The following is a 288,358-nucleotide window of genomic DNA, read 5'->3' on the forward strand; positions in this document are numbered from 1 at the left end:
TACGTGGTTTTGTCCCCACCCCATTGGTATTTGAGGCTATTCCATCTCCCTACAGTAGCCACAGCTGCTCCCTTGCACTACTATCCTTTCAGAAGCAATGGTCACTTTAGGACTGACTAGAAATTTTGCGGACATCTACTGCACATTTCCTTCAGAAGTTAAAATTGAATGACTAAGCCTGGTCCTAATTAGAGATGGGCACGAATCGGGGGAAAAAAACCATGAGGTCCGTGGTTCATCAGATTTCATGAACCATGAACTTTCACGAACCTGCCCCCAGTTTACGAACTGGTTCATGAAAATGTCACATCCAGGTCAGAAAACCGTCACTTCCGGGCCAGCAGCCGATCACTTCCAGGCCAGCAGAAGGTCTGCAGGAAGTCCATCCACTGTTACCTAGGAAACTTCTTGCAAGAGCACCACCCAAGGTTGTGTAACATAAAACAAATGCAAGGGCTGAAGTTACAAAAGGGCACCATGATTTCTCTTCAAAGAGAAAAGAAAAAGAAATCCTGCTCTTAAAAGAGAGAATAAGAGGAATTAATGGCTACATTTTATATTTTGGAAAAAGAAATTCCTCACTGCATAACAACCACACTTGGATATAACACTGGCTGAAGCAAAATGTCCCCAGGTGCACTACAGTTACATGCTTCCCCAGACCAATAACTTTAAAACACCAATTAGAGAAAGGATCTGCAGCACCCCAGCAATAAGGATCTTTTGGCTTGGTGTGCCAGCTACCTGCAAGTTGGAAGTGATAAAGGAACCTGCAGAGAGCCCAATTAAAGGAAAAATCAGAAACAGAGTTTATTAAAGAGGAATCATACATAGGGGACCTGACAAATCTAGATGAGAGAATGAGTCCAAGCACCAGCAGTATGAGCAAAGTACCCCATTTGAGCAATAGAACAGCATGAAGGCAGAGGAAGGAAGGCAGGAGAGGCTTCAAGAGAAAGATGTATAGCTACAAATCCTGAGTGGAGAGAAGCCAGGGCAGCAAGTAAATCCTGTTTCAAGCAGGGTCTCAAGCAACCCGCAAAGCAATCTTAGAGCAGGCATAATCACTCTTTGAGGGAGGATTCTTTGCCCAGTTAAAGAGTAAGCAGGCAGAGCACCAAAAGCAGGTATTCTTTCCCTGTCCCCTAGACTTGGAAACTAAGGGGCACTGAAGTGAGGGCTCTGTATGTGCTCAGACTGCACCAGTGGAATAGAACTGGTTTGATCCTAGAATGGGACAACTCCAGGGGCAACTTCAAAGCATAGGAAAGGTGGGGGTTTGGCTTGCCTGAGCATGACTTGTGGGTAAGGTAAGGGATGTGCTAATGACTGTTAGGCAAAGTCAATCAAAGTAGTAAATATGCAGATCTATTTAAAAAGGTCAGGATCTTTTGTCCAAAAAGCCCAGTGTGAGGGTTACTGGAGATTCCTACTTATGGCCTGATCCCTTCTGAGTACTGGTCTTTGGGTAAGGCATTGTTCCAGCTTTTTTTTCCTTCTAGGCTCATACCAGAGCACGCCCAGAAGGTGGTGGAAAATGCCATCCAGTCATAGCTAGTGGGGTTTTCATGGCAAGAGATGAACTGAGGGGGTTTGCCATTGCCTGCCTCTGCAACCTTGGTCTTCCTTGGAGGCCTCCCATCCAATTATTAACCAAGGCCAACTCCGCTTAGCTTCAAAGATCTAATGAGATTGGTCTTGTTTAAGCTATCCAAATTAGGGCAATCTCAGCGAGTGATTGAAATAGATATACCTCCTTTCTTTGCCTTCATATGAGGAATTCCTTGCAGCATGGTCACAAAATATTTAAGTTAGGGCAGCTCAACTGTTGCCTTTAAAAGCCTTGGTGTAACCCATTTAGCGAATCTGGCATTTTCATTCTGTGTAAAATAATTCTGTTCATTCCAGAATTCTTCAGATTGTTTGCACAAGCAGAAAACCACATTACTTCCTTGAAATTTTGCTTTAGGCAAAATTCAAGGGCAACAGAAGGAAGAGACAACAGGCTATTACCGTTGTCGTTGATGTGTCAACTTTAGTTTTCAACACAGTGAATCACAAGGAAAGACAGAATAGAAACAAAAAAACTGGTAACAATATTTTTTCAGTTTCTACAAGTCATGCTTCCTGATCTTAGTTAAGTAGGCACCCGGGATGGGAAAACAGGCTAGAATTTTCTCCCTCATACGCAAGCTTTCTATTTGAAACTGTCCTGGCCTGTACAATTCCCACTATAATATTTCCTCTTGCCACATATGGTCGGAGGTGCTCTTAGGTTGCTTTCACACACAATAGATAATGCACTTTCAATGTGCTTTAGCAATCATTTGCAAGTGGATTTTCTTATTTCACATAGGAAAATCCAGTTACAAATTATCACTAAAGTGCTTCGAAAGTGCATTATCCAGCATGTGTGAAAGCAGAATTAGTGCTTCTGGGGTCTGGGCAAAAGGATGAGACCTCAGAATCAGTGCCAGCCTGCTGCTGGATTCTCACTGGGGCCAAGAAGGGTGTGGGCTTTGCCCCATGTGAGGTGGTGAGAGCCACCATTACCACTGGAAGCCAGGTCCCTAAGACCCAAATGGGGCAAATGTAAGCAGCAGCGAGAGCTATTCTTCTTTTTTCTTCCTTCAGGAGCCATGGGTTCTTGGGTCCCTTCCAAAGCTTGGGCAGCTGTCTCCTTTGCCCATTGGCTAAGACCACCTCTGTATACATTGAGAACCATTGCAGACATTCCCTTGTCCCCATGGCTGTAGCAAGAGAGCTACCACTGACACCCAACTCTAGTTCTCCTTATCATCTTATCCACATTGCTTTTGAATATACAAGTTGTGTCTATTACTCAGAGTACCTTCTTCTAACCATATGGAAAAGGATGATCTTGCTTCAGTAATCCATATTCTAATTATCCATGTTCTAACAAATGCAGCTGAGGGTATTGTAAGGTATTGTAAATGCAGCCTAGGGTATACATAGAGTTGTCTCTGAAAAGTCTTTGGAAACAGGTCCAGAATATGGCCAACTAGTTTTTGACTCTATAGTGAACAAATGGGCTTTCAGTTTCTCCATAGGCACAATTCAAAATGCCATTGACCTTTAAAGCCCAAACCAATCTCAAACCAGAGTATCTGAAGGACCACATTCTCCTGTATGACCTTGCCTTTCAATAGAGATCATCATGTGAATCCCCTCTTCGATTGTTCCTGCCTTAACAAGTCAGGTGACTGTCTACAAGACTGAGATTTGTTTCTGTGCCTATGACCTTATTATGGGAGACTGTCCTGAAGTATTTACTCATGGGAACATCTTTGTCATTTTAGGTGGTAGACAAAGTCTGTTGGTGTTTGTGTGTGTGCATGTTCCCTTTCTCACACTGTAGGGTTTAATTTGATTTGATTGCAGCTGCTTTACTCATTATTCGATTGCAGCTGCTTTACGCATTATTGTCCATGTTTAATATGTTTACTATAAGTTGACTTCTGGCAGAAAAGCAGCATATTGCTGTGCCTGTGTAGCCACCTGCTCAAGCTGGGCCCCAACCCCAACCCCACATGTATTTGGTGGGGGTTCAGTTGAGAGAAGATGACCAACTGCTTGGAAGGACACCTTGGAGCCGGAGCTGGCTGAGCCAGCACACCAAAACATTAACTGGATGGTGGGAACAGAGGAGCCCCTGCCAATGCTGAACATGCTAGTTAGGAGATACATAGTTAGGCACAGCTGGGAAGACAGAGACATAGCTACTCATTGGAGGGCAAAGACACATCCTAGGGAGCCCAGTCAACTAGCCGTTTAAGAGCAAGGAGAAGGAAAAGAGGGAGGGCTAAAGGAGAACAAGGCTGGGAAAGCAGAGAAAGGGAGAGATGTGCCAATAGTCACAGAACAAGATAAGAAATCAGAGTAACATTAAGATAAATTCTCTTAATTCCTCTTTGCCCAATTTTCCCCTGAAATTCAACAATCCGTTTCTTTCCCTCTGTTTAGGAATTTGGAGTCTGTTTCAAATCAATTCCAGTTGATCTAGAGAGAAAGTAAAAGAGAGGAAGAACAGGAAAGGAGGAGCACTTCTGCAGATGCTCAGAGGTAAGCAATGTTTTCCCAAACCTTCCTACCTTCCGTTTAGAGTACCACCCTGTGATGTGTAATAAGGGATGAACTTACGAAAGGGTGCATAGATGTAACAAAAAACTACAATAAGAAATTAAATTCTTTTGAAAGAGAAAAGAAGAGGAATCAATGGTAACATCTTTTTAAAAAGTGACATTTGGGGGGGGGGATTTCATTCTCCATGAAAACAACAGATAGGATTGGGAACAGTGAAAGAAATAGAAGGGTTGAGTGAACAAGGGAGTGGTTGTGAAACAGAAGTGGAGGAGATGGATAATTGGGAGAAAGAGGGAGGATGGGCCATAGAGGAGGAGGCTGACACCCAACTAGAGCCCCCTCCCCAGTACTTCATCTATAAACAGTCTAGAATGCTGTTAACCATGGGTATGTTGAGTGGCAGAGTGTTAGCTCTCTCTAATACAGAAATGTCCCTATGTTATTGATGGAAGATAGATCCATATTCCTTCTCCCTACCACCAAGATGCTCACAGACTAAGAGAGGAGAACAGAATTTTAACTAAAGCTATGTGGAACTCTTCCTCAGGAAATTTCTATACACTAATTGAAACTTTTCCCCCCACTAGCTTGAAAATTTCTGGAAGTTTTACTTAACCAGAGACCTCCATGTTTCCTCAAAATGTTTCTTTAGGCAAAACACTGACCACATGAACGGCATTTAAACTGGAAAGGCTTCATAAAGAGTAAATAATCCTAAAAACAAAACACTATGCACAGACCAGCTGTTGCCAAGTAGGCCCCCTCTCCTGCTTTAAGGCCTGCCATGAACTGTGTTAAAGTTTCCTGCGTTACTGTTTTACTGCTACACCAAGATTGCCCTGCACGTGTGTGTTCTGGTACACGTGTCAGTTTCCTGCCTGCGTGTTAATTACCTTGCTGCTGCAATAGACTGTGTAGTTCCCTGACTCCATGTTTGATTAACTGCACAAAGGACTCTTTTCCTGGGCAGCCCTGCCCAGACCTATATCTGGACTTCCCAGTGTGTGTTTGGACTTTGTTACAAGTGTGCCTCATGCCTGCATTGCCATCTGCCACGGACCGTGCCTGTTCCCTGCTTTGGACTGTGTTTTAAGTGCTGTTCCCCCTGCCTCCATGGAAGCCTGCCTCATAGGGGCCCAAGCCGCTCCTAGCAGTCGGGCGCCTGCCGGGGAAACCTCCAGCGAGCCTGGCTAGGCGCTCCCTGGTCAGTTCCCGCCTGGAGACTCCCGCGGGCCGGCCCCCAAGCTTGCCCTCGCTACCGGGCAGCCTGCTATCCAGCCCCAGCTATGCCCCGCCGGCATCCATGTTCTCAGGCAGCCAGAAGACCCAGGGGAGAAGACTGCTTTGAGAAGCCATTTCGGTGAAGCGGGCACACCACGTCCGCAGCGAGAGTACCTCGCTCCGCTCTGCATATCTTAGGAGCCGCCCCGGAGAAGGAACTAAGTGCCGACCATCCCAAGCACTTAGAGAATGCATCTCAAAGAAACCTCCGCATTCCAGAGCTGATGACATCAGGACAAGCCCTGTCCACTGGAACATCCTTTCAGCCCACTCGGATTTCCCCCTCCCTCTTTTGTCCCCTCTTCCTGAGGTGTCACTTATCACAATCAGATTACCAAAGTGGCCCATCCAAGCCATTCAGTAACCCATTAGAACCTTTGTTTTAATCTGTGAGAACCACCAAGTACAGCACCAGCCCCAGGGTACGTTTTGGGGTATTTAAGCCGGTCTCCCAGACCGCATGGTGCACGTGCCATCCTATACAGAACCCCTTGCTGTCCGTCCGTGGTCCCAGTGCTGGCATTGGGCCACCTCGCTGTTGTGTCTCTGCTTCGCCTCAGGATTGTGAGTATTCCCCACCAACGTTGGGAACCTGCTAATGCGAAAGTCTCTGTATTTCATACTCTGTATTTCCTAGATCTTGTGTGCTTTCTTGTGTGTATGTGCAAGTTCAGGCTTACGCCACATTTTTAGTAAAATACACGTGTTTGGAACCTATTTGTAGTCTGCCTCTTTATCACTAGAGTGTCTGGAATCGGGACCTCCGTAAACATAGGTTAGATCCGCGCTAATTTTAGTTACAGACTGCTAAAGCTAATTTCCCCCTTATAATAAAAAGCAGTTCTGGTAACACAGCAACACAAATAATGTCATCCACTTGTATCAGTTATTTTTTAAAAGTTCAGAATAAGTGGATGGATTGGAATCTTAAAAGGCAGTAAAGTCCATGCCAAGAAAGAGTCCACAGAGAAGACATTCCATCCTAGTGCTTCACTACAACAATGGCCCAGTCCCAGCTGCCCACCCTCTTTGCCTCCTTTGGCAGGGGACCCAAAGGGGGCCTTCTGAAAGAGTGCACTCCCAGCTCTGGCCCTTTTGGAAATTGAGCTTTTATATGTCAATTGCAGACTGGTATGGCATTTTCCTGAGTGACCATTGTTGTAAAATGGTTCACTTCTATTAATTACAAATGGATGGACTGAAGGCATGGTAGAAAGGAAATTTAAAAGGTAGTTGGTGGTCTAAATATTGATAGGTTAAGAAATATAATACAATAAATATCTATTTTGACAACTTCTAATCAAACAATTACTGAATTGAGAATTAAGATGGCCCAGTTATATCTCAGTTATGACTAGTCCAAGAACAAGTTGTGTGGAAGTGTATATGTCTCTGAAGAACACAAGAGAAGGAAGGCTAAATAAGAGAGGAAAAGAGGCTGAAAGATAATGCAAGCAGGAGAGTTATGCGGAAGACCTGGACAAAAGAAGGTTGACAGATGCCAGAGTACCAAGACACCTGGAGGGGGGCTTTGGGAGAGACAAGTGGAGGCTCAATTGCAAAGGCCAGGAGCTGTGTCAGAGCAATGTGAAGGAAGAACACAAAGAACATGGACCCTAGGGAGAGAAAAAAGAGATCAAAAATGGGGAGAAGTAGATCATAGTTACCAGTCTTGAAGATATGTCATCTGCTTTGTGACAGAGGCAGGCAAAGATGGAAAAACTTGACTTCAAGTATATAGCTAAATCCCAGACCTGATATACATAATTTCATAGATGTGATGGTAAAGCCAAATTAAATTATCTTATTTTGTAGTTTCAGGATTCAAGTAACTTATTTCGTTTGTTAATATTTGTTGGGGACAAAATCTAACTGTGGCAGGCGATGGGCCTGATATGATTAACTCAATCAAAATAATTTTCGCTTGCAATTGTGTTGGAATTCAGGTAAAGGAGATTAATTTTGCCATTAACTCAGGTAGGAGAGTAGTTTGCTCTCTTTGAGGTGTTAGACACTGTCCTAAGAATCTCTTTAAGTCTTCTGTAATATTTGTCATTTGTCCTCTGTTGTCAAAAACACGGACCATTGATAATGTGGATAGAATCTGAAATGATCTTATCTTAGCAAGTCAGGATCGTTTCCTTTTAGGATGGACTTTTTTGCAAAAAGGTTGCCTTCCTTTACATTTTAACTAATTTTAGCTGACCACTGATTTCTCTTTCAGGCCCAGAGTCTGGTCCTTGCTACTTCTCTCCCCCCACCTTTTTTTTTTTTGGTATCTGTACTCGGAAAGCAGGGTAGGGGTGCTCTGTTGCTGCCCATCTATGCTCTGGGGCAGCCTGAGGACCTAGATAAATATATGGGTGCTGGCTGCAACAGTGTAACCCCCCCCCACCAGCACTGCATCTTAAACCAGTACTGAGGATCCAGCAGTAGATGAGCCCATGGAAATTTCCTTTCAGCAAGCACTATTGCACTCATATTACTTAGGATTTGAACCATGGCATATTTTTTCTTCTTTGAACTTTGTAGAGACAGGTAATGCCAATTCTTGGCATTAAGCCTTTGATTAGGCATATTCCTTTATGCCAACCTCATTTCTAACACTAACACCGAGCATCCATGAATGACTTATTCCCCATCTTTACTGAGATAGGATGAGCAGCAAAACTTTAAATTAATTCAACACATATAACAACTGCATTTGAGCTTCATTTTCCTCCCTGTTGCTATTTTTTCTGCAAAATCAAATCACAGTGGCCTATGGGACACCACTCCCTAGAGGAGCTGGCAAAGTATCTCCAATCTAATATTTTTGCAGGCTACCACTAACCCAATGAAGTGTCCATTGTTTCCATTCCCTGAAATGAATTTAATAAGGGTCCCAGCAAGACTCTGAAAACATGGTTGACTTGTCACACCTCTATCACCCCAGGCTACTTTTCCTTATTGATCTGTTTATTGCTTCCACTGAAAGAACATTGTCAATCCACCTATGTCAGAGACCAGCCCTAGCAGTAGGGACTGGATACCATTATTACAATTTAAGTGAGAAATGAAACCGGCATGTCATTTGGCATTCAGGCAAAGTAACATTTATTTCTTCAAAAGCACAGATATTTTAGGGCAAGCAAGTAACTTGGCCCATTTTTGTTACCCGCTGCCAGAAAAAAAATTATAAATTATTATTTAATGGAACTGGCTTTGGAAAATGCAATGCTTTATTGGCCTGAAATTAATACTTTATGCACCCCAGACATACTCTTTGGAATCAAATGTCAGTAAAATGGGTCGTTTTGACACGTCTTTAAAATAGTACAAGACTCACCAAACGCTGGTGGCTTCGTAGTGTGATTTCTGATGTTACCCAGAGGCAGACAGTTACGAGGGCGCCACGAAAATGGCATCATGATGGAGTGACGTCAAAATCATGCTATGAAGCCACCAGTGTTCAGTGAGTCTTTTGTGCTCTTTTAAAGACATGTGAAAATGTCCATGGTTGCAATGGATTTTAAAAAAAGATATAACACCCATGAGGAAAGTCCAGAGACCCAGACTCCAGGAATATTTTAAAATGCACAGTAGTTCCCTGTAGGGACACTTAGGTGCCTTGTCTTTCCTTGTTGGATACTTAGCCCTGGTTCATACATGGATGTGGTTAAAAACATATATTTCAACCTAGCAGTTATGGGTTACAAACAATAGTAAATGTTAGTGTCCTTTATCTCTGTTGCTCCAAGCCAACAAGACTTCAAAGCAAGTAGCTCTGCTTAGGATCTCTAAGTTAGAGGTTATCCTCAGGTTCCTAGAAAAGCTTAGTGGCATCATTGATAGGAGTACTAAGGTATCAATTGTTCTCTTAGAAATTATTATGACTTTAATTATGGATGAGGTAGAGAACTTTCCTGCTAGATTCTGAGAGAGAGCTTGACCTTCAATTGCTATAGTAGACTAGGTACTAGAATTAATCTGGAGGAAGTAGGTTCTATGTATTGTCGAAGGCTTTCATGGCCAGAGAACGATGGTTGTTGTGGGTTTTCCGGGCTGTATTGCCGCGATCTTGGCATTGTAGTTCCTGACATTTCGCCAGCAGCTGTGGCTGGCATCTTCAGAGGTGTAGCACCAAAAGACAGAGATCTCACAGTGTCACGGTGTGGAAAAGATGTTGGCAGGTCATTTGTATCTACTCAGGAGGGGTGGGGTTGAGCTGAGTCATCCTGTAAGAGTTTCCCAGGGTGTGGAATGCTAATGGTGGGAGGCTTCACTGTATCCTGAGGAGGTTCTTTTGCATATGGATTGGTGCTTGATGTGCTAATCTTCTCTGCAGGGCTATTGTCGAGTATAGAGTGTTTTGTTAGCCTGGTGTTTTTCAGAACTGGAAACCATGCTCTGTTCATTCTTAAGGTTTCTTCTTTCCTGTTGAAGTTTTGCTTATGCTTGTGAATTTCAATGGCTTCCCTGTGCAGTCTGACAAAGTAGTTGGAAGTGTTGTCCAGTATTTTGGTGTCCTGGAATAAGATACTGTGCCCTGTATTGTCGAAGGCTTTCACGGCCGGAGAACGATGGTTGTTGGGGGTTTTCCGGGCTGTATTGCCGTGGTCTTGGCATTGTAGTTCCTGACGTTTCGCCAGCAGCTGTGGCTGGCATCTTCAGAGGTGTAGCACCAAAAGACAGAGATCTCTCAGTGTCACAGTGTGGAAAAGATGTAGGTCATTTGTATCTACTCAGGAGGGGTGGGGTTGAGCTGAGTCATTCTGTAAGAGTTTCCCAGGGTGTGGAATGCTAATGGCGGGAGGCTTCACTGAATCCTGAGGAGGTTCTTTTGCATATGGATTGGTGCTTGATGTGCTAATCTTCTCTGCAGGGCTATTGTCGGGTGTGGAGTGTTTTGTTGGCCTGGTGTTTTTCAGAACTGGAGCCCATGCTCTGTTCATTCTTAAGGTTTCTTCTTTCCTGTTGAAGTTTTGCTTATGCTTGTGAATTTCAATGGCTTCCCTGTGCAGTCTGACAAAGTAGTTGGAAGTGTTGTCCAGTATTTTGGTGTCCTGGAATAAGATACTGTGCCCTGTTTGAGTTAGGCTATGTTCAGCCACTGCTGATTTTTCAGGCTGTCCAAGTCTGCAGTGTCTTTCATGTTCTTTTATTCTTGTCTGGATGATTGGAGTTTTTGTGTAAGTAACGATCAGTGAGAGTTGGTTTCCTGTAGACCTTGTGACCTAACTGAAAGTTTGCTTTGCGGATGACCAAGGTATCCAGGAATGAGAGTTTTCCCTCACTTTCTTTCTCCATTGTGAATTGTATGTTCAGGTGGATGTTGTTGAGATGATTCAAAAACTCCCTCAATTCTTCCTCCCCATGGCTCCAAATGATGAATGTATCATCCACAAACCGGAACCATACACTGGGTTTGTGGGGTGCTGATTCTAGAGCTGTTTTTTTAGAGCTGTAAGTAACTGATCGTTACTTACACAAAAACTCCAATCACCACTCCCGACAGAAAAGAGGCATAATGAAAACATTAGTGGATCGTGCACGACGGATATGTGAGCCGCGCTTTCTCAATGAGGAAATTAATCATCTAAACCACGCACTTCAGGCAAATGGCTACTCCAGAAATGAAATCTGAAGAGCAATCAAACCCAGGATGAATCAAACAACCAAGGAAAAACAGTCACCTACAGGAAAAGTGTTTTTGCCATATATCAAAGGAATTACTGATCAGATGGGAAAGCTTATGGAAAAGCATAACCTTCAAGCAGTATTCAGACCCACCCGAAAAATACAACAGATGCTACGATCAGCAAAAGACAGCAGAGACCCCCTCACCTCTGCAGGAGTATACCGTATACCCTGCAGCTGTGGACAAGTTTACATCGGGACCACAAAGCGTAGCATCCAGACAAGAATAAAAGAACATGAAAGACACTGCAGACTTGGACAGCCTGAAAAATCAGCAGTGGCTGAACATAGCCTAACTCAAACAGGGCACAGTATCTTATTCCAGGACACCAAAATACTGGACAACACTTCCAACTACTTTGTCAGACTGCACAGGGAAGCCATTGAAATTCACAAGCATAAGCAAAACTTCAACAGGAAAGAAGAAACCTTAAGAATGAACAGAGCATGGGCTCCAGTTCTGAAAAACACCAGGCCAACAAAACACCCCACACCCGACAATAGCCCTGCAGAGAAGATTAGCACATCAAGCACCAATCCATATGCAAAAGAACCTCCTCAGGATTCAGTGAAGCCTCCCGCCATTAGCATTCCACACCCTGGGAAACTCTTACAGAATGACTCAGCTCAACCCCACCCCTCCTGAGTAGATACAAATGACCTACATCTTTTCCACACTGTGACACTGAGAGATCTCTGTCTTTTGGTGCTACACCTCTGAAGATGCCAGCCACAGCTGCTGGCGAAACGTCAGGAACTACAATGCCAAGACCACGGCAATACAGCCCGGAAAACCCCCAACAACCATACTGTGCCCTGTTTGAGTTAGGCTATGTTCAGCCACTGCTGATTTTTCAGGTTGTCCAAGTCTGCAGTGTCTTTCATTCATAGGGTTGCCATAGGTCGAAGGCACACCACACACCCACAAATAAATAATAAAGGCTTCCTAGTTGGCTGGTCCTAGGATCTTAAGAGTTACATTATTTGTAGATTTAAAAATTGCAGGGATTGGGGAGTTTCAGATGAGATAGCGGTGTCTTATTTATTCTATGGCCTTCGTTTCTAATGATGACAGACTAGAGTTCCCACTCAACTTCTATGCATGGTCTGTATAACACACTCACCCTTTTCCTCTCCTGGGTGCACTTTTTTATTCAAGATAAAACATGATAAATGGTCTCTCTCTCTTCCTAACCTTGAATCCTGGAGTCCTTTAAAAGTTACCCTCCCAAAAAAATGCCCGTCTTGGTAGACATGAATTTAGTACAAAGTAGTTTGGTTAAAAAAAAAATTGAGCTGATCAGAAACATACACTCTTTTTATAAAGAATTTTGATGTATTGAAACCCATTCTCTCTGCCTGGGATAAAAAATAAAATCTTTTAAAAAGCATAAAGAATTCTTGAATTCCTGTGTTGTAGGCTGTTTTATCTGCATGATTGTCCTTGGAGAACAACATAATTCATTAGAATATGAAGGCATGACTGAGGCATCACATTTTTTTGCAATTTGTTAAAACACCCCCAACCTCTCTATTGGTTAGCTGGATATTTCATCCAGAGCAAAGCTTGTTGTTGTTGTTGTTGTGGAAATGCCATTTTTAATAAAGCTGTCACTTTCCACCAGACAGTGTAATTTAAAAACCTTTTCTGTCTCCATTGAGGTCAGCATTAATTACAAGACCTTCTTTTACTACAAATAGGAGCCTTGTGACACCTTAAAGGCTAACTTAAAACAAAAAAAACCCTTCAGCTAAAGTTTTCATGGCATAGAGTCCACTTCTTCAAATACAATGAGTGGCTCAAATACAGGAGGGCCAAAGGGCCATAAAATGCAGGAAGTACAGGGTGAAATGCAGTTGTATAACCAAAAAAAAAGCTGAAGAACATTCACTAGTTATGCTAAGTTAGTTTATGCCTGCACTGGTGGGAGTCAGTTTTGCTAAGATAGTTAACACCTATAATGAGTTAGAAATTGTTAAAGACAGCAGGGAAGTAGTGTGAAATCTCTCAACAATTCCTAGTTTAGCTGTTTCTTTCTAGAGTCTCCCCTTGAAGTTCATTTGCTCAGGACAGGACTGCCAGCTCAGAAAGATAGTGGTCCGGGACACTGAAATGTTCTTCCACTGGTTTCTGAATATCATATTTAAAATCATATCAGATGTATGCCCATTTATTCTTTTGCAGAGGGGCTGACCTGTTTGTCCGATGTAGAGAGCAGAAAGTCTTTCTTAATACAATAGTGCATATTACATTGGAGGAAGAGCAAGTGAATGAGCCAGAGAAGTGATAGTATGTGGTGGAGAGTACCATAAAGTTATATCTGACTTATGGCAACCCTTGCTGAGGTTTTCAAGGCAAGAGACTAACAGAGGGGATTTGCCATTGCCTGCCTCTGTATATACTCTGCATAGCATAGCCAGTGATACAGTGTTCTGTAATAATATTGCCTGGACAATTCTGGCATCTTGATTTGTTATGCATTTGATAAGGACCTGTTCTGTAGGCAAGGAAAGCCCTGTCATCCAAAGCCTGTGTGAGAGAAATTTCGTTTTCCATGATGTGCAATTGATGAAGTGGTGAACTGTTCTGAACTGAGAATGATAGGTGATAACCAGTGGTGCCATCTCTTTGGGGACCTGTCTTGTGAGAGCCAAGCTACAAGTGACGCCTTACACAGGTTGGACACTTGTCAGCTTCCCTCAAGTTTTGATGGGAAATGTAGGCATCCTGGTCTTGCAGCTGTAATGGAGAGCCAAGCTGTAAAACCAGGCCGCCTACATTTCCCATCAAAACTTGAGGGAGGCTGACAAGTGTCCAACCTGTGTAAGGCGTCACTTGTAGCTTGGCTCTGAGAGACTCTCTTTGGTTAATTGTCAAGTTATGCCAATCTGTGCATATTGATATATTTAACAACCTGATTGTAAGATAATATATAAAGATAATAGATTGTATAATATTGAAATATTGGCAAAAAGTCAACATTGTTACTGTTAAGTAAAGTATAAGTAAAAGTTAATGAAGGTAAGGAGTAGAAATAGGTTAGAAATTAGCATTCTTAATAGTACTTTATTTTAAGGCTCTTAAAGGTTATGATAATCAGTTATATTAGACAGTGTTAGTGTTAAAAAATCTTTATTATTACTAAAATAATGAGTAGAAATAGGTTTGAATTTTGCATGTGTTGTTTATTTTGGAAAAATATTTAATTGCTATTTTAATATATATAAAGATCATGACTTTGGTGCTTTGTATTTTAATAATCCTTGTAGTAAAATGTTTTATATCTGCTTTTCTTGTTCCCTTTTTCTTTCCTTCTTTTCAGTACCCCATTTTCCCTTGAATAAAATAAAAAATATTTTTTAAAAAGTTATGCAATCTGTTTCTTCACATCACTGGATGAGCATTATAAACCAAGAACTGAGGATGCTCACTGGTTTGACCCATGTTCTGCTTACTGGTCAAAAAGACGGAACTGGTTTTGTTGAGCAGTTCAGCTGTTCATAAACAATTTGAGCTTGTTCTTTAGGTTATTTCCCCAAACCATACAGTGAAACGGGCAGCATTTCAAGTATGTACATTTTTGCACAGCCAAATTAGAGTTCTAGTATTCCAACACACACACTTTACATACTGTGCAGAAACAAATGTGGCTAACAAGACAGAAGGAACTGAAATTCCACCACCATGGTGACTGTGCAGCCACAAAGCTTTTTGGCAATGGTTCAAGTGAGGAGATCATATAATCATAGAATCATAGAGTTGGAAGAGGCCATACAGACAATCTAGTCCAACCCCCTGCCCAGTGCAGATCTGTGGCTTAGCTCATGAGTGATGGCAGCTATCAAAACAGTATGTTTGCTACTAAATTTCCAGCATCTCTACTCAAGAGTTCCTGCTGTAAAAACCTTCATACTCCAAGGAATTACAGCAAAAGTGGTTACACAGTACTTGACAATACGCAGTGGATTGTTGTCAGGTTCAGACTGCTTTCTTGTATGCCTATGCTTAACCGACTCCATTTTAATCTTTTCAGTGTGTAAGTGCTCTCTTCCAGGTGCCAAGGTTCCCAGGCAGCTATCTCACAGAAAAGGATTGTTTTGGCTACCGACGTTCCACCAAGAACCGGCCTTGGGAGCTTCTCGCTCTTCTGACTTCAAAGGGGTTGTTTTGAGAACTGTGGGGGGAGGTTGATTTGGGCGAAATTTGCAATGAATTCTCTATAGAAGTTGGCAAAGCCCAAGAAGGATTGTAATTCTTTGCGGGTTGTGGGGGTTTGCCAATTTAGTACTGCTTGTATTTTCCTTGGATCCATTTTCAAACCCTCCTTAGAAATACAATAGCCCAAGTAAGTGAGTTCCGTTTTGTGAAATTCACATTTGGAGAGTTTAATAGGTAACTGGTTATTCATGAGGGTGGTTAAGACTTTCTTTACCAGTTCTACGTGTTCCTCTTCAGTTTCTGAATAAATTAACACATCATCCAGATACACCACTACACCTTTATAGAGGAATTCATGCAGAACCTCATTAATCATGGACATGAAAACTGAGGGGGCTCCGGCCAGGCCAAAAGGCATAACTAAGTATTCATATTGGCCGAGTGATGTGTTGAAGGCTGTTTTCCATTCATCCCAATCTCGAATACGAACGTGAAAGTAAGCATCTTTCAAATCTAATTTCGTAAAGATCTTACCTTGAGCCACGACGTTGAGTAGATCTCTTATGAGCGGAATAGGGTAGGCATTGCTGGAAGAGACCGCATTAAGACCTCGAAAGTCCGCGCATAATCTCAAGCCCCCATCTTTCTTTTTTACAAAAAGTACTGGCGCTGCATGGGGACTGTTAGCTGGCCGAATAAATCCTCTTTGAAGGTTGAGGTCGATGAATTTGCGGAGCTCCTCTCTTTCGTTGGGACTCATAGGGTATAGGCGGCCTTTGGGCAGCGAGGCGCCAGGTAAAATTTTCACAGCACAGTCTGTCCTCCTGTGAGGAGGTAACGAGTTGGCTTCTTCTTCTGTGAAGGCTTGGGTGTACGCCCTGTATTGTTAGGGTATTAGGTTGATTTCCTCCTGGGAGAGGAGAGCCGGTTCGGTTGTGGTCGGATCTTTTCCCCAATTTTGATCCCACCGATGACTTTTGCATGACTCATGGGTAAATGTGATGCTTCCCTCTGCCCAGTTGATGTAGGGGTTATGATCGCATAACCACCGGCTCCCCAGAATCAAGGGGTACTTTGCTGTGGCACTAATAACGAAAGATCTTTTTTCCCAATGTTGTCCCATGCCTGTGATGATCGGCATGGTTTCGGTAGTCACTGGATTCATGTTAGTGCCATCCATTTGCTCGAAAATGACCGGTATGTCTAAGTCTTTGACAGGAAGTACTAGTCCGTGTACCAAGGCTGGTGCAATAATGTCTCTAGAGCAGCCCGAATCAATGAGGGCTTGTACCTGGATGTGCATCTTTCTGTCAGCATTCACTAAAGTCACTGGTATGAAGAGTATGGACCCATACGGTCGGTTCGGAACCGGAACTGACTGAGGTTTGATCTGCCGTTTGGGTCCTTTCACGACAGATCCATTTCGTTTCCCGAGGAGGGGCTTTCTGGATTCTCCCCTCCCGCCATCGCCGTTGGATCATATTCCATGACTTCTTCCAGTTCTAGCCCCCTCTCAGGGGGATTTCTTCTCGGCACTCCCCTACCTCTTGCCGTTCTGGGGGCTGGGGTAGGGCGCGGTGGCGCCGGGTAGGCAGCGGGGGCTGGGCGTCTGAGTTGGAGCAGAGGTCTTTGCACAGGCCGATAAGGACATTGCGCTGCAAAATGACCACTTTGTCCACACTGCAAACACAATCCTTGTTGCCATCTAGCATCTCTCGCTCCACGGATAGCGTAGCCAGCCCCCGTGCTGCTGAGGGCGAGGATTGGGGGGAGGTTGCTGAGGGCGAGAACTGTGGGGGGAGGTTGGGCCTGCTGTGATCTGTTACTTTGTACCTCATGCTTTGCCTGTCATTGGTAACAATGCATATGTACCATCCTGGACCTTGTGTTCAGGCTAGTGGACTATAAGCCTCCTGGAAATATGAGGGGTGTGTTCACTCCCGGCTGACATAACAACATCATTTTCAGAAGTGACACCATTGTGCCAGCCACAGGAGAGCTCCTGTGCTTCATTTGAGTCGGATTTTGGCCCCAAAGGGAACAATTCTCAAAGAATTGGCCTCTACAGAGCATGGGAGCATTCCTGGGGCTGGCATGACAACTTCTGAGCAAAGAGTTTTCCGGTAAGTACCAGGTCGTGGTATGTTAACTGTTACATTGAAAGGATGATGTCAGTCCATTACTGCACTGTTCAGTGGTGGAAGTATTCTTTTAGATGTAGATGGTGCAAATAGGCCTCCAGGTTATCACAGAACTGTATAATCTGTTCATTTTAAGGACTCTGACCCTGCTGTTTGTTTTCATACCTCAACAGAAAATGATTGCATAATGCAGATCCACTGAGCTCAAGTGAAGAAATGTGCTTTAGTCCAGAAAATCATAGGCTAGATTTTTTTAAACATTAGTTTTAAAGATGCCATTCTAATGCACAAAAGGATTGTCCTGGGATTTTAAAAAAAACCCTGTTTGTCTTTAAGGTGCCCTGAGGTTCATGGGGGTTTTTTTTTGCTGCAAGAGACTCCACCTCAAAAACTCGTGACTACATGAATAATAGTTCACCTCAACTTTCTCAAAGGGCTATTACCTGCAGAGGTAAGACAACAATCAAATGAACAGCTTTCTCAATAAATGATAATTCTCAAATTCCCATCACACCCTACAAAGCAAGGCAGGGCACCCGACTTCAGCCACCATCATGCATGCCTTATATCCATGCATGTCCATGATTCCCAGCATAGCTTTTTAGGTGGTCAAAAGGGACCTTTTCCTCTTCTTTTCACTAGTGAAAAAGTTGGTTTGATATAAAGTAGGATGTGGCTCACTTCCCAATGTTACACAATGAGTTCTATGGGACAAGCAGAATACAGTTGGTGGCACACAGTTAACACTGGAGAAATCTGACATTCTCAGTTCTGAGATCAACCGAATGAGGAAGTAGATTTAATTCCCACTTCAATGCTGCCTCTGAGAGTACATTTTTACTTTCTCCCATGGAAGTAAATAATTGCCATTCATTTCTCTGGGGGAAAATAAAGCGCTGGGAATATTGCTTCTAACACAATTGCAGTGCCTCACCAAGATATTCACTGTCCTTTATAACTAACAATTCCTGAGGCTTTTGATGCATACATGAGAACTGTAGCCCTTTTCCTTGGGATACATTAACAACAACTCTAATATTATTGTTATTTGGCTGAATATTTTGTCCATTGTGAAATTTTCCCCTTGACATTTCACCTCCAACAGTGCTGACAGTTTTCATCAGGCATCACAGTTTTGAAGCCCATCTTCTGTTAAGCTCAGCAGCAATATCTGCCTTTGTTATATCTCCTTTGGTTAAGTTAGAGTCAAAACTAGTTAGATGCTGAGAGATTCATGATCAGATCATCCCAAAGTCTTAACATTCAAATGGAAGTAATGGGAAGGGACTGATTTGGATTGAGCAGCCTGTCTTTTGCCTACCTTTCCCCCCCCCCCTCTTTTAGGATGAAGGAGGAGCAGTTTCAATCAATGAAACAACAGGAGGGGAATAATTAAACACCCTCTTCCTCCCCAATGAAAAGCCAGTCTGAACTGGAATAGGGTCTGTGCAGCTTCTATTACTGTTTTTAAAATGCCGCGAATATCTTATCATGCATCTCTTAGTGTCTCTGCTTTGACCTCCATAGTATCCTTGACTATGGAATACCAAAGAGGGGAGCTATTATTGGACACACAGTCCATCTTACTCAGTACTGTTGACTCTGACTGCAGACAAAGATCTTTCCAAGCATTCGATTCCCATGACATTTGATTATAGGTGCCAGGGATTGAACCTGGAACCTTCAGTATGCAAACCATGGGCTCTGTCAATGAACCACAGTATAATGATTTGCTGTTTGGTTTCAAAACCTTTTAAAACCTTTGTTTTTGGACCTTTAATCCAGCTCCTCTTCCCTTTAACTTATACCTCAGGAGGACTCTGGTCATAACCAACACTCTTTATTTCTACTCATATAGAGTTTCAGGTGTTCTTTACTTTACCTCGAGAGCATATTTTACCTCCAGAACACCTTTTCTTTTGTGTTTGTGTGCCCTTTATATTGCCATCTACCTGACTCTCTCAAAAGGTTCCATTGCCACCAAAGGCTTTCATCTTAGACCTCCTCAGTTTAACAGGTAATATAGGAAGGCTTGTCATAGACAGTAGTTCAACAGAACAGTCAGCATGTTAGGGAAGTTGTGAGGGGGAAAAGGGGGACTTTCTTGCTTAACCAAAAGTAGAATTTATTTATAAGAACATAAATGTTATGGTAGCAGAAATTTGAGAAGCATATTGATTTCAGAATAATTCTTGACCTTAGAGGTTTCAAAAATAATTATATCTTCTTAAAGGTATATTCACAGATTGAGTCACACATCTTCCACATTAATAGTCCCCCCCCCCCTTTTTTTTTGGTCCTTAGTCACATACATTTTTTTTATTTGCAGTGATAAGACAATAAGAAGATGAAAAGTTTAAGGGCTTATCTCGTTTAACTCTTCATTTACATTTGTTAAGGGTTAATTGAAGCTCTTATGTGATAAATGATTAGATAGGTTTTTTCAGTTCTTTAAAAAATCCATCAAGAACTGAAGTTTGATTTGTTAAATTTTAAAAGGAAGAGTGAGAATGGGTGCTATCCCACTAAAGAATGTATCAATAGGTCACATTACCAAGCCTAGCTTTTACTGAGGTGCCTGGAATATGCCACTTCAGGGAGAAGGCTATAAGACCCAAAATGCATTAGAGTGCAGAAGATTTCAAGTTTGGTCCTTTACATCTCCCAAGTAGCAGAGTGGATGGAGGATGTCCTACTGGGAGTGGTCTGGAGCTGGTAAGGAAACTCTTCATGTTGTGGCGAATAAGACCTAGTACTAAGAGTTGCCACTTATTTAAACATTAAGTGAACTTTCATGTAAATGTGGAGGTTGTTGCTCTGGTCAAAGTATTTAAGCAATTTCAAAAGAAGTGAAATTTTCCAGAGGGGCTCATTTCAGCTCTTCAGCAAAGCAGTTGCTATTTTTTCCTGTAAAAAAAAAAGTGAAGTTAAAGATCTGGGACATCCCTGACAATATTCAGAATAGTTTTCACCCATGGAAATCCCACAATATGTTCATATTTCAGATGCTGTTGCAACTGACTGCCTTTTGTCTCTGTGTGTGTACGCGCATGAGTGTTTGTGCACTTGAGAGAGGAGTTGCTACAGTTTCTACAAGAAGTTGGGTGCCTGAAGATCTCAGTTTAACTTGCACATGCACAGCCAAGGAATCCATATGACCAATTTATTAAATATATTTGTCACTTATGATCCATTAAGTCTTCTGTTTTATGGAAGTAAACAAAGATTTTAGAAAAAATATTTGTGATCTTTGCCCTCTGAACCTGCTGTAAAGTGGTATAAAGTAAGGGTTTAATGGCTTGTTTGATACCGAGTCAGTACAGAACCATTACTTTTGGGTTTTTAAGATTTAGGACTTACCTGTCTCCTGAGGGCTTTATACATCTATACAACAGATGTGCATGTTTCCTGCTTTATCTCCAAGTTATACAGAATTTAATCCTTGTGATGTGGAATGTGGTTCACTTGCTTGAAATCTCAAATAGGCTAAGCATTAGAGTATGAGTATTTTTAAGTACATACAATAATAAATTTAACTGAATTCTTTCTTAATCAAAGGATTTCTGCTTGGATATGGTAGCCATTAATTGTAGGTAGCTATTGCCACAAGGGATACTGTTCATTGCCATTGGTCTAAACTTTTGTTCCCATAGGAAAGTGGTTTACAAATTTTCATGTTCACACTGAGGGTAGTGAATGGAAAAGGTATGATATTGTTCCTCCCACCGCATCTATTACTTTGACCTGTCACCTATAAGAATTGACTTTCTTCATACTTTTTTGTTCCATATGCATAAGAAGTTCCCTTCTGAAAAAAAAAACTAGCCATGTATTAAGTTTTTGCAGCACTAAGACAGCAGTTCTAAGTAGGTCTATTCAGAATCCTAATTGTCTATTCATTGGTGCTTACTCCCAAAAAAGTGTCCTTAGGATTGCACTCTTAAACATAAAATAGGTGCAAACCCCCAACCCCAACAACCCTAACCTCTTGAATCCTCTGTACAAATCAACAGTTAAACATACCTGCTCAACCTTTAACTAGGCCTCGGAAGTGAACCATGCTCTGGCACAGTAGACTCTTGAGAGAAGGGAGACAACTGAGAAATAGCTTTTACTCCTGAGTCCTGATATATATTTGATACAGAAACAAGAATTACAAGCTTGAAACTAACATAATTAAGTAGTTGTCTGCTTATTGTTTCCTGAAAAGTTTCTCTTCTTAAGATAGAAAATTTCTTTCCCTGTCCCACCATCATTTTTTTCCTGTGCTGATGGACATGTCCCTCAGGCCACATACATTGCCAAATTCTTAGAGTCTAAGTAATTATAATATTTGGATTTTAGAAGGAGAACCCTTTTTCCTTGTCATCTAGTTTTGCACTTGGAAGGCCATTTTGGTGCTGAGAAGCATTTATTCATGCAGATCCATACCTGCAGTCTGAAGTGGTACAAGCCAGACCTAAGTTTCCTATCTCTTTGAGAACTAGGCCAAATAGTAAATAAGTACATTACAGAATGGCATGCTTATTTGCCACATTTCACTCCTGAGGCATGACCTCATTACTCACAAATTGCCTTGGAATCTTTGGTCCAGATGGCACTCATTTCTGTGACATGGGGGTGGATACATTTAACGCAGATGTCCAAGAGGTTTACTGGAATGAGTGGGTGGTGGAGCAATTGTCATTTTTTGGCAGGGAAGGATAGCTTAATTGAATGGCCCTCATTTGATTTAAGGCTATGGTCCTCAGAAAAGCTGCAGTGGAGAGTATAGCAGCTTTATTAAAGCTCTGAAGTAGGGAAATCGAAACAGCAAAAGACAGGTGTATTAGGCCTCCTAATTTAAGCAAATATACCCAATTAAACAGGCTCAAGTAGTGGGGGGAGATGTGTATTTCAACATGCTTAAATCACACCTCTGTAGAAACTTGTACTGGATCCAGAATTCAGCATCCTGAAAATCTCATATTTCATTTATGTAACCCCCCTCCCAAAAGTACTTAAGATGGTGAATCCTGTGGTAAAATTTGGGTGCAATGTAGAGATGAGCAGTGAGGGGCAAACTCCCCTGTGTAACCAGCAATTTACCTAAGGAGGCTTCCAGAATTTCCCCAGATTTTTCAATTCTGAATTAACCCAGTCAGCGACACCTCAGGAAGAGAAAACAGCCTGAGGGGAAACACCAGTGATTTCTGATTCAGTTGAAGGACATACCTGGGATGGTGGCAACAATGACTACAACAGGCATAGGCTCACTCACCATCATATCCTCCTCTGCTGCTGGTGGCTTGGAGGAAACTAAACTATTTGCACACTCCAGTGTGCAGGGGCTGTTCAGCAATACTGCAAAATATGGACATGTTCTCACACTGTTACACAGAAATTGTAATTCAACCCTACAAACGCTGAGCATGTACCAACCTGCACCCATTGCACAAGCTCAAAAGCAACACATAAAATGGTATGATTGATTTTAAATGAGCCACCATGTTGAATGCCAAATACAAATGCCAAATACAAAACTACTCAAAATATTGCTTCATTGTAATTGCAAATCAATCCTTGAGACAATCAATAGAGGGATTTGACTAGCTGCTAAATGATCAACTCAAACAAGGAAAGTTCAATTTTTGATCATTTGTATTTTCATCCCTGATTAGGAGAACTTTTAAGTGGTGCTAGATGTATTTACACAAAATAACCAGTAAGTGCATCTCTTTAGGTATGGAATATACATATTAACTGGACAAGTGTGAAATATCTTGTTACTAGCTTGATGTTCTGTGTATTTCCCAATATTATTCAAAGTCTATACATGTTGGCAGGATACTAAGCAAAATCCTCTGTTGTTGCTGTTTGCTCGTGTACACACACCATTTTTATGTACATTCAATCACATTAACAACTGTGTACATAATTTATATCATATTGAATTATAAGCTGTGGCCTATTGAAGACTGGTTTTAATTTAGAGGTGAAACTGTCAATCACTTCAGCAGGAATACAGCTCGTAAATTGGGTCTTAGCACAAAGGGTTGTGGAAATGTGAAAAAAATAGTTTCAGTTGATCAGAAAGAGCTTGATTTTTTTTTTTAATCTGAACTGCTTTTTCTGAAAAAGAGATATATTTTCTATTAGGATTTTCCCCACTGATAGGAGGAAAAAATTGGCAGTTCATGGAAGGAACACATTCATTTTGCCCTACATTATACATCATATAAATGCAAAAAAAAAAAAAAAAAAGACTACGAGTAGCACTTTAACTGGAAACGGATATTGTTAATGTCAGCAGTATATGAACACTTTAATAAGACACTTTTCTTCAGCAAAAGTATAGTTTCTGAAGGATTTACTATTTCAGAAAGAAATAGACCAGTGATTTTCACTTCTATCCTGAATCCTTGATAACATGGCATTGGGTAGCAAATTCCACCCTCAAAGCTCTGTGTCATGGAAACCCTTTCATAATCATTTTTTTATCTATTAGTGCTGCTCCTCAAAGAATTCAGACAGAAAGCTTCCCTCTCGCATAATGCTTGTTGCACTCAAGATCGTAATAGATTTTGTATTTTATTGATTAAAAAAAAACATTTCAAGTCATTTCTACAGAGAAATGTATTCATATCCTTCACACCCCAATTATTTTTAGTCTTCGTATTCTGAATCTAAAGTTCCTACATATAAATACAGCTAGAGTGGTGTCAGAGCTACCTCATACAACATATTTTTCCAGTGGGGTAGACATATTTAAATTATGCCACAATTCACATTTTTCAGTTGTTTCCTGTGGTTCAGCACTATGTTTAATTCCTTCAGTGGCTGCATCTTGCTTCTTCCTTTATTGTTCTGAACTGTGAGTTGTTTTGGCTCAGTCCCAGCCAGATTATCCTACATTTATGCAACAATTAACCTACCAATTCACTCTGGCCACATTTGGAGGTCCTGCTTTGGGTGCTCTCACTATCTAAACCTAGATGGGTGGCAACCCAAGAAAGGGTTGCTCTATTGCTGTCTTTTGCCAGTCGGTGAAATGCCCAATAACTGTTATTGGCTTTATGTTCTTGCTGTTGTGTGTCTGTTTATTGAATTATTTTATACTATTTTAAATGTTGTTCTAAATTGAAACTGTTAAAATGATATTTTAAATGTTTTAATGTTCATTGCTTTGGGGGACCTATTTGGGTAGAAATGTGGCACACAAATGTTTTAAATAAAACAAACATATAAATAAACTAAATGATGGCAAATACAGTGTGAACCAAACAAATTCTTCCTGGATTTGTTTCGGTCTCTTGCATTGTGGCCTGATAATATAAGAGGGGGGAGGGGTGTTGCACTTGAAATCTGTTACCTAATGCATTGTTCCGAGGGAGGCAAGACAGAAGTGAATATCATAGGTATGTTGCCTTCTGAAATAATAAATCCTTCAAAAAGTGCACTTGTATTTAAAAACATTGCCACAGGGTGGGGGCAATATGTATAAGACAACCCCATTTATGTACAAATCAGGTTTTCTGTTGTAAAGCAAAGGCTAAGTACATGGGAGAGGAGAACTAATGCTCCATTGTTTTTAAAAAACCAAATAATAATAACAACATTCAATTTACATTAGAACAGCAGTTTACAAAGTGTGTTGTTATTTTACGCTCATGACAATCACCCTGTGAGGTGGGTGGGGCTGAGAGATCTCTGAGAGAGCTGTGACTGACTCAAGGGCACCCAGCTGGCTTCAAGCAGAGGACTGGGGACTCAAACCCAGTTTTCCAGATTTGAGTCCTGCTGCTCTACACCAAACAGGCTCTCCCCCTCCACTATGTAGCATGGAAAACAGCACTAAAGGAGTACATTGACCCACTGAGAAAGGCAGAATTTTCTTTGCCTATAGAATGGGAACACTTTCTCCTATTGCCTGAATGTTAGGAAGGGAGGATCCCTTGGGTGTAGGATACAGTCCCTGATAATGACCTCTGAATTGGGGGAAGGCATACTTAGAAATGAGAAGTGGAAATGTCAAATGAATTTACTTCCTAATACAACTACGCTGTATTATGTACACACAAGTAAGGCCATATAGCTTAGTATTGTCTACTGTAAACGCAGGAGCTCTCCATGGTGCTGGGATAAGAAAAGTTCCTCCAGTACGTTCTCCCTGAGATTTCATTAATGGGAATGCCAGGGTTTGTACTGGAGGCTTCCTGCACGAAAAGCACTGAGTGGATATTGAAGAATCTGACTTTTTTAAAATGACAAAACAACCTGGTTCTGCATCTTTTATTTGTACATCCCTGTTAACTGTGACTTTTTTATTTCCTTCCTCCTCACTCCATTAATTGCAGAGCAGACAATTCAAATATTGTAGTGCTTTGAATAGCTGTGTGTTTTCCTCTCACAGTGACAGAGCATGTATAGTCTTTGTCATACATACATGTCTTTGTGCGTGTCACTCACAGTAGTGCACACAAAAGGGGTCTTCCACCCAGCATTCCAGTGTTTGTTTTGTGTCATGCATTCACATACTCCCTGAACCATGCTGAAAAAGAAAGATAATAATAGTACATTTGCATTTTTACCTAGGTTCTATTGACCATACCATTCTGCCTGTCTTTCAGTTTAGTGGTTGCAATCAGCAACGCATCTACTTATATATAAATTGTTCCCTTACCTGATTTAAGCTTCCCAAATGCTAACCCTGTTCTTCCTTCTGTAGGGCTCCCTGTTTCTTCCAGGAGGCACAAGCAAAAAGCCTGTAATTCTGCTGCTGACCCTGGGCCTGCTCTGCCGTGTTCACTGCCTTCTGAGATTCCCAAATGCCTCTGTGTGCCCATTTTGCAAGCAGGAATATTGATGGCCTGACATTGGCCTGACAACTGACATTGTATCGGACATAGCTTTGACATAATCAAATTTTAAAAGTTCCTGGCAACCTACTCAGTTCAAAGTCACTTTCAAAAATAGATTGTTTTATTTAATATTTTATTTTATTTGCATTATTTATAGTCTGCCTTTCTGCCTTTCTCTGTGGGACTCAAGGAGGATTACATAGCGGAAGTCAATATGAACTATGGCTGAAACTGCCTATAAACAATGCAATACGTTACAGCAACAGTCAGTACATAGGATTAGTGGGGATTTTCCTGAAGAAACTGGTGTTTTATTTGATGCAAGGTCTTCAGTAAGAATTATTATTATTATTAGCAGCAGCAGAAGCTGCTGCTGCAGCCGCCACTAATGTGCAATGGAGTACAAGATAACAATATCCAGCTTCAAAGAGATTTCAGTCTAAAATCTGACATAGGGGGGCAATAAAGGGAAGGAGTGGGAGGGGACAGAGGGAATGAAGAAGGGAAATTCGCATTCACTGGAGTTCTACATGCTTCAGTTTTATTGGAAAGGACAGTTCTTACAAAGCCTTCATGAAAAATGTGCATTTTAAGGAGAACATCTAAGGAAATGAGGCGGCATTCTCCAAATATTCTGCAAGATGTAAGAGGGAGCCCACCCCACCCCATTCTCACAAATGAACCTTTATCAGTATGTTCTGATGATGATCTAGTCTCATAGTAGTAACCTACAGATGCTGGGTTTTGTCACATTGGGCTACATCCTTCTACCTCTGCCATTTATTTCATCCCACTGAGCGCCACTCCCAAACAGCACACTGTATTTTGCAGTAAAGTTTCTAAGCCCTCCCAGATCCACTCAATGGGACCCAATTAATAATTCATAATCACATGATGAATAATTAAAACTTCAGTTCAACAGTTTGTCGTGTCATCTTGCCTGCTTCCGACACACTGTCTTGTTTGTTGTACACAAGTGCTACTGGCAGTACTCCATGGGAAAACATGTTGCTGTCAATCAAACTGTGGGTGGTTTGCTTCTTGTTACATTTTCTCAGGGCAGATTAACATCAGCAAAGCACAAACCTCCTTTCATAAATAGGCCATAAATACAGACAGAGATCGAAGATGGGATAACATATACACACATGCCTGTGTGTATGGGGAAGGTAGATGTACAACAAACAACTGAAACAATGACACAGATGGTATTGAGGGATCTGATGCGGTCACAAACCACAGGATTCCCAGTTATCCATCACATTACGTTGTGACACAGAAGATAAGTTTCTGATTTCCATCAGAGAATCTACATACTTATTTATGAGCTCAGAAACAGGTTCTGAAAATCTTTTAGGGTATTTAAGGTTGTAGAGAAACAAATAAGTTATCAGTATAATACATATAGCCCATAACATGGAGATCTGCAAGAAAATGATGAGTTTACTTATTCATTCTTAAAGGGGGAAGGGGCTGAGGTAAGTACAGCCTACAGTTTTTGAAGTATCTGTTGCTACTGAAGGTGAAAGCTCCATTTGCAGGAAATGAACCCACCCTTACCTGCTAAATCGTTTTTAAACATTCAAACTGTTCAGAAGAGTTTAGACACTGCCAGTAGAGAAGTCCTAGGGCAGATGGGATTGCATAATGTTGGTGAGAAGGGGAGCAGCAACAAGGCAGCAAACAGAACTATTACAGTGATCATTGTTGCACCTATTCTTTATTACATAAGTAGGTAATAGATTTCTGGACTGCATGTGGGGAAAGTAAACTAGTAGTAAACTAGCATATTGGGACTAGTCTAAGAGTTGTTCTGATGTGAGAGCTTACTACATACAGGGAATTTTTAACATGAGGAGCAAAGATACGAGCCCTGGCCACGTGCACACACCTCCAGTCTGAAGTATGGAGAAAACAGATGTTAAAAGTATGTTCAGAATTTGTTACAGTGAAGTTACTCTATTTGCTTCCTTTTGAGAGCTAGGAGTTCCTGCAGTTCCAGGACTGCACCAAAATATCCTCCTGTTTCAATTGTGGGATCAAAAATAATAATTTTTATGGGATAGCAATAGTCCTCCCACACATCCCGAATCTTTGTAAAAATATTCATACAAGCATCATCAGTTGCTGTCGCTTCAGCCCCATTTTTTTTTTACTGTGGCTACTGCTTTGTTATCTTTCTTGAATAATCCCAGCCAATCTGAGATCATACAATAAATATGATCTCAAAATGATACACAGGCAATCGTATTAAGTGATTCGGCTGTGAATCAGCACTCTGCTGTTTCGAACCCCACTACTGTCATGAGCTCAGTAGGTGGCCTTGGGTAAGCCACTCGCCTCAGCCCCAGCTCCCTAGCTGTAATGTGGGGATAATAATAACACTAACTTGTTCATCGCTCTGGGTGAGGCACTAATCTGTCTACAAGAGCGGTATAGAAGCACAGTTGTTATTGTTATTGTTGCTGTTATATTTTGTTATGTGGTCATGTCTCTCATGATAGGCAGTCAAGGGACAGTGAAAGTAAGTGATTTTTTCAAGAAGAGAAAAATGCACATAAGCACTAAAAAGGGATGTGTCGTTTCTATTATATTGGCCAAAAAAGCAGTTTTGGCTCAGTCATTATAATTTGATAAAATGCTTCTCACTACACAGACTTGACTAGGTCAAGAAAGCTCATTCCACAAACTAGCCAATCAACTTCCACTGTCTTTCTTTTGTTTTTCTTATTACAAACAATCCATATCTATAAAAAAAGAGAGCTAGACTATAAAGCCCACCTCTTCTCTTCCAATGAGATATAACTCACTGCACTGTACACCAAATTAAAACAACATTCTTGTCCGTTGTATTTTTTTAAGATTAAAAAAATCCTTACTAAATGGAAATTTAAAAGCAAAGGGAACTTTTTTCACCTGGGAAATTAAGAATAACATCATTTCCAGTTCCAAAAAGCAGCTAGATGTGTTCTAGTTGCTTCAGTTTTTTAACCTATGTCTTCAGTATTATTAAAAGAGGTGCTTTCTCACAAAAGCTGCAAAGTATCTCATGCATAATAGGTATAGAAATATGAGCACTGATACACATCTAACATTTTCTGATAGGCATAAGAAAAACAATGTTATGCATATTCCTTTGCTTTCCATCACTTTGATTGTGGCACAAATTCAGAGTTTTGTGTTTCAGGAATAAAAGAATATAAGATGTCGCAAAGCTATGAGTCATGATCAACATGCTGGTAAGGAGAAGCCCCATATGCACTTCATCAAGAGGGCTCAAGTCCATAAAAGCTTATGTTAGAATAAAATTTGCTATTCTTTAAGGTTTCCCACTTCATTGGATTACTAACATCTTGTTCTACTCAGGACTCAGGCTAGCTATAACTTTTCTGGAAGGAATTATTTTCTTCATGGTAGCAATCATCCTGGCATGGCAATAACAGTAACGGTAACGGTAACGGTAACAGTAACAGTAACAAGACTTAGGAGAACCATACTTATACCTCTGTTTTCCAGGTGCAACCACCATGAGTCAAAGAGCCACTGATAGCATCAGAATCCAGAATCCAGAATCCAGGACCTTGGTCCATCTAGTTTAACATTGTCTCCTCTGATAGAAAGCCGGCTCTCCCAGCCGCGGCATAATGCCGCTCAGGCTGGGAGCCGCCTTTTGCAGCCCCGCCCAGTGAGGGAGACAGGCTTCCTTCCCGGGCATCCGGGGCTTATCTGGGGGGGCAGAGCCATGAGCCGTTTACGGGCGGCTCCGCTCCCCTCCGGCGTCAGTTTCTTCGTTCGCTTGGAGAGGTAGGAATGTTTCTTCCAGTCTCCCCCGAGCATTGAAGTGAGCGCCTGGCGGCCTTTGCCTCGGCTGCAGCGACAGCACTTTAGGAGTGAATGGCCTGAGGGCATCTGCTGGGCCGTTTTGTCGGTGGTGGCGGAGGTGGTCGGCCGAGGGAGCCGCTTTTGGTGTGCGTGCATCCCTGGCCCGCGCTGCAGCTGCAGCAGCTTTTTCGGCCATGAGGGCCTTTTTGCCGGTGGCACCCATCTGTGGCGTGTCCAGCCGCCATAGCAGCAGTGGCTGCATTGTTTAATTATTAACACTGTGTTTGAGGGGTTGGTGGCTTAGGGGTGGCCATGGGTGACCCAGGGAGTGGGGGGGGGGTAATTCGCCTGCTCCCACCATTTCAGTCATCTCTCACCCCCCCTCCAAGTAATTTGCGGTTTGCCCCCAACAATTCTGTCATCTCTCTCACCCCTTCCCAAGTTGCTAATAAGCAAAGGGTGCCTGGCGGTTATTGATCTTAACCCCTTCTGAGTGGGGGGATAGGACAGTAGCCTGCCTTTATTGTGGCTAATAGTGGGGGTGGGAGGCTAAGAGCCTGCCTGTGTGGGGGCCATTTTGTGTAGCCTGGTGGCCATTTTCTGCAGCCTGGTGAATTACTAGGTGCCTACTGCCATCTAGTGGTGGCATCACGTTGGTACTCCTGCTGGGATTGGGTGCCACCTGGGGGTGGAATTGGATTACTGTTCATGCTCAGGCTATTTCACAATTAATTGGGCTGTCCTACCTTGCAGGGTGGGCATCGTGAATGGTTAAGTGGTTGGGCTGTGAACAGGCTGCTATATTGTTACAGTCTCAGCTGAAGGGCTGAACTTGTTATTAATTATGCCGCCCAAGAAGGGAGGGGGTCCGTCTAAAGGAAAGCAGGCTGCTAAAAGGCCAGCGCCAAGGAACCCACCTCTAGCTTTGTCTTCCTTGGACGAGGATGAAGTCCCGAGTAAGCATGAACTTATGGAGCGCCTTATGGCTCTCGAAATGGCAAAAGGGGGCATGGTGTCTGCTGCGGCGCCCACTCAGCCGTGCAGGGGTGCCAAAAGGGTTGCGAAGGTGGGTTTTAACAAAGATTTTGCTTCTCGCCTTTCTGCCCTTGAGCAAATGTCAGGTGTGATGGCAAGCAATGGTGGTGGAGTCCTGGAACATCTGACCTCACTGGAGGGTGCGGCTGACAGGGGCCAGGAATGGCAAGCTGACAGTGAGCAAGTCGCCATTGCGGTGGAGCCACCTATGCCTGAGGGTAAGGATCCCCTGCCCCAGCAGAGCACCGCTTGGTCCTGGGGGTCCTGGGGGCAAGCGGCTGCCTCTGGAGTATCTGCCCCTTCCATGGCTAGTGCCTATCCCTCGCAGGGTTGGCCTGCGGCGGGCCCGTTGGTGTGGCCTAATTATGCAGATGGCACTTTGCACCAGCAACATGCTTCAGTCTTACCTTCCTCGGGCACTGCTGCCGGCTGGGATGGACAATCCTCTCCACTTTCTGTAACCGGGTTGCCTTACGGTCGGATATGTCAATCAGATGGGCTTAGTCCCTTATGCAGCCCAGGAATATGGCATGGTCCCTTATAGGGCATTGCCCCCTGGGGATACTGCTTTGCCATTAGGAGATCATTTGACGCAGGCCACCCGATAAAAAATCATATGGGGCGAATACATGGACGTCTTTACCCTTCTCTTCAGGGAACTGGAGAGGAAGGATAGAGACAATCTTGATGACAGGGACAAGGAAAAGATCCACCAATGGCGGATTGACAGGACCTGGGCTCACTGGCTACCGGGGTTCCTGGTTTATGCCGGAGTGTTAGCCAGGGCGCAGCCACACAGGGCCCTCCCCCTCTTTCAATACATGAACATAATATACAGGGGGTATACTGATTTTGAGGGGGCAGCTTGGCTTCATTATGACAAAGAGTTCCACACGTGTGCGGCTTTGACCCCAGGCCTCCCCTGGGACCAAATACTCATCCAGCTTTGGGTTCACCAAAGTCCACCATGGGGGATAGGACTGACAGCGGTCATATGATTATTCGGCCCGCTCAGGGTGCAGGTTCCCGCACCCCCGCGGGGCAGCAGGTTCAATCACGGCTGCTCTGCTGGAACTTTACGTCCAAGGGGGTGTGTCAGAGAAGGGCATGCAAATATAGGCACGAGTGCCCTACCTGGGCTGGACCGCACGCACATTCCGCCTGTCCCAGGGGAAGACAGGGGGGACAGGGTGGAAAAAGCTTTGGCGGCGGTGGTCAGCAAGGGCCTGGTAAAAATGGGCCCAGTCCAGTAAGGCTGAGGGTACTTGAGCGGTTGCTTCAAGTATACCCAAGGCGCGTGGAGGCTGATTATTTGCGTTTAGGTTTTAAGTTCAGGTTTATGATCCCTTTCCAGGGTCCCAGGACACCTTTCATGGCAGCCAACCTTAGGTCAGTGGCTGGCATGGAAGATGTGGTCCGTCACAAGATTTTAAAGGAGTATGCTGAGGGCAGGGTCTTAGGGCCTTTTGATGCCCCTCCTGTCCCGTCCCTGAGGGTCTCTCCTTTGGGGGTGGTGCCAAAGAAGTCACCAGGAGAGTTTTGCCTCATTCACCACCTGTCTTTCTCCAGTGGGGGCTCGGTGAAGGATGGCATCCCTGATGAAGTCTGCACGGTGCACTACACTTTCTTTGACCAAGCGGTCAAGGTTGTGCGCCGGTGTGGGGTGGGAGCTGAAATGGCAAAGTGTGATATTAAATCTGCCTTTCGCCTGCTCCCGGTTCACCCTGAAGACTTTGATCTTTTGCGTTTTGCATTTGAGGGCAAGTTTTATATGGACAGGGCCCTTCCTATAGGGTGTTCCATATCTTGCACTGCATTTGAGCGCTTCAGCTCCTTTTTGGAATGGGAGTTGCATCGCCGCTGTGCCTGCCCAGACACCATCCATTATTTAGATGACTTTATGGTCTCTGGGCTTGCTGGCACGGGGCACTGTGTCAGGCTACTGGCAGAGATCATGGAGCTCGCTGAGGAACTAGGGGTTCCTCTGGCTCATGAAAAAACGGAGGGACCTGCTGTTGTCCTGACATTTTTAGGCATTGAACTGGACATGGTTCACCAGAACTTGAGGTTGCCATTGGAAAAGGTAGTAGACCTTAGAGCCAGGTTGGAGGATGGCTTGAGTAGAGACAAGGTATCTCTCCTTGAGTTACAGCAATTAGTTGGTCATTTAAACTTTGCCTGTAAGGCAGTTGCACCTGGAAGGGCTTTCCTCAGACGGCTGTGTGATTCTATGGGGAACTTGCGGTTGCCCCATCATCGCTTGCAAATTACAAAAGGTATGCGGGATGACTTACTGGTATGGAAGAAATTCCTTGCCACCTTTAATGGGGTGACCTTTTGGAGGGAGGATCTGTTCTTAGAAGCAGAACTCCAGGTCACCTCGGATGCCTCCGGGTCTACAGGCTTTGGAGTCTTTTTCAGGGGGCATTGGTGTGCTGACCAATGGCCCGCAGATTGGGTAGCCCGGGGATTGTCCAAAGACCTTACATTTTTGGAGTTCTTTCCCTTGTTAGTGGCTGTGTGGCTTTGGGGACCACAATTGACAAACCAGGCTGTCCACTTTTGGTGTGACAACTTGGCTGTAGTGTGTGTGGTCAACTCCCTGGCATCCAGATCCCCCAGGGTGATGAGGCTGGTGAAGGCCTTTACTTTTAAATGTTTGCAGATGAACATTTTATTTAGGGCCAGACACGTTCCAGGTGTTAACAATGGTGTGGCAGACACTTTGTCTCACCAACAGATGGAACGATTCTGGCAGCTTGCCCCCAGGGCCGACAGGCAACCAGCGAGGATGGCCCAGGAGCTATGGGAGCTTGGTCGGCAGAAGTAAATAGAGCGATCCAGCTGTCCATTGCCCCCAGTACGCGCCGGGCCTACGACCATGCAGTAGGGCAGCTTTATCAGTTTAGGGCGTCGGCAGGGCTCCGGCAGTCATGGCCCATCCCGCCGGAGCACCTGATGCACTTTTGTGTAGTGCAGCGGGGGCAGGGCCTTGCTGTGCAGTCTATCAGGGGACAGCTGGCTGCTTTAGCCTTTGCCAGCAAAGCACGTGGCTTACCTGAATTCACGGGTGTTTTCAGGATTCAAAAGATGCTGGAAGGCTGGGCCAGGGAAGTCAAAACGGTGAGTGACCCGAGGCAGCCTATCTCCCCATCAGTATTGAGGGGGTTGGGGACTGCGTGGGTGGAAGTGTGCTCTTCGATGTTTGAAAGGAAGTTTTTTCACGCTGCTTCCTTAACAGCATTCTTTGGGGCCCTGCGAGTAAGTGAGCTGGTGGCTTCATCGCATACAGATGCTTCTGGCCGGGCCTTGACCACCCAGGACATTAAATTTGTCGGGGACAAAGTCTCCATTGTGATTAGATAGTCCAAAACAGACCAGCGGCAGCGGGGGAGCACCTTGCTCTTGGGCCCCTGTGCTGAGCAGGAGCTGTGCCCTGTTAAGGCCCTCAGGGAGTATGTCACGCTTCATGGGGATGACCAAGGGGTCTTATTCCACCACGAGGATCAGGCCCCATTGACTAAATATCAATTTTGGGCTGTGACCGAGAGGACTCTTAAGGAAATGGGCTTGTCGGGGGTCAAATTCGGAACCCACTCCTTCCGGATTGGTGCGGCTTCCACAGCAGCTGCTATGGGGTAGCCTCAGCAGGCGATCCAGAGAGTGGGCATGTGGCGGTCAAGGGTGTTTCGGTCCTATATCCGGTCCCTGCCTCAGTTTTAAATGGCAAACTAATTGCTCTTTCCTCAGGTGCCGCATCGGGCCAAACGAGGAAGAGGATCCTGATTTGTGGCCACAGCATGGTGTTCTGGGCAGCCAATCAAGCCAAGAGAATGCTGATTGGATCCCAGCTGGGTTTGAGCGCTGTGGTCACTGTGGAGTAGCAGGGCCGGCGTGGCCTCAGATGGCCTGGCCTGCTGCCCCTCCTGTTTAGGGGACAGACGGGTCCTCCCCCACACGTTTTGGTCATTCACCTGGGCGGTAATGATCCTGGGCTGGTACGGGGCAAGGCCCTGGCGATGCAAGTAGCTGAGGACCTGAGTTATGTAAGCAGCTGATGGCCGGGCGTGCTTATAGTATGGTCAGAGACGCTACAACGACCGGTTTGGCGGGAGGCCTTAGATCCCAGGGTGATAGAGACGGCCTGACGCAAGGCTAACCATGCCATTAAGAGGTCTTTGGGGCAAGGCTTGGGCCTTTATTTGCCACACCCCAAGATTAGGGCTGAATTTACCCACCTCTACAGAGGTGACGGTGTCCACCTGGCACCTGAGGGCAATGATATATTCCTAGAAGACCTGTGGCAAGGGCTTCGGGTGGCTCTAGGCCACCTGTGGGGTGCGAGGGTCTAAGCAGAGGGTTTTAAGTGGAGGCTTGGCCCTTGCGGTGGCAGGAGATTTTGGGAATAGGGTGCGGGCCGGTGAGCCCCTTGGGCAATTTCCCAAGGGTGGGGAATAGGGTCTGCATTAGGGCGGTATGCTTGTGGCGGCTACCATTGCATGGGCAGACGCCTGAGGGGATCACCTGGCACAAGGCCTAACCTCATGCTAGTCAGCTGGGGCGTAACAGGTGCTTGAGTGGGGATCCCAGGCCTGGCTGGCAGGGTTGCAGCCATTCGTGAGATGGCCTACACCCGGGGCATTGGGGCTCGCCCAGACAGGCAAGGCAGTGGTCAGTGGGCTGATCCCGTGGCTTGACCTGTACCGCTTAGTTAGCTCTTGCTGTGCTTTATCTTTATGGTCAATTTAATAAATGGCCCTTTAATCCAAGCCTGTGTCTGTCTCTTTCTTCCGGCTGGGGGTGCAAGCAGTCTTCAAGGTCTCAGTCAGAGACCTTTTTAGTTCAAGATTCTATGTGTGGATTAGACCAGGAAACATCTACAGACAACACATACACTCTGTTATTGAACCACAAACTGCTGTCTGTTCATGGAAGAGAACAGAGAGCAAAATGTATTGAAAAATTGATTGGTGAGATTATATTTATGATCTTTTAATTGTTGTCCAGCTTTGCCACTTAAACCACTTCGATAACATTGTGGTGAAAGGTGATATGTAAATTTAAAAAATTAATTTCAAATGTGTTTTTTGATTCCTCTTACAAATTCAGGGATGAACTAGAGAATCCTGAATCCTCGTAGACTTAAGGCCACTTTACATGTTACAAAATTCCTATGAAAAAAGAAATTTTGGGGTTTCCTCTAGAGGACCAAATTGAGGCTACTTTCATAAAGGATTTTTGAAACATGCAAAGGATAAATTTAGTATAGTGCTAACTATAGTTCAGTGGATTTGAGACATAGCTTACTGAGTGATACAATCCTCAAGTATTCATAGTGCGATCCTTATGATCCTTGGAGCTTTTCGTGCTCCGCAAGTATGAGCCGGGCCACCTCTCCTGGACCCTTTCAGTTCAGATATACAGTCGTCTTCTGACGTTATGGTGACTGCAGTCCCGAACTCCTGAGCTCAAGCGATCTGCCAGCCTCAGCCTCCCGTGGTTAGACTGGGATTACAGGCGCACGCCACCACGCCCAGCTCAAGTATGTCAACATGGATCACTTGTATTGCTTTTATATAGTGATGCAAGAAGATCTTTTGTAAGTTAATAGATGAAGGCATTGCAAGTCCTAACAATTACCCTAGAGTTAGGCATGTCAGCCAGTGGCTGGGAAATGGTGAAGGGGGGCATGGGGGGTGATGTCAGGCAACAGCATTATGTCACTTCCAGGAAAAACCCAGAAGAGTTTTCAACAATTCCTAGAGAGGCATGATGTCATTTCCAGGATCCTGGAAGTGATGTTACATCATTACATACTGGTGATTTTAAAAAAAAAACATTTCTCCTACTGGCTGCTGAAGAGCTGGTAAGCAATAGGAGCTGGGAGCAGGCATGAGTAATTGGAGCTGGGGGCAGCCCTACTCAGAGCAGTGCTGCCTGTCAAAGGAAACAATACACAGCTAGACAGATCAATCATATAACTCTATATGTGTGTATGTATGTATGTATGTAAACATTTTTGTCCCACCTTTCCTCATGGTTCAAGATAGTATATGGCAGCTTCATATTTTAATATGTACTGTGGGTCTTCTAGTCTTACCTCTTCTCTTTTAACCACACTCACTTAGTACTATCACCATATCTATGACCACGCTATTCTTTAAAGAAACAAAGATGAAGCACTATTGCCAATGAGCAACTATACCCAAGAAGAAGGACTTCCTTCCTAAGGATCTCCTGTAGGCCTAATCTGGAAAAAACTCAGAACTGTTCCATCTCCCTTGATAATGTTATCAGATTGTAGAGAGAAGAAAGTGTAAGTAAAGTTTTAGAAATCTTACTCATTTACTTGTTCTCTATCAATGGTATATATAATTTAGGTACTCCATATTTGAGCCTGTGTTCACTTTCATTTTTTATATCCATTTGTCTTTGATTTCCCTCAAGGAGTCCTAGGAATTGCTGTTCTGTGAACAAGCTGAGAATTGTCTGCTGGAGCTGTAAGAGGAACAGGCCCCAGGGTTCCTTAGAAGAAAGAATGTCTCCTAAACCAGTAAAAAGTCTGGGAGTTCACAAAGTGCATGAAGCAAAAAGGTCAGGAAAAGAAAGAAAGGAGTGCTGCCTGCAGTTTGAACTTATGCATTTTTGCAGCCTCATGTGAAAAGACCCCCTGAGCTGTGCTGCAATTGCAAAACAAATGACAAAAGGTTGAATATTAAACTGAGCATCGTTTACGATAGAAAGTGCAATCCTGAAATTCTCCTATGGAGAACAGGGGTTAGAGCAGGATGAATTTCTTTCAGTCTGTCCTGTAACTGGTCTTAGATTCCTTGCTGAGTCCACACCCTTTCAGCGGTCCACCATGAATTTCTGTGAATTTTCTGAGGATGTGCACACATAGTGTGCATTTTGGCCCAGCCACGTCTTACCTCACCATCCATAAACCTGGATGCACAGATGCAAGTACAGTTTGCAAGGTGAAAGAAACTGAAAGCAAAGTGCCACCACTACTGCACAACTGTAAAGCACTTTGTCAGTGGTTCAAGGCAGATGGTGGTGAGCTGCTCACATCATCAATAGGGGGACCTACTGCCCCCACCTCTGCTTCCTGCTGTTTCCTCATGCAGCAGTGGGAGAAACTATGGAGACAAAGTTCTGCCATGGCGTCTCTTCCAAACACATTACTGGAAGTGACATATGCATTGCTGCAACGCTCTAACACTCCTCCCAAATCTCTCTGGTTTTACCATCAAGTCTGGGGGGATTGCTAGAGCATTGAACATAAGAACATAAGAACATAAGCAAAGCCATGTTGGATCAGGCCAGTGGCCCATCCAGTCCAACATTCTGTCACACACAGTGGCTAGAAATCCAGTGCCATCTAAAGGACTGTCAGTGAGGCCAGGACACCAGAAGCCCTCCCACTGCCTTCCTTCCAGCACCAAGACAACAGAGCACCACCTCCCCACAAAGAGAATACCATCTATCTCCTGTGGCTAATAGCCACTGATGGACCTCTGCTCCATATATTTGTCCAGTCCCCTCTTGAAGCTGGCAATGCTTGTAGCTGCCACTACCTCCTGTGGCAACGAATTCCATGTGTTTATCACCCTTTGTGTAAAGTAGTATTTTCTTCTATCTGTTCTAACCCGACTGCTCAATAATTTCATAGAGTGCCCACGAGTTCTTGTATTGCGAGAAAGGGAGAAAAACACATCTTTCTCGACCTTCTCTAACCCGTGCATTATCTTGTAAACCTCTATCATGTCTCCCCTCAGTCGTCTTTTCTCCAGGCTAAAGAGCCCCAAGCGCCTCAATCTTTCCTCATAGGGAAAGTGTTCCAACCCTTTAATCATTTTAGTTGCCCTTCTCTGTACTTTTTCCAGTGCTATGATATCTTTTTTAAGGTGTGGCGACCAGAACTGTACACAGTACTCCAAATGAGGCCTCACCATCGATTTATACAGAGGCATTATGATACCGGCTGATTTGTTTTCAATCCCTTTCCTAATAACCCCTAGCATAGCATTAGCTTTTTTTATGGCAGTCGCACACTGTGCTGACGTTTTTAGTGAGTTATCTATCATGACTCCAAGATCTCTCTCTTGGTCAGTCTCCGCCAGTTCAGACCCCATCAACTTGTATTTATATTTTGGATTTTTGGTTCCAATGTGCATTACTTTGCACTTGGCTACATTGAACCTCATTTGCCACATGGATGCCCACTCTTCTAGCCTCGACAGATCCCTTTGGAGTGCCTCACAATCCTCTCTGGCTTTCACCACCCTGAACAATTTCGTGTCATCTGCAAATTTAGCCACTTCACTGCTTAATCCCAATTCCAAATCATTAATAAACAAGTTAAAAAGCATTGGACCCAATACCGACCCCTGTGGCACCCCACTGCTCACCACCCTCCACTGTGAGAAGTGCCCGTTTATGCTCACTCTCTGTTTCCTATTAATTAGCCAGTTTTCGATCCACAAGAGGACTTGGCCCTTTATCCCATAGCTACTGAGCTTACTTAGGAGCCTTTGATGAGGAACTTTGTCAAAAGCTTTCTGGAAGTCAAGATAAACAATATCTATCGGGTCTCCCTTGTCCACTTGTTTGTTCACTCCCTCAAAGAACTCTAACAGATTGGTGAGACAAGATCTTCCCTTACAGAACCCATGCTGAGTTTTCCTCATCAGCTTTTGGTCATCAATGTGCCCACTAATTTTATTTTTGATAATAGTTTCCACCAACTTACCCGGTATTGACGTCAGGCTGACTGGCCTGTAATTTCCCGGATCTCCCCTGGAACCTTTTTTAAAGATGGGGACAACATTAGCTACCTTCCAGTCCTCAGGAACAGATGCAGAGTTTAATGACAGATTACATATTTTTGTGAGGAGATCTACAAGTTCACACTTGAGTTCTTTCAGAACTCTTGGATGTATGCCATCTGGGCCCGGTGATTTATCAGTTTTTAAATTATCTAGCAGTCGCATAACCTCCTCTCTCGTCACCTCAATGTGACTCAGGTCTTTCAAAACCCCTCCCAAAGTCAGTGCTTCCAGAGTGGGCATGCACTTCTTATCTTCCACAGTGAAGACAGAAGCAAAATGGGCATCCTCACTTCCACTTACACAACAAGAAATGACATCACAGCATCATGCAATAACATGTATCACTTTTTGAAGGTTTATTGGTGTTTTTTATATTTCATTGCTTGCAATTGTTTGGCTGTTCTGTTTTTGCCATTTCCGTCTCAAATCTGTATTCTGGTTAGGGAAATAAAAATCTTTTCCTTAAGTGAGTTGTTTTTCTTTTTGAAAGTTGTTCTAAGTTGGGACCCTGGTATACACCAGACAATTCAGCCCCAAGTTAGTTAATTGCCCTGTAAACATGCATTTAACTCAACATGCAAAAGGAATGCTCTGAGAGTAGCAAGCCCCACAGATGCCCTCCAATTTGGGCAACATCCCCAGGCCTACCGAGTTGTGTTCCTTTTTTCCTAGTGTTTGGGCTCCACCCCTTCCAAACCTTGCCAGACTCAAGTGTAGCAAACTGGGTGTCGGGCTGAAGCAAATGTAAAATAAGTATGCAAGTATCAGGAATGGTAGTTGGTTCAAACTCCAACCAATCAGGGAGCAACCCAACTCCTGCCAGATTTTTGTTCTTAATTGGTTATCTTGCTGACCTTCCTGTAGTTCTTCCCTTTGGTCAGAAATACATGGTATTGCACAGTTTGAAATCCTTCATACATCTCGATGCCCCAGATAGGGGGGGAAACCCCACAGGATTGTATCTATCATCTCTGTTCCTCTCCACCTCTCCAGCTCACTTGCCCTATTCTCCATTCTCATCTCACTCTTGCCCAGTTATAGCTTTAGCTGTTCCGCACATATCCAGTCTTTGCAGTAATCAAGTGGGAATGGAGAGAAGAGAGAAATCATCCTAATTTTCATATTCATTTCCTGCAATCCATTTCTCTGTCATCCTTTCCAATAACATTGCAGCTACACAAATAACAAAAGGCACTTTCGGTAAGGTAGTTTATTTGTTATTTTCATAATAAAAACATGAAAAAAGTAATCCATAATGATGATAATTTGACTTATGGTATCTGCATTTTGGTCCAGTGAGTTTCCTGTATTGATTTTTAAGCCTGGGCATTAATGAATTTATTCTTTTTCAAGCAACAGTCCCCTCCTCCTCCCCAGGAATTAATGCTTTCAGAGCATTATTGAATTAAAGTTGTGGGATGCAAACATAACAAATGTCTTCCTTGGCTGCTGATAGGAATTCCAGCTGAGTTTTAGTTCTGCTACAATATTCCCACTTCATGCTTGTTGTTTCTTTTGACTTCCTTTTTTAGAAAAAAAAAATAGGCGCATAATTTAGCAGCTTGATAATTTTAATTAAAATGTTTAATAAATATTCATCCTCATTTATATTCAATTTCCAGCATTTTCATCAGAGATCAGCCACGTTGCTTGGATGGTGAAAATTTAACTTTTAGAACTCGCTTTCAAAAGTGGACTGCGATTTAGCAGTGTGGAGGGATTTCTTGTTTTGTGTTAGTACTTTTTGTTTTTTAAAAAATTACCCACAACATATTTTTAATGATTTTCTGTTTCTTTGAATAATTCACACTCAAGTTTTTTTATATTAATTCACAGGTGTTCTAGGAAGCATGCTGAGCACTGTTTGTCTTGCTATATTTCCCTATTCCCGAAGCTTGCATTTAAAATTGCTTGCTCAGAAGGCTCACAATATAAAAACAGGCTTCTGGGTGGTCCATAGAACCCTCCATGCTTTGAAAGGTCCCAGCAGGAAAACATTAACAACATTTATTAGCATATATAAACAGTTGACCCAAAATTTAAAATGACTAAATCTACAGCCAAAAGATTAGCTGATCTGTTCAAATGATGTGTAATGTCTCGTGTTATCCCACTGTTGTTGTTTTCTTTTTTGACCATCATTACCTCCTTAAGATTGTCTAAACACAGTGCTATAGTGATGACAGAAGACACATCCGGCAAAATTATTCTTTTCCCCCAGCCACAATTCCCAACCAATTTCCTCAGGACTTTTCTATTCCACCTTCCCTTCCATCAGATTTTGTATTAACAGCTTACTCAGTTCTTTTCTTTCATCCACCCCAAACTACCTTAAATTGTCTCATCTTTGATTTCTTTACCTTCTAACTTCCTTCCCAGTCTACTCTCCAGTGCCGACCCCTCCACACATAGTTTCTCCTTCTCCAGGACATCTATGAAGTTTTCATTCCATCCTAACTGATAGATTATTCCTACCCACAGAAGTTGGACTATGATGAATATTCTGTTGTTGATAGGTTTGGAACTCTCATAGGCACTGGTTCAACCAATGCAAAAGGCTACTCATCAGTGCCGGATTTATGTATAGGCTAAGTAGGCTGAAGCCTAGGGCCTCTAAATCTAGGGGGCCTCCACAGTCCTGCCCCCCCCCAGCGGGCAGTCTCCCCTCTCCCAAAATTGCAAGCCCAAGACTTCATGCGAGGGCAGGAACCGGCAACTCGGGCCCAGCAACTGTGAGACTCAGGGCCAGCCAGTGGGGCCCAATTTGAAACTCTGGGGCCCAACTTGAAATTTTTTTGTGGGGCCCAGTTCACAGCCAAAGTCTGAAGAATCTTAGAGATATAAATAAAATCCATTTAGATTGCCCTGATGCAGGGGCCCCCTTAGGAGCGGCCCGCGGGGCCCAATTTGGCCAAATTGCTCCAATTGCCTTAAGGCCAGCCCTGGCGAGACTGTGCAGGGGTTGGACTGACAAGCGCTACCCCTTCTAGGTCCCTGGTGCCACTATTCAGAGTACAGACTCCAGGACTCCAGAGCCAGCAGCCCAAAGTCAACAACCAGCTGCACAGCCTTCCCCAGCTCAAGGGTCAGGTCAGTAGTGGTACGTGCTGCACTTTAATCAGTGGGAGAGTGTGAGTGGGGGGCCGGCTAGGGCAGATAGACCAGGCAAGCAAGCTCTCCCAAGTCCCTTCCATTCCTTCCCTCCTCCTTGGCTTGAACAGAGCAAGGCAAGCACATGTGACTGGCACTGGCCTCACCCCTCCCAGGCAGGGAAGTCTGTCTTTCACACTTCACAGAGCCCTGCCTGCAGCACACACTTGCAACCCCTTTCTCAGAACTTCTTGGCTATGAAAAGAAATATTGATGGTGTCAATTGTCATGCCAATAAATCCAAACAATACTGCTTCATACATTAATATTAGATAAATTGTTCTAAAGCCATTGCAGAATCTTATCAAAGTTTTACATATTTATTTTATATAACATTTTTTGGCAGTTGGCTCTTTTAAATGGCTAGTATTGATAGTTGGATGGGAGAGCCTGGTGTTTGCTGCTGCTGGAATCATTAGATGAGAAATTCTAGTTAATTATTAACCTATGTTTTTGCATCATTTTCAAGCCTTCTAAATGCATATGTCTTAGAGAAAATTATTTTGAATCCTTTTGGCAATTTTGGGGGTTTATAAACTTTTGAAAACGTTTAGAATGGAAAATGATGTTGTGCTATAGGGTTGGCTTGTTGGATGTGACGCAAGACTCCATCTTGTGTTTGCTTTAATTTAGGTTGTTTAGTTAAGTTAAAATGGCCGGCCATCCTGGGAAGTTTGGCAAAACTCCAGGGTAGGCCCACAAATCCCAGATGCCTCTATGCCCAAAAAGTGTGGGAAAGCCAGGGGGCAGAGTCAGAAGATATAAATGCTCCAGCCAGCCTGGGAGGGGGGAGTCATCCTGCAACCCTCAGAGAGGCCAGGAGGCTCTTGCTGCAGATTGCCCACAGGCAGAGAGAGGCCTTGGGGATCAGGGAAGGCAGCAGTGGGAAGGGATCCTCAGAGGGATCCAGAACTACCTGTAACACGCAGGAGGCCAGGCTGCAGGTTGGTAACTGAACCTCATCCTGAGGGAAAATAAGTATCTGCTGGGACATTACACGCACAGGTAGGGAGAGTATTCTCCCTCAAAAGGCCAGATTTATTGCTTTGTTTGTAAACTCTTTCCAAACCTTGCATCTTCTTCCACAGCTTTAGCTACTGAAGGGTTTGATGACTGGCAAACCCCCCTTCTTATCAAAACTCATGAAAACTCAGAGAAGCATAGGAATGCCATGTTGGCCTACCTAACAAGGAAGTGAGGGCAAACGTTAACTTCCAAGGTAGAGGAACAAATAAAAGCAGAGCAGCAGTACTGGCGGCATGTCATGGAGAGAATTATTGCTGTAATATGCACTCTTGTAGAACAAGGCTTACCATTCAGAGGAGACAATTAACACTTTGGATCTCCAAATAATGTTAATTATCTTGGTCTTTTAGAACTAGTGGCAACATTTGATCCATTTTTACTTGCTCATATCAATTGGTATGGACATTCTGGATCAAGCAATCTCTCTTATTTGTCAAAAACTATATGTGGGGAAATTATTCAACTCATGGCAAAAAAAGTTAAGGATGCAATTCTGGCTGATGTGAGACAGGCTGGATATTTCAGCTTTTCAGTAGATTCCACTCCTGACATTTCACATACTGGTCAGTTGACTTTAATTATCAGATACGTATCACCTGAAGATGGTTTGCCAACTGAGAGATTTTTAACTTTCCTTGAGCTAAAAGACCACTCAGGAGAAAGCATGGCTGATTTATTGTTCAACTATTTCACTACTGAGCTTGAAATTGACTTCAGAAAATGCCGTGGGCAGTCTTATGACAACACTGCCAACATGGCTGGTAAGTACAACGGTATGCAGCAAAAAATCATTTAAAAAAAACCAATTTGCAAGATTTATTCCATGTGCAGGTCACTCTTTAAATATGGTGGGCCGTTCAGCTGTGGATTGCTGCCTTGATGCAGTGAACTGTTTTGGCATTATCAATGAAATTTATACCTTCTTTTCATCCTCCACAAAGATGGGCAGATCTAAAATCATTGTTGCCACCTCAGTCTAAAGTGCCTAAATATTTGTCAGACACTATGTGGGACACACACACAAAAGCCACAGAAGCTGTTTTGGAAAGTTACAGTGCTATCACTGATGCCCTCAGTCATTTGTACTCTGACATTAATGGGAAGGGGGAGAGGTTGTCTGCACTGAGCACTCTGTACATTGAAAGTGACAAACTTAGACAAACAAATTTTGATGAAGTTTTGGATGATTTTGCTATGAGGAAGGCTAGAAAAACATTTTTAGTCTTACTGTATTTGATGGTTGTAGTTTACTTCTTAATATGTATTTTAAAACTGTTTAATGACAACATAAAGTTGATTCTAAAAGTGCCACACTGTCAGGTAATCATGATCATATTATTTACACTTCCAAGGCAATATAATTTGTAAAGTCAAGTTTTTTTTTAAGAATAACATTACAACTTCATTTTCCTAAAAATTAATGCTTATTCCACAAAAGGTTTACAAATTTCAGTTATTGCAAAAGTTTTTCAGTGTTAATTTTAACATTTATGCATTTTTGTACAATCACTATGGTATTTAACAATGTCCTAAGAGGAGAAATTGTGAATTGCAGATTTTTAAATACCTGTCATCATCCTTGGCTTCACTCAATTTTGTTTATAACACTCTTCCATTTTCTTCTAGTCGTGAGGGTGGGGGGTTGGGAGGGGCCTCACAAGTGGAGTAGCCTAGGGCCTCTCTTCATCTAAATCCGGCTCTGCTACTCATACTCTGAGCAGGAGATTTCACTCACCCAAACATAATGCAATATAGATGTCATAGGGAGCAATCCTAAGCAGATTCACTCAGAAATGTCCCATTTTATTAAATGGGGCTTATTCTCAGGAAAGTATGCTTAGGATTGCAGCCATAGTCTTTATAAACTAGAAGTAAGACTGGGAAACCTAGATTCAAATTTTCACATATAGTCACTGACTGATCCTCTCTCTCTCTCTTTCTCAGCCTAACCCACTTCACAGAATTATGGGAGGGGGAAGAACCATGTGCACCAATAAGGAGCTCCTTATCTAGAGAGAAATTCAGATGAGCAGAACTGATGGTCAAACTAAATGTACAGGTTTTTAAAGGGTTGAGTCCAGGTTCCCCAGACCCAACTCGGGTCCCCTGCAGCTGACAGCTGCCCACAGCAGCTGTGGGGAACAGCTATTAAAAAATAAAGGAGAGCTCAAATGGCCTTTCAATGCCACCACAGGGTTAGGAAGAACTCCTCCCTTTGCCTTCAAGCTGTTTTCCCATATCAAAATAGCACAGGGGGAGGTCTCCCCCGTTTTTACTGCTCCGTGTGCACAGAATTATCCAAATGGAGCAACAAAAACAAAGACCCCTCCCCATTTGCTATTTTGGAAAACAACTACATTTTTGGCTGAATGGAAACAGTTTATAGAATTTTACAGGAAATAGATAATGATTTGATGATATCTGGATTTATGGATTAAGAATAGAGATGGGCATGAACCACAAAAACCCCAAACCATGAGGTTCATGATTTGTGGGTTTTCACGAACCAGGAACCATGAACTGGCATGAACTGGGGCAAGTTGATGAACCAGTTTGTGGTTTGTGGGGTTTAGATGCCCCTTTCCAGCCATTTAGCAGTTGCAGGGAAAGGAGCATTTGACAGTTTAAAGGACCCTTTCCTGCCTTGCAAGTGGCAAGTTCCTTTAAACTATCAGCTGGCAGGGCAGGATGGGTAGGAAGGCCTTTTTTGGCCTCTTCTGCCACTGCATGGGCTTGAAGGGCAGTGGAGAAGGGCGAAAACGACCTTCCTGCCCCTCAAATGGCTGCTGCAGTGGCCATTTGAGGGGCGGGAAGGCCATTTTCAGCTTCCTCCGCCACCGCGTGGGCCCACAGGGTGGCGGAGGAGAGGAGAAGGATGCCGCAGGCCTACAGGGCAAGGTAAGTGTGGGGGTGGGGTGGGGGTGGGGGCTGGGGTTTGTGCAGTTTAAAGGTCCCTGCTGCTTGCAAGTGCCAGGTCCCTTTAAACTATCAGCTGGCAGGCAGCGAGGGGAGGATCTCCCCCTGCCGCCTTCCAGCTGATATTTTAAAGGTTTATATGGCCATTTCCCTGGGGAAATGGCCATTTAAACTGCCCCTTTAATATGACCCAAACGAATCAGTAGACCAGTTCGTGGACGTTCGTGAAAATGAGCTTCCACAAACCACTGGTTCGCAAACCACGAACTGGCCTGGTTCATGCGTTTTTTTGGGGTAGTAATTTGATTTGTGCCTATCTCTAATTAAGAATCATGAACAATAGAAAAAAGAGGGATCTTATGTTTAACACAGAATAAATGAGATTTTGAAAACAATATATATTTGCCGCGAAGAAAATGGAACTCAGCTTGTAGTTTAGTTCTTTTTTTCTTTTTTTCTCTTTTTCCTATCTTTCTAAGTTGTATTTTTTTTAATTATTAGTAGTAGAAGCTTGTCCTGTTTGTTTTTCTTGTTTATATGTACTGTTAGTGTGGGGTTTTTCTAGATTGTTGTGTGTTTTCTTATCTTTTATTCTTACTGTTTATTGTTTAAATAAAAATTTACAACCAGGAAAACAGCTTAAGGGGAGAGACAGGACACACCCACACACCCACACACATACACACACAATGGTGGTGTTCTGAGGCTGTTTGGGCTCACCTTTATTTTCTAAAAGCCATTCCTCACACAACTGCTGTGTGGCTGCAGGAAACCCATGCTAGGTTCTTTAAAAATCTGTATGCTTAGTTTAACCCTGAGAACTATCTCTATTCCATATACTCCCTTAGCCCTAGCAATGTCACAAAGCCAGATGCTGCCAGATTGTTCACTGGGTCTCAGTGAATGTTCATGAAAAATTAATGTATATATTATTGTCACTATGTTGACTTTTAATCCTAAATTTTAACAAAAGCAACATTTTCATTTTGCAAGGGAGAAAATTCATTAGGAATTTCTACATGTATACATTGAACCATTATCTAATTTGAACATGGCTGAAACAACGTGTCTCTGGATAATTCAATGCCTCTTGTCTAGTCAATCATAATTAGATGTCATTTGAACCTCTTTTCATAGATGTCACTTTTTAAAAGCTGGAATGTAGGTCATTATTTTGTCTTTGGGAGAAAGTCTTGATTTGACACTTGTTTTGACTAACCTCCACACTTTAACGCTTTGGGGCAGTAATAACTTGCATTAATAGGTTCTTTCCACTGAAGCAGAATTAAGTCCATTCATAACTAGCATGATTAAATTGCTTGTCATAACTTGAAATGGTAGAGTATATCAATAGGTGGTTGTTGTGCTGGAAACATGTAGTGAATATAATTTTCAGTTACTTATCTGGAAAGGCAATTTGCTTGGCCCATTAGAAAATATGAGTGATGTTCACATATTGCAGGAACGATCCAATGACTTTTTATGTAGGCTGGATTGTAACTCGGAAATATCTTGGGCACAGCCACTGAAAACTAAGAGCTGTTGCAAACATTTTAGCAGCGTTTTCATTCATTCATTTATTCGAAATATTTATTAGCTGCCTTTCCACTAAAAAGGTCAAGGCGGCTTACAGTATAAAATATAAAAAAAAAAAATTCAATATAAAACAACATCAACCCCCCCCCTTCCATTTTACTGTATTTATGGGGAATGGTGGCTGCTTCTGGATTTCTTGCTGTGGCTATACACACCATTTTGGTAAAGATTTGGTAAAGCCTCACCTGGCTTATAGAAGTAAATATTCCATTGTCTTGTTATTGATCTTTTTATTTTTAAAATTCATTATCTAATAAATTTGGAGTTTCTGAAGAGTACTTTTTTCATGTATTTTAGGCACGTGGACTTCTGAAAAACCATCATTTATATCACTTAGCCTTTGATAGCTCTGTTCTTTTTGAATGATAAAGTAGGATCTACGTAATCATTTATATCCAACTTTTTACAATGTTCAGAATTGCTTCATCAGGCATTCAGTCATTCAAGAATAAATTACTTTACATTATATTATATGATGTGTATTGAATAAATTAAGACCACTGATGGAGGAAGACCTCAAGGCCAAAATGCATTTGGTAACATGTATACTATGATACGTATTATAATGCCTGGTCATTTTTAAGCTCTCTGTAACATATAACATCCCTATGAGAATAGGTATATTTGTTCAATAATTTTTACACAAGGGGAAAGTGGATAAGATTGACATTGTTTTAACCATACAGTTTTATTGTTTGGAATTTTATTAAAGATTTTTGCATTAAGTTTTTACTTTTCTCTATTGACCATGATACTTACCTATACTAAGGGGTTTCCCCCCCCCCCTCTTTTCAATGTTTTTCGTTATCCAGGGTTGGGATTCAAACCTGAGTTTCCCATATCCTATTCCAATGTATCACTTCACCATGTTAGCACAGATTTCATCTGAGCTAATACAGAGAGAGATGATTTTACACTTGGGAGTCAGGCATACTGAGTGAACACTGAGTCTTATGGATGGTCTTTCACATGACCTTAGTGTACATGCATGTACAAACACACACAGATTTCTAAGGGGGTAAACTCAGCTATACTGGGGCTTTTAAAGAATTGACAAAAATTTATACGTAAACAGCAACTGCAGGAAAAGTAGTTTCTCCCGATGAATCATTTAGAACAGTGTTGTGTAAAATTCAATGCTGATGGCCAAAATCATTTTTGCCTAGATGAATATTGATAATCTGAAATGTGGGGGCTGGCTTTCAACTGATGAATAAGTGTAGGAAGCAGCTGGTCCCATTATATCACCAGCTTTCCTAGCTAACAAATTTACTGATGCTCAGCTGTGACTTTGTATGTATCCCAGGACACAATACTATGACTATAGATGATGACATGATTATGTGACCTCCTACCCAAAAAGGCATTAAATGAGTTAGGTGAGTGCCTTGAGCAGAGATGTAAAGGTCTGGAAAGTGTTTCACTCATTACAAATATATAACGTGAAAAAGACTGAGAAATTTCTCAATTTCCAATGGGAAAAAAATTAAGAAATTTGGAGAACTTAGACAACATTTTTGGCATTTGTTATGTGTGTAGTGATCGTACATTAATGAGTTCAGTGTTTTCAATGTTATAAAATTTAGCTTAATTCCAAACATGCTGGTATTCCTACCTATTGTGACTTAGAGCAGAACCACAAGTGACAAAAGGCACAGATTGGACACTTGTCAGCTTCCCTCAAGTTTTGATGGGAAATGTAGGCGTCCAGGTCTTGCAGCTTCGGTCTCTGACTGCAGTCCAATGGACTTTTCAACTGTCACTTGTCCAACATTCCACCAAGCTGCCTATATTTCCCATAAAAACTTGAGGGAAGCTGACAAGTGTCCAATCTGTGCCTTTTGTCACTTGTGGTTCTGCTCTATATGAGAGTGTTTCTGTCCAAACAATACACTTTCTTTTGTTTACTGCAGAGTTTGTTTCCTACTTGCAATTTTTATTTTTTCTTACCTTTCAGGTGGCAAAAATTAAGATCCACATGCTATGGTAGCATAAGGTGCATTATTTTGCAACTCTTTCTAAAGTAGTGGGTGTATTTGCAATTTTTCTTTGAGAAAATGAAGACATTAAAATTCCATTAATATGCTGAATAGTGCCATTTTATATGCTAACTAAGTTATAAATGATGCATTTGATGTTAAATCAGTAAAAGAAGTTTAGGTTTGATAGGAAAGCAAGTAGTCAGTATTTACCAAATGTTCTGTTTCTTCCAGGGGGCAGGGGGGAACAGCTTCAAAATTTCTGGGCTAAGGGGAATTGAACAGGAACCCACCAGTAACCTAAAGAATCCACAGCAATATGCCTTCCACAGACACTGGAAATGCTTCATCGGGAGGAACCTCAAGAATATTCGTCACGTTCATCATGACTGGGTGGAACTCCTCAGATAATAGGGATGCATACCCAGAAAAGGACTGACTCTTCTTGCATCCCAGGAGTTATCTGCACTGGAGGTAAGTATCATTTGAGGAACTGTTATAACCACTGCTGACTTTTGCTTTTGTAAGTTGTGGTGCTTCTTTCAATTAATTATCTTGGCAGTCTTCCACATCTCCCTGCAAATTGTAATATTGGCTTCCCTAGTTGCACAGTAATATACATGAATAGACTGAAGGAGCAAAAGGAGGACAGAAATTGGGTAGTCACATAAAGGGACCAACTGGGATAAATATAGAGGGGAAAGACAGCTATTGAAACCCGATTATTAAAAATCCTATATTTTAAATCACCATAATATTTTCCCCTCCTTAGCTGTAGCTGCAAATCAATAGCCTCTTAGAATAACCCCACGAAATCCTTTGTATAGTAGTCATAACATTCTTGAAATATAACAAGGCTTAGAAATAAGGTTTTTGAAATTGCCTTTAAACAACTGAAATTAAATGTTAGAATCATGGTCAGCTCAATCGCTCTCGTTCTGCATACACCTTGGCCTGTCTGGGCCTTTTGCCTTTCCTTTGTGCCCATGGCTTCAGAACACCCCCTTCCCCCTCCCTCCCCTGGGTTGCTGCTCCGAGGTTGGAAGGAAGCCTGCTAATCAAGGAAAGCTGGGCTTCCATTTGTGTTTCGAGGGTGACAGAAGGAGGGCAAACACAGCTCATTCCTCTGGCTCCATTGCCCCGGGAATAAATTACTGGTGCCAGAGTGTCTGCAATTCTGAACAGAAACCGATATATCCAATCAAGTCCCGAACAAGCAAACCCCCGACTGCTGGATCGGTTGCCGTGGATGGAACCGATTAGCTGAGTCACGATGGTGCAAACGCCAAAATCACGGGGGGGGGGGGGGGGTTGAAATCGTAATTCAGATTGTGCCCATGTCTACTTATATGCCTTTGGCTCTGCCACCCAGCAAAGCCTCCAGATGTCCAGGAAAAACCCAGCTGCCTTTCCTTCTTCTGGGGCTGCAAACACGGCCCCCATCCAAGCGGAGGTGCTGCCAGCTGGGAGGGCCAAGTTTCAATGGGATTTGCATATTGCCCTAGTTTTAATGAAAGGGACATCCTGTAAAATAGCTCCATGTATCCACATTTTCCATCTCGGAGCCTGGAACTAATCCAGGTTCTTCTGTCAGCTCACCTCTAAGACCATGTCTAAATCAGTTAAATGGGCTTATAAATCTCCTGTATTTGAAGATGCCTGAAATCCTCTTTCAACAATCAAACCATTGGAAAGAATTTAACAGATTATCAGCATATGTCCTGTCAGGGCTTGTTGCTGCCGCCGCTGTGCAAGGCGCCAGCTGGGCCAGCCCTGAGGTCAGAGGGGTGCCAGGGATGCCGCAGGACCCTGCTCTGTGGAAGGAGGGGTGGTATACATCACCCAGACTCCCTCTCAGTCCACTCACTGGCCTGCTCAACCTGGCCTGCTCACCCCCTGCGTCCTCCATCCTCTCCTCCTCCCAGAACTCTCCTCCAAGCCTCCACTCTCACACTGCTCTGCTCTCACTCCACATCATCACTCCTTACTCACACCCACCACCTCAGAGTTCTTCCTAGCCACCCTTTATAGGGTTTCCTTTCTCCACCCCACCCTCCTTCCAGGCTTGTTCCCTCTCCTGACTTGGCCCAGCTGTGCCTTCCCTCAGGTGTTTCCCTCCTATCACTAATCCCTTCTAGGCTTCCTTACCTTGCTGGCAGGGTGGGGTTGAATGCGAGCCATCACCAGCTGAGGTCTCCTTGGCCTTGCTCACGAGGAGCTGCCCCAGTAGGCCTTTGAGCTGCTGAGCTTGCCTGGCCTTGCTCGCGAGGAGCTGCCCCAGTAGGCTTCTGTGCTGCTGAGCCCCAGTAGGCTTCTGTGCTGCTGAGCTTCCCTGGCCTTGCTCATGAGGAATTGCCCTGGCCAGCTTCTGGGCTGCCTGCTCATTGATGCTGGGCGGGGCTACCCATCTCCTCCCCCAGAATGCCTGTGGCAGCTCCACCTGGAGGGGCTTGGCTCCTAGCAACTACTGAGCCAGGCTCCTGTCCTCTAGCTGGGGTGTGGCTCTGGGCTGTAGTGGCTGCTTCTCCTCCTTGGCTGGTAAGGGCTCTGTTTGGGCTGCTGCTGGGTCCCTATTCCCCCTGCCTTGGCCCCTCTCCTCCCCCTGGAGGGTGGGACTAGCTGGTCTCTCCCTGCTCCCTCCAGCCCTCTGAGGCTTTGGCCTTTCACCCCTTCCCCCTGGAGTAGGCAGGTTCTGGACCTGGTTGCTGGCTGGGGTGGCAGGGCCACTGCCTCCCGGTTGCCTCCCACTGTTCCCTCTGGGCAAGTCTGGGGGCTGGGACTCAGACCCCGGACATGTCCCCTCAATTTTATTTCCTAGGATAAAGATAGCCTATGTCTCCTCCATCCTTTCCTCAATATTTGCTATCTTTTTGGTCTTCTCTACCCTTTCCAACTCATATGCAACCTTCTTTTTGAAATGCAAATGAATTAAATCAGTATGATTTTTTTTAAAAAAAGGATCAGATGATGGAACCTAATGGATTAATCTGATGAATACAATATATTTTTAAAAGTGTGATTTGTCAGAGTCCTGTCACAAGGGAGTATTGTGCCTGTAAGGGTTGTATAATAGGCATTCAACAGTTGCTGACAAAAAATTGCAGGCAGCTGTTAGGACCATTTGAAACAAATCCAAAAACAACAATTTTTAAAATATCTTTTACACTTAAGCTATCTCAAATTAGTGAGCAAGCCTTCAACTTTCCTCAGAACTCTTTGTCAAACTGGATATTAAGCAAAACAAGGAGTGGGGGGGGAAATTATTGGACATAATGGAAAAGACCCTGAATGTGCCTATGGCCACAGTCTTCATACAGAAGACAGGAAATGTTGCACAAATGTAATCACGTTAAGCCATTCTCGGTGCAAAAAAAAAAAAAAAAGATCTCCGGTTGCTCCAAGACTTCTGCGATGCTGACTCCATGACCACTCTCCCTTTGAAAATATAGAAGCCAATAGTTTTTGGGCTCTATGCCAGCACTTCCTGGAACCCACACATCCTTTCTCAATCAGAGAGCGGAAGTAAAGAAAAATATGGTAGTCTTTGGCAAATCACAGAGATTAATTTTAAATTAATTTTAGATGGTATCAAATATCAAAAACAGCAGATGCTGTTTCTCTAGTCACTGTACAGAAGCCATATTAAGGTTGGAGAGACTTAGGGAAGTAAAAATGTGGTTCCACTCCTTCTCAAGGCATTGTCTCAGAATTCAGTCACTCTTCAATACGGGACATCACTATACATAAAGCTGCCTTATACTGAATTAGACCACTGAGCCATCAAAGTCAGTATTGTCTACACAGACTGGCAGCAGCTTTCCAGGGCCTCAGGTGGAGGTTTCTAACATCACCTACTGCCATATCCTTTAACTGGGGATGCCAGGAGCTGAGAGGAGTGGTTTTCTCCAGGCCACCTACTAAGCTCATGTCAGTAGAGGGAGTCAAACCAGCAGAGTGCTGATTTTCATCCCAACCACTTAACCACTATGCTACAGCAGCTCTCTGCAATCCTAGAGTAAAATATAATGTGGTTTGTGGATAACTGTTAGGTGCCTGATGATGCTTACAGTGAGAACAGAGCTAATTTATCCATCATATTGCTAGCCATGTTTGGCATAGGAAATCAAAGCAGGAGAACTACTTGAGAGTTTATGTGATGCTCAATGAACAGTTGGCTTGTGCAGCAGCTCTCTCCAATTGCAATTAAAGTAAAACAAAAGATGGAAAGTGTGGGCACCTGGTAAGCCTGGTTCCTGCCTTGAATAGGAGTGGGGACATTTTTTAGCTCCACTCCCATAAAAGAACGAGATATATTGTTGAGAACTGATATGGTTACAGGGTATCTCATGCACCCTGACCAACGGGATCGGGACAGCAAAGCCACTATATAAGTTGGTTCCACCTAGCAATCCTTAACATCTTCCCACCCTCCCACCACTGAGAAGGGCAGTATGGGTTTAGATGATCACTTAGAGGCTGAGCATGAATTTTGGGGGGTTCTACCAGATTGGCTCCTCCTTTGTCTACTCCATATTGCCTTATTGGGGGTGGCTTAGTATTTAATTAGATCTGATTTTAGCATTGGAGAAGCCCTGACTAGGTTGGCAGGAATAATATAGGTTGCTGTAATACAGGCAGGGGAAATTAGCAAGTACTGAAATGTCTGATGGTGAAGGGAGTTTACCAATCCAACCACTGATGGGGATATAATGACCCAATAATGACTCAATAATCACAGGAAAAACATCATATCTTGTATGTATAGGATATTACCCCAATTAATTTCTGAATACAGCAAGTCATGAGACTCTCCTGATAAGTCATATGTAAAGCTGATTTCATGATCAAGAAGAACTGCCTTCTCCCAAATAGACCAGCTCTTCAATGTAGACCTTTCTTCATTCCCTCTTCCCCATGATATGAGATGGTGAGTGACAAAGGGAGCCAGAGTTTTTTCTATAGTACCACCCTATCTGAGAAATAACCTTCACAGAAATATTTTTTCACACCCTCGCTTTTCTCTTTGGATGTGATCTTTTCATTCCTTCAAATATCAGTCACCCAAAGTTATTGTCTTTTAATCTCTGCTATTGACTGCTTTTGATTTAAATAATACTGTCCCACATAATGGGAAAAGTAAGAGGTAGAAATAGGATATGGCCAGGAGAAACAGAAGCTGTCAGATCAGAAGCAGAAAGAGTGCAGAAAGGGGTTGTCATTGTTGGGGCCTGAATGAACTGAGTCATGGTCAGAAGGGCAGAACACAGTGGTAGGGTTGCCAACTCTGTGTTGGTAAATACCTGGAGATTTGGGGGGGGGCTTGAGAAAGGCAAGATTTGGGGAAGAGAGGGACTTCAGTGGAGTATAATGCCATATATTCCACCCTCCAGAGCAGCCATTTTCTCCTGGGGAACTGATTTCTGTAGACTGGAGATCGGCTGTAATTCCAGAGGAATCTCCAGGACCCTGGAAGTTGGCAAGTGGAACTCTAATGGTATGTTATGGGTGGATCTAGATGGAACTGGGTATATTTTGTGTGGAGACAAGTATAAACTGGAAAACGATGGGAGGAATGGAATGCAGAAAGACCTGAAGTTCCCAATCTTTTCAGACCTCTGCATTGGCCATGCAATGGAACGTAGTTCATTAACCTAACTGGGAAAATTCTTGCCAGTTGGCATCCCTATTCAGCTCAGACAGCCTTTTATTCAGGCCTTTCACAACTGATCAGCCTACAAACTCTGTACAGAAATCCTTACTTTCTCAAGCTGTGGGTCAAAACCAGACATTTAAAGGAAGTTATTCACTTGGGCCCCAAAAGTTTAACATTCATCCCCATACATTGCCCCTGCAGCTATTAATTTCTTGTCTGAAAGGTTTTCAGTGGGATTGAAAGCTTCTGTCATTAAGTCTGAGGCCATTACTCTGACCTCTATTTTGTCTTGGTTAACCTTATATTCTGAACAATAGCCCTTGCTCAAGGCAACCTCTTACTTTCCAAGTTTCTAAAGATCAGAATTTTTTGCAAAGACCAAGTCTATTTTTCCAACAGTCAGAATCTATTCCATTTTTTTAAAAAAAAGGTCTCAGAATTTTTTATTCAGTGCAGATATACTTTATATTGTTTCTATAGCCAGTTGTTTATCTGATACATGAAAATGTATTGTTGTGGGTTTGCTGACTGATTGCTATGAATGGATGTATCATTATGATTAGCTTTAAAAATAATGCCTTTGGGGAGTCATGGCCTTTGTGACAAAAGAGTGCTGTGAACGTTAATAACTCTAATTGTTTCCTCAATTGGAGCTAATTGTTAAGAGAGAGTCACCAGATAGCTTTTTTGTTCAAGGACACATCAGATGGTCACATGTGTACACAAACCATAGAACTGAAGGGAGGTGTGTGTGTAAATGAAGAAACCGCCTTTGGAGTCAGAAACCGACAGAAGCAAATAAAGAGTTGGTTAAAAGAGAAACACCCAGAGATTCAGAGTCCTTCTTTTTCTCTGGGGATCTGATGTCAGAAAGTAGGGAGATTTATTTAAATAATAATAACAACAACGTTCGATTTATATACTTCTTTTCAGGATGACTTAACACCCACTCAGAGCAGTTTACAAAGTATGTCATTATTATCCCCACAACAAAACACCCTGTGAGGTAGGAGGGGCTGAGAGAGCTAGAAGCTGTGACTGACCTAAGGTCCCCCAGCTGGCTTCAAGTGGAGGAGTAAGGAATCAAACCCAGTTCTCCAGATTAGAGTCCTGCACTCTTAACCACTACACCAAACTGGCTGAATTAATATTTATTCATTTTTATGGAAAGAAAGCAGAGACCTCCTTGAGGCACTTAGGGTTGCCTGGCAACCAGTGGGTTTTTTTATCCTTCTGCCACTCTAGGGTTGCCAGGCCAAGCCAGGCATCTAGCAGGAGGGGAGGGGAGACTTTGGGGGTATGTGACATCAGTGTCAGCACGAATGTCACTATGTCTCTTCTGAGTACAGGAATTGCTGGAAAGTCTATAGTAAACATTATGGTTTTACCATAGAGTTTCTGGCAATAGCTGGAGCTACCTGCTGCCACTTCTGGATTGTATCCAGAAGTAATGATAATAACCAACAGGATACAGTGAGGAGAGTGGACTATAAATTAAATTAACAACAACAGCAGCAACAAAATAAACAACCCACTGCAAAAACAGGCTAATTAGAACCAAAGTATATAAGACAAAGTGTTTTATACAATATCTCCTGCACAAGAATACAATTATAACAATTTAAAGATACATTGCCAAAATATTTACAATTAAATATAAAGCGTTCTATATCCAATATTTACAATAGCCACACAGTAGCAGCAGTCAACAGAGCTAATTGACCAGAGGTCTCACCCCATAGCAGGAGGCCTGGGAACACTATGCTACTCCAAGCAGCAGCTGGAAGGGATGGTTGCTGGGCAGGAGACTCCTGCCATAGCAGAAGGCCTAGCAAAAATCAGATGGAGACCCCCCGACACACACACACACACACACAAAGTGCTGTACTTTGGCAAGTAAAAAGTAAAAAGTACAAAGTGCTGTACTTTGGGAGGGAGGATGGGTTAGTTTTGATCCACAGAGTGAATGCCATGAACCTTTCACCTCTGGCTAACTCCTTGATTCTACAAGCTGAGTATCACAATCAAGAAATGGGACTCTATGTACTACTTGCCAAAAGAACAAACCCCTTTTCTTCTGTTGTTTAGGTGCTGACAACTTTACACTAACCATTTTCCTATAGTACTTTTTGAAAAAACAACAAATGTTCTTAAAATACACTACTTTAAAAAAAAGAGAAGACTTTTAAAACTTGCTGGGAATCTTGCCTGTCATTAGTCAAAAACCCTTTGTGGTCTCCAACTGAAATCTTAAATAATGTCGCCTGCATTTTTTAACAGTGTACTTTGTGACAGTTTTTCTGCAATTTTGCCACACGGTAAGTCAGTAAGGTGCACACTGCTGTCTAGAGTACTTGGTTTGTCGTTATTTCTCATCTGTAGGACACAGAAGGAGCTGGGCACAAGAGACAAACTGGAATACGTGTTTTGTCATTTGGCTGCAAAAGAGAATTCAGAGAAATAAATAGCTCATTGTTAAGCACACAGATGTCTCAGATTGTGTATGCTGTTAACTTCAAAATGAGAATACCTTACATCAAATATCAGATTCAACAATGCTAAGAAACCAAAACCCCTTCACCGGTTTCTAAGAAAAGCCACTGGGGTGAAATGGTTAGTGTTGGACTTGGACTGGATAGGCTGAGGTTCAAATTTCCATTTAACCATGAATCTCACTTGGTGCCCTCAAATTAGTTACTCTCTGATGAAGTGAGTTCTGACTCAGGGAAGTGTATTAGGGTTGCCAACCTCCAAAAGGGGACTGGAGATCTCCTGGAATTACAACTGATCTCCAGACAGAGATCAGTTCCCCTGGAGAAAATGGCTGCTTTGGAGGGTTGACTCTATGACTTCATACCCTGCTGAGCTCCCTCCACTCCCCAAACCCAGCCAAAAAAATCTCCAGGAATTTCACAAACTGGAGTTGGCAACCCTATGGGAATAGATTTTGTAATTCTTTAAGGTGCTGCCAGACTTCTGATTTATTTTGCTGCTACAGACTAACATGGCTACCCATCTGGATCTGGAGTACTATTTCAGCCTGTCCTGTCTCTTGAAATTGTTGTGATGATAACATGGATGAAAAGAAAACCACATAAGATAACTCTGAGTGTCTAGAAGGTAAAATAAAATAAAATTACAATATTGTGCTAGTCATATTTCACATTCTAATCTCCATTAGGGAAAACTGGAGGGACCAACAGGATTGCCAGATCTACCCTGGCAACAACTGGGAGGTTGTGGGGGGGCACAGAGGGTTGCAGGCAATTACCCTTTGTTCACTTAGGGCATGCAAAGAGATGCTGTCACTTCCAGTGTAACAGGAATCAACGTCAACATGCAGGGTGCAGAAACACACATGATGAACATTTGTCTGGGCTGCCTGCTGGTGATGTGCAATGGCCAGGCAGCTTGTCTCTTCCTGCTGATCAGCAGCAATCGGCAGGCAGAGGACAAAATTGCCAGGAGTTTGTCTCCCACCAGCAGGCACTTGGCAAGCCTAGGAACTGAGAAGAGAAAGAAAAGACCTATATTAACCTTAGCCCCACTGCACACCCTTCTAAAACAGAACAAGTCCCAGGTATATTTGGGAGAAAAATTTGTATCAAAGCTGCTGAGTCGCAGATGTACATCGTTTAGGAAGTAGGCATGAGTCTACTTCCTGCCTTGAAGAAGATGCTGGGGAGATAGCCTAATCTCTATAAAAAGAATGCTGGCATGAGAAAAGGGGAAAGAGCAAATATAAGCAGGAGTTCTTTGTGCAGTTATGGGGATGTTGTTATAGGGACTGATAGAAATGTATTGTTTAGTTCAGTCTGCTCTAGCTTAGAAAATTCCTGGAGATTTGGGGGTGATGAATGGGGAGGGCATAGTCTGGGTAGGGAAGGAGGTTCAGTGAGAACATTTCTTCCACAGGAAAAAAACAACCCAAAGTCTACAACATCTACCCTCTGAAGTTGCTGTTTTCTCCAGGATAGTAAATCTCTATAGTCTAGAGCTCAGTTGTTATCCAGTGAGAACTCCAGGCCCCACCTCAGGTACACCTCAGTGTACCAGAGCCCTCTCCCTTTGTAACACATGTCCGTGATAAAGGGTAATTTATCCCAGCAAAGTGAATACTTTATGGTGAGCTGTTTAAGCTGGAGACTATCAGGACAGTGATCTGTAAGTTTTTTACTAAGCAATGTTCATTTATTACTGATTTAAAGAAAATGTAGTTAATAACTAATAACTGACTCTATATCGATTTCAGTCCAATAATTGTGCCCAGGAGGAAGTTGTCAATACGAAACGAGAATGGTATAATATGCAAGCATAATCCTGTCGGCACGTCAGTTTTTCATCTTGAAGATGAAGACTCTCCACTTATTTCCAGCGGGAGCATTATTGCAGCTCCCATCTATTTGCTCGCTTATGAATAATACGGACTAATGAATGTTCATATTTATTACTTGTATGTATAAATTATATTTATTTGATTGGCACACTGCACTTTTGCACACTTTGCTCTAAAAATTTGGTTATAAATTTTGAAGACCTTGTTGATTGTATATTCCCGGCATTCCTTTTCCAGTTTCTGACTACCCGGGGTTTCCCTGCTCTTGTTGTTGCCACCTCAGTGTTGGCAACCCTAATTCAGACTGTTTCTTTGCTAGGAAAGCCTAATCAGTTGGTCTTTTCTTTAGCAGTTTAATGCCGAGCTGTTTTTGCATCTAGAAAAACAGCAAAGCAGCAGCACTACCTGCCATAAACCCCTTCTAAACCCTGAAAAATCTTGAGAATTGACAGTTATGTATGAGTGTTTTCTTCAAGTTACCAGAGGAGGTCCACAGTGGCAGAGAATAGCATACTGGCCCTAGTCCTCCTGAGTAGACATGGGCACGAACAGCATTACGAACAGAAAAAACCCACGAACAGCCTCATCTGCTGTTCTTGAACAAGCTGTTCGTGAGGCCCCATCCTAAACGAACAGGTGGTCGTTGCAAGCCTCATTCGTTGTCTTCGGCAGCTGTTTGTCAAGCCAGACAGTCTGGCACCTGCAATCAATCCCCTTGGCAACCGGAGGCAGGGAGGGACTGAAGTCTGTCTGAACTCCTTCTGGCTTTCCTTCTGGCTTTAACCCTTCAAAGTACTTCCAGCAGAGAGTCCCGTTTTTGCCACTGTGAAGAGAAAACGGCCCTTGGATACTCACCGTGAAGGGTCCTTCTCCTCTGAGGAAAGGAGGACATCTTGGGTGATTCCCACCATCCAATCAGGGAGGCAGGAAGTTGATTTTTCTTCCTCTTCCTTGATGAGTGGGACCACCCCTTGACTCTTCAGTTCTGGGTACTCCCTTCAGCCGTGCTCATTCTACTGTAACTTTTATCTATAACTATGAAACAGAACTTCAAAAAGATAACCATTATCTATGCTCTGCAACCATGAACGAACCACAGAGAACCATATATGTAAGAAAACGTATATATAACAAACACAGACTTACTGAACACTGTCTTGAGAAATTAGAACAGATACAAAAGGGAAGAAGAGTGCAGCTTTGACTTGGCTTCAGTGACCAACGAAGATCTTGGGAGGGCAAGATGTCCTCCTTTCCTCAGAGGAGAAGGACCCTTCACGGTGAGTATCCAAGGGCCGTTCTCCCTCTGAGGCGGAGGACATCTTGGGAACTCCCAAAGCAGTTCTTAAGTTTCGGGTGGGAGATCTTCGTCCCTTATCACATGTTGAAGCACTCTTCTTCCGAATGCCGCATCCGCCGATGCGTAAGTATGGATATGGTAGTGTTTGGTGAACGTGGACACGGATGACCAGGTGGCCGCCTTGCAAATATCTTCTATTGACGCATTGTTCCTTAGAGCTGCATTGGTTGACGCACTCCTCGCCGAGTGAGCTGTACTTCCTATTGGCACTTCCAACTTAAGAGCTCGGTAAGCTTCTGTAATGCACGTTTTAATGCTGTAGGCAATGGCTGAAGAAGACATTCTTTGGCCTAACTTAGGACGTGCTATATTTACAAACAGAGAGTCCGACTGACGCAGTGATTCTGTTCTGATTATATATATTTTAACTGCACGTCTTACGTCGAGATTGTGCCATTCGCGTTCCCTAGCATGTACTGGTGATGGGCAGAATGATGGCAAATTGATCTCTTGAGCTCGATGGAAGCTAGATGTGGCCTTGGGCATGAAGGCCGGATCTGTCCTTAGGACCACCTTGTCTCTATAAAAAATGCACAGATCTGGTCTGGTCGATAAGGCGCTGAGCTCCGAGATACGTCTTGCCGAGGTTATAGCCACGAGGAAAATGGTCTTGAGCTTGAGCCATCTTAGTGAGATATCCCTCATTGGTTCAAACGGAGCTTTAGTAAGTGCCGATAACACTACATTCAGGCGCCATGTAGGAAACCTGTGTATCGTGGGTGGTCTTAGCAACGTTGCACCCCTAAGGAAGCGTTTGATATGTGGATGCTCCGACAATGGAGTCCCATCCTCTGTAGCGACGACTGTGCTCAGGGCAGCGATCTGCCGTCGTAGGGTTGCTGGTCTGAGTCCTCTATCAAGACCCTCTTGAAGGAATGATAGTATTGCTTGCGTGGAAGGATGTAAAGCTGATACCTTTTTTCTCCTGCACCATCTGTTGAACGCTTTCCAGGAGACATTATAGATCCGGACGGTGGATTTCTTTCTGGACACTAGTAACGTGTCTATGACTTCTGAAGTATACTCTTCCATCCTGTCAGAGACCACCATTCCGGACGAGGATGCCATATTGGACCTTGTTGTAGCATGTCCGGATGTACTGGTAGTTTGAGTGGAGGTGCTACTGACAGAAGTAGAAGGGATGAGAACCACGGTCTCCGTGGCCACCATGGAGCTACTAGTAGTATTCTGGCTCTTTGTTCCCTGATCTTCCGAAGAAGCTTGGGTATGGTTGGTAGCGGAGGAAAGGCGTATAACAAACCTTTCGGCCATTGTGAGTTGAGAGCATCCGTGCCTTCCGCCCTCGGATGAAAGAACCTGGTAAAAAATCTGGGAACCTGGTTGTTGAGGTGTGAGGCAAAGAGATCTACTACCGTCATCCCGAAGTGTGCTGTTAGAAAGAAGAATGTTTCCTTCTTCAGGGACCATTCCCCTGGGTGGAGTACCTCTCTGCTCAGCCAGTCCGCATGTACATTGAGAACTCCTCTTATGTGTTCTGCTTGAATCGAACTGAGGTTGCTCTCCGCCCAGCTGATGATTTTGTGGGCTTCTCTTTGCAGGCGAGATGATCTGGATCCCCCTTGTTTGTTTATATATGTCTTTGCGGCTATATTGTCCATGCGTATCAGGACATGGCTGTGAAGTATTTTCTCTCTGAAGAAAGTCAGAGCTAGTAGAATGGCCCTCATTTCCAGGACATTGATGGGAAGTTTCGCTTCTGACTCGGACCTTCTGCCCTGGGCTGGAATGCCCTCCATCGTTGCTCCCCAGCCCTTGAGGCTGGCGTCAGTATATATCTGTATGAGGGGGTGGGTAAGAAAGCTCTTGCCCTGACGTAGATTGGCGTCTACTGTCCACCATTCTAGACTGACCTTCTCCGCTCTGGGGACCTGGATCCTGATTTTCTCCTGGTGTGCTATCTGCAGCTGGAAGGGACGAAGTAGTGACTGGAGGGGTCTGGAGTGGAATCGACCCCAGTAGATTGCTTCTGCGTTGGCCACCAGCACCCCCATGAACTTTGACAGATCCATAAGCATGGAGGAAGATTGTTTGATTATTGATCGTGCCAGCAGTCTGGTCTTGTCCCTCTTCTTGCTTGGGAGGAAGAATCGTCCTTCTTTGGTGTTGATAGATAGACCCAGGTGTTCCAGGCACTGAGACGGTTGGAGTGAGCATTTGGCTAGGTTTATTAAGAAGTCATGTCTTTTGAGGAAGTGAATGGTGAATGTAGTCACTCTGATAGATTCCTCTCTGGAGCCAGCTCTTATCAGCAAGTCGTCTAAGTATGGATGCAAATGAATGCCCATTTCTCTCAGCTTGAGAACTGGTACTATGAGCAGCTTGGTAAATACCCTGGGCGCAGTTGCCAGGCCGAAGGGCATCGCTCTGAATTGAAAGTGAAGATTCTTCACACAGAATCTGAGGAATCTCCGATGTGTTGTGATCATTGGTACGTGTAGATAGGCCTCTGTTAAATCTATAGAGGTTAGGAACTCTCCCAGCTGTAAGGCTTCTGTGATGGATCACAGAGTCTCCATCCTGAAGTGTCGAACATTTATGAACTTGTTCACGTATTTTAAGTCCAGCACAGATCTCCAGTCCCCTGTCCTTTTGGGGACTGTGAAGAAAATGGAGTACACTCCGTGTCCCTGTTCGTGTGGTAGGACTGGTTCGATTGCCTTGATGTCCAGAAGGTGTTGAATGGCCTGCATAGTGATGGATCTTTTTATGGGGTCTTTCTTCAGTGGGGAGACCAAGAAGCGCTCCGGTGGCAAGGAAGCGAATTCTATTGAATAGCCCTGGGAGACTACTTCCATGGCCCAAGCGTCCGCGTTGGACTCTAACCAAGTCTGTTGAAACAGAAGTAGTCTGCCCCCCACCGGAGCTGTCTGCAAGTCAGGGTTTCTGTCCCTTGTCCTCAGCGTCTTGCCTGCTGCCGCGATGGCCCTGTTGTCTGTTGAACCTGTTGTGAAAATTCCCTCTGCGTGATTGCATTTTGGTGGGTTCCATCCACGTCTTTGGTCTTGACGCTATCTTGGTAAGGTGTGGTGAGATCTGAATGATTGAAAGCCGAAGGATCGTCGTTCAGGTCTCTTTGGTGACTTTGGTAGGGCCTTCTTTTTGTCTCTAGTCTCCACGAGTATTTTGTCCAGTTGGTCGCCAAAGAGCTTCTTTCCCTGGAAGGGATAGGCCATAAGAATAACTTTAGCTTGTAGATCAGCTGGCCATGCTCTAAGCCAGAGTAGCCGTCTGGCAGCCGTGGTGGAGGCCATTGCCCTGGAGGAGAATGACAGTGCGTCTAGAGTGGCGTCTGATGTAAACGTGCAGGCTTTTAGAATCCTATTTGCTCCTTCTAGAAGTCTTCTGTTGTTGTCTGGCAGAAGCTGCAGGAGCCTTCTGATCCACACAACGGATGCTCTGGAGACGATGGAAGCTACAGAAGATGCTCTGATGGAGAAGGCTAGAGCTTCGTGCGCTCGCTTTAAGAATACATCTCCCTTTCTATCTAGTGGATCTTTTATGTTGCCTTGGCCATCCTCAGCGAGTAGGCCTTGGGTCTGTATGGCAACAACAGGGGCGTCTGCGATGGGCACCTGTAATAACTCAGTAGCAAAATTAGGCAATGCATACAACTTTTTAATCGCATTAGGCACCTGCTTGCAAGCCCCTGGCATGGCCCATTCAGCTTTTAATTGGCGCTCAAAGAATTCTGGGAATGGGAATACTTTGGGCTTGTCCTCCGACCTGGGGAAGAATTCTTTATTCCCTTTGGGTCGTTGTACTTTTGGGTCTTTCTCCTCCTCCCCCTCTGTGCTGGGTTCCTTCAGATCCAAGGCTGCTTGTGTCTTGGCTAACAGATAGTGATAATCTTCAGCCTGAAAGAGCCTATTGGATTGTTCAGGGGAATTGGACTCCGTATCGTTCTCATCCTCTGATAAGAATTCCCCCTCTTCGGAACCCTCGCTGGTGGAAGGAATTTCATCTGCCCAATCATTATTTTTGTTCTGGACCCGGCTCTGTTTTCTGGCCGCTTTGGTTGGCCAGGGGTTGCTCTGATTACTACCCTTATGAGACTTCTCTGGCCTATTAACTGTTGGGACGTGCGAAGGCCCGGGTATCTCTGCTTGGCAGATTGCCCTTAGTTCGTCTCTCAGGGTTTGTCTGACTACTGACCTTATTATTGGAGATAAGGTGGTAGCAGGGTCACTCACATAATGTTCTGGAGCGTCTCTGCATGAGCCCTCTTTGGAAACTGTTCGATTTGGCGCCATTTCTCCCACCGGGAGGTTGGCAAGCACGTCTTTCGAAAATGGCGGGAAATCGCCAGACACGGCTTTTCCCGCCGAAACCGGGCTCTGCCCTGCCGCGTCTTCTTCCTGCTCTTTTCGGCCGCGGGCAGATCTTGACGGCTCCCTCTGCATAAGTCGGGGCCGCTTTTTCGAGGGCTGGTATTCCTCCGACGTTGCTCCAGAACCGGGTAGCCGCGCGAGCCGAGTAGGCATGCCGGTGCCGGTAGGGCATGTTCCCGCCGCCGGAAGGACGGCTCCAGGGGAACATCCCTCAGCCCTCTCAAGAAAGCTGTCCTCTGAGTCCGATGACTCTCTCGAGGCCATCTGTCCCTCGCGGGGTCACACTCCTCCCAGCCGCTCCACAGAAAAGGGAAGGGCAAGGAAGGATGTAGATAAAGAGAAAGGTGAAGTGGAAGAAGAATTGAGTAAAAGATAGAGAACAAAGGAAGGTAGCAGAGCTAACCTACGAAGTACTGCTCTCCCCTGAGGCAGGAAAAGAACTGAAGAGTCAAGGGGTGGTCCCACTCATCAAGGAAGAGGAAGAAAAATCAACTTCCTGCCTCCCTGATTGGATGGTGGGAATCACCCAAGATGTCCTCCGCCTCAGAGGGAGAATGACAGCCAACAGGGAGACCCATGGATCATGACTTTCCTGGGGTGCAATCTCTCTGAAACTTGGGGGGTCTTCAGAGGACAGTGAAGACTATGTCCCCTGCAAAGTTAGTGGGTATTGGACATTGGGAAGGTCACTTTTGTAAACCCTCAAACTAGCTGCCAGCAGACACTGCTGTTTTTGCCAGGACAGGGCCCTTTATACTATCAGCTGGCAGGCGGGAGGGGGAAATTCCCCCCCTTCCACCTGCCAGCTGATAGTTTAAAGGGATCTTTAAAGGTCCAGGTAAGTGGGTTTGAGGGGAGGGGAGCTAAGTGTGGGGGGGTTGGGGTTGGGGGGGTTCTGGCCTCCATGAACAATGAACAACGAACATGTCTGGGAACAGTTCATGTTCATCCATGTTCGTTGTTCATGGATGGCAATGAACGACGAACAGGGTGTTCGGGTTTTTTTTTTCTGTTCGTGCCCATGTCTAGTCCTGAGTGGTCAGTAAAAGAAATTCTAGTGGCTAAGTAAAATGAGAGGCCTGTCATTGACCTCTGCTCATTAAACCTTGACTGTAACAGTTCGGAGGCTCAGGTCAATATTGCACCCTTAGCATTGTTACCAAGTAACTCCTGTGGCATTTAGACTCTAGTAAATGTGATTAGAACTGTACCCTTAAACGTGATCCTTCACCATTTGACTGTATGAGCACTGAAACAAAATTGCTTTGTATTCATGCACAGTGAAAGGCACTGTATTAGTCCCAGATTATCTGAAAGTACAGCATTAACACTAAGAAATATAAATATTATGGAGTTTTATTTGGCTTAATCTGGGCTTTTCATCTGATGAAGCTTAAATGATTCACCTGCAGTAAGAATGCTGAAAAGATTGCATTCCCAATACTAAGGAAGCAAGAGTCACCGAGTTTTTTTCTTCATAATGCTGACAGATTTTTTGACTTAGATGTACTTGGCTCTTGGGATCAATATATGATTGCTCTGCATGCATCCACTGTAACAGCTAAATTGACAAGCGTGCCTCTTGAAAATATGCAGCAGCACTGAGTAATAGGACAACACAGGATTTCACTCACTCCTTTGTGACATTTTCAAGTATATATGGATAGGAAAGGCTATGAAACAGAAAATAATCTCTTGTGTACCCTCTCTCATAATCTGTATATTCAAGAATACCCAGTACATTAACACATGAAGCTACCTTATATTGAATGATTGGTCCCTCAAGGTTAATATTGTCAACTCAGACTGGAAGAAGTTCCCTGGAGTCTGAAACGGAGGTCTTCTACATTACCTACTACTTGATCCTGTTAATAGGAAATGCCAAAGACTGAACCTGGAACCTTCACATGCAAAGAGGATGCTCTGCCTCTGAGCTATGTCCCCTCCCCAGTACTTCATGCACAGAAAAATGATTAGGTGTGTTATTTTTTAAAAAAATCAAATTCTCACAGAACTATTTGCTATGAGATATTGCTGTTCTTGGATTTTTGAAAACATGAAGCTATTTTTAATTATTTCTTTTCAGATTTTTAGACTGTCTCTCCCTCAAAACAAGGCACCAATCAGTTTACAACATTAAAAACACAATAAATATTATATACTAAAAATGGGAAAATATACCACCACAATTGAAGGGGTCCCACAACAATACAGCGAGTGATTCCGCACACGTTGGATAATGCACTTCCAATCCTCTTTATAGATCATTTGGAACTGATTTTTTTGTGTGTGGAACAAAAAATCCACCTCAAACAATTGATAAAGTGCATTGAAAGTGCATTATCCAATGTGTGTGGAATCAGTCAGCCAATAGTAAAACAACCAGGTGGCAAAAAATCCATAATACAAGTGTCAGGTTTTCTCCTGGGTGCTGCTGTGTTGGGTGCTGGTGTACCTGGCTTTGGCACCAGGATGCTGCTAGGGATCATGCAGGGTCCCGCTTTTTGGGAGGAGGGGAGGTCCACATCACCCATGCACTCTCTCAAGCCACCAACAAGACCGCTCAACCTAGCTCTGCTCCTGTATCCATCTTCCTCCTTTGTCACCTTCTTTCCTTGCTAGCTCATTTTCTCCCTCCAACCTACAAACTACCCTGCTCTGTGGGTGGACTTCCCTTTTATCCCCCTACTGATTCCCTGCTCCACCTGTCAGCCACACACACACCCCTGCACTCTAGCCACAGCCACGCTGTCTCAAGTAGCGGCACCTGGGGTAGCTCGTCTGGCTGCTTCAGACGGCGACAGCTGTGTGCTCCAGGCTGGCTGCGAAGCCCTCTCTACTAAGGGCCTCAGACAGCCCCATCTGTGGCTGCTTTGCTTTCAGCCCCACCTGGTCCTGGCTGATTCCTTCTAGCCTGTCTGCAGGGTGGGGTATGGCTTGGGGCTGCCCTTCCTCCACTGCAGGAAAGGTTGCTGGCTGCCTTGCTGCTAGCTGGCTGTCCCTGCTTCCTCGGCTTTCTCCCCCTGGTCTGATCCCCTCCTGTCTGTCCCCATTCTCCCTGCCTGGGCTCTTAGCCTCCCCCCAAAGGGTGGGGCTAGCTAGCTTTCACCTGCCCCATCTAACCCTCTGTGGCTTGGGTACTTCTTTCCTTCTCCTTGTTGCTGGCAGGTCCTGGACCTGGGTGTCCCTTGGGGCAGCTGGGTTGCTGTCTCCTGGCTGCCTCCCACTCTCTACTCCTGGTGAGTCCAGGGGTGGAGCCTCAGACCCTGGACAACAAGGTCCCTATTGTCTACTTTGACAGACAGCAGCTGTCTACAGTCTCATTGCAATCTTTCACATCATTACCTCATAACTGGAAAGCTCGAGAATTAAACCTAGGTCCTTCTGTAAATCAGAGGCTCTATTTTGAGCCACACCTCTTGAGTTATAAAGGCCCACATTCAAAAAGAGTAGCCTTGTTGGTTTGCTGTAGTTTGCTGTTTGTTTGTTTAAACATTTTTACCCTGTCTTTCCTTATTGTTGAAGGCAGCTTGAACCGGGTCCCCTGTAAAGTCACCTGACTAAAAAGAAGGCAGCCTCTAATAATGAACAGTCAGGAAGCCAAGATCAATGTTGGCATAGTCCAGGACAATCTAGAATACAGCAGAGCCAATGGAAGCCAACAGGAAGCAGATTGGAGTCTTAGTCTGGCAATGACACAGTCAGCAGAAAGCATCGGTATGGTTATTGTGGTGGCAGAGGAACAGCCTGGCTGCCTCATGAGAGATAAGCAAAAATGAGCAATTGTGAGACATGCACAGCCCCATCTAAGGGGAAGCAGAGTCAGAATTCGGAAGGTATGTGTGGCAGCATATGCTCACCCCTGCAAGAAGGTACTAAGTGTTCTCCCCTCCCGATCTGAAGGCCAGAAAAACAGTGACTGGAGCAACCTCACCTTGGATAAGGAAAAGCCATCCACAAGGAACACACAAATATTTATCTAATTAAGTGCACTTGAAACTTATGAAATGAACTGTAACTCGAGAAAAATTACACTGGGAGAAATTTTGTTAGTCTTTATGGTGCCATTAGACTTCAGTTTGATTGGCAGCAAAAGACAACAGTAGCTACCCCTATACAAAGTATTAATAGCGTAAAAATTGTATGTTTGTAAATCTGTAGTACGTCTTGAAGAAAAGGAACAGGATCCTAAACCATTGTCATCGATCTAGAAGAAAAGAAGGAAGGAAAGAAGGGAGGGTCCTTATTGTACGAGATGGTATGCACTTAAGGCAATTTAACAAATTGAGGAAGGTGGGAAAATTGGCCACTCTTTTGAGTTACAGTCTGGTTAGCATTTTGAAGGGAAACTAACAATGAGAAATAGCCAGCTTTTGAGTGCAAGGAGAAAATGCAAGAACATGCCCATTAGGTTTAGCTCTTTGGTAGGAAAACAAAAAACAATAGCAAGTCTGTATATGGAACCCACATTTTATGCTAGAATGGAAACCAAACATTTAGAGAAGCATATTGTGAAAATGACATATATGCTTTCTCGGACTAATGTCCTGAAGATACGATGCCACTTTTCAGTGAGACAGACATATCCACAGAAACATTAGGAAAGATTTTCTGCATCTGTACATGGGACAAAATCAACAGTCTAATGACACCATGAACACTAGCAAATATATTATGTTATGACTGCATGAGCTTAGTTTGGATAGAAGAAAATCTATGCTGAGTGGAACAGACTTGAAGAAGTATCATCTGATATGATACAACCAAGCTCACAGCTGCTTTCTGGGAGTAATTTGTAAGAGCATAGAGAGTAAAAACAAGTTAGCCCCTTTTCACACCTCAAGTGTCACCATGAAGCAGCTATTCTATGTAGTCACAGGAGGCCAGAAGTGGTTCCCCATTCTGTCCTTGCAGTTAACCCAGAGTAGTTTGGTGGAGGCATCTATCTCACGAAGAAACTCACCCTGTTCTGATCTAGTCTGCTAACTGTCCAGAAAGTAACAACTTGGTCATGTTTTTGAGTGATTTCAAGAAAGTTACCAGGAAAGAAAGAGGAAGGAAGCTTAATTTCCTCTCAGTCTTTTTCTTAAAAAGAAAAAAAAACCCTATGTATGCTTAAGTGCATAGAAAACTTATGTGCTGAGCTCCATCCTCAAATCTACCTAAAACTCCTTGGGCCACACTATGTTATGATTTTTTGAAGAGTTGTGCCTGGATTCCCCGGCATGACCTTGAATCAGTTGTTCACATTCCAGAAGCCACATGGGAACCCATTTCCCAATGGTGTAGGGATCAAATCTGGACTAGGATCACAGTGTGTGGGGCAAAGGGGCTTCATTCCACCCTTACCTATCCCAACTGAAAGCAACCTGCTCCCACCAGAAATTCATCTCATACCCCAACAAATACTTGAATTTTGATTTCTAGAAATGGCAAGCCTAATTCAGACACAGCTCATCAAAACACTTCCCATTTACCCAGCAGGATACTAGGGCATACTTCTGAGTAAACATGTGCAAGATTGTGCTGTTAGTGTGAATGGTAGTGCCACTCATTTTGTTTGGTCTATAGTGAGCCTCTGATATTGACTAATCTCTGTGTTCAGTTTCCTCTTCTCAAAAACAGCTAGGACAAGGAATGCTCTTACCTGTTTGGTAAGCACCACATGCTCTGGTCTAGGCTTCAGCATGAATATATCACTTACCCTGTTCTTAGAATCTCAGGGTGATCAGATAAATGTGTTCATTCAGGGAAGCTGCTGATTCCCACAATGTGCTGATGCCCTGGTGCTACTTCCTCCAGGATGGTGGTCTTGGGACTCCCTGCTGGGTTCCTAACTCCTCCAGTCTTTGGATATGGTGGCATCCACAGAAGGATCCTCCCCAGAACTCGGGACAAGTTCTGACTCAGACAAATTTGTCAATAATAATATTTACACTGTGCCTTACATATCACAAACAAAATACTCTACAAAACATTTTTAAAGGACTAGAAAAATAATTTTTTCTGTTTTAAGTTGCAAACAGCAGGAAATCATCCCCAGATGACTGATTCAAGTATGATATCTCTGCTTTCAGAATGTGTTCTTTTTATCTTTAATCTCACCTTGCAAAACACGTTTCACACACAGCCCTGTTTGTTGAACTCATATGTATGTAATATCCAACACCTTTTTGTTTTCACTTCTTGCATCTGATGAAACAAGTTCTTGCCTACAAAAGCTCATGCCACAATAAACCTGTTTGCTTTTAAAGCATTAAGGGCTCTTTGGTGATTTTGTAAAGATCCAAGAATATGGAAGATACCAGTATACTTCCACGAGTGAGTGCAGGGCATTTTCATCACTCACTCTGTTAGTAAAATACATGAGCCATGGGTCAACATGCCAGAGCCACAGGTCAACATGCCAGAGAAGGGTTGGATAATGAGCCTTTGGGGATAGTAGGGATCCCCCACCATTGCAGAAAATATTGGAGGGCTTAAATGACCCACTGCTTCCACCCTAACACTTCATAAACAGTGATGGACAAGACATATGCATACACACAGTTTACATATGTTGCCAGGAAATACTGGCTACAGAGTGTTTCATGGCATGGTTTTATCAGTATGGCCAAGGAGTGCTGTTGCCACAAACAGGCAATGGAAGTCTTTCTAGGGACACATAACTGGCTGCTCTTGGGGAAAGCATGAGTCTTTGTTTTGACACAGAAGTGTTCTTAGTGTTTTTAGGCATGAGACCTGTTGGTTGAGGCTAGGAGTTATGGTGAAGGGGAAAAGCAGGTGTCTACAATCAGCTTCTCTTGTGCCTGTGGTCTAAGTGAGGGGAAGCAGGATCTAGCGATTCCCAATCTTTCCAGCCTTCCCCTCCTCCTGCCAGTGATTTCTGATCTTGCAGAGTTCATGCCCAGAGGGACTCACATAGAGCAGTAGCCATCTCTTCCTTCCAATCAGACCCTTGCAAAAGAGGGGCACAGAGCACTCCTAGCCAATCCCAAATTTTAGAGAGCTGCCATTCTCCCCCCGCCCCTCCTTTGTGGATTGGCGAGAATTTTGTTTCCCTCTGAAAGTAGAAAGCCTGGGCTCATTCAGGGGACCATAGAATTCAAATCGTACTTACGGGTTCTTAGAACGACAGGTAGAATACAATGTTAGTGCAATGTTGGTGATATTTGGTTGAAAAACAATAACTCTAGCCTACCCTGAAAAAGTCCCCCATAGGGAATAATGGAAAAACTGCTGATCTTATTCCCTACCTTGCTATTAGACCGCAGAAAGTAAGCATGACAAATAGTTTTCAACAGAAAAGTAAAAAGTATTTTTTTTATTGACAGTCACTGTAAGAGTAGGAAAATTAAATTAATGCAGACGAGGTGGTGTGGGTTGTGCTTATTCCCACTATGGAGCTCTCCTGCTAGGTTGCCACCATTTTAAAAATCACTAGTGATAGTGCAGCTACATAGAAAGGGACCTAATTTGAGGGTCTGTAAAAAAGACCTTCTTTGTTCAATTTGCTTAAAACTTAGGGCTCTATGCTAGAGGAATGACTGTGGTCTCTGCAGATTTGGTGCCATTATCTTTATAAATGGCTGCCCCAGACCCTTGAATAGATTTCCCATTGAAAATGTGTGTTATGTGCCGTTAAGTTGCCTCCGGCCTATGGTGACCCTATAAATGAAAGACCTCCAAAATGTCCTATCATTAACAGCCCTGCTCAGATCCTGTAAACTGGAGGATATAACTTCTTTTATTGAGTCAAGTAATTTCATTTTAGGTCTTCCTCTTTCCCTACTGTCTTCCGCTTTCCCCACCATTATTGACTTTTCCAGAGAATCTTGTCTTCTCATGATGTGATCACTGTCTTGTCATTTTAGCTTTTAGGGAGGTATCCACAGAACTCTCCTCTAGTACCACATTTCAAATGAATCAATTTTCTTCCAGTCAACTTTCTTCACTGTCCAGCTTTCACATCCATACATAGCAATGGGGAATGCCATAGTTTGGATTATCTTGATCATAGTTCCCAGAGAGACAGCTTTATCTTTAAGGATCTTCTCTAGCTCCCTCACAGTTAGAGGGAGCTCCTTTCCAAGTCTCAATCTTCTGATTTCTTCATTGAAGTCTCCTTTTTGGTTGATGATCGAGTCAAGGAATAGAAAATCTTGAACAATTTCAATTTCCTCATTGTCAACTTTCCCATTGAATATAATGGTCACAAAATGAAAACATGCACACAGATTTGACTCCCGAACTGGTAATTTCTGATATGGAAATAAGCAATCACAGTAAAAAAAAATCCCTCAGAATTCTGGATCAGAAATTGTAACGAAAATTTTCTCAGTGCACATTCCTACTAACTACTACACTACAATGGCTCTTTCTTTATTCACTTTAGAACATTTGTATACCATTTCTTGAGATAGCCACTCAAATAAAAGAAATAAAACAAAAAAGAAATAAGATCAGAGTCAGCATGGTGCAGCAGTTAGGATGGTAGACTGGGATCTGCCATGGATGCTAAGCTATGTGAGCCAGTCATACACTCTCAGCCTAACCTACCTCACAGGATAGTTATGAGGATAAAATGGAATCGAAGAGAATAAAGTATGCAACTCCTGTTGGAGAGAAAGGTGGGATATAAATTAAGTAGCTTCAAGAGAGATAAACATATGGAGCAGAGGTCCATCAGTGGCTATTAGCCACAAGGTATAGATGGAACTCTCTGTCTAGGGCAGTGATGCTCTGTATTCTTGGTGTTTGGGGGAGCAATCAGTGGGAGGGCTTCTAGTGTCCCTTCCCCACTGGCAGATCTCCTGATGACACCTGATTTTTGGCCACTGTGTGACACAGAGTGTTGGACTGGATGGGCCATTGGCCTTATCCAACATGGCTTCTGTTACGTTCTTATGTTCTTAAGTAGATAAACAGTAAATCAGTAAAACAGTTTAAAAAGTACAAGAAAAACGAATACTACAGCAGTAAAACCATCTACATATATAAAACCCTGTGTTCCGGGCCCTGACTTGCAATGACAATATTAAATAATTTTGCACAACACTCCGTTCAAATAACCTTTGTTCCGAGGGAGGGCAATGCGCACGCGCTAGCGTTTGGACGCCTTGTCTCCACTCTCCCGAGGACATCCAAGTTAACAGCTTTAAAAGAATGTAAACTGCTGATTGAAACTGCTGAAACTGATTTATGAGACGTCTGGCACAACAAGAAGAAGCTTGGTGAAAGAATAGGTGAGAGGATAACAGAACTTGTTTAGTTTTAAAAGGGAAGGGAGGACGAGCCGAGACAGATAACATGGCAGCTACTGTGAAAGGCTTATCAGAACAACTGGCACAATTTCAAGCACTAATGCTTGACTCCCAGACCAAAATACAAACTTCTTTAACTGAGCTAACAGCAGAAATGAGAAATTTGGGCTCAGAGGTTAAATTGGTGGCAGGCATTGCATCGGAAGCCAAGGCTCTTGCGCAACAGAACAAAGTGGAGATTGATTCATTGAAAAAACAATACGTAGACTTATCCGACCGTAATAGGAGGGGGAACATTATTTTCTTTGGTATTTCTGAAGAAGTTAAAGCATGTGATTTAGAGCGGACCCTGGTGGGATGGTTATCACAACAGGAGCTGGAAATAGAAGAAGAAGATATTGAACGTGCCCACAGACTCCAAACAAGAAGAATGGGGGGGGAACCGCGCCCGGTGATAATGAAGCTTGTGAGGGAGAAGTTACAGCAGAGGATATTCAAAACACTCAAGAAAAATAAAGAGCTGACATTTAAAGGCAGAAGGGTTTATGTGAAGGAAGATTTTTGCAAAGAAACGCTTTATCAAAGGACTCAAATGAAACCTTTTGCACAGAAACTTAACCAAAGCAACATTAAATTCAGCTGGGCGTACCCAGCATCCCTGGTTATTTACCAAGAGGGGAGGAGGCTTTGTGCGAGGAACCCTGAAGAGGCACGGGACCTATTAGAAACTTTGGGAGTAAATGTGAGGAATACTGAGTCAATCCCGATGGATGAAACGCATCAACCTCGGCCACAGCAACCGGACTCTGAGGAAGGTCCATCTAACCGTCAGGACAAGAGGCCAAGACTGTCTCGAGACTGAGACATATTAAGGGAAGTATACAAATAAAATTAAAATAGTATTAAAATGGTTATTAATATAACTCGGGGAGTGGAGGGTGCGCTTACCCCAGATGTGTAGAGAAGGGATGAGTACTCATTCCCAGCTCATGGCTCTACACAAGGGAAGGGGAGGGGGAGGGAGGGGGAAGGGAAGGGAAGTTGGGTATACAAAGGGGAATATCAAACTAAATATCGGGCCAGGGGAACAAAGGGAAGGTAAATCTGAGTTTGAAAATGGATAAAACGCTACAGGTGCTGACACTGAACGTCAATGGTCTGGGTTCGGATTTAAAAAGGTATAAACTTCTTAGATTTCTTAAACAACAGAATATAGATATAGCATGGCTCCAGGAAACACATAAATCAAAGAAAGATAAAAGACCTTTATTCAGAGACCCTAATTGGGGGATCTTGGCAGAGGCACGTGGATCATCAAAATCAAGAGGTGTGGCAATTCTGGCTCACAAGAGAAATGATATAAGAGTAATAGAAGTGATAAGAGATGCTGAAGGGAGGTTCATAATGGTTAAATGCCTGGTTGAAAATAGATTAACAACATTGATAAACATATATGCTCCAAATACGGGACAGAAAACCTTTTTATTAAAGGTATTAAAAAAAGCGCGTAGCTTCTCTGAAGGAGAGGTAATTTTGGCAGGAGATTTAAATAAGGATTTTAATAAAGATAACATAATTATTTGGAAACAATGGGATCTGACTGAAGTACACAAAGTTCTTAACCTAGTGCCCAAACCCACATATTTTTCAAGTAGACATAAAACCACCTCATGTTTAGACTATGTACTTATAAATAGAATGAGTACCTGGGAGGTAAAAAGAGTAACCACCCATCCAACATGGATTTCAGACCACGCCCCGGTAAGTGTAGAAATAATACTAATGCATAAACAAGTTAGAAGACCATGGAGATACAACAACATGATTATGGCTAGGGAGGAGGACAAGCGATATATTACGGATCAAATAAAGCTATACTTCAAAGAGAACAGAGGAACAGTGGAGACAAATACACTATGGGATGCGGCTAAGGCGGTAATTAGAGGGCAATGTATTATGAAAGAAAAGGAGATAAGGAAAAAATGGCATGCCGATAGGGAAGGGAAACTACAGGAATTAATTAAGTTGCAAGAGGACCAAATAAAGAAATTTTGCCCCAATAGACATAAATTAATTAGGGAACTGCGGAAAAAACTGGATGTTCTTGACTCCATGGCATTATGGAAAAAGCAGGTTATGGTAAAAAACGAATACCAGAGAAATACACTTAATTCAGCCAAGAGATTAGCAAATTACCTGAGAAGGGAAAAGGAGAGGCAAAGGGTGAGGAGTATTAAGATAAATAAAAAGGTGATACAGAATCCAGAGGAGATAAAAGGAGCATTTGAGAAATTTTATAAAAGTTTATATGAGGAAAAAGAGGTGAAGGAATTTGAGGAAGAGATAGGGACAGTGTTAACGGAAACTGAACGAAGGAGGCTTGAGGAGGATGTAAAGTGTCAAGAGATTGAGCAGGCGATAGGTAGCTTAAAGACAGGTAGATCTCCAGGGTTAGATGGTTTTTCAGCTGAATTTTATAAGGAAATGAAAGAGGTATTGATCCCTGAATTACAAGAAGTATTTAATAATATACTAAAAGGAGGAAAGGCCCCGGATACCTGGAGGAAAGCAGAAATAACGGTGATTTTGAAACCTAAGAGAGACCCCCAAGAAGTGGGTTCATATAGACCGATTAGCCTGCTGAATCAGGATTATAAACTCTTTGCCAAAATATTGGCAAATAGACTTAAGAATATTATTCGGAAAGTGATAAAAGAGGATCAATACGGTTTTATGGAGGGTAGAAACATTGCACACCCAATAAGAAATTTAATCAATGTCTTGTGTCATAGTAAATTTAGGAAACTGGCTTTATTAAAATTAGATGTTTATAAAGCTTTTGATACACTGTCATATCAATTTTTATGGACAGTTATGGCCAAATATGGAATTAGTCAATCAATTATACAAGTATTCCAGGAAATATATAGAGAAGGCACAGCGGTAGTTAGACTCAATGGGGAACATACCTCACAATTCTCAATTCAGAGAGGAGTTAGGCAAGGATGTCCGCTTTCCCCGTTCCTCTTCATAATGGCTATAGAACAACTAGCTCAACGCATTAGGAACTCTGGGAGGATAGAGGGATGTCAAATAGGCAAGGAAGAAATTAAATTAAACTTATTTGCAGATGACCTGATCATAGTTATATCTAATCCGAAAGAAGGAGTCAAAGAGACAAAAATTATATTAGAAGACTTTGAGTTAAACTCAGGATTAAAAGTTAATATGGCAAAATCAGAGATAATGTATATTAATGTGAGGATGGAAGAAAGGAAAGCGATACATAAATGGACAGGAATAGGTTTAGGGGTCAAGAAATTCAGATATTTAGGGATAGATATAGTTAAAAATGTTAATAAGATGGTAGAGAGGAATTATAATCGGACGTGGAACACAATATTGAAAGAAATGAGGAGGTGGGGCAAGAAGACATTAAGCATAACAGCTAGGATTAATATAGTGAAAATGTTCTGGACCCCAAAGTTATTATATTTGTTTCAAACGATACCTTTAGAAATCAATAGACAAAAAATTAACAGTTGGAATGCGAGAATAAAAGAATGGGTCTTTGGCAGTAAAAAAAGTAGGGTTTCTAGATATTTCATATATGCTCATAGATCTGACATGGGATGGGGTGTCCCAGAACTGGGAAATTATTATGAAGCATTTCAAATAAAAACATTAATGGAAATAGGGGAGAGAAGTGAACAAAAATGGGTTAGAATCGAGAATGAGGCAAATAAAGGGGTTGGAAGATTTGGAGTATTTACAGGAGGAAAGTTTAAATACAGTATGTTAGAACCGGGACCGAGAAAAACAGCATTAATGATTTGGAGGAAATGGCAACCGAAATGGTTAAAGGGAGTATCTAAACAAGTATTATTAGAGGCATTGGATGAGGAGGAGGAAGATGAGAAGTGGTGGAGATTACTTAAACAGAAAGGGTACACTAGATTGCAAGATATACTATGTGGGCAGTCACTTAAACCATTACAAACATTACATGATGAAATAGGAAGGCAATATTGGTTGAAGCTAATAGGTTTACATAATAGACTTAAAAAGATAATCGAAAATAGGACTCTGACGGCGGGGGAACCAATGGAGGAGTTATTAAAGGTGATGATAAACACAAAAAGAGGATTAGCAGGCAAGATATATAGAAGGATGATGTCTGATAAAGATCGGACAAGAACCCTCCTTCAGGGGAAGTGGAGCGTAGAAATTAGTCTAGCGGATATAAGGGCTTACAGAATTATAAAAGGTATACAGGAGATAAAAGTGCATAAATTCAGAGAGCTGGAATTGAAATTCTACACGAAGTGGTATAGAACCCCGGCTATATTAGCTAATATGTTCTCAAGACTAAGTTCAAACTGTTGGCACTGCAGAAACGGGAAAGGATGGTACTCCCATATGTGGTGGGAGTGTGCAGAAGTTAAAGCTTTTTGGGAGAAGGTAACAGAGCAACTTTATAAGTTCTTCGCAATAAGACCAAAGATAGACCCAGAATTGATGTTAGGTAGTACTTTAGGTCATAAAGATATCAGAAAAGAAGGACAGGACTTATTTAAAGCAATGGTGCTAGCCGGTAAAGCAGTAATAGCATTTGGTTGGAAAGACAAAACTAAGTGGACGGAACTAAACTGGCAGGATTATTTATTTGAATACATTCAATCAGACATTATAGCCATAATTAATCAGGATGAGTCATGGGAATTAAGAATAGGAAAGATTAAGGAAAAATGGCATTTATATTTAAAATGGGTCATGGAGGGTCAACAACGGGACGTTCGGTGGAAGCTCCTAAGCTTGTGCCCCTGGCTAGAAAGGATGAGTAGCTAAAGGGAGGGCGGGAGGGATAAGGGTATGGAAATACAGATGAATAACTTGAATGGGAAATAGTCATCCAAAATACACTAAAACTCTCAACCCTCCCCGGCTATAGGATACAATATCTTCGGCGATGAATTAAGTGAGGAGGAAGAGGAAGGAGAATCAAGGAGGAATAGAAGAAGGAGAGGACTCAGAGACTTACTCCTCTTGTGAAGAAACAAGATAAATAGAAGAACGATTCCTACAAGGGACTTCTGCCGAAGATATAGAAACTGTATATGAACTTATGGGGAGGGGTTGGGCAATGGGTATATATGTACGGGAATAAGGATGTTTCGAAGGAAATGCACAAAAAATATTCAATAAAAAAAAAAAAGGTTGTGGTGGGGTGTGGGCTTTCGCGGGTCGCGGCTCACTTCTTCAGATACCTGAAAAAGTGGTGTCTGGGGAGGTGGGCTGTGGCTCGCGGGGGCAAAAAAAAAACAAAAACAAATAACCTTTGTTCCTTCAGTGACTCTTGTCTTTTTCCATAAGCCTTTTCATTTATCTGTCTGAGTGAAGGTCCTCCTGTTGGATCTTGTCTTTCTGCAGTCATAGATCCCGAGGAGTTAGCCGTATTAGTCTGCAGTAGCAAAATAGCAGAATCCAGTAACACCTTTAAGACTAACCAACTTTATTGTAGCATAAGCTTTCGAGAGGCACAGCTCTCTTTGTTGCATCTGTGAGAGCTGTCAAAAAGAGTCCAGTAGCACCTTTAAGACTAACCAATTTTATTGTAGCATAAGCTTTCGAGAATCACAGTTCTCTTCGTCAGATGCATGGAGGGCAAAAAGAGAAACTGGTCAGATATAGAGGAGGAGAGGGGGGCGGGGTAGATGCAAACAGCTCCTTCTGATATGCAGATGCAAACAGCTCCTTCTGATGTGGAGATCAGTTTGCTTCTGTAAAGGTTCAGAGGACTTAGCCGTGTTAGTCTGTAGGAGCTGTTTGCATCTACCCCGCCGCCCCCTCTATATCTGACCAGTTTCTCTTTTTGCCCTCCATGCATCTGACGAAGAGAACTGTGATTCTTGAAAGCTTATGCTACAATAAAATTGGTTAGTCTTAAAGGTGCTACTGGACTCTTTTTGATTTTGCTACTACAGACTAACATGGCTAACTCCTCTGGATCTGTGAGAACTGTGGCTCTCGAAAGCTTATGCTACAATAAAGTTGGTTGCTACTGGACTCTTTGCTATTTTTCTTTCAGCAGTTTCCTTCAAGAGCACTTCTGTTAACTGTTTCCTCTAGGACTTGCATTGTAGTTGCTGAGACCCAGAGACGACATTGTCACAAATACGGAAAAGGAACAGAGGATCAAGTTTTGTGTACAAATGTAGCAGTCCCCAGAGCTCCTTTTCCATGAATAAAATGGTATTCAGGGATCAGAGGTGAGCTCAGCCACAAGCTCTGTTTCTTTGCTATCATCTGAAGGTCACAGTGCCCAGCAACCAGAAATGGTGCTATGGAAGGAAGAAAATCTATGTCCTGAAATATCAGCACTTACCCTCTGAGAGGGAAGATACTGGTCTGTAAGTATTGCTTGCTCTCCCTGGTTAAAAATTAACCTACACAGAGTGAGTAGAATAACCCAGGCGGAATGCAGCATGACATAAAAGAGTACTGCTTCTCAATATTCTCAATATGCAAGACTGATGACCTTGGGGTATATAATCTAAGGATTGTTCTGTTGATAACAATGATAGTAAATGTTGTAGTTGAGTGCTTCTCCTGAAAACAACCAAAAAGGCACATTGACGAAGTTCCTTCATGCTTGGAGGCACGCAACTCATTAGTTTTAAAGTTTTAGTTTTTTAGCTCATTAATTTTAAAGGAACCCCCACCTCCCAACACACACACACACACATCTCCAAAACTATAGCCAGTGATGACTCTTGCCCTCAGAATGCCAAGAATTATAAGGGGAGCAGAGTAGTCCAATTTCCTCAAGGACCATAATCTGAAAGAGATTTCCTAACTGTTGTATCTATCCCACCCCAGTTTCTCATGGATTCCTACCTAGTTAATAATTATGGACCATGAGAGCTACTACATTAGTTCTTGGGTACAAGCTACAACACAGGACTTCTAGGAGATAACTTTTGTTGGAAAGAGGATATGGTCTGATGTAGCAAGTTCTGGTGTGTTACTGCCGTGGTTTTCAAACTGTGATTTAAGGTACCCTACAATTCCTTGGGAGTTATTCAGAACTCCTCAGTGATAAAATTTATAATGGCAGAGAGGCATCACTTGCATATAGGTAGTGAAAAAACCATGAAGCTGCCCTATAGGAACCTGGTAAGATGACAGCACCACATGTTCACTGAACATGTGGGGATGGGGAGTGGGCACTGTGAGGTTATCACCACCATTTCATTTGCTTTCTTGTATTCTTTAACTTGAAGCACATTTCTAATATTTGCTTCTTGCTGAGGGAATATTTGTTTCCTGCTGGCACCCACAGGGGATGGTGTAGAGCAACTCAAGTACAAGAGAAAAGGGGAACACTGGGCACATTTGCAGGAAAACTGCCCCCCACAGACCATCTGCAGAGGGAGATCAGTATGAGAGGCAACTGAGAAGCTCCAAGTCCATTGCTTTTCACAGACTACATACCACAAACTTTTCACTGACTTGCCCCTGTTTGCGGACCAGTTCATTGGTTCATGGTCTGTCACTTCCAGGGGCCCTAGGACTGTCCCCTTCACACTCAGAGATGCCAAATTCTCAGTAACCCTTCAGCAGGCTCTCCTCCAGCAACCCTCCAACTTTGGCCAAGATTACATTTCGGAGGTCCAAGTTACAGACCCCCAAAGCAGCCACCCTCAGGAAACTCCCAGTAGATAGAATAGGAGCCACAAATGCCAATTGACATGCATTGGCTTGCAGCAATTGGCAGAGCCCTAGGCTAGCCCAACACCCCACAATCAAATAAGAATTGAAAGGGGAAAAAATGAGACAGAAGAGTGAGTCCTGAAGGAGTTCAATAAACTTGGTTCCTGACTAGGGGTGTGCAAAGCCAGACCGTTTTGGTATTTCTGTTTCGGTTATTACCGAAACAAGAAACCGTTTCAGTAATCAGTAATCGTTTCGCGATTCAGTAATCATTTCGGTACTTCGGCTTGTTTCGGTAATACATTTCAATGGGAAAAAGCCTCCCCAGGCTTCCCAGAAGCCTGGGGGAGGCATTTTCCCACCGAATCAAGCCAACCTTGGTGGGGACCTTAGTCTAACTCCTCTCTAACTAGCCCCCGAGGTTCAGAAAGATTGGACTTTGGGGGGCCATGTTATGGCCCCCCAAACCAGGTGCCCCTATCCTCGCCTAAAAAGGGAAAGGTTTTTGCTTGCTGCTGCTAATCCCCTATTATGTGCTTGCTGCTGCTGATCTCCATTATTTCCTATGGGGGAAAATGAAGAGGCTTAGTGGTGGCATTTTGCATGCAAAATGCCCCCAACCCTCAGGGGCCCTTCTCCCACCTTTCCTCCCACCCCCCACCAAGTCTCAGCCTGCTCCCACTTGGGGGGGCATTTTATGGCCTCCCAAAGTAGGTGCTCCCCCCCTTTCTCCACTATTCCCAAGGTGGGAAATAACAGAGGCTTGTCTTGGCAGGGATGGCATTTTGCATGCAAAATGCCCCCCAACCCTCAGGGGCCCGTCTCCCACCTTTCCACCCCCCACCAAGTCTCAACCTGCTCCCACTTGGGGGGGCCATTTCATGGCCTCCCAAAGTAGTCCTCTCAGCCCCCAAAGTCCACCCCTTACAGCCCCACACATACCCAATTCCCCCCCCCAGCAGCCACACAGAGACCCAAATCCCCACATTAGCCTCTCACAGACCCAAATCCACCCCCAGCAGCCCCACACCCATAACCCCAGGAACAGGCTGGCCAGCCTTCCCCCTTTGTTCCCTATGCTGGGAACTTGTAAACTCTCTTTCCCAGGGCAATTCTGCACATCCCAGGGGTGCCACAATGGTGGGCACACTTCTGAGTGCCAGCTTGTCCCTGTGAAAGAGCACCTGAACCACAGACACCCTCCCCCTGACACCCCCGCCACCTACAGAAATGGCTGGCCAGCCTGCCCCATTGTTCCCTATGCTGGGAAACAACCTCACATCAAAGAATGAAAAACGAATACACAAACAATGAATGAAGTTTAAAAAAAAAATTTCTCACTTTCAAAGTACAATTGGGCAAAGCATCATGGTACATCACATTAGCAGTGCCCCACACAAAAGGATAACACAATTCACTTCACATCAAATAATCTTTAAAAAAAATACACTGTTATAAACACTTAATTTCTGGAACTGCTTTAGGTTACACAGTAGGAGGGCACAACAGGGCATGAAAAAAGCATTCTAGACAGAATTCTAGACAGATTTAAAACAACTTACTTCAAATCAGAGCATCACCAAAACCACAAGACCTTTCAAAAAAACTTTATTTCTTGAACAGCTTTGATTTACACAGCTGTAGGGCACAAAAGGGCATGATAGCAGCTCATTACACAAAAATAACTCAATATCAGAACATCACCCAAAACACAATAACCGCTATAAACACTTTATTTATGGAAAAGATGTGGGTTACATAGCGGGAGGGCACAAAGGGGCATGAAAGCATTTCATCAGACAAAAGTAACACAACTCACTTCGGATCTGAGAATCACCAAAAACACAATTCCTGTCAAAAACACTTTATTTCTTGAACAGATTTAGGTTACACAGTAGCAGGGCACACCAACAGGCATGACAGCATTATCTTAGCCAGAAAATAACACAACTCACTTCACATCAAGTGGCACAACACAAATCCTGAAAAAGACAACTTATTTGCTTAACCCCTCTACACCTCCTCCAGAACAACAAAAACCACACACAGACATTTTTTCTTTCAAAATCTCTTTATTTCTTGGCGCGTGAGGCCATCTCCCATCCTGAGTCCCAAACCCAACACAATAGGGGGAAACCATTGCAACAAGGTCCAGCAGAACCAATGTCATTTCCTGCGGCTATGCTTTCAGTTCAGCCACACAAAGCTGGACCGGGCACTGCCATGGGCACTACACAGTGGTATTTCCGGAGCAGTGTTGCAGAGGTTTCCCCCCCACACACACCAGCCTCAGCATCTACCTGGAAACATCTGTGAGACATCATCATCAGCTGGTGCCCATCCACAACTCTCCCCCAACTGTCCCCCAAACCCCCCCAAGCAAACCCAACAGTAACATTTCAACTTTTTTTTCTTTTTTTTTAACATTTCAACTTTGAAAAAACATTTAAAACATTCAAACAGCCTTTAACATTTATACACTGCACATCAGCATCGCATTCCCTAATCCTCACCTAAGCAATCTCAATCTTAACTTATTTCTCCCTCCAGCAACAATCAAAGTTTCTGGGGCATTATTTTTCAGAATAAATTTGGTCCCACAGGGTCTGTCTCAGTACTGGGAGATGTTTTAAATTCCCTTTTGGGGGGGGGGTATTCAAATTGCAGGGTGGATTCCCTTTGCCACTGATACCTAACCACCCTCCTTCTACTGGCCGGTTTTAACTGCGTCTACAGGGTTTTATGCAGGGGAGAGTGCGATTCCAAAGGACTGGACTCACAGAGGATGCAGGCCACAAGTTGGGCTCACCTCAGTCACTCTGGAAGTCCAGTCCTGAGAAATCGAAGAGGCGAGAGTTGACCTTCAGGAAGGTCAACTGCTTGACTCTCCATGGGAGAAGGCGAGTGCGATGTGGGATGACAATGTCGCACGCATGAGAAAACACGCGCTCGCTCTCCACGCTCGTCGGAGGGCATGAGAGCAGCCGCTGCGCCTCGAGGGAGAGGTCCGGCCAGACCGACTCCTTCTGGGCCCAGTAGCTGAGCGGATCGGTGGAGAGCAACTCGCAGGGCTCCGCAAGGTAGTCCCTGACCACTGCCTCCGCCGAATCCTCTCTCACGTTCCTCACGATCCCAGAAGGGCCGAGGGCCCACCAGAGCATCTCCATCTCCATCGGCACTCCGGTGGTGGCTGCGGGGGGAGGGCCCGCTCAGAGGGGGCGTGAGAGGGACCCACATGGCAGGGCCCCTCTCGCGTCCCCTCCGTCGACAGGTGTCCCCTCGTGGCTTGCCTGCGCCTCACCCAAGAGCAGAGGGTGTCTCTGGCTTGGGTGAGGTTCCCGTCCCACTCGGTGAAAGTGCCCTTAATGCGCGGGTCACACATGGTCGCCAACATGTATGACTCGTTCTGAGTGAGAGGAGTTAGCCTGGCAACTATGCCACGCTGCAGCCTTCTCACCAGTGCGCGCACCGCTGGAACGAGGTCAGCACGAGGTGCGCCCTGGTCTACAAGGGTGGCCAGATTCCTCTGGAGCGTGTGCACCAGGGGAATGACCAGACCAAGGGTCGCCGTGTCTGATGAGACCACCACAGTGAAGTCCTTGAAGGGCTTCAGGACCTCCACTGTCTGGGTGATGGTGAGCCAATCCTCCCGGCTGAATTCACCCACCTGACTCGCACTGCGGCTGTCGGAGAGCCATGCGTGGAGTGCGGCCTGCTGCTCCACCAAGCGCTCAAGCATGGCACAGGTGGAGTTCCAGCGAGTGCTGACGTCAGCGATCAGTGCATGCTCTGGCACGCCTGTCCTGACCTGCTTCTGGCGCAGTTCGTGAGTGGCTGTCACGCTGCACGAGAAGTGACTCGTGAGCCTCCAACATTTCTGGAGCAGTAAATGGAATTCACGAGTCTGGGGATCACGGGGTTCCTTCGAGGAGCCCGCCCCAAGTGCATTTCTCACCACTAGGTGAAGTTTGTGGGCCACACAGTAAATGTGCTCTTGGCTCACTAGATCCGCTGCCGCCCTCATGTTGCTGCCACCGTCCATCACCATGCATCCCACGGTGGCGGGTCCCTGGCCTATCCACTCTTCCAACTGTCTCCTCAGGGTGGCAGCGATGTTCTCCGCCATGTGCGACATGTAGAGAACCTCGGCGTGAAGCAGGGCTTTGCAGTAGCTGGCCCGGCGGTCTCCCATCCTTCCTTGGCTAGCTGTAGGCACCTCCCCCCCACCCAGAACTGCCTCGGGTTCCCACCAGTGAGCAGTAAGCAACAGGTACACTTGCTGCACACTTGGGCAGGTCCAGATGTCGGATGTGAAGTGCACAGTTCTCCCGGCAACCCGGGACAGCTGTGTCTTCACATGGTCCCTGGCAGCCCTGTAAAACGAGGGCAACACCGATCTGCTCAACGTCGTGCAAGCAGGGATGGTGTACCAGGGAAAGAAATCGTGGAGCAGCCTTGAGAAGCCAAAGTCTTCAACTATGGAGAACGGTCTCCCATCCACAGCTACCATATTGACGATATGGTACACATATTGACGATATGGTCACCCTCTGGATCCCCTCTCTAGGTACACTAGGGCCCTGCTTACCAAGCATCTCCAGCAAAGAGGCTTGGCGATCCTGCGCTACAGGAACCCTTGGGGGGAGAGCACCAGAGGATCTTGCCTCCTTCTGGCTAGCTGGCGGCCGTGTGGTGCCACTTGAACTCTCCCCCTGAAGAAGCACCGCTTGGTGGTACCTCTTCATGTGGGACATCATCCCAGATGTGGAGAGATGGTTCAAATCTCTGCCACGGCTGACGCGCTGCCTACAATGCAGGCACTGGACAACTCGGGGGTCCTCCGTTGTCTGGAAGTGCTTCCAGAGTTTGGAGGTGAAGGGCTGCCCACGCTTCACAGGAGAAGCGCTCACGGGCCCACCCTGAGACACCTCCTGTGAGGTGCTCTGGCTGGACACACCGTGTCCCACTCTTGGGCGGGCAAGTGAGGATGGACGAGGCTGAAGGGGCCGAGATGTGGGCTCTTCCACCACAGTCTCTGCCTCTTCCTCCTGCATCCTCTCCTCCTGCACAGCCGCGAGAGGCCTGCTGCTGGCCTCAGAGGAAACTGGGGTGGACCGCCCCAGAGGGGGTCTCACGGGCAGTTCCTCCAACATCCTCTGGGTTCCTGGGGTGAGCGGGAGCGCAGGGAAAGTCATGTGCTCTGCACTCATTCCAGGAGACACCACATGCTGCCCCTCCTCCAGCAGCTGGGTCTCAACCACTGGAGGAGGAGGAGCCTCAGCAGCAGGCCCCTGCCCAGTGCCAGCCCCTGCGTCAGACACCTGGGGTGGTGGTGGCCCCCCAGCAGCTGACTCAGTGAAGAGAGCTTTGTGAACCCTCTTACTGTCACCAGAAGCCAGGCTGGTGAACAGCAGCAGTGCAGGGGGGGCCCTCCTCCGCTCAGATGGGGGGGCTGCCGCAGCAGTCCCCCTCTCCCTCCCCTCCTCCCGTCTAGATTTATCCCTGGCCTTTCCCCTGGGGCCCCTCTCTGCTTTCCTCTCTGCCATCCTTTCCCCTCGAGTCACGAAAGCTACACTGACTAATCAGAAACCCTGGGAAAACAAAGGTTAACTTTGTTTTCAAGACCTATCTTCCTGCTTCTAAATCTGTTCTTCTTGTGGCTCTATTCCTTGGAGACGGACAATCATATGTCTTTTTAAGCAACCCTATTTATGTTGGGGAACCTGAGCCTGCCAAACAGCTGAATTCCTCCGGAATTGAGCTGGCCCTAAACCCCCCAATAACAAGTGATAGCCTTATACACTAACAACACTAGTATGCCCGGGCCAGCCTGGCTCCAACACGGGTGCCAGAGATGGGCAGTGGAACCCTAGTTATGGGGGCACTAACGGGAAGCCTATTAACAGCTATACCAATATATATATAAATAGAAATCAAATATGACCTAGCTCTCACTAATGCTTGCCCTGCTGATCCCTATTTACTGTTTTAAACAAGCTACGCTTGGTTCCCTATTGATTAAGTTGAGGGCAATTAGCCACTGAACGCCTACAAACTGGCCTACCTTCCTAAGGCACTATTTAACAGGGAAAATGTTTCTGTGGTGTGTCTGTGTGGGGTGTGGATGTGGTGTTCTGAAAATGTGCCTCCCCCCCTCCCAAGCTAGCAAAAACCCACCCCTATGCCCACCCAAAGGTAAACCCACAGACTCACTTACCTGTCCTGCAGTCCAGCGATGTTCAGGCAGACAGGTGTGCAGGCAGCTAGTCCTCTCCTCCTCGAGGCTGTTAAGAAAGGTGGAATATTAACACAGAGTCACAAACTGCACACCCCCTACAAGTCAAGGCCCAGATCTGTTTTGGGCCTGGACAGGCATAAAGCCACTGTGGAAAGCCAGGCCAGAGAGTTAAAAGTCATGAGACATGCAAGCAGTTGCTCCCCCCCCCCCTCAGTAAACAAGCTCCCAGACAGTTTAGTTCCACTGCTTGCCCAGAAAGATGAAACAGGGAGCAGCAATCCAAGCCATAAGAAAAGCGAGGCCTACCCTGCAGTGTAGAGCCTGGCCTGGTTTCAGCCTAGCCAGGCCCACAGGGCCAAAGCCACTGTGCGGAGCCAGGGCAGAGAGCTGAAAGGCAGGAAACATTAAATCAAGCAAATAGTCCTGTTTCTCAAGCAGAAATAGTAAGCCAAGCCATGGGGAAAACAAAGGTCCACCCTGCAGAGCAGGCCTGTGGGCCCAAGGCAGCACTGGGAAGAGCCAGGCCAGACATTTAAAAGGCAGGAAACATTAAATCAAGCAAATGATCCTGTTTCTCAAGCAGAAATAGTAAGCCAAGCCATGGGAATAACGAAGGCCCACACTGCAGAGCAGGTCTGAGGGCCAAAGGCAGCACAGGGAAGAGCCAGGACAGAGATTTAAAAGGCAGGAATCATTCAAGCAAGCAGTTTTGAAACCCCCCATCCCCAAAAATTATCCTCTTTCTCAACCTGAAAAAGTAACCCAAGCCAAGCCATAAGAAAACAAGACTAAACTGAAACATTTTTTAGCAGAGGCCAGCAAATTGGCCCAGCATCAATAAATTTAAACAAAATCTATACCTTCCCTTCCTCCCGTCATTACCCTAAAGAAAAAAAATATCCTACCAGTCCTCCTCTCCTGATGAATGTCCAGCACAGTTGATCCTCCACAGGCAGAAGTCCAGGCAGATGTCCACCAGGTGCAGTCCAGAAGTCCACGAAGGCAGTCTCTCTCCTCTCTCAGTCAGCAGCAACAGAGGCTGACCCAGTCCTGCCACAAATTTAAATCCCCTGCTGCAGCTTCTGCCAAGATTTGAATCTATTGGCTGGAAGGAGGATGCAGCAGTGGGATTGGTCACTCCTAAGTCCCCCCTCCCTTGCCTTACCCCCCCCCCACTCCTACTCTATCACTCCTTCCTGCTCCCCCTCCCCTACCTGGGAATTTTGGCGGGAATCTGCTTGCTTCCATTGCTTTGCAAATGCAAAGTGCAATGCTAGCAAGCAATCAGCAGCACCTTGCATTTGCAACCAAAAGGATTCCCTCCTTTGCAAGAGGGGTGAGGGGTGAAAGAAGGTAGTGAGTCACTCACTCCTTCTCCCCCCCCCTCCCCTCTTCTTCCCTCTGGAAGTCAGCAGTGTAACATTTACTATTCTCCAGTAACATTTACTATTCTCCAGTCTTCTGGTACTATTTGAGTGACAAGTTTCATATATGGTGCTACCCCCTGCCCTGTGTCACTGCATTGTTGCCTGCAGAGTGAGACCACATGGAGAAAGTGGCCATGCAAACTCCTCCTTCCTATGATCAGCAACATTCAAAAAGCAGTGTTGCTGATCACAGGGAGGGGGGCATACATGCAGCCATTTTCTCCGCCTGGTCAGAACATGCGGGCAACTAGATAGATTATGGAGGCAGGGAATGGGATCCATGCACCTGTGCTGTCTCTCCCTCCCCATGAGTTCAGTGAATCCATGGGGTGGTTGTCTTTCTTGGGTCCCTGAGTTAGTAATTTCTATTCTGGTGGTGTTTCTCTGGGCTCTCTGGCAGAGGTCTTTCACATCACCTATTACTATATCCCTTTAACTGGATAACAGGACCTTCTGAATGCAAAGCAGATGCTCTACTTCTGAGCCATGACCTCTCTCCTGACCTTCTCTCATAATATGAAGGCAGGCCTATCCTCTGGTTTTTTTTTTTTTGCACAGAAGACCCCTTTCCCATCTCACAACTACTTTTGAAAGTCTCTGAGTTTGAAAAATGGTTCACTAAGTAATTTGGAGGAAGCACCATCACAAAGTCTTCTGGAGCAAGAAGATTTAGCAGTGGAGAGTTTGGGATTGCAGTTCAGAAAAATATTCAATGTGCAGGGGAACTTCACTAGACTAGCTGATGTGGGAAGTATTCCATGACAGAAACTTTTTCAAAACCATCTTGTTAGTGTACTGGTGGGTCAGAGGTGAGGCCAGGAAATACTCAGAATAGCACCTTTCAATCCTTTAATCCAGAAGTGACAGTAATCTTTGCGAAAGGCTGCAAAATTTATATATTTTTTTCCTTTATGGGATATTGAAGGCAATAAAACTTTCTATTACCTCTCAGCGCACATTCATCAAGCATAAAGAATTTTAGTTTGGGGGGGATTTTTTGCACCCCAAATGAACATTTGCTTTTTTCCCCCAGTGAAGGAAATGCTTGAAGGCACTAAATCAGACCATAAAAATTCTGCCAGTGTGTGGCACCAAAATTTAATCTCTATCTTTATTCACTTGCTCAGTATTTACATTGGGATCCTGTCATCAAGTAAAATAAGCAATGAGAGATGCAACCGGTGTCGGTTTCCTGGTGCCCTGAACATCTAACCTATTATTTTTGACAGCAAAATGTTTCTAAGAAGGATACATACAGAAGCCACTTATGATAAACAGCTGCATTTTGATGCATACGTTAGAACAATAATTCATTGTTTGTGGCAGGAGTGGGTCTTTGTTTGAAATATAAAACAAATCCAAAAGCAAACAATGATTTCCAAAGGTTGTAAACACCTTTTGCTTCTTATTATAATTTGCCTTTGAAATGCTGATAAATCCGGTTATATATTAGCCCCACCCCAACCCCAACCCCTACTTATTCATGTCATAACTTCTCTTTCCACAGTGGTTGGACTCCACTATGCCACCTTTCCTCAGAGTAATGCAGCCCTCCCGGCTGACAGACCAGGCTGCTGGGGCTGGGAGCTGGGTTTGGCGCCGTGGAAGGGGGAAAGGCAATCTACCTCTTCCCAGGCATCCGCGTATCGGCTGGAGGGCGGAGCTGAGGGCTTATAGGCTGGCTTCATTCCTCCGGCCCACAGTCGTTGCCTCATGCTCAGCCCACCCACCTCTCCCTAGGGCACTGCAGGACTAGCCAGTCACTATTTAATAGGGCCAGGTAGGAATTTTTTCTTCTCTCCTTATTGGCACTCAAGGGAATTGTTTTTCGCCTACCTGGCACAACAAGAGGTATTAAGTAATGGGCACGATGGTAATGTAAATCGTTTGGTCACTGGCAGGATAGGATAAAAATGAGTGGGCCAGTGACCCCTTTGGCACATTCCTATTTGTTAGGAATTGAGGTCTGTCAGGAGCGGCTAGTTGGATTTACAGCTGCCAGTTGCGAGGGCATACTGCCTGGTGGGACTCCTGGACTGATTGGGTCTAAGAGGTAGATAATGCCTCCTTAAGAGACAGAGTGCTTGCCTAGAGTTGCCAGCCCCTGCGCCCCTCCACCTCCCACCCCCACTTACCTGGCCAGCGGGGGAGGCATTGGCCTCCCAGAGGCACACTCCTAGGTGGCACAGCACACTCCTGCAGGCCTCATTCCAGGCCAATCTGGGCCAATTCAGGCCCAATTCGGGCCAATTCGGGCCCAGATTGGCTCAGATCAGGCTGCTGCAGAGTGTGGGAGCATTCCCATACACCTCAGCAGCCAGAGCGTGGGAGCACTCCTAGGGTGGCTGCAGCCCATGTGATGACATCACTTCCTAGAAGCGCACACAAGGAACAGAAGATAAGTAAGGTGCCAGGTCCACCGCCTCCCACTGGGAGGTCAGGGGAACCTGGCAATCCTATGTTTGCCCCAGCTTTGAAACAGGCTGTGGTGCATCCACTACTAAAGAAGTCAATCCTGGACTCAGGAGATTTCAGTAACTATTGCCCAGTTTCTAATGTTCCATTCTTAAGCAAATTGATTGAATGGGTGGTGGATGTACAACTTCAAGCATTCCTGGATAAAGAGGCTTGTTTGGATCCTTTCCAATTCAGTCTTAGCCTGGCCATAGGACTGAAACAGCTTGGGTTGCCATGGTGCATGACCTGCACTAAAAGGTCACTAAAAGATGGACAGAAAGAGTGTGGCTCCCTAAACTGCTCAGTAGATTTAAGTGCCATTAATTATGGTACCTTTCTATACTGCTTTCCAGGCTGGGACCAACGTGCACTCAAAAGGCCAAAACTCATGAGAATGAAAAAACCAAATGGATGAGTTCTGAGTCAACACTGGCCAACGTGAAACAAGCTAGTAATGAAATGGAATTATTCCAGAACCAAAACTGAAATGGAGGCTTGTTTCAGAAGGTGGTGCTCAAGGTCTGCTGCTCAGCCCCTTGGCTAATGTCCTGTGGGGTCCCTTAAGGGTCCATCTTGCCCCCTATGCTTTTTAGCATTTTCATGAAACTGCTGTGTAAGGTCATCCAGAGATTTGGGCAGGATTGTTACCAATATACAGATGACACTTGGTTCTGTCTTGCATGTCTGGCCACGATTACCAGTTTCCTACTGGAGTGGGGGATCCCTTGCCCAGGACTCCCATTTTCTGCCACAACTCCTACAGCTGGTGAAAAAAATAATGGAGGGGATTGTTGTCAAGGGACAGTGCCACATCATTTCTGAAGAAAACCTGGAAGTGGTATCAGTCTGTTCTAGGAATCACCATGATAGTTAAGCTGACATAAAACCTAGAGGCAGGGAGGACACAAACCAACACTGTTCTTTTTTTAAGTTTAAGGTCAGATTTTAAAATGATAATTAACGTTTATTTTTAAAACAATTTTTTTTTAAAAAAACCCTTTAACAAGAAATCTAAATATTTAAGAGCAACAAACATTTTGAACACTCACACTGCAAGTTAAAACCTGCTGTTCTGTATCAGAAAAAAAAGAAGGCAGACAAAATCTCAGCTGTAAGGTTACAGTTAAGCATTGTAAATTACACAATAATAATGCAATCCTATGCTGTTAGACTGGCCTAAAATCAATGGATCTAGTAACTGTATTGTAAGTCAAAAACTATATTCATTACTATGGCCCTCCCAGGGACTAGCGAATCATCCTATGTGCCAGGAGGATGCAGAAGATGCCATCCCAGATCATCCAGCATCACTTTTTATGCTCACCCCACTTTGTGCCTTGTACCAAACTGGCCTCTGCAATGTCAGGGCTCAAATGATTAATATTTATGATTATACTAACCAAACAGAACGGATATATACTTTCCATCTCATGGAGAAACACTGTTTTGCCTAGTATCCATCAGTCCTTCCTTCTGAAAGGGTCTTACTTTGTGCATGTACATGTTCTTGCTGAAACCATGCATGGTTCACTGAGTCTTAAGTATAAGATTGTGACTTGTAATCTTCAAGTAAATGATCTTGCTATCCTTGTCTGAGCAAAGGCAGCCAGCAACACGAGACTAGGATGAGGAGTCATGGATTTAAATCCCTAAATTTCCATGATTTTGAGTGTGTCATTCCATGATTTGGGGTAGCTTACTCTACCTCACAGATTCATTATGAGGATAAAAATGAGGGGAGAGGGTTATGTATGGTTTCTTGGGGAAAGGGTGAGTTAAAAGCCTAACTTAAAAAATAAGTTGTCTCTTTGTCAATATGATTATTTAATACAAAAGTCAAGTTAGCATGTATTCCTCTTCTGTTCAAAAAGTGCATCTCAGTAGGAGATGCTTGATTTGAATCAATTATTTAAACTAATTGTAATGATAAGCACATTTACTAGAGAGTAAATCCTATTAACTTCAGTGGGATTTCTGAGTATACATGCTTACAATTGCACTTTGAATCACTTTGATTTGTATCAATTCAACTTGTAAAAGTGGATATTGTAATTTTTTGTCCAGGCTTTGAAAAATAGCCATGATCAATATCTCCTTCATCCAGCCATACTGGCAGGTGACTTTAACATGGTTTCCTTCCTGTCCAATATAGATTAAGTGTACAAGTCATCTGGGTGTATTTGCTTTGGTCTCTGCCCTAAACTTGTAATATGCAGCAGCCTGAATTGCAGAGATGGATCCATGTGGAGCTGTAGATGGAAGAGCTGATTTGGAGGAGAGGGTGAACTTACAGCTTCATAATTCCTTCCAAATCTATGGTTATAAAATTATTTCCTCATTGTGCACTTAAATCCAGGGTCCAGCTTGTTGCACTTTTCCTGATACTCCAGCGTTTAACCTTTCCTTCCCCTCTCATTTATTCAACTTGCATTTTCATCCGCAGCTGTTATATTGTTACTAACACATGAGTAACTCCGAGTGCTGAGGATGTTGCCAAACTACTACTGTTATTAAAAGGTAAACATGGAGATTCTTCATCCAGAAAATACTGCAGCTGCTCTCAGTGCCGATATATAATGTTGAACCGCCAGCCGTGAGAACGGTGTATAATGTCGGTTCGAGATGAGAAGCTGCAATATCAGAAAGGATTTTCTCTGAATACGAATCCTATTGTAATGCAAGCAACAGTTCTGCTGAAATTAGTGTGTTGAATGAGACAAGCCATTTCATTTTTGCCAAAGAAATGGGGTGGGAGTGGGGATGAGGCAGAGGGAAAGAATGTGCCCAAAGTCTATTTCATAAGAAATATCCAAGAAATATCCAATATCCCAATTGGATATGAATTGGTATGAATTGGTATGAATGGGGGGGGGGTTAAACCATCGCCCCTATGTGAACACAGTTGCTGTTGCCACACTCATTACCACTGCATGTATTTGTTCTGGTAGAACCGCTGTGCGGTAGAAGCGCTGCACCATTTAATGCTTGTAAATGTTTTTAAATGTACCATTTAGTGCTTTTAAATGTTTTTAATGGTATGTGATATTTGTATTTTGTTATCCACCCTGAGCTTGCGAAAGCGGGGAGGGCGGAATATAAATATAATAAATTAAATTAAATTCCAAATATAAAATGGTAATACAAGAAGTTGGGGACCCATGGGACTCAAAGGTGAGGGAAATCCTATCCCTCTACACTGACCCCACCTTCTCTCTCTTTTCAGTCTCCTCTTCCATGTTTTCCATTCTTTTTCCGGCCCCCAGCCCCCATTTCCATTCTGTATCTCTTTGCAGGCTTTTCTTTATCCCTTATTTCTCCCATTTCTTTTTCTCCAGGCTCCCCCTTGCCCAATGTTTTCCTCTGTCTCTCTTTGCAGGCTATTATCCACCCCATGCCCCCTTTCTCTCTCTCTCTCTCTCTCTCTCTTTCCCTCCTGGTTTTTGCCAGCCTGCTTACCCTTAGCTCCACTGCCTCTGTGGGCCTGGCTGATGTTGCAGTAGCTCGGCTCCTGCTTCTCAATCATCAGACAAACTGACACCGAAGGGGGACTCTCACTCACCTGAGCCTCCACTGCTCTGCCTGCCAGCTGCCCACTGTTCTATCATGCCACTCAGCATTCCCCCATCAGTTCTTCACTGTATAACTGAAGGTTAGCTGTGTATATGCAAAAAAACAGTTTTAAACAATATGTTCATTTTAAAAGTCATCCTGTTAAACGGTGCTCCTGTCTGAAATGTTATACTATTAGATTTATGCATGAACTCACTCCCTGATATTTTGTGGTTGGCCCCACCTCCTGTGGCAGCCATTTTGTGGTTGAACTATCACCCTGTGAGAGAATTCAAAAGGTGCATGCAAGCCGAAAATTGTTAGAGACTCCTAGCAATGCAATAGGACCTGAATAGGGATTAGTATCAGCACCAAAATTTGGATTTGGAATTTAGAAAATCTGGAATATCAAAATATCCGGAACTCCATAAAAGTCAGTAGGAATAGCCATTTTCATCTTAAGGAAAACAAAAAAAGGCTTTTAAAACTCAGAAACACTTTTTAAAAGGTTTCCATCAGCCCTCTGGCACTTTCCCAGAGTCTATGCTAGACTCAAAGAGTTGAGAAAATGTGGCAAGCTCACACAACAACAGCTACTAGTGCAAGGAAACTGTCAGGCATTTCACGATGACCGCAATTTGGGTATGCTGCCAGGTCATCACAGGGGATGGCACAGAGGCACAGAAGACAGCTATTGCTGAGCAGCACTGGCAGGTAGCGTGGATCAACAGACAGGGAGGGGTGAGTGGGCCAAGCAGGTGCGAATGAGACACTGGGGGGTGGAGCAGCCATATAAGGGCTCTTGCTCCACCCCTCCAGCATTCCCATATGGCCAGGGAAGTGCTGCTGCCTCCTCCTCCTTCAGGGAACCAAATTGTGGCCCCCAGTAGAAGCAGCTGTTGCTGCTGGCTGGGAGTGCCGTATTGTGCAGGGATCTCTGTGGAATGGAATTTCCCACAACATCTCACTATCTTTAAAAGCTGCTAGACACCTTCTACATGATTCCTTTCCATTCCCATTCTCATAATTCTTTATTCTTTTAACAGTCCATGTTAAAATTTTTACGGCGCCATCTGGTTATGTCATTTTGGCTGCACACCAGTGTTGTATATATACAAGATAACAATAATGACTTTAGTAGGGGCTGAGTTTACAATTTGGCAGCCTACTCTGCCATGGTTATGGAAGATCAACCTTCTCAATTAAAGTTCAGTTAAGCAGATTTGTGTAATACCTGTTATTTATGGTTACCACCATAATGTCCCCTCTCTTGTTCAGTGATGATCATCTTATAATACATAATTCCTAAGACTGAATTCCACCCCAGGAGATAGTTTTGCATATTAAAGCAGCAGCAAATTGTGGATTGTTAATTTGGACATTTTTCTTCCAGATCAAAGACCTCCTGTAAATATCTGGTTTTTTTTAAGCAAAGTATAATTTCCCCCAGCACAATGAAAAAAGAACTACCAAGAATGATCAAAGATGGGAAGACCTAGAATAGTGTTTTTTTCCTCCCACATATACGCATTTATAACATCTTATTTTTCTTTCATATTACATTGCATTTGTACCATATCTGTGTCTGTGTGAATCCTGCATGATATTTTGTTTTAAGATTCTTGTAATCAATTATCCTTTTAATCAATGCAAAATTACAGGAGGGATGGATGTATGCAATATGCTGTGTTGCCAGAGATGCACTGAACACTGCTCCAGTTCATTTATGTCAGTACAAGAAACATTTTCTGCTCAGCATGCCACAATCATGATCCAAACTGGACCCCTTCAGCACTTGGGAACTTAGCTTTCAGCAGCTGCTGTTTGACTGAAAGTTGTTTAGAGGGAACCCAGACCCAATTTGTGACATAACTTCATATCTGGCTTGGCCCATCAGAAGGAAACCATTGGAGGGAAGGCAGGAAGCAGCCAAGCTGCCTTCTCTTAAGGACTGTTGTTCCCCTAGAACCACTTTGTGAGTTTAATTCGCCTTTCCCTTTGAAGCACACCTGGCACCTTCTGTTTTAGTACTGAATTGCCAGCTGCCTGGAGAAAAATGTCCTTTCTCTTTACATAATGATGTTATTTAATTTCACACCATGAAAATATTTTAGAGAGAGTTTTTGATTTGGAACCAGCTAATTTATGTATTTTAATATTTATCATTGTTTTACCCCATAATATATTTTAAGTTTCTTGCTACTGTGGATCTGGAATGTGGAGGACACCTTGGTGGCATGTAAACATTTTTGTAAATGATTTTAACAGTCATTTACTATTTGGATTCCTATAAGTCACTTTGGAAGTGAATCTTTGACTGAAAAGTGGATATTTTTTTTAAAAAGCCACATGAAGGAAAATATAATCTCTTTGGTGTGTTGGGTTTGCGTGCTTTAGACTAGAATTTTTGCTCACTGTTTTCAAAGATTTTTTTTTTAATGAAAAGAGGTGGGGTCCCACCTCAACCCCCAGGCAGAGCGAAGATAAATATTGGCAGTAAGGACTACAAAATGAAAACAAAGATTCTTGCTAGTTAGGCTCAGAAACAGTCACCCACTAACACAATTCAGTTTCCCATTGATATGCTGGTGAAATACAATGTACCTGAAGGCATCGAGAAAATGAAATCTCCACTCTTTTAAACTAAGAATGACTCCAAGACACCAGCAGTTCTACTTAGGGATGAAAATTCAGAATCCTTTTTCATTCGTGCTTCTTAAAATGTGCAGAAGGTGAAGGTGAAAAAAAGTCTTTAAACACCCCCCTTCCACACAAAATATTAAAGCCACAGATGTCAGAGATACCTTTTATTCAAAACTGTAATACTTCCATCCCTAGAAGATACTGAGGAAAGCTTTTTTCTTATTATTTTGGATTAAACCATCCATAATAAATACAATGCTTTGGACCAATTTTTTAAACAACTGACAGCGCAATCCTGGGGTTCCACACACTCGCCATCGCATAATTGTGAGAGCAAGTACCCAGTCACTCCAACCCATAGGTGCACTCTCTCCTCTACATCAGTAGGGAGCCTGGCCAAGGAGTCTGAACAGAGCCCCACTATGGGCTGCTGGAAGCCTTGCCAGGATTAGCTGTGCTGAGCGTGGCTCCTTGGGCCTCTACGGCAGGCATGGGCTGCCCTGGCTTATGGGCAGGGGACATGACCCCCTGGCAAGCCTCAACCGCAGAGGCCAGCATTTGGGGGAAGCGGGTGAGGGGAGAGGGGAGGCTGATGTGAAAAATCAAGCTGGGTAGCCACCTCCCTAGCTCCTTCTTACCTGTCAGTGCACCCTCGCCCCTCCCTGAGCCAGGACTGCAAGAGAACTCTGGTGGTAGTTGTTGATAAGACATTCCAGACATGGCTCTCCTCCCATATGTGAGTGTGAAGCAAGCCCTAAATTCTGCAAAATTTCTTTCTTTTTTAAAAAAATTTTATTGGATGGGTCAGTATACACAAATCATAATATTCAATATCAATATCCAAAATTTCCCTGTGCACTCTTGCCCTGTCACCACGTGCTCTAAGTCTCCAGGGTCTCTCAGGCAGAGCCTCTGGCCACCTCCCTACTTACTTGGGGTCACTCATTGCCCAAGGAGCTGATTGGGGCAAGCAGATTGGTCCCCACAGTAGTCAGCATCCTATGCTCCACTGGGCTGCTTGGATGGGGCTGGGAATGGGGGAGTGCGGTCGACTTTTCCCGTACAGTGGATGCCTATGCATTTGCAAGGGGAGGATTTAAAATGAAGAGGGCTGAAACCTTATTGTGTTATTCAGGCCAAGCAATCCAGGGGAATTTCAGACAGGGGTAGAAAAGGTAATGCAAAGTAGATGAATCAGAAGGCATTTTGAGTATCTTCACCCATCCTTGGCCTTTTCCTCTGATTTTTCCTGGAGCTGCCTAAAACCTTTAAGCTGAGTCTTAAACTGTCTACACTTTACTTGGGGATAAGCCCTATTTCACACAATGAGTAATTTTGCTTGGACTGCACACCATGGTCGAATCCACATTCACCCATTACCCGCATGTTTATCGGATATCTTCCGTTTGCCTCCAATCCGTGATTTTTTTCTCTTCGTTCACATCCCTGCTTCCAATTCGCCTTTCTCGCGCGTCCCTCCAGTCACACGACCGCTCGAAAACTGCTTTTTTGGGCGGGACCTTTTTCCCCGCCCATTTTTTAAAAAAATTTTTGAGCTCACTTTTCCGTTATTTCGATCTTATGTTATAAAGAAACATCATTGAAGATAATGATGCCTCTCTTTCCCCCACTGACAGCACTGATGGCTCTTCCGTTTCTTTTTTGGACATTTTGAAGCATGCGGGAAGCTTTCGTGGGCATTTCCTATGCAGGACAGTTCAGTGCTCGAATTTTACTGAAGTTTCACAAAGCCAAGCTTTGGGCGGGTTCAGGCCGGTCAGTCACTTTGGATGAAGAGGCTGGTTTGAAAGGTGGTTTGAAAGGTGCAGTTTGAAAGGCTGGTTTGAAAGGTGCGGGTTGCATGTCTGTGCGAGTGGAGCGTGCCGAGATGCCACCCAGCCGTCCGCTCCCCCTTCCCCCCTCTCCAAGACTGGAGCGGCAGCGCCTGCGGGGTCAAGCCGGCTTGGTGGCCAGAGGGCCGTTTACCCCAAGGGGGGAAGGCTGCGCCCCCTCCCCTCCCGCGGACCGCCGCGCTGATGGGCGACCTCGCAGGGGCAGGCGCCCCGCGAGCTGGGCCTCTGCGTGGCGAGCGCCTGAGCCGGAGTGCCCACAGTGGAGAGGGCGCCTCGCAGCGCAGCGCATCCTCGCCCCCCGGCAGCGCAGCACTGGCTCACTGCAGAGAGAGGCTTGGAGGGACGCGGCTGTCTCCTCGGCCGGCATCCCCGGCCCGCCGCCGCCGCTTCTCTCGGCAGCAGTTTTTAAAATCCCTGTTCGTCTTCAGCCCCCCTCCGCGGATGTGCCAGCCCACGGGCCAAGCCACCTTTGCTGTCCCGGCAGCCCCCGCAAGCCCTGCCGTTCGACTCAGCCGGGGATGCCTTGGCCAGTCCCTTCTCCGCTCTGAGCTGGGAGCCTCCAGCTGCGCCCGGGCTTCGACTCGGTCTGCCGGGCACCTTCTTGACCCCGGCGGGAGCGGAGGCGAGCGATGAGCCTGCCGGCTTCCCAGCGCCTCCAGCCCCGCCGCTGGGGCGGCCCTCGCAGCGACTGTTTTCTTTATTTTGAATGATTGAGTCACTGTAATTTCGATATTACAGTAATATAAAATAAAAAAATAAAAAACAGTTTAAAAGGAAGTTTTGCGAGTCCGTTCTGATGATGGATTCACCCCAAAATGATTTTTCAAACTACCAGATTTGATTCAGAAACAGCATAATCAATAAATCCAATGCTATGAAGTCAAAAACAGTCTTTTGCAGACTACGGAGCACTTGCAAGTTGAATCAGCCAATAGGAACTCTTGGAACGGCCGGAGAGGCAGGAAGGGGGGGTGGTTTTTAAAAAAACCGCGTAAATTGCGCATTGGACTGTTCACGGCCACCGTGAAACTCCCGTTGAAAAACTGTGACCACATATTCGGGAGAAATGCGAATGAAATGCGTCTGTTTAATGAGGTAATGTGACCGGCACTCAAGATTGCGGGGAGAATGCGGGGAAAACGCGGAAAAAAAGAAGTAATGTGGATTTGGCCCATTTCTCTCCAGCTGCAAAAGAACTGTAGTAGGTTGTTATGCTGTTTTCACTTCTGGGATAAGAAATATGACTTGGGATCCATATTTTCTCCTGCTGGAACTTCTTTCCATCTCATCCCCCTGAATCTGATGTCTCTTTCCCCCCACCCCAATGATATTCCTCCACCATCCTTTGTTTCCCAAGATGGAGGAAAGGAAGAGAACAGCTCCCACTGCCCTTCTAAGCCTTGGAACCCTCACGTGCTCAGGGCCAAGCTACACATGACGAATGACACTTGAACAGCAGGTGTATTTCTCCCTGTTCACTTGCCCTCCACTCAATCCACTTGCCGTTCAAGTGTCATTCGTCATGTGTAGCTTGGCCCTCAGAAAGGGAATTTTTGCAGCCTCACGCAGGTAGTGATGCTGAGATCTGCAGGTATCTAAACAAGCATGAGGCTAGACAGGAAATGAAGCTGGCACATGTAACAAAGGTGGTTTGTGTTATATGCAGAACATCATCTGTGTTTGGATGCTGGCATCTCAACTTGTGTGAGGCTGAAACCGTCACCCAAGAGGAGCTCTGAGGCTTGTAAAAGTACGTTTTCCATTCCTAGATACCATTACAATCATATGCCTACTTATTCCCTGTCCAGTCTCATTTTTTTCTAGGTAGAAAAGCAGGATTTACAGTGCGAGCATTATCGTACAGGATGTAAATAAAGTTCCCAACACTCCCTTCACTTCAAATGCCAGGAGATTTGGTGAGGGGGCTAGGGAGGGTGGAGTTTATGAAGGGTGTGATGTCACTTCCAGGAGATGCTGTTGGAATTTCCTCTAATTTCTATAGTAAAAATTATAGAAACTAGGGGAAATTCTTACAGCATCACCACAGAGGCCATTTTTCCTCCCACTCCCAAGGAAGAGAGATTGGGGCTTCGCACTCATGGTAAGTCAACCCCACATTGCCCCCCATGAATCCCCCCTCCCCTGGTTCAGACCCCAGGGGACCAGGCAATCCTAGGCTTGCTTGACACATGCATGCACACACAGATCCCCCCCCCCACGCAGCTGTAACAACATCATCATGATGTCAGAGTGATGCTCTAGGATTCGCCCCAAATGCTTATGGTTTAATTATAGCAACTGGAAATTCTAGGCACTGCCCAGTCAAAATACTTGTAGAAATAAGAGAAAAATTCCTAGATGGGATTCCGCTGCTGCAAACATGCTACCGGCAAGCCAAAAACATTTTTATTACTTCCCTCCCTTCAATGAATAGAACAGGTTTACATTCCTAGAGGTGCCCCTACATTCAGAGTAAATTGGAATAGGTGGCCAGGTAAATACTTTTCACTTCTTAAAGAATGTGAGTACTTGAGGAGTAAAGTTTTTGATTATCAGAAAGGGCAAATGTATAGACTTCTACTTATTTCTGCTGGTGATAGTGGTAAAAGAGGCTTATATCTCCTGAAAGTTATAGAATAAGGCTGGATAGGTAAACTCCTCATTAAGGTTTAGGAACTTGAGACATTGGCCACCTGTATACATTCCACACCTCCATGGTAGAAAAAAGCTGCCTGTAAATGTCCTCAAGCAAGCTGTTAGGGATGCTTGTTCCCAACTGGGCCTAAAGAGAGTGCTGAATCCAGTTCATTATAGGTTCCTTTCAGCATCCATGTTTTCCTAAGAAGGTTGTTGATTCTCATCTCATTTTTTCATCTCATATTTGCATCAGGTTCTTAGCACTACTTAGAATTAAAAGAGAAAATGCACTTTGCACCAAATCTAGTTTTGGAAACACGTTGATTAAGGCTGAATTCCAACTATTCCCTTCCCTCGTGCCCATCCTTATCAAAGCTAGTGGCAGCTCTGTCATGCTGGGCTAAAGGTTTGCTGTAGATAAATTCATTAGTGGGGGCATGTGTTGGTTGCAACCACACACCTGTTTTCATTCAGGCTCCTTACAAAACACAGCCTAGTTCTTGTTCTTCCATTGTTCAACCAAATGTCTCTCCCTGCTGTGAACAATACAAGTTGCTTAATAAAGGATGGTAATTCCAGTTTTTGTTCTCTTGAAAAATGGTTGCATGTGTGCTACACTTTGGGATTGTCCTTTTTGACCCAAGAACATTGGCCAATGCCAACAGAACCAGTTTGGAACCAAGTGTAAATTATACAGCTTGTAGTAATGCATAAGCAGAATTGTCATTTCACTTTCCCTCTCTGCTATGTCTTATATCTTACAGCTTCTTTCAGGCTTCAGACTCATTAGACTTGAAAGTTGAAGAGGTGGAAATCAGCAGGAATTCTGACATACTATCAGTCTACCAAAATGCTGCTATTTTCCTTATAATGCACATGCTTCCCTTGAACATATGCCTTATATGTTTGGTGTAGTGGTTAAGAGCGTGGGACTCTAATTTGGAGAGCCGGGTTTGATTCCTCACTCCTCCACTTGAAGCTGGCTGGGTGACCTTGGGCTAGTCACAGCTCTCTGGAGCTCTCTCAGCCGCACCCACCTCACAGGGTGTTTTGTTGTGGGGATAATAATGACATACTTTGTAAACCGCTCTGAGTGGGCATTAAGTTGTCCTGAAGGGGGGTATATAAATCAAATATTGTTGTTGTTGTTATATGGAGCCAGACTGTTGCTCCATCAAGGTCACTATTGTCTACTCACACTGGCAACCAGAGGTGGAATGACCATTAAATAAAAGTCCAGGTAGGCTGATAGGCACCCCCTTTCAAGACCAAACTGAGGCTACCCCCCCCCCACACACACACACACACTGGCCTCCCCAGCCTGAAGTAAGGTAAGTCTATGATCTGCTGCCATCTCCATGAGCAGGCTCCTCCTTGCCTTGCAAGGCATGAGGTGCCTGGACCAAACTCAGCCCACTCAGTGGGGCAAAGGATGGGCCTGGCATCACCCCACCACTACTGCCACACCTGGGCTTGCTCATCCAGGACAGCAAAGGACATGCTTGGCTCAGCCTCTCCATGTTCAGTGAGGGATACACGGAGCTTTATCCTCAATAGTAAGGGATGCACCTGGCCTAGGCTCAATTGCCTCCCCTGGTAAGGCCCAGTGCAGTGAAGAATGGGCCTACCAGGGAGGACTTCCGGTTTGGGATTCATGGAGGTCTAACGCAGCTCCATTTGCGGAGCTGACCGGACTGCCGTTTTAACCGGCCGGAGGGGTGAAAATAACCCGCGGCCGACTGCTCTCAGGCGGGGAGCAGGCAAAGAACGCTCAAGACCCTAGGGTGAGCTAGATCTCGGACGAGGGGGGGCTCTACTCAATGAGTCTCCCCCCCGATCCTTGAGGTCCCACCTTGCGACGGGTCGGCTATAATCTCTGCGGCAGTTTTGGGGCCAATTCGGCTGGCATAAGACCTACATACCCAAGCTTCGATCGGGGAGGGAAGTCGAGAGGAGAATTCAAGATCGAAACAGCGATTACAACCCGAGAAAGTTGAAGAGAAGGTAAAGATCGCTATCTCTTGAAACGGGACAGATTGACAAAAACAGAGAGGAAAGAAAGTAGATTTTTAAACTGCAACAGACTAGTGAAAAGGAGGTGAAGACTCGGCAGGAGTTGTATTTTAAAAGAGACTAAGTTTAAAGAAGTTATTACAAAAATCAGACTATTGTTTTGAATACCTGTGGTTTTGGAGCTGTGGGAAAAAGACACCATCGCGAGACCTGCTGTGGGAAGACGGGAGACAGGAAGTGCGTAACAACAATAGAGTGGCTGGAGAGAAGCGGCCCTTGCCGACGGACAGGAAGTAGGGAATCGCCATTTTTGAAAGGGGAAGGGTCGCGGCTTCAGCGGAAGAGGAAGTAGGCCATTTTGGATTACAACAACATAGAGAAACCATAGAGAAAAGACGCCCGACATTTTGGATACTTAAAAATTTAATTTTGGCAAAGATTGGGACATTTGAAAAAAAGGAAAACGTTTAATTATACGCCACGGAGCTAAGGAAGAGAGCAGATTCGTGGGAGCGAGCTAAAGCAAGCCCCACGATGTCGAAAAAAGAGTGGCAATCGGCAATAGAAAATCTGGACAAAAAACTTGTAGACATGATGAAAGAACTTAAGGACACGAAATTGGAGCTTATTAAAGAGGTCAAAGAAGTTACACAGACAGTAAAGTCGGAGCTGTCAGAAGTGAAAAAAGGCGTGGAAACGATTAGTAGTGAATTACAAGGAACGCAGCAGAGAGTTAAAACAGTAGAAGACGCGATGGAGAATTTAATAGACACGCAACAAACAGAGATGAGACTGGTGAAGGGGAGGATGTCAGTTGCAGAAACTAAACACATGGAGAAGCAGCTTCGTTTTCGTGGTCTGCCAGAAGTGGAAGGGAAGTCAGCGCAAGAACAGATGACTGAGGTGTTGGCTGAATACCTGGGGAAGGAGGAGGAGGAAATTGTGGCTATCCTAGATGTGGCGTACCGTGTGAACTCGAGAATTGCAACCCAGAGGAAATTACCAAGGGATGTGATTGTGCAGTTTACAACTAGAAACATGAAAGAGAGGATTGTGACAAAACAATTTCAAGATCCATTGGAGATTGATGGCAAGACGATTATCATAATGAAGGAACTGCCCAGATCAGTGTTATTGGACAGGAAAAAATATAAAGTGCTAATTCAGACTTTGAAGGACATGAATATCAGGTACAGATGGGAGTTACCGGAAGGAGTGTCCTTTGAGTTTGGAGGGGCAAAAAAACGCATCAGATCTGAGCGGGAGATGGAGAGATTTATTAAGGACAATGAAAAAGACTTACCAACAAAACCATGAATATGGAGTGTAAAGTATTATCTTGGAATGTAAATGGACTAAACTCACCGAATAAGAGGAAAAATATTTTTCATTGGCTACTAAAACAAAAATGTGATATTTTTTGTTTGCAGGAGACCCATATCAGAAAACAGGATGTAAAATATTTAAAATCTGGAAAATTGGGCAAAGAATTTGTAGCGGCCTCCAACAAGAAAAAAAGAGGAGTGGTGTTGTACATAAAAGAGGAGCTGCAGCCAAAATTTGTTATGAGAGATGTGGAAGCTAGATTTGTAGCAGTGGAATGTAATTGGAATTTAAAGAGAGTGTTGGTAGTCGGACTTTATGCACCTAACGGTGCAAAGGAAAGCTTCTTTGAGGATTTAAGGAAGCATTTAGACGATCTTGTATATGACCAGATAATTCTTGCTGGAGACTTCAATGGAGTGACAGATTTGGAACTAGACAAAAAGACTACAACAGCACAAAAGAAAAGAGGACTATTGCCAAAGCTTTTTTTTGAGTTGATTCAACAAGAGACTCTCGAAGACGTATGGAGGAGAGAATATCCTAAAACCAGACAGTTTACTTTTTATTCTGCAAGGCATCTTACATTATCAAGAATTGATATGATCTGGGCCTCAAAAGACTTAGCGTTATGGACTAAGGAGGTAGAAATAATGCCGATGGTAGGCTCAGATCACAACCCAATTATGTGGAAATTTGGAAAAAGGAGAAAAAGGAAAGCCTGGAGAATAAATGAGGACTTGTTACAGGAAAGTGAGAATATGGAAATATTGAGAAGAGAGACAAAGTTTTTCATACAATACAACGTGAATAAAGAAGTACCAACCAGCAAAGTTTGGGACGCGTACAAGGCGGTTGTAAGGGGCATACTAATGGACTTAAATGGCAGAGCAAGGAAAAAGAAAGAGGAGAAAAGACAAGAGATTGAGGAGAAAATAAAAGCCAAAGAAGCACAGTTAAAAAAGAGACCAGGAAAAAAGAAAATACATCAGGAAATCAAAATTCTTCAAGAACAGCTAACAGCAATGAGTAATAAAGAATTGGAGTGGAACCTTAAAAGACTGAATCAAAAAGCGTTTGAGGGCGCTAATAAACCTGGGAAATATTTGGCATGGCAATTGAAGAAGAAAAGGGAAAAGAAAATAATAAATAAAATCTGTGAAGAAAATAAAACGTACCTGGAGCAGACTACCATTAGTAGAGCCTTTTATAAATTCTATGCTAAGCTGTATAATAAAAAAGAAGTAAACAAAGAATCAATAGCATCATATTTGGAGAAAACCAAACTTCCAGAAATCTCGGAAGCTTGGAGAAATAAGTTGAACAGTGAAGTAACTGATGAGGAAATAAGTAAGGCAATACAATCCGCAAATCTAGGAAAGGCGCCAGGGCCAGATGGACTTACGGCTAAATTTTATAAGACAATGGCCAATGAACTGGCACCATTCCTAAAAGAGGTGATGAATGGAGTTTTTAGGGATCAAAGGATTCCAGACACTTGGAGTGAAGCGAATATATCATTGATCCCAAAAGAGGGCCAAGATCTGACTAACGTGAAAAATTACAGACCTATATCATTACTTAACAATGATTATAAAATTTTTGCGAAGATATTGGCGGAGAGACTGAAGGGGTGGCTCTCGGAAGTCATAGAGGAGGAACAAGCAGGCTTTTTGCCAGACAGACAAATAAGAGACAATTTAAGGACAGTGATCAATGCTATTGAATACTATGACAAGCGGTGTGATAAAGAGGTTGGTTTCTTCTTTGTAGACGCTGAAAAAGCGTTTGACAATTTAAACTGGGACTTTTTGTTTGCCACTATGGAAAAGCTACAATTGGGAGAAAGATTCATCAGAGCAATTAAAGAAATTTATAGAGACCAGACTGCAGCAATTGTAGTGAATGATGAACTGACCAAGAAATTGATGATTAGTAAAGGAACAAGACAAGGTTGCCCGCTATCTCCATTGTTGTTCATTTTAGTATTGGAGATTCTGATGATACAAATACGACAAGATGAGGAAATACGAGGAATAAAAATAAAGGACTATTCATATAAGGTCAGAGCATTTGCAGATGACATAATGTTAATTGTAGAAGATCCATTGGAGAACATGCCAAAAGTGATAGATAAGATCAAGGAGTTTGGTGACTTGGCAGGTTTTTTCATTAACAAAAAGAAGTCAAAGATATTATGCAAAAACATGACTAAGCAGAAACAACAATTGTTAATGGAAACAACGGATTGTGAAGTAACTAGTAAGGTGAGATACTTGGGAGTTGAGCTGACTGCAAAAAATATAGATTTGTTCAAGAATAATTATGAAAAATTATGGACTCAGATAGAGAGAGACTTGATCAAATGGAATAGATTGAACTTGTCATGGTTGGGCAGGATTGCAGCAGTTAAGATGAATGTGCTACCAAGAGTAATGTTTTTGCTACAGACAATACCAATCATCAGAGACTCTAAACAATTTGAAAAATGGCAGAGGAAAATATCAGATTTTGTTTGGGCAGGCAAGAAGCCTCGAGTGAAAGTGAAAGTTTTACAAGATGCAAAGGAAAGAGGCGGAATGCAACTGCCCAACCTGAGACTTTATCATGATGCAATCTGCCTAGTTTGGTTAAAAGAGTGGATGACACTAAAGAATAAGAAACTATTAGCCCTAGAGGGATATAAAAAATTTTTTGGATGGCACGCATACCTATGGCATGACAAAGTAAAGGTCAACTCGATGTTCCTGCATCATTTTGTAAGGAGAAGTTTATATACAATCTGGAAGAAGTATAGAATTTACCTACAAGAAGGAACTCCCTTGTGGGTGGTTCCGTATGAGGTGATAGACCCGAGAGCTGTTGATAATGAACAACAATGTTTAACATACAAAGATATAACTAAAATTGAAGTATCTAAACTTAGAATAAAGACGCAAGAGGAACTATCACCTAACTATGATTGGTTCCAGTATAGACAGATTAGAGACTTATACAACTCGGACTCTGCAAAAGGGGGCATACGAACAGAGAACTCGGAACTAGAGCAGACCCTTCTGAAAGAAGACAAGAAAAGAATATCCAAGGTATACCAAGTACTGTTGAAATGGTATACTGAGGATGAGATAGTTAAAACACAGATGGTGAAATGGGCTATAAATTTCAATAAAGAAATAACAATGGAGGCATGGGAATACTTGTGGAAAACTACAATGAAGACAACGACATGTACTAATATTAAAGAGAACATTTACAAAATGATCTATCGTTGGTACATGACACCAAAGAAGATTGCGCTAGGGAACTTGAACACTTCTAATAAATGCTGGAAATGTAGGAAGCATGAGGGCTCCCTCTATCACATGTGGTGGTCGTGCGAGGTAGCTAGGCAGTTCTGGGGGGAAATAATAAAAGAAATGAGTGAAATTTTACAGTTTCAAATAAATAAGAACCCAGAACTCCTGCTGCTAAACTTGGGAATGGAGGGAATTCCAGCCCATCATAGGACGTTGATATTTTATATGACTGCAGCAGCTAGACTTTTGTATGCGCAGAAATGGAAAGTACAAGAAGTGCCAACTATTGAAGATTGGATCTACAAATTGCTGTATATGGCTGAAATGGACAAGATGACAAGAAAACTGAGAGATCTGGACTCAGGGCAGTTTAACACAGACTGGGAGAAGCTGAAACAATATCTGGAGAAGAAGTGGGAGGTGGGAGGAAAACTGTGGCAGTTTGAGAACTACTGAAGTATAATAAAAGTATAAAAGAGAGGGGTGACTTTACCGGGGGAGGAAGAGAAATGTGAATTTATAAGCAGTTAGATTAATTGATTGAGATATATATAGATATGTAAAGGTTAATTGATAGAATATTGATAGAGAATAATTAATGGTAAGGTTTAAATATGAGGATTGAGTAATTAACAATATTTTCTTTTTTTGATAAGATTTATATGCACCAAACTGAATGCATAGAAGAGTTAAATTGATTGATTATGTGATGAGTTATATAGAATTACCATAAAAAGATGAAATGAGTAATATATAGAGAACAAATCAAATTGTTTGATTTAAATGTGGGAAATTTTTATGGTTTATGATATATAGGTTTATGATATATAGAAATATTCAAAACTGGAAAATGGGATAAATTGTTTATCTAAAGACGTACAGTTTGGGTGTATAATAAGTAAAGGAGTTAAAGATGTACTGCTTAATATAATGGAGAATGTATATTTGTTTTAGACAGAGGAATTTAATAGAAGTAAGGGAAAAGGGACAGAGGGTGGGAAAGCTGTTGGAAGTCAACAAAAGGGGGGGAAAGGGAGGGGATTAGAAACGAAAAATTAGGGGAAAATTGAATGTAATGTAAAAATAATAATGCTCTGACCCAATAAAAAACTTAAAAAAAAAAAAAAAGAATGGGCCTACCAGGTGCAGTGAGCAATGCGTCTTGCCTCACCCTACACCAAGATGCCCAGCCAAGCCACATGGCTAGCAAACTAGTTCTCCCTCCCTTCTTTGGTGGGATGAGGTAGTTGTAAATACCTGTTTAAGAATAATATCTAGCAACTAAAAATGAACTACTAAAAGAAGGTTTTATCCTTCTTCTCAAGTGACAATAAAGTTATTGCTTTTTTAAAAATAAATAAAGACACCTGCGTGAGTCACTGGAGAGGGGAAGGAAGACTAATTTTCTCCAGGAACTAGGTCTCCCCTGACCTACAATTTACCTCAGCACAGTATATAACCATCAGTTATTGTACTCCACTACTCTTTAGTAATTAATGAGGGGAGAAGAGATCTGTCACGCTGGAGGGCGCCCCCTGGCGGCAGCGGTGGTGGAGGGTCAGAGCGGGACGCCCCTGGTGGGTCCGTGCTGGGTTCCCAGCAATCGAGCGGCTGGCCTGGTGGGCGGGGCGGGGCCGGGCCGGCCAGCAAAGAGCGTACCCCCTTGAGGCCTCAGAAAGGCGGCCACCGTCTGGTCTGGTGAGGCCAGCCAGCAATTGGCTCCACCTGGCCAGCTGTCCCTTCAACGTCAGGGGCGGCGGGCACCATCTCAAATGACATTCCTCCTCAGCCAGGGGGTTGAGCTCTTCTAAATACTCTCCCTCATCAGGGCCACCCCCACCCCTCCTTTCTGGTCCCCGCCCCCAATGTCATTCCCACCACCTGGGCCAGGCGTGGCCACATCCATTGGCCCCACCTGCCCTTGCCCCATTGGCCCTTCTGCCCCTGTTCCCGCCCCTCTCCCTCCTTGCCCCTCTCCTCTCCAATGGCCTGTCCCGGGAGGTGGCCGTGTGGGCTGCCTGCAGGCCCGCTGCACCCGCCTCCTCCCTTGGCCTCCTGGGAGCTGTAGGCCCAGCCAGCCCTCTGCGCCGGCGCGGGTGTCCTGTTGCAGCTCAGCCCTCCGGGCGGCCGCTCCCCGCCCCTCCCATGGCTCCGGCGCTCTTCCCGCTGGCGCCCTTGCTGCCGGGGCCAAGGACCCGCCCCTGCCGACGGCCTCCTCCTCCTTCGGCCACGAGCCGCCCAGCGGCGGGCCTCCGGCAGCAGCGGGCCGGCAGCCACGGCCGTCAGCTCCAGCTGGCAAGCGTGCCTTCCTGCCGGGCTGGGTGGCGAGCCCTCGGCGCTGCCGGTGTCCCTGCCAGCATCCCTCCCGGCGAGGCTCCCGGCTGGCTCCCAGAGATGCAGGTGGGTGTCGGCTGGGCTGGGGGTGCCGGTGGGGGTGGCCCAGTCCAAGGGCGCAGCGCCACCGCCCCTCGGACAAGATCCCCATTAAGAGTAGGGTTGCCAACTCTGGGTTGGGAAATTCCTGGATTTTCAGGAGTGGCCCCTGGGGAGGGCAGGGTTTGGGGAAAGGAGGGACCTCAGTGGGATGTAATGCCATAGAGTCCACCCTCCAAAGCAACCATTTTCTCCAGAGGACCTGGTCTCTGTAGTCTGGAGATCATTTATAATTCTAGGAGATCTCCACACCCTGCATGGAATTTGGCAAGCCTAATTAAGAGGCCTGTGAGTTACAATCAGCCAGCAATGTATAAGCTGTTGAAGCTAGACTGCAGAAATTTAGATCCAAAGCCCTGCTCCACAATGAAGTTCATTGGTTTGCTTTGAGCCAATCATTCTCTGTCACAGGATGTTTGTTTTGATAAACACATGATGCCATCTATGCCGTTTTGAGTGCCTTACTATAACAGAAACTATGACAGAAATAAATAAATAGTCGATATTTTTAAACTGTGGAGACTACCATAAGTCTGAAGGAGAAAAAGTCAATGAGGTGATTTTCTTTTCACTGAACTGACCACTGATGGTAAGTATGTGAGTCACTGATGTTTAGTTTGATGAAGTATCCTTGTCAGCTTGTTGTGAGCTCAGCAAAACCCTATTGCCAATAAAAGATGCAAAGCGTATACTAGTGCTTTCAAAAGGATTTTTGGAAAGCTTAATTTTAACTGCTACCATTCAACTAAAGTTCTCTCCTTGTCCTCACATAGGCTGCTGTCTTCAGGTTTAAATTAATAAAAGTAAATTATTGAGCCTTAGCTATACTGAAATGGGCCAGCAGATGATGAAAAAATAAACAATTTAATTGATTCTTTACTTAATTCCACTCCTTGCTCCTGGCGTTTTCTTATCATTCTTCTGAGAGCAGTTGCAATATGTTCTTCAAAGTTTATGGGTTGTACAATGTACTCCAGAGAAGTGAATAATGTCTGGTATATCTTGTTTCAGATGCCGAATAGCTTTTATAATTTTCTGTAAAGCCCAGAGATGAAATGTGTGTTGACATTCATATGCTTTTACAGGGAATCCATTTTGCATGAATCATTTAGGCCACAAGTCTCCCTAACATGATACATTTATGAAGAATTTGTCACTTTGCCTTTTGTTCCCCAGCTGTCTGAAAGCAAATCTGTTTGAATGACATATGGTGATATATTGCAGATTTGGGAAACTATTAATGGCCATAATGCCATCATATATGAAAAAGAGACTTTGCTAAAAGACATGAATTGTGGCTCTAAACCAGAACCATGCATATATACAACTGCTGTATATGGAGACAGAGCTCAAGAATTGTATAGATTAGAGATGGGCACGAATCGAAATACGAACCAAAATTCATCAAAAACCGGGCCAGTTCGTGGTTCACAAACCAGCGGTTCATCAGAGCCCATTTCTGACGAACCGCGACGAACTTTAGGCAGGTTCATTTGGTTTGTTTTTTGGTTTGTCACTGCAGACAGCCTGGTGCTGATCAAACAGTTTCCTAGGCAACTGGGGATGGGCTTTCTGCAGTAGAGGTGTGCATCCAGCCGCTTTTCAGCTGATGGAAGGGAGATCCCCCATTCGCTGAAAAAAGCTGCCAGCATTTGAAAGCAGCAACACTTTCCTTGCGTGTAGTTTCAGGCTTTCAGGGCTTTGCAGTTCACGTCACACTTTTTTTTAGTAACTTTGCAATGTTGGAACTCTTCTCCCCCCACCCCATATTTGCTGATTGGGCTGTCCCCTGTCCACTGGAGAGGGAGTTGGTGGCAGAGTTCAAGGGGAAAACATGTACTTTTTGTGCTTGTTCCACTCTCATTTATTTTTTTAAAGCCAAGCCAGGAAAGGGTTAAAATACTGCTGCTTCATCCCCTCACAGCAGCTTCCCTGCCACTTTATTCTTAAAGGGCTAGGGGAAACCCTTGGGTTTTTCTCTTTGGCAAAGCCAGAAACATGCCTAGGAGGGAGAGAAAAGCAGCCCTTTAATCTTTTCCTGACTTTTAAAGCCATGAGGAATGTGCAGTAACATTACAGTGTTACAATGTTACAACCCATTCTTGCCTTTGGGGAAAAAAGAGAGAGTATGCGCATACCCCAAAGGAGGAAAGGAAAAGCAGCCATTTAACCCTTTCCTGGCTTTTAAAGCCAGCAGAGAATAAGCAGCAATATTAGCAATCATTCCTGGCTTTGAAAAAAAATAAGAGAGTGCTTGCATACCCAGGAGGAAGGAAGCCAATGGAGAAGCAACCTGAAAGTTACAGCTGGTCCAGAAAGCAGCTGCATGCGTTCTCATGGGAATGCCAATCCAAGCACACATTCATCCTGTGCTGTGTCAGCTGTACTGGCTCCCAGTGGAGTCCCGGATTTGGTTCAAGGTGTTAACCTTGGTGTTTAAAGCCCTTCACAGACAGAGACCAGCATATCTGAGGGACCATCTCCCCCATTAAGTCCCCTGCAGGGCATTGCAGACAAGCAACCTGGTGGTCCCAGGCCTGAATGACATCCATCTGTCCTTAACCAGGGCCAGGGCTTTTTCTGTTTTAATGAATGTTTTAAATTATTACTGATGTTATAGTTTTTACGATTAACCTTTGTATTGTATGGATGTTGTGAGCTGCCCTGGGCCCACTTGTGGGGAGGGCGAGGTATAAATCAAATAAATAAATAATATAGCTCCCTGGAATCTGAGATCTGACCAATGAAACCCCACTTCATTCTAAGTTAGATGGGTTTGCAAAAGAAATAGAATTTTTGCACTTGCCACTAGGAATGTGTGCTTCTAGTTTCCAATTCAGGTTTTTAACTTGAGTTGGGCCCACTTTGGAAAAATGTGGAATTCTTGAATCAGCCCCAACATTGCTGAGCCAATTTGAGAATCCTGAAGCATAGCTTTCCAAATCTTTTTCGGGTGCACACCCCTACTTACCATTCTGGATCTTTAGAATAGTGTGCTTGGCTGTGTCTCTAGCATTCAGTTTTGTTCTGCCATCTCTTTGAAAACTAGTCTTCCTTGCTTGTATTTTCTGATATTTTAATGGATTAAAATATTTGTATATTTGATTAGGGCCATTTCCATACTCTGTTAAAGAGATGGCCCACTCACTTAACTCTGGCTTTTTTTTTCATTCACTCCATACGTCTCCAATTTCAAATTGGAAGCAGGCAGTTTGGTTCCGTTTTTTCAGCGTCTTTTCTGTGCTGGCTAAAAGATGCCAAAAAAAAATGGAAGCCAAACTGCCTGCTTCCACTTTGAAATTGGAGAAGTATGGAGTAAGTGGGGGGGGGGGGAAATTCCAGAGTTCAGTGAGTGGACCGTCTCTTTAACAGCATGTGGAAACAGCCTAGATTTATTTTGTAAGTTTTGCTACCAAGATTTTCACCTGTTTCCTGAACTATTGTCGAAGGCTTTCACGGCCGGAGAACGATGGTTGTTGTGGATTTTCCGGGCTGTATAGCTGTGGTCTTGGCATTGTAGTTCCTGATGTTTTGCCAGCAGCTTTGACTGGCATCTTCAGAGGTGTAGCACCAAAAGAGAGAGATCTGTCAGTGACAGCCCAATAGCCCTTTGATTCTATGTTTCTATGAAATGGCCATTTGGATCTCAAATTAAGACAGCATCTGCCCTCCAACCCAAAGTCCCTGCTGGCTCTTCCCTATTTTCTTTATCCCAAACTGAAATACCTATTTTTTAAAAAAATGCTTTTTTCTTCATTACCCTTATCACACAAATCCAATCATTTCCAGTATTTATTTCAGATACATCATGCAACTAAACTTTCCATAAGCCTTCTAATGCCATCAACCCCTACTGGCAGTAAAATACAACCACTGATTACCATCAAACAAAGAGACAAAAATAATCTTAACTCTTGCGATGGAAATATAATAAACCACAGAGTTGATTACAATTTTTTATGCTCTTCATCACATTACTGTAATATAGGTCAGCTGCTTTTGAGAGTCGTGCCTACATTTCTGTTTTCAATAAGACTGTATCATGGCTGCTGTTACCATTTTATTTTCTTAACGCTACCCAGTTTACATTACTGCTCCTCAATTTACTAGACATATGGTAGGATGTCTTTTTATTAGCTCAACTCAGAGCATGATTAGACACTTCAGAAAATCATTTTAGGCTCGATTCAATAATGAGGTGACTTGAAGAAGTTACCTCTGGAGGCAGAGAGGCAAAAGGGCTGCCATTGGCCTAGATAAACATGTCCTGTCCCTTTAATAAAGGCCTCATGGAATATTAATTACCAGGTGATGTTTATTACCTTCATGCCCTAGAAAGTTTCAGCTGCCCTTTTCTACACATTAAGCTTCCATTAAAGGGACAGGATATTTTTATTCAGGCCAGCTGACAAATCAAAGAGGCAACCCTCAGTCCTGCCCAATACTAGTCAGCTGCTAGAATCGCAAGCCAGGCACACAAGTTTTGAGGTCCTCTATTGAGAGATTCCTTCCATTCATGAGAGTTAGGCCATCATTTCTAAATGTCTATTGCCAGGATAGCCAAAATGGTAGTAGAATTTTCAAAACAGAAAATAGTCTTGTGAGAGTTAAGGAAAGCCCTATGGGGCATGCAAAGACCGCTGTACTAGTTTTAAAGAGAACTGGGGAATGAAGACAATTATCTCCTCTGGGGGCTAGTGGTGGCAGTAGCCATATTGAAGCAGTTGGGCAATCTGGTAAGTCTGACCTTCTGCTTACATTGCCCTTCTGATTCCTATCCTTATTTGGATCCCTGACTTTGAACAATTCAACGAGATTGAAACACAAAATTAAATGTTTAGGTCTCCATTGATTTTGATGAGATTAAAGAGCATGTAACTGCACCTATTTACTTCAATGAGGCTAAGTAAGTTTAAATCCAACTATTTGGTCTTAATATCACTGAAGATTAGGCAGGTAACATATCTGTATAGCACTTTCTATCATAAATGCAAAGGTAAGCATAATGAGTAATATTTTGCCCAGGAATTAAATGATGCCCAAATGGAAAAAGCAGTTGCAAAGTTCCGTACAATATTTTTTAAATCCAAAACAATATTTCTTCTCCATTGATATATACTTAAAACTGCATCCCATTGAACAAAATATGATACATTCAAACACTCTTTGCAAAGTTACAGCAGGATTTGAGTCCAGTAACATCTTCGAGACCAACAAGATTTTTCAGGTTATAAGCTTTCACAAGGGTCAATGGTTGTTGGGGGTTTTCCGGGCTGTATTGCCGTGGTCTTGGCATTGTAGTTCCTGACGTTTCGCCAGCAGCTGTGGCTGGCATCTTCAGAGGTGTAGCACCAAAAGACAGAGATCTCTCAGTGAGAGATCTCTGTCTTTTGGTGCTACACCTCTGAAGATGCCAGCCACAGCTGCTGGCGAAACGTCAGGAACTACAATGCCAAGACCACGGCAATACAGCCCGGAAAACCCCCAACAACCATCGTTCTCCGGCCGTGAAAGCCTTCGACAATTTCACAAGGGTCATTTCATAGAAAAAGAACTGCAGGAACACATTAGCATAACTCATTAGCATTTGCCACACCCCCTGACATCACCAGAAGCATGTCAGAAGGCAACATCCACCCCTCAGGCCCCTTTCCCTCCAAATCTCCAGGTATTTTCTGAAAATAAAGCAGAATGAACTCAAAGCAGCTTACCCTCCTCTGGAGAGCCAGCCCCAGCAGCCTAGCTTGCACTCAGTCACTCTCACTCTCTCTCTCTCTCTCTCTCATGAATGAAAATAAAGCAGCAGAATGAATTGAAGCAGCTTACTCTCCTTTGGAGATCCAGGCCTAGTAGCCCAGTTTGCACTCACTCATTACTCTCTCTCTCTCTCACTCACGAGTCACGAATGAAAATAAAGCCACAGAATGAATTGAAGCAGCTTACCCTCTTTTGGAGATCCAGGCCCAGTAGCCCAGCTTGCACTCACTCTCACTCTCGCTCTCACTCTCGCTCTCTCATGAGTCATGAATGAAAATAAAGCAGCAGAATGAATTGAAGCAGCTTACCCTCCTTTTGAGGGGAGGCAGAGGGGAGGAAAAGGAATCACATGGGCGGGGCCAAAACCCACGTGACCACTTTTCAGCTCTATTGGAACACCGTTCCGGCATGTTCCTCCTCCAAATGAGCCCTGAGCTTTCAAGAGTCAAAGCTCCCATCATCAGATACAGTAAGAAGTGGAGATCGCAAACCTGAGTCTTTATATCAGGAGGTGCAAAGGTTGAAGCAAAGAAGGGAGCTTTGACTCTCAAAAGCTCATACCCTGGAAATCTAGTTGATCTTTAAGGTGCTACTGGACCAGAATCTTGCTCTTCTGAAAAATCTTGTTGGTCTCGAAGGTGCCACTGGACTCAAATCCTGCAGTCCCACTGCAGACCAAAACGACTACATATCTGAAATGTTGCAAAGTTAATAAACTAAAAGTGAAATTATATACTACATAAAGTTCCATGATCCATTGTTAAAACGTAATTGTTTTCCAAATAAACCATCACCCTCAAGCTGTTTTTACGGTACTGGCAAAAACTTAAGTCTAGCAAGAAGGTGCTGATTTTTCATGAGAAAAGGGCCAGGTGGTTGCTTCCCTACACCAGTTTTTCCCTTAAAATCATGGCTCCCATTACTACATTCTGTTTTTTTTTAAAACTGTCAGACAAAAGATCTTTGAGCTACATGTAAACTGAAAAAAATCCAAGAGAAGGTCAGTCATTGAAAGCCTTGTTTCAGTTCATGATTAACTGAAGATTTTGAGAGTTGATTGTTACACTAGTCTTCCAGCATTTTCAGTCATGCCTTTTTAAAATGTTAATTTTGCAACATGATAGTCATCCCAATCTACCTTCCACATGGGCAGCCTGTTTATTTGGTGATGCACCAACCAAATGATCTTCTGCAACCTTCCTAGGGAAGTCATTCGGAAAAGGCTTGTTGAATCACTAACATAATTTCACAGCACATATAATATTTCATTAATCATTTACAAATGTACCTTTCTGGTACAAAACCTGGAAAAAATATTCCCTGAATTGCAGTAGTTCAATCAATCATTGTGTTCTGTAGACTTCTGCACATTAATATCCCTTATATTCTCCATCTGTAGCCACTAAAACCCAGTTGTTCCCTTCTAGCTAATCCATCAAGTTTTGCCAAGGGATGAGTTAAGTGAAACATCACACCACCTGTCATGCCCTGGCATGGCTGTTCTACTGTGGGGTCAGGTCCACTCAAGGAAAATAGAGGAAAAAATGTGAGCGAGCAAGTGTAGAGTATTGCTTAGAGTGTTGGACTAGGATTTTGATAATCTGGGTTCAAAGGCCCACTCGACCAAGAAGCTTGCTGGCTGACCTTGGGCCAGTTGTTCTCTCGCAATCTTACTTACCTCACAGGGTGGTTGTTTGGGTAAAATGGAGAACCATGTATGCCACTATGAGCTCCTTGGAGGAAGGGTGGAATAAAATGCACTAAATAGAGAGGAAGGACCTTGATCTTCAAAGGGCAGGAACTGTTTTTAGGACCAAGCTGGACACGATGGTTTCCACAGGTCTGACTCATGGATGCTGCCATCATTTAAAAGGGGTTTTAAAATGCTTCAAGGCTCACAGTATGGCAGGCTGAGGCACTCTTGTCCCTCCCAAGAACTGTAGGAGGTGCAGCTATTTGGCACTTAAAAAGGCACTGGAGGGACAAAAGCACCTCAACTCACTGCACTGCAGCCTCTCACAGTATTTTAAAATCCCTTTAAAATGGTGGCAGCATCCACAAGTTGGGCCATGTACAAAGTGACATCTCTTTTGGCCCTCAACCAGTTATGTATGAGGTGTCCTGCTAGATCAGATGAGTGGTACATTTTGTCCAGCATTCTGTTGCACACACAATGGCCACTCAATTCTCTTGCAGAGCCAACAGACAAAGAATAGAAGTCAAGGCTTTTCTCGGATATTACCTCCTGGCACTGGTATTCCAAGGGTTATTGCCTCTGAACATGAAGATTCCCTTTGGCATCATGGCTAGTAAGTACTGTGGCTGATAAAGCTAATTAAGAGGCAAGATGAAATTATTAAGCTAAAGAGGGCAAATTTAAGCTAATTCCAGAAAAGCAATCCTGGTAGAGGAGGTAGAAATGGGGAGAGGTGTGATAAACTAGACTGGCAGGAACAAAGAAATATTTCAGGACTAGCAGCAAAAGTGAAACATGCAGTGGAGACTCTGATATCTTTTCTTGCACAAAGACTATTAAGGTTAACTGTGATTGGTGTACCTATTCTACTTTATGCGGATGATGCTATAATCCTGTCTCAAACTAGGGTTGGGCTGCAAAGGGCCCTGCAATCTTTCTCCAGCTATTGTCTTTGAGAAAACTTGGTGATCAACTACTCGAAATCTAAGATCTTAGTTTTCACCAAGACTAAGAAATGGAACCCTTCTTAATGGTCAATCAACGGATCTAATATTGAGTGAGTCAAGACCTTCTCCTGTTAGGGGCAGATCTCTCCTGGACACCCCAATTTAGAATAGCGCTTAATAAAGCAAAATCATGTACAAATGCTCTAAGTAGGTTTTTCCACAATAGGGGAGGGAAGTATATTCCTGGAGCAGTGCAAGCTTTTAATCTGAAAATGGCTACCATTATTATTTATGGCTTAGCTATTTTATTTATTTATTTATTTAGAGTCCACTCTCCCCATGAGCAGGCTCAGAGTGGATTTGGATTAAAGCTATCTCTGATAATATTGACCAACACTTAACACAATTTCTTAGGAAATTTTTGAATATCCCGTTGTATGTTTAACTTTGTATTGCAGGCAGAATTTGGACCGCTATCCTTGGAAGCAAGAGCATGACAATATGCCTTTAAACTGAGATTAAAATTGCTCTATGCTGAAGATGGTTTGTTAGATGCTCTAAATCGGGATACACATAAATTGATTTGGATGAAAGCCCTGGATGAGTAACTGATAATAGTTGGAATGTCGATAGATTATATTTTTGAGATGGGCAAATCCAAAGCATTTTCTTTGATTAAAAACCATGTCCTAGAAATCGATTATAGTAGCTTGATTTCACATAGAGTTTGTTCATCCCGATCTTTTGGTCTTTCTTTTCCAAAATCAATACCCCCTTATATCTACTATCTTACCATCCCACAATACTGCAGAGCTTTCTTGTTGCAAGATTGTATTATACCCACAATGCTTTTACAGGGTACATTTTTGAATAGGCCCTATATCTCCTTGTGGCTGTAATAGGGTCGATGCATTCTTTTATGCCCTGCTCAAATGTAGGTTCTTTGAAAATATAAAGGATTACTATATTAAGCCTTTAATTATTCAACCATCGCCTTATACTCCAGAAACCCTGGATCTTTTTGCTTAGTGATAAGGATCCTAAATTTGCTTTAGCAATTGCAAAATATGTCTCAGTCTTTTTAGTCCTTGCATCCAAAAAGTAAGGAATAAGTATTTTCCACAGCTCAAAATTTATGAATCAATGAGATTTTAAGGAAAAGAAAGGAAGCAGAAGCATATCTAGGGTATAGGAAAAGACTGTGACCAGTTGCAGTGGGAAGGAATGAAGCAAAATGAAGACAGTCCATGGATGCAGGTAATTGATGTTTCATACAGAAATGCCATGATGACCCAAGCAGTAAAACTCCCACCCTGCACTTGGAAATTCTGAGATTCCGGTTGCCTATGGATGATCACTCTAATACTACACCCACCAAGTCCTCCACAAAGATAGGAGAATAGAATTCAAGAGCAGTCATTGCCACTGCTATCCATCCACTCACTTCACACCTGTTATGGTAGCAGTTGTATCCATCACTTTCAGGAGGCCCAGCACCCCCATTCATGCTTCCCATGAGCATGGGAGGAGCAGTTAAAGAAGTGGCTGCCACTTCTCCAGGATGCCATTACTACTCGCTCACCTGTATGGGTGACCAACTGGGTAGCAATGCCTGCTAGAAGAAGAATGTTGCTGCCGCTTTGTTCTTCTCATTCAGCTAACAGTCTGGTAGCCCCTGCTCTTTTGTGGTCATAGCTGGCCTTCTGCTCCTGAAGGTAAAGAGGAGCCATAGGCCACTGCAAGCACCAGTGTGTGCCAGTTTGATGTAGTGGTTGAGGGCAGCAGGAACCTAATCTGACGAACCAGGTTTGATTCCCCACTCCTCTGCTTGAAGCCAGCTGGGTGACCTTGGGCCAGTCACAGTTTCTCAGAGCTGTCTCAGCCCCACCCACCTCACAGGGTGATTGTCATGAAGATAATAATGACACACTTTGTAAACCGCTATGAGTGAGCGTTAAGTTGTCCTGAAGGGCGGTATATAAATAGAATATAATTATTTCTAAAAGACGGATGAGAGTGCAATCCCTTTATAGGACAGTATCTTCTGTATGGTAGTGGGTCTGCAGTGGACCCTCCAGGGACCTTAGGGCCTGGCAGTTATCCAAGACTGTTGAGAACTAGGCTTCAGAGGTGATCCAAAAGGAAGAAAAGAGTTAGCACAGAAAAGAAAGAGGGAGTAGAATTATTGACGGCAGGAGAACAGCCATTTCTGCTTCCTTAGTAGTAAGCCTTGAAGGAAGAAGAGCAGACTAGAAGCTGACACAGGAACCCCCTCCCCAGTCAAGGCTGCTACAATTGGGGGTGCCTAGTTCACAATGGAAGCCAATACAAACCGATGGATAAAAGGAGTTTCGAAGAAGTATTTGAAAGAGTAGCAATTCCAAACCTTGAACCACAGCGGTGGCACCCCTCTATGAAGTGTCCATATTTCTTTTAGATGGTGAACATGACAAACCAGGCATTAACCAGGGAGAGGTTCCTGTGCCTTTGTAGCTCTTTATGTTTGTTTGCGGCTGTAGACAAGCCTGGGGCCATTTCTGAACTGTGAATATTCGGGACAACCTCTTGCACTCGTCTAAATCATCACAATGCTACTTTCTCCTCAGAGCATTTGGAACATGAACCATGTCTAACTACAAACCTCTTGTAGTGCATCACAACTGTCATTCTTAAAGTGTGCCTAATATTAACTCTTCTAATGTCTATTGCCATAGGGCTCCCTTTGCAATGTGCAAAGAACCACTTAAGAGATACAGACCAAGTACAGTTAATATATTTTAACTGATCAATTTCTGCTATGGTTTTATACAGCATTTGGGGAGGAAACACTTCCTATTTCTAATCTATCCCATTTTCTCTTAATTAACCTCTTTACTTCTCTAAATGATGCACTGTGACTTTGGGCCTGCTAATTAAGCCACCCCAAACTGTTAATCTGTTTGTTTGTACTTATTTATTTTGCTAACTAAAGCATGTCTTGTTTGCCTTCAAGTATACTGATGCTAATCAACCTTGTTTTTATCACAAACATGTAGCTTCTTTATACTCTTCATTTTTAGCACAAAAAGAGTAGAAAGTAGAATTGAATCAAAGCTTCAAGAAAGCTAAGCTTCAAGAAAAATTCCTCAAGAAAATCATATTTTTGGTCAACAAAGTTATCACCATTCCTCGTTTTCAAATAGGAGATGCCATGTACAGAATAGGGAGAAAGGAAAGAGTTGGAGTGGGCACCTGTACATTTTGGGTATGCAGAAAATATTGTGGATTTTTAAAATGTCTTTGTTTCTAAATCCCTAGAACAGGCCAGAGTCAAAGGGCAGAGCCCTTGGGATGTTAACAACAACAACAACATTTGATTTATATACCACCCTTCAGGACAACTTAATGCCCACTCTAAGTGGTTTACAAAGTATGCCATTATTATCCTCTCAGCAAAACACCCTGTGAGGTGGGTGGGGCTGAGAAAGCTCCTAGAAGCTGTGACTGACCCAAGGTCACCCAGCTGGCTCCAAGGGAAGGAGTGGGGAATCAAACCCAGTTCTCCAGATTAGAGTCCCATGCTCTTAACCACTACACCAAACTGGCTCTGTTGACAGCAAAGTGAAAGGACACTGCTTTGTCTGCCAAAGTTGGAAGTTAGGCTGCAAAGTTGCTAATGGTCTATCCTTAGCCTCTTTTTATTCCCAGGCTTACAGGAAGGAGGCTTAAGGTAACATCTGTCTTCCAGCTGAGGTTGCCAAAAAATGTCCTGCAAAATTATTCAACAATTGAACACTGCATGAGCCGATCACTGGGTTTGTTCAGTTTAGCACCAAACAACTCTTAATGCCGGCCGAATGGGTTTGCATTGGGTTTTTGCAACAATGCTCATGTGCAAAAACACTGCAGGTTTTAGAAATTCAGCAGCCATTAATGTTGCTATGGACTATGTAGATGAACACCAAATGGTAGGATTTTAAAAAAAATGCATTCATTTTTAACTGATTGGTAACAGTTGTGATTAGAGATGGGCATGAACTGGAGAAAAAGAACCATGAGGTTTGTGGTTCATTGCATTTCATGAACCACAAACTTTCACAAACCTGCCCCAGTTCACAAACCGGTTTATTTGGTTCATGAAAATGCCATTTCCAGGTCAGCAAATCATCACTTCCAGGACTGCCGAAAGTCACTTCAGGATCAGCAGAAGGTCTGCAGAAAGCCCAACCCGCGTTGCCTAGAAAACTGATTGATCGACGCCAGGGTGTCTGCAGTGACGAACTGAAAAATGGAACAAAGGAACTGGCCTAAAGTTCATGGCAGTTCATCAGAAAAGGGGTCTGATGAACCGCTGGTTTGCAAACCACAAACAGGCCCGGTTCATGCCAAATTTTGGTTTGTATTTCGGTTTGTGCCCATCTCTAGTTGTGATTGATTTAACTATCTGTTTAAACAATTTGCTGCTGACAAGAGCAGCAGGCACAGAAAGGACAGGGCTGTGTGAGAACTTAGTTGCATGAAAAGCCAATTGCACTGGTCTGTTGAGAAGGAATAGGTGATGAATAGACAAGCAATTAATAGATAAACAATCCCTCAAAAAAAAAAAGAACAGTCCCCTGTTTGCAATTGGTGGAAATGACATGAAAGGAACAGGTGGGTGCTTGAGCATTCCTACCTCCAGCCCCAGTTCCCACCACTGGATTATTTAGAATGCAAGGATGAATATTCCTCACAATTTAAAGGATGGTGGAGGGATACATATGGCCATGTTGCCTCAGAAATGGGAACACACACACGCACTGGTTTTTGCTCTTATCATTTAGAGGGAAGAAATAAGAATGTGTAGGAGAAAGTAGCATTTTGACAAACTATTTATACAAGTGTAAAAAGCAAAATGTTTTTTGGTAGACAAAATAACAATGGACCCTCACAGTTTTTAAGTGGGGGAGTAGGAATGAGGATCTGAGAGAGTGCCTCCCTTGTCCAAGCCCAATTTCTCCTGTGCCATTGCGGGGGCGGGGGGGAATCCTTTGGTGGTAAGCAGTCCCATATGGATGCACTCCAATATGTGCATTAGGTAGCCATTACACTGAAAGAAAAACAGTGTAGATAGCAGCTGCTCTCATTTTCACAGGGCTTTCCTCCGTTAGTAAAGTAGGGCTAGATGTGCTGGGTAAAAAAATGGTGAAATAGTAGGGAAAGAGTATGTCTCTGCAACAGGAGAGAAGCCATGGTTATATGCAGGCAAACACTGTTTTTAAGAATATAAGAAGAGCCCTGCTGGATCAGACCAGTGATCCATCGGGTCCAGCATCCTGCCTCATACAGTGGCCAATCACCATTGCTATGGAGGGCCAACAACAGGGCTTAGAGGCTGAAGCCTTCCCCTGATGTTGCCTCCTAGCACTTGCATTCAGAGGTTTATTGCTTCTGAATACAGAGATCCTCCTTAGTCACTTTGGCTAGTAGTTATTAACAAGAGCTCTCTCTTTCAAGAATTGCCTAATTCCCTCTTAAAGCCATCCATGTTCATGGCCATCACCATATCAAATGGCAGTGAATCTCAAAATTTAATTATTCATTGAGTGAAGAAGAATTCCCTATCCTTTCCCAGTAACTGGAAGCTGAGGACTGTGTACTATTTGCACATGCAGATAACTTTGGTTTTTTAAATGAAGACTATTTCATGCAAAAAAAATGAGGGAATGGGCATGATCCAGCCATAATTATCAGTGGATCTTGACATCATAAGAAGAGTGGGAATCCTCAGGGTTGTAGTGCAAAGGTGTACTCTCCAAGCCCCTTCTGTCCCATGGGATAGCCACCAGCACCATTCTACTTAAACTGGATGCTTTCAGGTTCAAGCATGGAAATAGCCGTCACTGTTGTCAGAATGGGCAACATGCAGGTTGCACTTGGGTCTTAACCACAGGTGCAGTAGGCACATAGCCACATTTATTATGATGGAGCGTATTTCCCTAGGATCCTAAACAATGTCCATTTTCACTGTTGCACTGAATTGGGAAGCGAGTTATAAAAACTCTTAAATGAACAAGCTGCATGCCTGGGGGCCCTCATGTGCAAACTTTATTCTCCCACCTGCCCTCTTGATTCCCATTTTAATAATAAATTCCAAACAGCAAAGACAGCAATATTTTGCATTCTGCTCTCTCCCATTTATATGTTTTAGCTGCCTTGCATGTAAATTAAACAATTAGAAAATGATGCAGCTATTATTAAAGACAGATGGATAATGTTACAACGCAGATGTTTCTGCTGCTCCCAAGTTGATAAAAATCTAAATGCCAAATATTTTAAAACTTGCTGAGCCTTTCAGTAAACTCCTGTTTGAAAAGATACTTATTAACTGAACAGAAAAACATTTCTGGCATTTTGAATGATTAGAACGTTTCTTCCAAAAAAAGGCAGATTATAAATGTCACTTTAATTTTGATAGGACTCCATTGGTAAGCAGAGTTTGTGGCCCCGAACATATCATATCCAAGTGACAAAGGACAAGGGGCAGAGTGAGCAAAATTCATAGAAAGTTCTGGCCACTGATGACATTCCAGCTATTTCAGTTTTTCACTCTGTAATGTTTAAAGCTTATACGTTCAGTTTGACTGTTGAATGAAACAGAATGAAGACAGAGAGAGGATGGTGGTGTAGAGGTTAGACTATTGAACTAGGATCCCAGACACCCAGGTTTAAATCCCTACTTTGCCAGTCACTCATCTTGGGCCAGTCGTACACTCTCAGCCTACCCTACATCACAGGGTTGTTGTGTGGATAAAAATGGAGGACAGGAGACCCCTATACATTGTTGCTTGGGATCCCGCGTATGGAGAAAGGTGGAGTATATATGAAGTAAATAAATAAAACTGTTTTGATGCAAAGATCAATGTGTGTTTAATGTGCTATCAAGTTGCAGCCAAGTTATAGCAGCCCCATACAGTTTTCAAGACATGAGATGTACAGAGATAGTTTGCCCTTGCCTGCTTCTGTGAAGCAACCCTGGACTTCCTTCGTGGTCTTCCATCCAAGTAATAAGAGGGGCTGACTCTGCTTGGCTTCAGGCTAGCCCAGGCCATCTAGGTCAGGGCAAGGATGAGTGCAGGGATGAAGGTCACGACAAGTTCATTTGAAAATTTGAGAGAAAGTCCATTTGAGAACTTTTGCCAGACTAGTCATAGATTAAAATTTCTGGGCTACCTCTTGCTGTTTTGAGCAAAAGATAGTGGTGATTTGGCTATATAAGCTAGGACACTGGTAGCAGAAACTGAGATCAGCAAAAGCTTCTTTGCTCAAATCACACATTGATCACATTGCGAGCAGCAACCTTGAACACTTGATAAAATGTTCATTTTTTTATCAAGCTGTTAGAATTGCTCTAAAGTATACTTCAAATACTTTGCACATACTGTTTCCCCATGGTTGTCCCTGTTTTCCTTTTCTGTCTGCCATCCACTCGACTTGCCAGACAGAAAATATTAACTTACAAAAGAGCTGCTTTCCTTGATTGTCTTGATCCAGCTACAGTGGCAGTGGGGAGCTTTCATGACTTGTCTGTCTAGCATTTCAGTCATCCCCAGTTCGGTTGCCTGATTCCCAAAGCATGTTCATGATGTTCATGATAATGAGGTATTCTAAACTGCATTGCAAATACCTTGTGCCATCTTCCGCTTCCACCTAGGAATTGTAATTCTACCCAGTTCTAAGTATGCATCAATATGATTATGCTGTTAACTCATGGATGATATCAACTGAGCAGGTACAAAACTCAAAGTGTAGCTGATTTTAAATTTTAAAATGATCATATGGAGCATTCAACTAAGGAGAAGACAATCATAGCAAGCTAGATAAGTTCTGTTTTTTAGCGTCTTTTTGCAAAAAATCGTATTCTTGCTAGCTGAATTATCTGCATTTGTCACTTCGCTTGAGGTGCTCATTTTTCTGTAGCTGGAAAGAATCATATTTTTGCTTGCATTAAGAACTTCCAATTTCACTTCCACCACGAGATGCAGTAAATCCTATTACTCCAGAAGCACTAAGGCATTTGGTCTCTAAGAACTGCAAATGGTTGTCAGGTTTTGGGTGCTGTCCAGCTCCACTGAGATGTATGGGAGTTGTGTAATTGACAGCAATGGGCTGTGGTTTGCACTCTTTGTCGACTATAATCACTGTCTGTAGTTAGCAGATGCAGTGCAAATGGGATGCACATGGTGATTTTTTTGTGTAAAGATAATGGTATAATTGTCACAAAGCTAATTAAAATGATAATGAATAATTTATACTTCAGCAAAGATAATAGGGTGCATATTTTTATCATCTTCAATGCACAGTACAATCCAAATTCTTTTTTCAGCTCTCATTGTTCAAGTCTGTCTTGAGCAGTAATCTAGATACTGCATTATCTTGCAAACTCTTCTGGTCTTCTAAGGGAAGACTTTGCTTCAGTTCAAAGCTCTATGTGTATCTCAGTGTACACACAGATCTCAGGCTAGACAGGCTTCCCTACCCTATACTGATAAAAGAGGAAGGTCTACACTTGAAAATGAAGGGAATAAACCTCTGTAGAGCTTTGAGTACATATAAGAGCTCCTGTCACTCATCAAGACCCAATTGTATGCTCTTCTTTATGTTTGTGTCAGAGAGTGATTCTACACGCACAGTTTCCTCATATGTGTTTGTTTGTTTCATTTATACCCCACCTTTCTCCCTCATGGTGGCCCAAGGCAGCTTACATAATTCTCCTCTCCTCCATGTTATCTCCACAACAACCCTGTTTGTTTGTTTCATTTATACCTCACTTTTTTCCCTCATGGGGACCCAAGGTGGCTTACATAATTCTCATAGAGTCATTGGGTTAGAAGGTACCTCTAGAGTAATCTAGTCCAACCCCCTGCACAATGCAGGGAATTCACAAATACCTCCCCCCACACACACGGTGTCCCCTGCTCCATGCACAAAAGATGGCAAAACACCTCCAGGATCCCTAGGCAAAATGGCCTGGAGAAAATTGCTTCCTGACCCCAAAGTGGCAATCGGCATTACTCTGGGCATATAAGAAGAGGCCACAAGAACTAAACACTGATGTAAGGCTTCCTGACTTTCCTCTCATAATCTGCCTAGATTCACAGAATTAGCATTGCTGTCAGATGGCCATCTAGCCTCTGACAGATGGCCATCTAGCCAACCACCTCTCAAGGAAGCCTGTTCCACTGATGGGACTGCTCTGCCAGGAAGTTCTTCCTAATGTTTAGCCCAAAACTCTTTGATTTAATTTTAGCCCATTTGTTCTGGTCCAAACTTCTGATGCAGCAGAAAACAACTAGGCACCATCCTCTATATGACAGCCCTTCAAGAACTTGAAGATGGCTAACATATCAGCTCTCATCCAACTCCTCTCCAAGCTAAACATACTGAGCTCCTTCAACCTTTCCTCATAGGACTTTGTCTCCAGAGGTTAGACAAGTGGGAGTTTCCTCTCTTCTTGTCGTTGTGAAACACTGGTTGTTCTCACTTTTTCCCCCATAGACCTCCTCTCGGAGGCTAGTAATTACTACCACCCTTCGTCCAAAAGTGCTTTCCCATTTCCTCACTGTTTTCTTAGTTAGCTGTGTGTGTATGCTGTGTGTGGTTTTCTGTAAGCTTGGTTTTTATTTCTTTGCTGATAAAAAACCCTTTCCTGTTGAACATCTACCTGTTTATTTGAGAGTTCTCTAAGAGAACAATTCCTGTAGACACAGGTGGAGAATCCCAGTTATGCCTTCACTGCCTCCTTAATGTTAATTCCTCCCCAACTAATTAAGGAAACCTCCTATTTTGGTCATAACTGGGTGAGATTCAGTGAAAAGCTGGCTGGATCCAACTCACTGACTAGTCTAAGTTAGTGGGGCTAATAGATTGCAGGCAACTTTTTTGTCTTAACTAGATTGTACAGATGTCACCAAATTTCCAAACTTTTGGTTTCATTTGTATCATGGACTTAGGGCCAAGCTACACATGACGAATGACACTTGAACGGCAAGTGGATTGAGTGGAGGGCAAGTGAACAGGGAGAAATACACTTGCCGTTCAAGTGTCATTCGTCATGTGTAGCTTGGCCCTTAGTGTACCCTTGCTTTCTCACTTCTTGAGGGAAAATATTGCAGTCTCCCCCTGTTCCCCGGTCAAAATAACTAAATTTGATTTAAAAAACTGATGTTAAATTTTATAGTTGTTTTTGCATGTAAAGGGCATAGGATAGTGCATGAAAAGCTGATGGTGTAAAATGACATAAAATATCATAAAATGGTGTGAACATGCATTGAAACGTATAATGTATAAATGGTATAAAAAGGCATGAAAATGCTGTGAAAGAAAGAAAGAAAATAGGACATCTTTAAAAAGGACAAAAATGCTCACAGCAAATGCATACAAAAACAAAAACAAAAAAATAATATATTCATACACAGCCCTATTGAATTATGGCAGGATTCGAGTTCAGTGGCACCTTAGAGACCAACAAGATTTTCAGGGTATAAGCTTTTGAGAGTCAAAGCTCTCTAACTCAAAAGTTTATACCCTGAAAATCTTGTTGGTCTCTAAAGTTCCACTGAGCTTAAATCCTGCTGTTCTACTGCAGACCAACATGGCTGTCTACCTGAAACTATTGAATAAGCTGCAAGAGAGATATTTGACAAAAACAATCATTTTAGCCACTTCAAAAATTTTATCACACTTGAACTTTTAATCATTTCCAATAGGGGCTATTATACCTAACATTTTCCACAAAGTTATCAACAATTTTTTACCATGGTGAAATCACCTTTTACATTGTGTCCTATAAAAAGAAACATTTTTCATAATTATGCTATTCACATATCACACTATTGTCTAATGTGGTTGTAATCATTCAGTATGAAATCAATTTCTCCCACTGGGTATAATTCTTTTTCTTCCCTACTGGAACATACAGCAAATGTAGTTACTGGGATACACAAAGGGAGCAAAACACCCTCCCCCCAAACTCTACCATATTGTTTGAAATTTCTTCCTGCAGTATTGGAGGATTGTTATGTTTCTAAAGGTAGCCAGAGACTGTGAGAAAATGGCTGATAACCCCGTCATATAAACAAAAAAGATGGCGCAATATGTTCAGCTAAGGTTGACACATTACATCAGCACAGGTGCATCTAGCCGATGTGTCCTGCAGGTGGACACATCTTGCAGCCATCAAATACACCTGGCACAGATGGAATGTACTACCCATAGATAAACAAAGTGGACTTGGTAGAATAGAGCTCATGTCCATTTCCTTCTATCCTTCACATCTTCCTTTACTCATTTCACCCCTCACATCCCTTCCGATCATCCCCTCCATTTCCTATTAAAACACTCCTTTCTTCCCCTATCTCTTTGCTTCTCCTCCTTTTAACTCCTTCCACTTCCCCTTTCATGAACACTTAACTGCCTCCACAACACCCCACTTCACCCTCACCCAATAACTCAACACTCCCTTCCAAAAACTCATTCCTTCTCAGATTTTATTTTTTTCATCCTTTTCAGCTTCTCTCTCCTACAAGGTCATGTTAACCCCACCCTTCCCTCCTTCACCACACTGCCCCTTGTCCCCTTGTTACCCAAATAAGAGGTCTCCTTAATTGGTTGGGGGAATTGGTATTAAGGAGGCAAGCGAGAGGGGGTAACTAGGAATCTCCATCAATGTTTATGGGAATTATTCCTTAGAAAACTCTCAAATAACTCAGGCTCAAATAAGTCAGTTCAACTGGAAGGTTAACTACAAAGTTAACTAGGAAAGTGAGAGAGGAAAGTGGGAGAAAGCAGTTTCAGGGACAATAACTACAAGTCTAGAGTAAAGGAGAGTATAGGAGGGACGGGAGGGGCCTGAGGAGGCAGCAGCAAAAATGACCAGTGTTTCACTGCAAGAAGAAGAAGGCTCAAGCAAACTTGAGTGTGGGGCAGACTGCACAAATAATCATAAATGGAGAATTGACTAAACCATATGAAATACAAGGAGGTACAAGACAAGGCTGCCCATTGTCACCACTGCTGTTCATACTTGTTCTTAAAATATTAGAGATATAAGCCAAGATGAAAGAGTCGGAGAGGAAAAGGTCAAAAAGAGAATTTGTTGATAATCTGGTGTTGGTTCTGGAAGATCCTCTAAAGGAGATTGAAACATTAATGAGTAAGCTGAAAGAATTTGATACAGTAGTGGGTTTTAAGATTAATAAACTGAAGACTAACATGTTAACAAAAATATGAAAATACAGGATCAGTTGAAACTGGAAAATAAAACGGTTTAATGTATTGTCGAAGGCTTTCATGGCCGGAGAACGATGGTTGTTGTGGGTTTTCCGGGCTGTATTGCCGTGGTCTTGGCATTGTAGTTCCTGACGTTTCGCCAGCAGCTGTGGCTGGCATCTTCAGAGGTGTAGCACCAAAAGACAGAGATCTCTCAGTGTCACAGTGTGGAAAAGATGTTGGCAGGTCATTTGTATCTACTCAGGAGGGGTGGGGTTGAGCTGAGTCATCCTGTAAGGGTTTCCCAGGGTGTGGAATGCTGATGGCGGGAGGCTTCACTGTATCCTGAGGAGGTTCTTTTGCATATGGATTGGTGCTTGATGTGCTAATCTTCTCTGCAGGGCTATTGCTGAGTATAGAGTGATTTGTTAGCCTGGTGTTTTTCAGAACTGGAAACCATGCTCTGTTCATTCTTAAGGTTTCTTCTTTCCTGTTGAAGTTTTGCTTATGCTTGTGAATTTCAATGGCTTCCCTGTGCAGTCTGACAAAGTAGTTGGAAGTGTTGTCCAGTATTTTGGTGTCCTGGAATAAGATACTGTGCCCTGTTTGAGTTAGGCTATGTTCAGCCACTGCTGATTTTTCAGGTTGTCCAAGTCTGCAGTGTCTTTCATGTTCTTTTATTCTTGTCTGGATGCTACGCTTTGTGGTCCCGATGTAAACTTGTCCACAGCTGCAGGGTATACGGTATACTCCTGCAGAGGTGAGGGGGTCTCTACTGTCTTTTGCTGATCGTAGCATCTGTTGTATTTTTCGGGTAGGTCTGAATTCAGTTAGGTCACAAGGTCTACAGGAAACCAACTCACACTGATCGGTACTTACACAAAAACTCCAATCACCACCCCGACAGAAAAGAGGCATAATGAAAACATTAGTGGATCGTGCAAGATGGATATGTGAGCCGCACTTTCTCAATGAGGAAATGAATCATCTAAACCACGCACTTCAGGCAAATGGCTACTCCAGAAATGAAATCTGAAGAGCAATCAAACCCAGGATGAATCAAACAACCAAGGAAAAACAGTCTCCTACAGGAAAAGTGTTTTTGCCATATATCAAAGGAATTACTGATCAGATGGGAAAGCTTATGAAAAAGCATAACCTTCAAGCAGTATTCAGACCCACCCAAAAAATCACTTCAAATGGAGGCATAAGGCAATTGCCATTGATGGCTATTGAATGGGACTTTTCTGGGGGCACTAGCTTTGGGGCTCTATAACTTGGAGATCTGTACTCCAATGTTCATGAAACTTGGAGGGTGGCTGGAGGAGAGCCTGCTGAAAACTCCCTGTGAGTTTGGACTCTCTGAGCATGAAGGGGGCTATCCTGGGCTCCAACGAATTCCGAACCTTGAACCAGTTTGGAAACTGGTTGAGTTCGTTAAGTTCGTGGTTCGTGTTCCGTGAAAATGAATGAACCACAAACCAAGCAGTTCAGGTTTTTTCCGTTCCGTGCCCATTTCTATTTGGCATACATGAAATAACTTACTTTATTTTACAAAATTTATATCCTGCATGCAGCTTACAAATTTAAACATACGTGATAAATGTATTGTCGAAGGCTTTCACGGCCGGAGAACGATGGTTGTTGGGGGTTTTCCGGGCTGTATTGCCGTGGTCTTGGCATTGTAGTTCCTGACGTTTCGCCAGCAGCTGTGGCTGGCATCTTCAGAGGTGTAGCACCAAAAGACAGAGATCTCTCAGTGTCACAGTGTGGAAAAGATGTAGGTCATTTGTATCTACTCAGGAGGGGTGGGGTTGAGCTGAGTCATTCTGTAAGAGTTTCCCAGGGTGTGGAATGCTAATGGCGGGAGGCTTCACTGTATCCTGAGGCGGTTCTTTTGCATATGGATTGGTGCTTGATGTGCTAATCTTCTCTGCAGGGCTATTGTCGGGTGTGGAGTGTTTTGTTGGCCTGGTGTTTTTCAGAACTGGAGCCCATGCTCTGTTCATTCTTAAGGTTTCTTCTTTCCTGTTGAAGTTTTGCTTATGCTTGTGAATTTCAATGGCTTCCCTGTGCAGTCTGACAAAGTAGTTGGAAGTGTTGTCCAGTATTTTGGTGTCCTGGAATAAGATACTGTGCCCTGTTTGAGTTAGGCTATGTTCAGCCACTGCTGATTTTTCAGGCTGTCCAAGTCTGCAGTGTCTTTCATGTTCTTTTATTCTTGTCTGGATGCTACGCTTTGTGGTCCCGATGTAAACTTGTCCACAGCTGCAGGGTATACGGTATACTCCTGCAGAGGTGAGGGGGTCTCTGCTGTCTTTTGCTGATCGTAGCATCTGTTGTATTTTTCGGGTGGGTCTGAATACTGCTTGAAGGTTGTGCTTTTTCATAAGCTTTCCCATCTGATCAGTAATTCCTTTGATATATGGCAAAAACACTTTTCCTGTAGGTGACTGTTTGAATCATCTCAACAACAACATCCACCTGAACATACAATTCACAATGGAGAAAGAAAGTGAGGGAAAACTCTCATTCCTGGATACCTTGGTCATCCGCAAAGCAAACTTTCAGTTAGGTCACAAGGTCTACAGGAAACCAACTCATACTGATCGGTACTTACACAAAAACTCCAATCACCACCCCCGACAGAAAAGAGGCATAATGAAAACATTAGTGGATCGTGCAAGACGGATATGTGAGCCGCGCTTTCTCAATGAGGAAATTAATCATCTAAACCACGCACTTCAGGCAAATGGCTACTCCAGAAATGAAATCCGAAGAGCAATCAAACCCAGGATGAATCAAACAACCAAGGAAAAACAGTCACCTACAGGAAAAGTGTTTTTGCCATATATCAAAGGAATTACTGATCAGATGGGAAAGCTTATGAAAAAGCACAACCTTCAAGCAGTATTCAGACCCACCCGAAAAATACAACAGATGCTACGATCAGCAAAAGACAGCAGAGACCCCCTCACCTCTGCAGGAGTATACCGTATACCCTGCAGCTGTGGACAAGTTTACATCGGGACCACAAAGCGTAGCATCCAGACAAGAATAAAAGAACATGAAAGACACTGCAGACTTGGACAGCCTGAAAAATCAGCAGTGGCTGAACATAGCCTAACTCAAACAGGGCACAGTATCTTATTCCAGGACACCAAAATACTGGACAACACTTCCAACTACTTTGTCAGACTGCACAGGGAAGCCATTGAAATTCACAAGCATAAGCAAAACTTCAACAGGAAAGAAGAAACCTTAAGAATGAACAGAGCATGGGCTCCAGTTCTGAAAAACACCAGGCCAACAAAACACTCCACACCCGACAATAGCCCTGCAGAGAAGATTAGCACATCAAGCACCAATCCATATGCAAAAGAACCGCCTCAGGATACAGTGAAGCCTCCCGCCATTAGCATTCCACACCCTGGGAAACTCTTACAGAATGACTCAGCTCAACCCCACCCCTCCTGAGTAGATACAAATGACCTACATCTTTTCCACACTGTGACACTGAGAGATCTCTGTCTTTTGGTGCTACACCTCTGAAGATGCCAGCCACAGCTGCTGGCGAAACGTCAGGAACTACAATGCCAAGACCACGGCAATACAGCCCGGAAAACCCCCAACAACCATACGTGATAAAAATCAAAATAAATCATACAATCATAATAAAATAACATGAAATGGCCCACTACTCCTTTTAATGCTAAGACAAGATAATCGATATTATTCTTATGTGAGCAGAGATTTCCTTTGTCAAACAAACATACTAGGAAGTTATATCATTGTGAAGCTCAGAATACAAATGACCTAGCACCTACACTACACTTTTGGCAAATGTGATTTAAAAAAAATACAGTATCAAAGGAAATGTTAAATATTTCACTCCAGTAGATGGCTAACCATTTGAAACAGCAATGGACTATTGGCGGCTGGATAGGTGTGTCAGATTCTACACTATTGACTTACACTGGCTACTTAAATACATCTTAACCTTTCCCTGCCAGACAAGTCAATAACTCTGTGCTCTATTGAGCACAATCCCATCCAGCTGAAAGTAAGATGGGTTTTTTTGCTCTCCATAAGCTCCTGCTATTTATGTTGTTTTAACCATTGATATGGGTGCTATGGAAACACATAGCCTTGCTTACACTTTACATTTCCATACCAAATTTTCTGCAGTGAACCTGGAGGCAGAAAAGAAGGTTCTGACAACAGGAAAGTCATTGCCGAAGAAGCTCATTGGAAGTTGAACAGCTTCTGCCACTCAATAGATTTTCTACTTTGACCAACTTATTTTCTTCCATAAACTAACAATGAAATCAGTTTGCTCTGCTTAGGTCTGTGATAGAAGATGAGAGCTTGAAATTCAAAACAGTGTGAGGTGAGAGAAGCTTAGCTTCCATTACTTTACTTCCCTCATCCTTGTCCTTCCAGGTTGGGTTGTTAGAAGTGAAGGATTGCACAATGTCTCTTCGTATCAAGTGCACCAGTACGTCAGAGTGGGCAGTAGAGAAAGTAAGGTAGATAGATCAGTTTCCTCTGTATCTCTTCCTCTTGTCTGTTCCACTGCTGTCAATTTATACACACAGTTACTAATCTCAAGGACTTCATTTGTTTCAACTAACACCTTCCTCTTCCTGCTTCCTTGTCTAACTTCCATGAGGACAACATGCTTTCTCAGTTCCTGTCTCCATCCTCTCTTAAATTGATAGCTAGAAGGATTTTTCTTCCTTTCCTGTCCTCGTATAGAGTTCCACAACATCCGTTTCTTTTCTAAAGCAACAAGCCTCCTAAAGGTAGTCTTCCCCCTTCTTTTGTACAAACCAGCTCTAAGCTAACATGGAGTAGATGGTGAAATGATTCCTCTACATCTATTTCTTGATGGCAGATCATTTCCCTTTCCCACAGAATGAATTGGATTGAATAAGAGTAGCAATAGTACCTTCATTCTTAAGGAGTAGGCAACAGAGTATGCATATGCATAGCTGGAGAAGGTTTTATTTTATGACAGTGCATCAGCTCCAGCTCTTTCTGAAAAACGTTTCTGGGACACCTCCAAGCTACCAACATTTCAGCAATGTTTCAGCGGCCAGAATATTTTGCTCACAAGTACTTTATTTATATGTATTTTGCTTCCTCTTTTCTGCACTTTCAAACCCATCTGTAAGATCTGATCAGCACTGAAGATGCATAGGCCTAACTCTGGTTGGTTAGATTACTAAAGGCATTGGGGAATATGTGTGTGCTGTTTGTAGTAGTTCACTAGATAGACTTCATGCAATAGCAACCCTGCTTGCCAAATTATTTATAACCTTACTCACAGCTTGTTCAACTCTTCAGTAAAACCGCATGGTACATTTTTTCTTGGTACTGTAGAATGCAGTTGAGGTCATGTGATGGAATACTTTTTCACATCATGAATTCACAGCATGTGCAAAGCTAGCCTGCCAGAGAGAAAGGATTCTAGTCAGCCTTCTCCATGACACATCAACTTTCGATAAAAAGGGACGTGAGCTGTCCTCTTCCAGCCATTGCCATCATGCAATGCTCTGTGTATGTTTTCTGTCACAGCACTTGGCCCCATGACTGGCTGCTCGTATGTGATAATAATATTTATATTTGACCAGGCAGTTGCATGGATCCTTTATTGACTGTGGCAGCGTTGCTTGCCAGATTGTCCACAGAAGTAAAGAGGCTCTTGTCTCTGTGGCCTGGTTGCTTTTGGCTTCTTTCACTTTTCCACCCCTGGATGCCCTGCAATGAAGATGCCAATGGGGCATGGCTGGACTGCTGGAGACAGCTTTGCTTATTGATTTCTGCCTTGTGTGCTGAAGTAGGAATAGGTAATTTTACTACAAAGGGGTTTTTAGAGATTCTTCTCTGTGTGCATCTCCGCTGTTGTTGGAGGTATGGTAGATGAAAGAGAGGTCTTTCTCAATAGCCGTCCCACAGTTTTGGAATTCAGGGACACTCACCTGAATTGATCCAGGAACACTCACCTCACATCCTTGTTTTGATTGCTGCTGAAGATGGTCGTTTTAAAGAGAGCTTTGGAGGTACAGCTTGTGGGGTATTTGGCTTATAGTTTTGGCTGCTGAAATGTGTATTCTGAATTCCCAAAACCACCATCGGTAGGTGGTTTTGGGTGGCTTATTGTTAAATGTTGTTTTTACTGTCTTAGATTTTAAAGTTTCTTGTAAGCTGCTCTGAGTATGCTGTTTAGAATGGAAAAGGCTGGGTATATATGTGTTAATCAATACAAACACATACATTAACATTTCATAGATATTTCATTAATTACTTCCGGGCCCCAAAGCCTTGCTTGACTGTGTGGTGTTCTGTATATACGCTTCATCTGCTGATCATCCAGTCTAAGACCCTACAATTTACAATACTGTTTACTCCAGGATCTTCTCATTGGCTTCAACAGAATTCTGACGATCATGGAATGAGCTGGTTCTGGCCCAGTTCTTTGGTGTTGATTGATCCTAATTTTACATTTTTGAAAGAAAGTGTGCTTAACTGAAACTCCTGAGGTGCTTCAGCATATCTGTCATAAAAATTAATAAGGTGCCAAATACACAGTAAGTAATGACTAGGTAACAGACACAAACACCTTGCTTTAGAGATTTAAAGAAGTTGGAGATTTTTAATTAGCAAAACTGCGATGACAACACAGTAATCATCTGGTGTCAATTCATCATAGTCCTGTTGTAGGTTTCAAAGATCAGCTGGGGGCCACAAGAACAGAGATTCATTGCTGTCCTGACATGCCCGTCTTTATTTCCTCCACCAACAATTTCAGTGAAAGGTGATGATGACTAATTCTTTTCTCTTCAGAAAGAGGGTAAAGTTGACAGTTCAGGTCCCATGCACCAAGAAAATTTCCATTTCAATTTCAGTTCCAGGATTCTGGAACAATCTTGTTCCATTACTAGTTTATTCCAGGTCAGCTGATGCTGGCATGTATCTGATCCATTTGGTTTTTTTTATTATTTGCATGAGTTTTGAGCCATTGCTCACACCCAAGAGGTGGACTTTGGTCTCACATATGCAGACACATGCTGTTCTTTTCAAGGGGGTGGGAAAATGAGGGGCTGGGACAGCTGTTTTTACACACAATGGCACCAAAATCACAGAGAACACAGTTTTCCCTCCAAACCATTGACCTGCTCACTTTTCCCTCAGTTACACACACACAACTTAAGATGCTGAGAAAAGCAAGTGTTGTGAGAAACTGACTGGCTAAGAGAAAGGGGTGAGGGTGGGGATATGCACTTGCTCATTTCCCCTTGCAATAAGGTCTCTTTCCCATTGGGATCTGATTGATAAAATGCTGCTAAGGGAAACGAGAACGCTGCTCTGAAAGGAAAGCCCAGTGCCTGGGGGTGCTGCAAGGTATGATGCAAAATGAAACACAAACTTTTTAGTGGGAGGGACTTGTTTCAATTCAGTTTCCCAGTTTCCTGGTTTTGGGTCAGCATTCTGGAAGCTGCTTTAATGAGTGAATCAGTGAGTTCTGTGTGTGATTTTGGCTAATTTGTTCTGTTATGCACACACACTGTTCCTATATCATGAACAGATCACCATCAGTTGAAGCTTTTCCCATTAGAGTGCTAAAAACATTTTAAAATAAGTTCTCCTGTATAGAGTTTCAGCATTAGTAACCCTTTGACCATATGCAACTACCTTCTCTATTGTAGTGAATGGGGGAGATTTCAGGAGGGAAATATCATATAAATCGTATTAAAAAGACAAGAGGAACTCACCCCAAAGCATGGCCTTTAATGAAAATGTCCAATCTTATTTGAAGCACATAAAAGAAGGGGGGGAAGCCCCTTTCAACCATCTTTCCTCATACAACTCAATACATTATCCCTTTTCTTTATCTTGTAAAACTACAAATATGCAGCAGGAATAATGGGCACTAGGGTTGCCAGGGGGCCCAAAGACCCAAGCAGAGGCGGAAGGGGCTGGGCGGTGGGTGACAGTGTGGCACTTACCTCCTGTGTGCATACATAGTGCATGTGCACACTCCCGCACTCCCCCTCCGCAGAGGAATCCCAGTGCATGCTAAGTGGAAACCACCCCTTTGGAGGCAGTTTTCACTTTGAGCACTCATACATGCATCACCAGTCCTTCCTTCATCACATTGGGAAATGAGCAGGATAGAGAAGGGAGGAGTTTCCAATGGGATGGAGGAAGGAGCCGTGGCAGGTGTGTACATGCTCAAAGTGAAAACTGCCTCCAAAGGAGCAGTTTTTAGCTTGTACTCACCAGGATTCTTCTGTGAAGAGGGAGCCCTTGTGTGTGCTTCTCCCCACCCCCGTGTTCCCCTCCCTCGGCCAGCCAAATGAGCAAGGCCAGAGGTCAGCAGGTGGGGGCAGGGGATACCAAGACTACTGGGCACTCATCCAAAAAGGTTGGTGGAATTTGCACATTATAATGCCAGAAGTCTATATATATTCCACACCATCAAAGGTTAGCACCACATTCTGAGATCTGCCTTTCAGATAAGAGTCAAGTCATTACAAAACAGTGCCTTGAAGTCCCAGTCTAGCAAGAAGTCCAGAAAGATACCATGGTCAATAGTATCAAAAGCTGTTGAGAGATCTCAGGGAAACAAGAAGGATGTACCTGGAATAGATCTTGCAGGAAAACTATAGAAGTCTTTCCCTAAATCAGGCCTAAAATGAAACCAAACCAGCAGTTATTTGAGATTCCCTACTTTCCCTCACTTGTGTGACTCAAGCCATGATTCTTTATTTTCCTACCATTTTCTGATTCTTCATACTGAATAATTCCCATAAAATGTACACATTTTTCAATGTACATTTTACAATGTACTATGCAAATCAGATTTCATCCAAGTGGAGGACCAACACACAGACTTACAGGGGACATCTCATTTTCTCCTCCCACATGTCATCTATTCCTTTCCTACCTTCCATTGACTCTCCCTCTTTACCTGCTCCCTTCTCTCCTTCTCTGCCCCCTGTCTTTACTTCCCTCTCCAGCAGCCTCTCCCCATGGCCCAATTGCATGGTGCCAACCAAGTCAGGCCCAGCTGCATAATGGAGGACCTGCAAGGACTTGCAGGGGTACTCCACTTTTTTCTGTATCCCCTTTCCCACACTATTTCCTCTTTCCTACCACCTAGTAGCCCACATATAGTAGCCACCTTTCCCTACATGCTTCTCTCCTTCAAACCCACTAAACAACTCACTTTTTGCTTGACCCCCCCCCCCATATTCATCTGTAATTATTAATTTACTTCATTTATATACTGCCTTGCTCCACAATGGGCACCCAAAGCAGCTTACATCATTCTCCTTTCCATCATATTATCCTCACAACAACCCTGAGAAGGAGATTAGGCGGAGAGTCTGTGACTGGAACAAAATCTCCCTGTGAACTTCCACAGTAGAGTGGTTATTCGAACCTGGGTCTCCCAAAATTCAAACCAACACATTACACTGACTTTTGGGGGGATGCTGTTGTTGAACAGTAGTAGATCCTCAGAAAACCAAATCAGGAGTACGCAATGAATTTTTTTATATATTTACTCTTAAAGTGACTAAGTGCTTATACAGAGTGCTATATATTTTTTGAAACCAGAATAAATATAATTTCATCAAAATTACATAGAAAAATGGACACACACATATATATATACACCAATAAATAGCATCCATTCACAAATCCAAACAGCTGATAACTCATGTGACATACAAAAATATAATCTATACAACCATCTGTGCAAATTTATACCTTCAGAGAAACAGTCTTTAAAATCTCTTCTAACTCAGTCAGCAAGAAGCTCCGTGGAACATGCAACAAAGCAGGTAAGTAGTAACAAGGTAAGTGAATTCAATGACTATGTAGTGACTACGTTCCTGCATCACGTGACGCTGCTCCTAAGAAATGAATGAGAATGATCAGGAATAACATAAATTGAAGTGTGGATAGGTTCCTTGCCCCTGAGGAAGTCATTGACGAAAGCTGAGACACGCAAGCCGGCCCCAGTTTGGGCAGGGCACAGACAGGCTTGGACTCCTTCCCCCATCCATGCTGCTTTCTACCGAGAGAATAAACAGACTCATTCAATTCACTTTACCTTGTTACTACTTACCTGCTTTGTTGCATCTTCCATGGAGCTTCTTGCCGATTGAGTTAGAAGAGATTTTAAAGACTGTTTTGATGAAATTATATTTATTCTGGTTTCAAAAAATATATAGCACTCTGTACAAGCACTTAGTCACTTCAAGAGTAAATGTAAAAAAGAGTACACTTAGAGGTGGGTTCATTGTGTACTCCTGATTTGGTTTTCTGAGGATCTGCTTGCGTTTTTCAGGAGAGCCTTTTTTGTGTCATTGAACAGTAGCAAGCAGGCAGGCCTGGGTGAGTCATGCAAGTCATGAGGTACCAAGTAATCCACTTCTTGCTCTTGGGCCTGGACCCAATGAGTCCTCCCTCAAAAGCCAATATAGCCTTGGAAAAGGCCCTACCCCCTACCTTGTCTTTTCCTAAGAACAACCAAGCCTGGAATGCTGGCAAAACTATTATGGTGTTAGTGGTCAGACCCCTCCTCTCACTGAGGGGTAGTTTATAGATATGATTCCATAAACACCCTTCCTCATATATTACACTTCCTGGCCTGAAATTAAATGAAATGGATGCCAGCCAGGTAAGAGACTGGGGAAAATATTTTAGAAGGAGAATCAGAGTGGCTGATTGACTAATGGACCCCTCCCTGCCCTGGAGAAACGCATAATTTAGGACAATGGGTCTCCCAAGAAACTCTTCACTAATCTCGTTTTGGGCCTTCTCTCCATGAAACGCTGGTCATTTCACTGCTGCCTCCACGGACCTCCATCTTGAAGACTGGTAATTACAGCCTTTGCTGAAATTACTTTCTCCCCTTTACTTCTTGCCTTTATCTTAGTCAGCCTCGTGTGTGTTCTGTGTATGATTGGATGTTTGCCCTTTCATTTCTCTTCTAATAAAAAAAACTCTTTCTGGCTGAACATCTGGCTGGTTTATTTCGCAAGTTCTCTAAGGGACCCCCCCCCAAAAAAAAACATTGGTGGAGAATCCCTGTTCCCCCTCTCACTTTGTCTCCTTTGAGCTAGTTTCCCCCAATGAATTAGGAGACTGCCTATTTTGGTAACAATGGTTGCCTAGCAACAGCCACTGAAGACATCTAGTTAAAGCTACAGGTGTTCCTTTTATCATTTTGGGTTTGTTAAAAAAAATCTTTTTTAGATTTCAGATTTTTCAGCAACCTCGGGCATTTTTCAGATGTGTAGAATATCTGTCCTGTCCATTCATGGCTCTGATCTCTGGATTAAGTATCCACAGATCAGGGCCACTTGACTATTTGTATATATAATATTATAGTATGCATACATATTCTATAGCTATACATGACATACACTGTACATATAAATACCATATACTTTGTCAATAATATCATACAATGTTATACTTATACTATACACTATATACTTACACTATATACACTAAATGTACTTACAGAACCAGCAGTGAAAAGTGAAAAACTGAAACTACTGGCTATATATAAAATGGATATAAAAAGAAATGAAACAGAGAACACTCTCTCAACTTTAGCAACGTCCAAGCATGTGTGAACCAACTCTAAAGAACTGATATTCATCAAAACAACTGTATTTTTTTCATCTTCTAATCATGCCTCAGAGGAGCAAATGAACAAAGAAGAGAAGAAACAGTAAAATTCTTTTGTCCTTAAGTAGACAACACAACAAGAAAAGTCCCCCTGCCAAAAAAATCAATAAAAAGCTTTTGCCGATGGCCAATTTTGACTGTGGCACTTTGCAGCTGTGATCAGTATTTTTTTTTCTTTCCCAGATTTCTTATATACCAGCAGCATATTGTTAACTATGCAAGATAAAAAGCAGATAGAATTGGGTGCAAAAGCTTTTTCTCCAGTGAAATCCTACCACTTTGTGAGAGTGCAACAAAACACCAGGGACTTTGCAGTGGTGTTCTGCGTGCTGAGAACTGGGCCACATGCTATGTTTGCAATGGGGATGCCACTAACACCAGCATCTGCATGTCTCTCTCTCCCATTCCCCACGTAACACTTTCAAGCTCTTACCAAGTGGTTTATCCCCATCACATAATCAGAGAACCAATATCCCTTTCTTTATCAACAGCCACAGAAAACATAATCGTTTTAGGTGGTTAACCATGTTGGTCTTCAGTAGAAGAGTCAGATTTGAGTCTAGAGGAAATCAAGTCATTGCGGTGGAGAATATACTTTTGAGTGCTGTCAGCCATCACAGATGATTCTCCTACTCCTAAAACAGTACTTGTCCTTTAAATGAAAGCTAGTATACCAAAAATTCATAATATTGCAGTTGCCTTTTTGTATCAACCTGGCCTGTGATTCACCTTTTCAAATCCAGCCCAAAGAAAAGCAGGGACAGGCAATTAAAATATCATTTGCTCAACCTGACACCTCTCCTTGAGATGAGTGAGTAACTAACATCTTTGGATAAGGATGTTATTGTGGGAAGCCCGTTTGCAGGGAGGGCCGGGTATAAATTTGATAAAATAAAATATATATGTTGCTTTAGCCTTTTGGTGCCATCATAAAACTGACTACATGGTCTAAGTGGGCCAATGTGACCAGGGTCCAGTTTAGCCATGGATGAAGGGAGTATAAAGGGGCTCGACAGCCCTTTGTGTGGTGCTTTGGTGGCTCAGAAGGGAATAGAGAATGGAGGGTCCAAAAGGGAAGGAATTGTTGCCAAGTAGGCCCCCTCCCCTGCTTTAAAGCCTGCTATGAACTGTGCTAAAGTTTCCTGCGTTGCTGTTTTACTGCTACACCAAAGACTGCTTTGCACGTGTGTGTTCTGGTACACGTGTCAGTTTCCTGCCTGCGTGTCAATTACCCTGCTGCTGCAATTGACTGTGTAGTTTACAGACTCCATGTTTGGTTAACTGCACAAAGGACTCTCTTTCTGGGCAGCCCTGCCCTGACCTATATCTGGAATTCCCTGTGTGCGTTTGGACTCTGTTACAAGTGTGCCCCGTGCCTGCATTGCCATCTGCCACGGACCGTGCCTGTTTCCTGCTTTGAACTGTGTTTTGTGTACTGTTCCCGCTGCCTCCATGGAAGCCTGCCTCATATGGGCCCAAGCCGCTGCTAGCAGCCGGGCGCCTGCCGGGGAAACCTCCAGCGAGCCTGGCTAGGCGCTCCCTGGTCAGTTCCCGTCTGGAGCCTCCCGCGAGCCGGTCGCCGAGCTTGCCCTCGCTACCGGGCAGCCTGCTATCCAGCCCCAGCTATGCCCAGCCGGCATCCATGTTCTCAGGCAGCCAGAAGACCCTGGGAAGAAGACTGCTTTGAGAAGCCATTTCGGCGAAGCGGGCACACCACGTCCGCAGCGAGAGCCCCTCGCCCCGCTCTGCATATCTCAGGAGCCGCCCCGGAGAAGGAACTAAGTGCCGACCATCCCAAGCACTTAGAGAATGCATCTCAAAGAAACCTCCGCATTCCAGAAGCTGATGACATCAGGACAAGCCCTGTCCGCTGGAACATCCATTCAGCCCACTTGGACTTCCCCCTCCCTCTTTTGTCCCCTCTTCCTGAGGTGTCACTTATCACAATCTGATTACCAAAGTGGCCCATCCAAGCCATTCAGTAGCCCATTAGACCCTTTGTTTTAATCTGTGAGAACCACCAAGTACAGCACCAGCCCCAGGGTACGTTTTGGGGTATTTAAGCTGGTCTCTCAGACCACTCGGTGCCTCGGCCATTCCCTATCCAGACCTCCTTGCTGTCCGTCTGTGGTCCCAGTGCTGGCATTGGGCCACCCTCGCTGCCGTGTCTCTGCTTCGCTCCAGGATCGTGAGTATTTCCCTTACCATCGTTGGGAACCCGCTAATGCGAACGTCTCTGTATTTCCTACCCTGTATTTCTTAGACCTTGTGTGTTCTTTGTATGATTGTGCAAGCTAGGCTTACGCTACACTCAATACATGTGTTTGGACCTTACTCCTTGTCTGCCTCTTTTTCACTAGAGTGTCTGGGATCGGGACCTCCGTAAACATAGGTTATGATCCTCGCTTAATATTAATAGTTACAGACTGCTACAGCTAATTCCCCATTATAATAAAAGAGCAGTTCTGGTAACAGTTTACTGGTGGAGAATGCGGGCATAACCCAGTTCGTGTGAACGCACGTGAGTCGACACGCGTGTCTTCAGCGAACTGACTTAGAGGAAAATTTTCCAGACCTCAGTGTAAAGAGCGCAATTTAGCTCAGGGAATTAAAAGTGTGAGTGTGTGTGGCTCTAGCGAGCACTTCTATCTTGTGGGTTGGCTTTTCCCCATTTCCTCCTTCAGCCAGCTTTGGACTACTTGCCTTTTGTGGTGCACCGCGAGGCCCTCCAGCCGTTATAACCGGTGTACTGTGGGTGAGGACCTCTGAACTGGTGAAGTTCCTGGCCACCTTCCGGGCCGCCTAAACGCGTCTATGTGGGTGGGATCCCAGAAGTAGGCTCTAGATATATACGCATATATATACATCCTGAAGCAGCACATATAAAATTCTTTTCCGCCCTCCCCCGTCTCTCCTAAGCCCGTCCAAACCCCGTTCCTGCCAGCACTTAGGCTTCAATCCCCGCTCCGGAGGAAACGTGAAGGGATCGATAGTCCGTTTGGTTAGTTAGCTTTGGGAATCTAAAGCCAGGTTCCTGAAGCCCCGCAGCAGCCGGCCGCACCGTGCTTAAGAGTTTTAAGGTAGACTCTTGGGCGCTTTTCCGCTTGCGAGTTTTAAGTCAGACTCGTGGGCGTACCTTGCTTGGGAGTCAGTGGGACTCCTGGGCACATTTTTTGCTTGGGAGTTGTTTGAACTCTTGAGCGCTTTTTCCGCTTAGGAGTACAGTAGGCTTTACTCCTGGGCACTTTTGCTTGGGGACTTGCAGAGGCAGTCCTTGAGCACATTTAGTCTTTTGGTCTTGGCTTGGAGACAGTTTAACCGTTTGTCTCTGAGCACGAGGCCTGGGGACACTTTGAGTATAGTTCTTGGGCAGAGAGCTTGAGAGCATTTGTGGCTTCTGAGCAGAGGCTTGGGAGCATTTCTGGTTGCCTGAGCAGAGGCTTGGGAGACCCCTTAGTTGCAGTTCCTGAGCAGAGGCTTGGGGACACTTTTTGGTTTTCCGAGTAGAGGCTTGGGAGACCCCTGAGCTTTGGCTTCTGAGCAGAGGCTTGGAAGCACTGAGCGTTTTTGTTCTTGGGCTTAGAGAGCTTGAGAGCACCTTCTGAGCCAGTAAACTTTTCCTGGTCCCGTGGCTTGTAGGCAAGCTTGAAACGGGAATAGGAATTTTCCTTCTCCCCCGGTGGAGAAGAACTGAGTGTAGAACCCTTAAAAATACCCTGTAAACCCTAAAAGTAGAACCTTAAAACCCCCTGGTAAAAACCCTTGAGGACCTGAGGGAAGGATAAACCTCCCAAAAGGGACATAGAGAGGAAGAAGTTGTTAAAACCCTTGAGCAGCTTTAATCGCCCCACCCCTGGTGTCGCTGATCCACTCTTTAACCTCCCCCGAGATCAGCCTTAAACGAAAGCAAAATGTACCGGGCAAACCCCACCGTGCCCCGCCTGGAGAAGTGGCTAGTTAAGAAGGGAGATTGCCCTTGGGAAGCCGGTTCCTTCAAGGGACCCGACCCGCTCCAGATAGTCAGAAGTGCCTTCCAAGATTTTTGCGAAAAAGAGAAACCTAGGTCCAGTAAGAAGGATAGGTATGGAGCCTGGGCACTTTTCACCGCCCTACAGGACAGCGTGTCCCTGATAAATAAATTACATATAGCGCAGGAAGATAGTGAGCAGGAAATAGAGAGGCTCAGAATAGCCCAGGACAAAGAGAGGAAGGAGCTAGAGGAAAAAGTAAAGCGAGAACAGGACGCCCTGCACCTAGAAATCCAGAGTCTCAGGGCCAAACTAGTCGAACAGGAAAGAGACCATGAGGAGAAAGCAGTTGAGTGGCGCGCCGAACGCGTCAATTTCATATTAGAGAAGCAAGGACTAACTACCGCCCTCCAGGACGCTCAGCACAAGGCTGAAGCGGCCACCGCTCGTGCCGATATGGCTGAGCACGCATTAACGGAGGGACAAGAAGAGATTACTAAGCTCACCCATGCCGCCCGGTTCATGGCGGACCACAACCAGTCTAAAACCGCAGCCGCGGACCATTCAGCTTGTAAGAGGGAGCTAGAGGCCCTAAAGCGACACTTGGGGATGCAACAGGCCGTAATTTCCGCCGTGCACCCCGCAGCCCTCTTGGCCCTCCCCGAAGGTAGTACCGACAACTGGTCACCCCCCTTCGCCCCAGCCTGCGGAAGCCCCACAGCCCCTCCACCCAATAGCCACCAAGGAAATTGTATCCATGGACGAGGATGGCAGGAAGACAGACCGGGTCATTAAGGAAACCCGCAATTGGAGGCCCAATGAGCTCCAAGCCATAGCAGATCGCATGGGACCCCTAAACCGAGACACGGCCATCCAGTGGTTCACCCATGTGACCACCTCCCAGCCCTCCGCCAGTGGTTCTGATGTAGCCCAATTGGCCCGCCACTGCGCCAGCCCTGAAATAGTCACAGCCCTTAACGCCTATGTTTCTAATCGAAAGTTAGCCACCCGCAGTCAGTACGGAGCAATTAAAGAAATTTGTGCATTCCTGTGGCCCACCAAGAGTTTGAAAGCCCTGTACATCGCAGAGTCTCAAAAACCTGGAGAGGACCCAGAGGCATACTTAGCTAGAAAGCAGCTTCTTGCCGAGCTGTCAGACGAAGTGGACCTAGATGCAAGCGATGTACCCGACTTTGACGAATTAGAGTTCAGGAGAGCAGTCTTAGATGGACTCAATAGTACCACCCGCCTAGCACTGGCAGGAGTGGAGCCCGGGAGCATTACATGGGGAGAGCTGGAATCCCGCATCAGGAGCATTGCTGGCCTGTTGCGAGAAACCGGCGCCATCCGCCATGTGAAGTCCCCGGCCCCCCATAGGAAAGAGAGTGAGCCCATCAACACAGTCACGTATGCCAACCATGGTCCCCACTCCCAATATCGGCCCCAAGGGCATAGCTCGTACTCGGAGCCTGGAGGTGGCATCTTGCGTGGGAGAAGTGGTAGCTTCACTCGGGGCCGCAGCCAGAGGGACTCCCGTCCAGGAGTAACCTTTGCGCCCACCCCCAGTCGCTACCCTTCCTCCCCACAGGGACCCTCTGAGACCTGGAGACCTGCGCTGCCCTCGGCGCCCCCGCCCCCTCGGGCACCGCACACATACAATCACCAGGTCTACCCTCCCCCAAGTCAGGCTGACTCCTGGAGACTGCGGCCAAAGGACCACGAGGAGCCCTCTGACCTAGGAGAGCCGCCACCAGCTGGGAACCCCTTTTTCCAATAGGGATGCCCGGGGGTCACACATTATTCTCCCCACTTAACTGCCTGTGGGAGAAAACCAAAGGTTGAGGCTAGCCTTCGACCTCCGGGAACTAAAAATAGCTGGAAACTTAAAAGAGAGAAGGAAAGAATCCAAAGGGTGATTCGCACCCAGAACCCAGCACCAACTCTGCCAGACACCTCTGAAAGAAACCTGGCAGAGCTGCAAAATAAAATTCAGGAGCTCATAAGTGTAAATAGGGAACAGAATTTAAAAATAAATGATCTTAATAAAGAGAATGAGGAATTAAAAGAAAAATTAAATGCTTGCACAATAGAGAAAGAGCAGCTCCACAATAAATTCCTTAGCATGCAGACTTTGCCAGAGACCCAGAATAATGAAACTGCCACTTTAAAAACCCTGATGCAAAATCTCCTGGAATCCCAGAGACTCACTGAGGCCAGATTAAAAACTTTAGAGGAACAATCAGTGATTGAATCAGCACCCCGCCCCGCCAAAGGCAGTGAAACATGTAGCCAGTCACCTTTGCCTCCAATTTCTGCCTCAGCCCCCACGCCCAAGAAGCCAGAATTCACTTTAGCCTCTGAGCATGTGCAGAGTTTAAAAGTCATTCCCCAAGAAATTGTCTTGGCTCCCATAGACTGCCCCCAGCCAAGCTATGTACAGCCCTTTGTGACTGTGCCCTCTTGCAATGACCCTGAAAACCAAACAGACGAGAGTAAAAATGCAGTTCCTTTAAAAGAATTAAATTGCTTTGAGAATCCAGTGCTTGCAACTACACACCAAATAGCTTTCTGTCAGCCTTCCCTGACTAACACCCCTGAAGAAAACCTCATGTTGGGCCTGTGTGGTTTAGTAGTGCTTGAGCTAATTCAGAGATATTTGTGTATCTGTTTCCTCATTTTAAAATGCTCAAGCCTAAAACTTAATGAAAAGGTAGAGCCTCCAGCAGTAATTGCAGTCAGGAATGTAATAATGCAAGTGAGCAAATTCCAGAAAGAATCCCAGTTGCTAGCAGCATCTAAAACAGACTGTTCCCACTCAGCGCTATACCCCCACCCCTCATTGAAATGGAAAAACTGGCCAGACCAGGATTCTGACCTCCTCCCAGTTCTTCCTTTTGTCCTCTCCCAGGCTGAAGTAAGCCCAAATAAATGTAATCACTGGTTCCCTGTCAGAATTTGGAAGGGATTGGAACCAGGAGTGGAAAAGCCACCTTAAGGAGACTTGAGTTCAAGTCCCTGCAGCCCCCGTCCCTTTTCGTTGTGCAGTCTTAACTTTATGTGTGTGTAAACCTGAAGCCCAATTCCCTTTTGAAATTAGATATAAAAAGCCAACTTGGCTTCATATAATCATTTAGTGTTTTTGTTATTTCTTGTCAGTTCTATTCTTTAACTTCATTAGGTGGGCCCCACAGTTGGGACCCTTGGGGGGAACATGGCAACCAAAGCCAAATAGGACCACCACCGAAAGTGATTCTTAATTGGATTGTAAGCCGCATGTTCGGGAAAAAATTGCACAGGCAAAAGAGATTTGCTGTGTGAAAGTGGTTGGAGAGGCTTTAGCCCAAAAGTGAGTGCATTTCCAATATTGGAGACACACCAATAAAGGTGATCTCTGTATTTGAAAACATTTCACCCGCCGTGCTGGTGAAGATCCCGCATCTACGTAGATTCGGGGTCTCACCTGCCAGACCCACGCTTTCGCATGATGGTCGGCTTTGGCTTTGAGGGCCGTGCCTCCCCTGGAAAAGGACCCCCCGATAGCCCAACATCCCTCTTTTACTAATGTTCATATTCGTCATGGTGAGTTGCTATACGGCGCCACCATCCAATACGCTTTAGTGCAAAGGTAAAAGACCCGCCAGTATTTTGTAAATATGTTACCTCTGGAATGTGTTATTGGGGTGCGTTCGCCACGCACAAGGGGCAGCGTACCTCATTTACATAGCCAGGATCCCCCGCGCCAAGATGACCCCCGATTCACCCAGACTCAGTGGCGCCGACAGATCTCGGCCGCCTCCGCCGCTTTTCGATAAACGCCGCCGGGCACCTTCGGCTCCACTTCGGCCCTTTCCGCCAGCAGCCGCCCGCCCCACGTAATCTTTTCCCTTGCCCGTACCGCACAAGGGAAAAGAAGGGGGGGAGACATATTGAAGTTATAATGAAGCCATGCCAGGCCTTCCAGGTGAGGGCAACCCGAAAGTACCCCACACCCGTATGCTTCTTGCTCCTTATATTTTTCTTGCTCAGTGTATTTTTCTTTTTGCCCGGTGTACCTTTTTTGAAACCAGAAAATGGGGCCTCCCGAGGGAGTCCCTCCAAAAATTGCTAGTCCTGCAAACATATGACGAAAGCCCATTTTTAGGAAATTAAAGCGAGGGCCCCCGTCTGCAGCAACCCTTATAGTTAATGGAAGCCGCTCTTTAGTTTTTTTTCCCTTTTAAAGCGGCAAGGCCAGGCCGAGCCGGACCGACAGCTCTCAGCCCGCAAAATAAAAGCAGCCCGCCACCGAGCAAGGGGCACCCGAAGGCCACATAGCCTAGGCACCCAGAGACCCCTGGGGCGAGTTTGCATAATCCCGCCTAACGCACAGCCGACCCTTGCTCGACGCAAAGACGTCCCCCTTGAAATATACACGCTTTAGAAAGAAACCTTCGCACAGGAGCTCCCCAGAGCAACAAGCTGGAAGGCTCGCTTAGTGCTCTGGGACTTCTCGTTCGAGCCCCAATCAGTAAGAGTGCTGGCAGAAAAACACCCTTCTTTTTCCCCGCTTTACTTCATTCATTTTGCCGCAAGAAACTCAGGGAGCCTGTACTTATATCCGCAGGTCTCCCCAGGATATTTTCACCACAAAAAGGAAAAAGAAGGCCAGGAGATGAGGCACCTGGCTACCCTGTGTTTGCTCGTGCTGGCAGGCACCCTAATAGAGGGACGCCCGTCCAAATTAATGCCCTACCCACACTGGAGATGTATCAATACCCTGGCAGGGAATGAAATGATGGTCTGCAAGGTTGTGCAGCAGAACAATATGACCACCCCCACGGACCGCACTAACTTCCGCAGTTGCGAAGAGCAGTGGATACGACCCCCAGAGCTTGTTATTTTATGTGTAGGAGTCAAAACTCTGTCCCAAGAGCTAGTGTGCTATTCACCTACTGACACAGTGTCACCACTTGCTCCGATTCCATGTATGTTTCTTCCCCGTATCAGGCCAGCCCCCACCGCAGTCCCGGTGGTAGACAGATATACCACCCCTGCCAACTTCGAAACCTCGCCATTTGTCACTGAGGCTCTCGGACCATACTGTGAAGTTATTTTAGTGTCGGCCGCAGTATGGAAGGCAGGAGACCCCTTTCGAATGACCATCCTACTAGGCACCACTGCCACTGAATCGGCAGCAGTCACTATCACGCCCCCTTCAGGCTCAGCTCTCTCCTTTGCTATAGAACGCTGGGAGAACCTGACCTGGATTGTAAAGGAGGAAGACCTAGCCAAACATGGCCCACCCGATTGGATTCTGGTTCAACAGACGCCCGAATGCCAAACCAAGCCCCTAGTAGAGAAATTTCACCGGCTTGGGCTGCTCTTTGTAAATTTGACTCACGAACCAGGCAATTATTCCCTGCTGATCCGGACCCAGGAGACCCACACCATCCAAATTGACCCTTTGATTGCTAGCAATAAGCAATTAAGCCAAGGCGGCACGCATATAGTGGGCTCCCATGTTTTGAAAACTGACATTCGAGAGAGAGTTCTAGTCCGCCCGCAAATGTCTTTAAAAGAGATCCGCATAGACTTAGCTGAGCTAAATATAACCCAGAGGCTGCCGCAGTGCGCTCCCTATCTGGAGGCCGGTAGCAAGGGTTGGAATGCATGGCTACAACTGTGGATCGATCCCTCCCCCTCTCTCTCGCGTGCCAGACGAAGCATTGCCGACTGGACTGCTCCTGCAGCCGGAGGCTTAGCAATCATGGATTCGGTCAACATTGAGACTCTCGCTAATAAGTTTGCCCATGTCACGACTAGCATCTCCGACTTAGGTAAACCGGTGGTGCAGTCCCTAAATTCCATTTCGAATGGGCAACACGAGATCAGCTCCATTTTAGTTAACTGGGAGAGTCAAATTGAAAGAGATTTTTCTCTGCTGCTCAAAGGAACACAGTCTTTGGAACGCAACATGTCAATAGCCATGGCATGTATGCAAGCCCAACAACTAAATCAGGCTGTGGCCATGGGGCTAATTCGGCAAGCCACGGATGGGCATTTGCCCCTGGAAATTAAAAGATTGATTATGCCCAAATTGTCACCCATTGAACTGGAGCTTGAATCCTGGTGGTCTCTCGTAAATTCCTCATTCTCACCGACCACCCAGGAGCTTAAATTATTTTTATTAACGGCCAGTGCGCACGAGTCATTCCATGTGTACCCAGTCGTGCCTCTGGGACTCCAAGTCAGCGATACCGAGGTCCTCTACGCCCGCCACCCCGACCATTGGGCCCGCTTCACCCCGACCGGATGGCAGCTCGTCAGCCTCCAAGGGTGCCAGCATCGAGACCAGACCGGCTTCATTTGCCAGGACCAAGCCTTTGCACCTCATCACCCCTGTGTAGCCCCGCAAGTCGACGCCCTCAATGAGTGCCCTTTCGAGGTCGTCCGGGAGAACAGCTCCGCTGTCGTCTACATTGGGAAAGGATGTGCCTGCGTGCGAACGGCCTGCGACTTTGTGATCCTGAACTTGTTCCAGCTCAAGCCCGTGATCCCGGGAGTCAACCGCTGCTTCTGCAACCTGTCTTCGGTAGCAGCCTGCGACTTCACCTACACGGTACCGGTCTGGACCCAAGAAGAGATCCTGGTGGCACCCTCCACCTATCGTTATGTGAAGCCTGTCGCCCTTGGCATCGGTCTGGAATTAATCCACGAGCTCCTGGCCCACCCCCAGCTCCACCGCACCCTCCAGAGCATCCAGAGGGACGGGGATACTACTGCTTTGGTTGTGTCCCACAACGGCAAGGAGATTTTGGATCTTGTCCAGCGGATTAAGACCACTGGTGAGCATTCGTGGTGGGAAACCCTCTTTGGCTGGAGCCCCACTGCCACTGGAATTTACAATTTGGCTCTGCACCCGATCGTTGTTATTTTGGCCTTCCAAGTTTTGTCATGTGCCTCACTGCTTTATTTGGGCTGTTGGAGCCGCCGACAGCTCCAGCAACTCCAACTGTCCTACCGTCTGGACCATTACAATCCAGACCTCCTCTTGCCCTAATGGTTATTCTTGGCGCCCTCCTTTAACCCTTGTTTGTTTTATTGCTTGTGCTGGTATGAACTATGCTTGTATTTTATTATGTTTATGAATCCTGCACCGGCCCCATGGACGCTCTGCTGCCGGACGCCGCTCCGAGGCCCTCTTGTGGACTAGGGGGGGACATATTTCTCTGCCTCCCAGCCCACGGCCCGTCTCCAAACGACCGCCAGCGGCACTACCTCCATGAGGACTAGAACTGTGTGCCTGAAGCCCTTCTCGCCGCCTGCCGACCCTGCCCTGCGGATTGACGCAGACAGCAAGGGGGGGTGGAAGTGTGTTTTGGAGCACATGGACTAAGCTTGCTTGCTCTTGTAAATATGCAACCCAGTCCAGCAGCTGTACTGCGGACTGAGCCGTCTGTGATCTGTAGCTATAGTGTTTTATGAATTTCTTTCCATTGCTTCTATGAATTTTAACTCCCATGAATTTAGCCCCGAACTAGTCCCTCTCTCTATCTATTGCAAGTGCGCCCATGAACTTTATCCCGATGAATGTGGTTTTAACCTTTTGAATTGCCTTCTTAACCCAACTCCCTCCGCCGAGGCAGTTCTAGTCTATGAACTTGATTTTAATCCAGCCATATTGATTTGGTTTTTAATTGCAGAGTTTATTTTTCTGTCCCCCATGAGCCCTTCCGCCGCTTACCACCCCCCCTCATGAATTGTTTCCACGCACTTGCTTTTATCCTTGCTGCTTTCAACTTCATGAACTGTTGCTTTTAATCACATATATGTATTTATGATTTTAGCCATTTATGAATTACTCTACCCTTGATGAATTATGCCATGCTTGCACATTTCACTTTACCTTGTATGAATTGCTTTTAATTGTCCCTGCTTTTAATCCTATGATTTTAACTATCCATGAATTGATCCATGTATATTAATTGCTCCTGGTTTTTAATGCTTTTAACCCGTCATGAATTCCGTATGAATTACCTTCATCCATGAATTAATCAATGTACACAATTATGAATTATTGCTATTTATATGCATGAATTGATCATTGCTGGCACTTAGCACACCCCCTGGTGTGAACCCAGAGACCTGCAGCCCATTGGCTGATCTAAATTGCACTTATTCGGTTAGGTGGTTCTCCAAACTAAATTTTTGAGTGACGCCTCCCCCTCCTTCCCTTCCCACTCCTCTTCCGCTCGAAGCTCGACCACCGGACATTGCTGACCACCTCGCCTTTGAAGTCAAGTTCGGAGACCCGCGCGCCTGACGTCCCGGGGTCTCCGAGGGGGGGAATTGTTGCCAAGTAGGCCCCCTCCCCTGCTTTAAAGCCTGCTATGAACTGTGCTAAAGTTTCCTGCGTTGCTGTTTTACTGCTACACCAAAGACTGCTTTGCACGTGTGTGTTCTGGTACACGTGTCAGTTTCCTGCCTGCGTGTCAATTACCCTGCTGCTGCAATAGACTGTGTAGTTTACTGACTCCATGTTTGGTTAACTGCACAAAGGACTCTCTTTCTGGGCAGCCCTGCCCTGACCTATATCTGGAATTCCCTGTGTGCGTTTGGACTCTGTTACAAGTGTGCCCCGTGCCTGCATTGCCATCTGCCACGGACCGTGCCTGTTTCCTGCTTTGAACTGTGTTTTGTGTACTGTTCCCGCTGCCTCCATGGAAGCCTGCCTCATATGGGCCCAAGCCGCTGCTAGCAGCCGGGCGCCTGCCGGGGAAACCTCCAGCGAGCCTGGCTAGGCGCTCCCTGGTCAGTTCCCGTCTGGAGCCTCCCGCGAGCCGGTCGCCGAGCTTGCCCTCGCTACCGGGCAGCCTGCTATCCAGCCCCAGCTATGCCCAGCCGGCATCCATGTTCTCAGGCAGCCAGAAGACCCTGGGAAGAAGACTGCTTTGAGAAGCCATTTCGGCGAAGCGGGCACACCACGTCCGCAGCGAGAGCCCCTCGCCCCGCTCTGCATATCTCAGGAGCCGCCCCGGAGAAGGAACTAAGTGCCGACCATCCCAAGCACTTAGAGAATGCATCTCAAAGAAACCTCCGCATTCCAGAAGCTGATGACATCAGGACAAGCCCTGTCCGCTGGAACATCCATTCAGCCCACTTGGACTTCCCCCTCCCTCTTTTGTCCCCTCTTCCTGAGGTGTCACTTATCACAATCTGATTACCAAAGTGGCCCATCCAAGCCATTCAGTAGCCCATTAGACCCTTTGTTTTAATCTGTGAGAACCACCAAGTACAGCACCAGCCCCAGGGTACGTTTTGGGGTATTTAAGCTGGTCTCTCAGACCACTCGGTGCCTCGGCCATTCCCTATCCAGACCTCCTTGCTGTCCGTCTGTGGTCCCAGTGCTGGCATTGGGCCACCCTCGCTGCCGTGTCTCTGCTTCACTCCAGGATCGTGAGTATTTCCCTTACCATCGTTGGGAACCCGCTAATGCGAACGTCTCTGTATTTCCTACCCTGTATTTCTTAGACCTTGTGTGTTCTTTGTATGATTGTGCAAGCTAGGCTTACGCTACACTCAATACACGTGTTTGGACCTTACTCCTTGTCTGCCTCTTTTTCACTAGAGTGTCTGGGATCGGGACCTCCGTAAACATAGGTTATGATCCTCGCTTAATATTAATAGTTACAGACTGCTACAGCTAATTCCCCATTATAATAAAAGAGCAGTTCTGGTAACAGGTTGTCTTCTTTTTCTCCAATGCCCATTCCAGCAGGGGGATATCTCAGATACTATTTGGTAACTTTCAACATTGTAGTTAGACAGTAGCAACTTTCTTTTCTTTCACTTAGCTGCAAGCCCAGTGCAAAGCAGCTTCCTATATACTATGTGCTCTCTATATTTTAGATTCTCTGTAGTTAAATAAAGACCTTTTTTTGTTAAGTTAAGCTGTGCCAATATGTCTCACTCATGGCCTCCAGCTCACTCGATTGCTAGCACTTTGTACACACTCAGAGGCTTATCAGCTTCCTCAACAGCTGGTGAAGGGACAAGCCTGTTTCAGTTGTGGTCGTGGTGGTTCTACTGCAGAAATCAGTGATTATGAGGGAGAAGGGAGCCCCTCTGCTGATCATGAGAGTTAGTTTTTAGGAAATACTTAAATGAGGTGCACTCTCTGGTCCTGCCATGGATATGTTATGACTCTTATTTGCAGCAAATTTTAGGAAACCCATTTCAAAGCAGTATGCCAAACATTCTCCTCCAGTGATATGTCAAGGAAACCCAGGCTTCTTCTGAAACTTACAATAATTGCATCAATAAGATCAGGAATAGAGGACTTAACACCTTCCCACCTATTTCCAACATGTACTTTACTCACAGAAGAGTATTGGGTTTATCCTATAACACACTTGCATTTCACACAAAGGGAGTGTATTGAGCAGGTGCATGAATTGTATACCCCTATAAATTGAATGCCTTCCTAGAATTCTCTGGAAAACTCTGAAGTGTTGGCTAACAAGTCATTGTGGGTGTCATAAACCTTTAAATCACTTAAACTTCAAAAGCCACTGGGCTAGGAATTTCTTCTGTAGCTTATTTAACATAGCAGCTAATCCTTCCTGAGACTAAGGATTTAACTTCTTACCATGATGCAGTAATCAGTGTGATGAACCCATTAAACATTTATGCACGGATTAAAATTTACCCCTTTCCCAAAGTGATCATTGCACCTGGAAGGAAAATATTCCACCATAACTTCTCAAGGGAACAGATGCCTTCAGTTTCCATTACATGTAACTAATATGAGTAACACAAAACATACACGTCTTTTGATTTCCTACCTATATTTAAAGAGAGCTTGCTTTTCAGGGTGTTATGGTTGTAGATTTTCTTTCCAGTGTAACAGCCCAAGACAACTGAAACTAACAATGTATAAGATTTATATTCTCTGCATTTTGGATTCTAGAGGCCTAGTTCTCACTGAAGCATCAAACCTGTCTCTGGGCTGTACCACTACAGATTGTGGTTGGCAGCACAGATGGTCCTGCCATTAATCGCTGTAGGGGAACTTTCTTTGGAGCTGGAAATACAGTTTTTCAGCCAGACGATACCAAAATTGCAGGGAAGCTAGTGATGCCTGTACACTAAAGACCGTCCCTCCATGTTTCAAGTGAACTGGATCAAAGGATTTGATTCTATGAGCCCTTGAACAAGGTTCCCCCAGCCATCCTATTTGGAGAAGGAAAAAGAGTCTTGTGGCCACAAAGGAGGGAGGGAAGGAGAAGGAGTAAGCTAGAAATGCAGCCCTGCTGGGCCCTGTGCCTGACTGGCATGGGCTAGGAGCAGCCTCCCCTAGATCACTGCCTGGGAAATTCAGAGAATCAAAGGAAAACAAGGCATCTGATGATGATGATGATGGTAAACACTCGAACATGAAAAACTATACATAATATTTGGGGAAGGTGTTTTTTTTGTAATACCTTATAATATCAGATTTGTGGGTAAAACACAAAAACAAACCAAAACAGTAATTTTTGTCTATTTTTTTTGGCTTAGAAATTCAGGGATGCAGCTCAAAAATATATTGACCCCAATATTGTTTGCATGCAATAGCCTAGATTATCCTTCTCAATCCATGATAAGGATGAGGAATCTCCTGTTTCATTTATCTTTCTGTTCATTTAGATTTTTATCAGCAGTTTCATTTCTCTATTTTTCAGTCTTCACCACAAGACACAAAAGAGGAAGATTATGTTTAAGTCATCAATAGACACAGGCATGAATAGAAATATGAATTAAATTTCATGACGAATTGGGCCGATTCATATCGCGAAAACACGTTTCGAGGGGCCATGTTTTTCTTTAAATCCATGACCTTTGGGGCTAATTCGCTCAATTTGTTACTGCTTCATGATGCCAGGCAGGCTGGCACTGATCCATTGATTCCCTAGGCAACATAGGACCAAAATGTCTGCCGACCTTCTGTTGCCATGGAAATCTCAATCTTAGCACACATAACCTTGACAGGCAGCTCTCCCTGCCAACCAGAGAGCTCCTGTTCTGCTCTATGTGAGCGTTTCTTATATAAGGCACAGCTCTCTGCCTCGTGCTTTCAGTTCCAGTAGACAGAGGGGGAGGGAGGAGCTGTTGCTGGGATTTGGAGTGAGAGAGAGTGGATTTGGGAGCTTTTGGCTGGATTTGCAGCTGCTTCAAAAGAGACTGAAAAGACTCTTTCTTATTTTCTGCTTATGTCCTTGTTGGGAAAGTTGTTGGGTGAGGGTGTCTTTGAAGTCTCCCTGTGAGTTTGGCATCTCTGGGTATGAATGGGGCCATTGTAGGGCCCCAGGATCTGACAAATCATGAACCTAGCAAATCGTTTCACAGAACGGGACAATTTCATGAAAGCTCATGGTTTGTGGAACACGATGAACCACAGAACTCAGGGTTCATTTTTTTCCCATTTCGTGCCCATCTCTAGTCATCAAGTCTGGAGTTGTAATTCCAGGAGATCTCAGGTCCCACCTGCAGGTTGGCAGGTTAAATTTATTTATTTAAAACATTTGTTTCACCTTTCTACTATACATGAACTCAAGGCAATATAAATAAAAACAATCACAGATAAAAACAAACATTAAAAACAACATAGTTTAGGCCTGCCAGTAAAATAAAAACAAAGTTAATTAAAAGCGGTCTTAAATAAATACATCCTCAGCGGCCTCCTGAAGATTGATAGTGAAGGGGCCAGCCATGCCTCATAGGTTCTGTTTATCCAAAACATTAACTCCATGATAGTAAACCATCCTTGTGCCTACCGCCCACTTTAGCAAGTACAGTTTTTTGTTATTAAGTGTGCTTCCACAAGTTTCTGCTCCTTAATACTTCCAGAACTCACCTATTGGCCCAGCCCAAATACTAGAAGATTTAAAATAAAACTGGCTATGTGAAACATATGGATAATGCCAGCCTATTTAACAGCCATCATGACACATATATCTTGTTTTGGCTTCAGAATACCATCTGTCACTTTTATTCACAGTTGAAAGTCCTTCAAAAATTTTGTCTCATCTACCTCATATTTGGCACACACACAAAAAATCACATTTATTCTGAGTTTGCAAAGACTCTGAAATAGGGCCTTCAGGTCCTTTTGCACTCCCAGTGGGAAGGGGAGACCCAGCACTAGACATGGGCACGATCCAAAAAATAATCCCGATTTAGCTGATCGTGATTCCACGGCGCCGCCAAACGCAGGTACCCGATTCTAACCGATCAAGTCTCGTTTCCGGTCCAAAATCGAATCCAAAATCAGAAATCGGGGAGGCCAGCACCCAAAGCAGCTGTAGTCAGGCTGTTGTGCGCGTGTGTTCCTGAGTTGCTCCCGCCCACGCAGCAAGCCGGCTGTCCCGGTGCACTGCGGAGCTGGCAGCAGCGTGAGTGGCTCGGAGGCTGCCCACACCGTTCACCTGCCCCGCAAGACAAGGGGCAGTCAGTTTGCCCGCGCGCCCCTTGTCCTGGGGAAAGGCGAACGGCGCAGGCAGCCTCCCAGCCTCACGCGCTGCCTTTTGCCTTTCCCCAGGACAAGGGGCGGCTGGCTTGCCCACGCGCCCCTTGTGGGATGTACTAAAACGAATGACAGAATTGCCCATTGAAAATAATGGGAGAGGCTTGAATGCCCATTGGAAATAATGAGAACCTGGAATGCCCATAGACTTGCATGGGCTCCATTGAAACATGTTAGAGCAAAAAAAAAGGTGCAAAGAAAACATGGAATGGATTTGAAGGAAACTCTCTGGGCCCAGATAGACTGTTCTGGGACTGGATTGACAGGCCCTTGAGTGCAATGATGGCCCCTGGGTGTCTCAGAAGGGCTCTGGGACTGGAATGACAGACCCCTGACTGGAATGACGACCCCCTAAGTGTGACAGAAAGGGTCTGGGACTGGAATGACAGGCCCCTGGCAGGAATGATGACCCCTAAGTGTGACAGAAGGGGTCTGGGACTGGAATGACTGGCCCCTGGCAGGAATGACGACCCCTAAGTGTGACAGAAGGGGTCTGGGACTGGAATGACTGGCCCCTACCTGGAATGACGGCCCCTGGGTCTGCCAGAAGGGCTCTGGGACTGGAATGACAGGCCCCTGACTGTCACCCAGGGACCATCATTCCAGTCTCAGACCCCTTCTGTCACACCCAGGGGCCGTCATTGCACTCAGGGGCCTGTCAATCCAGTCCCAGAACAGTCTATCTGGGCCCAGAGAGTTTCCTTCAAAATCCATTCCACGTTTTCTTTGCACCTTTTTTTTTGGCTCTATTGTGTTTCAATGGAGCCCATGCAAGTCAATAGGCATTCCAGGTTCCCATTATTTCCAACGGGCATTCAAGCCTCTCCCATTATTTTAGGATTTATAAATTGCTGTACATGGCAAAAATGGACAAAATAACAAGGAATCTTAAAGATCTTGACCTAGGGCAATATATTATTGATTGGGGGAAATTGAAACAATTCTTGGAAAAAAATGGGATGTAAAAGGAGAATTGTGGCATTTTGAGAATTTTTAAAGAGAAATAAGGATAAGAGAAGAGAGAGGGGATCTTACCATATAGGGGAAATGTAACTATAACCTAAGCTAGTATAAGGGTTAGGGGAATTTTATTCAGATTATATGAATATGAGTGTAGTTAAACAAATATACTAATGGGGTATACTATATACAATATATTACGTTAGTGGATCAGACTGTATATTATATAATGTGGTTGTGTTATATTGTGTTGTGTGCTGTGCTACATTGGTGGCATGGCACACAATAGGGGTTTTATAATACGTTATATTGATAGTAGTATATTTGATAGACTATATGCTTAAAAGAAATAGAATATGTTTAAACTAAGATTCTTGTTATATATTATACTATATTTTACTGGTCTACTATATTGAGGGGTACAAGATGTATATTATACTATATTGATAGTATATTTTATAGACGAATATTATATTGATAGTATATTTGATATATTTGACAGAATATCTGTAAAATTAGAATGTGCTTACAGTAAGGGATATTAGGATTACATGTGGTAGGAAAGTATAAATGAATAGATTTAAGTAATAAGAAGGGGTATGGGTTGGAAAGCTGTTGGAAGTCAATAGGGAGGGGGAGGAAAAGGGCGGGGAATAGGGTTAATTAGATATCAAGGGAATGTATGTATCAAATTTGGAATTTATACTCACCAATAATTTTTTTTTAAAAAAAAAGCCTCTCCCATTATTTTCAATGGGAAATCCTGTCATTCATTTTAGTACATCTCCCTCTTGTCCTGGGGAAAGACGAACGGCTTGGGTGGCCTCCCACGCTGCCTTTTGCCTTTCCCCCGGACAAGGGGCGGCTGGCTTGCCCACATGCCCCTTGTCCTGGGGAAAGGCGAACGGCGCAGGCGGCCTCCCAGCCTCCCGCGCTGCCTTTTGCCTTTCCTTTGTGCCCACCCCCTTCTCCCTCCCTCCCCTGGGTTGCTGCTCCGTGGTTGGAAGGAAGCCTGCTAATCAAGGAAAGCTGGGCTTCCATTCGTGTTTCGAGGGCGACAGAAGGAGGGCAAAGACAGCTCACCCCCCCCTGACTCTGTTGCCCCGGGAATTAATTACTGGTGCCTGAGTGTCTGCAATTCCGAACAGAAACCGATATATCCGATCAAGTCCCGAACAAGCAAACTGCTGCCTGCTGGATCGGTTGCCGTGGACAGAACTGATTAGCTGAGTCACGATGGAGCAAACGCCAAAATTGGGGACTTTTTGAAATCGTAATTCAGATCATGCCCATGTCTACCCAGCACTCACCTTTTCTTTGCTCCTTGCACATGCACTTCACAGTGGGCCAATTTGGGCCCCAAACAAACCCTCTAGGGGTGGGATGGGAGCACTCTCGGGGCTGTGCGATGACGTAACTCCCAGAAGTGATGTTATCACTCATCACACCACCCTGGGAGTGCACCTGGGAGGCCTGTTCTCCCCCTCCCCCCCTCAACCAAACAGGTGATTAGTGGCAGCGAGTAGAGGGTGGGGACAGAGGCTCCCCTGCCTCCCTGCCAGTGGACCTGGGATTCCTATTCTGAAGGAGCTCTAAAGAAGTGATGAGCCCAGGCTTGTGGTTCAAGTAAACAGTGGGCCAGGGGACTTTACAAACTCTGCACTTGAATAAAAAATACTCCGGGGGGGGGTTAATATGCTGCTGTTCCCTATGGTCCTAACAAGGAGGGAAAGCTTTGCCATTTCTGAAATGGCCCCTTCGGGATGCTGTTTGCCTCCTTAGGGTAAAGACAGAAGCCACATAGGAAGTGCCTTACTTTTGCCCCAACAGGGCAAATCTGCAGGACAATTTCCAGTCAGGAATGTGGCTTAGAGGAAAGGTTATTTACCAAGATGAAAATAAGCCAGTGGAGTGTAGTAGGCAGAGTTGAACAAGGATCTGGGAGGCCAGGTTCAAGTCCCTGCTGTGCAATGTAAGCTTGCTGGGTGTCTTTGGGTCAGTCACACGCTCTCAACCTAACCTACTTCACAGTGTTGTGAGGATAAAATGAAAGAGAGAACTATGGGGGGGAAAGGTGGGATACAAACAAATTAAATAAACAAACAGATAAATATTGGGAGCTCTGGAAAGAGAAGTCCAGGCAACTCATTGGGTTTGACCTTGAGCCACTTTTGTTCTTTTGCAATCTAAATTTTTCTTTTGTTGGAGAAAGCCAGAAACAAGGAGGCTCCAAAGTCTGCCTGGCCCTCCCCAGTCTCTGTGCACCAGTACACACTGATGTCTCTGTTACTTCTGTAAAGCTGCTGGAAAATGAAATGAAAACATATTTGCTTTCAATTTTGTCTTACATATACATTATCTACATAAGATTCATAAATGCACTTGAACAGCAAAGCCCCGTCTGATAAATATTGCTAAATTGCTTTGTTATCAGTAAAAACTAGGTGTTATGTTATCTGTCACTTCCACACTTGGGAACTGACTGTTAGCTGTAGGGATGCAAGACTGATCATTGTCTTAACCGCTTACAGGAAGAAACGCGACTAGCACAAGGCCTTTGCTGCCATGGCAACTGTCTAATAATTTGCTGGGTAACATTTACGTGATAAACAAGCTCAGAAATCATTGTTGACTCACACCAGAAAAAAAGAAAAGAAACCCCCATATGCTTTCTGTTGAACTTTCTAAAAAGCAGTCTCTACTTGCAGCTTGGAGGTTTCTGATTTCTCCTTAGGAGGTGCTCAATCTTCTCCAAGAAGTAATAAGATTAAGCAATTCTCTCATCCTACCCCCACCCATGACTTCTTAAAGCATTCTAGAATATTGAACACAATTTAATTTAATATGGGGAGGAGTTAACTGTATTTTCTCCAGCCTCTGTATTACGCAATTAATTAAGAAATGCATTTGCAGTAATCTTAAATTTCATACCTTCCAAAGTGACCTATTTAATAGGCACAACCATCAGTTTTTTTGCTTCTGTACTAGCTGTGGCCACATACCCAATGTCTACAATCATAATTGTATAATGTACCTATCAAATTAACATATTTAGTTGGAAGAATGCTAGTTTCTATACCAGACCAGCAGTTTTCAAACATTTGAAAAAGAAATGCCTGTGTCTTGTAAAAGACTTTGGGTACACATAGAGTCTTCGCACTCTTAACTTTTTCAGACCATGTGTGAGCCTTCCTCGGGAGCACCAATATTTCTAATTTCTATAAAGTATAGAAAAGTAATGGCAGCAGATGGTCTTAAACTTTTTGTAATTATTCAAGAGTGAATTTTTATTTATTTATCAAAATATTTATTGAACTTTTCCATAGTTCAAAGTGGCTTACAAATTTATATTTAAAAATGTAAGATGTAATAAAACCCCACATAACCCCCTTCCACCTAAAAATCCCTGCAACCTCTATTAAAGGCCCTGGAAAACTAAGTAGCATAGCAGCACCTCTGAAATACCACTATAGACAGCACTCCCCTCACCCCTCAGGGAGCCTTTCCCATAGGATGGGAACTGGCATTGACCTTTACAGTGAATTTCGCCCCTAACTGGAATTTTCTCCACATGCTGAAATCTGAAATGGCACCATTAGTGCACAGTATGGCTGCCAGGCCAAGCCTGGCTGCTGTTAGGAAGGTTAACAGCAGGAACAAGGAGGCATGTATGTGACATCACTGATGTCATTGATGTCACTATGTCATTAGGTACAACCCAGAAGTGACCAAAAGTAGCTCTAGGAATAACTGGAAACTCTATAGTAAAACCCAGAAGTGATGTAGCTATGTCAATAACGTTGCTAATTGCATTGCATGTCTCTGCCACCACAACTCTAGGCAATGGAGCTGCTGGCAGGAGGTCCCCCACTATACTTATTTTTTATTTATTTACTTATTCATTTAAAATATTAGTATTCTGCCTTTTACCCAAATAAGGTCCCTAAAGTGGAGAACATTAAAACATGTTAAAAATTTTTAAAAAATTAAACAATATGAATTTAAATTTAAAACAACATTTAAAATAATATAAAAGTAATTAAATAAAAACACAAACACACAATAGAAAGAACAGGGAGGAGGGCTAATGGAGGTATGCCAAATGAAAAAAGACTTCAACTGCTGGTGGAAGAGAGTAATAGAGGGGGGACAGATGAATCTCCTTGGGGAGGGAGTGCCAATGTTTTGGTACCAGAACTGAGAAGGTCCTTTCTCAGGTTGCCACCTATTCAGCCTCAGGTGACAGGGCACCCAAAGTAGGCCTTCCAAAGATGACTGGAGTGAATTGGGAAGTTCATATGGGAGAAGGCAGTCCTTAAAGCATACTGGCCCCAAGTTGTATAAAGTTTTAATGGTCAAAACTAGCACTTTGAATTGGGTCCAGAAGCAGATGGAACAAAACTGAAGTTATATGTTCCCTATGTCCAGGGCTTTTTTTCAGCTGGAATGCGGCATGGAGGACAATATAAACTCCCCTCTGCCTGGAGATCAGGGGGCAGGGCCACCAGCCATGTGACCATCTTCTTCGAGGGCAACCCACTGAGTTCCACCACCTCTTTTCCCAGAAAAAAAAGCCCTGCCTATGTCCCACTCCAGTCAGTATTCTGGCTGCAGCATTCTGTATTAACTGAAGCTTCCAGACAGTCTTTAAGGGCAGACCCATGTAAAGAGTACTGTAGTAATCTAAACTAGATGTTATCAAGGCATGTACTACAGTGGCACAATCTTTCCTGCCCAGGAAGGGACATAGGCAGCTCATCAGCAAAGATGGTTAAAAGGCACCCCTTGCCACCACTTTCCTCTGTTTATCCAACAAGAGGCTTGGTTCCAGCAGCACCCTCAAGCTACAAACCTACTCCTTGTAGGGGGAGTGCAACCCCATCTAGAACAAGAGATAATCCATTTCCCAGATCAGACCTTCCTCTCATCAGTAGCATTTCCGTCTTGTCAGGATTAACTTTCAGCTTGTTAGCTCTCATCCACTCCAAAACTGTCTCTAGGCACCTGTTCACAGTTTTCATAGCCTCCCTTGGATCTCCTGGTTGCATGAGATAGAGCTGAATGTCATCTACATATTGGTGGCATGTCAACCCAAATGTCTGAATGACCTCTCTCAGCTTTACAAAGATGTTGAAAGGCACAGAGGACAAGATGAAACTTTTGGGTACCCCGAAGCCCTCTCCCTTGTCTTTTCATCAGCCACAGGCCTTTGGTAAACCAAGGGGCTGCCTGGGCTCTTACGACCAGAAAGGTAGGTAAAGTAGTCCCTTGTGCAAGCACTGAGCCATTTCTTTCTTCTGTTTTTAAAAATTTAATTATTTTTATTTCAATTATTAACAAAACTGTTTTCAATATGAAATACAACATGGGTAAATTGTTAAAAACTACATAACAGAGAAAGGTAAAACATGGAAAGACAAATTCAAGTTGAATGATCTGATATACTTTGGATTATAGATTCAGGAAGCACTGAGCCATTTCTGACCCATGGGGGGATGTCGCATCATGACATTTTCTTGGCAGACTTTTTGCCTTCCCCAATCATCTACACTTTACTCCCAGGAAACTGGGTACTCATTTTACCAACCTAGGAAGTCTGGAAGGCTGAGTCAACCTTGAGCCTGGCTACCTGAACTTGGCTTCTGCCAGGATCGAACTCAGGTCATGAGCAGAGCTTGGGCTGCAGTACTGCAGCTTATCACTCTGCACCGGGGCTCTCGAGAGAGAGGATGCCTGAATGTGCACCTGAGAGAGGATGCCTGAATGTGATCATGTCATTTGCCCAGGCTATTTCCTAAGTCCAGAGGTCAACCAGGGCATTGACAGGAGAAGCAACCACTTCAGCAGGAAAATCCCCCTAGTGACATCTGAAAACCAGTTGCATCCATCAGGCTGTGAGAGTGGATCATCTTAATCACAGGATGCCTGGCAAGCCTGGGGCACAGTGAATTCCTGTGGAGCACTGGCTTGGCCTGTGGGGCTTTGTTGTCTCTGTGAGTGAGCATCTTCTTTGGATTAAGTTTATTCTTGTTCATTGTTATGGACACCAATTCAGGGAATCTGCTATCGTAGCTGAATCAGAAAATAAGGAGAACCAGAGCTGAGTGCAGTTAGAAACAGAGCGACATACCTTTCTCTTTGTCATACTACTTCTCCATGCACAAAGAATAGTACCCAGTCCAGTTCAGGATTTAGAAGATCCTACACAAGACATTCTAAGTGGAGCCACATAAACCAGAAGATACCTCATGCTGCCTCTAACCATCTGTGGGAAGTCCTTGGAGATAAATTTCAGTCTTTCAGAACGACCAGTCTCCTAAGTGCACACTTCACTGGCATTCTGCTGTTCTCAACATTCTGTCTTTTATGCAGCCTGTTTAGTTCTCACCAGGCCATTATGCTTTGTCTCCACCACCACCACCCCATTTTTGGTTTATTTGCAAAGACGTGTTTTTCTGTGTACCTTGGAAGTTCCCTAAGTAAGGAGCAACACTATTTTGTTTGTAGATAGGCAGTTTCTACTGTCTTTGCTATTATAACGGGGGACAGCCCCTTTACTATTAATTAGATGTAATGATAAGCTTGGGGGATTGTGAGGAATTGCTGTGCGGAGGGACAGTCACACTGGAAATTCCATTCACTCTCAAACTCTCATCTTACTGGCTCAAGGACATGAGAAAGATGATTTCTCCTATACTCCCCACCACCAAATTTTATTTTACTTACACTCAGCTGCTCTCAATATTCTGTCCCTTATTTAGTCCTCATTGTGCTGGTTTTTTAAAAAAATACCTTTGGACACATTTACAAATTCAATTTTTTTCTGCATACCTGGGGAATCCTCAAGTATGTAGCAGCCTCTAACTTGTCTCTGCACTGCCCCATTGCACCACTTTTATCCTCCAGCAAACTGATTGTTAGATATAGTGATGAAAGGAAATGCAATTAATTGACTTAGCTCTCCTCCTCCCAATTTGATTTGGGATCAGAAAGAGTCTACAAGCAGGTAACAGTAAAATGAAGGAGTCAAATGATCTTTCAGCTCCTTTTTGGTGTTTGTGAAACTTTGCTTCACATTTTCATTTCAGCTGAACCGCTCAGTCAAGAGTGAAAATTCAGCCATAACTGCTGACATTTACTTGTGGGAAGTGATATTATGTGATAAAGAGGCAGAGATCAAGATGGCAAAAATAGACTGCAACTCCGTAGAACCCTCCTATTCAAGGTCATTTATGGTACACTGAGAAACTTTCAGGCATTGCTCATAATCTAGTCTTCAAAATACTCATGGCATAAAATCACAGTTTGTCTGGAACAGAGGGTCAATGCATCATCCAGTTCTGATACAAAATGGGAGCACAAAGGCACACATACATATCTTGAGTTAGTACGCTCTGTACCTAAAGCAACTGAAACAGGTGTCTGATCAAATTGTGTCCTGGAAACCTGCCAAGGAACAAGGTTTCACTTGCTCTAGACCATTCTTTGTTGAATGGCTCTTATGTTTTGCATGAAGGTGAAAGGTCCTGAGTTCAGACTCTGCCTTCTCCAGTTAAAAAAAATCTGGTAGAAAGTGATGTGCAATATAATGCTAAACAGAGTTATACACTTTTAAATATATTAAAATCCCCCTAAATTGCACTGTACCACTGCAAGGTATGATCAGGCAAGGTATAATTTAATTCTCTTCCCCCATGGTTTTCCCCATCATTTTTCTCACTTGCTTCCACTCCCATGTAGTTTTTGCCCCTCATTTCCCTTCATTGTTCCTGCTCAGTGCCCTACTGCCAAGCCTCCCTCCAGCCAGCTGTCTCTTTTTCCTTCCATATTCCCTTTTCCCATGGCAGGCTGCCCCAACCAGCTGCCATTCTCCCTCACCTACCATCCCACTATCCTTTCACTGAAACTGCCCCTCTTGCTCTTCCTCCAAACCAGCCCCAATTCTTGCTACACTAGACCCAACTCTTTCTCCTTGCTTTTCTCTCACTTTGCCATCCTTCTGCTCTTCCTTCATCTCTACAGTTCTGTCTTCCTGTCCCAAGCCCTTCTATTCCCCCTCTCCTGAGGACCCTGTACATGCAAACACACACTGGTGGGCTCAAAGGCATTATCTGTGAGTAGAACACATTTAACAACAATTACTGCTCACACTAGGATTTCTTTACTTTAAATTTGAGTTTGAAGTGTTCTCTTTCTTTGTTTTTCTCTAACCCATCACTTGTATTCCATAAAATTGAAAACCTGTGGAGCAATCTCTCTATTTTCCCAATATCATCCTAAGGCTCCCTACATATACATAGCTAAAATCCCTAAAGAGATACTTGTAGATAAGGGTGTGCACAGGAAAAAAATGGGTAAATGTAGGTTCAGTAATACAGAACTGGAAAACAAATCAGTATTCCCCAAATTCCAAATTCATTTTCTAGTTCATTTCAGTAATATAGAGCAAATTCTGTAAAATTTGGTAATATTCAGCCATTGTTTCATCAGTTCTGGAAAAGTCAATTCTGGTATATTCGGTGGTCGGAGGGGGTGTAATTTTTTGACTGAATTTCACCAAATTTACAGGATTCCTACTCCTAACTGTCCTCCAATGCCTCCTAAGAAGGTGCCCCAGCCACTTCAACCTCCGTTATTCTCTATGGCGAAAACTACGGGGGATGTTTGGGGGGCTGGGGGTGGCATTTTGCAAGCAAAAGCCACCAAATTTGTAGGAGACCTACTCCTTACTGTGTTCTAAAGACCATCCAGGTTTCATGGAGATTGGACCCTAGGGAGAACTTCATGCCCCCCAGAAAATAACCCCAGAAACACCAATTAAACTACTATAAATAAAGAACAGCCCCAGCAATAGGGGAAAACAGCCCTCCCCCAAAGAACTAGCAAAAATTTACAGCACAAAACACCCACAACAGGGGAAAACATAGAAGCATCCCCCCAGAAGAACAAGTGAATCTAATTAGCAACATGATAAAACAAAAGAAGAATAGCAAAATAAACACTAATCATAATAAGTAAAAGCCAAACTGAAAGCCAAACCAAAAAGCCCAACAAAAGCACTCTACACACAGCAATAAACAAACAAACCCGCAACATGATAAAACACTCCCCCCCCCAAGAAGAACAAGTAGCACCATAGAGAGACTTCTATGCCAATAAACAGAACCCAAACTGAACCTGCAAAAATTAACACTAAATGCCAACTAACTATGCCAAGAAAATAAATAAAGCACCCACAACATGATAAAACAAAAGATTCTCCCAGAGGAAGAAACAGTAAAATAAACAGTAAATATAAACAAGTTCAAAAGCCAGGAACTAATGCCATCCCACACAAAAACCCAACCAAAGCATCCTCCCATACACTACGAAAGCAGTTATTAAAATGCAAACTAAAAAATCTTTTCTCTCTCCCTCAACCCTATCCCTCCCAGACAACAGGCCAACCTCCTCCCCTCCAAAGACAGGAAAAAAACAGTGAGTCTAACGACTCTTAAACCAGGCAGCAGAGGAAGTCCTCCAAGTACAGCAGGTCTCAGCACAGACAGCAGCATCCAGGAATCCACTCACTGGGCAGCAGGATCCAGTCACAGTACAAGCAGCCAGACTATAGAAGGAATAATAATAATAATAATAATACCCAAAGCTATTTGCTGAACTCATGGCAATAGTGAGATTCAAACCAGCAGAGTACTGATTCACAGCCTAGCCACTTAACCACTACAGCACCTGTCATGTTAATCTCTTTCAGCAAAAGGAGGAAGAGTTCTATGACACCTTAAAGTCTAATAGAATTATTTTGATGAGGTGGGAGAACTAAATGGTAATCATAATCTCTATCCATCAGCAACAACTCCCTTTTCCCTTCACCAGTTCTGGATCCAGATTTTTTTTAGTTGATTATATTTATATGCCACCTATTGTGAAGTATACTGGTTGCCTTCAAAGGGAGTGAACTCTTTGGCTTCTAGATTTTTGTTAGCCATATACAATTGTGTGATGACACTGTTGAGATTAAGAACAATTTTGGAATATTTTGCAATGTGTGTCATTTTGCACGCATTTTCACTGTAATTCTTTGCAGTTAGCCTTTACATGATACAAGCCTGGTCCACTGTGAAGTCCCAGTGGGCATCCCTTTTAGAAGATGATACACTTTATTAACCTTCACTTAACATCTGTTCATGCTGTAGCCAGATGTAACCAACCAACCCCCTGCACATTTATGCAATTAGCACTGATCTGATTGATTTCCTCTTGATATGTGTTATAAGCAGCAAATTTTATAAAACTCAAAAGCAGGAAAGAGTATAATGCAATTATTGCATAGGAAACTTAGAAAAGGACTGCCACCCATAGACTAAAATGAATATAACACAACGTATGTCCATTTGTCAACGAAGGGAAAGAACAAAATGCAATTCTCGCCATTATATTAAAATGGCTCTTTCTCCTCTGGTGCTGAGCTTAGTCTATTTTATTTCTTTAGTAGATTTTTCTCCTCTAACAAGGCCTTCAAGTAAGCTCACCATAAAGACAAGATAAACATTTAGATTATTTAAAACAGAGACTGTGTTTGGCTATTGAACATGTTCACCCTGAAATTCACAGCATCCCTATACCTGAAGAGAAACTTCCAAATTCACTTATGAATTTCACTTTAGACAGAAACTGATGACAATCTTGGAATATGTGGAACATTCTTGATATTTATTGCCACTCTTTTTGCCTTCCCTTCCTCCTAATTTCTTAGACATTTTGCTTGATGATGAACATGGTAAAGTCTCTTCAAATTCTGTGTTGTGTGAGATAGGAAATAAGCTTTAACTGCTGAAAATTCAGCCAATGGGAGAGCTGCAGTCTGGGTTTCAAATAATCTATAAAATGAAGACCATTTTTCTTTGGCCAGTCTCTTCTATTCTTGTTTTGCCCAGTTTAGTTCAGCCCAGTTTACTTCTAAGCTGTTGGATCAGATGGCAGAACAGGGAAGAAGACTGGCGTCACTGGCATTTGGTATCCTCAGTTACTAGGGATACATCAGGGTAGCTGATACCTTTTAGCTTTCATTTCCTTTTTCCATTGGGGATTGTTTAAGGTCTTTTTGACCCTCAGATTACATCTGTGCTTATTCCGCATGCTTTATTCCTTTCTCTTTTTGTATACAATTGAACTTTTTTTGCTTTTACTTGGAATAAGAGGCTGCTACATTTTTTCCTGAGTTCTCTGAACATACCCTGGAAACCTTCTTAGGAACCACGAAATCAGGGAAGCTAGAATGGGGTTCTCCCTGTGTCCCAGTTATATTGTTGCCTTTGCTACAGTAGCAAAATTGGACTGCTGTCCACATAGGGATCCCAGGTCCCCTGTTGAAGCAGGGACCCTTCACTCCCACCTAGCCAATGGGGGGGGAGAAAGGTGGGGGAATAGACCTTCTAGGTGCACTCTCGGGAGCACTCCCACTCTTCGCAGAGGACCAATTTGGGCCCCAAACAAAGACATTGAAAAAGATGAGTGCCAGGTCCCCCTCTCCTGCCAGGAGGGTAAGGGGACCTGGCAACCTATGTTCAGGGTACAGATTGAGCCAAAAGGTTATCTGTGGTACTTCTTTGTTTAAATAATTCCGTAGCCAGCAGCAATGTAAACCCCTCCCTGCTGCTTTTGGGGTTTGCTAGGTCTTTTTACCCTTCACCCTGACAGATGGCAAGCCCCTCCCTTAGGTAATCACAGCATAGTGGAGAGGCACGATATTTGTTATCTGCAATAAATTCTGCCATTCCTGTTTTCAATTATTAATACTTTACTAAAAGCATTCCCCATTCAATATGTTAGCTTTATTATAGGAGTCTGAATGTATTTGGCTTGTTTAAAGGCATCAAATGCATTTAAAGCTCAGGTGAGATTTGAACTAGAGACTTCTTCAATCGTAGTTTGGTTTCTTAGCCATTACACTATAACAGCTCTCTTCTGCAGTGCTTCAAAATATATAGAGCTGAGCGTGGGAGCATGATGAACATGTTTTTTCCATAATGAAATTACTTTACATAGATTGCTCACATCCCTTCCATTTAGACCCTCCCCTTTGGCTCCACCCTTTCTTCTTCAACCTCTCTCTTTTTCCATTTTAATTTGCTTGCTCTGGTAAAGAAAAAAATTGCTTACTTGGTTACATTTGATTGCTATGTATAAAACCAGAAAATATGTCTTCCATGATTTTATTTGGAGTGCAATTCAATAAAAATTGGCATCATTTGTATAAAGTCAGTACAAATGTTGTTCTGGATGAGCCTCATTCTCAGAGTCTGCACAGTTTTTCCATTCTCATCATCAGAAGCAAGGAGGTTAATTCACCTCCATCTGAAATTCTTAGGCACATACTGAACATTTTCATTTGGAACCATCTAGTTATCACTCAATACTGGATCAAAGGAGCCATACATGACTTTTCTATTTAATGATAGCAGCAGCAGCCCTGTAAGGTAAGTTTGGCTGAAAGAAAGTAGCTAATTATAACGTATTGTTTGTTGAATCCTAGCTGCTGACTGTATTGACTTATGGTGTATATTTCACTTTGAGTCTCAATGAGAAAGGTGAACTAAAAACAAACAAACAAAGTTAATTGCGATGTCAGCTTTGGTAGGCAAGACTTTACTACTTCAAAATCTTCTCCCCTCTTTTCACAAATCTGTCAGAATCATATATCTGTGAAGGAATAGCCCTACTGACCCATGAGCACTGTCCCTTTTTGCCTTCTGGTGTGCTGAAGGGTAACCAGTGACAGTTCAGTCTCCACATGACACATGCTGCCTATATGGTGTCCCAGCTCTCAGAGGGGCTTTCCCTTCTTCTCTCTTGTTCCCACCACTTGGCCTTTGAGGGAATTGCTTAGGGGAAGAACTAAGACTCCCCACTCCCCTGGGCAGGTTTATCACTCAGAGCTCTGCCTTGTGCCCAGTTTCCTACTACCCAGCCCCTGATTACTGTAGGGTCTGTTTATTACACCTGTGCACCACTGAGGGATTGACCAATTGCCAACAGACCACCCCCTTCCCATGGCACCTCTTTTACATAGCATGGTTGAGCAGTGGGAGTCTGTGGTACAGAGAACAGCTACCAGCATTTAAGAACTTAAAAAGCATTAACTGAAAAAAAGAGAAGTATTCTCACTCACACTTCTAAGTACAGCCCCAAAGTAAGCGAGGGGACGCAAAAAGAAAGATTATCTGTTGCTTTAAATGTGTACTCCTATGTACCACCTGTGTTTCATGTTGTCTAATGTCAGTCCTAGAATTGATTATGTTCTGTTTCAGTATTTTTTCTACTCCATATTGGATTCTTGCTAATGCTATGTCTTTTGTGTTTGTTTACCCTATGGCACTGCTTGTAGAAATGTCCTTGATACTGTATTGAAATGTACTTGATACTAATTGTACTAAACTCATACAGTGTAATCCACCTTGAGTCTCAATGAGAAAGGCAGACCATAAACAAACAAACAAACAAACAAATAAAATAAAACTGCATTCCCTCTGTCCCACCTTCTGTACATGCCTAACATAGATCTTCTGTTTAAGCAGGCTCTCTGTCTCAAAAAGTTCCATCTTGTTGAGATGTTCTCATATCTTTCATGGTTCAGGCTTCCAGCCTCCACATGGTCAGTGACCACCACATGCAAGGAGTGGCTCTCAGCTCAAGTCAGCCCAAAAACACCTTCTTCCTGTGCCAGACATATTATTCTCTGTCCACCCCCTGGACAGGCCAAAGATGCAGGTCAGAGAGGCTTTTCCTGGAGCTTCCAGGAAGAAACCTTCCCGCATTTTAGTCCTCCAATTCTATGTCCCCCCTTCCCCCCCCCACACAGCTGGAAGGGTAAACTTATAACAAAAAGCTAAATCCCAAGTCTGGGTGTGGCTTGGAAAGCATCTGGCTTTCCTGAGGAGTTAGCCGTGTTAGTCTGTAGTAGCAAAATCAAAAAGAGTCCAGTAGCACCTTTTAAGACTAACCAATTTTTTGGTTGCCTCCCCGCTAATTGCATCTTGTCCCCTTCTGATATATGTCCCCTTCTCTCCCCTCTCCCTCCTCCTCTTCTGTATTTGACCAGTTTGTATCATGCATCTGACAAAGAGAACTTGATTCTCGAAAGCTTATGCTACAATAAAATTGGTTAGTTTTAAAGGTGCTACTGGACTCTTTTTGATCTGGCTTTCCTGTCATCCTCATACTTGTTCTCAGCTAAAAGACACTATTCAGACTGGGAATGGAGGTTTTGACGTAGTCCAAACTTACAAATAAAAAGAATTTCTCAATAATCACCATTTATTTTTATTGGAAAAAATGAAAGTGCACACTAACAATATAAGAATTGCCTTTCTTGATTGGACTGAGGGCCATCTGAGTCCAGTATTATGTCCAAGGAAGGCTAGCAAGAGGCCTCCATAGAGCTTAGAATGAAGGCATGAAGACAGCATATATCACATCTGGTATTCTAGAATATGCTGCCTCTGAACAGGCTGACTCCAAGCTGGCAGGGGAGGAATTGGCTGCAGTGGTTGAATAATATCTCACAGAGTTTGTCTTCTGTTCTGCTCACGGCCGGGTACTTAATGCCTGAATGTGCTCAGAGGTACTTCTGGCAGAGGAGGAATTGGAGGAGATCTTGCTAGCTAGCTAGCCATGAGCAGTTGAATAGCATCCCACTAAGTTTGTTCTCTGCTCTGCTCACATGTACTGGGTGCTCCCAGCGGTACAAGCCAAAGGGTAAGAGCCAAAGTGTTCTTGGCCCAAGTAGTCTAAGCTGGGCAGAAGATCAGCAAGCAGAGAGAGGGATGACCTTTTTAGCACTCAGAAGCATTCCCCTTCTTTCCTATTTGTTTCTGTTGTATTTTTTTCTCTATTGGGCTTCCCATTGGGGGATTTCTGAAAGCCAAGTCAACTAGGGCCATCACCCCATCTTACCATAGTGCAATCTCTAAGTTAATTTTATTTCTTTGTATACCAACATGTCCCTGCTTCCAAAGCATACCTATACTGTTATGGGGTAGTAGCATGAGCACACCCATTTCTGCTGTGTTTTTAGTTCCTTCACAGTGTCAAGCCAATGGTAACAAGAGTCAAAACAAATTATGCCTTGTTGGCTGTGTTAGCCTTTTGCCATTACACTGCTGCTTTCTGAATGCAGAGCAGGCTTTTTAAAACCCTTGAGGATCCCCCCCAATGCATTATGCTTGCAAAAATAAATCTTCATTTTCCATAATAATTTGTAACCTATTGGCTGCAGATTTGACAAGGCTTTTTTTTAAAGTGCTTCTAGAAAGGAAGCACATTTCTATTGTATCTTTTGCATCCCAAAGAGTTGGGATAATTTTAATAAACTAAATCATATAGGAACCACATAGATAAAACACTGACATGATAATCATTTTCAGCGGCTTGGGAATTGTTCAAATGCAGCTCCAGTCTTCGGCATGCTCATCTTGCAAATGAGCTGATCCTGGAGTTTAAGAATTCAGGCAGGTCCCTGACATTAACATATGCTTATGGTTGTGTTCTGTTATCCATCTTATTATATCACAAGACCCTGTGTTTTCAAAGCATGTCAAGGCAGAGCTTCTGCATATGTGCATCTCATACAGACTAATATGGTTTACATCAACACCACCTTTAAAAAAACAGGAAATTAAAGAAGAGACAGTTGTCAGACAGTGGCATGGATTCCAAGGAACATTTCCACTCATGCAAAAAAATAGTAGTGTGGTGTAATGCTTATTGTGTCAGACTAGGATGTGGGAGACCTGGGTTCAAATCTCCACTTTGCCGTGGTTGCCAATGGGCCATTCACTTTCTCTCAGACAAATGTACCTTGCAGATTTGTTGCAAGGGTAAAATAGAGAAGAGGAAAATGTTATAAATCATTTTAGGTCTACATTGGGAGGTGGGGTGAGTGGGGTAAAAATGCTAAATGAATACATATGTAAGATCTCTTGTGTAAGCAGAAGCACAAGAGCCACCTCCAGTAGATGTTGCACTAAGTCAACTTGACTGTACCCAATCTTGCATTACTGTTTGTGAAAGACATAGCTCAAGGTACATTTCAGAACCCATACACACCCAGTAATGACCTTCTTTGATCAAATCTTATCCATCTGTAATGACTATCAAATTGCTTTTTGCCTTTCAATTTTTATACACAGTAACCCTGATTTGAAATGAAAAATCAACATTTGATCTTAAGCAGCTCTTGTACAATCAGCTGAATTAAATAATACTTCTCTTCTTCTATCTCATGGTGTGGTTGTGGGTGTGGGTCATATTTATATCGCACCCTTTCAGCAAGGTGCTCAGGGCAAAGTACATGATTGTTACCTTATTTCATCCTTACAACTACCCTATGAGGTTGATTAGGTTGATAGAGTATGACTAGCCCATGGTCATCCAGTCAGTTTCATGGTACTGAGGAATCCAAGCCTAGTCCAAGCCAGCTCTAACCACTACACATACTGTCTCTCTGTTACCAAAATGTGCCTACTTCTGAGACCCCATTTCTAATTCCAACACCTGACCTGGAATAAATGCCATTGGATTCAGTGACCACAAACAGAGCTGGCTTCAGCTTTGAGAGAGTGATCTCTGAGACATCCCTCAGTAGACACCCTGCTCATTTGTACACATAACTCTTTGTGCTTCTTTAAGCTTCACTTGCACCAGCAAGGCTAAAGTGAGCTCCAAAGAACTGTGCACGGCTCCCTCCATGTGCCTCTTCCTGGATGAAATGGGAGACTGCCCCAGAGGCCTGCAGATAGGAACAGAGACTCCACTGGTCAAGAGTGCCCCTCATGCCAGTTCTAGATATAGTGACAGTGATATATCAAAGTTTCGCTCGTGTGTGCCAATACCTAAGTTTTAGTTTTCTTTGCTTCAGCTGCAAAGCCACAAGCTGCCTAAGCTCTGTCCAGGCTGATGTTCTGAGAGCAGCTTGGCTTCTACTCAATGAAACAGTTACTCAGAGTGATGACTTGAAACAAAGGCTAGAACTTAAAAAATGTTTGTATTAATTTTGTTTCATAATTTCGTAGAGGGCATGGTTTTCATTATCCTGAATTTTGAGGAATGTTGTTACTGGTACTGGATTTCAATTCAGGTATCTGGAATCTGTGGATTCCAGCATTTTGCGACCATTATATTTGCCACCCCCCACTCCCAGAACCAGCAGGAGCAGAGAGGGAGTGAGGAAAAGAGTGAGGAAAAGTGAGGAAGCAGGCCCCACCAACCAGCTCTTTGGTGGCCCATGTGCCATTATTTTCTTTGGGAAGACTTGGCTTCTGAACTCCAGATGCTAGATCTCCCCCCATAGAAAATAATGGCCCGTTAAACATGTAAGTGGCACAAGTGCTGCCAAAAAGCCAGGAGGTGTTCTAAATAATAAACAGTAGAGCTGGTTTCTGGAGCCAATTGTCCTGCCCATTGAAACTAATGATCCTTTGAACTTTAGTTAGGGTTATACTGACTGACTGGCCACAGCAGCAGCCAGCCCAGCTGTGGTCTCTGACCAGACCACCTTCACAGTCAGCAGAAGTGGCAAGAGAGGATAGAGGGAAAGAGTGATGTTTGGAGGACAGGTTTTCCCATGGAAAATGATGTCCCTTTAAAATTTAAAGGATACATGGAATGCCAAACAGCTGTTTGCTGGGAGCACTTCCTCTCTCTCTCTCTCTCTCTCTCTCTCTCTCTCTCTCCCTGCTCCTGTTCCTCCTGAAACCTCAAACTCTCCTCAACTGATCCTTACTCTTCAAATTTCAGGAGTATATCCAGTCATTCTGCATATTCCAGAGCTGGTTTAATTTCACTTCAGATATGTTTGAATGTACACCCTAGATCCCTCTTCAGATAAACTGGCTGGGTCGGTTTCTCTAGCTCTTTAAATTCTGTCCATCCCATCCTTTCTCTGGGTAGCTCAGGTAGTGCAATCTTCTCCCCACTAAATTTTGTCCTCACTACACCACTGTGCAATAGGTTTGTCTGGGAGAGAGTGACTAGTCTAAGTTTACTTGATTAGCTTCATGGCTGAGCAGGGATTTGAACTGTGGTCTCCCAGGTCCCAGTCCAATGCTCTTCTGACTACACCATTATTGCATTACCTCTCAGGTAAATGGTAGGGCTTGAGCTCTCAGGAAGCCTGCTGATTTGGTCTGCAGTTGAGCTTACACCACTATGCAAGCATCATCTATCTTACCTAGGAGATCTCCTACAAAACTCACACTCTGCCAGCTGTTTGGATTCAGCTGCCTGGGCCCAGCTGAGTCCCATTCAGGTTTTCCACACTGCCCTACAGGCTCTCAGCTTGGCTGGTACAGAACAATTTTATTCCTGTTTATTGGCAACCACTTTTCGCAAAATAATTCCACTTTCATTTATTCCATGTATTCATATCTTCGTTCATTTTCTCATATTCCTTTCTTCAACCAATGTAAACCAAAAAACAAAGGACTAGCTCTGTTTTCTCTCAGGAATGTCACCATGTAGTCAAATATGATGTGCTACACAGTGCTGTGGCATCATCACATTCACTACCTGAGCTCTGATAGGTGGGTTCATGAAGAGAACAAGAAAAGTGCAATTAAAACAGCACCAAAGCAGCCGCGTCCTGGGAGTGTGATCACATATTCCAAAAGTGAAAGGGCTAAAAGGCAGTGTATCCAAAGTTTCTCAACCTACAGAGTTTTTTAAAAATGGAAAATATAGGCCATGCGCCTTGGCGTCACCTTATGGACATATTGGTGAAGGCTTTTAACCCCTCCCCCTAAAATAAATATATTTATTTTATTTATTTATCATATTAATATCCTGCTCTCCCTGTGAAAGGGCTCAGGGAAGCTAACATCATATGTTATACAATTAAAACCATATACATATCTAAAAACCATAAGAACAATATAAAAACAACTAGCACTATGATCAACTCAGGCTATAATAAATATCTAAAAATATTTCATTTTATTAATTAATTTACTATTTTTATTCTTTGGTTGCCCTTCCCAGAAGCAAGCCCCGCTGCCCACTTACCAGCTATGTTGGCTGGCAGGAGAAAAATTAAGTGAAAAATCACACAAAAGTGACATGATGCTTCTGTAGGAATTGCCCAAAACTCTATGATAAAACCCAGAAAATTCTATAGTTTTCCCTGGAAATGACATAATGCTGTTGCATAAATGGCATCCCCGATGTCCCTGTCCCCTCCAAATTCCCGCCAGTTGTATTTGGCTTTTTATGTTTTTCCAATCCAGAAAACTGTTAGCACTGGCATACAGTCAGCATAACGCATCCATGAAGTGTGAGGTGAAGGGGAGGAAGAGTCCATGACCTGCTGCCTCCCAGTGACTTGGCTAACTCAGCGGGGAATTAACAAGACATGACACCTAAGGACTGTAATTAGGCTTTACTATAACTAAATAAACAAGCATCAGAATAGCAATGAAAACACAAACCAGGAAAAAAACTAAGAACGTTACAGAGTTTTCCCACTTCTCACAGCATAAACAACTATAAATCTATATCAAAACATGTAAGAACTAGAATATGGCTTTACTATAAGCAGGTGATTGAACAAAGAGATTGAAACAAAAGTACAAAATAAAAAGAATAAGATGAAAAACATGTTGACAAACTGTAGACTATTCACTTGCACACATTCCATATCACAAATAGTTATAGATATAGGCCTACCATACACTAGATTTCAAAGTTTGGTGACAAACATGAAGTATGGATGGACTCCTGAGTGTACTAGAGTATGTTCAAGTTAGAGTGTGATAAACAAATCATATGACCTGTCCTGAAGCAGGTTGCAGATGAGATACCCTCCACTGGAACTCCAATGAGATAGATTGGGCTATCTCAGAAGAAAATTATCCTGAGAAAAAAGAGTAGTGGTTAAAGACGGAGTTAATGGGATTGGCAACAGCAAAAAAGGGGTAATGAAGACCAAAAAGTACACAAAACTCAAAAACATGAAATGATGGGAAAGGGACAAAAAGGACCTAGAGAAAACAATTGCAACGTGTCATTGGGTTGACCTATATACTAGGATTACCTATACAAGATGCAAAAAAGGCTGTTTGATATGGATATTTGGTATGTATAAACCTTTAGATTGGCTTGTACCCTTTAATTCTGGCTATGATTGGGGATTACAGTACTTGACTATGCAGTGGGAAACCAGAGGATGAATGACTGACTGATTTCAAGGAGTCAGGTGGATATAGGAATCTTTATTCCTTGGCTGCAAGATTTCTTCAAAACATATCCTTAGTGACTCTTACTATGGTTATGCTAACACTTCCCTTCTTTGATAAGCCAGATAGGTTGACCAGGTATTCGACAATATACTGGACAGATATTCTTGAGTTTGGGTAGATCTTACCAGTTTATTCAGGGTCTGGCATAGGAACCATTATTATATCTATAGTAAAGAGTCCAGCATCACCTTTAAGACTAACCCACTCTATTATAGCATAAGCTTTCAAGAACCACAGCTCTCTTCAACAGAGCTGAGGTTTTCAAAGGCTTATGCTACAATAAAGTGGGTTAGTCTTAAAGGTGATACTGGACTCTTTACTATTTTGCAACTATAGACTAACACGGCTAACTCCTCTGATTATATGATTTAAAATGATTATGTTATCTGGCGCTACAACTGAAAGGCTTATCCTTATGGCCGTAAGCAGGAAGGTGAAAAGGAGAAAGATGAGGGGAGAGGGAGTGGCAGCATCTCTTTCTCAACGAGCCTGAGACCCTTTCCGTCTGCAAGGTAGGGGGTAGAACCCCCCAATCCTTTCCTCTAGAGTGCTGAATTCCACCATGAATGCTATAGCTCCATTTACTGTGGGTCCTCCAACTTGGAGCATGCAGGCCACTGGACTGAGGTGACACCGTGTGTGTGCTATCTACCTATACCCCACAACTGCATTGAGAACATGGGTATCCTTGGGGTATCAGCTTCCCTATGGCACAACTAGCTGGATCCAGACAATAACTGCATATTTCAGCAATATGGATATTATACCATCAAATTATGAGCTCCCTGTTGCCAACCATTGCTACCATTCTGGCTGCCACATTCTGAACCAACTGATTTCTGGACTGTCTTCAGGTAGGCTCATATAAAGCATATTACAGTAGTTCAACCCAGATGTGACCAAGGTATGTGTAATAGTAATTAGACCTACCTTCTCCAGGAGACAGAAGGTGGACTATGGATCAGCCTGTATGTGAGCCAGGTTTGCCAACTTTAGCTTGTGAAATTCCTGGAAGTTTGGAGGCAGAGCCTAGGGGATGAGGTTTGGGGAGAGGAGGGAACAGTGGAGTCTAAACTCTAAAGCCACCATTTCCTCTAGGGGAACAAATCACTGGAGAGCTATTGTACTTCTAGGAGATCTCCTGGTCCCATCCGGAAGGTTGGTAACCTTAGCTGGACTGTTTTCTGATCTTAACAGAAGCAATAAACTGGGATTGGGGGGGGGGAGGCAGAACTATGCTAGAGTATTGACTCCCTCCCTACTCCCTCCCTGATAGTTAATTCTCACTTCTAATTTTTCACTGTTTATACAGAGACACATTCCTGATTTACTTTGTATTGCAGAATATAAACGGTAAATGTAATTTATACTGTGTATAGTACGAATTACATGTCTTGTTCATATTATATTATATTGTTTATATTCAGTTACATATAGCGTAGCTCATTTTCATTTTTTTAAAATTTATGACTATACTTTATGGCTCCTGTGTGCATTGATCCTCTAGCTAAAATTCTGTTAAACCACTTTGAGAGAAGTGTGAAAAAACCTACACAAATTGTAATTGGGTTTATTCACTGCCTTTAACCAAATTCCAGGATATCTTGGTGCAGTAAAATTTCACAACAATAAAACCAATTGGTTTGTGCTGGTAGAAGTGTTCTACAATATTCCATGCCTGTTCCAAACATCCAAAGCCTGCTTTGCTCTGAAGTTTTAACGGGGAAATCAGAAAAAAGCAAAGGAAACTCCAGGAGGTAAGCAGTGCACCACAACGCTGTGAGGAATCAGGAAAAAAAAATCCAACAGGATTGAACCTAGACCAAATAGCCCATTTGGAAACACTCCAGAAGACACTAACTCAATACCTGGATTGCCGGCAAAGAGAAGGATAGTTTGAAGGAGACAAACAATGGCAAAAACAATGTCCGAATGCCCTAGTGCATTTCAGATCCTGCTTAGAACCATTTGATTTCCATGGTACATTTAGCAAATGCTGAGTTTATAATTGGATATATGTGGAACTGCATATTATGCAAATACACTCATTATGATTCATCACATTATAATAGACAGTAAATGAATTAATTATTACATGACACTTAAAAATAAATAGGAGTACATTCTGGCAACTCTCCAACTGAAGAAGCCCCTTCTACAACACCCATGTTGATCCTGTTCATGTGAAAAACAATAAAACAGAAAAAAAGACAAAACAGGATGGTGAGATATCTATCCTGCTATGTGCTCGTGAAAGATCCATGAGAGCTGAGATATCTTGTCCTTCACTGACTTTACAAAGAACTTTTATTATGTTATTCAGAACAAATTGTTTTTGAGTACCATGTTAGTTCAATGGATGCTCCAGCTTTCCTACCTTTAGAAATGGGAAGACTTCTAATCCTGTGCCCATCTGTGAGGCCCAAAAATCTTGAAATAAAAGGTAAAACATTACAGATATTGGTATAACAAATTATTATCTGATAAAATGTGTTAAGAACAGCCAGTCAATAAAGTAAATTTTGTAGAACTGTTAGTGATTATAGTGAATAAGGAATCCAAGTTTCTGTTTAAGCCAGGATGTCATGTAGTATTAAATTTTTTGATGACTTCTAATTCAGAACTTTCACACTGCATATTCCCTTCAAACTTTTTGGGAGGACAACAATCACTTTTAGGTCTATAATAGTATGCCCAGGGAGATTAAATTATTCTCCCAGTGGTTTCTAGATGTTGTGGTTTGTTATGTCTGATTTGTGTTAATTGATTCTCTCATGAAGAGACTGACACATTTGTCCAATGTAGACAGTTAGAAGTGTGTTGTTCTTCTGGGCAAGTGGGCAAGCAGGTGGGGGAAAGTACATGGAACATCTGTAGGTATAGTAGGAAGTTGTGTTTATTTATTTATTTATTTATTTATTTATTTATTATTTATTTCAGATTTGTATTCCACCCTTCCCTTGAGCGGGCTCAGGGCGGATAACAACATATTAAAAATGCAATTAAAAATTCATGTACATTAGGCATTAGGCATTTCACTGATATTAGTTTTATTGTTTATTGTATGGTTATGTTGTATGTTTTATATGCAGTTTATGTAATATATGTGCATGAGTTAAAGTATGATTTTTTCAAAAGCTGGACTGGAGTTGCTCAGGACTTCATAGCCTCCATGACAACCTTGGGACTGTCCCAGAACATTCTAGTCCTCACATATATAGTGGGACATACCCTTGATCTGGTTTTCTCTGGGGACAAAATGCATGGTTTGGTCTTATCTGGTGAGATTTAGATTCAAAGACTCATAGATCCTCCACAAGGATAGGTGAAGGATTAGTTAGAATGGTCCACCCCTGGAGGCTGATGGACCCAGATGGTTTCCTGACGTCTCTTGGGGATTTCCCAGTCAGTAAGATTGGTGTTCATGTCTCAGCCCAGATGAATATGTGGAATACAGAGATCACCTAGGCAGTGGACACAATCATCCTCTACCCTTCTGTACAACCCAGAACATTTCTTTGTTCAGTGAGGAGCTTGGACTGATGAAGTGGTTGGGCAGATGGCTGTAGTACAAATGGAAGACAATTCAAAGTGAATGTGACTGAGCATGAATGAGAGTGCATTATCATTCCAGCTCTGTGGTGGTGATGGTGGCAAAGCAAGCTCACTTTTCCACCACCATCATATCCTTGCAATGCCATCCAGTTGAGCTTTTCTGGGTTGTGGAGGGGTTCTTCTACTGGGATCCTGAAAATGTAAACCTAGAGAATATACAGGTCCACTGTGATGCTTTTGTGATGCACTGAGCATATAAAATTGTTTGCATCTGCTATGACCTAGTTTCCATGGTTTGCGCAGTTCAGTCTCTGGATGCCACTGGACTGCAGTCTGGTTCTAGTTCTATGGATGACCATCAGTTGGTGAGGCCTGATGAAGTGGACAAGCTGCTGAGAAGTGTATAGCCTACCACAGGGTTGGTCAAAGGGTTTGGGAGGTAATAAACACTGCTCTGTGGGAGGTTGTAGTCCCAAGTGCCTTAAAAGAGGCAGTTGCATGACCCCCTCCTGAAGAAGGTATTCCTGGACCTCACTGACCTGAACAACTACCACCTGGTGGCCAGCATGCCATTTTGTGAGCAAGATTCTTGGAGGAGATGGATTATCTAGATCTATTTCAACCTGAATTCAGACCTGGGTGTGGGATGGAAATGGCCTTGGTCACCAAGAGGGACGGTCTTCATTGGAGAATGATAGGACAAGTGCATCCCTGTTGATTCTTCTGGACCTCTCCACAGGGCTTGATACTATCCACCATGGCATCCTTCTGGAGAGGCTGGCTGAGTTGGGCTTGGGGGTACTATGCTTTGGTAGTTCTGCTTTTACTTGATTGGTTGATTCCAGAAGGTAGTGTTGGGGGACTGTTGCTCAGGCCCATGACATTTTAGCTATGAGGTTCTGCAGAGTACCATCTTGTCCTCCATGTTTTTTAAACATCTACATGAAACTTCTGGGGAAAATCATCAGGGGGTTTGGAGTAAGCTGCCACAAATATGCAGATGACAGCCAGTTGTGCTTCTCCTTAATAGCGGAGTCAGGTAGGTCTGTGGGAGTCCCGAACAGTTAAGCCCTTTGAGGCTTAACTGGTGGTGCCTATGTTGCTTTCTTTTAGGTGGTTAAGGGGTTAAGGGGTTGATTTTTTACACTATTTTAATCTGGACTTATTTTAAGCTCTCGGAGATTTGTTTATATAGTTTATGTTGGGCTGGGTTTTTTTTCCTAATGTTGAATTTCAATTAATATCTTTTAATATGATGTGATATTTTTTATTAATTTTATTTTCTAAGTTGCCTCAGACAGGTTCTGGGAGAGGCAACATAATTTTTTCTAAATATTTTTTTTAAAAAGAGTGGGAGAGAAACAGATGTATAAAGTATAATTGTGATTTACTGAAGCAATAACAACAATGAAAAAATGCTTATTTATAAGTAAGAATTAGTGTAAAAGAAACAGCAAATGGTGTGAAAATAAAGAACCACAGGGGTTTTCAGATCAAAACAGCAAGGGTGGGGGATTTGAAATCATCCCAAGAACTTTGGAAGACCAGTAGGAAAAGTATTTGTCCAAACACTCTTTAAATTCTAAACATTGATGCTGTTTCTTTAGAAGGTGACGTGCAATCTTGGGGGTGCCTTTAAATTAGGAAAAAAATATTCTTCAATGTGCCCCAAAAAGTGAATTATGCATCACTGATATTTTGACTTAATTCAATTTGTAAGCTGCTCAAAGAGGGAACTTGGTTGTTTATTTTACTCTGAAAAACATGATGTACAATGATGATGCTATATTAAATGGTAAGTAAAAAATAAGTTCTGCAATAACATTCCAGTGCAAGAATGTAAAAAGCTGAAACTGTTACCTCTGTTGTTCATATAGTTTTTAAAGTTATGGGAGGTCCAACCTGACAAAGAATGACAACCCCAGCAGAAGCATCTTTCCATATGCATTCCCACCATTAGATGAGTATCACCCTAGTAAATAAGAATAATTTACCTGAGACTTGCAGTATTTTGTTTCACCGTGGCCATTTGCTCAGCATCTGTGTACTCTAAACATGCAAGGTTGCCAGTGTGACTTCTTTGCTAGACTTGTAACTAATTTAGCAGTCTACAGGTTTCCAGTGTTCACTGCTGGCAGACTCCTGTATTTCCTAATTGGATTCATTTTTATCAAAGATATATGCCCAGGAATACACTGAGGTACAGTACCTGACTTCTGCTATTCTAATGATCCTTCTTGCTGATTTCCCAGATGGCCTTTTTAAATGGCTGAAGAAGGACAACTGAACTGGCAATCAGAAGGCAATCAGCAGAGATTAGCAGAACATCTGCCTTCTGGTCTTCTGCTAACACAGCAGCACTGTGCCTGTAGAGACCCTGTCAGGTAAAAAATCTGCACAGTTTTGCATTCTGGCTAAAAGAATAATCATGCAGCTACAAATCTGTGGCCAAATGCTAGTTAGTTAGTTCAAGTAACTAAGTTAAACAGAGCTCTCCCACCACAACCATCACAGACCTTGCCTTCCAATTGGGCTCCTCTGTCCACAGCTTCCCAGGCTCCCTTTCTTATCTGTTGCTGCCCTGCCAACAGGGCATAGCCACTCCTGTCCACAGCTTAACCAACCTTTCCCTTCTCTCTTTGTCATCATTGTATTGCAGACTGCTTCTTCTGAGCAATGACAATTTTTCTTACAATGTTTGTAATAGTTGTATGTCATCAAATGGTGAAAGCTGGTCATTTCCACAATGTGTATATGTGTATGTTTACAAAGAAAGAAAGAAAGAAAGAAAGAAAGAAAGAAAGAAAGAAAGAAAGAAAGAAAGAAAGAAAGAAAGAAAGAAAGAAAGAAAGAAAGAAAGAAAGAAAAAGCACAAAAATTACAATATAATTCACATACTAGAAATCATATCACAATACACAGGAAAAGATCTCTCTGGTATTTGAAAGCTGGCAAGTTTATATATAATCTATAATAAACTGCTCTTTTTTTTCTAGCTATGCCTCCTTCAAGGGGCAACATAATTTACCAGGTTTGCAGACCTACAGCGGGGATTCTATCATCACAGGGATTCAAGCACCATAATGAATGTGCCACAGAAAGGGGCTGCTAGTCTGCTTTCTGTGATGCTGCAGCACCACCACTGTGGATAGCCAGAGAGTGGTATTACAGCTAACAACTAGGCAGGAGTTAGTTGATAGAAGAGGCCAGTAAGGTACTTCCTCGGTCCATTAAAGCAACTAACTGTGGCCTGGCTCTTCAGTTCGAGTTATTCATCATTCAGGTACAGATTGACTTATTCATCAACTTCACATTCCAGTTGATCTGCTTGCTGCCCTAGTACCAATCTTGACAGAGTGGAAAACTGACCCATGGACAAAAGAAATGATGAAACATGATTATCATCAACATTATAACTACAATCAAGTCACAGTGACATTCTTCTGCACATGCAGAAGATTTCCCATCCCACCTGCTCCACTAGGCATTCTCTGAAGGAAGCCTCTCAGATTTATGAAAATAATGCATGAAGCTGCATTGGTGGGAAGGGGAGGCTAAGAAGCCCATGACCAGAGGAAAAAAACTCCACCACGTGCACTAAGAAGGTTCCTTGGATTCCACCCACAAATTAACTCTTTAACTATTGGTGCATCATTTTATTGTACACGTTTGGTAATTTTTATAACAAAAAGCTTGGAGGCGCCTAAAAGACTAGTCCATTAATTATGGTATGAACTTTCATAAACCAAAGTCCATCACAGGCATGCATGAAACCCTTAGTTGGCAGATGTGTCCATGAGTACAAACATAACGGTGGAAGGAAAGCAAGAAGTACAAAATGAGCCCAGAAGGTCAAGCAATCAAGAGATGGGCATGATATGTTGCAATGCCGAGAACACATGACAAGAAGCTCCACTCAAATGAGTAAAAGATCTTATCAGACTGGATTAAACTGAGAGATAGTGACCAAAACCATCCATGGAAATTACAGATGAAACAGGTAATCAAAGTGCAGTCACTCACAGTGCAACACTCATTAACCAATGTGGTTAGTTAATCAGAGTGCTGGAAAAGACCTGGAGAAATCTAGGTTAAAATCTGCAATAAGCCTGGATGCTGAGATGGTGTCCTTTGGCTAGTCACACTCTTTCAGCTTAACTAATATCACAAAACGACAGAGAGCCTTAAAATACCTTAATCTTCAGCCAGCTTTTGCTGTAATTAGAATGATTTCATGTGAACATGCTCGTCGGTGATCTTTGGTAGATAAATAAAGTGTCCTTACTGGGTGGCTTCTCAAGGAATCTCCACAAGAAATCAGAGCTGCAGTGGGGGGTTATATAGGGCCATTTTCAAAGTATTTTTTCAGAGTTTTATCACTACAGTCTGAACATTCCATTCATCATGAAATCAAGGACGTTTGTTCCAGGAGAAAGAAATTTGTGATGAAGAACCTCCCTGGTAAGGATTCGGTTTCGTTTTCTCAGCCATGCCGGATGCTCCTCTCGGCTGGTCCGGGAGGAAACGACCGGGCACCCTGACCGGGCGGCTGACCCGCAAGGATTAGCCCCCAGGACTCCCAGGGAGGGAGCCAGGGTCCGGGACGCGGCGGGAAGAACTCCCCGAAATCAATGCGGGGGGGGAATTGCCCGTTTGTCCCTATGGAGGCCGGCAGATGTGCGCGGCGCCTCGAGTGCCGCCGGGCAACGAGAAACGGCAAGTAAAAGAAACAGGCGGAAGCCTGTAAACAAGCGAATCCCTTCTGTTCTACAAGCGTTTGTGAAGGAGAGGTTGATCTGAAGAAGACTCGCTCTTCCCCTTCGTTGAGTTCCAGAATTTTGTTGGCGCCCCCCCCCCCCCCAAATGGCAGCAAAGAGGCAAAGTCCCGCTCTCGGTAAGTCAATCTCGGCTACCTTGCAGAAGGGGGAGTCGCTCGAAGAGTTGGTACGCAGGGCGGTGGTGGAAGCTATAAAACCCTTTGTTGACAAGCTGAACGAAACTGATCAAAGGGTGGGCTTAATTGAAAGCGAGGTGAAAACCATTAAGGCAGCAGCGGGGGGGGCAGAAAAGTCTGCTCTGGAAAGTGCGTCACTTGTGAAGGCTACGAAAAAGGAGCTGAAGTTGGTGGAGAACCAGCTGATCGGGCTACAGGTGGAACGAACGCAGACAATTTTGCGTCTCCAAAACGTGAAAGAGGAGGAAAATGAGGATCTGTGGGATTTGGTCTCGGAAGTACTGGCGACACCCGCGAGGACGACTAAAGAAGAGGTTAAAAGCGCCATTTTGGAGGTCCGTCGGGCTTCTTCAAAATATGCAACAAAGCGACAGTTGCCTCGTGAGATCATTATTGACTTTTCATCTAAAAAGATTCGGGACACCATCCTATATAACTCATACAATGCGGATTTGGACATTATGGGTTTGAAAGTCAAGATTTTGAAGGACGTTCCATTTCTAGTCCGGAAACGGCGTTTTAAATATAAAAAGTTTGCAGCACTTCTGAGGGACCATGGAATAAAGTACAAATGGTTATTCCCGGAAGGAATATGGTTCAGATATAAAGATCAGGCCTATAAGATATTATCAGAAGATCAACTAAAGGATTTTGAGAATAAAAACCCAGAACTCTGCTGCACCAAGAACGAAGAAAAGGAGGAGCCGGAGGTGGGGGGGGGGGGAGGAGGAGAGCATCGCAACAGCAGTTGCACAGAGAGAATTGCGTCCGGGACCTAGAAGGGGGAGGAAAGTTTAACCAGAATTTGAAATGTTTATTCTCTGTATGATTAACCACTCCATCATTATTTTATGGAGCTATTTTTGTATTATGACAGTATGAAGGGAAACATTGAAGTGTAGTGTTTAGTGTTTGTAGTTCATTCCTCCCCTTTTCTTTTTCCACCCCCCCCCTTTGTCCCTTTCCTCTCCCCTTTCCTTGTGATAGTTTTGTGTAGTGTTTTGTAGCTATGAAAAATAAAAAATTTATAAAAAAAAAAAAGAACCTCCCTGGTAAGGGGCAAAACCTGGCCAAATCTGATGAATTTTTAGCCTTTGCCTTCTCCTTTTGCTCATCTAAATCCATTGACATTGACTGGCTGAGAGGAGTATAATTCTGCTTAGAATTGCACTTAGTGACTTCTGTGACCTTTCCAGTTATTAATCTTCCATGTCTTTTACACCTCTACAGTTTTTAAAATCGGTGTATCATAATTTTGCTACAAACTTGAACAGAGCAAATTATAAATAAAGTCTGAAAATATATTTTAAAATAAACTGTCTGATATTAAAAATAGCATATCCAATTGTACTATCATTAAAAAAATACATTTAAATTTTAAAAACCATTAAATCCACCCTGATATCAAACATTATTGGTACCACCATGCAATAAAATAAAATTTAGCAAAAATAAAAATGTCCATCTACCAGTGGAAGGACATACTGGGTTGTCTCCAGCAATCCATTTGCCAGGGGATTGCAGATTTCCTCCACTTTACTTTTGCCTCCACCCCCCACCCTAGCAGCCACTTCTTATTTTGGGAAAGTTGCTCCCTTCTTCTTCTCCTGTCATCAGAGCTCCTTGATGGAAGGGACAGGAAGGGCAATCACTTCCCCTTCTTGCTCCTTTGCTGCAGCCCACCAACTTGCAAAAGAATTGTTTCACGTGGGTCTCACCAATCCAGGAATCAACTTTCCTAGGATCAGAGATGGCAGCTGTGGGAGGAGAAAGTGGAGAAGATCAGCAGGGGAGCTCCTTTTGCCATCAGATCACTGCATCCAGCCCATAAAGATGTTTTTTTGGTATGAACACAGAAGATTTCAAAATGTGGATATGACTACATGAAGACCCTTGTCCTTACAGTATTTTCCACTTGATCCTGCCTCTGTCAGAGAGAAAAAACATAACACTGGAAAACATGGCCACCTCAGCTCTTTTTAGAGGATAGGGAAGTACCCAGGGGCAACTCATGTGTCCATTTACTAGGGAACTCTCAACTAGTACCACTAAACCTCAATAATGAGAGAATCTCAAACCCTTAACATTGGGGGTGGCAGGAATGTTACTGGAATTGGTCTCCTTGCGAGTAAGAGAATTTGTGGGGGAATTAGCAAGCAAGGAAGACAGCTATGTGAGTGGCCAGTAACTATGGGATCTTGTGAGCCAGTGTCTACGAGGATCCATTCCTCTAGAGAACCCTTTCAATAAGCAGGTAGATATTCAATCAAAAAGGGTTTCTTATTTAAAACATTACAGATCAATTTTACACAAAACACACAGCACACACACACACAGCTAACTAGAAAAAAAATGGGGAGGAAAGCTGGATGGACTTGCAGAGTTGGTTTTATAGTTACCAGGTCCAGAAGACTGAGAGTGTCCAAGGGAGAGCAGCTTCAGTGACCAGTACTTCATAGCAAGAGGGAGAAGGGCTCAGACATGCCATCTGAGGGTGTGTGGAGGGTCCAGAACACACACACACACACTGAGCACATGGCAGGACAGTCATATATACTGTGTAACATGCCCTGAGGCAGGACTGAGAGTCTCTGCCCTAAAACAATGCCTTAATGGTTCTTCCCAAGGTGGGACAAAGGACTGGGAAACTGTCTCCAGGGTGAGACAAGGCTGGTGAACTGTCTCCAAAGTGGGCAATGAACTAGGAAGGTTTGATTAGGTCTTCCTGGGAGGAACTATAGATGTAAAAAGATTATTTGATGACCCAGGATGGCTGGGTGGGTGAGGCTACAATAGAAGAGTGGGTAATGGGTAGCATTGGCAGGGTGTGTGAATGGATTCATCCAAGTACCTCTGAAGACTTCCATAGTTCTATGGTTATGCACAAAGTCCGGGGTGTGGGGCTAAGTTAGTCTTACTTCTCTTCTCACATTCCAGTACTTTTCCATCTCCTGCCTAGCCAGGCAGCTTGTCTGTGTTTTAAACACATGCGCAGAGGGGCTTATGATATTGCCATATTCATAAGCCTTAATATTGTGAGGGCAAGTATGACCACTTACAGGAAGGGCAGTAGGACAGTTCCTTGTGCACTGTACAGGGTCATGGCAGCTGGCTGGTTAGCAACTCTGATCATGGGCTAGTGAGTGTTATCACCTGCACTCCCACTGGGCATTGCTACCCACTTAGCAGCTATGTACCTTTGTGATGCTGCAGCAGTATCAGCCTTTGGTACCTCCACTTCTTCCTCCTCTAGTTTGGGCTCCAACTCCCCCTTCCCATTCAGTGGCATTAGCTAACATCCTGCCCATGGAGGTAAGTGTGCTCAGATTTTTTTCATATAGTACTCTGCACTGAAACCCTTTATGGCTTTAGCAGTCATTACTGTGCTAGGCTCTTGTGGCCCTTTCTTATATACCCTGAGTAATGCCTATTGGCACTTTGGGATCAGGAAGGAATATTCCTCCAGGCCAGATTGGCCAGGGATCCTGGAGGCTTTTTGCCTTCCTCTGGGAATATAGCAGTGGTCACTGGGGGAGTGAGGGGGAGGTAGCTGTGAATTTCCTGCATTATTTGTATTATTATATTGTTGTAACCCACCCTGTGCATGCCTGTGGGGAGGGCAGGCTATAAATCAAATAAATAATAATAATAATATACAGGGCATTGGACTGGATGCCCCTTGAGATCCCTTCCAGCTCTATGTTTCTACTAATAACTTGAATTATGCCTGAAAGCAAACTGGAAACCAATTATGATGAGCCAAAATGAGTGTAACATGCTCTCTGCTGTAACATCTTCTTTTATTTGCTCCTAATATCTCAACTCTGCAACTCTTTGTAGATCAAAAACATGATGTGAGAAGGTAGCACGACAACCACTGAAGCTGCCCCGGTGCTGTTTTGCTGCTTACTAATCTGAATTCAGGTTTGCCGACCATTGTTTGCTGAGACCCAAACAAGGCATAATAATTTACACATGTGATTACATTCTGAATTCTATCTTGACTTGCAAATAGAAGAGAAGAAATGAAACACCCCATGTAAATATATTCATCTTTTGTTGATGATAGCAGGCAATTAAGCACCCCCCCAAAACTATAATGCAGAAGGATTTGTAGATACCAAGCAAAAAATATGCCATTCTCCAAGATAATCAGCTACAACTGGGAAGTGGAAGATAAAAAGAACAGAAAATAACACAAAATTCAAAAGACTACAGGAATAAAGTTGGTGTTGAATTTGCCGATGCTATCGCTCCCTGTTGTTTTTCTTAGGTTTTTCTGAAACTCCCCACAGAAAATTATATTGTACAGGCTAAGACTTTATTTTCTATTGCCCATATAGTTTTGTTCCTCTCTGCAGATAGCCCTGCTGGTATTAGCTTCACACATAAAGCTACATTTTTTTTAAAAAAGCAGGTATGTAAAAAGCCCCCGTGATCTCCTCTATGGGTTTCATTTAGATTAATACACTGTGTGCATGATCACCAAGATAAAAAGAAACCTTTGCCTGACCACCTTCAGCATTGTTCTTATCTGACATCTTTTAAACATTAGTAAAAAAAAAATATATCCAAGACATAGAAGAAAGAGAAAATGAGGCAAATATAATAAAAAGACCCAGGGAACAGATCTCCACTGTGTGTTCAGTTTAATTATTCTCAGTGAGACTTTGAAGTCACCCATCTTTCACAATACTTGGGGAGAAAAGGTCAACTTAATAATGAAACAGTTTCTACAACTGAGTAAAAGAGAGGCCTTGGTGCTGAGTAGTTGCATGTTTTAAAATGGGTCGTCCTGTTCTGTCCCATTTAGCATCATTCATTTACTCATTTGATTTGTATTCAGTCGTTTCTCCAAGAGACTCAGGTGACATACATAGGATTTTTTCATTTTATTCTTATAAACATCCTGGCTAAGGTGTGCTGGCCACCTTCACATGAAGCAACATTGAATCAATAAAGGCAGCACCAACAACAACAGCAGCAGCATTTGATTTATATATTGCCCTTCAGGACAACTTCTTACCTACTCAGAGCAATTTACAAAGTATGCCATTATTATCTCCACAATAATCACCCTATGAGGTGGGTGGGGCTGAGAGAGCTCTGAGAAACTGTGACTGACCCAAGGTCACCCAGCTGGCTTCAAGTGGAGGAGTGGGGAATCAAACCCGGTTCTCCAGATTAGAGTCCTGCTGCTCTTAACCACTACACTAAACAAGCTCTATCAGCCAACACAAACTGTTTAACATCTAAAACATGTGCCAGTGTCTGGGGACACAGGGCCCGCTCCCCCTCCCCCTGACTTACTCTGGTCACCAGGGGAGAATGAAAATACAACAGCAGCACCACACAGTGAACCCCGAACCCCAGAGCAGCTGGCGGGGTATAGGGGCGCCCCAAGAAGTGGTGAGCTGAGCCACAGCCATGCTGCCAGAAAGCCAGCTGGCTGGAACAGTGCCTGCAGGATGGCCCGATGTGCCCAGCCCCACCACGCCACTGCTGGGGAGTCAGCTGATTGGCGTGGAACCTGCAGGTCAGGTCAGTATGCCGGGATGCGATAGAGAGAGGTGCGAGGCCTCTCAGGGGATGACCATGGCCCCTCCTGGGCCAAGGAGGCTCAAAAACTCAATTCCACCTGGGAGACTCTGATAGACCAGCCCAACTCCAACACCCAGAGCATTGCCCTGCCACCACCCTTGGCAGGCCAAGGGTGGGAGGGGCCCACACTGCCCATCATGAAGGTCAGAGGGTGGAGGGCTTGGAGGGAGCCAGCCAGCCCTGCCCTGCAGCAGCGGCCTGATTGGGCCAGAGAGGGACAGGAGTCAAGGGAGGAAGGGCACCAAAGCCCCTGGTTGGGCAGGGTGGCCCTAATGAGTCAGGGAGGAGGCACAAGGGCCAGAGATTGGGGATAGGGGTGGGGACCAGCCAGGACAGCCCCTATAAAGGCCAGTCGACAGGAAGGGCTGATGAGGAGTGAATGGCAAAGGAGAGAGAACGAGCCAAGCAACCAGTGCCATAACCGGGGAGAGAAGGTATGAGGGTGCTGTAAACCCCCCTCCTTCCCCATTCTGAGACCCATCCTATGGCAACAGCAGAAGGAGGGGCCAGCCTGGAGGGTGTGCCTTCCCAGGCTCCAACACCTTTGTCATGGAGCCTGACAGCCAGAATCCTGTGTCGCTTGCTAGGATTCAATGGTGTGCACACCAATGTTCCTCAACAGACAAACCGGTACAAAATTGATTCCCCGAGGCTAGGTATCTGAGAGCCAAGCTACAAGTGATGAATTACACTTGTCTGGCAAGTGAACAGACTCGTGTATTCCTCCCTGTTCACTTGCCATTCACTTGCGCTCCACTTGATCAAGTGGAGCGCAAGTGAATGGCAAGTGAACAGGGAGGAATACATGTGAGTCTGTTCACTTGCCAGGCAAGTGTAATTCATCACTTGTAGCTTGGCTCTGAGACTTTGTTCTATGGTGTGACCAAATGGGATGTGCATTTGGAAAATGTCCAACCAAAATCTGAACTGATATCCCTCTAATTTTTTAATATTGCTAATGCTAATCCTGTTGGTTAAAAAAAATAATATTGGTAATCTGTGGAAATTTTTGGAAAAGACTATTGTTTTGGAAACCTGGTATATGTTTGTCATTGTCACACATGCAGGAGAAGGACAGCAAGGAGAGAGTGACTCTGTGGATTATCTAAATGACAGAGACATCTTTCAACAAGAAGAGTTTGTAGATGTTCCTGCTGAAGCGGATCATCCCAGTGAGCGTTTCTGTGTACAAAGTTCCACACTCCCGTTCCAACTACATTGGCAAAACTTTATTAGTTATATAAGCAGAGAGGTCCATTCCCTGCTCTGGGTGTGTGCCTGCCCGGCCTTGCTGCGTTGGGAGAGGGAGACAGGAAACTGTATCTCCCCCTCCAGATACACACACCTGCAGGTGACAGAGGCAGACGTTTTTCTTATACACAGTGGGAAGCAGGTGGAGGGACACGGGCAAATGTTTCCCTCAATTTCCACAAAAGGCAGAAAAAAGTAAATGAGAATTGGTGATGATAAGGGGTGTGACAATGCAATCTTACAGAGTTATACACTTTCTAAGTTTATTAACTTGAATGGACTGAGAAGGATATAACTCTGCTTAGGATAGCACTGTGAGATGTCTCTGCGTGAGAGAATAATGCAGATCAAATTTCTGAAATCTCTTATCATCTTTAATTCCATGTGAAAACCGCTCTTTCCCTGACACAAATCCCCCTCCCTCACACACCTCCCACAACTGTTATTGGCTCCATTAAGGAAAAATGCTGGCAACTTCCTGTTCCTGTGTCAAGAAATTGTGGGGTTGTATTACTGAATAAACCCAGAGCACGTGGATTTGCACATCCCTGTCCCCTTCTACGTATTACATTGGTGCCTGAAGTCCAGCTGATCTTCTGGTTGGGAGATAAATCCTTCACAACACAGCAATGCAAGATTAAGAAGGAAGCAGGGTTTACTTATTGGACTTAGAAGGGTGTAATTCTTCTTAGTCTGGCTCTGTAAAGAAAAAAACAATGAAAACAACCTGAATAAAATTTATATGTACGTCCTTACACTAAACGAGGTAACTAATTTATACAGCTAGAACTGTATAAAAACCACTGTGCAGAAAAACTCCAAGGGCTTTATCCAGGTCATGGGTATAAGCAATAGTTAGATATTCAGGGAGCCTTCCAAAACACAACAAATGTTTTCCAGAGATGACAAAACTGGAACCACTAGAGGATGAATAGTTTTGGCTCAGCCCTAGTTTGAATTGCCCGACTACAGATCTTTCAAAGGCTTGCTATTGCCCTAGCAAATTGGCAATAAATAAATGTTAATTAGCTGCTGCTTTTCTTGTGTTCAAGCGAGGTAGAGAGACCAGCCAGATTGATTAGAGACATCTACAGCTTTCTGAGATGTGTGGTCTTTTACAAATAGCTGTATGAGACAGAAATATGAGGTGCTTCTAAAGAGTCGGTTGAAATTAAACCCTTCCAAAAATCAATGCATCAGGGAACATCTCGTTCTTGTTTCCCCGGCTTTGCTGATTTATGCCCTCACCTTTTCATCCTTTACATGATGCACAGTTTTATTTATCATTGCATCTTATTGAAGCAAACGTCTGTGCTGCTTTATTTTGTTTCTCACCTTATGCACATGTAACCTTTATGTGTCTCTTGTAGTTACTGTTTTTTTTAAAGAGGCTTCAATTTCAAGACAACTAAACTTTGGAAAAAACTTTTACTTTCCTCATTTAAAATCACTCAATAGGTGGATTCTTTAGTCCACATTATGGTTCCTAGTTGGTCCATATAGTATGTGGGATCTGGAAGTGAATCTTTTTCACAAGATCTTCTGAGTTGTGTCTGCCATGATGATGTGGGAGAGCCAGAAACATAATGGACATTTTTTAAAAAATTAAACATTTACACACCACTTTTCCCAAGCTCAAAACTGTTTATAAGGGCCCAGAAAATATTCAATAAAATACATAACATTTATCAGAAAAATTGGTATCTATTAAACAAGAGCTGCTATTTGCAAAAGCCATTTTAAAAGAAATAAATGTTTTACAGATCTCAGAAGCTAAGCAAGATTGGCCCTGGTCAGTATCTGGATTGGAGACCACTAAGGAAGGCAAGGGTTGCTACATAGACACAAGTAATGGCAAACCACCTCTAAATTACTCTGGTCTTGAAAGCCCTACAGATTTGTCATAAGTTGGCTGTGTGACTTGATGCAGCAGGAAAAAAAAGAGGAATAGTTGGTGCTCCAAATATGTGGGTTGCAGAGCATGAAGGGTTTCAGCACTGAAGCCAGAAGCTTGGGTTGAACCTGGAAGCAGATTAGCACCCAATGCAACTAGCACTAAACAGCTGAAATAACATTCTTTACTGGGTGAATTTTCCAAGTCATTTTCAAGAGCAGCTCCATGTAGAATGATGCACAATAAAGCATGGAATGTAGAGAAGCACAAATCAGTATAGAGGAGTTTAGAAGGGAGAACACCCTGTGCACTAGCTGTCATCTTCATGACTGCATCTTTGGCAGCTGGAAGATTTTACATTGTGTATAAAATCCTCCCTACCATAGCAGTAGCAGGATTGATAGAGAAGGAAAGGAGAGCCATCCTTGCAGGCACAGTCCAATTGCTCCAAAGGACACTGTATTAACTAGGAAGCTAATCAGGCCACTGCACATGATCATGAATATATGCCTGCATCTAGTTCATGTGAGCACTGCCTTGGGCCTCAGTAGTGAGGCTAAAAGGTGCACACCAGGAAACCCCCCCCAAGGCCTCGTTTAACCCCTGTTACCCTGGCAGCTATCCCAACATGTTGGATAGCTCTGCCTCCCAGGGTTACTGCTGGAGCTGCCAAATATATAGAGAGCCTTCTAGTAAGCATTTTAATATTTCATTCATTATGGCCCCTGGCATCTGCTCCAGTGAGGCTTCCATGCTCAGGAAGTTCTAGACCTGTGCAAGTATGACCCCCTCCCCAATTCCTATGCTGTGCATCCCTAAAAATGTGTGATTTTAATGTTGGAATGGCCTCTCTGGCACATTATGTCAGGTCTGACATATGTTGCTTGTGTGTTCTAACCAGAGAGACTCCATTTTAATCCTGTCAGTGTTTTAAGCTCTTCTTTTGCAGGTGCCAAGCAGTCCAGCAACACTTATCTCAAAGAAGAGCAATGTTTTGACTACAGCCTTTCCAGCCTTGGGAAAGTTTCATTCTCTCAGCTTCAAGCCGCATGTTTTGAGAACTGTGGGGGGAGGATGGGACTTGCTGGGCTATGCTATTCTGTACCTTAACCTTTGCCTGTCATTCGTAACAATACTCGTGTACCAGCCAAGATATTGCATCTTGGTCAGTGGACTATAATGGTTGTTTATATTCAGTAAAATCTTTTGGAACCAATGGACTCATGTCTAATTGCAAGAGATAGTCCGGATTGCAACTTTTAATAAGCCACAGTCTGACACATTACAGAATACACAGCTTTCTAAGAGTTAATGTATCTCACCCAAATAAAATTCAAATAAAGTACAGATGAGGGCTGCACACTTCAGCGAAGCCCAACAGTTGGTGTTCTAGCCCACAGTTAGATGTTCTATAAAATTGTCCTCACATGAATAAATGTGCTCAGTGACTGGCTCTCACACTAGGAAATTGCTGTCTTGGGAACAGGCCAATTAACAGCAGCAGGAAACCACAAAGTCAGAAAACACCACATATCAACACACACACACACTGGGGGATGTTTTGGTGAATCCAAATTGCTTCCACTGGGCTGCTTATGGAAATCTTCCCTGACACTCAGCATGAACATCTATCTTTTTACAAGCAGGATTTCTCTTTCAAATTATGGTATATATGAGAGGTGACTCTTGATTTAATCCTAAACAGTGTCCAGGATCTTTTGCAGTAATGTAAGTAGTGGCCATAGTAATATGAGATTCAACATGTGGGAAAATATTAAATTACCTAGAAAATATAATGAAATAATTGTTTGAAAGAATCTTGAGGATATTTCAGATGTGAAATTCTTGGGGCTCAGATTCAGTCCATGAATTTTGGCACTAAGCATAACACTGTTCCCCCGGTGGGAATAGGGGACCCCCTGCTCCCACCCTCTGCCCCTTGCCACAACTCTCCTAGCAGTGGGGGTGGGGAGGCACAGGAACAGGCCTCCTGGGTGCACAGCCCTGAAAGCATTCCCACACTTTACAGTAGGCTGATTTGGGCCCCAAATGGGGGCCAAATTGGGTCTGTTCAGGGCCAAAATCAGCCCTCCGCAAAACACGCATGCTCCCACACCTACACAGGTGTGGGAGCAGTGCTCTGGCAATCCTACATAACACAGCCCAGTTTACCACACATTAACACAGATATCTGCCCTGACCTGGGCCATTTCCTCATGTTCTAAAAATAACAAGACACTCACCGAACACTGGTAGCTTCTTCATGCAATTTCTGATGTCACCCATTTGCAAAACAGATGACGGCAGTTATGATTCTGGCACAAAAATGGAATCATAACTGCCTGCATCCATTTTGTAAACAGGTGATGTCAGAAATTGCGCAAAGAAGCCTCCAGTGTTTGGTGAATGTCATGCTATTTTTAGAATGTGAGGAAACGGCCCTGGATAGCCCAGGCAAGTCCATTCTCATCAGATCTCAGAAGAATGGGCTGTGTGGGGATATGGGGCGAATACTACATAGAGACCTGCCATTCCTCACAATGATATGGTGCTACATCTCCTAAGGGCAGAGGAAAAATGAACTCCATTATATCCTAGGGGTTCCTGCCATGTATGAACCATCAGCCTGCACTGGACTGGATTGATCCATTAGCATTTTAACTAAAATATGTAATTTGACCAAACTGTATTGACAGTAAGCAGCTACCATGACAGCTACTTACTTTTTGTTAGAGATGGGCATGAACAGAAAAAAAAATGAACATGACGTTCATTGTTCATTGCCATCCACGAACAGGGACTCACGATCATGAACATGGCCCTGTTCATGAACACGTTTGTGGTTGGCTGTTCGTGGGGGCCAGCAGGCTCTCTTCCAGCCATCATCCAAGTCAAGATCCCTACTGCACCACTCCCAGAAACCTTACCTGAGCAGGCAGCAGGAAAGGTACCAGTAATAAATAATGGCTTGGCCCAGAGCCTGGCAGCAGCCCTGTAACTTGAAGGGGTACATCCCTATCCCACCACACACAAAGAAAATTCAAGCTCCAATGTACTCTCTCTATCAAAATGCCAACAGCAACTGTCTCTCTCCCTCTCCACTGTCTGCAAAGTCAGAGCTGGGAGCCCCCCTCCCCCCTGCTCTTTGCTCTCTTGTTGTAACAGATTTGGAGCGCCACACTTGAAAGGAAGACCTGCCTATCAAGCTAAATTGGGCTTAGATTGGGGTTTCCAGGGCAGCAGTAGGAGTTCAGACAGAGTTCAGACAATCCCTGCCTAAGTTGCCAAGGGAATTGATTGCAGGTGCCAGACTGGCTGGCTTGACAAACAGCAACGAACAGCAATGAACGAGGCTTGCGAGGACTACCTGTTCATTTAGAATGGAGCCTCATGAACAGCTTGTTTGTCAGGATCTCATTGGCAGTGTTCTTCATCTGAACAATGTGGTGTCTTTCTTATACATCATGTCTAAAATTTGCTATGTTAAACTGTATAGCCGTCTAGTTTATTCCTTTCCATGTTTTGAGTACTGAACGACAGTTACACCATGTTAATGTATTAGTTGTTAGCCTCTCCTTCCTTCCAGGCATTGCCGGACAGCTCCTTCCGTGGGAGAGAATGCAAGTTTATCTTATGTCTGCAGCTCTGACCTTGAGGTTCCCGCTTCCTCGTCTCCACACTCTCAGCTCTGGGAACTCTGAGGGGGGAGGATGGGAACCCAAGGGTTGAAATGTAATTGCTTTCATCAGCAGATGGGGCTGTTTGTGACTTTTTTGTGTTCGTATTGCTGTTTGTGCCCATCTCTACTCTCTATACAGTAGCATGGCTTCTGTTTTTGCATTTGACTAAAATATATCACTTAGTACTAGAGCAAAAATGATTTGGCTTCCAATATTCATTTCAAAATTCTCTTTCATTCTCCAGGTGTTCACTGAAGGCGTAAATGTTCTCCCCCGATTTTCTGAATGTTTGCTCATTATATTTTTTTTATCCAGTTCCTCCATTAGGTTTATTTCAGTATCTGATCCCTGATAGTTGATTCATGTCTTTTGCACCGCAAGATCCTCTGGCATTCCAAAATCAAAGGCTTCAATGAATCCATTTTGATATCAAGACAGGGTTTCTTGATTAAAGCATGCATTTTTCCTGGCACTTTTGAAAGGAAAGAGCTTGGCTGCCTGCGTAATACAAAGGCACATTAATCAAAGATCCTTTGCATGACCCTCCAAAGTCCTTACACTCATGGCCATGAGTAATGACTCAAGTTAGCAAGATAATAATCAAGTAACTCAGAATTTCCCTTACTATACAGACTTCCTAGGAGCCCAGGAACAGCTACTATCCCATCTACTGATCACTGTCAACAGAACTGAATCACACCTCATACCCCAGCTAATTCAATCACCTGCCAACAGACACACTCCTTTCCCTATAAAATCTAGGTACGGTTCTCTGGTACAACAGAAAGTTTGAATTGTCCAATGGAAACTCAGATTTTGACCAGCAAAGCCTCAGATCCAATCACAGTGTAACCCATATCTTACCAGTGGGCAGACAAACCCTGAAGTTTTGCCCCAATGCCATGAGAGATCTTACTTCTGCATCAAATGTGGCCAGTGGCACTCCTTCTCTTATTCACAGCCACATAAATCTAGAGGTATAAGAAGGTTATCCCAAACCATCCCATCTCGGAGTTGGTTCTGATCTCAGCTAATGATACTGAAATAATAACAACAACAACAACATTCGATTTATATACCGCCCTTCAGAATGACTTAATGCCCACTCAGAGCAGTTTAAAAAGCATGTTATTATTATCTCCACAGCAACGAACACCCTGTGAGGTGGGTGGGGCTCAGAGAGCTCCTAGAAGCTGTGACTGACCCAAGGTCACTCAGCTGGCTTCAAGTGGAGGAGTGAGGAATCAAACCCAGTTCTCCAGATTAGAGTCCCGTGCTCTTAACCACTGGGCCTCCTTGCCAAGACAAGCAGAGCAGGTTTTTTCTCTTTCCCATTCTATTTCCCTGCCCAATCAAGCAGTACACTTCTTGTATCTACTCTCCCATCTCTTAGCTTCTCCTGTCACCAGTCTTACAGCCAACAGAGCTTCCCCCACAGGATTCACACCTAGCTAGGGATTCCTTCTCCTCCATTCTGAAAATGTTACCACATTTATCCCATTGCACCTGTTGGTCCCTTTCTGACCTATTCCTTACATATCCCTTGAGTCTGTATTGGCTTCTCAGAACTAGCCAGGTGAGAAGAACATAATTTAGGCTGAATGTAACTTTAACTCAGCATCAATACAACTGAACACCAGGATTGTGGAAATGTGACTGGTTTTATTGGATAGCCACAAGTAAATTGCTCTCTGTTAATGCCATTTCAATTGTTCCGTCTTGCTGTCTCAACTTCTGTCTTTTCACTTCTTTTCTTTCTATTCTGTACCTGGATAGGATAATAAAGTTACTTGGTGGTTAAGTATCTTTCTCCCTTCCTTTCTTTTCCTCTTTCCTAGCAGAGTCTTCTTGCTTGCTTGCTTGTTTACTATATAGCCCACCTTTCTAACTAGACTCAAAGCAGATTACAAAGTGCTGATACAATCAATATGAAGAGCGATCTAATAAGAAATTTACTAGGACTAGAATAACAGAAAGAGGAATAAGCATAGAATATTAAACATGATACAATGTACATATAATATGGAAAACAGTATCATATCAGTAAAAAACAATGCAGTGAGGGTAATACTTAATTGCAGAGTATTCATATAAAGGTTTTGCTCAAGGGTGATTCTGGGGCCAGAGAAGAGGCTGACAATGTACCCCAGGGGCTCAGCTTTCTCCATGCCATCAGTGCCATGTGAAGAGACTAGCAACAAAGAGTTACTCCAGTCTAAGCCCATTAATTCTTCATAGGAATGCACCTTAACATCCCTTCCAACTGAGTTCAATCCAAGCCCTTGAAGAAATGTGGGTGTAGAGGGCCATGAAGGGATAGCTAGGTTTTGTTTGGGATTACAGAATACCTTGAACAGGCCCTGGGCTTACTCCTGTTCAATTAAACTAACTGAAATCCACATGATAAGTTACACTGCTGAGATTTTCTCACATTGCAGAAAGAAATTATCAGTTTTCTATAATGCTGAGTACACTTGAAATAGCCGGTTTTTCTCTTGAAAAATAAGCTCTCTTTCATCTCTCCGGTACATTTTCTTTTCTAATTATACCTCTCATTAACGTCTGACTTCCCCCTTCAATGTTCCTCTATTATTTATCATTAGTTTAGTGTTTTATATATATATATATCCATTTCGTTGTACAAGAGAAAACTACTGAACTATGTCTCATCCTGATTAACTTTTCTCTTAACTATTTCCTCATAGATTGTTGTCTTTCCTTCTGCTTTTCAAAAGCTTCTTTCAACCTGTTCTCAATATCTTTCGATCATCATCTTGATCAATGAATCAGTTTAAAAGATATTTCAGATGGATAAAATATGGCCTCTTGTAGGAGGCTATATTTCACCATCTTAGTGGTGAAATTCTTATTTCTCTCTCTTCCCCCAATGAGCTTAGACCAGCATTGCTAGTCCTTCCCTCTTTCCCTTTTATGCTGTCAACAATCTTGAGTGGTAGCTGAGGCTGAGAGAGTGCAACTGGTCCTAACTTACTAGGGAGTGCACACACACACAAAAATCCAGGAAATCTAGATCCAAGTTTCAGGGATCTCAAAAAACTCAAGATTCTTGAAATCCAGGAAAGTTTCTCTGATCCATTTAAGACAGATCAGAGTATCCCAGATTTATCTGGCCATTATTCCCTGGGGGGAAATTATCTGGGAGCTGCCAGGGGGGTCATTTTTTAAGAAAACTCCACCAAATTTTCAGGGAACCTACTCCTGACTGTCCTCTAAATACAACCTGAATTTCAGGAAAATTGGACCCTGGGGTCCAATTGTATGGGCCACTGAAGAAGATGCCCCAGCCACTCCCCATTGTTTCCTATGGGGGAAACATTTCCAAGCAGGCTCTCCTGCAGAAACACACAGAGTCAAGGTGGCCAGTGGCCAAAGGCCACTCCCAAATGCAAGAGGAAGCACAACAGAACCAAACTGGAACAAGAGAATGGATTGAATCCCCCCAGAACTAAAGTGAATCAAGGGGGCCAACATCAAACTAGAGAATCATATCAAAACAGAGAATTCCACCCAAACCAAACTGAAGCACGGGACAGTGTGACAACTTAGTCCAACTGAACCAGTGTCACTCACAGAAGCCAAGCAGACAAGGAGAGCTTCTGCATGGATTGGCCGCTCACTCTCCCCTCCCTGCCTCATTCTCTCTTCCTCCTGCCTCTACTTCCCTCCCCTCCCTCCTTGCCCTCTCTCCTTGAAAAAATGGTAGAAGTCTAGGAAGGAGACAGCAAAATGCTGAAGCCACATTTCCCAGATTTATCTGAGGGTTTGGATCTAGGTTCTCAAATCTGATCCCAGATACTCTGATACGATTTGGGAAAACTAGATTGGCAAAACTACTGCTTTTTTCCTGAATCCCATATTCAGATGCACACCCCTATAAGTTACCCAATGGTGTTTTTTGGCAAAAATTGTGTTTGGCTGTAGGTTCCCCTCCCCCCAGCCCTCTGCCAACATACTACTACATGACATTGTCCATCATTATGTGCTGAGCTGCAGTCCTCAAGAAACTAAAGCCATGGGTGACTTCTTTTGGCGTGGGCTCCTTTTGCCTTCATATATTTTTGTTATAATATAGCTTGCTTTTCCAATTCAATTCAATGTGGCTTGCAACAAAACTGAAGCAAGCAATAAAGTAATTAACAATAAATCAAAACAGTCAGCAAACAACCTAGTAGCACAACAGAAAGCAAAATACATTAGAGTAATCACTTCATAGAATGGTCAACCAAGAACCAGGAGGAGCATAAAATAAAATCTAGGCAGGTGAATAATAACCAAAAACAGTACTTAAAATTCACCTGGCATATAAACATCAACAGAGAAGGTGCCAGGAGGTCTGCCGGGTAAGGCTGTTCCATAGACATACCACCACCCCTTTTCTTTCTTTTATTTTTTAGTGACAAGACACTGAAGCATACCAAACCTGGAGCTAGTATAAGCATTTGCCTTGTACTAAGTCATATCCTTTAACTGGTATTGTCTCAGAGTGCCCTCAGGGATTTTCTAGATGCCAAGCCTTTAGAATGATTCGAAGAGAAGGGATATCCACAACAGAGAGGCAGGCACCAAGAATGTGTGTGCGTGTGTGTGTATTATGCATGTTTTCTTGGTGCCTAGTTTGGCAAGTTCTGAACTAGCCAATGGAACCCACCCAGTTCTTATGAATTATGGGTATGGTCCAGAATTAACACAGAGGTAGCCTTTGTGTTGTGGTGCCTCAAGTTTGCAGCTCCCTCTCTACAACCATATGCTTATTGTTGAAGCTTCCAGAAACAACTAAAAACATAAGCTTCTTTCTGGGTAGATTGTTCTATTGTTTTTTCCCCTCTCTGTTCTGAATTTTTCTCTGCGCTTTGGATTTGATTGTGGCTGATCAACTCCCTCTGCTCCCTGCTGGGTTGAATTGTTTTAAATGCCTAACTACTGCTGCTTTTATTATTACTAGCTTCTTGGTGGATTTTAATGCTGCCTCTTTGCATAATTGTTTTGGTGCAGGGTTATCATTATTACTGATTTTGCCTTGTGATTGCAACTGGTTTAATTAGAGATGCTCTCTCATATTTCTGTTTGGACCACAATTTATTCACAAATTATGACCAGGACCCTGGAGGATTGAAAAAAGGGGTGTGATTGTGTTTCAGATATTTGAAACTGGATTGAAAATGTTCTCTGCATGCTCATTCAAAATTGCTTTACTCCCCCCTCTTCCTCATCCATCATCTTTGTTATATGTTAAAAAACAATTTTTGGATGAAGAGTTTTAATGGGGCAGGATACACTCTATGGCTTGTCTCTCTATTTTAACAATGTCTGTTGGATCCAGATTGCAAATCCTTTACACAGCTGTTCCTCTCCTGCATCCAATGCTCAATGCACTTGATAGGGGAGGGAGGAATTTATTCATTATACTGCTTGTGCTTCATGTTGTCTAATGCCAATCCTAGAGTTGATTATGTTCTGTTTCAGCAATCCTTCAACCCTGTATTGGATCCTTGCTAATGCTATGTCTCTGTAAACTTGTATTCATCTGCTCTATGACATTGTTAATGGAAATATCCTTGACACTGTATGGAAATGCCTATCCTTGTCCTTGCTACTGATTGTACTGATCTCACACGATGTAATCCGCCTTGAGTCTCAGTGAGAAAGGTGGACTATAAAGGACATAAATAAATAAATGAATGAATGAATGAATGAATGAATGAATGAATGAATGAATAAATAAATAAAAATTGAGTCTCAAGGCAGATTAAAGCAATGCAGTCAGATTAGTATAATGTTTATAATCAACAATGTGATAAAGCAAGATTACAGAAGTAGAGTACCACACTAAAGCAGTATACTTGTACAATCATACAGTATAATCCAACAGGCTAGTCACAGAAGAGGGGGAAACTGTCAATCCTCCTCCTCTCTTTACTGCCCGGCAATCCCAGCATTTGAAGCTGAGTCCATCACAGCTACCTTCCCCAGAATGTGCATGGCTTGCCTTGCCTAGGCTGCACAAGGCCCTTCTATTGTGGGCTAGACTGGCATAAGAGGTGGGGGGGGCAAGCTATCAGCCCACCAGGAAATTCCCTGGTGGTTACGGCCAATCTTCCTCTGAAACTCAGGAAAAAAACTCTGCAGCTTGGCACCTAAACTGCAGGAGAACCTCAGTGTGAAAAGCCCACAAAATAAAGAAATTCAGTAGTAAAACTGATATTAAAATTGATGCCTGTTTTGAGTTTAGAGATGATGTAGAAGTGGAACATAAATAGTGTTAAGTGGTTTATCTTATAAAAATGGCACAAAGGAAACAAAGGAAGTAGAAAAACTAGCAAAAAACTAGAATGGACAAAGGCATTCACAAAAGTATGTATAAAATTAAAACAAATGAAAAACAGCTTATTTGTACATCCCTAGATATTCTACTAAAATACTCAGGTGCATAAAGAACCAGGTGCACACAAAAACCTTCCTGCCGTGAATGGCAAATCTGAACAGCTCACAAAACCCAGTGATCTTGAAGGGCTTGGCTCTCCTGGGCGAACTCTTCACTGCTAGCACTGCTCATATTTATGAAGATATGTGCTCTTTTTGTTCTCAAACTAGCATTCTGCATCCTAACGCAGGCAAGCAATTAACCAGGGGTGCTTGCATGAAATCCAGAGAACATTAGCGGGATAATATTTTTGATTACAGGCTCCTGAGTTGGATTGTTGAAGCTTGAGAAAGAATGAAAGAAAGCAGCCAGATTATCACTCTGAACTGCAGGCCTGCAAAAGTGCTTAAGGAAAAGAAACAGAGGTCCTCTACCTATCATTCATAAACCTTCCACTTGTTGGCAGGAACCATTATTTTCTTTATTACAGTAGTGTCCTTTGCAGCAAGAAAAAAATCTATTGTATTCTGCATAAAGCATCTGTACATCTTATATTGAATTATGTTTCTGTCCTTAGAGTTCTTTTCTTAGCCATCGTGGTGTATTTTCATCAATGGAAAGTTTGTATTCGACTTCTACTGTTTATTTTATTTTAACATTTAATTCTACTAGAAAGAACAAAACAGATTATCACAAGGCCGCTTCGGAGGTAGATGTTGATAAACCAGTTGGGATCAGTGCAATGCTGTTAAGTTCAGCATTCATGTCAACGAAAAGTTGCCTCTGAAGTCCAAAACAATTACCGAACAGGGCAAACAAGATGATTAATGGGTTGGAACAGCTTTCCTATGAGGAAATGCTAAAGAGTCAGGACTTTTCAGTTAGGAAAAGGAAACTTGGAGGGGGCATGACAGAGATTTATAAAATTATTTAAAGGGCAGAGAGAATAGATTGACAGAACTCAGTAACAGATTCCAGACAGACAAAAGGAAGTATTCAACAAGTGATTAAAATGTGAAATTCCCTGCTGGAGGATAATAATAACTGTGTTTATATACCACTCTTCTAGACAGATTAGTGCCCCATTTAGAGCAGTGAACAAAGTCAGTGTATATTATCCCCACAATGCAGCTGGGGAGCTGGGGCTGAGAGGAGTGGCTTACCCAAAGGCACCTATTGAGCTTATGGCAGCAGCAGGATTCAAACCAAAAGAGTACTGACTTACAACTCAACCACTTAACCACTATGCTACAGCAGCTCCACTTTGCTGGGTGAATTCCAACAGTGTAAATGGCTTTGAGGTAAAATTTGACAAATTCATGGAGGAAAGCTCCATCAATGGTTACTAGCCATGGTGAGTAAAGGGAACCTGCATATACAGAGGCAGTAGACCTCTGAATGCCAATGTTAGGAGGAAGCATCAAGGGATGGCCTTGGCCTCTACACCCTGTTTGTTGGCCCTCCTGGATAACTGGATAGCAATTGTGTGAAACAGGATATTAGACTAGGTGGGGCCCTGGCATCTTCATGTATTAACCCCATGTTACAGCTGGAACACCTGCCCTAAAAAGTCATCCTCAAAAGTGTCATCCACGAAATAGATGGTATGCTGTCTTTTGTCGTAATACTGAATATTCTCTGGGCTGGGAAGTATTCAGGGGCATTTCAGCACCAGCATTTTCTGATTTTGCTGTGGTGATCTGTTTTGAAAATACTGCAGCCAGTATTTGACAGCTGAACAACAGCAGCAGTTAGTATGTGACATTATATAAATGATTCACTACAAGGCAGCTTCATGCATTCAAAGAATATATTGGCAAATACCAATTTCAATATGAGACATGGGTTTCTTGGCAACCAAATCAAGCTGTAGCTTTCTGATTTAGAAAAAGAAAGAAGAGATTTCAATTAAAAGACTGAATTTAAATATTTGATCAGTCTGAATTTAACACTATATGCATGTGGAGTGAACGTATTTAACAGATTTCTGTGTAAAATTTCTAATTCTGATGTATGAAGCTATGTTGAGCTTTATACCATATGCTTCACGCATTCTGGAGAAATTTAATTTAAAAATGAATTAAAATTTAAAATTTTCAAAGTATATCACAAATGAAAAGTTAGGGGACACTTTCCTTGAGCTCTAATGAGAACCTTCCAGAGAAGTTGTTTGTGATGTATTCACAGCAGCTGGTACTCTCTGTAACTGGATGGATTCTCCTATGCAGAGTGGTATGCTTGTCGGTATTTATTTATACAATTCCCAGGGCTTTTTTTCTGGGAAAAGAGGTGATGGAACTCAGTGGGTTGCCCTCGGAGAAAATGGTCACACGGCTGATGGCCCCGCCCCCTGATCTCCGCTGAGCGGCGCGGAGGGCAATCTCAACTCCCCTCTGTCTGGAGATCAGGGGGTGGGGCCACCAGGCATGTGACCATTTTCAAGAGGTTCCAGAATTCCGTTCCCCCGCGTTCCAGCTGAAAAAAAGCCCTGACAATTCCTATGCCACCTCTTCAAAGAACCTACTTAAGGCAGCTTACAAATTAAAATGTAATAAAAATAAATCACAAAAATCATTAAGAATTAAAAACTCAGCATTAAAAACCCATCAAGAACACAAAAGCAGCATAAATAAGCAGTAAAAGAGACTCATAAAACAGTTCTCATACTAGAAGCGGAATAACTTTTTTAAAAAATGATAAACCTTTTAACAAAAATCCTGAGTTAAAAGAAGCATTTGGCCTGGCACCTAGAAGAGAGTAAGGGCCAGGCAAACCTCAAAGGAAAGGGCATTTTGCAGGAAAGTTGCCTATGCCACTACTGAAAAAAATGTTATACTGAAAAATATAGTATAACATTTAAAATATGGCAACCTCTGAAGTTAGGCAGATCATGTGAGACTTTTCCAGGGAATCAGCACCTTCTCTTTTCGATATTTCAATCTGACTTTGAATTTCCACATTTGCATTTCAGACTCACAATTTGCAATCGAAGTATGAGAACTGTTTTTTCGTCCTACGTCCTGATCCTTTGAGCTGAAGATACCAGAGCTGAACATGGGGCCTTCTGCGTGCCAGGCAGATGCTCTATCACTGAGTCACTGAGTCACAGCTCCTCCCATAAACCTGACAAGTTTGCAAAAATTGAAATTTACCACAACCCTTGAAATACAATTTCTAGATGCCATGCTCAAAACATTGAGAATGAGTTTATATTACGTTAATTTCAACTGAAGAGATTTATGAATGGTTTAACATCCTAACCTAAATGTACATATTTTATTTTACTTCATTTGTTCCCCACTTTCCTGGGTTCTGGGGAATCAATTTTATCCTTACATTTTATCTCCATTTTATCCTTACAACAACCCTAAGAAATAGGTTAGACTTAGAGTATATGACTGGCCCAAGGTAGGGTTGCCATTCCCCCTCCCTGGGCAGTGTGGTGCACCGCTGAGCAGGGGGTGTGCTCCTGATCCACGAGAGCATTCGATGGCGGTGGCAGCAAGAGCAGGCCACTCTCACCGTCACCACTGCTGCCACCTCTTGCCACCGCGGTCCATGTGCACCAAATGAGAGTGGGGTGCAGTCGTGGAAAGAGTGAGTGGCGGTGGCAGCAAACAGCCATGGTTGCAGCGAGAGCAGGCGGCAGCAACAAGGGTCCACTTTGACCCGGGGGGACCCTCTAACCCCGCGTGATGACATCACTTGCAGAAGTGATGTCATCACACGAGCCGGGAGGGCACGCGCGGAGAAAGGAAACTGGGGTAAGTGCTGGCTCCCAATCCCCCACCGGGAGACTACAGGGATCTGTGGATCCTCTGTTGAGGGACTCCAGGTCCCTGGGAACCCTAGCCCAAGGTCCCCCAGCAAGCTTCCATGGCAGAGAGCCAGTTGTGTAGTGGTTAAGAGCAGTGGGACTCTAATCTGGAGAGCCAGGTTTGATTCCCCACTCCTCCACTTGAAGCCAGCTGGGTGACCTTGGGTCAGTCACAGTTTCTCAGAGCTCTCTCAGTCCCACCCACCTCACAGGGTGGTTGTTGTGGGGATAATATGCTATTATTATCCGCTCTGAGTGGGCATTAAATTGTCCTGAAGGTCGGTATATAAATTGAATGTTATTAGAATGTTATTAGAGTGGGAATTTGAACCTTGGTTGTCCAGATCCTAGTCTGACAAACGACTTCACCAATCTGGTTCTCAATTTTTTATTTTATTATTTTTTTATTGGATTTTTAGCCTGCCCTCCCCGCAAGCAGGCTCAGGGCGGGCGAATACTGCTTTCACTTTGGGAAATTATTTTATATATTTATATATAATTATTATATAATTATTTCACTAATGGGAGTGAATAATGCTTGTCTGGATCATGCACTTTACATTTATCATAGTGCTGCAATTCCAGATGTCATAGGGAACCAAGGTGAGTTCAAGTGACATTTCCAGATCTCTAGTCTTGATTTTTCCTACCAATGAAATGCCCAACAGCTTTGGGAAGGTACAGGTGAGAATCCTGCTTGCCTGTGTTGCATTTTTAAGAATAAAGGATTTTTTCCACTAACTGCAGCATTCATTGTCACAAATTGTACAAAAAAAGTGTAGCTGAATATGCAATTACCTGCATGACTAAAAGAGGGTGTTCCATGCTGGGCACATCTCTAATTAAAACTGCTGGCTTGCAAATAATGATGAAACTCATTAATGAAACAATGTAAACTCAAAACCTTTTCAACTTTAGTTTAACCTGGCTTTATAGATGGAGATTCTTGATTTTGGACCCTCTTCAAACTTTATCCTAAACCTGAAGCAGCACTCATTGAATAATTTTAATTTAAATAAGATATGCTATCTGAATCTTTCTCATTTGCTCAAGTACTTTAAAAATTTTTGAAGTACTAAAGGGAAAGTTGATCAAACACATACATATAAAAGGAGAGGACAACTAAAATCAATCAAAACAGGCCAGTTTGCACACACCTCAAGCTATATGAAATTCAGCATTGTGAATATGTTCTGTTGAGATGATCAATCTACTATAAAAGGGATCATGGTAGTATAAGAATCACAGAAATGGACCAGCTTGTATAGAGATTTTCTTACATGTATCTTCATGTGAAGGGATGTGCATATGACGGGAGAGGGCACATAATCTTGAGATTCATGCCATATTATACACCTGCACATTAGGGCTTTGTGTGAACAAGCCCCAAGGTTATTCCTTACAGAGACATTCTAAGCAGAGTTGCATTTCTTTAAGCCTATTGACTTCAACGGACTTACTTAGAAGGGTGTAACTCTCCTTAGAATAGCACTTAAGGTCCATCTGGTCCCCATTCTGTTTTTCCAACAGCAACTAGGCAGATTCTCCTTGGAAAATTACAAACAAGGCGTAAAGGCAGCAGCCTTCCTCTGATGCTTATCCTCTGCATCTGAAATTCAAAGGAATGCTGTCCCTGTGCTGGGCTGCTGAGAGCCACATTCCCAAACAAAGCTGGACAAAAAAAGAGGGCAACAACCCAACCTAATAAACAAGCCAGGAACCAAAAAGGTTGAGTAGCCAAGACAGGTCTATGGGGAAAGTGGGGTGGGTGGGAACACACCTTTAAAGAAGGAGGGTGAGAGAAGAGGCAAAGTACCCTCTTTTCTCTGTCCTGATTCTATAGTTAATTTCATTTGCTAACTCCATATTTCACTTTTATGAAAAGGGGACAATAGTGACTGTCTGCCTGGGGTCCTGCTAACCCCTAGTGGTGGCCCTGAGTATGAGCCCCCCCCCCTCCTGCTGGGGTTTCTAAATCTTCTGCTTGCCTCCTCCCTTCAGCAGCCTTAGCTCAACAAGCTTCAAGTCTTTTCTAGCTGTACTATTCTTTTATTATCTGATTCTATAAATTTAAATGAGTACAGCATCATGCAGAGTATCAATGATGTGCCCCTATTTCCAACCAGATATGTATCTACCACATTTCTGTTTTATTTCCTATAAGCCAACAGTCTGTTTGCTTTTTTTATTTTAGCTATTTAAGTTGGCTGGTAGCTTCAATGATTTTCTGTAACAATAACCTATAAATCCTTTTCCCTCTCTCTGCTTTATAGCCTGTTCCATTTAATATACTCCATGGTTGTTTCCCAGCCCCCCTCCCCCAGACTTATATTTCTGAAATGTGAGCATCCATGATGGTACTTCATCTTCCACTTACCCAAACCACCAGGATGATTGATTCAATCCTACAACAGTAGCTGGCAATTTCAGAGATAAAGGCTGAATGGTAAAAGTTCTACAGACTTTATTATGCACGTAGAAGATTGTGTATACTATGATACCAGTTACATTTTCCCCATTATTTGGAATCAAAGTTCTTGGCATGCAGCATAGCATGGGATGTCTTAGAACTGATTTATATTTTATTTTTCAAGCTTCAAGCCACCATCATCTAGGACTCAAATTAGGAGCCTCTCAGTATAGGCATCAATGGCTCTTATGATAGCAAGATGAAGGAAGAAAGGGAGTACTATCCTTTCCAGGCAAAAACTACCACATAGTCAATTGTTTCTTCCTGATGTAGTCTAGCTATAAACACTTCTGGGTCAGGGCAAGTCTTTGACAGCGCAACAGCTTGACTCTGCTCTTGCTTGTGTGGCTCCTGGCCTTGCTTCAGGTGTCTCTGCCTGTATCTTGGATTGTTCCTATTCTCTGTCCCTGACAATCTGCTGCTCCCCTTCCAGTTCTCCATCTGCCACATTTGTTTGTCTGATTGCAAACATTTTCCAACCCCTTGCCTCCCTTGGAATAACTCTTAGCTCAGAACAAAGACAAACACTGGAAAGAATGAGCAAGATTTGGGCCTAGAAGCACCTTAAACTAACTAGATTAAGGCTGATGGATTTCCCCTCAAGGCGGCTGATTGTGGTGTTTTTCCATGAAGATAGTTTCAAGGGGGTAGCCATGTTGGTCTGCAGTAGAAGAACAAGATTTGAGTCCACTTAAAGACCAACTAGTGGTAACTAGTGGTCCACTTAAAGACCAACTAGTCTTTAAGTGGACCAACTAGTGGTAACTAGTGGTCCACTTAAAGACCAACTAGTGGTGGTAACAATGGTTTCACCTTTTGCTACATTCTGAGAAATGTGTTTCTATGTTCTGTGAGATGCTTATGGAAGGAATGTTTTTGTATCGATTCCTCACAATATGCAGGAAGGCTAAAGAAAATAAAAAAATAAAATTTTTAGTTTGAGTTCACTTAGATATTGCATGGCTTCTTCTCTCAAGACTCTGGAGCATTCATGGTGCCTTAAAATTAACTCTTCATAGAATACTTATTTACGTAGCTCTTTTATACCTATGTATTCTGTGTCCAAGACTTGGGATAAAACTAAAACTTTAGATTCATAGGGATAAGCTTTTTTATAGCTTACAGAATAACTTTTTCTGAAATCATAATTTAATTTACAAAATGTAAGTTAAATTATGATTTCAGAAAAAGTTATTCTGTAAGCTATAAAAAAGCTTATCCCTATGGCAGAGGAAAATATCAGACTTTGTATGGGCAGGCAAGAAGCCTCGAGTGAAAATGAAAGTTTTACAAGATGCAAAAGAAAGAGGCGGAATGCAACTGCCCAATCTAAGACTTTACCATGACGCAATTTGCCTAGTGTGGTTGAAAGAGTGGATGACGTTAAAGAATAAGAAACTACTAGCTCTAGAGGGATATAAAAAAACATTTGGATGGCACGCATACCTATGGCATGATAAAGTAAAGGCAAACTCGATGTTCCTGCATCATTATATACGGAGAAGTTTATATATAATCTGGAAGAAGTACAGAATCTATTTACAAGAAGGAACCCCTTTGTGGGTAGTTCCATATGAGGTGATAGACCCGAGAGCTGTTGATAATGAGCAACAATGTTTAACTTACAAAGAAATAACTAGAATTGAAGCATCTAAACTCAGAATAAAGACTCAGGAGGAACTATCACCTTATTACGATTGGTTCCAGTACAGACAGATTAGAGATTTATATAACTCGGACTCTGTAAAGGGAAGTATACGAACAGAGAATTCGGAACTAGAGCAGACCCTTTTTAAAGAGGACAAGAAAAGAATATCCAAGGTATACCAAGTACTGTTGAAATGGTATACGGAGGATGAAACAGTTAAAGTACAAATGGTGAAATGGGCCATAAACTTCAACAAAGAAATAACAATGGAGGCATGGGAATACTTGTGGAAGACTACAATGAAGATAACGACATGCACCAGCATTAAAGAGAACATTTACAAAATGATTTATCGTTGGTACATGACACCAAAGAAGATTGCGCTAGGGAATTTGAATACTTCTAATAAATGCTGGAAATGCAGGAAGCACGAGGGCTCCCTCTATCATATGTGGTGGACGTGTGAGGTAGCTAGGCAGTACTGGGGGGAAATAATAAGAGAAATGAGTGAGATTTTACAATTTCAAGTAAATAAGAACCCAGAACTCCTGCTACTAAACCTGGGAATGGAGGGAATTCCAGCCCATCATAGGACGTTGATATTTTACATGACGGCTGCAGCTAGACTTTTGTACGCGCAAAAATGGAAAGTACAAGAAGTGCCAACTATTGAAGATTGGATTTATAAATTGCTGTATATGGCAGAAATGGATAAAATGACAAGAAAACTGAGAAATCTGGACCCAGGACAGTTTAACACAGACTGGGAGAAGCTGAAACAATATTTGGAGAAAAAATGGGAGGTGGGAGGAGAACTGTGGCAGTTTGAGAACTATTGAAATATAATAAAATGCAGAGGGGGGTGACTTTACCTGGGGGGAGAAGAGGTAAAAATGAATCTCTAAGCAGTTATGTTATTAGATTGATATATATAGAATAATAAATAGAATATTGATAGAAAATAATTAATTATAAGGGTTAACTATAAGGATTGACTAACTAATAATATTTTCTTTCTGATTTTGTGTATAATGTACCAAACTGAATATGTTTATATGAAGGTATATATGAGTCAAATTGATTGATATCATATATAAAATATCAATGTAAACAAATATAACTAAAACAGAAAGAAGAAGATAAAATGAATAATGTATAGAGTATAAGTTAAGTTGGTTGATCTATATGATTGTATGGCTTATATAGTTTATATAGTTTACGTTTGACAGAAATATTTGAAAACGGAATTATGGGATAAATTGTTTATCTATTATGGGTACAGAGTATTAAAAATAGTCAAAGAAGTATTGCTTAGAATAAAAGGAGAATACACATTTGATTAGATAGAGGAATATATAAAGAGTAAGGGAAAAGGGACAAAGGGTTGGAAAACTGTTGGAAGTCAACAAAAAGGGGGGGAAAGGGAGGGGGTTAGAAATTGGGAAATGGGAGAATTGATTGTAATGTGAAAATAATTGATCCTAACCCAATAAATTTTTTTTCAAAAAAAAATAATTTAACTTACAAAATGTGTATCAGTCATAAAAATCTGAATATATGAAACACAAGTTCAAAGAAAAAAACAAAGTAAACAGGAAGACGAGTGGAAATGTTGATAAAGACACACTGATAAAGGCACAAAACAGAAATAATTCACATTGCACCTTTTTAAGCAGGACCAACTAAGGGCTAGGGTGGAGACTTTGTCAGTTTTGTCTACTACAGCCATCTGGCAGGGGAACTAAGATGAGAAGGAGCAGTTGGGTACGCGTTAAGAACTTTTCTATTGGACTAACATTAAAGGGGGCTATAGGCCCTACAGTGCTATTGCTACCAATGGCCAACAGGGCTCCTGTGACTTCTGCATCTCTCCTACAATTTTCTAAGAGAGAATTTCCATCTCTTATATCTCTTCCTTTCCTCATTAAAGAAAGGAGGAAATTGTTGAAATAAATCCAATATTTCTTAATTGTATGTCTATGATTCTGCATTCCCCTCTTTTTTTAGCTCATTTTCCTTTTTTATCTTCTCTCAAATACTCTCATAAAAGTATCATATTCATCATGCCCAGCTATCAGGATTATTTTCAATAAGCAGTATGTTGGATCTGATTCTGAGAATGGACACAAGATGAAAGACCTTGGGCTTAATTAGAATTAGTGGTGAGCCAAACATGCTCCAGAGGAGATTTTCATATTAAAAATAGAGACTGATGAGCACAATGACCCACTCCAAGTCTTTAACCCTACCATTTTTCATGGTTCCATACTATTATCATACTTTTCCTTCCTCACTGTTTTCCTCCTGTTAAAGTCTCATTTTGCAGCCATTTTTTCTGTTTCGTTTTGTCTTGACTGATTCTTAATGGTCAGGGATACTAGGCCTAATGATACCACATTATGTATTGTCGAAGGCTTTCACGGCCGGAGAACGATGGTTGTTGTGGGTTGTTGTGGACATCTTTTCCACACTGTGACACTGAGAGATCTCTGCCTTTTGGTGCTACACCTCTGAAGATGCCAGCCACAGCTGCTGGCAAAACGTCAGGAACTACAATGCCAAGACCACGGCAATACAGCCCGAAAAACCCACAACAACCATCGATACCACATTATGTTATATAGGATGCTGCGAACTTTGCTGCGAACATATTTGACTGTTGAACTTGCCATATTTGAAGGTAGCAATCAGATGCAAGCCAGTCATTCAGTGTGTTCGGTTCTTACTAAGCACCCACTGAGCCAGCCTGCTGAGCCAGTTTGCATTGAGTTTCCCCAAAACTGTGCCTGCTGCTGATTCAAACTGGTGACCATTCACTCAACTAAGGACTGTATAAATGAAGGGTAGGATTTTATTGAAACAGCATCCATTGATGACTGAGCTATATAATTTGTGAGAGATTTAATGAGTGATTTAATCATCTTTTAAACAATTGCCTGCTCAGTAGAGCACTTATGCAAAAAGAATGGGAGGGTAGTAGAACTCCATAGGGATGTGTGAGAACGTGCATGCAGGAAAAGCCAACAGTGCTGTGCTGCATGGTTACTCAGGAATGTAATGAAACAAACTCCTGAATACTGACAGATTGACAAATTGTTATCGAACTGCTCCTCAAAAAATCAGGTCTCCGTTCATAGCCGACAGACCGGATGTGAGTTGAACCAGTGGGTACTCAAGTGTCCCTAATGCTATGTGTGGATATCACAAAGAGAAAATAAAGCTTGTTAGAGTAAGGATAATGCTTCCTGCACTGGTCACATGGTGATCTTAGCTAGTCATGGATCACTGCAATATCTCAGTGTCTGCACAATAGCCTGTAAAATTATGGGAGAGGGGAGAGCATTTTAGAATGTGAAGGGCTTTTTTCCTCAAACTATCTTTTCGTTTGGTATTGTTTTATTTATACCTCACTTTTCTCCCCAATGGGTGTTCAGAGTGACTTACGACAGTCTTTCCTTCTTCCGTTTATCCTCACAACAACCCTGTGAGCTGGGTTAGGTTGAAAGCATGTGACTGGCCCAGCAAGCTTTACAGCACAGCAGGGATTTGAAACGGGGTGTCGTAGATACTAGTCTGACACTCGAACCACTGCCGCATGCTGGCTCTCACTTGGAGGTCACCACTAATTAACATTCTACATTCATTGGATTTCTGTAATGCTAAGGAAACCTACTGCACAGAGAGTGCAGTTAAAATACCACCAGCAAGTGTTATGTCTCTAATTTGCTTGACAAGCTGCCATATTTTATTTCTTTAATGGATCCATGATTACTAATCAAAAGCATTGTTTTTTTTATCGTATTGTCTCAAACACACCCAGAACTGCTAATATAGCCCCCCTCCCACCTTGAAGGACATTTTTTTTCTAATTATTCTCCCATTGTTCTTATATGCTACTCTTCCCAAATATTAGCTGTTACTAAATTTAAGCTGCTGCTGCTTTTATCAGTTACTGTTATGGAACTGTAGAAAAGAGCAAGAGACCAGTAGTATCTGTAAGACTAACAAAATTTATTGTAGGGTATGATCTTTCATGAGACATAGCTCACTTCTTAAGTGTGAGTGGTGTCTCACAAAAGCTCATATCCTACAATAAATTTCTTCAGTGTGAGCTGTGTCTCACAAAAGCTCATACCCTACAATAAATTTTGTTAGTCTTACAGGTGCTACTAGTCTCTTACTCTCTTCTACTGCTACAGACAGACAAACACAGCTACCCATTTTGATCTGTTATTAAACTGATTAATGCTTGCTTGCTTGCTTGCTTGCTTGCTTGCTTGCTTGCTGGATTTTTAGCCTGCCCTCCCCGCAAGCAGGCTCAGGGCAGGTCACAATCATAAATGAGATACAAGAAGTAAAAACAATTAAATAACATCTCATGGATATCCATATTCCAAATGGGACACCCTTCCCCCTTTCCCTGCCCATGTTTCCTAACAATCTTCCAATTCTAAATTAATGCATTTATCTGCAATATTTATATCCTACCTTTCCCCTAAAGGGTTCAAGATGATTCACAAACAGAACATCCATTGGAGTCCACAACATAAATTGAACATAAACACACAAATACAAAAATCCTGGTAACAGCAACATACCACTTAACCCACTCTGAAAATAAAAAAATCTCCCTAAACTGTTCTTTCCAATTCTCCATTCACCACCCCAAAACAATCACCTCAAAGACCTACCAAATAACTTTGCCTTATACCTCTTTTGGAAGATAACCAATAAAAAGGGCTCACATGACTCACCTGCAGATATAATTGCATCTGGGAGATGAAGATGAGCAGAGGGCAAACAGCTCCTGCCACCACCACCACCAGCACCCAGAGCAGAGAGGAGCCCTGCTTCCAGCACTCTGCCGAGGCCCCAGTAGGATACACGTTGTGAGGACAGAGAGGTAGGGTTTGGCTAGAGGCCAGCAGCCACCGAGGAGCCTTGCCACCATTGCTCATGTGGTGAGACAACCAGACGAATCAACTTGACGTCCTCCAGTAGACCACTCCAGTGTGGTGTGGTGCCCCTGCAACCAAGAAAGCACATGTCAAAGAGCGTGGAAGTCCATGGTGTCAGCCCAAGGCAAGGGGGCACACACCCAAAGCTCTGCGGCTTCGTTAAACAGAATTTTACAAAACTGCCAATGAGAGAATACTCTCACATTAGCCTTAATAGCTACCATCAGTCCTTTTAGTCTATCCCAAGGCACAGGAGCAAAAGGACAAATCTCCAAGCCTGTTAGGGAACTAAACAGAAGGTCTATTGTCAGATACACCCCAATATATCTGCATGATTTGCTTATGTATCATGTTCTTAACCTCTAAGAATGTGCAAAGGGGACACAGTTGTTGCTTAGCTGGTAGCTGCTTATCTTGCAGGTGTTTTGCTTTCCATTTCCCGGCCAGCTTGAGAACATGGCCTTGGAGTTCCAGCCGGAGCCATCTCATCCTCCCTGAGAACTGGGGTGAGCTCATCTCTCCTTTCTTCCCCTCGTCTCTCAGCTCCTGGGCACTTCACGCCAAAACCCCAATGGTCTCTCTTTCCCAGGGGTGGGAACATCCCCCTATAATTAACATTGCTTGCCCACCTTGTGTCACTTCTGCCAAAATGTCAGGTCTTGTCAGGTAGATCCCCAAGCACTTCACTGCATCACCTCAGGGTATGAGTTAAAGATACTTTATTGATAAGATATACCAGTATCAAGATGGTCAGACAGAAGCATTGGCAGAAGTGACACAAGGTGGGCAAGCAATGTTAATTATAGGGGGACGTTCCCGCTCCTGGGAAAGAGAGACTGTTAGGGTTTGGGTGCAAAGTGCCCAGGAGCTGAGAGAGGAGGGGGAGAAAGGAGAGATGAGCTCACCCCAGTTCTCAGGGAGGATGAGATGGCTCCGGCTGGAACTCCAAGGCCACGTTCTCAAGCTGGCCGGGAAACAGAAACAGACAGGACAGATCCATGACAGCAGACAAAAAGATGGCTGCAAAGGGACAGCCATTCTACAGAAGACTAGAGAACAACTGACAAAACTTGAAGCTTAAGCTTGTCTGTCCATGTAACTAACCTATTTTATGGGTTTAGAGGCTTAATTGGCTCAGGCCTGTTAGCTAATCAGGACCCCAAAATGTGATGTCAGTGTTGCTATGTGAAATAGCAACTAAGCAGAAACTAAACCAATCTGCAGTTTTGGTTCCAGCCTTTTTCTCACAGGTGCAAGGTTTGCTTGGTGTTCAGGAATGTTAATTAACTCAAGGCTGTACCATGGAGGCTCAGCTAAAAAACTATCTCTTATCTACAAGGTCACTGTTTCTTGATGCTTCTAACAGGCTCTGTAAACTTTCTCAGATCTCTGTCCTGAAGCAAAGATTTTAACATGGCCACAGTTTGAACAGAGAAGCCATTTTCTTTACAGCATGCACTTGGGCTTAGGAGAATTGTATCCCTCTGGGGGCAGGGGGGAAATACAAGAAATATTCAATTAGAAGAAAGTAAGAAAGAGGAGGAAGATGTCCTTCAGATAGATTGGCACCAGGTTGTAAAGAGTTTTAAGGGTAAGGACCAACACATTAAACTGAGTTTCAAAACAACCACTCTACTGGGCAGCTTGGTAGCCTATTGTTCAAGATCTCTGAACTGATGGCCAGTTTCCTTTCCAGTCACTAAGGGGACAGTTAGCCCTAACCAAGCTTTTCATAGTTGGTTTCAAGAGGAAAGGGAAACTGCCACAAGCTGCAATTTTTGCACAATTTCTATACTTTCCCTATATGTCCCAGAAAAGATAGATGCTGATCCAAGTTGTTCATCCTTAGTAAATTACAGGATTGCTGATGAAGGTATGTGAGTCAGAAAAGGCAAATGAATTGATTTTTCCCCCTCTAAACCCTGCAGATCTAGAGAGATCTGCTGGCCAATCTAATGACAGAGAACTGAAATAATATAGTCTCCTTAGATGTTCAGATTAGAGTACAGGTTAAGGAAATCATACTACCTTGAACTTTCACAGTTCATAGGTACCAATGAATATGATACCTTAGAATGTCCTGTATCTATCCAGAACACTGTAACACGAATGAGGCCTAAGTTATTTCTCAGAGCTGTCGGTGTACTGAACTCTACTCTTTCCTTCTCCATGGAGACCACCCACCATTTTCCAATAAAGCACCTCTTATGAAGCTGTCTATTGTAGTTTCTGGATGACAGAAAACAATAACAAAGTGGCCCAACTTGTGACACTCTTGGGCAGCATTTCCATTACATGGCACTTTCCTTTGGCCTGGATTTAGGAAACTTGTCTCTCAAATAAGAGTTGCCAAGTTTCTGTGGAGCCAATACTGGGCTTGAGGTCAAGTTTAACTAAATAGGCAGGCATTGCTTTTTTCTGTGTCAGCAGTAAGAATGCACACAACCTTTCTTAACCAAAGAGTCCATAATCTAAATAATCTATATTAATGACTAATTTGAAAAAGGAATAAATAGAAGAATCTATGCAACATTTGAATATGTGAACTATAATATCCACCAAGAATATCCTTATTACTATGCATTTCCACATGGCAGTGGCAGAGGAGGATAACAATGGAATAGATTGGAATCCTGGTAACTGACAACCCAACTGTTATTTGATTGAGACATTCAGGTTTGCTCATTCTGGAATGGATCACTTCAGGTTAGAGTTGGGGTTGGGATTGTATGGTTGGATGCTTCTGTGTGTGAAAAAGTTCCCTGGATATAGAAAACTAGAATTTCAGGTAGGCTAGAACATTTCTCCCTACCATAGTTTTCCAAGTGCAGGGAATTTCTATATGGATGATCATGTATTTTACATTCTGAACAAGTATAGTTCAAAAACAGATTTATGCCCCTCGTCTATTCTTAAGTGCGAATTTGGCCTATGTTTTATACCAAGACACACACCAACATAACTGCAACCAATATGTTTGCCATGACATAAGTCAATTCTTCTTTTTTTAAGCATAAAGGAGAACAAATCCCACACTTTCAACTTGCATCTGAAAGAACCATGGTGGGTTCACTTGACAGTAAAAATGTTTTCTTCTGCAGTTTTATGCTGCTTTTTATAACATCATCTACAAGTGACACAGAATGTCAAAACAAAAGCACTCAATGAAATATGAAGCCTTACAACACAGAAGCAAAATGTATGTCCCACTTCAAGCCGCCTTCCAAATGATATTTTCAGGTGTTTGGAGCAACAATGATTTTAGACAAGTGTAATAATGTACAGAGAGAAAAGCTGAAAGGCAACGAAGTAGGGAAAGCTTTTCCCTGAGTCAAAGCTAAAAATACTGAGCAAGCTAGAAGCTGCCTCCTATGTTGTCACTAACAACTAGAGATGGGCACGAATCCAATTACGACCAAAAAAAAAAGCACAAACCAGGCTGGTTCGTGGTTCATGAACCACGGTTTGTGGAAGCTCCTTTCGACAAACTTCCACGAACTGGTTACTGGTTCGGGTTCATTTGGGTTGTATTGGAAAAGGGACAGGAAAAGGGACAAGAAAATGGGGACAAGAAACTTTTTGCTGCAGCTTGCAAGTGGCAGCAGCAGGGGGGATTTGAGGGGTGAGAAGGCCATTTTGGTCTCTTCTACCACCATACAGGCCCGCAGAGGGATGGAGGAGGCCGAAAACGGCCTTCCTGCCCCTCGTGGGAGGAGAGGGAGGACGTCGTGTGCCGCAGGGGAAGGTAAGTATGGGGCTGGGGTGGGGCTGGGGTGTGGGGCTGGGGTGTGGAGGGGGGTTGGGCAGTTTAAAGGGCAATCAGCAGGTTCCTTTAAACTACAAGCTGGCAGGCGGCAAGGGGGAAATCCTCCTAACCCCCAGCCCCCCAGCTGCCCAGCCCCTGCCCCAAACTTACCTTGATGACTCCTTTGGCCCATGGCCTCCTCCCCCTCCTCCTGTGAGGGGCGGCAAGGCCATTTTTGGCCTCCTCCACCCCTAGACAGGCCCACAGAGGGACAGAGGGGGCCGAAAATGGCCTTGCCGCCGCACAGCAATTTGAGGGGCAGAAAGGCCGTTTTCAGCCTCCTCCATCCCTCTGTGGGCCCATAGAGTGACGGAGAAGGCCCACAGAGGGACGGAGGAGGCCAAAAATGGCCTTGCTACCCCTCAAATGGCTGCTGCATGGCCCTTTGAGGGGTGGCAAGTCCATTTTTGGCCTCCTCCATCCCTCTGTGGGCCCACAGGGCAGCAGACGAGGCCAAAAAACGGCCTCCCTGCCCCTCAAACGGCCACCGCGGTGGTCATTTGAGGGGTGAGAAGGCCATTTTAGGCCTCCTCCACCAATCTACGGGCCTGCAGAGGGATGGGGGAGACTGAAAACAGCCTTCCTGCCCCTTGCTGGAGGAGAGGGAGGATGCCGCATGCTGCAGGGGAAGGTAAGTATGGGGCTAAGGTGGGGGCTGGGGGTGGGGTGGGGTTTGGGCAGTTTAAAGGGCCCTGCCATGGCAGGCTCCTTTAAACTATCAGCTGGCAGGTGGAGAGTGGGAGATCCCCCCGCCCCCTGCCAGCTGATAGTTTAAAGGGGCCTGCCACTTGCAAGGCAGGAAAGGGCCCTTTAAACTGTTAAATGCCCCTTTCTCTGCCACTGCTATATGGCCAGAAAGGGATATTTAAACCCCACGAACCACAAACTGGTTCGTATCTGGCCCCAGTTCCATGCCAGTTCATGGTTCCTGGTTCATGAAAATCCACGAACCATGAACCTCATGATGCGGGGATTTTTTTGGTTCATTCCCATGTCTACTAACAACAGCCCTCTCCCCCCAAATCACCTCACCATACTTTTTAAAAACTAGTTCATGTCCTAGTGATGCACACAAATATTTGGAATGTGAAAGTATTGTTTTAGAAGGGTTCAAAACATTCTCCAAACTTCACTTTACTTACTTTTCTTTATATCTATTCATGGACTGCCCAGCCATTATGAACTTCAGCACCATTTTTTACAGCACCTCTTTCCTCCAAGGAATACGGCTTCAGCCAATAAAGGATCCTGTAGTGAATGTGATGACATCCAAAGGTGTATAGACAATCAGAGTTGGTTAGTAAAGAATGTAAAGTATTCAGTTCAGAGTGAGGACAATGCTTGATGGTCTCACTCTGAACAGGTGATCATTTTCACCTCTGTTTGCAGACACTCCCTCCACCCTCAAAAATAGCAAAGATTGATGCTTGGTAGCCATTGAAGGTTTGGCAATATGTGCCAAGCCCTGTAATGCTTAACAAAAGCCACCCATAATGGTGCTTAATGGGTTGTTAGCTGTAGACTCAGCAACAAGACAATAGTTAAAGGGCAGGACAGAGTTTGCATAATTGGCATCAACAAGAATCAAGTCAGTTAACTCTCAAAACCTTGTAATAGTTCCTGTCTTTCCTAATTAATATGACTATACAAGGTAACAATTCTGGTATCTAGCTGGATGATTAAACCATTGAACCAGAATATTAGAGCCAGACAAATTATATTTGGGGTGGGGGGAGAACAAAATGTCACTTACAGTGTGTTCAGGCTAGCAATCTTCTTCTACTTCACTTACTTTTTCTCTCCCTCACTTTCCTGGCAGGAATATTTCTGCATTTCCCAAACAGATGGGCTTCCTCCTCACAGGAAATTGGTCTGTGTTAATTTTTAGCCTTTAATAAATGCTATGTTTGCACAACACCACCTTGCTTCCCTCCACTTTTGCATGCATCAAAAGCCTTCTTTTTCTATTTGGGCTTAAAGCAGGTGGAGGGGGCGGGAGGGGGAGACGTTTTTGCTAGAGGGGAGGAGAAAGTTAGATTAGACCCCCCCCTACTTCCCTAGGACACAAGGAAGAGCATTAGGACCATGGCCACATGTAAAAACCATGCACAACATCCCTCCAGACCAAAAGCTTATTTTTGTTTAAAGCTTTCCCTTTAAAAAAAAAACCAGAAGCTACATGAAGTGCACAAAGTGTCAAAATATTCAAAAAGATGGCATTCCTAATTTTGCAATTTGGATCTTGACACCAAAAGTTAATGATGATGACACTTCAGTTTCAAAACTGAAGTTCAGCTATTTTGATTTCCTACAACCTGAACAAGAGAAAGGTTCCTGATTAGTGAAAAAATCAATGGTCACTGTGACGTGCCTTTGTAAGATTCCAGTTGGATTATAGTAACATCCTCTAATTGGGCCTAGCTTTGAAGACAGGTCAGCAGGTTCAATTGGTGCAAAACGCTGCAGTCAGAATGCTCATGGAGAGTAAACCCCATTCAAAATTTTGACTTGGATCCCAAAGACTTGAGCGCTCTGTCAGCCTGAGTCCTGAGATTGTCCCTTGATGCATGGCCCTGCACTTTCAGAAGTTAAGTTAGGAGGTGATGCCACCGTTGCATCAAATAATTCTCTCCATCAGGAGTCATGGCTGTCCCCTTTCTTTCAGGATTCCAGAATAGTCAGTAAATATTTGGTATATGATATTTTGGCATTCAGAAAATATTCTGAGAATATTCACCTTAAAAATCCACATAAGTATTTATTCTCTCACTGTTTGATCATATGTCTAAATTTCAGCTGTAATGGTACAAAATAACTAGGACACTTGCAATATAATTTTGTCAGGAAAAATAGATTTTTCAGCAAATTGGTCCCAAGCATTTGAACCTGATATGAGTGGTTTAATCCTATTAAGCTTGTTTTTCCTCATTTACAGCAACAGCAATAGCAAACAGAACAGTAAGCCTGTGCCATTAAAGTTTCCCCATTGCACTCTGCACTAGAATCTTCACAGACATTGCCATTAAGGATTCCAGAGAGACAGCTCACAGGAGAAGGAGTGTGCTCTGTTTCTTCTTCTTTCTCCCCTTCCCCCGATGTCCTCGCAAGGCAGAATATGAAATTAGATATATTGTTCGGAAATAAGTCTTGTACATAATGAGCCAATAAGTAATAGACATTGACTATGAAACCTCCTCTGGGAAAAATACTCATACAACTAGATGGCTCTGAAAGTTTATGCTTAACGGTTCTCTTAGATGACTACATGAGGGATGCAAAACAAGAACAGTAAGCAACAAAGTTCAAAATGGGTGAACCTAGGGGTGTGGTATCGGCGCCGTACAGGATGGATGCTTAAAAGTAAGCTCTGTCTCTCCCTGACCCCAAAACTACAAATAAAATCATCAAAACATTCAAAATTGATCCAAAACTATAAGGATATTGGAAAACAAGACACAAACAGCAAAAAAATGAACTTAAAAGGAGTCAAGAATCTACAGGATTTTTTCTCCACAGCCTCAGAAGCCAGCTCTTCAAACAGAGAATGGAAAAGACACACTTAAAATGACTACTGGGGGAAGCTGAGTGAGTTTGCTACTGACTCCTCCCCCCCCCCCCCCAATCTTGCTCTAACAGCTCTATTAGCTTCTATGGAACAAAACATTCTTGAAAAAATGTCCCTACTTATTAAACCACTAACAGATCAATTTGCAGATCTTAAAATAAGCATGAACAAGGCCACACAGAAAGTAGACTGTGCCTTAGAAAGGAGTGAGACAATACAGGAACAGGTCAGGGAACTTCAAAGGGATAAGAGGCAATAAGAGAAAATATTGTACTTAGAACTCCAATCAAGACAATCAAACCTGAAATTTAGGGGGTTTGAGGAGCATATGACTGCCTCAGAGGACCTACCTTCCTTTCTAGCAAACTGCCTAGCTAATATTTTAAACTTAGAATTTGGTATTACCCTCTTAATAACAAGAGCTTACAGGATTGGCCCCCAGAATCACCAGACCAGAAAAGGCCCCAGAGCTATCATAGCAGTCTTTCCTGAAAGGAGAACAAGAAAAAAAAAATTACACTGCCAGAACTCAATCTGCACTTTCATTTAAAGGTAATCCAATTTTGGTTTTCACTGATCTTCCAAGTGAAATACTAAATAAAAGGAAAGAACTTAAAACAACAAAAGACAAGCTCATATCAGATAAAAAAGGATAAATTACACAAAATTACAAGTGAGTCACAAAGATAAACTTCTCTATGCCACAGACTATGAGCCAAGCTACAAGAAATGCCAGACACAAGGCGGACATGAGTCAGGTTCCTGAAAGTTTTGATGGGAAGTGTAGGCGTCCTTTCTGACTACTGCAGCTCAGCTCCTTCTCAGCCACTGGGGGCTGGAGTTTACCAAAGGAATTCACATAGTTAGCAACATAACACCCATCCAACTTGCAGAGTTGGAGGGAGAGTGCCTACATAGCGATTGCTAGTATATACATTTATTACAAGCAAAGCCTGCTGGCAGTGGGGTGCACAGAGCTCACCTTCCTCCAGCCCACCCTTCACTCGCTCCTTTCCCTTCCAGCACACTCCTCCACGAAATGACTCTCATCAAGCCTCTGAGTTCATTGACGTCGGCCCTACAAAAATCTAACCTACGAGTCTGGCTACAAACTTCCTTCCCCCCCACAGCAACTGGAATTCAAGGAGGACATGGTCACTTTCCCCTAAGGTCCCCACCACCTTCATTCCATCTACCAACTCTTCCCTGTTGGTTAATATTAAGTCTAGTATGGCCGAGCCCCTTGTGGCTTTCTCCGCCATTTGAAAAAGGAAGTTATCTGCCAGGCAGGACAGGAAGTTGCATGAGTCTTATCGCTTTGCTGAGCTTGTCTCCCAGCACACATCAGGGAAGTTGAAGTCACCCATAATTATAAGGTTCTGATGTCTGGATACTCTACCAATTTGTTCAAGTAGGTCAGCATCCATTTCCTCTCCCTGGTCAGGCGGTCTGTAGCAGACTCCAGCAACAATAGACTTTGTCCTTCCTCCTCTTATTTCCACCCATATACTTTCTACTGGGCTGTCAACCACATTCTCAAGAACTTGCTGACAATCAAGCCCTCTCCTTACATACAATGCCACTCTGCCTCCTCTTCTATCCTTCCATTTTTTCTTGAACACCTCATACCCATCCACTAACACATTCCAGTCCTGGGAATCATCCCACCAAGTCTCAATAATTCCTACTATATCGTAGCCCTCTGTATGCAAAAGAAGTTCAAGCTCTTCCTTCTTATTACCCGTACTTCAGGCATTGGTATATAGGCACTTGTAGTCTTGTACCTTTGTTTGATCTGTCTTACCCAGGTAGGCCCCTGCTGTAATCACTTCTTCATTGAAATCCCCATGTTGATCATCCCCTTCCCCTTGCAGCATCAGTTTAAAGCTCCCCTGATGAAGCTCTCCAGATTCTTTCCAAACATTTTCTTCCCTGTCCTTGAGAGGTGAAGCCCATCATATGCTAGAAGGCCTTCTCTAAGAAAACTTATCCCGTGGTCCCAGGACCCAAAGCGCTCCTGCTGGCACCACTATCTCAGCCAACGATTCCCTTTGAGTATGGTCTGCTCCCTTTGCATTCCTCTTCCTTTGACAGGAAGGATAGAAGAGAATACCAACTGTGCCCCCACTGTCTTCAACTGCCTTCCAAGAGCTTCATAGTTCTCTTTAATTCTTGCGATGGTATTCATGGCCGCGTCATTTGTTCCCACGTGAACCAACACAAACGGGCACTGATCAGTCAGTCTGATCAGTTTCAGCAGTCAGTCTATAATATCCTGAATTCTGGCTCCCAGCAAGCAACACATCTCTCAGAGTAGGGGATCTGGCCTGGATACATGACCACCACCTTCCATTTTCTTCCACTTCTGTGTGGTCCCATGCCCTCTTCACTCCCTCCTCCAGGTTTTTGTGGTTCTCCTTCCACTTTCGTCTCTGTCACCATCTCAAGCACCTCAGAACGGTTCCTGAGCTCCAGTGGACCAGAGCATTGCTTTAGTCCACGTCTTCTGGTTTGTATTGCAGAAATGAGAGGAGGCTCAGAAGGGAAATCGACTCTTCCTTCTTCTCTTGGACTTACTTCTTCATGCATGTGCAGAGCCCCCAGGCTCTTCTCAATAAAATCTTCTCCTTCTTTGATTTCCTGAAGGGTGGTGATCCTCTCCTCCAGGCTCTGAATCTTCTCCTCCAAAAGCCTGACCAGCTTACACTTCTGACAAGTGAAGTCCATCTTCTCTTCTGGGAGGAAAACAAACATGGCACACTCCATGCAGGTGACTGGAATGGGGCCTTCTGTCAACATTGTCGCCTTCCAAGTATATTCCAAGAGTATTCTTCTAGCTGCAGGTCCCTTTCCTTCTCCTTCTCAGAGCCCAGATGGCTATGATGTGATGCCATGGACTAAGACCTAAGGACCAAGGCCTCTTTTTTCACTCTTTTCGTTTGTGCAAAAATGGGCTGTGGCTGGTAGAGCATCTGTTTTGCATACAGAAAGTCACAGGTTCAATCCCTGGCACTTCCAGTTGAAAGGACCAGGTAGTAAGCGATATGAAAGACCCTCGCCTGAGACCCTGAAGAGCTGCTGCTAGTCTAAATAGACAATACTGATCTTGATGACTGAGGGTCTGATTCAATGCAGTGAGTTTCCTATGTATGTGTATCCATTCATGTGCTCATGTCTCCAGCCATGCCAATGTTTAAATCTTCCTCCTTAAAGATGTAATTGAGTCCATATACTATCTTCTATAGAAAATATTCTAATCCAGTGATTGAGAACATGCAAATGTACTGAACTAGTAATATCACATTCTCAGAAGTGAAAAACAGTAACAAAACAGTTACATGTTAGGAATTAAAATAGCTGTTAAATCAAATTCTGATTTAAAATAATTTTGTATGGACTTGGCTTGTTTGCATGAATCATGTGGCCAAATTCTGCAGAGCCCACACTGGGCCCCAGCTCTCTCTATACCAAAGATGTCATCCTCCATATGCAGATTGAACCAATAAAACCCAGCAAGAGCAGTACCATATGAAGCTGTTGATCATATAGCTCAGCTCTTACTTTTGCCATCCTACTCCAACAATTTGTAGATTCGAGACATTTGTTTATTCTAAAGGGAGGGAAAAGTTTTGGATTGATGAATCAGTGATAGCTGCCTCCCTAGAAATTGTACAACTGGAAGAACCTATCTGTCATTATTCATTGTCAAAAAAAGACATGGGGGAAAAGACACAGAACCAGATGTTACTCTCAGAAATATAAGCAACTGTCGATTTTCCAGACTGTCACACAGAGGAATTCTGCAACTGCTTCTATATCCATCACTAAAGTTGGCACATCCTGCCATTACTGATGGAGATGACAATTAAGTGCTTGCTAAATGAAGAAGCATCCAGTTCCTCTTACTGATGCATAATTTAAAGCATTAGAAACTGAGATCATCATTATCCAATTTTTAGACAAAAAGGCTTGCTCAAGCTGACTGATTTTGCTCAATAAATTAGCCCGAGTTTTATCTTTGTCACTCCAGCCCTTGTGGAATGATGACAGCATGTCCCAGCTGCCAACTGATACAGTTTGATTAGTTTGGGGGAATGCTGGTTATTTTTAGAAGACTTTTATGCATTATCATTGTCAAACACTTTGCATAATAAGTTCCAATCCAGAATCCAATACTGCCTTTGCTCCTGAACCAAAGTTATTGCCTGGACTGAGAAACTGTTCTACCCTGAGATATCCAAATGAACTTCTCAACTGAATATTTCTTATTCCCTGTGTGTCATGGCCATGCCACTTTATGCAGAACACAGATTTTCGGCAAGCAGAGGGAACTGGATATGATTTAGGATCTTGTGGAAACATTCAACAGAAAAAGATATGTGAGGAAGCTAGCCGAAATAGAAGGGCTGAACTGGAATAAGTAATAAAGGAGAAAAGAGGTCTCTCTGTTTTTACATTATTGGTTTCTTCCTAGGGGGCTGGTATGATACACAGCCTTCAGATACATCACATCAATGCATCGCTGATAGGAAAAATATGGGTGGAGTCTGCACAGTTAGTAGAGTCAAGTAATCTTATTTTCATCTAACATCTGTCTGTAAAGAATGGAGAAATCTCCTAATCCATTGTAGAATATTGCCAATTTAGAATATTGCCAACTACGAAAAACTGTGGGTACAATTGGGAAAAGATATGATAAAATGGAATAAATTGAATTTGTCATTGATGGGTCGTATAGCTGAGGTGAAAATGAATGTGTTACCAAGGGTAATGTTTTTATTGCAAACAATCCCAATTGTTAAAGAGGTGAAACAATTTGATAAATGGCATTGGAAATTGTTAAATTTTGTTTGGGTGGGCAAAAAACCAAGGGTTAAGATGAAGGTATTGTGTGATGCAAAAGAAAGAGGTGGTTTGCAAATGCCAAACTTGAGATTATATCGTTAAGCGATCTGTTTGACATGGTTAAGAGATTGGGTAAACCTAACTAATCGTAAGTTGCTAACTTTGGAAGGGCACAACAATATTTTTGGTTGGCATGCTTATTTATGGTATGACAAATATAAAATGGATGGTATGTTTTTGCATCATTATATAAGAAAAAAGTATTTTCTCTGTATGGCTGAAGTACAAAAAAATTTTGGAAGAAAGAAGACCTTTATGGATTGTTCCTGCAGAAGTCATAAAACCGCATTCGGAATATCAAGGGAAGGAATGGCTAACTTATAAAGACTTGTTGTTAATACATGGAGATATAGTTAAAATGAAGAAAGAAGAGGACTTGACTTTTAAATATGGATGGCTACAATACCAACAAATTAAAGACTTATATGAGTCAGATAAAAAGAAATTTGGTTTCAGAATGGAAAATTCAGAAATGGAAGAACTTTTATTAGGAGATGATAGAAAAATGATTTTGAAATTTTATAAACTATTATTGAAATGGTATACAGAAGATGAACTGGTTAAGGTTCAAATGGTGAAATGGGCACTGAATTTTAATAAAGAGATTACAATGGAATCATGGAAGTATTTATGGAAAAATGCCCTGAGAATATCCACGTGTGTCAGTTTGGAGGAAAATTGTTATAAAATGATGTATAGATGGTATTTAACGCTGAAAAAATTAGCAAACATGAATAATGTAATGTCAAATAAGTGTTGGAAATGTCAGGAACATGAAGGTTCCTTTTACCATATGTGGTAGACTAGTGTTAAGGCAAAACAATTTTGGTCTTCTATTCATGCTGAAATATTGAAAATTTTGAAATGTAATTTGCAGAAAAATCCTGAAATGTTTTTGTTAGGGCTTAATTTAGAAACTATAAATGTAAGGGATAGAACATTATTATGGTATATGATTATAGTGGCAATGCACAATATTGGAAACAAGACAAGATACCAGACGTTGATGAGTGGATACAAAAACTTTTGTATATGGTGGAAATGGACAAATTAACTAGAAAGCTAAAAGAACAAAGTTCAAATGATTTTCTGATGGATTGGAGAAAACTTAAAGACTATCTGGAAAAGAATTGGGATGTAAAATACCAATTGTGGTCTATGGATAATTTTATGTATTATGTAATTTGTTGAATTTAGTATTGATTGTAACTTTACCTTTGAAGATTATGGAAAATAATAGAATTAGAGGGAATAAAGTATGAATTATAGGGTATAAGTGCTGTTGGAGGTCTAACGGGGGGGAGGAAAGGGTGGGTTGGGGATAAATTTGTACTCAATAGGAGAAAGAAATAGTGAAATGTATATTTTTTCTTTATGTTTGTTCTCAACCTATCCAATAAAATGTTTTTTTTTAAAAAAAAGAATATTGCCAATTTATTCCCCAGTAGGCTTGCCAACCTCCAAGTAGCACCTGGACATCTCCCCAAATTACTACTGATCTCTAGACTACAGGAATCAGTTCCCCTGGAGAATATGGCTGTTTTGGAGGATAAACTCTATGGTATTATACCCTGCTGAGGCTCCTCCGTCCCCAAACCCCACCCTCCCTAGGCTCTACTTCCAAATCTCCAGGTATTTCAAAACCTGGAGTTAGCAACCCTATTCCCTGGTGTATACATGGTCAGTGGTGCCATTAAACTGTTGCATTTCACAAGTTTATTTATCTGAATATTTGTACCCTGCTTTTTTCCCACACTGGGAGGTTTTTTTCTCTAGGCATCTTGTCTAGTCTGCTTGGCTTCCTTCTTGCTGCCGCTGGCTCCCCTTGCTCCTCTAAAAGCACTCTGCAGCCAAGTGTGCACGTAGTCAAGTGTGCAGGCAGCAGCAACAGGGAGCTGAAAGCTGATTGCACCAGCAGCGGTCAGAAGTAGCTGGCAGCAGTGATAGGCTCCTTGTCCTTCTCACCATCGCCAGCATGCTTGGCTCCCTTTGGCAGCCAAGTTCATTTAAAGGAGCAAGAGATCCAATCAGGCAAGTCCAGCTCTGCAACTGGTGAATAGCTATCTCTTCAAAGCCATTACTAATTTTCTCTGCTATAAGCAACCATAGGGAAATTTTGGGTGTGTTCTAGGACATATGCCCACTTCAGCAATGGTGAAACCCTGTGCTGCCCTGCATAAATGGTGTGTTCACCCTAGAATGTGTCCCAGAATCCCTTGCATTGCACAAGGGGTCCCTTGCCAGAAAAAAGTGCTGAAGTAGTGATATACCATTCTATACCATCTATTCATTTTGTCAAATATTAAATACTATTATATGTAAGTACCAAATACCAAACACTGAAATGAGAGAAAGTGAGTTGTTTAATACAAATATGAAATATTTGGAAAATATTCTCCAAATAGCCATAATTCAGGTAAACTCTGAAGATATTCTGCATTTGTGGGGACAATTTAACTACAGCTATAGCAACTGTAGCCATTCATTGGACAGCACTGAGCTGGGCTAAAATAAGATCCTCCTGAGGTATAATCACAAATGGTCTGAAAAACAGGCAATGGGGGACCGTGATTCTCAGAAAAGTGCCCTGCCTCAATATGATCTCACAGGGTCTCAAGGACATTAGGGAATTTTGAAGCATCCGAAGCCCAGATCATTACGCAAACAAATACGCTTTCCAAGGACCTAGGAGAGATTTCTTCTTCTTCTTTGGCTCCTGAATAAGAGTTGCACCTTAGAATAGTTATATTTCCTTGCTCATGGTTTTAAAATGCATGCAAGGGAGCAGCTAAGGTCACATATCTTTGTAATGTCAGAAAGGTCAGGTATGAATATGAGAGGTATGAACTCTAGAGAGGGCCCTGGATTCTTCTTAAATTTTAAAGATGTGAACCTTTGGCTATTTCTCTACTGATTTAAGATGCTGGAGCACTGACTTATTAGCATCCCAGAGAAAGGAAGCACAGTGTCCATCCAGCTGAGGTGTCATGCCTAGTGCTTCACTGAATTTTCATTTTCAGTTTTTGGTGCCAAATGTGACATTTTCAAACAGCATAACTAAGTCCACAAGACTTCCCCAATCTTCAGCTGTTCTCCAGATCTGCTGCTATTTAGGCAACATTTTTTAACTTGAACAGAGATTACTCACCCTCGCTTTTCTATGCTGTGAGTGACATGCATGATAACACACATTAAAAGTCTTTATTTTTTTAAAAAAATCTCTGTTGTATGCTAACATGCACAAAACCTTTAAAAAACAGTTGTGTTACCTTTTCTATGAGTTCACCGCAGAGCTAATCATGTTAACCACAGCCAGGGCTTTTTTTGAGGGGGAATGCCCTGGAATGGCATTCTGGCAGCTCTGGAATCTGCCCACGTTATTCCTTCCACCTTCAGTCCCGTGGACTCTGCAGAGGAGGTTAAGCTGCTTTGAGTTCATTCTGCTTTCTTTTCATTCCTCCCTCCCTCCCTCCCTCCCTCCCTCCCTCCCTCCCTCTCTCTCTCTCTCTCTCTCACACACACACACACACACACACACAGTGTGTGAGTGAGAGAGAGAGAGAGAGAGAGCAAGCAGATGCTGCTCAGGTCTGGCGCGGCCTCTGCAGAGGAGGTTAGGCTGCTTTGAGTTCATTCTGCTTTCTTTTCATTTCTCTGTGAGTGAGAGAGAGACCGAGAGAGCTGGGGCCCAGTGCGGGCTCTGTAGAGGAGGTTAGGCTGCTTTGAGTTCATTCTGCTTTCTTTTCATTCCTCTGTGAGTGAGAGAGAGCGAGAGAGCAAGCTGGGGCCCATTTCAGGCTCTGCAGAGGAGGCTAGGCTGCTTTGAGTTCATTCTGCTTTTCATTCCTGTGTGTGTGTGTGTGTGTGTGTGAGAGAGAGAGAGAGAGAGAGAGAGAGAGAGCTGGGGCCCGGCACGGGCTCTGCAGAAGAGGTTAAGCTGCTTTGAGTTCATTCTGCTTTCTTTTCAGGGGTGGGGTGGGGCTGTGTGTGTGTGTGTGTGCTCCTTTGAGTTCATTCTGCTTTCTTTTCAGGGGTGGGGTGGGGCTGTGTGTGTGTGCTGCTTTGAGTTCATTCTGCTTTCATTTCATTCAGGGGTTTCTGTGTGTGTGTGTGCTGCTTTCAGTTAATTTTGTTTTATTTGCATTGAGAGAGTGGGTGGGTGGGGCTGTGTGTGTGTATGTGTACTGCTTTGAGTTCATTCTGCTTTATTTTCAGGGGTAGGGCTGTGTGTGTTTGTGTGTGTGCACGCGTGTGCTGCTTTGAGTTCATTCTGCTTTCTTTTCATGGGGGTGGGTGAGGCTGTGCATGTGTGTGTGTTTGTGTGTGTTGCTTTAATTCTTTTGTTGACTGAAGCTGCCATTGTTATGGTTCCCACAGCTTTTGAATGCAGATTGGTTCTGTGTTAGTTAAATATATCAGTTATAGTTATTTGTATTAGTCAAAATATCAGTTATGGTTATTCCAGTTTTATACTAGGAATGGATAGTTGTGTCCAAGTCACAGAAGGCTTTCATCAATATATTCACCAGTATATAGGTGTTCTTACATCTTAATAGCTGTAACTCAAATCGTTCTCCCCACCCTCAGCTAATTAACATCACTGAAATTGCAGTGGACATATGGGTGTTAAGGAAGTTTTTATGAATATTGTTTGTCTGGGACATTGGAATATTTATGAGCATTTCACAATGTCACAACAGCTTAGCCATTGGTAAGGTAGAGTTGGCAGGCAACAAAAAAAGCCATATTAAACTAAGTATAAATCTAATGTAGCTAAAGTTGAGCATCTTTTGAATTGCTCCAGTAAAGCAAAACCCACCCTGAAAATTTGAAAATCCAATATTAATTAGATTAGGAATTTCAGACTCTGTGGAATTTTGAGAAAGAATTTTGGATTTTTTTTTCTATGTTGGCAGAGGGAATCTGTTAGAATTTAGATTTGTGAGATGGGTTTTGGATTTTTAGAGGCCCCCTCCTTCTTGCATATTTTAAAATACGATTCCAAAGAAATGAAATGTTTGGGAAAGGGAATGGAAGAGTTCACTTCTTGTAGAGGATACAGAAAGGGGAAAAAACTTTCTCATAATAGTGTAATTTTCCAAGCTTACTAACATTTATCTTGTCATAAAGCATTGTGCTGGGTTCTGGGAAGCAGTGTCACTTCTGGGAAGCAGAATCACTTCCAGGAGTGACATCACTTCTGGAAATGACGTCATCACACATTTCCAGGCACGCATGCACGCTTTGCGCATGCACATGTCGTGATAGAGAGTTCCACCACCTCTTTTTCCAGAAAAGAAACACTGACCACAGCTACAGAGCAGCTGTGGAGAATGACTTCTTTAAAAAGAGAAAGAACCCAAACTGGCACAGAACACCACCACAGGGGGAGAGAGGGCTCTTGCCTTTCCCCCAAGCTATTTTCCTGTGCAACAACAGTGCTGGAGAGAGACATTTCCACATTTCTGCTGCTACCTGTGGAGTATTATGTGTATGTGGAGCAGCAGAAGTGGTAAATCCCCCCCCCCCCCCCGATACTGTTTTCGTGTGAGAAAATGTCTTGGGGGACAGGCAGGAGTAACATAAGGTAAGAGGAATAAGATGCAAGATGCTTCAAGTGTGCTTTTTTTGCTACTACAAACAACATGTTCTGAGACTTTGTGCATAAAGGATGACATGGTCCCTCATGCGGCCTTTCTAAAACAATTGCATGCACAAATATTTGTGTCTCTGCACAAGGCAGCAGTTGGGTGGTGGTGGGATTATCCTACAGAGTTAAACTGCCAATCTTCCATAGCAGAGAGAGGAAGAAGAAAGAGAGCTAAGTAGTGTCAAAGTGAGTACTGGAAAGAGTTCACTTTCTAGGAAGGCAGAGCAAAATGAGGCATGAGCTGGCACGTCAGCATCTCTAATTTTTCCTAAGTGTACATTGTTTGTTTTATTTTAGCCTTCATTTCAACAAACAATCAGCACCCAAAGATATTCACATGAGTCAAATGGCGAGTGAAGTTATATACAAAATGTTCCTTGAGGAGAGTGGTTCTACATAGAAGTGGATCTAGGCATGATGGAGGCCTGGCTGCTTTTGGTTCTTCCTCTAATGCTCATCATTGGACATCAATGGAAGCTAGAGGGGAAGGGTTTCTCTAAACATGATGGAATGGTGCTTGCCTGTTTCTTCCCTTCCCTTTAATGGCCTCAGCAATGGCAATGGAAGCTTATGCACCCTCAGGCAACACAGCAAGTCACGTACTGCAACACTTAATAAAGAACTAATTAACCAAATAAGACTGAGGGGGGGAATTTTTTAAAAAATGCCCTCCAAAGAGGCAGGAGAACCCAAGACAGAAGGCAAGCCAAATAATAAAGCAGGGAAGGGAAGCAGCAAAGCCAAAGTAAAGTCAGTAAAATACGTCAGGAAAAAATGAGAAAACACATAACACAAAAAATATATTCAAGAGGAAAGGTGAGAAAGTAAGAATAATATATGGTTGTTGTGGGTTTTCCGGGCTGTATTGCCGTGGTCTTGGCATTGTAGTTCCTGACGTTTCGCCAGCAGCTGTGGCTGGCATCTTCAGAGGTGTAGCACCAAAAGACAGAGATCTCTCAGTAAGAATAATATAGTATAAAATACTACACTGTAGTACAGCGCAAAAAGACTTGCAGTCTCTTTCCCTCTGAGTTGGTTCCCTACAAACAGGCAAGCTGCAGTATGTGAAACCCACTCTTCTGTGATTCAAAGCACCACCCCATGTGCTTCAAGATCAGACTAGAGATGGACATGAACAGCAATACGAACAAAAAAATGTCATGAACAGCCCAATCTGCTGTTTGTGAACAAGCTGTTCATGAGGCCCCATTCTAAATTAACAGGTGGTCGTTGCAAGCCTCGTTTGTTGTTGTCCATCTTGCTGTTTGTCAAGCCAGACAGTCTGGCACCTGCAATCAATTCCCTTGGCAACTTAGGCAGGGATTGTCTGAACTCTGTCTGAACTCCTGCTGTTGCCCTGGAAACCCCAATCTAAGCCCAATTTAGCTTGATAGGCAGGTCTTCTTTTCAAGTGTGGACCTCCAAATTTGTTAAAAGGAAGCCAAAAGCAGGGGGGAGGGGGGCTCTCTGCGCTGGCTTAGTTTGTAGACAGTGGAGAGGGAGAGAGTTGCTGTTGGCATTTTGATAGAGAGAGTGCATTGGAGCTTGAATTTTCTTTGTGTGTGGTGAGATAGGGATCTACCCCTTGAAGTTCCAGGGTTGTTGCCAGGCTCTGGACCAAGCTATTATTTATTATTGATATCTTTCCTGCTGCCTGCTCAGGTAAGGTTTCTGGGAGTGATGCGATAGGGATCTACCCCTTGAAGTTCCAGGGTTGCTGCCAGGCTCTGGGGCCAAGCTATTATTTATTATTGTTACCTTTCCTGGTGCCTGCTCAGGACAGGTTTCTGGGAGTGGTGCAGTAGGGATCTTGACTTAGATGATGGCTGGAGGAGAGCCTGCTGGCCCCCATGAACAGCCAACCACGAACATGTTCATGAACAGGACCATGTTCGTCGTTGTTCGTGAGTCCCTGTTCGTGGATGGCAACGAACAATGAACATCATGTTCATGTTTTTTTTCTGTTCGTGCCCATCTCTAGATCAGACTACCTTGCATATATATGTAACTTTAGTGGCTACAGTTTGCAATCAATCAAGAAAATCCAGAGGCTCTGTCCCCCTAAAGAATACAGCTTTATACCTTATTAGGAAAACACAGCAGAGAGTGGAGACAGATCAGGTCAGAGAGAAACAAAAACTACTAAAACAAAATAGAAAAAAAATGTGTGCCATCCTCCCCTCCCCCGGTCCCCGTTTTAGGCTTTTTAGATAGGGAATTTGTTAAGTTTTCATATTAATTACTAGAAATATGAAGTGCCAAATTTTCATAATTGTTGTAATTAATAATGAAAGAAATGCACAAGTCTAGTATCTACCCCAACCCTTTACCTGATAGACTTGACTTAAGCGGCTTCTGAGTGTTGTAAGGGAAACAGGAAAAGAACAATAACTTTTGTTTATCCTCAGAGTGGCTCAGAAAAGAGGATAAAAACTATTTACAGGTGTGACACAGCCTTGCTTGGCCCATTCATTTATAAGGTTACAGTGGATAATTTAGAGGTGCAAAGAACAGCTAGCAGCCATGTCTTCTTAAGACACTAGATTCTACAACACCATTCTAGTAAACGATTTCTTTCAGTCCACTCCTCTGAAGGCAAAATCTTATCTCCACTCCTTTACTATTTTCACCTGTCATCACTCAAAAGGCAGACTCTGAGACTTTAAAGACTCTTGAGACAGGACATCTTAACCCTATCACCCTGGAGTCACAAGACCTATATAACTAAAATCTGAGTCTCCTCTTTCTTTCACTCCCCTTCTCCAGCCCTTCCAGAGATCTTGATTGGTTGTTAGCTGCTTTTCTCAAACACCAAACAGGATTAAAGGAGATTGGTATTTTCCCCCATAAAGGGTAGCACCTTTGCCCATTCATCATAGAAGCTATGGTTTCTCCCAGTCAGTTCTGTTTTCCACACTCTCCCCTGCCTAATATATACCCTGCACTTGCCTTATCTTCCAGTGCATTGTTGGGTGGACCTGGCAATCCTATTATAAGGAGATATATGCTCAGTGAAGAACACAGTGGAATATCATCCATTTTATGTCCCTGCAGACTGTGTAAGAATAGCATGAATGTAGCATTTGAATAGTTGTTACATCTATAAAATTGGTGTGTGTGTCATGCCCTCAAGTCATAGCTGACTTATGGCAACCCCAGCGGGGTTGTCATGGCAAGAGACTATTAGAGGTGGTTTGCCATTGCCTGCCACTGCAACCCTGGTCTTCATTGGAGGTCTCCCATCCAATTACTAACCAAGGCTGACTTTGCTTAGCTTGAGATCTGATGGGATCAGGCACACCTGGGCTAGCCAAGTCAGGGCTATAAAACTGATAACCACTTTAAATTGTTTGCCTTGTATACTTTGTCCTCCTCCCTTTACTTGACAAAATAAATCTAGCTTCTTCCAGCCATTATAGTTCAGATCAGAGGTCAAACTGAAAAGAAGAACCCCTTAGTTTAGGTCTGGAGCAGCAGATTAGTACTAGAGGTGGGCATGAACTGTGAAAAAAATGAACCCTAAGATTCGTGGTTCATGGCATTTCACGAACCATGAACTTTCACGAACTGGGGCAAGTTAACGAACCAGTTCCTGTTTCCTCGTTCATGGGGTTTAAATGCCCTTTTCTATGCCACTTCACAGTGGCACGGAAAGGGGCATCTAAACCCCCTGATCAGCTGCTTGTTGGGAATCTCCCTGACAAGCTGCTGATCCAAGCCGGTGGGGGTTTAAATGCCCGTTTCCAGGCTGCTGTCTGTGCCCAAAGCGGCATAGAAAGGGGCATTTAAACCCCCAGATCAGCTGCTTGTCGAGGATCTCCCTGCCAACCAGCTGATCATTTAAACAGTGGGGCTTGTTTAAACCCCCACCAGTTTTTGGTTCATATTCAGGTTCATGCCCATCTCTAATTAGTACCTCTGGCCTGCTTGTTCTTTCTCATCCCCATCCTATCAAGAAATATGAAAAATGTAGAAGCTGGAGGCAAGATGCACACTAATTTGGAAAAGCTGATATCATCCTTCTCAACTATCCTATTGATGAATTCAAGTCCTGACCACTTACAGTGAGTGAGGAAAGAGAAATTACAAGAGTTTTTTAAATCAAACTTAGAGTAAGCAAGCCAATCTTCTGCAACTTTTAGAATCACTATCACAGTAATGCCAAACAAAAGCAACAGGGCTTCATCAGGGAGCAATCTACAAATCTTGGTGAGCATTCAAACTTCTGGGGATAAATGGGGGCATTTGGGATTTTAGGTATTCCTTCTCTTCGCAATAGCTTCTAACAGCTCGCCGAGAAGTGCTGTTTTATACTGATCACCCTGCCCAAAAGATAAAATCCCAGATCCGAGATTTCTTGCACAGGGTCATAAAAAGGGGGCCCACAGCAAAAAGAAATCAAGTATAACATTAAGAAGTCAGCTGGTAACAAATCAATCTTATTGAATGCTTGCCTGAGATTTGTCTATTATATGCATATATCATACATACATTTATATAAATAAAGTTTCCTTGTCCTATCCTTTTGTTTTTATCTGTGGCATTTGATAATGATATTGAATATCTGGTTAAGAGCCTTTGCAATGATCCCACCCAGTTCAATGCAAAATGTGGCTACCTAGTGTAACAGTTAAAATTTCACTCTAAATCCCCACTGTCTGTACCCCCTCCTGCAGACATAAGCAACCCCAAAGAGACAGGAGGGGGACAGACATATCCTAACAGCATCCCATGTTCCTGCAACATCACTTCCAGCTGCATAACCAGAAATGACATTGCTGTGTTGCAGAACACTGGAGGATTCACCTGAAATTCTTCTTAGATAGTTATGACTGACAATAAAAAGAGGATCAGTTTAAAGTATCTTATCCTGTGTCACAGTGTCTGGACACAGTTCCCTTTGACTGGAAGTAGCTCTCCAAGTTGTCAGGAAGAGGCCTTCTCCAGTCCTGCTATTTGTGGTCCTATAACTGGAAATGTTAAGACCAGAGTTCAAACCCTCAATCAGCCATAGTCGCTGTTAGCCTAATCAATCTCATACAATCCTTGTAAGAATAAAATGAAGGGTAGGAAGAACTATATACACTACCTGTGCACCTAAGAGAAGGGATGGGATATTAATATTTTAAACATATGGTTGCCCCCTGTCTAGTCCATAATATGAATATTATCACAACTGATAAATCATAGAGTTGCTGCTTTATCGAGTTCCAGTGGGGAACAACCCACCAACACTCCCCATTCCTTGTCCTTGTTCAGAGGACTGGCTGGGGGAAAATGGGGAGAAATTGAGTCAATTAATGGTAGCACATCAGTTCCTGTTTCTGAACTGGAAATGATGTCATGATGGTCTAGGATTTTTCGAAATCTCTGTAAAAAGCATAGAGATTTGGAAATTCCTAGAGTGCCATGATATCCTGCAGTCTCCACCCCCACCCACCCCCACAATGTTCCAAGAGATTGCCAGCCACAGCTGGTGACCATAATATGTCATGATGACTTCACTTCATCGTGAGTACTCTGTGCTCACACACACTAATACGATTAAAAATGCATAACTGGTAAATTACTGAGCTCTCATTTAAGGTTCTTGGTCTTTCTGCAGCATGGATCACTTAAGCTTTATTAAATAATTTTGAAAGTTGGAACTACTGGCATGAGAAAATAATTGGGCCCAAGGCAAAAGGAAATTAAAAGGATGGAAGCAGGCACACAAATAAAAGTCTATTAAGTCTGTGGCAATCTGAAACAAAAAGGAAATTCTAGCCCTAATTTGTTCTCTTAGAAATGTTGCAGAAGTAGCAGGAGAGACAGAAACAAATCTCTTTGATTTCTTTTAGGGAGGGGGATTTTATATGCTGTATTAACAGAACACTTTTGGGATCCACTGCTATGGAAAGTAGATATTTAACTGTACTCAGCAGTAATTAGGAAGAAATAAATAGACAAAACAGGACTCATTCATCTACAGACCTAAGTAATCAAGGAAGATTTATGATTAGGATCGCTTGCAGTATTTTTAAAGCTAATCAATGGTTTGATGTGACTTTCTGAAAATTGGAGGTTGCTGAATGAGAAGAATTTTAACTCTTTGCTTCCATCTCTTTCCCCCAATTAAATCTCCACCCACCCTCCATAATTGTCACTAGCTGCACCAGTTCATTCCCCCTACTGAGCTAATTCTTGCTTTAGGGGATATAATTCTTGTCACTGTATCTCAATAATGATATTTTAGAGCTGGAGAAAGTACAGAAGAGGGCAAGCAAGATAATTAAAGAGTACCTTTTCCATGTGGAAAGGCTAAACAGTCTGGGTTTTTTCAGTTTGGAAAAAAAGATTACTGACAGCAGACATAACAGAGGTTTTTAAAATATTCATGAGGAGGGAGAGGGGGAGAAAGTGGATTGAAAGAAATTTTTCTCCCTCGCCTATAATGACAGTATTAGGGGCATCCAATAAAACTGATGGGCAATAGTAATTATGAGTAATTAAACCATGGAATTCACTGACCCTTAGCAACACATTAATAGAAAAGCTGTTAACATGTGAAAAATGAAAAAGAACAGAAAATATATATGAAAAGTGAAAAAGAACAGAAAATATAACTTATCCAATTCTCAGGTTTCTGACCTTGTTCCCTGTTTGGATCTACTGCTTCTCTTAGAATAAACAGCATCTGAACAGCATCTACGTGTTTCATACTTTGCAAACTAATGACAAGTGAAGAAGAACATCATGAAGTAGAGCTGTTAAGATACAACAGATGTATCAATCTACTTAATATCTTTTCTCCAAGTAGAACAGAGAAGAATGCATGGTTCTCCATTCCCCATTTTATCCTCACTATAACTCAGAAAGTTTCATGAGAATGGAGGGGTTTGAACTCAGGCCTCTCAGATCCTAATCTAATCACTGTACCACTTGTGGTACATGTACTGTACATGTATTATAGATGGGCAAGAGCCAAAATTAATTGGACCCCCTGAATGGTATGGGAGTATGAGAGATAGTAGTATTGTTTTGAGAAAGCCACATGAAACCATTAATTAGCTTTAAAAATACTGCAAGTGATCCTAATCACAAATCTTTCATGATTACTTAGATCCATAGATAAATTGAGGCTGACGATTATATTAATAACAATAATAACATTTGATTTATATACCACCCTTCAGGATGACTGAACACTCACTCAGAGTGGTTTATAAACTATGCCATTATTATCCCCACAACAAAACACCCTGTGAGGTAGGTGGGAGTGAGAGAGCTAGAAGCTGTGACTGACCCAAGGTCACCCAGCTGGCTTCAAGTAGAGGAGTGTGGAATCAAACCTGGTTCTCCAGATTAGAGTCCTGCCGCTCTTAACCACTACACCAAACTGGCTCTCCTCCATCCCTCTCTTGACTGCTGCCACGGGGAGAGGCATGGGGGGAGGGGGGAGTGCTGCTAGGAGCTCTTATATTTTCCAAAACAACAGGCTTTAATGCTAGTTTGAAATAAAATCAGAAATGGCATTCTGTTCCCCATGTTGTTCCTAAACTGATAGTCTGATTGCTGAGTGATCCAATGAGGCAAGCACTGCATCGTAATAGCGCAAGGACCGTCTTAAAAAGTAAAAAAAAAAGGGGGGGACTTTTACGATCGCGCATGCGAGCCAGACACTTGTGTGGGAGGAGTAATGGCAAGAGGAGGGGTTGGAGATTTGTGGAAGGGTACTTCAAAAATGCAAAAAAAAGCCTCCAGATACATTAGATTGATACACTAGATAATCGCATGAAAAAAGCAACATCAAAAATGAAAACGGAACAAGTTTCACAAAAAATGCTCAAAACCTCGGTTTTGAGTGGTTTGCAAAGTATGCCATTATTATCCCCACAACAAAACACCCTGTGAGGTGGGTGGGGCTGAGAGAGCTCCAGAGAGTTGTGACTAGCCCAGGGTCACCCAGCTGGCTTCAAGTGGAGGAGTGGGGAATCAAACCCGGTTCTCCAGATTAGAGTCTCGCACTCTTAACCAATACACCAGTGGAAGCTCTGTTGAAGCCAGCTCTGTTTTCTAAAACAAAAACTGGATATAAATACTACTTGAAAAGTAGAGGAAAAAGTAAGAACCCTGCAAGATCTGACCAAGAGGTCATCTAAGCCAGCATCCTGATTCTCACAAAAGTCAGCCAAAGACTTCTAAGGAATCTGTGAGCTACGCATGACGATATTTTACATTATAAGCTTCTCGGGACAGGGGCTTGTCTTCTACATTCTTATAAAGTGCCATACATATTAATGTCACTATTGAAATTATTACATCTAATTCTGGACTGGATTATAGTGTGCAAGTTATTTACTGTCAAGTCACTTGCAACTTTATTTATTTATTTATTTATTTATTTATTTATTTATTTATTTATTTATTTATTTATTTATTTATTTATTTATTTATTAGGCTTTTAGCCCACAAGCAGGCTCAGTGTGGATTACAGCAATTAAAAATACATTTTAAAAACATAATAAAAACAGCATCATAATTAATTCAGTTCCCAGATAGTGACTAGCACAGCCCACTCCTGTAACAGTGCACTGGAGTGGGGGGGGGGAGGCAAGAGAATGAACACTTACAGTGATTTTATGAATTAATAACCACCAAAATGTCCTATCATTAACAGCCTTGCTCAAGTCTTGCAACCTGAAGGCTATGGCTTCCTTTATTGAGCCAATCTACTATGTAGATCAAAAAATCCACACAATGGGGCCAGGAAAACACGGGATATTATTATACAAGCCTGGTAGAGGACACAGGTTTACAGAAAAATATAAAATGTAAAAAGATACATGGAGGTGGGTAGAAATGCCCCAGAACAGTAGAAGCAATGTCTGCAACTTTAAGAAATATCTGCCACTGAGATTTCATGACATCGTGAGATATTGGTAGCCATTTGGGACACCTTGTAAGCAACATGTTGAGGATTCCAATAGAAGGCTTAATGTAAAGGAGGGGAGAGACATACAGAAAAGGCAAAAGAGAGGAGGAAAGTAAAGCCACATAACCCACTGGCTGCTTTCTGAGGTAAAACTATGTCAGGGGATTCAGTCATGGAGCTGTCTGAAACATGCAAAGTAACCCAAAAAGTAGGTTCAATCCATTCATAAACAGCCAACCTGATCAATGAAAAATCATCTCCCTGCTTGCAACCAGTGAATAAAATGTGAGCTAAACCATCAGATATGTGAGAATCCCTTGTCTGGACTGGTGTACGGGTCACAAAACAACATCTTGGATCCAATCCATCTTCTGTCTGTCTGTTGGTACATTTGCTCCTTTTAGGTATGCAACTGAGCTGCCAACGTATCTAGTAGAGTTTTGTTGATTCCCCATCCCAACCATACAGATCATGAAAAGATATTCTATTTTACAATCTTTTTTCATCAAGTTACTTTTTAAAGGACTAAAATAATAGAACTCTTTTCTAGATTTTATTATGAAAATTGCCATCGCTACTTCCACACTTCAGTTGACTAGTATCGCCTATTTTTTTTTAACATGTTCACCTGTGAAACACAGGAAAATAAATTCAATTGCCTAAAGAATTTCACAGTATTCTAATATATTCTTTGAAGAAGATAAAAGCCATCACAGTACTCTGTCAAGACATGTTAGCTGATTTTTAGTAGAGAAATTATTTGCTGGCAAAGTGCCATTTCACTGATTTAATATAAATTCTACACTGGTAATATATTAACTAAGCAGAATTGCTATTGGGAAATTAAACATATTGCCAAAAAAAGTATGAAAGAGCAGTAAAAAGAGGGTAGAGGAGATTAATTTATTTTCCTACTCTGAAACCTATTAAAATATGTAGAGCATTAAAAAAGTATCAAGTGTTGAATATCATCTAAGGTAGCTGCAATTTGAGACAATGAATTCTTTTCTAAAAGCACTTCTCAAGCAGAGAAAATATGGATCAATGTGTAAAAGTAGCTCAATTCTAATGTAATGAAAGTATGAGAAGCAGCTGGTTCAGTGTACAAGATACTGACTATTTCATAGCTCCTGGAATAAAAGTCATTGCTGTAAGCTCATACAGAAGCAAAGCAATTATTGAAATACTGGGCTAGTATTAAGCAATTTTTAATCACATTTATGTCAGTGGGAAAGATTTAAGACTGCACTTAAGTCTCCCATTGATACCATGGTGAACGAAAAGGTCTTAACGTGGTTGAACCAAGCCTTAACTTCCAGATTAAACTACAATAAAGCACTGTTACAGTCACATGTTGAAGCTTGGGAAAAGAGAATACACACATGTGACCTTCACATGTCTTCCTATGTACAGGCAGGTGCTTGGAGCAATATTTGGGGCAATGAAAGAGAGAGAGAAATTTTAACTAAGGCTACCCATAGACAGACACACAAGAGGGGGAAGCAAATTTCAAAAATGGAATGCAATGAAATCAAAATTTGGATATACAATAAGGGAATCATTATGTATTTTCTAGCAGAAGCAGCCATATTAATTGGATGTATCCACCAACAGGGAGAGGAATGGAAAAGCATGAATGGGAGGGAAGGCGTTACAGTTAGGAAAACAGTCACTTGACCACACCAACTGGAGGGGAAAGAATGAGACTTGAGACAATACACGAAAATGGCAGAAGTGCAGTGTGAAAACTCAGAGGGACTGGAAGAAGCAGCCAAATGGTCCTGCGTGGCGGGGGGGGGGGTGGAGCAATGACCAGGGACTAATTTATGGAAGGAGGGAGAAGGATGGTCGGTATTGCTGACAGAGATAGAGTAGGGGGTTCCATGAGATAGGAAGGGGGGAGAGTGCACAAGCATGCTGGAGTGAAGATACAGGCAAACTGGACAGAAAGAAGAAGAGGCTGGCTGGGGCAAGGGTCTTCATACACCTTCAGCCTGCATAGCCCCCAGGTTCTTCACCTTAACAGTACTATCAGTGAATCTGCCTTTGAACTTGATATAATTTATCAAAACCCAACATACAATTTTACCATTCTTTAATAGAGATGGGCACAAACATGAACAAAAATAACACAATGTTCGTTGTTCATTGCCATCCATGAACAGTGATTCACGAACATCAATAAACATGACCTGTTCACAAACATGTTCATGATTGCATGTTCACTGGGGCCAGAACAGCCCCCTTGGGACTTAGAGAGCCCATATACGTAGGGAGTGTTCAGAAGGCTCTCCTCCAGCCATCATCCAAGTTTGGTCAAGATTGCAATACGGAGCTCAGAGTTATACATTCCCAAAACTGGTGATACAATAGGAGCCATCAGTTGACTTTGGCCCCGTTTCAAGAGGTGGACCACATACCCCTGGTGGGCTCAGGGATGCGGTGGTGGGCCACCTCCATTTCCAGGGGGTGGGGGCTTGGCCATGCACCAACAGCACCCCCCAATGTGCCCACTCGCCAGGCCTCAGAGAGGCTACCGTCATGAAGTCAGGGAGAGGGGTGATGTCAGTGGCTGCCGGGCTTGGCAGACTCGGGGAGGTGGTGGCAGGCTGCCTCCCTTTCTAGGGGTCAGGGAGTTTGGCCATGTGCCAGCAGCACCCCCCCCATGTGCCCACCCACCAGGCCTCAGAGAGGCTACCATCATGAAGTCAGGGAGATGGGCGATGTCAGTGGCTTCCAGGCCTGGCAGGCTCGGGGAGGTGGTGGCAGGGCACCTCCCTTTCTAGGGCTGGGGGGGTTGGCTGCATGCTGGTGGCACCCCCCATGTGCCCACCCGCCAGGCCTCAAAGAGGCTACCATCACAAAGCCAGGGGTAATTCAGAATGGTCTGAAAGTGCCTCCAGACAGAGAGGTTGAAACATGGCCCACTAACTTTTCTGGGGGAAGGAGGATGAAGGGTTACTAGCCGTGCGGCAGAGCTGGCACCAGATGATGGAGTGAGGGGAGGACCGTGGGCAGGGACAGCACCAAGAGTTTGGGACGGGGATGGGATGGATGTTTCCTCAAACCCCAACCATTCCTCCACAGATCCCCTCCTCATCCTCAAAAAGTTTAAAGAGATCCTCTTCACCCAGTGGCAAGACCTCTTTGACCTCCTCCACAGCTCCCACAGGTGAATCTTGTGGAGCAGGAGTCTCTGCTGCCTCTGAGTCCCCCCTTGTATGGCTTTCCCACAGGGCAACCAGGGCAACCTTTGCACTTCCCCCCACAACCACCCTTGGCCCCCGCCCTAAGCCTCATAGTGCCAGCAAACAAGAATTAAGGAGGGGAAAAAGGAGAAAACGCTGTGAGCCCTCAGTCGAGATGCCACAAAGCTTGGCCACAGAGCCCGGCAGCGGCCCTGAGACCTGAAGATGGATAGAGCCCTACCGCACCACTCCCATAAACCTGACCTGAGCAGGCAGCAGGAAAGGTACCAATAATAAATAATAGCTTGGCCCCAGAGCCTACAGCAGCCCTGAAACCAGGGGGGTGGGGTGGAGCCTTAGCCCAGCACTCCCAGAAACCTGACCAGATCAGGCAGGACAGGCACTAACAATCACTGTGAGCCCTCAGCTGAGGTGCCCACTGAGCTTGGCCCCAGAGCCTGGCAGCAGCCCTGGAACCAGACGGAGGGGGTAGAGCCCTAGCCCAGCACTCCCAGAAACCTGACCAGATCAGGCAGAGCAGGCATTAACAATCACTGTGAGCCCTCAGCCGAGGTGCCCACTGAGCTTGGCCCCAGAGCCTGGCAGCAGCCCTTGAACCAGTGGGAGGGGCTAGAGCCCTAGTTCAGCACTCCCAGAAACCTGACCAGATCAGGCAGGGCAGGTACTAAAAATCACTGTGAGCCCTCAGCCGAGGTGCCCACTGAGTTTGGCCCCAGAGCCCTCAGCCAAGGTGCCCACTGAGCTTGGCCCCAGAGCCTGGCAGCAGCCCTGGAACCAGAGGGAGGGGCTAGAGCCCTAGCCCAGCACTCCCAGAAACCTGACCAGATCAGGCAGAACAGACACTAACAATCACTGTGAGCCCTCAGCCGAGGTACCCACTGAGTTTGGCTCCAGAGCCTGGCAGCAGCCCTGGAACCTGAGGGGGTAGATCCCTATCCCACCATACACACTAAAAAATTAAAGCTCCAATGCACTCTCCCTGTCTCTCTCTCAAAATGCCATCAACAGTTCTCTCCCACTCCACTGTCTGCTGAAACTGAAAGCCAGAGCAGGGAGAACATTGCCTTTTATAACCAGAGTTCCCATAGAGCAAAACAGGAGGTCTGTGGTTGGCAGTCAGAACTGCCTAACAGGGTTTGGAGTGATGAGATTGGTGTTTCCATGGAAACAGAAGACCCCCCCTTCTCCCCCTTGCTCTTTGCTCCCATGTAACAAATTTGGAGCTCCACACTTGGAAAGGAGACCTGCCTATCAAACTAAGTTGGGCTTAGATTGGTGTTTCCAGGGCAACAGAAGGAATTCAGACAGAGTTCAGACAATCCCTGCCTACTTTGCCAAGGGAATTGATTGAAGGTTCCAGACTGTCTGGCTTAATGAACAGCTGACAAAAGCTACGAACAGGGCTTGGAATGAACACGTTCATTCGGAATGGGGCCTCACAAATAGCTTGCTCGTGAACAGCAGAATGGGCTCTTCGTGGCTTTTTTTTGTTGATATTGCTGTTCATGCCCATCTCTATTCTTTAATAATAACCCTAATCCAAAAATTAAGGACATCTGGTAACAACTGGCAATGTTTGGATCTGAGGCTGAATGCTGCAGACCCCTGATTAGCCTTTTATGCTGTCAGCCCCCCCGCAATCCCCCAGGAACAGCATTTTAGTGAAATCAGTGATTATTCTGCTCCCTCACAACCCAGATTTAGTTCTCAGGGCATCAGGAGGATTGCTGAGTGGAGAGGATGTTGCAGCAGATGTATTCCTGACAGAGATGTCATGCAACTGAAAAAGCTGGCTGATGTTCCCTCAAATAGTATCATCTTATTTGTCATTTCTATATGCAATATTTCCACTTTCTGCTAATCACTGTATTATCTCACTAACTTTGAAAGATGGAAACTGGAAGCAGTGGCTACTAGCGGTGTGCACCAAGAAATTTTCCATTTCAGTTCTGGTCCCAAGGGGTTCTGGAATAATTCAGTTTCATTACTGGTTTGTTCCGGGTCAGCTGGTGCCAACTCGGAACTGGTCCTTTTTTCCCCATGTATTTCAGCCCTTTGCACACATGTTGGCTGTTCATGAATAAACTAATACTGTTCTTTTGTGGGGTGTGGGGCAGATGTTCTGGGACAGTTACTTTTAATGCAACAGCACCAGAATCATGCAGAACACAGTCCTTCCTCTAAACCATTGACCCACTGAGTTTGAGAGTGGGGTTCTGTTTTTATGGACCCCAAGGAATGCTTGGGGAAGGCAAGTGTTTTGCTGCGCACACATGCACACGCTGTTCTTTTCAGGGGAGGTTGGGAAAAGACGCTCTATTTGAGCTTAACCAAAAACCACATTGTTCAAAAACCCTTCAATCCAGTGAGCTTCTCCTCAAGCACATAAAAACTCACACAACAATCAACCCCAAAGAAGGTGCGTGTTGGTGGATGCACACAAAGGTGGGAAACTTAATCACAAAGTGGCGCTGGCATAGCATGCCAGCACACCGCTTAAGTGGGAAAGCACTCCTTTGCCAACCATCACAGAGCAGCTAATTTTTTTAATGTTTCTTTATGATAGTGACAAAACCAATAAATTATCATCTTTGAGTCCTGCTGTTATGCCATGCTTCCCTATGCTTTGTGGAGCAGGTGGCAATGCCCACCCTCCGCCATCACCCATTTGGGATCAGGTGCAGAGCAGGTGGCAATACCCGCCCCCCTCGCTTTCACCTGGCAGGGATCAGGAGCAGAGGAAGTGGCAATCCCCACTCCCCACCTTCACTTGGTCAAGATCAGTCACGGAGGAGGCAATGCCCGCCTACCTGTCCTCCCCTTTCTAGGGCCCATTGTATTTTTTCCCACAGCAGACTTTGTTGCTATTGATAAATAAAATGAATACAAAACATTAGATAGGAGTTTGTATTTCATTTACAGAAATATTGTAATATAGACTCAAAATTAAATGAGAAATTAAATGGGAAAATGAGGCTTTCTGGAAATTATTCCCAGTGCTTTTGTTACAGTAGCTAAAGATTCTCAATGCAAAATCAGAGGTTTTCCTTCTTGCTGGATTTTTTTTTCGAGCTTTGGACTGTTCTTCTCTTGTCTTCTACCAGTCAACACAGTGATCTATGATCCTCATGATGAGGTGACCCATTTCCGTTGCCTGCCAGTATTCTGCAGTCTCAGTTCATTTGAAGAATTTTACCTCAAGGGTATACTCTGCATTAGCTTTACAGTTTAACGATTACTGCACTTGGTCTCCATTTCCATTAGGTGTGTTCAGTGAGTTTCAAAAGCAGAGTTGTCATAGTGTGGAATGTCTGCTATCTAGAGCTACAAAACCTATTAAGAAAACTTAAGAGCATAGCTTTCGAGTCCAGATTTCCAGAGGCAGTGAACTAATTCCCCTCTTCATGGCTGAGAAACACTTGCCTGTCACAGATGTATAGAATTAGATTCAACTTTCTGCTCCTTTGGAAATTAATTGTTTTAAAATGTGAAGGAGGCTGGAAAAATCTGTGCTCTAAATAACTGTAGGGACAGGTGTTTCTGAGGTACAAAATATTAATTAGCTTTATAATTGCAGGAGGCCAGTATCAGTACAGACTCGGAGTACATCTTGAAATATAATCCTAAAGCTTTCCAAGTTGGGATGGTACATCTCCATATAGATCTGGAAAAGTGAAATTAATGAAAGGTATCACTTGAACTAACACTAAAGTGGCTGGTCCCCATGTGGATAACAGCTAGTGTGGTTTTGTGTCTAGAGTGTCAGACTAGGGCCTGGGAGACCCAGGTTCAAATCCCCACTCTGCCATGGAAGCTTTCTGTGTGCCCTTGGGCCGGTCACACACTCTTAGCCTAACTTACCTCACAGGGGTGTTTTGAGTATGAAATGAAAGAGAGGAGAATGATGTAAACCACTCTGGATCTTCCTTGGGAAGAAAGGTAGGGTACAAATGGAGTAACTAAGTACATATATACATGATGGAAGCAGCAAAACTGAGCCATCCTCTGCCAAGAGATGTGCCCCATATACTTCAGAGACCCCGGTCGATTCCTCATAATTTTAAGTTTAATAAATAAGTTTAATAAATATGCAAACAGTAGAGTACTGCAATCACATGATTTCATATCCTACTATATAAAAGGCAAACCACGTTCCCTAGCATTCACTCCTTATCCCCGCAAAGGCACAGTATGCAGGGATAAGAAGTGAGTGAGGGGCAAAACGAGGCCCTCCCAACGTCCCACAGCAATGGGGGTGGTGCTTCCCGCTGCCTCTGTGGGGTCTTGGGAGGGCCAGGCACAAGCCAAGTGGTGGCTGAGGGATCAGAGGAGGGAGCCCCTGCTCTCTTAATAATAACATTCGATTCATATACCGCCCTTCAGGATGACTTAACACCCACTCAGAGTGGTTTACAAACTATGCCATTATTATCCCCACAACAAAACACCCTGTGAGATGGGTGGGGCTGAGAGAGCTAGAAGCTGTGACTGACCCAAGGTCACCCGCTGGCTTCAAGTAGAGGAGTGAGGAATCAAACCCGGTTCTCCAGATTAGAGTCCTGCTGCTCTTAACCACTACACCAAACTGGCTCTCCTCCATCCCTCTCTTGACTGCTGCCGTGGGGAGGGGGGAGGGGGGAGTGCTGCTAGGAGCTCTTATATTTTCCAAAACAACAGGCTTTAATGCTAGTTTGAAACAAAATCAGAAATGGCATTCTGTTCCCCATGTTGTTCCTAAACTGATAGTCTGATTGCTGAGTGATCCAATGAGGCAAGCACTGCATCGTAATAGCGCAAGGACCGTCTTAAAAAGTAAAAAAAAAAGGGGGGGACTTTTACGATCGCGCATGCGAGCCAGACACTTGTGTGGGAGGAGTAATGGCAAGAGGAGGGGTTGGAGATTTGTGGAAGGGTACTTCAAAAATGCAAAAAAAAGCCTCCAGATACATTAGATTGATACACTAGATAATCGCATGAAAAAAGCAACATCAAAAATGAAAACGGAACAAGTTTCACAAAAAATGAAAAAACAGGATCTAAATGACTTGATAAGAAAAGTAAAGAAAGAGAGGGAGGGGGAGCCCAGCCAAAGTGAGAACTCCATTTTCAGCACATCAGACAGATACCAATGTCCATTTTTCTGGCAGCTGTCCATTAGGAGAATTCTTAGCACTGCATTTTGTACAATTGAATCCAATCTGGAGAAGACACGTCCCGGCATTTACTTACTTGCTGCAATAAATTGGAAAACACACTGAATTATCAGTCTCCTTTGAGGATAAAAGAAACTTGAGAATAAAAAGGGGAATATATGGCTTTGCTAGAGATCCTCTTGCAAAATTGTGGTATTGAGAGATGAGAATGAAAAGGAGCTGGTCTACTTTGAAACACTCCAGTTTGGCCAAGGTTCAAATAATAATTCCAGCTTACATCCAGAACTTTGAGCCCCAAACTCTTTAAAATGATTCAGCCCTTCTATGCAGGGGCATGATAAACACATGATGCACCCACATACAGCCCCCAAATAGTCCATAGGGTTAGATAGCCTCATAAGGAGCAAAAATGTCATTGCCTTCTCTTCCTTCAAGAAATCTCCTTGGTTCCAACCACCATCCACAGAGGCTCTCAGAAATACCACTCACTATAAAGCCAGAAATAAAAAAGGACTAAAGAGTAACAGATGTATTGTGGCTTAAGCCCTTGAGAACATAGAGCCCAGTTCATTAGATGAATGGTGTTGTCAGTTAGGAGATAATATAGGCACAGAGGGGGGAAATGTGAACAATGGGGTCAAAAGACAACAAAATTCAATGAAATATCACAGACTTGCGCTTTCACTAAATCAGTAGAGATTGGTCTCATAACAAATATCTGCCAGTACCTCTCCTACTAACATGCCCTGGATTGTGGTTGTTTCTCCTGTTTTATACAGGATAGTCCTAAAACAATCTGTTCCCTATCCAGTGCCCAAACAACACTGGTGGCCACCTTAAATCTGGCCATATGGGGATGCAGCAAGTGTGGTCCCAAAGTTATCCAACAGAGCAAGAAGCCCTCAGCACTGGGAGGGACTGTCCTTGGTGATGCTGATACAGATTCTTTTTTAAAAACTTTATTAGAGAATTTGTATCCTGTCTCCATTAAGTAGCATGTAAGAAGATCAATGCAGTAACATAATAATGCAATTACATGATTAAGACATCAATAATTACAACAATAAAATAATTACCCTTCAGAAAAATCCTCATTCCATTTCATTTCCTAGTCAAAATCTCACTAACAAGGGAAGTTGTGTTGTTTCTTTGGAAAATGAACAAGACTATCTTCCTTACCTCTGTAAGGAACTGATCTCATTACCTAGATATAACTGGTAGAAATTCTTAATTTCTCAGAGTCATGGTTCTAACCCTTCAGTGAATGGAAACTGCCACTATTGATGGCTTTCCAAAGGGCTATGGAGACTACATAATGTCCACCCTGTATCCTGCAACAAGTGTGCAGCTACAAGTCCCCAGATGGCCCCTGAATGGTCAATTTATCTGGTCCATTTCTGGAATTCGACCTACTAAGTCTATTAACATATTAACAAATACTCCACTAGTATGATTCTCTTCTTGAAGTATGGCCTGGCTTCAGGTGGTTCTTATGCATAATGTACAAAGATTATATAAGTGATACATCCTGGTCTAGCCTGTGGATTCCTTGCAGGGAAGAATAAAAGATCTCAGAGTACAGAGGTCAGCTGTATAGCTGTGCAATTGGAACAGCTGAACTTCATGCATGCCCAACTATCAGACTCAAGATTAGGCTGTGGATATCACTGTTGACACAGATTCTTGACAGTTGTGTGTCAGTGATCATATCTACACTCCCCTCTTCTCTCACACACACTCTTGAGATTCACAATGCCAAGAGGAAGCATGACCTGTTGTGCAGTGTGGAGTGCTGGTGTTGTAGACAGAATGTCAGCCTAGGATCTGGGAGACCCAGGTTGAACTGCCCACAGTTCTACGAAACTCACTAGTGACCCTGGGCAAGCCAGACACTGTCAGCCTAACCTATTTCACAGAGTTGTTGTGAGGATAAAATGGGGAAGGGAGAAACATTTACACCACCCAGAACTCCTTGGAGGAAGGATGGTATAAGAATGTCCTAATCAGAAAGGCAGGAGGCAGGAGAAGGAATGCTTGCCTCATTTTTTCCAATTTCGTCCAGAGTTTGAAGCATTAGACATAAGTGATTTTTAGAATTTTTCCCTGCTCTCTTCCAAAGTCTCTTCCCACTTCCAATTTTTATTATCATTGACATTTAGTATTAGTATTAGTATCAGTATTCCCCATTTGCCTCCATTTCCTTTCCATGTTGCACATTCTCATATAATCCAGCCTGCCCTTCCTCAATGCTTCCCTTACAGAATGTAAGCATGAAAAGTGATTTCCCCATTCTCCATATATGTTCTTCCCTGCCCTTTTGCCTTCACTCATCTGACCTGCCCAGTTCACCTCAGTTTACTGTTTTTTTGACAGCCTACCTGTCCCACCCGTTAACTTCATGTCTACACTCCCTACTAAAGCCCTCCCCCCCACCATCTCCCATCTGAAGTAATACTTTATTTATTGCTTTGTTGTTTATTCTTAAGTTCCGTCAGTAGCCCCCATGTTTATATTGTCAGATCATCTCAGTTTTTGGCTTCTTTGCAGTCATGAGGGATAGAAACTTAACACAGAAACAAAATCAAGATTCTCAAACAGTATACGCTTAAAGATCCATTTTATTTTTGGCAAAGGGAGGATGCATAAAGTGTTTTTAGTTTGGCTTTTAATGTATTTTTATGTTATTTTATCAAACTGTTTTTATATTATTTTTGTGTTGTTGTTACCTGCCTTGGGTCCTGGGATGCCCAGATAAAAGAAAATATAAAAATATTTTAAATAAATAAATTTATACTCTACTTTTCTCCCTAATAGAGGGCCAACGTGGTTTACAACATTGTTAGCAACTCCTCCATTTTTTCCTCACAACAACAGTGCAAGGTAAGTGAGACTCAGAGTGTGTGACTGGCCCAAGGTCACCCAGCAAGCTTTCATGGCAGAGCTGACATTTGAACCTGGGTCTCCCTGGTCCTAGTCTGACACTCTGAGCAGTAGACAATGCTGGTGGTTGTGATGCAGCAGCCATTTTGACCAGTTATATGGTTGACCATTGACATTGCTATTTTGTTTAGTTTTTTTCTTAACAGGAATTGTTACAGATATTTCTTACTCAATCTTCTGGAAGCCCCTTCATTTATTCCTTGATTTTAATCCTGTGTTGAGGGACTTCTCATTATGAGCTCGAGAAATCCCAGGTATGATTTCACAGTTTCTGGAGTCATATTGCTCAGCTGAAATGAGACCATTGTCAACAGCTGACTGGCTTTTAAAGCAGCCGATAATCAGTTGGGTAAATTGCCATTTGTCGTCTTTTTTGGGACTTAACGTTCTTTGGGACCAGCAAGGCCCATCAGCAGCCAGCTTGGGCATGATACACCCTGCTTAACTGCTATAACAATCAGGCCCTCTGTGGTGCTTATGGAGCAGAGCTGGAAAACCTTGAAGAAAGCAAATGAATATCGACTTGCCGGTGATGGAAATGACGCACCTCTGGAGGATTCCTGGTGTGAGCCGAAGACAGAAACTGAGAAGTAATGACACTAGAAAGCATGCTGTGAATAAAAAAGAAGACACTGCAAGCTGTCAAGGAGAGAATAGAAACTGTTGCTAAGTGGGGGGTACATTTATCTCACCTTTCACACCAAAGGAAAAAAAAGAGGGAAAGGAAAAGAAATAATTCCTATGGGGCAAAACCACCCCTATCTAACGAAGTACTCTAATAAATGTCAATATGGTGTGTGGCGTAAGGAAACTGAAATGGATTTATCATTTTGTTTTGTTGGGGGGGGAATCAGCATCCCATTATAATGTTAGCAGTGAAATGGCAGAGCAGAGTTCAGATTGAAGGTTACATGAGTAAATCTGAGAACGAAACTCTCATACAAGGCTGAGACTTTGACTTGGAAATGATGTCATCCGATCGACTTCAGCCAGACTGGAATTGAATAGTTTTGCATTGGAGGAATCTGCATTTGCAACAAAGGGCTACCAGAAACATGTCAATAGTGCTGCATTTTCCAGGGTGAGGCTATTTAAGATAATAATACCCACTCCTTCTGGCTTGTGAGGAGATGCCATAGGTTCTGCAAAATGAAACTGACAGCTGGTACATATTATATAATGTCCTCCCTACAAAATCAGGCCTGGATATCTAAACAAAAGATAAGCAAAACTGTTAGAGAACCATCCTCGCCATTCTGGATAAGTAAGGCATGAGAGCACGAAGGAGGATTGGCAAGGCCAGAGTACTAGGGAAAGCCTTGCAGAGTTAGGGAAGTGTCACAGAAAATGAGCAAGGTGTTACTGGAACTGCCTTTTATTTGGATGGGGAAATTAGCTTAGCAGTCCAGGACTAAATTTAGCACAGATCTAGCCAGCTATACCAAGGTCCCTTCTTCAGAAACTCACGTGATAAAGAGGCAGACTACAGGTATTCAATCAATAACGTGTATTTACTAATGGTGTGGCGTATGCCTGAACTTGCACAAGCACATAAGGTTACACACAAGAGCTAAGAAACACAGAGTAGGAAAATTAGAGACGGTTGCATGAGCAGGAACCCCACGATGACAAAGGATATACTTACAATCCTGGGGCAGAGCAGAGATCCAGCAGCGAGGTGGTCTAGTGCCAGCACTAGGACCATGGGTAGAAGGGCAGCAAGGAATGGTGCGCACCCTCTGGTTTGGGGGGCTAGCTTATATACTTTCAAAGTATTCGGGGGCGGGCGCCCCGTTCAGTGGTTCTCATGACTTAAATCAAAGGATTTGGGGCTATCGGAACAGCCTTTATTGGACACTGTTTGAAGTCTGATTGATATCATGACATCTTTTGGGAGAGGGGACGGGGGAAGGAAGGGGATCCGGGCAGTTTGCACATTAACAGCGCTCATCCTGGTGCCATGAAGTCCAGAGTGCAGAGGTTGCTTTGATGTGCGCTTGTTGATTTCTCTGGCTGACTGGTGCTCAATCTCCATTCTAGATAGGTGTCAAGATATGCAGAAGAGAGCAGAGTTCTCTCGCTGTGTACGTGGACAGCTTGCTTCTTCAAAATGGCTTCCCAAAGCAGGCAGTCCTTCTAGGTCTCCTGGCTGCTTGGAGACATGGCTGCCGGTTGGGCATGGCAAGGGCTTACTAGCAGGCTGCCCGGTAGCGAGGGCAAACTTGGCAACCAGCCTATGGAAGGCCCCAGGCGGGGACTGGCCAGGGGACACCTAGCCAGGCTCGCTGAAGATTTTCCCTGGCTGGCACCTGACTGCTAGCAGCGTGGCTGGGGCCCAGGGTGAGGCAAGCTCTCATGGCAGGCGAGGAAGCAGCATTTAAGACACAGTCCGTGGTTGGTAGCAGCGCAAAATCACAAAGGAAAGTCCAAATATAAGCTTGAGCAGGGTTGTGCCACACAAGGGTCCTGAAAGCAATTGTCCAGGAAACTGACACAGTCTGTTGCAGCATTAGATATGAAACTGACACGTGTATTAGAGGCACACGTGCAAGGCAATCTTTTAGTGTAGAAGAACTCAGACACAGTTCGTGGCTGGCCTCAGGGCAGGAGGGGGGGGCTGCTCAGTAACAAAGGAACAGAGTGAGCGGCTTCATCTGTAAGTACAGCAGAACCAGGGAGAAGAATCCTAAAGTGGAAGAATAGAATGGGTAATAGAATAGGATAGAACTACAGGTAACGCTTCAGAATGCTCTGACCCATAATTAATTCATTGAAAACTGAAACCTAACCCATCAGGGAGAAAGGCTGTACTGCAGCTCTTTCCTTGCTGTGTTTTTTTCCTATTTGCAGAAAGGTTTGAACAGAGGGGGAACATTTTCTTAAAAATCAGATCCACCACCTGCAGTCTGAAATATGGGACAGTTTGTTTTCCTTTGGCTACATAGGCTGACCAGGACAGAGAGCTGCTTGCAGCACTGGTTTGCTGCACTGGCAATGGAAAGTAAGCAATGGAAAGGAGAGCCAGTTTTGTGTAGTGGTTAGTGCGCAGGACTCTAATCTGGAGATTAGAATCCCGCGGAACTCTAGAGTGTGGGACTCTAATCTGGAGAACCGGGTTTGATTCCTCCCCACTCCTCCACTTGAAGGCAGCTGGGTGACCTTGGGTCAGTCACAGCTTCTAGCTCTCTCTGCCCCACCCACCTCACAGAGTGTTTTGTTCTGGGGATAATAATGGCATAGTTTGTAAACCACTGAGTGGGTGTTAAGTCATCCTGAAGGGCAATATATACATCGAATGTTGTTATTATTATTTTATAGGAAAGGGGAAAGGCTCGTCCCAGTGGGGAAGGAGAAAGAAAGGCAAAGAGCTCACAGAGTGAAGGTCTAAGAGAGAAATCCTAAATGCTTTCTGAAGAGAGACATGTCCTGCTCATGTGCATTATTCAAGGAAAAGGGCTGCAAAGCACTCCTCAAAATGTCTGCTGTTTGAATCTACCAGGGGACGGAAGTCCCTCCCATTACTTGAGCATCCTGGCCAGTAGCTGCTCCTTTCTTGATCCAACTGGTTCTGCATTCTTTTTGTTCTGCACATCTTTCTCCATGTGTGAGTCACTATTATGGGATGTTTCTAATGATCTGGCACAATGGGACCAGTGGCTCTTTGAATTGGCATGCATGAAAATATTCTGCAAAAGCTGCAATAAATCCCCTCCCTCCCACCATACACATACATGCACAAAACTTACCTTCAGGTTAGATGTTGAACAAGCATGCAATATTATTAGAATATTGTTTATCACACATTTTATATCATCTTGGATATCTGATATTCTGACAATATGTATTAGCTGGTGTTCAATACTGATCAATATAGTATTGTATCTGAGTGCTGTCATGAAGGAACTGACTTTAAAATAACCTTATGTAGTTTTTATTTTATTTCTATAAAAAGACACCAGAATGGTATTTTCTTATGATCAGAGACTCACAGATAAGCTCAAACCAAATATTTACATGTTTTACATTAAATAGTTTATATACACAAATAACAAACCTGAGATAATAGATTGCAGGAGGACATCTACTGTACTTGTGGCTAATAGAGATGGGCACGAACGGGGGGGGGGGACCCACGATGTCCATTGTTCATTGCCATCCACAAACAGGGATTCACAAACATCGACAACCATGACCTGTTCACAAACATGTTTGAAGTTGGAGGTTCGTGGGAGCCAGAACAGCCCCCTTGGGACTTAGCTGAACTTGAGCTGGGAAAGGCATGATCCATGGGTCTCCCCCATGGGACCTTCCCAATGTCTAATACCCACCAAATTTGCAGGGGACATAGTACTCATTGTCCTCTAAAGATCCCCCAGGTTTCAGAGAGATTGCACCCCAGGAATGGCATGATCCATGGGTCCCCCCTTTCCCGTCCTTTTCTCTTCACAGTGGCAAAAACTGGACTGTCTGCTGGAAGCTACTTTGAGGGGTTACAGAAGGAAAGCCAGAAGGAGTTCAGACAGAGTTCAGACAGTCCATGCCTACGTTGCCAAGGGGATTGATTGAAAGACGCCAGACTCTCTGGCTTTATGAAAGGCTGATGGACGCCATGAACAGGGCTTGGAATGAACACATGTTCACCGGGAATGGGACCTCATGAACAGCTTACTTGCGAACAGCAGATTGGGCTGTTCGTGGCTTTTTTTTGTTCATATTGCTGTTCGTGCTCATCTCTAGCGGCTAAGATAAGATTTGAACTAAGGAGTTACCAGATCACAGATCACATTCTTAGACAGTATCCTCCTACACTGGCTTGGAAACAGTGCGTTCACATGCACACTCTGTGAGCCACCACCAAGCCAACCTATACATGCACCTAGGGTTGCCAACCATCAAGTGAGGCCTGGAGATGCAACTGATTTCCAGACAGCAGAGATCAGTTCACTGGGAGAGAACGGCTGCTATTACAGATGAACCCAATACCCTACTGAGGTCCCTCCCTTTCCCAAACCCTGTTTCCCTAGGCTCCACCCTGAAATCTCCACAAATTTTGCAATCCAGAGCTGGCAACCCCAATTTTCTGTTTCCAGAATGGAAAAAAACAAGTTATGTTGGCCACTCTCATGCTAAGCACCTGGCAGACAGGTGAGCTTGCTTCTGAACTCATAGTACACGGCTGGTGTCCTGCATTTGGCTTGGTAGATCACTACTACAGTCCTGGCATACCTCTTTAGCAATAGTAATGTCTTTTCCAGCAATATAAACAAACTGAGAGAACATTATTAGACATTTTCACAAATATTCATACTCCAGTGATGCCTGATTACTATACACACAAAAAGCAGAACTGGAACAAACTCAAACTTGCAAATACAGCTGATCTTCAAAACACTTGCCAAATTTTGTGTAACAACTATGTGCTCCAATTATTTGTGTGTATATTTCTTTATGCTCCTCAGGTTTTCCGTTTTATTTGGCAGTAGTGCCTGTTAAGAAATAGAGAAAAGTGGCATTTTTCAAAACCAAGGTTACAACTTTGACAACGTAGGCTATTTGCATACAAGTAACATAAACAGAATGCCCCACTGATTTCACACAAGGCATTTTCTGTAGCGGTGATGTATTTATTTATTTGCTCTATTTATAGACTGCTTTCCTCCATGGACTACTGTTTTATTTTGCTGATACAGACTAACATGGTTACCCATCTTATCAGCTCCCAAGATGGTTTATAATTTTTTTAAAAAAATTAAAACAGTGGTTGCTACTATCGTATAATTTTTACCATTTACAATATCATTGTTTATTATATATTTGCTCTTTCTTTTCTTTTTCTTTTGATGTAGTTGTAATTGTGATATCATTTTTATTTTATTTTATTTTATTCTGTTTATACACTGTCTTAAAATACCTGTGGCTCATACAAAGTAGTTTAGTCCATAAAACCCTGGCTGGCTCCACCCAGTTTCAATGTAGCAACAGTCAGACTGCAATGCCTGTGTTGGACTCAATGTACTTGCTTGGCTCCAATTTAAATTTGGGGAATGTTAGAAGAGGAGGACTTGACACTGTCCCTTCTCTCAGATTTCAAAGGGGGGGGGACTAGAGAGTTAGAAAGATTACCAAGTCAGGGAATCTTTTTACTGTTTACTCCTTTATTACTCTGATCTATCCTTTGATGTGTAGATTGCTTTTTGGGGATTTCCTCCATGTGACATCATTCTCTTTCTCCTTTTGTCACACAACTATCTTTTCTCTCCTTCTTGCACCATGGATGCAGGACTTGTTCTGCCATCCATATCCATCTTTAGACTAGATAGGTAGATAGGAATCTATCTCTCTACTTTCCTATCAAAGAACTCCTACTTCTTTTCTAAACCTAAAGCAAGTGTAAGTTTGTTATTTTCTCTCACACACACCAGCCAGCACACTACAACCACCAATCTATATATCTTTGATTGAAAACAGTTACTTTTTTCATAGTGAGGGAGCTGTTTCAGCCACTCCAAAGCTCTGCTTTCAATTTCCATTTCATTTTTAAATGGCAAGATAGTATCTATTGAAGAAAAGGACAATTCCTAAAATGGCAGCTTGGGTGCTGCATCTCTGAAGCAATGAGAAAACCCATCTGCATTAACAAGATTGGAGTAAGGGAATTGCAGGGGGAATGCATTTGCCCTGTGTGCAGCCCAGAGAGAACATTGGCAGTGAATGTGCACTCTGTACATGTTCATGCTCTTCATTTTGCTGCTACCTAAAATGGTGTGGTAAAGTTTCAAAGAAGCAACCAACTAGCTAATGCATAGAAAAGACATTGAAAACCACAGCTGAGTAGCACTTTCAAAACTACAGCAAATGTATTGCTGTAGGATTTGGAGATTATTTTGGTAGATAGAAATTTTGGTAGATAGAAATCTTCTTCAAACCTGTGATTTTCTATGTTTGCTGAAGTGGATGCTGAACCAGTTCCTTTTTAAAGTTGATTAATGGCCCCAGCAAGTCTGTTAAGCATTCTTTTTAAAATGTCTACATTCTAAAGAGTTGGTCAAATAGCAAGTAGGTACGTATTGACTAGGGGCGTGCAAGAAAAATATATTCGGTTTTCCCACTTCAGAATGATCAAAGCGGGGGGGAAAGTCAGAAATAAGCAATCCCAGACATGGCAAGCCGCTTCGGAAATTGCCTGTTGTCTGGCTTTGGTATGCTCCATAAAGATTTGGAGCACACTGAAAAGGCATTTAAATTTCCAACTCCACCACTTATTTGACTCAATGGGAGCCCCCTCCTCCCCCTCCCATCTGGTCAAATAAGCAGCGGGGCTGGAAGTTTAAACCTACACTTTTCTAGCCACTTGCAAGCAGCTAGAAAAGTGTAGGCTTAAACCTACCCCCCACACACTTGGCCTGCTGCAGGAGGGGCCATGAAATCCCCTAACCCCTTGCACAGTGGGTGAAGGGAATGGTGGGGCTGTAGGCTTAAGCCTGCAACCCCGCCACTGGGCACTCCATTCGCCCACTGCAGAAGGGGCCAGGGAATCCACAGTGGGTGAAGTGAAGTGGCGGGGCTTCTTCACCAAATCGCATCGGGTAAATGAAAATGGCAAGGCGTTCAGTTTCAAACTGAACGCCTCACTTCTTCACCTGATGCAATTGCATCAGGTGAAGAATGAGGTGTTCAGTTTGAAACTGAATGCCAGTCTTCACCCAATGGAGGCCAGCTGAAGTGCCAAAAGGGCCCTTTCCCCGCCGTTTGCACAATAAATGCCAGATGTGCCATTAAATTCCCTATAGGCCATTTGAAGCACCGAAAGGGCCCTTTCCCTGCTGCTTGTGCAGCAGGGAAAGAGCCCTTTAAACTCCAGCTGGCTGGCAGGGGATCCTCCGCAGGTCAGCTGGAGCCAGGAAGGGTTTGAAAGCCCCAAAGCTTTCCAAAGTGACCCAAATTGCTTTGGGAAGCTTTGATTCGGCATTTTTTGAATCAGGGCCAGCATGCTGGGACAGATTCGGAAATCTCAAATCTTTACAAATTGGATCCAATTTGGGTATTTATCCCAATTGAAAACTCAAATTGCACATCCCTAATACTAACAACTGTTCACCACCTAGGCAGGTTCAGCTAACATAACTGTTTTCAAGCATATAATAGTATTATTGCACTATGGCTTACTTTGCATGGTGGCTGTCTAGATAAAAACTTATAAAACGCTTTGGCAAATTTGAAATGATATTACAAAAAGTTAGAAGCTGCAGGGATTGCACCCTGCTTGCACAACCCAGCCAAGCCTGTCCCAGCAGCCATTCGCATATATTTGCCAAGGACCTAAATATAACATCTAATGTGTACTGGCCAGAATATTCAGACTACATCCAAGATTTTGTTTTATTTTATTTCAAAATAAAATTATATATATATATATATATATATATATAATTTGAAAATGTGTTTGTACTCACTTATTGAATATGTGTTTGAAGTAAGAAGAAGATTGCTACTATACTGAACTCTGTACATTGCTCAGAAATTGAGTGAACAGCAACTGTTTAGTATTGCAACTGTTTAGTATTCTGCCCTAGCTCAGAGACTTCAACCATGTATTTACAAAATGAAAGCATCTGTGATGCCATAATTTAGTAAATTTCAGTACTAAGTCACCTGTATGAATAAGGCAGAAACAAGACTCCGGTAAATGAATGCCCAGGAAAACTTTAAATATGTTCTGGTACAGGCTTTTCTTTAAATATGTTCTGGTACAGGCTTTTCCTATGCACATGGTATGTATATTTGCAGATCTTAAAGTGACTATCCTAAAAGTGAATTTCAAAAACAAGGCACAGGAGATTGCTGAGATACTACTAGATTGGGCCCAGAAGCATTGTTAGGCCTCTATCATTGTTAGGTCCCCAAAATTTCTAGGGGGCCCCTCCCTAAATCTCCCATGGCCCCACCTCCATAGGTAGTGGTAATGGTGGCCCCTTCCTGTGATGTCATTGGCTCCTCCCTATAATGTCACTTATAGACCTAGCATAGCAACACCTTTGGCCCAGCTCCCCCCTCCCCCCTCCCCAGAAACTGGAAAGTCTATGCTCTTGGTTGGAGTTACCTCCTTGCAAATAAACACCTGATATATTGACCCAGCTTCTTTCTGCTGAATGGACCTGAGAATGGGTGCCTGAGTGAGTGCTCTAACCTATGAACCCACAGCTAAAGGGGAACACCAAAGGAGAAACTGATGCAGTAGAGATTGTGCCTCCTGTTCTGGATGGGGTGAGTTATTCTCTTGCAGATTCTCTAAAACAGTTGGTGGGGTGTGTGTGCTTCTATATACCATTTTCTTGCTGGGGGAAAAGGTTAGTATGGGGGGTTAAGAGGATGGGTTTATTTTTTTCCGTTACAGCTGGAGCAGTTCAGCTGATCTGGCCATATTGACCCATACTATTATAATCCCTAGGCTTGATTATGGAACATGCCCTACGCAGGACTGCCTTTGAAGAAAATGTCGGCATTTTAATTGGTCTAAAATAAGGCAGAACATTTTTTGACAGGAACTAGCCAATTTGCACACAGTTGCTGTTCTGGAACATCTATTTAGATTTGGTTTTGAGCTCAATTTAACATGTTGATTCCCACATGGGACCCAGATATGCGAAAGACTATTCTTCTGTCTATGAGCCCATGAACAGCTGCACTCCTCTCTACCTTCTGCTGTCTCACAGTAACTTCACCTGGGGCTGTGAGATCCATCACTGCTTGATAATAGATCACCTTTGTAGTAGCCTGTGAGTTCTAGAACGGCTTTCCAGAAAAGGTCAGGAAATAATCTTCCCTTTTGCTCTTTAGAAAGTAATGCAGCATTTGATCAAAGTTTACAGCCCCTGATACCTTTTCAGAAGTTAACTAGAATCAAGTAATTGCAGAAAGAAAACTATACTAGTGATCAAAATATGGTATTAAGGCTGTTTCCAACACCAGCTTCCAGGAGGCAGCCCAAACAAGACATCCTAGCTCCAGAACCAGTATTTGGATGGGCACCAGCACCTGTCTGGTTGTAGGGGACAGTCTAGTTAGTGCAGGGCTGTGTGATGTGGGGCCACTCAAGATTGTTTGGGGGTACAGAGCGCTTGTATCTCTTACCCTACTTTGAAGTTATTAACTTAAGAACTGGGATTTGTAGGAGGAACCAGTATATGCCCACTTAGAAGGGAGAGTCCCCTGAATACAGAGGTGTCTGAAATGTGCTCCTACAGTCTTTGTTTTAGGGTACAAAGCTTTTCAACTTCCCCCAATATCTGAGTTTTGCTCTGCAAATAAGGAACTAGTAACTGTGAATAAGGAACTGGAAACTGAGAACCAACTTCAGCTTCATCACACTATATAGAAGAATTTTCAGGAAACAACAAACCAACTCAAATAACAATAGTTAGCAAATGCTATTGACCTCTTAGCTTATTCTGAAACAAAGCATTTCTTGTTTAAGAGTTTTTAAAAAGAAAACAATACAAGGCATTGTTATTTAGGAGAATTTTTGCTGAATGTATTAGGATATAGGGTGGAATGTTAGGCTCAGGCTTGTTTGTTTTTCTAATTTTTTAATTAAATGGATTTGATTTCAATTGTAGAATGCTGTTCATGTAAGCTGCCTTGATCTCGCCATGAAGAAAAAAGGCAAGATAGCGAGCCTGAATTAAATAACATGTGATAACAGAGGAGGCTTGTTCTGTCCTTTTCATTCTACCTCTCAGGATGTTCTGGCTGCTACTTTTTCCTTTTTCATAGAGTATAGGGAATTTGTCTCTTCTCTGGAGAGAGACTGCAAAGCAAAAACCAACTATCATTTGAGAATGGCTTACAGTGGTTACTTGTCCTGTGGGTATGGAGCACTGCCTCCACAAAGGTAGTACTGCACTTCATTGTTCCTCCTGACTCAGCTGGAAACAGATGGGGCATATTAAGAATAGAGATAGGCACAAAAAGCAATATGAGCAAAAAAAACACCACGAACAGCCCAATCTGCTGTTCGCGAGAAAGCTGTTCGTGAGGCCCTGTTCCCGGTGACCATGTGTTCGTTCCAAGCCCTCTTTGTGGCGTTCGTCAGCCGTTCGTAAAGCCAGACAGTCTGGCGCCTTTCAATCAGTTCCCCTGGCAACATAGGCATGGACTGACTGAACTCTGTCTGAATTCCTTCTGGCTTTCCTTCTGGCTTGTAACCCCTCAAAGTAGCTTCCAGTAGACAGTCCAGTTTTGTCCACTGTGAAAAGAAAATGACCAGAAAGGGAGGGACCCATGGATCATGCCTTTCCCAGGGTCCAATCTCTCTGAAACTTGGAGTGTCTTCAGAGGACAGTGAAGACTATGTCCCCTAAAAATTTGGTGGGTATTGGACATTGGGAACCTCAGTTTGTAACCCGTTAAAATAGCTTCCAACAGACAGTCCACTTTTTGCCGCTGTGAAGAGAAAATGACATGAAAGGGAGAGACCCATGGACTCTCCTTTCCCCAGCTCAAGTTCAACTAAGTCCCAAGGGGGCTGTTCTGACTCCCACGAACCTCCAACTACGAACATGTTCATGAACATGTCATGTCCGTCGATGTTTATGAATTCCTGTTCGTGGATGGCAACGAACAACAAACATCATGTTCATTTTTTTCCCCTGTTCGTGCCCATCTCTAATTAAGCGTCCCAATGTCAGCAGGTTTTGGTGTTGGTAGGGCTGCCAACTGACTGGAGAAAAAATATCTTGTCCCTGGTATTTACCAAGAAACGTTATTTATCTCCATGCCATGAAAGGTTTCAACTTCCCATTTCCTCTCATGAAACTTCCATTAAAGGAGCAAGGCATCATTCCTCCAGCTTCTTAGCAATCCCAGGCATATCATCTGCTCCTTATTAAAAGACAGTCAGGGCCAAAGACTTGAGGTGAGAAGCAGTGCAAAGATGAGGATCTTGTCCTTCTGAGTGGTGATGACAGTAGTCATCAAGAATGAGAATGTCGTCTCCCCAAGGGCCTAACAGTTTACTGAAATTTTTAAGACTCTGTTTTAATTAAAATGCATTTGCAACCCCAGCCGGAAGGAAGAGACAGACACAGGTTTGGAATAAAGGGCCATTTATTAAAATGACCATAAAGGTAATGCACGGCAAGAGCTAACTAAGTAATACAGGTCAAGCCCTGGGGTCAGCACACTGACCACTGCCTTGCCTGTCTGGGCGAGCCCCAATGCCCCGGGTGTAGGCCATCTCAGGAATGGCTGCAACCCGGCCAGCTAGGCCATAGGATCCCCACTCAAGCACCTGTTGCGCCCCAGCCACCCAAGCATGAGGTTAGGCCTTCTTCCCGGGGATCCACTCAGGCATCTGCCCTCCCTGATGGTAGCCGCCCAAGCATACCGCCCTAATGACAGACCCTGTTCCCCAACCTTGGGGAATGCCACAGGGGCTCACCGGCCCGCACCCTATTCCCAAAATCTCCTGCCAACTACTAACGAAACAGCACAACCCAACAATAACTCAGAACACTGCAATTAGTGCAAGGCAGGCGAAAAAAAACCCTTCCCAAAAGCCAATCAGGGAAAAGAGGGAAAAATTCCTACCTGGCTCTGAACCCAGCAGCCGGCTATTCCTGCACTAAAAACAGGGTGAGGTGGGTGGGCCGAGCGCTCGAAGAGACTGCAGCTGGAGAGAGCGGAGCTGCCTGGATCAGGCTCTTGGCTCCGCCCCCCAGCTAAGCCCAGGATGCCTGGGAAGGGAGCCTGTCTCCTTTCCTCCAGGGCGGGGCCGCAAAGGACGGCTCCCAGCTTGAGTGGCATTCTGCCGTGCTGGGAGAGCCGCATTGCAACCCCAGCTGGAAGGAAGAGACAGACACAGGTTTGGAATAAAGGGCCGTTTATTAAAATGACCATAAAGGTAATGCACGGCAAGAGCTAACTAAGCGGTACAGGTCAAGCCCTGGGGTCAGCACACTGACCACCACCTTGCCTGTCTGGGCGAGCCCCAATGCCCCGGGTGTAGGCCATCTCAGGAATGGCTGCAACCTGGCCAGCTAGGCCATAGGATCCCCACTCAAGCACCTGTTGCGCCCCAGCCGCCCAAGCATGAGGTTAGGCCTTGTTCCCGGGGATCCACTCAGGCGTCTGCCCTCCCTGACGGTAGCCGCCCAAGCATACCGCCCTAATGACAGACCCTGTTCCCCAACCTTGGGGAATGCCACAGGGGCTCACCAGCCCGCACCCTATTCCCAAAATCTCCTGCCACCGCAAGGGTCAAGCCTCTGCTTAGACCCTCGCGCCCCACAGGTGGCCTAGAGCCACCCGAAGCCCTTGCCATAGGTCATCTAGGAATATATCATTGCCCTCAGGTGACAGATGGACACCATCTCCTCTGTAGAGGTGGGCAAATTTGGCCCTAATCTTGGGGTGTGGCAATAAATACCCAAGCCTTGCCCCAAAGACCTCTTAATGGTGTGGTTAGCCTTGTGTCGGGCCTTCTCTAATGCCCTGGTGTCAAAGGCCTCCCGCCATACCCGTCGTTGTAGCATCTCTGACCATACGATAAGCACACCCGGCCATCAGCTGCTTATGTATTCAAGGTCCTCAGCTACCTGCATCGACAGGGCCTTGCCCTGTACCAGCCCAAGGTCATTACTACCCAGGTTAATGACCACTATGTACGGGGGAGGACCTTTCCGGGGGAGGAGATGCAGCAGCCCGGGCCATCTGAGACCACGCCTGCCCTGCCAATCCACCATGGCCACAGCGCTCAGGCCCAACTGGGATCCAAACTGTGTTCTCTTGGCTTGATTGGCCGCCCAGAACACCATGCTGTGACCACAAATCAGGATTCTTTTCCTCTCCTGGCCCGACACGGCACCTGAGGAAAGAACAAGGAGTTAGCCATTTAGCACTGATGTAGGGGCCGGACATAGGACCGAAACACCCTTGACCGCCACCTACCCACTCTCTGAATCACCTGCTGAGGGTATCCCATAGCAGCTGCTGTGGAGGCCGCTCCAATCCGGAAGGAGTGGGTTCCGAATATGACCCCCGACAAGCCAATTTTCATAAGTGCCCTCTCTGTCACCGCCCAAAAATGATATTAGTCAGTGGGGCCTGATCTTCGTGGCGGAATAACACCCCTTGGGCATCCCCACAAAGCATGACATATTCCCTGAGGGCCTTAACAGGGCACAGCTCCTGCTCAGAGCAGGGGCCCAAAAGCAAGGCGGTCCCCTGCTGCCGCTGGTCTGTCTTGGACCTTCTAATCCCAATGGAGACTTTGTCCCCCACAAATTTAATGTACTGGGCCTTCAAGGCCCGTCCAGACGTGTCTGTACGCGATGAGGCCACCAGCTCACTTACTCGGAGGGCCCCAAAAAATGCCGTTAGGGCAGCAGCGTAAAAAAGCTTCCGTTCAAACACAGATGAGCAGGCTTCCGCCCACGCGGTCACCAGCCCCCTCAGCACTGACGGGGAGATGGGCTGCCTCGGGTCACTTGGTGTTTTAATGCCCCCTAAAAAAGACTCCAAAGCCTGTAGACCAGGAGGCATCAGGGGTGACTTGAAGTTCGGCTTCTAGCAAAAGCTCCTCCCTCCAAAAAGTCACCCCATTAAAGGTGTCAAGGAATTCCTTCCCCACCAACAGGTCATCCCGCGTGCCCTTATTAATTCTTAAACGCTGATGGGGCAACCGTAAGGCCCTCATAGCATCGCACAGCCACCTGAGGAAAGCCCTCCCAGGCACAACTGCCTTACAGGCAAAGTTTAAATGGCCAACTAATTGCTGCAACTCAAGGAGAGATATCTTGGCTCCACTCAAGCAGCCCTCCAATCGAGCCCAAGATCTACCACCGTCTCTAAGGGCAACCTTAAGGTCTGTTGAACTGTGTCTAGTTCTATTCCCAAGAACGTTATGACAACAGATGGTGTCTTGGTTTTCTCATGAGTTAAAGGAACCCCCAGTTCCTCAGAAAACTCCATGAACCCTGCCAAAAGCCTGGCACACTGCCCCAAGCCAGCTGGCCCAGACATCATAAAGTCGTCTAAACAATGGATGAATAGTCAGCATCCCTGCGCCTTGGGGAGACCTGAAGAAACCGTTCAAGTACCCTCAGCTTTACTGGGCTGGGCCCCTTTTCCAGGCCCTTGTTGGCCACCACTGCCACCAAAGCGTTTCCCACCCTGTCTTCCTTTGGGGCAGGCAGATTATGGGTGGGTTCCCATGCATGCAGGGCAGTCATGCATATACTTGCCCACTTTCTTGTTGCAAAGCTCCTCGGACGTGAAGTCCCAACAAAGCAGCTGTAATTAAACCTGCTGCCCCGCAGAAGTGCGGGAACCTGAACCCTGAGAGGGTAGAATAATCATATGATCACCCTCGCTCCTATTCCTGAGGTTGGACTTGGCAAGGGCCATGACCTGCACCCACAGCTGTATCAACCAAGCCGTCCCCTCAAAGTCCGTGTACCCCCTGTATATAATATTCATGTATTGGAAAAGTGGGACAGCCCTACCTGGCTGTGCCCTAGCCAATACCCCTGCATAAACCAGGAACCCAGACAACCACTAAGTCCAGTTCCTGTCAATCTGCCTGCAGCAGATCTTCTCCTTATCCCTATCGTACAGATCATCTACATCCTTCTTCTCCTGTTCCCTGAAGAGAAGGGTAAAGACATCCATGTACTAACCCTTTGTATATCCCCCCTCCCTTGCAGGCAATGCCATATCTCCTGGGGGAAGTGTCCTATAAGGAACCGTGCCATATCTCTGGGGTCCATAAGGGGCCAGGCCCATCTGCTTGCCATCACAAAAAGGCCACCCAGTCACAGACAGAGGGAAGGCCTATCCATCCCAAATGGTAGCACAGCCCGATACAGGCAGTACTTGCGCCTGCTGCAGGTGCAAGGAGCCACTGGCATAACTAGGCCAAATAGTTGGGCCTGCAGAAGGCCAACCAAGCATGGGATATGTCTCCAAAACAGAAGATGCAGGAGCGCCGGTAGCAGCTACCTGTCCCAAAGAGCCCCAGTGCCAAGTGGCACTCCGCTTGGGCAAAGGATCCTTACCGTCACGCATGGGTTGTTTCACTGCTATGGCAACTTGCCCACTGTCAGCTGACCATTCCAGGTCAATGTCAGCCACACTCTCAGTTAATGTTGGATGGTCCTGGCTGCTGCCTCCATCACCTGCCACCACTCCTGATACTCCATCCAGGGCAGAAAGACAAGAGGCAAAATCCTTATTAAAATCAGCCCTTGTAATTGTTTTAGCACCCTTGTGTGGCTGAACAGGTGCAACAACTGATGCTTTACCACTCCTAGCCCTCTGAAGAGCAACAATGCGCTCCACAAGTTCCTGCCTGCTTGGGCCATCGTCCTCGTCTGAGGAAGACAGAGCCCGAGTAGGGTTCCACGGCACTGGCCTTTTTACAAGCCACTTCCCCATTGATGGGCCACCCCCATTTCTGGGCGGCATAAACATTCCCAAATGATGACACAGCAGCCGTTAATAATGTGTTGGACTGGCTCGCAGCTTTACCCTTTAACCAACTGTTGACGCTAGCCTTGACAGGTAGCACTAAGCCCCAGCAAAAGTAGCAATTGCCAGGAGCAGTACCAAGCTGCCACACAAGATGGTGCCGAGCACAGTCCTGAGCAAATCCGCCTGCCAACAGAATGGCTGTCAGGCAGAGACAGGCCACCAGTAATTCTCCACCACAAGATGGCGCCGAGCACACCCCTGAGCAAATCTGCCCGCCAACAGAATGGCTGTCAGGCAGAGACAGGCCACCAGGCCCTCTTTTATGGCCCACAAGAATATAGGCTTAGGTGCCGCTTTACCAGTAGGCCAAAGTGAAGAACACAGGCTCTGTTTTTAAGTTACTTTATTTTACTTCTTGCCGGGGGTGGGGGGGATGCTAAATGGAAACAAACAGGCTTATGGCAGGAAGAGGGGGTTATGTGTAAGTGGGGGGGGGGAGGGCTCTCACCACCCACTATCTCCAAGACAACTATTAAGGGGAGCGACCACATCCAAGTTGGGCCAAAGTCCCTCTGATACAGCCTAGTTGCCCGCCACCCCAGTGCCCAACCAGCCTGCTCAATTAAACCGCTCAATTACTCTAGCCCCAACAGGCCCTGAAGCCCTGGCCTGTATTGTGCGCTGCAGCTGCAGCCGCCAGCCGCCTCCGACAGCCTCCAAGAGCTGACTGCTATCGCCGCTTTCCAACTGCCTCCACTGCCGCCATCAGTGCTTGTTCAGCACACATTCCTCCCTTCAGCTTCACCACTCAAAGGAGCGCAGAGCAAAGAGCTCTTGTTTCACCGAGCGCTCAAAGAGACTGCAGCTGGAGAGAGCAGAGCTGCCTGGATCAGGCTCTTGGCTCCGCCCCCCAGCTAAGCCCAGGATGCCTGGGAAGGGAGCCTGTCTCCTTTCCTCCGGGGCAGGGCCGCAAAGGACGGCTCCCAGCTTGAGCGGCATTCTGCCGTGCTGGGAGAGCCGCATTCCTGGGCAGGAGGGGGAATGATTTGTAAAGACTGATGTTTTTAAAGAAAATTTTATGCTGCTGATATTGTCTGTCAGACGTTATATACTGGTTTTTCTTTTGAGATGTTCTAAATGTTGGAATATTTATTTACTTGTTTATTTCATTTATACCCTGCCTATCTGCAAAGCAGCTTACACTGTTTTCCTCTTCTCCATTTTATCTTCACCAAAACCCTGTGAGGTAGGTTAGGCTGAGAGTGTGTGATTGGCCCAAGATCACCCAGCAAGCTTCTAGAGCAGAGTGGGGATTCAAACTTAGGTCTCCCAGATCCCAGTCCAATACTCTAGCCAATGCTTGACACTAAAATAATGGTTGGGTTTTATTATATGTTTTTTAATTGTTGTTGTGACTCAGCTCAACAGTCTGTAGAGATGGGTCAAACATTTTAAATTTTAAAAAATGAAATCATCAAGCATCCACAACAGAGACAGAGGTTTTGCAGTGCAATCCAAAGCAGAGTTATACTTTCTAAGACCACTGAAGTCAGCGAGCTTAGAAGGATGTAACTGCTTTGGATTGCATTTTGAATCATGCAAGCGGTAGGTTTTTTAAAAAATTAGAAATAAAACTTTGCTTTCTTTTCTCTCACAGCTGAATGACAGTTGAAAGCTCAAAAGGGCTTTTCTACCAAATGCTCAAATCTTGAGTAAACAGCTCTGGAGAGTTTTAAGCCACAGCTGAAATGAAAGGTCTTGCTCCTTAAAAAGTAATGTTTAAGCACATTTTTCTTCAGCACAGTGAACAGAGGTGTAAACTACTAAAGTCACAAGGAACTCCTGCAAAAGCATTTGACATTTCTTAGCCACACGTTTATTTTTCATTTATTTACCACACGTATTATGTTAGACTCCTTTCTGTCAAGTGCCGAAGGCAAAATGGAGTAAAACTAAAATCACAGAAACCATTAAAGAAAAAGAAAATAAACAGGGGTGGTTAAGTTTCTCTGCAAGAAGAAACACCTCATCTTTTGAGGAACTGCATGGTTAAATACAATGCATCCTCAAAAGATGAGGTATGTTTTCTTGCAGAGATTATGGAGGCTCCAAAATAGGACAAGTAGATAAAAAAAAGAGGGCAGGAATTTCAGCTAATGTAGTTTCTCTCTTCATAACACCCACCAATCCTATCCCTTTCCACAAGTTTTAATCTGGTCACAAAATAATAGGCTTACCATTTGCCCATTTATGGCAGACAATCTCTAGGTAATTTTCTCATTTGCCCATTGATGTTCTGAGCAGCAGTGGGAGAAAAAAAATTAAATTAAGGCTCTGGCCTAGTAATGGACATATCACATCCAGGGTACAACTAGGGTTGCCAACTTATGCTTGGAAAATACATGGAGATTTGGGGGTGGAGCTTGGAGACAGTGAGGTTTGGGGAGGGGACGGAATTCAGTGGGGTATATTGTTGCCCGCCCTCCAAAGCAGACATTTTCTCCAGGGGAACTGAATACCTGGAGGCTGGCAACCTTAAGTAAAATCCAGAAGTGGCAATGATAGCTCTAGGAATTGCTGGAACTCTATGGTAAAGTCATACAGTTTTACAATAGAGTCCTGCAATTTGTAGAGCTACCCATTGGCTCCCTACCCAAGTTACTACATTACAAAGGCAGATGTGTTTCTCTATTTTTATTAACTGATAATGTTGGAGAAGAAAAGGGCAATTTGCTACAATTTACAAATTACAGTTGGGTAATTTAGAGCCTCTTCCTTCCCTCAGGCCACTGCTCCCATAAATTCTCTTGAGGCCTAGAATGGCTGCAGGTGCTATACTGTCTTATGTTTCCTTTCTAAGCAACATTTGGTCATTTATCAGTACCACACAGTTGGCCTTGAGATTTACCACTGAATTGTCAGGTGATTCAAGCCAAATATATCACTCCTTCATTGTAAGTCTTGTCACATAACTGGGAATTTAGATGAAGTTTCCTGAGGGACATCAGACAAAATCTAGAATTGACCAAGAGTTTTAGTGTATTTATTATTGTTTTTCCAGCAGAGCCAGTATTTTAACTGTCCATTGGACCTTGCAGAGATTTGGTCTCAAGGAATGTCTTTGGTCATGGCCGTAGGATTGCCGGGTCCCTCTATCCTCTCAGTGGGAGGATAGGGGCCTGGAACTTACCCTCGCGTGCACATCAGCGCATGCGCGCTCCGTCAGCAGCATGATGACGTCACTTCCAGAAGTGATGTCACCAGGCAAAGTGCATGGTGACATCACTTCTGTAGGTGACATCGCTGCATCAGCCACGGGAGTGCTTCCACACTTTGATTTGGCTGGTTTGGGGCCAAATCGGAGCTCAGGGATGCTCCCGTGGCCAGCGCGAGGGGTGGGAGCACGCACACGGTGCTCGCTCCTGAGGTCCGTGCCAGTGGCAGGCATGCTCCGGGAGTTTGCTCCCTCCTGCCAATCGCTGAGCAATTGGCAGATAAGGGGACAAATCCCCAGGAATTTGCCCGCCAAAAGCAAGGAACTGGTAACCTTACATGGCCGGCTCCTGTCCTTACATGTTCCAATGTAGGCATGTGCAAAGAGGCCAGCTTGGCCTCTTTATAAGATTGCCAGGTGCCTTAACTCCCCCAGCAGGAGATTGGGAGCCTGCCACTTACCCTGTGCAGGCGTGGAGTCTTCGTCTGCATGCAGCGTGCACTCCTGACATACGTGATGATGTCACTTCTGGGAGTGATGTCATCACACGGGTCAAAGGCGGCTCTGCAGGTGAAAGGGTGCTCTGATTCAGCCCCAAACGGGCCCGCTGTGGGGTGCTGCATGGCACAATTCAGGCCATTGTGGCCATGGGAGCACTCCACGTCACCCGAGGGTGTGCCCTGGGTAGCACACACCCCCTGCCGGCCAAGTAAGCGGACGTGGGGGAAAGAAGGGTGGGAGCAGGGGATCCACCACCCTGGATGGGGAAATGGCATCCCTACCTCTTTATCAGGCTTGCTATCCCTTTGCTCCCTCCTGTTGCTCCCCAGCCCCTTTCACCTGGCTGGTGGGGTGAAGGCAGGGAGTAGGGTGAAGTGTGTGCGAACTCTTCCATGCTCTTCCATCATACTGGTGATGGAGGAATTGTGGTGCATGCTGAAGCCAAGCACTGTGAAAACCACCCCTCTGGAGCTCATTTTTCAATGCAACTCTGCTCGAGCCGAATCAGAGCATAGTGAAAACTGCTTCCAGAGGGGCTGTTTTCTCAGTGCTCAGCTTCAGTGCACACTGTGCCAGAAAATCCATCTGGCACAACGGGGGTGGGGGTGGGAGAGTGTGCATGTTTTCGAGGTGGATACCCTGCTGTCCCCTGCATCCCAAGACCCCTGACCTCCCTCTTGGGCCCCTGGGGCCCTGGCAACACTATTCTTTATGTAAGATTGCAAAATACATTCATCTTCCTTTGTTTATTCCAAAACTTTGCAGAGCAGAACACTTCATCCGGTTTATCCTTACTTAGTGGTAAATATCAGAACTGTCAGGCATATGGTGCAGTTCTCAGCAGAGTTACACCCTTTTAAGGTCAGTGACATCAGCGGGCTTAATAGAGTGTAACTCTTCTTAGGATTAAGCTGTTAGTCTACTGGCCTTCTACAATAATAAATACTACTACTAAACAGCAAAAGAACCAAATTCAGACCTCCGCTACTTGTAACCCATCAATCCAAATGCTGCTCACTAGTAGCATGGCCACATCTTCTGCTATAGTGGGAGAGGTCCCACTGCTAGGTTCCCACTGCCCTGGGCTCCCTCTGCTGCTCAGTGGAGCAGTGGGAACAAAAATTAAGAAATAAGTGGTGCTGCAGATTGGAAACTATGCATTGCACATTTAGATGGCACCCTTCTGCTCTGCAATGCTGCCATGGGCTTGTGCATTCAAATCACCTAGCACAGCTAGTCATTTGCAACCGCTTGCAACCAGTACAGCTAGGACTGAATCTGAGTATTCATGAATGAATATGCATATGTGCACTGTAAGAATCCCATCAATAGAAAAGGTTTTTTCCTCCTTTTGCAATCAGACTCAAATATCACCTGTTGAGCAAATTGTTCTGGAAACAAAGCAGCAAGCCATTTTCAATATTACTGTTTATAAAAATAAGCCTTGGGCACCCGATGGAAACGGAAGTCTTAATTCTACCCTTCAGATCTGCTGCCTATCTAATTTTCTGCCAGGGTTTTAATCTACAATTATAGAGCAGTACCCAGTGGATGCACATTTGAGCACCAATTTTCAATAATTACTGTTTTTAGCATTATTTATGAGTGGTCTCTGGACCTTGCACAGACACACCAATATGTAAATTGTTCCCATAGGTCTGACCTCAGCCACAGACTCTAATTATCAGTAGTTAGCTGTAGCAAACAGTCAGGACTGCAGATGAATAACTGTTATGTGAGGCAGGACTTGGTAAACTTTAGATCCCCTTTAATGGGGCTGGCTAAAACCTAGCTAACCCTGATGAATTAAGCAATCTCTGGAGCACCGGGATCCTCAGTGAGTGATCTAAATGGATAGACCACAGTGCTATGAGAATTGTCAAGCTGGATATTAGTAAGAAATATGAGTATATGAATTTGTAGTGCTATACACCTAAAAGAGCCCGGTGGGCAGGAAGGCAGATTTCATTTCTCACTGGGACAATTCCAACATAAGAATGTTTCTGCAAAAGATACCCCTGAGTCGAAAATGTGCAGACCTTTTTCTAATATCTGAGCGTTTTACTCTGGTAGAGAAGCTGTAGAATGTTACCCATTTTACATTTCAGTCAAAATCTACAATGATATGGCTATTGGGCAAGATCAGGTCTGAGGTAATTTCATCTGCTGTCCCCTTGAATTGAGCACTCCATAATAATATATGGATTAAGATAGGACACTTACAAGCAATCTTTTGTCTTATTCCTTCTCCCCCTCTGTAATTTGTGCTTCAAGCGGGCATATTTTTTAAATAAATAAATAAGTACTCGAGCATAGTTTACCTGACCTCACAGCCAGCAGCCATTGAAGTAGAACAGGAAAACAGAAATATGTGTGACATAACGCCATCTGGAAAGGAGGTACATTTATTTTTTTATGTTTTTAGAAATGCTTCACAATATAATAAAACTACATAGGAACCCATGAAACAAACAGAAAGTACTAAAATCAATACAAAATGTAATAAAAGTAGGAAGGTATACAAAGCCAGTTTATCCCCACTTCATTCCACCCTGTCCTTCCTATAGCTCTTTGGACAACAGAAGCTATTGTTTATTATTGAACAGAAAGGAGGGAAGGAAGCAGTGTTAGCAGCCAGACCCCCTTCTCAAGCTGTGAGAGCAATTGATAGATAGAATATCATAACCCCCCCCCTTCCTCATATTCTATAAGCACAAGACACTGCCTGGCCCAAAGCAGAATAGATGCCAACCCGACAGGAGCCTGGAAAATTACCAGGAGGTAAGTCAGAATGGCTGGCTGACCAACAGCCCCCTCCATGTCCCAGAGATTCATAACTTAAGACAATGAGGCTCCAAGGAAGTCCTGACTCATCCTGTCAACACCTAACCTTGCTTCCCTTCACCTGTCTATCTTAATCAAGCAACACCCAAGCTATTCAGCAAACCTTACCAGCTTTCCCACCCAGTTTATGAGGTCATCTAGCAATATTTTCACCTACAGTGTGTCCCAGATAGGAACCATCAAACCTCTCCACACTTACTGTTTTAACTCTGGATAAACCATTCAGCCATTGTTTTTTAGAACAAGACATCAAGCTTGCCTCAGTGGATGTTTTGCCCTACAATTGGGCTCCCCAGCCACGTGCTATGTGTGTGTGTTCTGGGACCCATCCATGTACCCTCCAAATTCATTTGTGCCTTCTCTTCCCTCTTCTTTCCATGAAATGCTGGTCATTTTGCTGCCTCCATGGACCTCTGCTCTTCGAGACATAGCTATCATCCTCCCTGAAACCGCTTTCTCTTATTTTCCTCCCTGATTTTTATAGTTAGCCTTGTATGTGTGCTGGATGTATTTGTGCTATTGCCCTTTTTATTTCCCTTTTAATAAAAAAACCTTTCCTGTTGAACATCTGCCTAATTTATTTGAGTGTTCTCTAAGGGGATAGACCCCATAAACATTAATATTAATATTAACAACAACAACAACAACATTTGATTTATATACTGCTCTTCAGGACAACTTAACACCCACCCAGAGTAGTTTACAAAGTATGCTATCATTATTCCCACAACAATCACCCTGTGAGGTGAGTGGGGCTGAGAGAGCTCCAAGAAGCTGTGACTGACCCAAGGTCACCCAGTTGGCTTCAAGTAGAGGAATGGAGAATCAAACCTGGTTCTCCAGATTAGAGTGCTGCCACTCTTAGGCATGATACCAAACTGGCTTTCCACCAAACTGGTGGAAATTCCCAGTCACCCCCTCTTGTTTGCCCTCTTAATCCTAATCCCCCCAACTAATTAAGGAGACCTCCTATTTGGGTAATTGCTTGGGTAACAGCAACCAAGCAATTCTTAGAAAGGACTATGGTAGCAATAGGGTGAGTAGTGAAAAGGTGATGGCTGGTCTCAAATGGAATTGTAACAGTCTCTGGAGCCTCAGATAATATGAGCGCATGGAGATGTTCAAGTGGGACCAATAGTTCATCATGTAGTCTTGCCCTAAGGATGCACCCAAAATTTTGCTTATCCAAATATCTCCCCAGATTTTGGAGTTCCAAACTATCTGGCCTTGTATTAGAAGTCAAACTGATGCATTTGGAATCTTCCATTGTTTCCATATTTATTTCCAAATTTCGTACAGAGCGTACAGAGTCTTTCCCCCTTATCTGCATCATTAATAAGAAAGTATGTATACAGTTTTGTGATTGAGCAAATGACCGTATCAAGATTCCATTGGAAAAGGTGTTTTACCAAATCACACAGGGATGTGTGTGCATCAATAAAATGTTACCCCTCTTGATGCATTTATACAGACAATCACATCAATGCTCCCCACCCCCAGGGTTTTGTCAATATGCACTTGAGCATCGGAAATGGAGGAAAATGCAAATGAACTAAAAACTCCTGCAAAGTGATTATGCACCAACTTAGCAAGTCTCCTAGTTAAACTGGAAATAAGGAAAAGGATTAAGTGCTAAGTGACATTCTAGAAATAAAGGGAGGCATGACATGAAAACAAGGAAAGGTCCATCTCTATACAATCCAAGGCCATTCAGGGCTTCATAGTGGAATAAGACGTTTTGAAGGGAGAGGGGGAACTTTACACAGTGCTGTTATTTTGGGTTGGTTAATTGGGGGGAGGGTAGAGTATAGTTCCATCTTTAACTTTCAAGATGTAAACAATACATGGAAGGCCCACAAAGTTTTCCCACATCCTTCTCCATTCCTTCAGCCAGCTCCAACTCTTGGAAATATCATTCATGGCATCACAGGGTGCATGTGGAGGAATACCCATGTATGACAGTGGGCTGGAGTGAGGAAGGACAGTTCCTGTCATGTTTTCTCTTCATTTAGGACAAAACTGCAGTCCTTTTTTCCCCCTGCTTGATTTTAAAAGAAAAAGTAGATACCCGCAAAAATTAACAGGGAAGTTTTTTCTCATCCTCAATTTGTACTTCAACAGTCTTCAACTTACTATCAAAATGCTACCTTTGAGAACCCAAGAGCTCTGGCTGGCCTGAATAAATATTAATAAGATTTGGTTACCCAGGGTTTTTGTTTATCTGCAAGCTGAAAGGGCAGTTTGAAATGGTTTTTATATCCTAGGATAAGAGAGACTCTGGTTAACTTGACTGACAGTTAACTCCAGTACCTCCAAACTTATTAAGGGGGGAGTGAGAATGAGAAAGCTACTCCAGAGAGAAAAGGCTAGAAAGCCAGAGCATTTATTATCAAGGTTGGTTCCTGATTTGTTAAACATGGTTAGTGGGAAGAATACCTGCTTTGCAAAAGAAACAAGCACACAGAATTTGCATTCACTAATTCTTCACAACGCAGACAATGTGATCTAAAAATATGACATGTGCTAAGTGTCATGCTGTATGTTCTCTCTGCCCCACAAAAACTGGGACTTCGGGTTGCACGACAGACTTAAATGTGTCAAAGTATCTGATAAGCTTTTAAGTAGATCTATACATCAAGGACCTGCATTTCCCATAGCCAGCCTGTCATCCTTGATTATGTTTTGTGCGATTTCCCCCCTACAAAGATGAGTTTGTTTATTAAACCCAAAATACCAGAGGCAGTTTGCTGTTGCAGCAAATTACTTGAATTTTT

This window comes from Eublepharis macularius, chromosome 1 (assembly GCF_028583425.1).
Source record: "Eublepharis macularius isolate TG4126 chromosome 1, MPM_Emac_v1.0, whole genome shotgun sequence".
Taxonomy (NCBI): Eukaryota; Metazoa; Chordata; class Lepidosauria; order Squamata; family Eublepharidae; genus Eublepharis; species Eublepharis macularius.